The following is a 239,231-nucleotide window of genomic DNA, read 5'->3' as shown; positions in this document are numbered from 1 at the left end:
TTTTTTGATTGATATTTTATTTTTCCAATTACATGTTATGAAAATTTTTCAACATTCATCCACTTGCTTATGTTTAAGCTACACAATTTTCTTCCACCCTCCCTTCCCACCCCCCCTCCCCTTAATGGCGAACAGTCTAGTAAATACTATACATGTACATTTGTGCTTAACATGTTTACATATTAGTCATGTTGTGTATGAGGGACTAAGATTAAGGGAAAAGAAAGAAAACCATGGGCTAAGAAGGCAAAACATAGGAGAAATTTTTAAAAAGTGAACATAGTGTTCTTCAAATTCTGTGTGTTTTTGTTTTTGTTTTCCTCTGGGTGTGCATGGCGTGGTCCATAACAGGTCTCCCAGGGTGGTCCTAGCTCTCTGAACTGCTGAGAGGAGTCTCATAATTGATCAACTCACAATGTTGTTATTAATAAGTACAATGTTCTTCCTTTGCTCAGCATTAGTTTGTGTAATTCTTTCCGTGCTTTTCTACCGTCTGACCATTCATGATTTCTTATAGAACAATAATACTCTATAACATTCATATACCATAACTTGCACAACCATTCCCCAACTGATGGATGTCCCCTCAATTTCCAATTTTTTGTCAGTTCAAAAAGAGCTGCTATGAATATTTTTTGAACATGTAGGACTTTTCCCATTTCTTATGATTTCTTCTGGATATAGAACTAATTTTGGTATTGCTAGATCAAAGGGTATGATCAGTTTTATTGCTCTTCGGGCATAGTAATTGCTCAGAACCTAGTGTGAGCAGGGCCTTTATACCTCTCTGAATCAATTAAGGCCATTACTGTGACTTGGTTATTCCCTAAGGAGTTTGCAAGGAATTATCTCTGATGCAGATAGAAATTTTTAGGGGGAGAGGTCATACAGAACTGAGTCAGGAACCAATATTCCAGAAAAACCAGCAAAAAGAGAAAAAGTTGAGTCCTGATTCTTGGCAAAGAAAAACAATATCAACAAGGGTCATCTCTATCAGCATTTAGAGATTATCCAAGCTGATGCCACCTATTTAAGAATTGAAGGAATCCCTGAGAAAAGATCAACTCTTTCTCCAACCTTCCTTCCAGATCCCTGTCTGTCTATCCACAGACATTAATGTAACCTTGCCATTTTATTACTCATAAATTTAAAGTAACCTGAATTTTGTTTCAACTACCATGGGTCCAAGAATTCACTAGAGATAGATATAAATGTAAAGTTAAGCAGAGAATATAACTTCTGCCTAAATGTTAAGAATTTTCCTAACTGCAGACTCAGAGTGATTATGATATAACTCATAAATTTTCATCCAAGACAATCTCCTGAAAGCCAAAGAAGTAGGCAAACCTGTAGACCTTAGGGGCCCATTCTATTGCTACCCTGGACTTCAAGTGATTATTCTAACAGAGCTTTTACATAAGTATAAAGAGAAACAATATGTCAGAATAAAGATAAGGAGATAGGAAGAATCCATGTGGTGCTAGAAATGTATCTTAAAAGATATGAAAGATGCTCTGAGATGGAGTGGGTGGAAGAACAGCCTCTGCAAAAGAGTTGAGAGAGGAGAGTATCTTAACTGACTGGACTATAAATTGGGGATGGGGTGTATAACATTTAATGGTTCTAGAAAGATAGATTGAGGACAACTTGTGAAGTGTTCTAAAAAGTCAATTGGGAGCATTTATATTTTATACTAGAGGCAGTTTAGGAGCTACTGAAGTTTATTGGTCTGATGTTATCCTTATTTTAGCAGTGAGAAAACCAAAAATTTTGAGAACGGTCCATGATCCCTCTGCTTATGTCAGATGACAAATCTGAACCCATGTCTCCCCAATGTCAAATCTAGTACCCAATCACCTATAGTGTCCTCATGTTTCCTTTCTACAAGTATGTATTTATTATCTCCAAGGCCTTGTGCTACAAAGAATTATAGGAGATTAACTTGTACATGCTATTGTTGTTCAGTCACTCTGACTCAAAAAAACCATTTGGGGTGTTTTTGACAAAGATACTAAAGTGGGGTTTGCCATTTCTTTCTCCAATTCATTTGATAGATGAGGAATTGAGGCAAACAGGGTTAACTTGCCCAGGGTCACACAGCTAGGAAGTGTCTGAGGCCAGATTGAAGACATCTTCCTGACTTCAAGCAGCAATCCATCCACTGTATCATCTATCTGCCCTGACTTTTAAACGGTAAGCACTTTAACAGTGACTTGACAAAAAGATCCAGTTCCTGATCTCTGAATACTTAAAATCAAATTAGGGAGACTAGGCAAAAAGAAAAATGAAATGAAGGTGAAAAATTAACTTATGGAGCAGGGTGATAATTCAGAGTGACCCTGGGATTGCTTACATAAGTAGGATTTCAGGGAAGGGAGAGATGAATGGGAGAGCTCAGGCCCATAAAGTATTGTTTGTTTTTGTTTGTTCTTTATTGTCGAAAAGGACCATGACATCAGGGAGGTGATGCCATGACAAGCAAGTGAACTGGATTTGAGGGGGGGAGGGGTTGTGCTAAGTCACCAGCCTCACTTTCTCCTCCAGAGCCATCTGGGTCCAGTGGCCAGAGATGGCTCAAGACAACTGGAGATAGTCCTAGATGGGAATCAGGATTAAGTGACTTGCCCAAGGTCACACAGTTAGTAAATATCAGGTTCTGATTTCAGATTTGAACTCAGGTCCTCCTTATTCCAGGACCAGGGCTCTAGTCAGCTTCACACAAGATAAGGAGCATTCCCAGTGTCAAATCAGTCAAAAGAGACATTACCTTTTAGGGAATCCTGGAGGCAAGTAAGGAGATGTATAAATGCATGTTGTCTTCTTTGTCTTAATGTAAGCTAGGTGGCACAGTGGATAGAGCACTGGCCCTGGAGTTAGGAGTACCTGAGTTCGAATTTGACCTCAGACACTTAATAATTACCTAGCTGTGTGGCCTTGGGCAAACCACTTAACCCCATTTGCCTTGCAAAAACCTAAATAGATAGATAGATAGATAGATAGATAGATAGATAGATAGATAGATAGATAGATAAATAGATAAAATGAAGAGGTTGGTCTTGTCTTCCAGGGTCCTTTCTTTCTCTAAATCTATGGATATTGAGAGATTGGAGACTTTCCAGAGTGTGGTAACCAGGATGGTCATCTCCAAAACTGTTTCACAAGGACAGGTTGAAAGAACTGCAATTGTTTAGCCTGGACAGGAAAAGATTAGAGGGTCTAGGGTATTACCTTAAAGAGTTTGAAGGGTTGTAATGCATCAGAGAGATTAGACTTTTTTGTTCTACTTGTTCCAAGCTAGAAGGCAGAACTGGATAGAGTAAATAGTAGTTACAGAGGCAGGGATTTCCATTCAGTTTAAGGAAATTTCTTAACAATTAGAATCTCCCCCCCAAAGTACAGTTGTGAATTCTCTCATTACTTGAGGGATATTATTAACAGAGATTTCTGTTCTGCCATTAACAGATTTCTATTAGAGCAGTTGATAATGATTATAATTGCCAGAATTTGTATAATTTTTAAGGTAAGCAAAGTCCCTTAGGTTCTAATTCTCATTGGAACTTTGCAACAGCACTGGTAAGGTAGGTACCATTTCAAAGGATGAGGATGAGAGAGATGAAGGGACTTGCCCAGGGTCAAACTCAGATCTTTTCAGAGTCCAGATCAGACATTTTATCCACTGCATCACCTCACTTCTGGCTTCTGAGATCTCTTTTAGTTCTGAAATCTTGCAATTCTGTCCTCTTTTTCAACAACTCCCCAAGCTCCAATTTTGAAATCTTCCTGATTGCTCAAGTCTTTTCCATTCATTCCCATCTCTCCTCCACACCCAACAAAATGAAACAGTTATGTGAGTTTTAAGCCTTGCCTTACCGTTAAGACTTCTCTTAAACAGAAAAAACTATGGATTCTGAATGCAGAGCAAAGTATACTGTGGTTACTCTTTAAAACTTCTTTTATGTTTTTTCTTTCTTTCTCATGATTCCTCCCCCCCACTTAGTTCTAATTCTTCTTTCACAACATGACTAATATGGAAATGTGTTAAACATGATTATACATGTATAACTTGCATCAAATTGATTGCAGCCATGGGGAGGGGTGAGGGAAGGAAAGGTGGTAGAAAAATGTGGAACTCAACAGCTTGCAAAAGGATGAATGTTTAAAACTATTTTTGGAAAATAAATAAATTAATTTTTTTTTTAAAAAAGAATTCTCTTTAGAGAGGCAGCCTGGAATAGTGAATAGAGGTTTTGGAATCAAGAAGACCTGGGTTCATATCCCATCTTGAACACACACTGTAGTGTCCATGTGGAAATGGTCAAATCACTCAAACTCTCTGACATCCCAGGACTAGCCATTGAGGAGCAGTTGCTAAGCTATATTAGTGAAAGAATTTTCCTTACCAAGAGATCTCAGTGCTTGGTATTACAGTGGATAGAGATCTGAGCCTAGAGTGAGGAAGAACTGAGTTCAAATCCAGAACTGGACACTATCTAACTGTATGACTCTTTGCAAGACATTTAACTACTGTTTGTATCATTTTCTTCATCCATAAAATGGGAATAATAATAATAATAGCACCTACATCCTGGGATTGATGTTTGGATCAAATGAGACAATGTTTATCCCAGTGCCTGCACATAGTAAGCACCATATAATTTATTATTATCACCATCATCAGCATCATTATTATTGTGCCAATAAAATCACAGCTCCAGAGCAAGACATAATTCCTGATATATCCAGTTCAATTGAGTTTCAGATAAGTAGCAGGTGGGTGATTAATCTCATGCAGTTTTCTCTTTCCTGACCCCTCCCCTTCTTCCTCCAGCTTCTTCAGTCCTTTGGCCTGAGTTCTCTTTATTTTAAAAGTGTTAAATGCTCATTAGTTTCCTTGCCAGCAAGGTCTGACTGGAATGAATATCTATTAAAATACTGAGAAATGATGCATCCCCTGAGACTGAAAATCAATAGCTCCCAGTCTGGGAGTTGGATTGGGGCTGGGCTGGGTGTTTATTTGTTAACTTAATCAAGGGGAAGTGGCTTATGTTGGGCAACATCTGGGCTCCAGCAGCCTGAGAGTGAGAGGGTCCCCAGGGGTTATGGGGGAAGGGGCTGAGAGCTCACAGGAAGGCAATCTGTTGGTTCTTTTGTGGGACTGAGGGGCTCTCAGCCAGATAGAGCTACTGATTCATTCTGTTCTTTTTTCTTCTTTCTTCTTACCCCTCACCAACCTTTTATTCTTTTTATTCATTTAAATATTTTTGCCAAATATTTACTATATTTAAAGTAAGTTTTTCCACTCTATCTTGAATACATTTCTCTACTCACATCCTGGTGCAGGTCTTCCATATCCCATAACTGACTATGGCAATAACTTTCTGGTTGGTCTTCCTGCCTCAAGTATCTCCCCTACTGCATTCCATCCTCAACTCAGCTGCCATGGTGACTTCTTCAGAGTTGACCATCACACACACACACACACACACACACACACACACACACACACACACACCCTCCAAAATCCATATATTCTATTGACTCCCAATTACCTCCAGATTCTATGATAAAATCCTCTATTTTATTTTTAAAACCCTTCACAACCTGCCTGCATCCTCCCTTTCTAGTCTTACACTTTTTATAATCATGAAGAGACATTGACCTACTTGCTGTTCCTCAGACAAGATCATCCTTCACACCCCCTGCCATTTCACTGTTGTCCCCCATGCCCAAAAGGCTCTCCCTCTTCATCTTCATCTTTATCTCCTGGCTTTCTTAGACTAACTCAGCTGAAGCTCTGTCTTCTACATGCCTTTCCTGATTCCCACCATGGCTAGCGTCTCAGTTTACCTTCCACTTAACCTGTATATGTCTTATACAGACAATTTTTGACATATTGTTTCTGCATATGAGCTCCTTGGAGGCAAAAACATTTTTGCCTTCTTTTGTATCCTCAGTTCTTTTGGCAGTGCCTAACTCCTAAGTATTTAATAACTGCTTTTGTAACTCAATGACTAACTGACTATACACTGTTTTAGGTTTGGAAGAGATATAAGGAGACAAGGTCCTACCTTAGGAAGTTTGAAATGTCAGAAGAAATAAGATGTGCACATCAATAAAATAAAAAATCAGAATATAAACTTATTAGAAAACTATAGACTAGTATGGAGCAAATACCCAACAATGTGGAATGACTGAACAAATTGTAGTTCATGAATGTGATGGAATACTGTTGTTCTGTAAGACATCATGAGTGGGCAGACTTCAGAAAAGCCTGGAAAGATTTGCATAAGCTGTTGCTGAGTGAAGTGAGCAGAACCAGAACACTGTATACCTTAACAGCAACACTGTGCAATGAACAACTTTGATAGTCTTAGCTCATCTCAGTAATACAGTGATCAAAGACAATTTCAAAAGACCTGTGATGGAAAATATCATCCATATCCAGAGAAAGCTATGGAATTTTAATGAAGCTCAAGGTATACTATTTTTACTTTCTTAAATTTGTTTTTTGATTTTTCCTTGTCATGGTTTTTCCCTTATTCTGATTCTTCTTTTTACAGCAAGACTAAAATGGACATAATAAGTGTAACACAATTATATGTGTATAACTTATATAAGATTACTTGCAGAGTGGCACAGTGGATAGAGCACCAGCCCTGGAGTCAGGAGTACCTGAGTTCAAATCCAGCCTCAGACACTTAATAATTACCTAGCTATGTGGCCTAGGGCAAGCCACTTAATCCCATTGCCTTGCAAAAAAATAAATAAATAAAAATAAAAGATTACTTGCTATCCTAGAGTAGCAGAAAGGAAGGATGACAGGGCAAAATCTTTTAAAAATTGATTGCTGAAAATTATATTTATATGTAATTAGAAAAATAAAAAATTAAAATTTTAAAATAAAAACCATAAAAGCCCTAAAAAAGTCAATTCAACAATAAAAAAATCTGAGCTCAACCCTAAGCTGTGTCAGCATGAACTTAATGATTAGTTTCTTCATCTGTAAAACAATAATATAATAATTCTAATTCCTCTATTTTATTTTTAAAACCCTTCACAACCTGCCCACTTTCTACCTTTCTAGTCTTATAATTTTTTTAACCATGAAGAGACAGTGATCTGCTTATTTTTCCTCATTTCCCAAACCCTCTGCCATTTCACTGGTTTATAATGGTTCTCCCTTATTGTGTTGTGGAAGAAAACATTTTGTAAAGCTGAAGAACACTCTGTTCTCTCCCTAAACTTCCATTTCCTCTTTTCCTCTGACAAGCATTTTCATCTCTCTCACCATATTTTTTCTTTCTCCATCTCTATGCTCTTCCTTTATCTTTTGGTGCCTTGTTTATACCTCCCATCTTTTAATTCTCCTCATTTCTTTTCCTAATAGTGAGACCTCATAATTATGGTTTTTTTTAAGATTTTACAGAACACTTTCCAGATTTAAGATCTTTCTTCTTTCTATCCCTGGATGTAGCCCCTTCAGTTGGGCAGACTCAGATTACTTCCCCTGCCCCCATCCCTAGGATGAAGCTGGGTGAGGGGTGAAACCTAGTTTCCCAGGCTTTGAAGATGATAGCATTGGTTACCAGGAACAGAAGCAGATCACCTGTCCCTGAAGAGATTGGGTGAAGTGGTATAATGTTGTTCTGATGTAAGTGGGCACTTAGATCTCTAAGTATTTAACCAAGATAAATGTCTGTCCAACCCCCCTTCTCTTGATGGAGAGAATTACACCACAGTCAGAGTTGCTAGGCATGTTGCTATATTAATCTCAAGACCAATGCCTATTGCAGGTCCTAATTCCTTAAGCAATTGATAGAATTGATAGGAGAGGGAATTGGGCAGTTTTTCCTATTTGCTTATTGAGGGTATTTCAAAGATTCCCAGACAGATGTTCACCACAGCCAATTTCTTTACCATCTGGACAGCCTAAAGGGTTAACAAGACCCCATGCACACCCTCTCAGTTCCCAGAGACCATGTCAAAATCCGAGTTAAACAAAGGGGCCCTCTTTCCTGATTTCTCAGCCTCTGGAACAGGTGGCCAAGGCTGGGGGCTGCAAAGAGCAAGAACACTGAGGCTTTCTCCCAACAGCAGGCAGGCATCCCAGTGGGGGTTGGGGGCAGAGCCTGAAAGACAGGCAGCTCCCTCCTCTCACCTCTGGTTAACCAGGGTATGGATCACTGTCAGGGTCTTAGTCAGTCCCTGGAGAATAGCAGGGATAGGAAGGGGTCAGAAAGGGCCTAAGGACCAAGTCCATCCTCAGCCTCCAGGGAGGCTGGGGTGGGTAACAAAAACAGTCAGGAAGGAGATGAGCTTTCAAAACTGCCTCCCTTTCAGCCTTTTTTTCCTTTTCTTTCTCTTTGAATAGGGCCACCCCTTGGCTACTAAGTAAGCCCTTCTGTTCCATGATTCTGCAAGCATCCATGTGTTGGGGACTGGCCAAAGGCAATCCAGTCCTCAGAGCAAGCCCAAGAGTCTCTGCCTACAGCCAATAAACATGAAAGATTTTGTGAGCCTGTTTCTGCAAGTGTGTGATGATATGTAATAAGGGGGCCTGTCCCTGATTTGGAAAATACTTAGACAGTCTGTGACTGCTTACTATCTTCTTACTTCATGGTGAAGAAAAGCCCTTTAGTGGCTAGTGAGCCAGAAACAAAATCAAATACCCTGTCTGTGTGTCTCTCTCTCTGTCTCTCTGTCTCTCTGTCTCTCTCTCTCTGTCTGTCTCTCTCTCTCTCTCTCTCTCTCTCTCTCTCTCTCTCTCTCTCTCGATGTACTTCTAAAGACTGGGTCAGAAAAACTACCCCTATGAGTTAGCAACAAATAGAAACAATAGCACATACTCTGAGGACTAGACCTCCACTGGTCAAGCCCCCATTACACATTTCTACCCTTAGCATACCAAAAAAAAGGTTGGATTTCCCCCCCAAAAAAAGAATAATGATAACTCTCATTTAGGTAACCCTTCATGGTTAGTTGGTTGCTTTCTTCTCAATAATAAAGTGAAGTATATAGCGAAATTGTATTATCTCTATTTTACTGCTGAAAATACTGAGGGCAGTGAAGGCAAAACAACTTTTTCCCAATAAGAAGAGGAGACTATCCTTCTCTTCTCCATACTTAACAGCCAAGGGCAATGCTCATTTAATAATTATTATTATTACTAGGTTATGTACAATTATTACATATAATTTTATTATAGTAATTAAAACAACAGCTAGCATTTACATAGCCCTTTAAGGTTTACTAAGGCTTTATCTTCTTCTATCTTCACAACAACCCTGGGAGTTTTGCAGAACTTTACAAAAAAGAATGGGAGAAGATTATGAGCAAGATCCTCCTCAAAACACAGCAAGAAATGTCAGAGAGACAAAGACATTTACAGAGAACTTGGCATGAATCCCAATTAAACCAAGTAATCCCAAGAACATTTAAAGTTGAAACTAGAAGGAAGACCACAAACAAAAAACAGAACAAATCTGTTAGTGTTTTCTAACAAGATATGTTCTTCATCCCATTGTCCAAGAGAATGTTAGAGGACAGGGACTATTTCCTTTTGGTTTTGCAAGTCTCCCTCCTCCCCAAACCTCAGAAACACAGTAGGCAATGCATTTGTTGAACTGGGTTAAAATAATGAAAGTAGAATCACTCCTTTTGGAAGTAGAGGAAATACACCAAAGGACAGAAAGACTGGAAGGACAGCTGGATCAGAGCAAATCTGCAGAAAAATTGTGTTGGTGTGACACTAATGTGAGGGATCAGTTTTCAAAACATCTGAAAGAGGATGAGGTATTAAATGACTTAGAAAAATCATAAGAAAAAAGGTGATTTATAAGTCATCAGCTACAGGTCCAAAACCAGTTTTTTTATCAATAAAAAAACTTTATGAGAGTAATCTATACATGAATTGATGTTTTTGATGAAAAAAGGAAAAGGGAATAGGCAGATTTTCACAAATAGTATTTTCTAACAGACCACATCTCAGTCACTCAACTGACTCAAAGATCTTACTCTGCTTAGTTCATAGTAAAAAAAAAATTTGAAGCATTTGTTTAGACAGCTCAAAACACAGCATTAAAAACTATCTTCCAACCTGATGTCCCTCCCTAGAGTATGTCAAAAATCACAGAAGATTCTTCAATAGATACAACCAAAGTAATTTTGTTGAAGAGGTCTCTGATTCTAATATTGACATAATTTTAAGTCTCTGATTCTCGTATCAAGACTCTAATACTAGACATAAAAAAAATCATACATCTGCTAAAGTCATTTGTCACTCACACAGATTTCCAAATGGATATGGCCATGACTACTTGGTGTTGATATATCAAAGGTAGAATACTAGTAAATCTTTTAAATGAGCCACTTAGTGAATTAAGCATATAACCAAATAAAGACAAGTAGTATAGGCAAAGGAAAAATAGACATCTCCAAAACTGCAACACTGGGCCCAAAGTCATGATAAGCAAGTTGGGTGAATCCCCAGGTTCAGATCTCATCAAGTTCCTGAAGGTGCTCTCTCCAAAGTTACTAACCATCCCTTAGATGCCAGACCTGATGATCTTTTCTCGATTCTTAGCTTTCTGGATAGGGAGTTACAGCATAGGATGCTATTAACTTCTCTCCTAGACATTCTTCTCTCAGATTTTTTTGGCAATGCTTTCTCTTGGTTCTCTTCCTGTCTTAGGTAAAGTAGTATAGGCAGTAGTATATTGCTTGGAGTCAAGAAGATGGGAGTTCAAGCTCAACCTTGGAGATTTATTAGCTGTATAACCTTGGATAAGTCACTTAACTCTGCTTCAATTTCCTTATCTGTAACATGAGGATAATAATAATAATACCTACCTCCTAGGGTTGTTATGAGGATTAATTCATTGCTGTTCAGTCATTTTAGTCTTGTTCAACCCTTCATGACCCTGTTTTGGGGGGGGGGGGATTTTTGGCAGAGATACTGTAGTGGTTTGCCATTTGCAGGGATGGGGGTGATGTTGGCAGATACTAAAGTGGTTTTCCATTTCCTTCTCCAGTTCATTTTACAGAAAAAGGAAACTAAGAAAACAGGGTAAGATGACTTGACCAGAGTCACACAGCTAGCAAGTGACTGATGTCAGGATTTGAACTCAGGAAGATGAGTTTTTCTGATTCTAGTCCCAACACTCTATTTACCACATCACCTAGCTGTCCTAAAAAAAGATCAAACTAGATAATTGTAAAGCATTAGTACAGTATCTAGCACATAGGAAACACTATAAAAATGTTAGTTAAGATGATTTTATTACCTATCTGACTAAGCCTTCTTAATCAGCTGGCTGAATCATTATCCATTTCACATGTCCTGACTTTGGGTAGATGTGAAATCCCTGTATTAGGCATCCTCCTCCTCCAACTGTTCTCCCACTAGATGATCACATCAGGCCTATAAATTTAATTATCTCTTCTGTGTCTATGACTCTTAAGTCTATCTTCCAGCCAGTCTCTCTTGAGATGTCTACAAAACATTTCTTACAGGCCATTCAAATTCCTTGTGTTCAAAATATAACTCATTATCTTTGACTCCAAAATGACCTCTATCCTAACTTTGTGATTTCTGTTGTAGACACTACCATCTATCCAAACTTCCTTTTCTGTTGTAAGTACCATCATCTACCCAAATTTCCAATTTCTGTTGTAGGTACTACCATCTTTCCAAACTTCCTGATTTCTATTGTAGGTACCACCATCTTCCCAGTTATGAAGAGAGCTTTGAAACCTCAGTATCATCTCAGTCTTCTCCCTCTCATATCATGTCCACTTATTGTCCAAATGTTATTACTTCTACTTCTACAGTATTCTTATGTGATTCTGTTTTTCTCCATTCACCAAGCTATGACCTTAGTTAAGACCCTAGTGGGTTACCTTTAATGCTGGTGCCTTCCTTACATCAGAGATTTCCTCCTATTTACTACTCTACATGTATCTTTTTGGTATGGAATTATTTTCACATTGTCTCTCCCATTAGATCTTGGCCTTTCTTTGGATTTCTAGTTTAGTATAATGTCTAGCACATACAAATATCTCATGCCTGAACTATTTCCAAGGCTGTTGCTATAGCTTCTTAATGGATCTCCTTACCTAAAGTTTCTTCCCACAACAATCCAATCTCCACACAGCTACCATAGTGATTTTCCTAAAGTATAAGCCTGGTCAAGTCATTCTCCTATTTGATATAAACTCCAATGACTCCCTATCACCCCTAGGATTCAAAACACATTTCTCTGCTTGACATTTAAGTCAAGTCAAAGGCTATAAGTGTCAAAAACTGTGTCCTTCACAACCTGGTCCCAACCCCCTTCAATCTTATTACAGGTTCACCTTCTTCCAAATTGGTCTTTTCTTTGTTCTTAATATATGGACCTCTGTCACTTATCTGAATGTCTTTTTATTGGTTGGATCTTCTTCCTGGTCAAGCCTGTCCAAGACTCTGCCCTAGCTCTTTCCTTTCTAGATGATTTCACTATATATAATGATCTCATTAGCTCCCATGATTTCAGAGATCATCCCAATGGTGATTTCTCTCCAATCCTAATTGTTCAACTAACCTCCAGACTGCCTATAAGATAATTCAGCATGGATGTCTCATTGCCATCTTAAACTCAGTCTATTAAAAACTGAACTCATTATCTTTTCTCCAAAACCCTATCCCTTCCCTGCTTGAAACCAAGGTTTCACCCCCAATTTCTCACTCTCTCTTATTCCCCATATCAAATCTATTACCATTTCCTGTCATTTCTGCCTTCAGAACACCTCCAGTATATACCACCTTTGCTGCTCAAACATTGCCATTATCCTGGTACTAACCTTCATCACTTCACCCTGGTGTATTTAAAAAGTCCTTCCTCAAATTGCTTGGGGCAGCTAGGTAGTGCAGTGGATAGAGCATTGGTCCTGGAGTCAGGAGTACCTGAGTTCAGCTGTGTGACCTTGGGCAAGTCACTTAACCCCAGTGCCTTAAATAAAAAAAGGTTTTAATTTTTTTAATTGTTCCTCCATAAAAAAACAATATTATAAGCAAACTAGAAGATCAAGGAGTAGTTTACCTGTCAGATCTATGGAAAGGGGAGCAGTTTATGACTAAAGAGTTGGAGAACATCACTAAAAACAAACTAGATGATTTTGATTACATTAAATTAAAAAGCTTTTGCACAGACAAAACCACTGTAACCAAGATCAAAAGAAATATAGTAAACTAGGAAACAATCTTTACAACTAGTATTTCTGACAAAGGACTCATTTCTAAAAATATACCGAGAACTGAGTCAAATTTTAAAAAAAAAAAGCCATTCCCCAATTGACAAGTGGTCAAAGGATATGCAAAGGCAATTTACAGAGGAGATCAAAGTGATCCATAGTCATGTGAAAAATTGCTCTAAATCATTACTTATTAGAGAAATGCAAGTTAAAGCATCTCTGAAGTACCATCTCATACCTCTCAGACTGACCAATATGACCAGAAAGGACAATGATCATTGTTGGAAAGGTTGTGGGAAATCTGGGACACTAATACATTGTTGGTGGAGCTTTGAACTCATCCAACCTTTCTGGAGAGCAGTCTGGAACTATACCCAAAGGGCAATAAAAATGTGCATACCCTTTGATCCAGCAATACCACTACTGGGTCTATACCCTGAAGAGATGATGAAAAAGGGTAAAAACATCACTTGTACAAAAATATTCATAGCAGCCCTGTTTGTGGTGGCAAAGAACTGGAAATCAAGTAAATGTCCTTCAAATGGGGAATGGCTTAGCAAACTGTGGTATATGTATGTCATGGAACACTATTGTTCTATTAGAAACCAGGAGGGATGGGAATTCAGGGAAGCCTGAAGGGATTTGCATGAACTGATGCTGAGCAAGATGAGCAGAACCAGAAAAACATTGTACACCGTAACAGCAACATGGAGTTGATGATCAACCTTGATGGACTTGCTCATTCCATCAGTGTAATAATCAGGGACAATTTGGGGCTGTCTGTGATGGAGAATACCATAAGTATCCAGAGGAAGAACTGTGGAGTTTGAACAAAGACCAAGGACTATTACCTTTAATGGGGGGGGGGGGGATCTGATATCTTATTGTCTGATCTTACTATCTCTTTTACTTTATGTTTCTTCCTTAAAGATATGATTTCTCTCTCATCACATTCAATTTGGATCAATGTATACCATGGAAACAATGTAAAGACTGACAAATTGCCTTCTGTGGGAGTGGGGGGAGGGAAGTAAGATCAGGGGGAAAATTGTAAAACTGAAAATAAATAAAAATCTTCATAATTCAAAAAAAATAATCTCTCTACAGTGCAGATGAGACCATGTCATACCCACTTTCCATTTAGTAAGCTCCAGGGGCTTCCTATCATCTCCAGGATCAAATCTAAAATCCTATGTGATATATAAAGTCCTTTACAACTTGTTAGTCCTACCTTGTTAGTCTTCTAACACTCTACTCATGCCACAGACTCAGCAGTCCTGAAACAGGACACTTTCCTGTCCAAATACTGGACAATTTCATTGACTGAATTCCCAAGTCTGGAAAACTCTCCATCCTCCTTTCTCTCTCTGACTTCCCTGGCTTCCTTCAAAATCCTGTCCTGATCTTCCTTCATCCTTGCTTTCCTTTCCTCAGAGATTTCCTCCTATTTACTCTCTGCTTGTTTTAGACAGAGCTGTTTTCTAGTTATTTTTCATCTTAAGATTGTTAACATTTTGAGGGCAGGAACTATTTTATCTTTCTTTGTATCCTCCAGTTTAGCACATAGTAAAGAAGTATTACCTAACTCACTGACCAATAAGTTTGCTGATTGATTTAATTTGATTCATGGAGCACCTCTGGGTCCAGAGTCAGAAAGACTCGACTGAGTTTAAATCTGACCTCGGGCATTTATTAGTTATGTGATCCCGAGAGAAATCATTTAGCCCTGTTTGACTCAGTTCCTCGTCTTTAAAAAGGCTCTTTATGATCCCATTTGGGATTTTCCTGGCAAAGATACTGCAGTGATGCCATTTCCTTCTCTAGCTCATTTGACAGATGAGGAAATTAAGATAAACAGGGTTACTTGACTTGCACAGGTCATAGAGTTAATGAGGCTAGATTTTAAGAAAAATGAATCTTCCTGACTTCCTGGCATGACCCTCTATCCCTTAAACCACTAGCTGCCCTTAGAGAAGGAAGGACAAACAACCACTGTGAATAGTAGGAAAGGTCCCACTGTTGACCAGTTGAGTTCTTTCTATCCTTTCCTTTCTTCCTCCCTTCCTTTCTCCCTTCCCTTCTCCCTTCCTTCCTTCTTCCTTCTTTCCATCATTCTGGATTTCACTGATGAACAAAAAGTCCCAAATTTAGTCTCACCTTGTCAATGTTTAGACGCTGATTGGCTAGGAGTGAATATAAATAGCAACTGTTACTGTTTAGGCCAGAATCCTGAGAGTGTTCCCCCTTTTTTTTTTTTTACTAGATTAAAAAAAGGCCATTCTTTGTCTCTTTACCTCATCTCTCTCTTACCTAGTCTTAATCACTTAATGGATGTTGCTTTAGTCAAACTGAGACTTCAGAAAGACCTTAGCTCAAAAAGGCCAAGGTCTCACACTTTATCCAGGCCATCTCCAGTTATTCCGATCCATATCTAGCCACTAGAACAGATGATTTGAGTGAGGTTATTGACTTTGCACAATCCTCCCTCATTTAAATCCAATTCAATTGCAAGTCAGGACCTCACCTTCTGGTTGTTGTATGTCCTCTTTGAGAACAAAAGATAAACAACAACACTCTGTCAGGAAGATTTAAATGATGCATTTTTCTGGCCCATAAGATCATACAATAGGTTTAAAAGATCCTGTCAGTCCTTATTCAGGGTCTTTGGTCATTGAAAGATGTCATTCACTAATACATCATTGGTGGAGCTGTGTACTCATCCAACCTTTCTGGAGAGCAATTTGGAATTCCGCCCAAAGGGCAGCAAAAATGTGCATACCCTTTGATCTAGCAATATCACTACTGGGTCTACACCCTGAAAGGGCTCATGAAAAAGGGTAAAAACATCACTTGTACAAAAATATTCATGGCAGCCCTGTTTATGGTAGCAAAGAATTGGAAATCAAGTAAAGGTCCATCAATTGGGGAATGGTTGAACAAATTGTGGTATATGTACGTTATGGATTGTTCTATTAGAAACCAAGAGGGATGGGCTTTCAGAGAAGCCTGGAAGGATTTGCATGAACTGATGCTGAGAAAGATGAGCAGAACTAGAAAACATTTTACACCAGAACAGCAATATGGGGCTGATGATCAACTCATTTCATCAGTGAAACAATCAGGGACAATTTGAGGCTGTCTGTGATGGAGAATACCATCTGTATCCAAAGAAAGAATTGTGCAGTTTAAACAAAGACCAAAGACTATTACCTTTAATTAAAAAAAAGGTATTATAATTTTGCTATCACTTATTTTTTATTTATTTTATTTTTTTCCTTAAGGATATGATTCTCTCTCAACACATTCTATTTTGATTAATGTATAGCATGGAAACAATGTAAAGACTATCTGCCTTCTGTGGGGGTGGGGGGGAGGGAAGCAAGATTAGGGGGAAAATTGTAAAATTCAAAACATAATATCATTGACCCAATTTATTGTTTATTGCTGGCCTAACTAATAAGTTGATCATGCTCAATTCCCCAACTTTGCTGAAATGACTAGTGTCCCATTTTATTAACAGTTATCCCCATCACTGTTTAAAAATTATTATTTTACCTTGGTTTACCTTTGTTACATTTTTATTCATGAAATCACCATCCCCTATAACTCTTTTTAATTGGAGTGACTCTTCTATATGCAAAAAGAAAGGAGACTAATATTTATTAAGTACCTACTAAGTGTTACTTAGTGCACAGTGCTAATAGCTGTATAAATACCTCATTTGATCCTCACAAGGAAGATTACAAAAATTATCCTCTTTTTAGCTTAGGAACCTGAGGCAGAGAGAAGTGAAGTGATTTGCTCATGGTCACACAGCTCATTAAATGTCTTTGAACTCAGAGGTTGTTGGGGATGAGGTAGTGTAGGGAAGAAAATAGGAAAGGATAAGATGAGAGTTGAACTTTTGCAGAAAAGACTCAGTGTCCTATATAGTAAAAAAAAAAAATGCCTTGTGATCTTGCTGGTCACCTTTCTCTCTCTCTCTGGCTAAGAGTGCCAGGTTTGGAGTCAGGAAGATCCCTTTGCACAAATTCAAATCTAGCCTCAGACATTTACTCGCTGTGAGACCCTGATTTAGTTACTTTATCTCAGTTTCTTCATCTGTAAAATATGCTAGAGAAAGAAATGGCAAACTGCTCCAGAAACTTTGCCAAGAAAACACCAAATGGGGGTCACAAAGAGTTGTACATGACTGAAACAACTGAACCACAATTCTTCATCTTTAAAATGAAGAAATTGGATTAGATCAGTTCTTTACTTTTTTTGTTCCTTGGGTTATTTTGGAAGGCTGGTGAAGGCTTTGCATCCCTTTTCAAAATATTCCCTCCATTCATAGTTGAAGGAAATGTTAGATGTCAATTAGAAGTTAGTGAAAATAAAAATGTAATTTCTGTCCCACTCAGGTTCAGGGATTCCTCAAGATCTACCCAGAGACTCCCATGTCCCCCCACCTGAAGAACCCCCTGGATAGGATGCTCTTTGAGGATGCCCCCTTCCTGCCGAAACATTTTTGACCCTGCAGAATGGTTTTTGTCCCAATCTTTTGCCAAATTCCTGTACCTGGAAAGGGTTTCAGGGATAGTATGGTGATTTGAAATTCACTTTTTTAGATTGTATAGAGGGCTAATTAAACCTCATTAACACTAGGAACTAAAAATACCCCCTGAGGCTGCTTGGATGTTTGTGATCTGTAGATCACAAACTATTTTCCCTTCCTTGCTATTTATAGCAAAGTCTGGTTTCCTTTGTGGGTGAGCCTTGCCTCCTCCTTCCCCTGCTCTGGCTGCAGAGGAAGTGAGGTTGGGGAGTGGGAACCTAAATCTTCACCCCAATACCATCAGAGAGAAATCTATAGGATCTTAGATCACAGAATGTTTGGCACCTTTAAATGAAGGCAAAAACTAGAATCTGAGGATGCATGTACTGTTCTGAAGGGACAGTTCCTTTCATTATTTTCTAACCCTATCTTGTTGCTATTTAGCTCATTTCTTACCACATGAGACCAGGTCTTGTTTGATAATCCAGAATCTCTCAGCATATTCGCTTAGAACCCTCTGGCCTAGCTTCTAGACCTGAACTTTGCCATGGCTAGAAGTCAGGGAGCTCAGGAAGGAGAAGGGTCTGAGACAACAGAAGCTTCCCAAGTCTTGACCCTAATGGGCCTTCATGTTTCCTGGGGAATTTATTTTCTTAAACCTTAGCCATTGGTGCTTCTGTTTCCTTTCTCCTGATCCCATGCCCTGACTTACCTTCTCCTCTGCTTTAGGAGTCTGGTAAGGATGAAAGGAGTGGGAACAGTGAACTGGAGGTATTTCCCAACAAAGAAGCTGCCAGTCAGCTTGTACTGGAGTGATTCACCTTCTGCCCTGACAGAGGGAACCTCCTATGCCTCATAGGGAAAGAGCCAGGAAACTCCAGTTTGACCTAGGTCAGAGAAGCAAAGGGAAGTAACTGGAATCCATCAGAAGCTGCAGAAGGTGCTGAGCCAGATTCTTGAGAAACAGTTTTAAATAATTCCCATCTCTATTGCACTTTAAGTTTTGCAAACCTCTTTAAGTGGATATTATTACAAGTATTGTCACCTCCATTAGCAGAGGAGGAAACTGAGTCTTTGAAACAAGATCTTGCTTGATCTTCCACATGGTGTCAGGAGCTAAGATTTTAAAGGTTCTGCTGCCTACCTTATGTCACCTTCCACAAAGCCTCTCCATGTATATTTCCTGGAAAATAGCATTAGAAACAAATCTGAGAATTTAGGGAAGGGGGAACAGAAGAGACCCTAGATCAGTTCTCCCTATCTACCACTTAGTATTCATAGGATTGGTTAGATGATCTGAGTACTACTTTCCCCCTTGGGGCTCTCAAGGGAATTTATTTTGCCCTTCTCTACAGGGTTATCCTGTAATATATTATGGTTACTGGGTTTGTATCCTGTCCCTTTGCCGGACTGTGAATTCCATGAGGGCAGTTCCATCTTATGTAAACTTTATATCTTCTGCATAGGCTAACACAAGTGCTCTAGGGAGATATTCAGTATTAAAAATGATTCAGGGGTGGCTAGGTGGCATAGTGGATAAAGCACCGGACTTGTAGTCAGGAGCACCTGGGTTCAAATCCAGTCTCAGACACTTAATAATTACCTAGCTGTGTGGCCTTGGGCAAGCCACTTAACCCCGTTTGCCTTGCAAAAATCTAAAAAATAATGGTTCAGGGGAAAGAGGATAGGGCCTGGAATCAGAAAGACCCAAGTTCAAATTTGGCCTCAGACATTTATTGGCTGTATGAGCTCAGGTAGGTCATTTAATCTTTCTGTGCCTCATTTTCCTCATCTGTAAAATGGATAAAATAATAGTGCCTTCCCCAACAGCATTGTTGCAAGTATTAAATGAGTTTACTTAGATAAAGCACTATAGAAATACTAGCTGTTGCATTGTTGTTTTTTGTTTGTTGTTATATGCTAGTTCTCTTCTGAGGAAAAATCAGCCCTTTGGGTTTGGTGTTCTTTTTCAAGATTAAAATAGAGGAGTGGCAGCTCCCCTACCCCCATCCACCCCTACTTTGTGGGCTGCATAGAGAAAATCCAAGCCCCCAAGGGTGGAGAGAAGAAATGGTCTATAAATAAATGGTTCTTTTCTGGGTCTCTATGATGGGCAGCTGATTTATGTGTTCTCCTCTGGTGCCTCCTTAGTGGGGGAAGTGTAATGACACAGTTCTTGGAGTCCTTATCACATGGGGCAATAGGAGTAGAGTGAAATGGAGTTGGGGCAGAGATAATCTTGGGGAAGGGGAAGTTCATATATTATTTGAGAGTAATTCTTTTTTTTATTTTTATTTTTTTGCAAGGCAAACGGGGTTAAGTGGCTTGCCCAAGGCCACACAGCTAGGTAATTATTAAGTGTCTGAGTCCGGATTTGAACCCAGGTGCTCCTGACTCCAAGGCCGGTGCTTTATCCACTATGCCACCTAGCCACCCCAGTTCATATATTATTTGCACTTGCCCATTTAGTAAGCTGGACTGGGGATAAATTTAGTCTTGGTAGCTTCTAGTGTTTGGTTCTTTCCTTATCACCTCCTGTTTCTTCTAGATCTGGATCAGATACCATCAATTTTGTGAAGCCTTTCCAAGATATGGTTCCTCCAACTGAAAAAGATCTCTTTGTCTTCAGATCATTGTAAAACACCAAAGATAAAACTCTTTGTCCCCGTCAAAGTCTGTCTCATAGTAAGATATTTATTTGTTAGGTTTAGAAGTTGTGGGGTATTTGGGTTTTGAGTCCTGTCCTTTAATTGATGTAATTTCCCACTGTAAAAATTCTTTCTACCAATGCTGATTTGTAATTACTCAGCAATTTAAAGTTTTGCCTACGTGATGAAGTGGATAGAGCACCAATCTTAGAATCAGGAGGACTTGAGCTCAAATCCAGCCTCAGATACATACTAGCTGTGTGGTCCTGAGACAATCACTTAACTCCAATGCCTCTAAAAACAGTAATGCTAATAATAAGGTCTTTCCTGGGTATATAGAAAGATTAGGTGTTAAGCAGGATCTTGTTACTTAAATGTGTCAGAAGCAGTATTTTGAATTTTGAATTTTATCTGCTCTTCCTGTCTTAGAGACTACCTCTTTACTCACCAATACTGATATATATATATGTCAAATACCCTCTAACAGATAGTAAACTCCTATTATTCTAACTTTTAGTGATAAACTTTCCACTATTTTTTTTTTTGGTGAGGCACTTGGGATTCAATGACTTGCCTAGAGTCCTACAGCTATTAAGTGTCTGAGACCAGATTTGATCTTAGGTCCTCTTGACTCCAGGACTCCACTATGCTACCTAGCTGCCCCTTGAAGACAGGGACAAGCATCTCTGGTTTATGGTCTTAGAGAAATGCCTAGAACACTAAAAGTTAGTCTTGCCCAGAGCTACACATGAATAGTATGTAGGCAAGACTTTAACCCAGATCTTCCAGGCTTTGAGGTCAATTCTTTATCCACTACACTGTGCCTCTGTCTATTAACAAGAGTATGTGGGGGCAGCTAAGTGGCATTGTAGATAGTGCACCAATCCTAGAGTCAGGAGGACCTAAGTTCAAATTTGACCTCAGACACTTAATAATTACCTAGCTGTGTGATCTTGGGCAAGTCATTTAACCCTAGTGCCTTGCAAAAAAAAAAAAGAGTACATGAATTTTTAAAAAAATGTTTATAACTGCTATTCAGTCATTTCAGGCCTATCCAATTCTTTGTGACCCTATTTGGGATTTTCTTGGCAAAGATATTGGAGTGATTTACCATTTCCTTCTCTGGCTCATTTTAAAGAGGAGAAAATTGAGGTAAATGGTATTGAGGGACTTGCTCAGGGTCACACAGCTAAGTAAGTATCTGAGGTCTTTCTGACTCTTTCTACTTCTAGCTATATTTCAGTTCAATTTGTTTCATTTATAAACCTGTATTTTACTTTACTCATTTACAAAAAAAAAAGTCTGAGATGGGATCTATAGGTGTCACTAGATTGACAAAGAGGTCCATGATGAAACAGTGAACATTTATTAAACATCTCTTATATAGCACGCATTATGCTATATGGCACTTTGACAAAGTGGAGGGGGGGGACTAAAATGCTTTGCAAGTCCTAGAGCTAGTTAAAAAACAACTATAAAAACCAACTTTGGTTTTTTTGGTTTTGAATGATGACAAAGTTGAGAAATGCAAGGGGGGGGAGAAGACTACACTACAATCTACATGCTGCTGTCCAACAGGGCCAAGTGGTCAGAGAAGGAGTTGATGGCCAGACACTGCCTGGAATTCTCTTGGAAGTGAAGGAAGCTCAGAATCAGAGGCTGAAGGTGGGCACTAAGCACTTGGGTTCTGGCCAAAGCCACTTCCTTTTGGATGAACTGACTCAGGCTTCTCTCGGGGCTGTCTTTTTTCTTTGACTCAGGATGCTGCGGAGGCAGAAGAGGGTCAGAAGGAGAAGATGAGGCAACAGCTCTGGGGGAAGGGGAGGGGCTTCCTTGCTTTAAAATGACCTTTGGCCTTATTCCTCCCTAGCGCCTGTAACTAGGATCAGGGGAGGGAAAAGGCACAGAAGGAGGGAAGTTAATTCAATGTCTTTTCTGCTTCTATATCCTACAAGACTATCATCCTGAGAGGGAAGATTTAGCCTCATTTCCCAGCCAAAAATCTCTGACAGAATTTCATCATCTGAGGATGATGCAAGAGGCAGATCCCACAGCTGGGGGAAGAGCATCTCTCTTCTCTAGCTCATCCCCACCCGCCTCCAACCCATCCTGGGAGCACTGGCCACATCTGGAACCCACAGCTGGGTTCTTCTTTTGGTCTGTATCCAAAGCAAGGAGTCGGGTAAAGAAAGAGGCATCTGGTGAAGGATCCATCTGAATGACCCCAATGTGTTGAGAGAATCGGGGTGTGGGAGCCTGGGGAAGAGAGGAGTCCAGGCAGGGGGTCTGCAGAAAGCAGGCAGATCCTAAGGATTGCAGGCAAGGATCCCAGCCCTGGGGGCTTCCAGGAGACCCTGTACTCCATTTGTCCTTCCAAGATTCCTCTTTTCACATCCTGGCTCCTGACCTCTTCCTGGGTTCCCCCTTGTCCCTTGACAGCTTAGTTCTAGCTGTTGCCCTGGCTTTCTCTCATTTCTGACACAGCCCTCAGCTCCATTCCGAAATCTTGGTCCAGGTGCTGGGGCCTCTTGTCTTGAAAGTAAGATTATTTCATTTTCTGCATTTGTATCATCATTGCCTAATGCTGTGCCTGTCAGAGTAGCTACTTAGTAAAATGACTGTGGATTGATTTCCTCTCACCCCCTAGGCAGCTTCCTTCCCACAAGATGCTCTTGTTTGCAACAACGTTCGTGGAATCCTACTCAGAATAATGTGATGTGAGGAGTCATTTGTAAGGTCATATGGAACCATCCAGGGTTGGGTGAAGAGAGGGCAAATCTGGAATGGGAAGTGAATGAGAAGAAGAGTTAGGAAGCATTTGGAGAATTGGGATAGATACGAAGAAAGGAACTTTAAATAAATAAGAAGGAATTAACTTTAATGTTCATTGCTAGGGGGAAGGACAGAGGAAGAGGAAAAAAGACAAAGAGCAGAAAAAGAAAAAGAGAGAGAAAGAGAGGAAAGGAAAAAAGAAAGATAAAGGCTAGATAGGGGGCAGCAGCCCTGGAGTCAGGAGTACCTGAGTTTAAATCCATCCTCAAACACTTAATAATTACCTAGCTTATGTGGCCTTGGGCAAGCCACCTAACCCCACTGCCTAGCAAAAAGCTAAAAAAAAAAAAAAAAAAAAAAAGATAAAGGCTAGACAAAGAAGAATGAGAAAGAAGAAAAAAGAGGCTAGGGAGAAAGGAAAAGAGAAGAGCTGAGGAGAGGAGAGAGAGAAAAGTAGTCTTTAAATTAGATTAGAAAGAAATTGTTAGAAGAAAACTCTCCTTCCCCTGCCTCATTTTGTACTCTACTTCCTTAAGTATCCCCTCCTAGTCTCTCTCATAAAGTGGCTTCATTTCCTCCTCTGGCTTCAGTTTTCATCTTTATGTATGATTCCTCAGATCTACATATACAATCCTAATTTCTCCACTGAGTTCAAGTCCTCCCTCATTAACTATCAACTAGACATGTTCACCTGAATAGCCACTTTGCATCTCATAGTCAATGTCTCAAACTAGATTCAAAGGCAGCTAGATGGTGCACTAGCATAGAGCCCCAAGGACTGGAGACCAGAAGACCTGAGTTCAAATTCAGATTCAGACACTATAGCCATGTGACCCTGAGCAAACCATTAAGTCTCAGTCTCCTTGTCGGTAAAATAGGGATAATAACACCTACCTCCCAAGGATCAAATGAGACAATAATTGTAAACACAATTCTTGGCAATTATTAGATTTTCTAAAAATGTTAGCTATTATTATTATTTATCCTCTTTCCCCCTTAAACTTGCATTTCCTCCTACTTTGTCTGTTTCTGCTTATGGCACCTCCTTCCCAGGTACCTGGGAGTACCAGAGTGGAGTATAGAGTACTGTTCATTGAGAGTATTATAATGGCTTCCCAATTGATAAACATGCCTCTAATTTTTCTCCTCTCCAACCATTCCTTTTAAAGACTCACTGTGTCTTATTCCTTCTCAAAAACCATCTGCAGCAGAATGAGGGTGTTTGTTCCTTCTATGTTGAAGTATAAATTTTTAAGCCTGGAATTCCAAATCTGCAATAATCAGTTGCCAACCTTTCTGATATTATACTCTCTCCTTTCACAGACTGATCTATATCCTGGCCAAACTGATTGCTATTGGTCTGGTGCTGCCTCTTAGACCAACGTGTGCAGGCATAAACTGACCTTTATAGGATACCTCCACAAATTTCTCCTATATTTCCATCTATCAGAATCATTTTTTTCTTTAGGTTCTTCCTCCTCAATACAGCCTTTCCTGATTTCTCCCATCTGGAAGTAATTTCTGTCTTCTCCTATCATCTTTGTTTTTCTTTGAGTGTCAAGACAAGATTTCTTTGGGATTGGGGATTCCAGGTGAGGGGATTTCTACCAAAGCACCTGTTCTTAGAAAGTTGCCTGAGCTAGGTGGTACAGTAGATAGAGTGCTGGCCCTGGAGTCAGGAGGACCTGATTTCAAATGTCATCTCATACATTTAATATTACCTGTGTGACCTTGGGCAAGTCACCTGATCCCATTGCCTCACCAGAAAAAAGCTACCTAGGCTAAGAGGCTATGTGATTTGCCCAGTAGCAAAGTCTTTGAGAATCTGATGTAGGACTGATAACTAGGTCTTCCTGACTCTCCAGCTCTTTCACCACTCTTCCATCATAGAATTAATAGAGATGAAAGAACTGCCATCTATTATTACAACCTTTCTCATTTTTACAGATGAGAAGGGGTTAAGTAATTTGCTCAATGTTACTTTAGTAAGTAATAAGCAAGATTAGGATTCAAACTCAGCTCCTCTAACTCAGGGTAGCTAGGTGGGTGCAGTAGTTAGAACACTTCTTAGGTTCTGGCTTAGAAACTTTCATGTATTGGGCCTGAAGTCAGTTAAGAGTCACCTTCCTGAGTTCAAATTTGACCTCAGACACTTCAAATGAGCTGGAGAAGTAAACGACAAAGCTGAGCTAGTATCTCTGCCAAGAAAACCCAAATGGAGTCACCAAGAATTGGAAACCACCCAAAATCTCTAATAGTGTGGCAATTTTTCATAGCAACACTCTGATTGTCTCTTCATATTTTCAGAAGACTTTATATAAATCTCTCCTTTGCCCGTTTGACTTTCAGATAATTGTTTGTTTTTTTTCCCCACTTTTTAGAGGGCAGAGACTAAATTTTTTTGATCTTTAAATCTCCTGTGCACACACAGAGACTTGTACCTGGTAGATGAATAAATATTTATTGACAAGTAACTTACTTTCTAAATGAGGGGGTAAGTGGGGTGGGAGGAAAGGAGAGAATTTAGAATTATAAAAAAAAATGAATGAATGAATGAATATTTGTTGAATTTCCCCAAATCAGGGTTGATGCCCACTGGAATGAGTGAGAGGGGTCATGAAATTGTCTCGGGGAGGGAGATGAGTATTCATTTGTTCATTTGATTCATTTGTCTGGGGTCTGGGGAGATTTTCTGTCCTTGACTCACAAGTAAATGCTTAATAAAAAAAAATTATTTATTTTTTTTTTCTAGGCATTCATCTGTGACTCTCAGCTCTGGGACCTTAGAAAGCTCTGGGCTCTACCCATGAGTTAAGAAGCATCATGAAACTATGAAGTGCCAAAAACTGGGGGGGGGGGGGGAAGAGGCTTAACGATTAGGGGAAAAATTGTAAAACTCAAAAGAAATCTAAAAAAAAAAGAGGCTCCCCCTCGAATCACGCGGATCTTCTATTCTTCCATCTAAAACGTATTCTTCTGCCTCTGCACCTGCCCTGGCCGTGTGACCTTGGGCGAGTCCCTTGACCTGATATTTATGTCATTTGTAGAGTAAGGGATCAGGTCGCTGGACCCGCTTGGACGCTTTTCCTTGGGGATGTCTACATCTCAGATATCTGCAAAAGCGCCCACGGGAGGAGTGATGGTGAAACCCGGGATAATGCTGATTAAATTTTGGTGAGTCTGGGGGTGGCCTCCCAACCCCCCGCTGGGCTCAGTGGCCCGGGTCTAGGACCCTTTCCTGGGGAACTCTTTTGTTGTCCGGCCATGGTGATGGTGATTGAAAACTACCTGAGCGTCGGCGCTTTCCCCCCTCCCCCGGTTCTCGGGGAGATTGATTTAGGGGGATATTTGATGGGGGGGTTGCTATAGTTAGGGGAAATCGATAAATGTCTATTGTTACTCTGTGGCAGGAGTCACGTACGAAGACTAGGATAATACCTAAGGGGCGGGGGAGGGGGTCGAGCCTCAGTTTCCAGCTCTGTAAAATGGGGTTCAAGTCAGCGCCCCCCGCCCCGCCCCCGTGTGAGATGGGCGCCATCCGGAGAGAGGGTAATACCCCCGCGGGGAGGGGGAGGGGAGGGGAGGGGCAAGCTCCTTGGAAAGGCGGGGGGAGGCAGCCCAGAGGCCCTTTAAAGGAGAAGGCCCCGCCCCCTCTGTCCTCCGCGGCGCCTGAGTGGCGGGCCGGCGGGGGCGGGGCCAGGCGGGGCGCCGCGGGGGGCGGAGGCGGGGCCCGCGGCGCGGCCGGCCCCCGCCCCCTTTGTTCCCGCTGCCGCTGGAGGTGGCCGGAGCGGGGCGGTAGGTGCGCGGCGGGGGCGGGGCGGGGCGGGCGCGCATGGAGCTGGTGGGCTTGGGCCGCAGCTGTCAGGTCCTTTCCCCCGCAGAGCCGCGGGGCCCGGGCCGCATGGAGGCCGCCCCCGAGGGCCGGGAGCTGCGGGGCCCCGCTGCCCGCCCCGCTGCGGGCTCCGCGTGAGCCCCGCCGCCGCCGCCGCCCCGGGGAGCATGTCACCTACAGCCGCCGCGCGCTGCTCCCCCGCCGGCCCCGCCGCCTGCACCCCCAGACCCCGGCTCCCTGCCCCGCGCCCCTGATCCATGCCAGAGGACCCCGGAGATCTGCTGGAGCCATGGCAAGCCAGGCTGACTGCTGTGTGAAGGTGGCGGTCAGGTACGAGCCGCGGGGGGGGGGCTGTGCCGGGGGAGGGGGCGCTGGGGGGGGCGGCCCCTCTGCGCAGCTTTGTCCAGGTGGGAAGCCGGGGCCGGCCCACCCCACCCCCACCCCGCCCCGCATTCCCTGTGCCTTCTGCGGCACGGGGATCCCGGTGAGCCGAGGCTGGCTCTGTGTGGGGTCCCCGCGAGATCGGCCGCGGGGTGGCTTTGTTTGGGAGATAATGGGCACCTCTTCTCTTGGGAGCCCTTAATGAACAGAAAATCGAATAAACAAGGAAATCCGGTATTTCACACCCAACCCTGGCCCAGGCCGGGGCATCGATGTGTTTCCTCTTCACCGCCCCATGCGTTGTCTCATTAGGGATTGTTATTATTGTTTTAAGATTTTTTTTAAAATCAACAGATTCCAGACTCTTGCCAATCAAAAACTGCGGCTCTTACTGCTTCTGAACACTGATGCCCCCCCGCCCCCTCCCCGGTAGATCGCCCCACTCACCGGCTAGGCGGCTTCTCCAAACAAAGATCCCTTTTCTGACTGATGCTTGTCCCTTGGATGGGGTGGAGGGAGAGGAGGAGGCTGCTGTGGTTTCTAATTGGGATTGTCCTTTAGCGAGGATCCTGGGCTCCCCCGGAGAAGAGACCTGGGCTCAGGTCATTCATTGTTTCCGGAGCTAGGGAGAGGTCCAGACTGACTGTTTTCATCTCCCCAATTTTCGGGTTCGGGTTTTTTTTTTTCCTTCAGTATTTGGAGGGGAAAGGGCAGCTACCCCGGGATCCATGTTGTATGATAAAATATTGACAAGATAGGGGTGGGAGTAGAGAGGAAATAGCAAAGGAGGCTTGTCTTGAAGGGGAACAGTGTATCTATCTCCTTTCTTTGAGGTGAAAGCAGGAAATGCTGCAAAATTGAACCGTCTGAGGCCTTTGTATGGCCCTCGGATGGCATCATGAGGCTTGGTCCGACCTTTATTCTCCACCCTGCCTTTTTTCCCCTCTTCGAATCTGCCTGTTTATGGGATTAGGGATGTTTTCAGTGGAGGCTGGAAAGAGCAGAGGCTCGTTAGAGACACTGCCCCATTTTCTATTTCTACCCCTCTTCCCCTAAACCCGGACTAGAATGTCATCTGCAGCCTGGGATGTGTACTTGGAATAGGAGTGTCCCAGTCTCTTAGGAACCTCTCAACCAACTCCTTCCTGATGAAGGACGGGACAGGGGTCCTAGGACCCTCATGATCTACCTCCAGACAGAGCCGGGCTGTGAAGTGTGAACAGGCTCCTTGCTGTCCACTGCAGCCCACCCCCTAGCATCATGGGTACCTGACTTGGTGATGACGGCTTAACCCATTCTGAAAGGATGGCTAAGGGCAGGGAGAATGGAGACCAATTCTAAGCTTAACCACCTCTGGGCTCCATGCCTATCTGAGCATCCCACAGAGCTTTCCAGATTCAGCATAGGCTGCATTAGACAAAGAACAGCACTGCAGGTGCCCGCACACACACGCACACATGCACACACACACACACACACACACACACACACACACACACACACTCCACCGCTGTACGGTGGGGGTTGGGGTCAGGGTTGTACTGCTTGCTAGTTTGCAGCTCTATCTATATCCAAAGGAGGTCGAATTGGGGCAGCTCCACCAGGGAGAATAGGAAATATAAATACAGCATCTGGAGTGAGCTAGAGGCAGAGGGGAAAACCACCATAAAAGGAAAATGAGACCCAGGCCCCCTTCTTGGTCCCCTTCCCCTGAGGTCTTCCCACCCCCACCCCCCATTATGAGCTCAAGGGTCTGAGAAGAAGGGGATCTGTGAGGAGAGAAAATAGGGGGTGAGCTCACCCCTGATAGCCTCTCCCCTTGGGTATCACTTTGAAGGAAGAGCCTCAACAAAGCCGCCTCTTCCCCTCCCCACCTCCACTCAAGCTTTCTTTTTTCAAGGGGAAGATTGAGCTCCTTTGGGTGTTGTCTGTCCCTCATCTTCTAGAGGGAAGAAGGTCATCCCTACCTTGGAGTGTGTTGGACAGGCTGGGGAAGAGACCCCACCCAGTCCCAGCTCGAGGTGGAGCATGAAATGGGTAAGGGGGAATAGGGAGGGGCTCTATCACATGTTAGGTATTATGTACATGGGAACCAAGCACCTCTGCTCCCTTGGCAGCAGCTGGTCTGTATCCACAGCTGGATGGTGAAGTACTAATCTAGAGGAAAGGGGCATTCAACCCAAAGGAATGGTCATAGGAGGGCATGCAGGAAGATACTGAGGAACCCCTCTTCTCCCTCTCTCCCACAGTACAGCCTTCAGAATACACTGGGACCTGAATGGGCAGCCAGCCATGGAAGGCAGAAAATGCTGCCCAGAGCCAGTTTCTAATCCAAGATCTGAAAAAGGGGTGGGACTGAGGTGGGGAGGGAAGGGAGCTGGGACTGAGATCGAGGGGAGCAGATGGTTCCATGGGGGACAGAAGAGAAAGCTGACAGTCTCTTTGATGTTCTTCTCTGAGAATTGAAACTCGATAGAGAAAAATCAGAATTGCTGAATAGTCACAGCCCACCTGGGTTCATCTTGGCCATGCTCCTGCCTCTTTAAGAAGACCAGACAGATTGGGGAGAAGGGTTAGGGTTAGAGAAGGTTAAAGTCTCTCAGAGGGGAATCAGACATCCAGGCATCCCTTTTGATGTTTTCTCTTTATGCTCTGCAAGTCTTTCCTTACAGTTAAAGAAAATGCTTTCTGAGTATCACATTAGTCTTCAGGGACCATGGAGCTCAGATCTGGGAATGGAGAGGCTAGGGATTAACCAGATCTGGTTTGGCATGTGAGTTTGAGGGGTAAGTAGTGGGGAGACAAGCAGATTGAGAAGTCCAGACAGGGTGCTCCTGACCCATGATGAGCAAGATCAAAGCCGAGTATTTGTTGAATGCCAGAGTGAATGGGAGGAAGACTAGGGAGGGAGGGAGTAGGTAAAAGGAGTGAGAGAGAAGAGGCAAGAAGAGAGCTTAAAGATCCAGGGTTCCTAGACTGGGAGTAGATATGAAGTGATCTGAGCTGTCAGCAGAGCCCAGGAGGTTCCTGGCTCTTAGAAGGACTGCAAGATCTCTCTCTCTCTCTCTCTCTCTCTCTCCCCCTCCTCTCTTCCCTCCCTCCCCCATCAAAGCAGATCACCGCCCCTTCTTGGAGGACCCAGCCTTATCTGGCTGACTGACTGTAGGGAGAGGAAGGTCCTTGGGCAGAGGTCTGAGCAGAGCCCCTGAATCTATCCTCAGAGGCAGATGATGGTACAGAAGCCCTGATTCCCTTCTGGGGCCCCTGCCTGCTTGGCCTGGCATCATCCCTTTATCCTCTAATTCCTTCATAGTGTAAGGGACCCCAAGCTGCCTTGGTTTTGCTGGTCCTTTGGAGACTGATCTTTATCCCTGGAGGTAGCTGAAAGGAAGACTAAGATGACCTTACAAGGACAGGATGCTGTCAGGGCCCCCGGGATTGCCAAATGGAGATGGTTGGACAGGAGATATGCTCTTAGGAAGCTCTGTAGAAGTCTGAAATTGGGGAAGGAAGCCGAGTCACATGGTGAGTTTATTTAAGCCCCTTTCAAGCCCCAGGCCTCTCTTGTAAATACCCCCACTGAGAAGGGGCCCCTGTTCCTGCTTTCTCCTCTGAGCCTCTGTTATCTCTGTTCACAATTCCCTGAGCTCCCTGGGGAATTATGGGGGGAAAGCCTCAGAAACCATTGCTCCCCCCCCTTCATTTTACATATAAGGAAACTGAGACCCATAGAAGTTAAGTTATTTGTCAGTAAGTGTCCACCTGACTCCATGTCCAGTGAGCTAGCCACTACTGCTCTGTATGGGGGGGAGCACTGGGTTTGGAACCACTTGAGTCCAAGACCTGGTTCTGTCCCTTACAGTCTCAGTGACCTTGGGAAGCCAATGAGGTTTGAGTGAGGGATAGAGAAGATGCCTGGAGATTAGGTGATGGGTATACCCACATCCACCTCCCTCTCTTCCAAGGTTCCAGTTTTGAGGCCAGTGAATTCATTGGGCAATAGTGAAGCATTTATTTTATGTTGAGTACTTAGCACATAAGACATAAAGCCTGCTCTCAGGGAGCTGGCATTCTAGGAGGGATGGATGCAAACATCCCAATAATGGAAGACTGACACTTAGAGCTGGGGTGATTAGGAAGGGCTTCTGGAAGGAAATAAAGGAAAAGCACAATGTGGACCCCAGAAGGAATCCCCAATATTCTCCCATTAGATTTTAAGCTCCATGAGGGCAGGGGCTATTTTTGACATTCACTGTATTGTCAGGCTTTAGGGCAATGCCTGTAACTGGGTAAACCCTTTGTAAATACTTGTTGACTGGTGGCTGACTGTCAGTAAGACTGGGCTTATATTTGGAAGAGGAAGTAAACTGTAGTAACCAGTAACCACATTACCCCAGAAACCTCTGCCCTGAATTTTCCTGCTTCTGATTGGATCTGAACATTTGAAAACAGCAGCGGTTTAGGTGGAGTCAAATTGGCTGGTTGCAACTCAGCTCCTGGTCTGCTCAGCTGTGATAGGGATCAACTACCCACTGATGGGAGAAGTAATCACCTCACTAGTGGCTTCTCTACTCTGCCTTCCTCACCTGTAAAGAATCTCTTGGGGATTGGATTCTATATCAACCATCTCTTATGTTCTAAATTGGATGGTTGAGACTGACACAAGATGCAGGGGGGGCGGTGCTAGGACCATTCAGATTCTGATTTCTTTTTTGGTGGAGGAAGGGAGACAATTGGAGTTGAGTGACTTGCTGGGGTCACACAGTCATTTCTATTCTACCTAAGGCAGATTCTGCCTCTACAGAGTTGTGTGACCTTGGAGCAAAGCCTTTGACTAATCTGGACCTCATTTTGCTTATCTGCAAAATTCAGAGGTCATACCAGATGATTACCAAGGACTCTAATTCAGTAAAATGGAAACCCTTTGAAGCCAAAAACAGTTCTATTTTTGAGCTCCAGAATCCATAGCTTTCTGAGCCTTAAGTTGCTAAATAAATGTTGAGTTGAATCAAATATTCCAAAATTCTGTGTTTAAGTCCTATCTTAATGAACTATGAGTGTTCTCTTTAAAGTAATCCTGGGATAAATTCTTTTGAAAAAAATCTTCTGCCAATAATAACTCACATTTACAATTTACTATATGTATATATTTACTATAAGTAGAAAAATTTTATTATAGTTTCAATTAAAAGTAAAAAGGATGAAGTAGCAAAATCATGATGTGAGAATCCAAAGCTCTCCATTCTCATGTTGTCTCAGCTCCCAACTCAATTTCAAGCTGTATGACCTTGAGAGAGTCATTTAACTTTGTGCTTCCTGTCAAATGAGATTCATTAAGGAATAGCTATACTGGAACTGTAGTCTGCCTACCTCATAGAATAATTGGGAATATGAAATGCAATACTGGCTGTAATAAGGCTTTGAAAGGTAGACTGTGTTTATTTATATAAATGAAAGAGAATAGTGGGAATGAGTCCAGACGTTCATTTAATGGGTTTTTAAAAAAAGAATGTTTCTAATCATAGCCAGGACAAGATATTTGGACTGCCTAGGCAAGGTTTGACATTCTGTATTCCTTACCTTTAGGATCTGGCTCTCTCCCTTCTTACCCCAACACCCTTCTTCTACCCCCCCCCACCAAGATATGATTTATGCGACAAAATCAATGTTCCATACTCCTTGGAGAAGAGGATTTTAGAAAATGTGTATTTATAGTCATATCAAAAAGTTTCCTTCATTGCACATTCCCTCCCAACCTTCATCGCCTTCCTGTTACACCTAGGCTGCTGCTCATCCTGTCTGCCTTTGGTTGCAGCCCTATTTATGAGCACCAGACTAATACTTCCTAAATATATCTCTCTCTTCCTCCCTCCTCTCACCCAAATATGTGTGGGAAAACTTCACCTATCCCACCCCCTTTTATATGAAGATGCTCCTTTACTGCATTGCAGTGGTCTCTGGGGCTTTTCTCTGGCGACACACCTTACCTCCACAAGAAAATAGGGATTGGCTTGGATGGTGTATATGTAGCCTTCTCCCTAAACAAGAGTTGGGGTGGGGGGCTCAGAGGAACTCAATTTAGCCCAATTAGAGATCACTCTATGAACTAAGCTTGTTTGGCTTCTTTTTCTCCTTGACCTTAGAAAAAGGAAGTTGATCATAAGTCACCCAGTCCAAGTCCCCCCAGAAATCTCCCTCTCTCTTCAACCCCGTCTCCTGTTCTTCATGTTAGGTTCATCTTTGGCTACTGGCAAGGAGATGAGGGAGAGGAAGGGGGCTTATTGTGTGAAAACTGACAGCAGGACTGGGGTTTGAAGGGAGTCAAGGGAGGGGGCCCTCATATCCCAGCCCAGGCCAGTTAAATTGAGAAAGGTAATAATGAATGAAATGACACTCATTCCTCTCTGGCCCACAGTTCAGGGAGGGTGTGTTGGGAGTCTGGCTGGGAGGAGAGTCTGGGGGAGGGGAAGAGATATCCCCTGGGCGGGGGAGGGTGTTCAGGGAAGCAAGGATCAGAGATATAATTCAGTCCTGGGATGGAAAAGAGAAGAGGATGCCTGGGCCCCTCCCTATCCTTGGGATACCTCAGTTTCCTACCGGGATAGAGACCAGTCTATCTCATCTCTAGGGGATTCTGGCTACAGAGGCTCTGAGATCATTTAAGGCTTAGAGATCATTTTATCCAGCCTCCTCATGTTATGGAAAAGTCAATTGAGACCTCAAGATCTTAGAATCTTAGAGTTGCCCTGGGGTCATTCCCCAGTTGGCCTTCTTATCCAAGTGCACCTGAAGAATTATTCCATCTGACAAGTGGTCAGCTAGCCTTTACTTGAAGCTCTCCTGTAGCTGGGAACTCACCCTCCTTTAAGGCAATTGCTTCCTTAGCAAATGTTCCAATTGCTAAGGTTTTTCTCACCCCAAGACTCTCCCCAGGCACTAAGTAACAGAGTCACGATGCAAGCTCTGCCCCTCTGATTTCAAATTTGGTGCTTTTTCTGCTAGACCATTTTGCCTGAGTCATTTATTCTCCCCTGCAGCCACCTTGGCAGGGACTGTGGACCTCTTGAGGAACAAGGAGTCAGCATACAAATATTAGAGAGATTAACATCTCTATCTTTTGGAGTTTGGAGCTCAGATACTAGTAGTTACTGACCTTCAGCTCTAAGACCTGGGTCAGCTACCAGGAACAAGTTTAGAGACCAAGTAAAAAACTGGGGAGATCCAGGGGCCCAGCTCTGATTGGGGGGAGCAAGCTCACTGCTTTCTCTGGTCTTTCTCTAAGCATACCAAGCCCGCCTGTTGCTCTACATTCCTGAACTGTGGAGCCATCCATCCCTAAGGGACCCTGGGGCTGCTCCCAGCCAGATGCTGTCACTGCTCAGGGTCTCTCCCAGAGCCAGGCTCTGGGATGTGTCTCCAGGGAGGTCATGGGAAACCCTGGGCCAGATGCCCCAGCAGCCCCCCCCAGGGGGTGGATGGGAGATGGAGACTAGGGGCTGGCAGGATATGTCAACGGGGGTGAATTTAGAGCACAGCTGAGCCTGGGCTTCCCCCGGAGCAGGACTAATGGGTCGGCCTCATACCCATTCCTTGGCTTTCTTATTTTTCCTGTTCAACTGCTCAAGGTAGAGAAAGAATAAATCCTTGGGAACACAAAGACCAGATTGGGGTAACTTCTGTCTTCCCAATGGTCTCTAATCCTTGAAATTGGAGCTATTGGTGGAAAGGCATGGAAAGACTTTTCAAGGACCCCATTGCTGAAGTGTTCAAACCACAGGAGATGGAAGTGGTTTGGCTATACTCTATGGTCAGTCATAGGAAATTCAGCTGCACCCACTGCCATGAGTGGATTTGAGACTAAGAGAGAGCAGAGGAGGACAGGCTGAAAGGGGACCTTCCATTACCCTTCAAGATAACCTCATAGAACCTCCTATATCTCCATTCCCAGGCCAGGGCTAGACTATACCAAGCAAGGAAGCAGTGTAGTAAAGGAGAAAGTTGTAGATTTGGAATCAGAAGGGTTGGGTTCAAAAACTCTTCTGTTTCTTTGTCCTGCCTGATCCAAGAATCCCCCTCCTCTAATTCCAAAATCAGGAGTCTTGAGTTCAGAGTCTGCTTCAGACTCTAACTAGATAAATAAATAATAAATTAATAAGTAATTCTGAGTATTTCATTTCATTCATTTCCAGGCTAAGTTTCTTTATCTATAAAGTGGAGAATCATAATAGTTTGAGGATCTAATGAAGTAAGACCTGGAAAGGGCTTTGCAAACTTTAAAGTGATGTGGAATTATTACCTATTATTATTCCCCTCACCCAGATGCCCTTTGAAAATACCTTGACTAGGTATTGACTTGATCTTAAGATCTTAGTGCTTTAACAGAGAGGGGAGGTCACTGAACCCTTTCCCTTGGAGGGTGAGGAGAGGAATCTAGGGAAGATAGATGATTTAGAATGGCTATGGGACAGAATCCCACTCACATTTCATGTTATGAGATATCTCAAGATTTCCTAAGATGCTTCTTTTCCCTCCTGATCCCCAGTTAATAATTTGTCTAGGGTATGGAAAGAAGAAGGCAGAGAGCCAGGTGGGCACAAAAAGAGACACTTAATTGGTCTTCAGTTCCCTCTTTCCTTCCCCAGGCCCTCCTCTCCTGCCTCCAAGTCCCTAAGCTGGAGCCATAAAACAGGAACCTTTAACCCCATAGTACAAAGCCGCCTAGTCACTGGGTCAGAGTGGGTCTTTTCTTAGAGCAGTCACTGAGGGGTGGGTGGTGAGTTTCTGAAGGAAGTGGGGCTTAGGGATACAGACTTAGGGAAGGAAGAAAAAAGAAAGTCCTTAGGGGAGGCAGACCCCCAATGTGAAAACAAAGGACCAAAGTGTTTGTAGAGACCTTGGTCCTGGGGTGTTTACTGGGGAGTGGGAGGCATGGCAGCTCTCTTTCTTCCTCTCACCCCTTTAAAGAACCGAAGTTTCTCTGAAGTTCTAAGAGATGCTCCTCTACCCTATCTCCTTTGGGGCTGAGACAACTGAAGGCCCCTGGGGTGTCTGGGAGCCAGACCCCCCTGGGAGAGAGCAGGGCTTGCACTCTCCAGCTTTTTGTGAGAGACAGAGAGAGCACAGAGCAGCTGAGCTGGCTAGAGGCCAAGGGGAGGAGTAGGACAGGATGCTCATTAGAGGAGGGGATACAGATAGACACTAGTTAGTGTGTCTGCTTCAAGGGAATACTGGAGCAGAGGGAATTCTTAGGTCCTTTTCTCAGCTCCATGAGGGATCATGGGAGAGATTAGAACTAGAAAGTTCTTTTAAGGTCATTTGGTCCAGAGGTATGGTCCCAACACTGCCACACTCTCAACTGCAGCCTGAATCAAAATAGAAATATTTAATGAAATTAACAAAAATATAATAGAACATAGATAATGTTAATATGTGGTTATCTAAGTAGATAGGTAGTCTGCAGAAATCCTCATATATTCTGGCCCTCATTTCTATTTGATTTTGACATCACTTTCGTAGGCTTCATTTCCTCTATAAAATGGGGAGGAGTGTCTGTACTTCTTCCTGGGGCTGAGAGGCTATTGGCAAACTGGGAGGGATCTTCAACAGTCATCTAGTTTCAGTCTCTAGTCCCATACAGATTTTATAACTCATCCCAGGGCAATTAGGTTATTTGGGGTTGGGTGTATCCAATAATGACAGAATCTCCTTCCTTGAGCATCTTTCGTCCTCTCTAGCAACCCCTTCAAGGGTTAATAACTTGCACACATGAAATTTTTCCTGTTTTCTAATTTTAAATCCCTTCCCAGCACAGTTGAAGCTAGATTCTGTCACTCCAGTAAGGTAGGCAGGGTGGACAAAGCAGGAACTAAGAATCCATGGAAAAGTAAATTTAGAAGCAGGACTTATTTGGCTGATGTTCTAGGCTGCCCATTGTTTTATAGTTACAGAACTGATCATGCTCATTGTATTGACAGAGACAGAGAGAAAGTTGAGAGAGAGAACACCAGGTGAGAGACCTACCCATGAGCCAGGTGGCTACAAGGGCTGAATGTCCTTGGGTGACTTTCCTTTTGTTCCCTTGGTCTATACACTTCCACAGAAGTTTTTCTATTGGGTCTTGTTGGGAGCTGCCGGAGGCCTGCACATAAAAAATACTGAAGAATTTGGCAGTGAAGAAAATTTGCCACAAAGGCAGAGATTGCTCTTGGCAATACCTTCATAGCAAGGTGGTATTTCCACGTCAGACAACCTTGGGACTTTGGAACTCAGAGGTCAAGGGAATAAGTTTCCTTCTGGTCTGTAATGAGAAAGAACTGATCACCAGACTTCTATTCCGTCACCAGCCTTGGATGAGTGGCTTCTGTGTGCTAAGATTAGAGACTCCATCCAGTGTTCATTGTTAGTCTGCTCTCCTTAGCCACATCATCTTCATATGACTCGTTCGCTACCATCCTAGATTTTAAATCTCTAGAAAGGAAATCCGAGTGTCATGAGTATGAAATAAGCTTGAGGATAAGAGTATAAAAAGAATTGTTTTCAGTTTACCATGGTAGCCACCGCATACCTGTGGTCTCTGCTAGTTAGGGAAACTGAGGCTGGTGGCTGAGTTCAGAATGGGTGTCCTCATTAAATTTGGCACCATTATAGTGAGCCCCTGGGGGTTGAAGGCCAACAGATTACCTGAAGAGGAGTGAACTAATTAAGGTTTCAAAAACAGAACAGATTAAAGCTTCCATGTTGATCAGTATGGGGATTGGGACCATAAATAATATGAACTCTAAACCTGTGCAAGTTAGGAAGACATTCTACATCTTCCAAAAAAAGTTCCATCTAATATCCTTTCAGATTTAGTGAGAATGGTTTAGATGACTTTTTGAGACCCTTTTTTTAAAGGAAATTCTTGTATGGTAATATGTAAATATATTATATATGATTATGCGTGTATAACTTATATAAGATTGCTTGATGCCATGGGGAGGGGGAAGGGGAGGGAGGTTGGTAGAAAAAAAAACTTGCACAAGGATAAATGTAGAAAACTATTTTTGCATGTAATTGGAAAAAATAAAATAAAATTTTTATACAGATGGAAAAACTGAATCCTAAATAACCAAAATAGCTGATCTTTCTCTCTCGACCTCAGAAAGTGATCTTAGAGGAATAGCAGAATAGCACCAAATACAGATCTACAAGGATACCATCATTCATCGTAATATAGAGGAAATAGCTTTGAACTTGGAGGCAGACAAGCTGAGGACAATTTCTGGCTCTGACAATTATTAATATTGGACAGAAGTGTGATGTGTACATCACTGGACTAAATGACCTCTCTGGTCCAAAAATCCTATGATCTATGAAATGAGAATATAGCAGGACTCTTACACCAAACCTAGGAAGAGTCCTATAAACTAAGATAAAATATAGAAATCTCTCTAGCAGAAAGCACATTGATGAATGTAATCTTTTCTTGAGGGAGGAAATCCTATTATCAGCACTGGGAGCTCTTCCTGGAGTTATATTTCAGTAAAAGATTCACCACTCCAGGTAGAAGAGGAAGAGACTATACATAAGTGGATATCCCCCTAGCCTTCAGGAATCTTTTGCTATTCTACCTCTCTTGCTTTCTTAGATCCCTTTTTGGCTTAGCTTTGGAATTGCCATTGATTCATACAGGGATTCCTTTTGGGTATGAGTTGGACTAGATATTTGTTCATTGAGATCCCTTCCAATTGCCAAGTTCTTTAGATCTGTGATTTCATGCAGGGTTACCTCCTTCCCCACTCAGCTGATGCTGATACTGCCAACCAGTCTCCTTTTTCTCCTCTACCCAGATACTAGCTTCTCTGATTGCAGTCCTAGATCTCAGGAAGAGCACCAATCCCTGGAGCTAGGAGGATGAATGGGGTCTATCTCTTCCCCCCATCTTTCTGGTGACCCCCTAGACTCTTGGCATTTTAGTAATCAGTCATCAAGAACTGCAGGAGACATTTCACAATCTCCTGCCCCTCCATCCCTCTAAAATGATCTTCCTATAAATGTATATATATATATTTTTTTCAAAGTAATTTTTATCTTGTCTCTTTAGATAGAATGTGAACTCCTTGAAAACAGATACTACGGTTTTTGCCTTTTTTTGCCTTCCTAGCAATCAGCATAATGCCAGTCCCATAGTGAGTCAATCAGTGTTGACTGGCCAAATCTTACTGTACCCCAGACCCTATTCTAAGTTGTTGCTGTTGTTCAGTTGTGCCTGATTCTTTGTGACCCCATTTGAGTTTTTCCTTGGCAGAGATACTGGAGTAGTTTTTCCATTTCCTTCTCTAACTGATTTTACTAACTCATAAGGAAACTGAGGCACACAGAGTTAAGTGACTTGCCCAGGGTCAGCAGCCAGTAAGTGTTTGAGGTTGGATTTGAACTATCAACTGTACTACCTAACCATTAGGGGTACAAAGAAAGAGCAAAAACAGTTCCTGAGGGGCAGGTAGGTGTAACAATAGATAGAGCACTGGCCCTAGAGTCAGGAGGACCAGAGTTCAAATCCAGCCTCAGACACTTAATATTTACCTAGCTGTATGACCTTGGGCAAGTCACTTAACCCCAATGCCTTGCCAAAAAAAACCCAGTCCCTACTCTCAAGGAATTTATGTTCTAATAGGGGAACCTATATGTTCATTATTAGGCATAAATAAGATTATATACTGACAAGATTTAAAGTTGGTGGATCTCTGGAGCCAGGAAAAGGTAGATAGGAATTTGGAGGAAAAGATGTTGAAGAACCACTAGTGGACAGAGGATTCTGGCTAGTAGCAAGGCTGGACGGACCATCTACTGTTTTAAGGGCCACTGAGCAGAGATTTTGGGAGCCAAGGACATTTAGGGATGTCCCTGGATGAGGCCGGAGATGATTGGGAAGGAGATACTTACCTCCTTCCCCCAGGTCTAGACTGCTTGCAAGTTGCTGAGGCTCTGGGGTCCAGATGCTGCTTGGGATGCTAGAGTTGGGTGGGGGTGGGAGAGGCTGGCCACTCATTTCAGAGTGTCCTTTCATGCCTTTCCTCCTGGTCCCTTTGCTCACTGCCCTCCCTGCCTCTCTCCAAGGCACTCACTGAATGCTGAGCTCAGCTGTTTTCCCCCGAAGCTGCTGCCTTTGTCTGCAAGAGGCAGGAGGCTGGCAGCTCAGCTCTCTTAGTGGCTTGCCCATTAACCCTATGTCTGTGGAAGAGAAGGATGGGCTAGAGGGCCCTTAAAAAGAAGTCCCACATCTGACCAGCTCCCTCTTCATTGTGGACAGAGGAAGTTTCTAAGCTCGTGCCACCCTTGCCAGATCCTGCCCCTGAAAAGGCTGCAGTCCTCTCTCTCTCTCTCTCTCTCTCTCTCTGACTTCAGGCAGGGCATGCCAAGTGAAGAATAGATTGGGCTCTGTTCTGGAAGGTTCAGGGGGCTTTCTGCACTGGCCATCTCTGCAGTCTGAGGAAACCCCCACCTCACTTCTCCTCTGGAATGGGAAGAGGATGGTTGGTGCAGGTGGAGTGAGGGGGTGGGAGCCAGGGCACCCAGATCCCCTTCTGCAGGAAAGAGGGGAAGGGAAATGCTGAGGAGGCCCCTGGAGCCCTCCGAGATGCACACCAATAGGCCCCCCTCTCTTTGTGCTCCCAGCCTCCCGGGGGGGGGGGGGGGGGCGGAGAAGAGACTTGCAGGTTTTCCTTCCTTCCTCTCCTTTCAGTTCGGCCTACTATGTTGAATGTTTGTCTTCACCCAGACTGACTCACTAGCCCTGCCTTGGGGCAGGGGGTGGAGAGAGTGGTGCTTATCTCCTAGTGAGAGAACCCTTCTGTCTAAGCAGACTTCCGGAAGTAGCCTCACCCTATGGGGATCCACTAGTACAAAGGACAGTTCTGATAGCTTCTTAGGACAGAGCACTAGAAGAGTACTTTGAGATAATTTAGACCAACTCTATCTCCCCCAATTTCCTATCCCATTTTACAGGTGAAGAAACTGAGGCTCAGAAAATTTGACTTTCCCAAGATCACACAGCTGGTGGAGCCAGGGTTTGAGAATGTTTCCTGATGAGTGTTCTTACTTCAGACAGGTGCTTTAGGACTGTGAATTTGGAGTGACCCAGAGGAAGGTGTGTGGGTCTTCCCATTTGGAAATGAGAAGTGGGGACATGTCTGCTGTCTACAAATATTTAAAAGAATCTTAGAAGGAAGAAGAATTAGACTTTTTCTGCTTGGCCCCTGAGGATAGAACTGTAACTTCTGTGTAGAAATTAGATTCAATTTAATAATGTAATATGTAAAGAAAAGCTTCCCAAAAGATAGAATTTTAAAAGTATTTAAAAGTATGGATCATGAAATAGAGACTGGAGTTCTGCCCATTAGGGTCATTGTTGAGGAGATGGATGCCTGTTCAGCTGTGGTTTGGACTAGAGGGGATCTGAGGGCTCCTCCGGCTCTGAGTCTCTGTGATGCTTAGGAAGACAGTAAGGGCACCAAGAAGATGCATAGGACTGCCACATTCCAGAGGGAGATTACGCTTTTTCAGAGAAGCCTCACTCAGTCATTGAGGAATGGAGAGTTGTGGTTGGAGATCAATTAGCAACTGCTCTGGGGTTTGCGAAGTGCTGTAGTTGAAGATCTGAATTTTTTATCTCTCCCAAGAGAATCCATCAGGAGACAGGAAGTCCTTGCTCAGTGGCCAGCCACTTGGATGGCCAGCCACCTAGGGTTATTGGATTTGGAGTTAGGAAGTCTTGAGTTCAAATGTGGCTTTAGACTCTTAGGAGCTGTGTGACCCTGAACAAGTTACTTAACAGCTCTTGACCTCAGTATTTGTTGTGGGATAAAGTGAAATAATATATGTAAACGACTTTAGTTGTTGTTGTTATTGTTGCTATTGTCACTCTTTGTGACCCCATTTGGGGTTTTCTTGGCAAGGATCCCGGAGTGGTTTGCCATTTCCTTCTCCAGCTCATTTTATAGATGAGGAACTATATGCAACCAAGGTTAAGTGACTTGTCCAAGGTCACATAGATAAGTGTTGGGTTTGAATTCATAAACATGAGTCTTCATGGGTTCTTTGTACTGTATCACCCAGCTACCCTTGCAAAAGTTAAAGTGGTACATAAATGCAAATTGGGAAATGGAGGGCCAGGGCAGTTCATTGACTTATCAGTCACAATGCAAGTAAGAAAACACATCTAGAATGAGGTCTCTAAGACCAAGAGAGACCTCAGAGACCATCTAGTTCCACCCCCTCATTTTAAGATGGGGAAGAAATGTGACTTGCCTAAGCTCACTCAGGTGGTCAGAGGACCTGGAAAAAAGCCAGTACTCCATCTTCTATATCTCATTGCCTTCTCCTTTCCTCTGTAGAGCCTCAACTTAGAGTTAAGGCTTGGGGATATCAATTCAAGCAAGCATGAATGGCTCTGCTGCCTGCAAATAGCTTTCTTTCTTTTTTTCTTCTTTTTTTGGAGGCAGTTGGGGTTAAGTGATTTGCCCAGAGTCATGTAGCTAGCAATTGTTTGAGGTTAGATTTGAACTTAAGACCTCCTTATTTCAGGGCAGGTGCTCTATCCACTGTGCCACCTAGCTATTCCAAGAGCTTACCTACTAAAAGAGGAATCACATGTGACATTAAGCTAGAAGAGTTGTGAGAAGATGGGAATTGGGACACAAAGTCTAGGTAGAAGAGTGGTGATCCGGAGAGAGGAAACAAAAGCTGACCCATTACATCCCAAGGCTCCAGGATCTGAGTCCAGGTTCTCAGTGAGAAGATAAAGTATCATGGGCATGGCATCCCTTCTCCCTAAAATCACATTGGTTGATCTAAGGAACAGAGAATTAATTCTCTGTTGTTTGACTCCCCTTTAGAATACAAGGAGTCAAAGATATGTGAATTCTGTTCTTGGCTGGGGTGGAGTGAGCAGTGTGATTGTGGAAGGTAAGGGAAGAGGAAGGGTCCAGATGAGGGTACCCTGGATCCTAGAGGCAAAACTGCCAGAACAATTGCTGAACAGAGCTGGCCCTGAACACTGGACTTTCAAAGCCTTAGAGGGCTTGGACTGCTTTGTATTTTATCTTCTCTTGGACAGGTGGGTCTCTTGGGGGTGGTCAAAGCAAACTCAGCAGCTTATAACCAGAGCTGGGAAGAGTGTGTTGGTCCCCCACCCCCACCCCAGCAGGCCATCCTCTGGGACCCTGATTCGATTTCCTCCTATCATTAGAGCTACCATTTGCTCGAGGTAATTAAATGGTATTTGAATTGGATCCAGAAAATCCCATCATTGGAAGGAAGAAAGCCTGGAAGGGAAGCACATTTTTTTGAACCTCAGGGGCTACAGTCTACAGTCTCAAGGAAAGGTCAGAACCACCCCCTTCCTCTCTGGGAAAAAGGATCTTTGTGAGGTCAAAGGGCGCTGAGCATTATTTAGCTCTGTTCTCTGAGAATCATATCTCCCATCTACAGAGAGATTTAAGGTTGTTAAAGTATTAGATTTATGTTCTCTTTGGAGTCTCCAAAAAGTTCTGTGAGATAGCAGGCAAGTCATCTCCTTCTTACAAATGGAGAAACTAAGACTTAGAAAGTTGAATGACTTGCTCCAGGTCATAGAGTACATGGGAGAGTCCAGGAGTGGAACCCAAAGTTTCTCTTGTTAGACTACACTTCCAGTTAGGTGGTATAGTGAATAGAGGGCCAGCCCTGGAGTCAGGAGGACCTGAGTTCAAATCCAGCCTCAGATACAGGGCAAGTCACTTAACCCTGACTGCCTGGCATCCAGGGCCATCTCCGGTCATCCTGATTCATATCTGGTCCCTGGATCCAGATGGCTCCAAAGGAGAAAATAAGTCTGGTGGCTTAGAACAGCCCTCTGCACCAAATTCACTTGCATATCACGGCATCACATCCCTGATATCATGGTCTTCTTCAAGAATAAAAGACAAAAATCTATCTGCTATCCATCTCCATTTCACCCATAATCCAGTAAGAGTGTGACCTCTGGCAGTCTGTGAACAAGACCAGGCTGGAGTTGACTGCCCTGACTGCCAGGGAGTAGTTCTTAAGATCAGTCATCAGAGGGTTGGATCCTAAGACCCAGAGAAGTTAGGTGACTTGCCCAAAGTTACATAGGCAGTAAATTTCTAAGCTGTTATTTTAACTCATAGCATCACAGATCTAGAATATGAAGGGACAGTAGAGGCTATCTAAATGTCTTTTTCATTTTATTTTCCAATTAACAGACATTTAGTTTCCCCTACCTTCTCATCCCCACCATCCCTTTGAAAATAGGAAAAGCGAAAACAGAATGTTCATAACAAATATGCAAAGACAATTAAAAAAAATTCTTTCTACCCCATTCATTTTACAATTGAGAAAACTGAAACCCAAGGAAGTTGAAATGACTTGTTCAAGATCACACAGATTGTAATATCAGTTGCAGAAACAGAACTAGATCCTCCTACTCCAAAGTCCAAAGATGTTTTTTTATGAATCATTCCTCTGGTTCCAGATCTGGGGTTTTTTCAACATGCCCCATATGGAAAGGAGATCTGGGCAACCGTCTCCCTCAGAGTCAGGCTTGTGCTGAGAGCCTAGAGACTTGAGTTCCCATCTCTCCCCTGCCTTTGTCTCACTGTGTAACTGTAATTACCCTTGAATTAGACATTTCCTGATTGAAGGGGCAGCCTAATGTAAACTCCTTGGATGCTGGGATTACTGTGTCTTTGAAATTTGGATTGGATTAAATGGAATGGAATGATGGGTGATGAATGAAAGCTTTTGGCTTCTCTACTAATAGACATGATTTCATTCAAACTTCAAACTCAAATATTCAAATGACTTTGCAACATCATCCTTTTGCAGTGACATCCTCTTTTTCCTTACAATGCAGTGGCAGCCCTTCCATGTCTGCTCGTCCTGTTCTTCTCACCTTTATTCTCTCACAAGGTAGAGGGTGAGGCACTGAGGCATTCCATGACCTCAGGGTCTTCCTCTCTTACTCTGAATATTCTTAAGATACATGTGAGCTGTGGGGCTGTTTATCACTTATTCCTGGGTCTGCCCTTATGACTAAGCTCTTTTCTTTGTTGATCTTGAATTACTCTGAAGGCACTTTAAATTTACAGTTCTTCATTTTATTTATATGGCTGCCTGCCCATATCCACCATTCCCCCTATTTTCTTGAGCAATGATCAATTTTAATTGTTCAGATTGTAGTTTTGCTGTACAAAAATCCCGCTAGAATATTGGTTTTAAAAGATGGACTTTACTTTCAAAGAGAAGTTGACTTTGGGGGTCACTAGAGAAGCTCTAGAATTTCCCATTTCCTAAATGGAAAAGGTACCCCCTATGATACATACTGTAGTCTTCTCTTCCTGTTTGTTCTACTTAACTTGTTGAAAAAAATCATTCTATGCTTTCCATCCCGGTATGAAGGAAATTGGGGATAGCCAGATCTTGTTATTGTAACATTGGGCACCCCTTCTTCCCTAATGTGATCACCGGTAAGCTCCTTTTCCTTCTGAGCCCATCCAGTCCATCTTCACCTTCCTGCCATCCCTTCTGTATCCTACCCCAGCAAAGTCCTGGGTCAGAGAGAAGAGAACTACTTGTCTTGTCTTCCAAGGCTCTGTAGCTCCAAGTTCAGGCTCCACTGGGCTCCAGCTTTGCTCCCTCTCTCAGTCTTTTCATCTTCTCACTAAACGTTGGCTTAAGATGAGGAAGCCTGACAGGCAGCTCATTGTGAGGGACCAGAACAGACAGGAGAGTTTGCATGAGCTGATGGGTGGTAAAGCCTAATTTGCCCCCCTCTCTGATTCATTGAAGGGGGGGAGTACTTCCTCTTACCCACCCCCAGATATCCTGGCAGGCATTCAGTTACCATGGGGATCTCACCATAGTGCCAACTGCTTTGGTGCCAGTGAAAAGGGAGGGAATAGAGCCTGGGAGGAGAAAGTCCATGGCTCGCTCCCTGCTCATGCCAGATGGATGCTTTTTTTCCCCCACTCCATCCCCTTGCTTTTGGGCTCATGTTGCTAGCCCCTTGGCCTCAAGCCCAGTTTTGTATGCTGGCCTGTGATCCCTTTCAGAGTACCTTGCCCTTCCTTGGGACTCCTTGAACATTTTCTGACTCATGAGATGCTCATCTCTCTCCTTCCAGAGATGGGACCCTGGGATACCTGCTCTCTCCCCAGGGCTTGAGCCTCAGAAAGTCCCACCCACTCCAGGGACTTGGGCTAAGGGAACATTTGATATCTCTAGGAAGTGAAATGCAGTTGGAAGTGTGATAGACAGATGCTTTGCCTCTTGGTCTTTGTTGCTGCTCCTACTCTAGCACTGTGATCCACTACAGACTGGGATTTCTACTGTGCTTTCTTTGTTAGAGTGTTGGCCGAACCTGTGGGCTCCTCTCCTCCCCTTTCTTGAACCTATGATTCTAAGAACCTTAATTCTAAGACATTATGGAAGGAAAGGGAACCTAAGACATACTTCTTATTTCTGGTTTAGAAACCTGACCAGGATTAACTCTGACTCTCTTCTCTCTGTCTCTGTCTCTGTCCCACTCTGTTCTCTCTCTCTCTCTCTCTCTCTCTCTCTCTCTCTCTCTCTCTCTCTCTCTCTCACCCTCCTTGTCTCTGCTTCTATCTTTCTCTGCCACTCTCTATCTCCCTCTTTCTTTCCCTTCCTTCCTCCCCTCCTCTCTCTATCTCTGTGTGTCTCTCTCTCTGTCTCTATCTCTCTTTGCCTTCCTGCCTCCCTCTCATGGTGTATCTCTCCTCCACCCTCCCTCTTTCCCCCCCTTCTCCCTCTCTTCCTCTATGTCTCTACTCTATTTCTCTCCATTCTCTCTCCCCTTCTCTTCTTCCTCCTTCCTTCCCGCCCTCTCTTTGTGTCTGTATCTGTCTTTGTTTCTCTCTCACCCTTCACTCCTCTTTCTATCTCTGTGTCTCTCCTTCTCTCTCTCTCTCTCTCTCTCTCTCTCTCTCTCTCTCTCTCTCTCTCTCTCTCCTCTCTTTCTCTCTCTCTCTCTCTCTATCTCTTTCTCTTCCTGAGCAGGATCCGACCCCAGCTATCCAAGGAGAAGATTGAAGGCTGTCACATCTGTACCTCGGTCACTCCTGGAGAGCCCCAGGTGCTGCTGGGAAAGGACAAGGCCTTCACCTATGATTTTGTGTTTGACCTGGACACCTGGCAAGAGCAAATCTACACAGCTTGTGTGGGCAAGCTCATTGAAGGCTGCTTTGAAGGCTACAATGCTACAGTGTTGGCCTATGGACAGGTAAGGGCTCCTTCCCTCCCTGGGTCAGCTCCTAGGTAAACGAGACACACCCAAGATGATGAATCTTGGCAACAAGCTCCATTTACTATGTTAACCACAAATAAACAACTTTCTACCAGTGCCATAGGAAGGTGGAGAGGGTGGTAGAAAATTGTGTAACTCACAAATTTGCAAATGAATGAATGTTGAAAAACTACCATAGCATGTAATTGGAAAAATAAAATAAAATTTCAATTAAAAAATAGAAGAAGAAAATGCCCATAATAAGGAGAGAGAGTATCTTATTTGAAGAACTTCAAGGAAATCAGTGTCTGGATAACAGAGAACCTGGATTAGAATGGAAGGATTATAAAATGGAAGAACCCTGAAAAAATGGGAGGGACAGGTTAATGAGAGTTTTATGTCACAAAAAAGAGAATTTTACATTTGCTCCTTGAGATGATAGTCACTGGAGTTTATTGAGTGGGGGGGTGACATTGTCAGACCTTTAGAAGCAAGAGTTGTACCTTGGATTGGAGGGTTAGAGGCTAGAACAAAACATTCTTCTCAAAACTTTTATTTAAAGAGGGTTCAGAAGTACAGAAGTCTTCATTACCTACCAGCTGCATTCTTAGGAATGGACTCTACCATCATCATTCTAAGTGTCTTTTCCCAGCTCCCATTACTCATTCCCACTTTCCAACTTTCTTTCATGTGTTGTCTTCCCTTGCTAGACCGTAAGCTCCTTTGAAGGCAAGTCTGTCTTTATTTTTGTTATTTGTATCTCCAATGCTTAACATTGTCTAGCATACAGTAGGCACTTAATAAATTTATTTACCTCGTCAAAAAAAATTTAAAAAAACAAGTGCCTTTTGGAGTAATGCAGCATCTAAGAATGCCAGAGTGAAAGAAATTGCCTGGAGGGTGTGAAATCAATTGAAAAAGAAAAGTTGAGGGCCTTAAGGGAGAGGGGAACCCTAGTGAACAGAGAAGGTGTTGTGTGGTGGTTGAGTCTGGGAAGGCAGCAGAGATTCTCCCCTTAGGGCCCACTAGCTCTGGCTCCTCCTGGAAGGATGCTTTAAGAACTCACTGACCTGTCTCACCTCTCCCTCCATAGACAGGAGCTGGGAAGACATACACCATGGGCACCGGCTTCGACATGAACACCTCAGAGGAGGAGCATGGTATCATCCCAAGGGCCATCGCCCACCTCTTTGGGGGCATTGCTGAACGCAAGAGACAGGCCCAGGACCGGGGAGTCCCTGGGCCTGAGTTCAAAGTCAGCGCACAGTTTCTGGAGGTACAGCCTGGGAGATGAGAGGACACAGTGGGAGTCATAGGGCTGACTAGGGCCTGGCTCCCTTGTTTTGGGAGCATGGTGGAAGGAACATCAGGTTGGGTTGAATCCTGATACTTCTACTTACATCAGGGGGATCTTGGATAAATCATTTGGTGTCTTAGATCCTCATGTATAAAATGGGGGTGAGGGGGCAGTTGGCCTAAATGACCTCTAAGTTTTAGTTCAAATTCTGTGATCCTGTCACCCACTAGAGAACAGTTTAGAACAGTTTGACCATGGGCTCTGGGGCCTTCATAAAGAAGGGAAAGGGAAAGGGAAGAGAGGGCCCTGAGGCCTGAGCCCAGATCCTTGTCTGGGTTTCTGAATGTGGGCCTGGCCTGCTCTGGAAAGATTGTCCTGCCTAATCTTTCAGGGCTAGAGGAAGGCCAAAGCTTGAGTTGAATGGCTCAAGATATGTGTCTGGATGGCATTGTGGTATTGTTGGGAGAGGGGAGGTTAATTCTCCCAGCTAGGCCCAACGGGTTGCTCGATACAGGCTAAGTGCAGACATGTTGCCTAGAGTCATTGACCCTGAGGAGTCCTTTGTCTGGGCTCAGGATGAGCCCTGGAGGCCAGAAAGATTCTCTGAATCCAACATTCTCATCTTCAGTTCCCTCTGGGCCACATGGATAGGAGAACTAAAAGCTAGTACCTAGTCTGGGTCAGAACTGCCAGTCCTGGGGCTACTTTTAATCAGACCAGAAAGGACCCTCTCTGGAGACAAATTCTGGTGAAACTTAGACCTGGAAACTGGAGTTTATGAGTTCTAATCCTAATTCTACCATGGTACCTCTTTTTTTTCTCTATTTAGCTTCCATTGGGGTCTTTGAAAATAATATTTTGTATTTAAGAAACGGGGAAATGATGAAAATGAGAAATTTGAATCACAACCCAGATCTCCCAGGAGTCTTTTAAAAAACAGATTGTGTGACCTTGGTGGGTGAAAACAGCATCTCATCCTCTTTACAGAAAAGGGCATGTCATTTAACCTCTCTGAACTATAAAATGGGGAACAACAACAGCTGTACTGCCTATCCCATGAGGTTGTTTGAGGAAAGCACCTTCTTAAACTCATTGTCCTTAAATTTCAACTCATATTGAAATGTCAGCTTTTAATATTATGAGCAAAATCAACACCCTCTTCTTTCGTGGGGTTCCCCTCAGCGCAGGAGCTGATTGGTCAGTACCCATACCATTCATTGCCTTGGGCAGGCCCTCCCTTGAAAGGAGGGAATCCCATTTACCACAGGAAGATTACAGTCAGCTTGAAAGGTACCAAAGACCTGGGCTCCCCTTATAGTCCCTACTTTCTTATTCTGCCTCAGTTTCCCTAGATCTGGCTTCTAGTGTTCCTTAGCTTTTTAGCCACTTGTTTAATCTGCCCGGACTTCTGTTGTTCATTATCTGTTTAGACACTTGCTTGTTGTTCCTTGGTTTTTCTATATCTGACATAGGGGAATTTCCCAATTTTCTAGAATTAGGGTTCCTTTGGTGTTCTGACAGCAGGTGACTAAACTTTTCCTTTTCCTGCTTAGATATTTTATTTTCAGTCTATCTCACTCTGGCCTGAAGAAGGCAGCTTCCTCAGGACAGGAAGCAAGACACCAGTTTCCTAGTAGAGGTGTATGTAGTTCCCACAAGAATCCTCAGGACCCTCTGTAGTCCTCCCCAGTCAGGAAAAGAGGATACCCTGAAGGGGCCTGGAAGGACAGATCTAAGTTCATGGGGTGTTTTTACATAGATCTGTAAGGCCTTAAGCTAAACACTGAAACTTCACTGGTCTCATTTTCTTTTTCTGTAAAAGTCCAGGAAGAAATTGGCTAAAATCAGCCATGTCAAATTCAAATAGAAACTGGGTCCACTAAACCATAGTTAAACTCTATGGGCCACATATTGACTTAGAAAACCACATGTTAACATTATCCATGTTCTGTTATTTTTATTTCTCTTGTCAAATATTCCGTGTTACATTTTAGTCTGATTCTGACCTCCCCAGGGATGGTGCTGGAGCCTTGTCTATATGACACCTCTGGTTTCAATGATTGCCTGTGTCTCTTCCTGCCCTGAGTTTGTGGTTTGCCCTGAATGAGAGAGAAGGGCTTAGGAAGCCCCCTTCTGGCCCTTACTCTGAGTGACCCTCAAGAAGCCCTAGCCACAGGCAAGACCTCCCCTCCTTCCCTCTCCTCTAGAGACTGGGCTTGAACCCTGTAAACCCTCCCTACTGCTCTGGCTCCACTTGCATTTCAGTCTGAGAGAGGAACAGAAAGCTGAGGAAATCAGAGCAGGAAAACAACCCTGCTGCCTTTGGCCCTTCTCCCCGGGGGCTGCTGGTTAATTGCTTCCTCCTGGGTCTGCTCCTGTCTCCTAGGTATCCTTAGACAAGAGTGTGGCTGCTTTGCCCTTCGGGGACCCCAGGCTTCTTTTCAGATTCAATGGAATTGTCTTTTGTCTCTCTCTCTTTGCTTTTCCTTCTCCAGCCTTGTTGCCAGGGAAATGTTTAGAGGGAGGGGAGCCAGCAGCCCCCTGGGAAGACTGTACCAAGAAAAGAGCCACTAGGTGGGATGCTTCCCATGGAATGGAAAGGGTTAAATGAGTCCAGTCTGTCTGTTTATAGGACAGACAGACTAGGGAGGACAGAGGCATTAATGGCACATAAATCCCAGTCAGTCCTTTTCCTGTTCCTCTTCCTTTTCCTGCCATGATATTTCCGTCTCTTTGAGGAGCATCAAAGCCTCAGATGTCCAGACTATCAAGAGTTCCCAGAAGCAGGAACCCAGTGGCTGCAGCCTCAGCTTCTTCCTTCCACATTCTCCCTCTCCTCAAGGGCCCACCTGTCCACCTTTAAGCTTCCTGGCTCCCAGATCCTCACTGATCCTTAGCAGGTGGCACTTTCTCTGATGGTGATTATAAAAAAGAGAGCTTACCCTGAGGTTTGGGGAAGCTTTCAAGTTGGGTTGAACTACCCTAGAAGGCAGGACATTATAGGGTCCCTACAAAGAAGCAGGCACATATCTGGCAGGTCAGGCCATGGTGGTCCCTTCTGCACAAAGTAAACCCTAGTTTCTCCTTATTCTAATTTCCACCCCTATGCTCCAGTTGAGTCCTTGTCAAAGATAAAGATAAATATTCAGATGTGAACTTTTGTCTTGAGACTGAAAGAATGGGTAGCAGTGAATGCTAAAGTTTTAAAATAAATTTTACTGATATCTCTATCCCTCATCTAGAACTGTCCCTTAAACCAAGAACCAAAAGAAAAAACAATAGCTCAGCAAAACTAACTTTATATAGTTTCATAAAATGCTCCCACTCAGTTACCCACTACAAAGAAATGTGAAGAGATGCATCTTTTTATATTTTCTTTGGGCCCTAGTTTGGTTCTTATCATCTCCCAGCATTAGATTCAATTATTTTGTGTTGATTCTTTCCATTTAGATGATTGTACTCATTATACATATTGTTCTCCCAGTCCTATTTGCTTCACTTTGCCATCGATCTTTGGAAGTCTTCCTGTGACTACAAGTTTTACATCTCTGAACTCATTTCCACATAATCGACCCTGCTCAGTGATCTGACATCTTGACTGGCTCAGCTTGAATTGGGGACCCCACTCTATTCTGTAATTTGAAGGGAGCTTGCTCTAATGTCTCTAGATTCTCAACTTTTTGGTCCTCTTGAGACCTCTGCCCCAGGAGATCCTGAAATGAGTACTGTTTTATTTAAGAGAAAAGTTGGGGTAGGAAAGGTGATTGAGTTCTCCATTGACCCCTGAGGAGTAACTCACTATTACCTCCTCTTTCACTTTGACTCTGAATATCCAGCTCTACAATGAGGAGATCCTAGACCTGTTTGATAGCTGCCGAGATCCTGACTCCCGTCACCGAAAATCCAACATCAAGATCCATGAAGACGCCAATGGGGGCATCTATACTACGGGCGTCACCTCCCGTCTCATCAGTTCCCAAGAAGAGGTGGGGAAACTGCTAGGAGAGGCAGCTTAGTAGCACAATGGCTAGAGGGCTGGATCTGTGTCAGAAAGACCTAAATTCAGATCTAGCCTCACATACTTATTAGCTATGTGACCCTGGGCAAACCATTTAATCTGTCTGCTTCAGATTCCTAATCTGTAAAATGGGGGTAATAATACACCTACTTTCCAGAGTTGTTGGGACAAATGAGATAATTTTGTAAAGTGCCATACAAATCTTAAAACTCACATAAATGTTAGCAGTTTTTACTATTAGAAAGATACAAAGTGTCAAGTCTCCTGATTGGCATAAGAATAGATATTTAGGGGTCATTCTACAAAGCATCTCTGCTTATGGACAGTTTGCATTTCCTTAGAGTCAGAGCCCCTCAAAGTGCCCTTGATGCCCTCTGTGATGTAACCTCTCCCCTCTCTCTACAGCTAATCCAGTGTTTGAAGCAAGGTGCTCTGTCCAGGACTACAGCCAGCACCCAGATGAATGTCCAGAGCTCCCGCTCTCATGCCATCTTCACTATCCACCTGTGCCAGATGCGTGTCTGTGCCCGACCTGACCTGGTAAGCAACCTCAGGAGAGGTCGATGGAGCAGATTGAGGGGACTAGAGAGGATGGTACAGGAGCAGGCAATAGTGAAACATGTCCTTTACTCTTTGTGTGATCTTGGACAAATCATTTAGCTTTGCTGAGCTTCAGTTTTCTCCTGTGTAAATTATGAGGGATGATATGATCTCTTTAGACCCTTTATTACTCCCAAATCTATAATCTTACAGCCTTATTGACCACATATCCCACTTTGGTATTTTATCCTCTGTCCTTCTGGACTTGCTAAGTGAATGTCTCCTGGTCCAAACATCTCAGGGAACCTAGGTCCATGGTGGGTAGAGGGGGAGAGGATTGGGGTTTTCATTAATGCCCATTTCTCCCATAGGTGAATGGTGAGGTGCCTGGCCTTCCCGATGGTGCCACTCCCACCAATGAGTATGAGACGCTCACAGCCAAGTTTCATTTCGTCGATCTGGCAGGCTCCGAACGGCTGAAACGGACAGGGGCTACAGGCGAGAGGGCCAAGGAGGGCATCTCTATCAACTGTGGCCTGGTATGGAAGCAGCAGAGGCTGTTACCTTGACCAGGATCTGAATCTTTAATTCCTTCCCTCATACTGTTTTGTTCCTATATCTGTTTCTATGAAGTTCTCTTCTCAACTTTGACTTTAATAGAGTGATGAAGGCTAGGCTGTCCCCCAGTCTTGGAGCCTGGGAGAAGCTGAGGGTGGTGAAGAAAGTGGGACAGCCATGGGATATGACTCCATGGGGTAGAGGCCTTTCTGAAGTCCAAGGTCTCTTTCTTGCAGTTGGCCTTGGGTAATGTGATCAGTGCCCTGGGAGATCAGAGCAAGAAGGTGGTCCATGTACCCTACCGAGACTCCAAACTCACCCGGCTTCTCCAGGACTCTCTTGGGGGCAACAGGTAACCAGAGCAACTACTTCTGGGGAGAGGATTACTATATCTCTCACTGCCAATTCCTATTCAGTCCAACTCTTGTATTGAGCATGACTGGATAGAAAGAGCCCTGAGCCCAGTATCATCCTTCTGTCTGTGTTTCTGCCTTCTTCCAAGGAGTGGTCTGGTGGGGGGCCAGTTCCCTCTCTGACTCTTCAGTCTTCCTCCTCATCTTTTCTTTTCTCCATCCATCACATATTTATTGTATGCTCAGTATAGTTAGGCGTGCAATCTAGTTACAATGCTGCAGGAAGGTCAATACACAAAAATTAATGAGACGCAGCCTCTGCCCTCAAGGAACTTACAATATTATAGAAGACATGTATGAAAATAAAAGGAATCTGGAGTGTGAAATGAGCTTGGACAAGTCACTAGACTCAGTTTTCCCATGCATATTCCCATCATCATCATCTATATTATTACCTGTTAACAATAATAATTATAGCTGACATTGATCTAATGCTTCAGGGTTTACATTTACATTATATCATTATATTCCGTAGGAGGGTGGTGTAATCATTCTCATTTACTTGAATAGTTAACTGAGGCATTGAGAGATTCAATGACTTACCCAGGCCTCTGCAGCTAGTATTTGTCTAAAGGAGAATCAGAACTCTTTTCTTACTGACAATAAATCCAGTATTCTGTTTCCCACACTACAAAGCTCCTTCATTGTGGTATAGAAGGGAGAGAATAGATCCTCTCCCTTTTTTAATTCAGGGAGTGTGTAAGTCTGATTATTAAAGCCTAAACAGCTCCAATCCTATCTCAGTCACCTCAGTCTTGGAATTTGTGCTAAGTAACCTTAAGGTAGCACTGGGAGAGGGAAGAGCTTAGCTCAAATGTGATGTTTCCTATGGGGGTGTCTGTCTCTGCTCCCTATCTTCTCTATCCCTACCAGCCAAACAATTATGATTGCTTGTGTGAGCCCTTCGGATCGGGATTTTATGGAGACCCTGAATACCCTCAAGTATGCCAACCGGGCCCGCAACATCAAGAATAAGGTGATTGTGAACCAGGATAAGACGAGTCAACAGATCAGTGCCCTTCGGGCAGAGATTGCCCGTCTGCAGATGGAGCTGATGGAGTACAAGGCGGTGAGTGAGGGGGATATGCTTTGCCTAGGAGTAGAGTGAGCCCAGTTTCTCCAGACTGGGCCCTGAGTATTTCACTTTCCTTTTATAGCCCATGCCTGGCTGTATCATCTCTCTGTCTGTGGTTCTGCCTTCTTCTCAAGGAGTGGTCTGGTGGGGACCAGTTTCCTCTCTGACTTTTCATCTTCTTTTTCTTTTCTTTCTTCATTCATCACATATTAATTAATTAATGAGCCTACTAGATGCAATCTAGTTACAGTGTTGCTGGTAGGGTAGTGCATAAGGATTAATGAGATGGCCCCTGCCCTCATGGAGTTAAAATATCACAGGAGACATAATAGTTCTGGTTTAGAACCCCATTGTATGTGATCAGTATTGAGTATGCCCGGAGCTTATGAGTCCAGGAGCAAGAGAGATCCTTGTGCAGAAGGTTATATAGAAAAGGCAGAATTAGAGTGGGTATTAAAATTGGGTTGGATTTTGATAGATGGAGATGGATGAGAGAGACAAAGGTAGTTTGGGGTAACTAGACATTTTATGAAGGGAGAATAGAATGAACAAACTAGGAGTCCAGTTTGACCACAGTGTTGGGGGCTTAGTAGAGGATTAATGGGGTAAGGCTGAAAAAGGGGGGAAGAACCAGTTTATAAGAAGCCTTGAATACCAAGATAAGGAAGGAATTGGGACTTTTTTTTTCCCCCAGACAGGCTTTCAGGAGCCATGTTGTTATTTAGTTGCTTCAGTTGTGTCCAACTTTTTATGACCCCATTTGAGGTTTTCTTGGCAGAGATATTGGAATGTTTGCCATTTCCTTCTCCAGCTCATTTACAGATGAGGTTAAGTGACTTGCCCAGGGTCAATCAGCTAGTAAGTATCTGAGGCTGAATTTGAACTCAGGAAGATGACTCCAGACCCAGCATTCTGTCCACTGTGCCACCTACCTGCCCTAATAAGGAGCCATAGAAGGTCTTTTAAAAATTGTTTTTAAATATTTTTTTGTTGTTTTGAATTTGACAAACCTGAATATTTCTATATTCAAAGAAAAAATATGTTTGTGTATATGCATGTATATAGACATACTCATGTCATGTGTACATATGTGTGTATACATAATTATAAATATGTGTAAGTATATATGTGTATATAAACATTGTAATATGCATATTGTGAATCTGTATATGCAAATATTATGTGTATATATGTGTGTTATATATACACATACATACATACATATAAAACCTCAAATCTCACCATGTACAGCTGGGTTTTTTCCAGTTAAAACATGTGAAATGTGGCATGTTAGTTTCTAGAGCTGTCCCACTTATCTCTGTTAACCTCTAATCTTCCTTCTGTCCTTTTCTATTCTTTTTTTTTAAGTTTGCAGAAAGGGAAAACAGTATGATCATAACTAAATTTTAGGTAGGTCCATCTGACAGTGGTGGTTGAGGATGCCATTTAGGAAGAGGGAGGAATAGTTCAAGTGATAAAGGAGCTCTTCCAGCTTCCCTAAGACTGACCCTTCCTATCTGACTGCCTCTTCCTAGGGTAAACGAGTAATTGGGGAGGATGGCTCAGAGGGCTACAGTGATCTGTTCCGGGAGAATGCCATGCTTCAAAAAGAGAATGGCACTCTGCGAATGCGGGTGAAAGCCATGCAAGAAGCTATTGATGCCATCAATAACCGTGTCACCCACCTCATGAGCCAAGAGGCCAACCTGCTCCTTGCAAAGGCTGGTGAGTACAGGGTAACCAGAGGGGAAAGATACTGTGCCCACCTGTCCCTGGGCCACCTCATATTTATGATCCACATACTTCTAGATGTCCCCCTAGGGAGGGTGTAAATAAAGACTCTTTTCCTTTTGGGTGTCCACATACCTAGTGCTTCCCAGAGAGCTCAGAACATACAAGGTGCTTGTTAATTCAATGACTGGAGAGACCTTCCCATTCCTAGTTGGCATTGTCTAGCAGAAATCAATTAGATCCCCTGTTCATTTATTCTTCTGCCCCTGCAAGAACAGGTCAGTCTGGCCTAAACTGCAAAAACACCCCTGGTCAAAACTCTAATGCTCACTGCTTAAGCCCTTGGCAGACCCTGAGAACCACATGTTTCCCATAGTCTGACTCCAATGTTCAGTCTTATTTCGTATTCTTCTCCTTTTCACGTTCTCTCTTCCAGCTAAATCTTCTTTCTTTTCCCCAATCTCAACACCCCATCTTCTGCCATTGAACCTTTTCACAGGTTTTTCCCTATGCTTAGGAAATCCTCCTTCCCCACTCCCCCTTCCTCTTTCCCTAGGATTCAAGAATCAGCTTAAGAGTCAACTTTTATGCAATCCCCTTAGTCCTTAATGTTCTCTCCCTGCTTAAATTATGTGTATGTATATTTACATGTAGACATACAAATATATACATATATTTTGCACTTATATTTGTGTATAATTTTGTATATTTTATAATTATGATTTGAACAGGAAGAGAGTATGACTGTGTATATATATAATATAAATATATATATATATATATAAATATACATTTTGGGGGTGTATATTTGTATAATCTATATATAGCTATCCACCTAGATAGATAAGAGAGTAGATAGATCCATGAATATATTTATGGCTTTGTTTTTGTTGTTTTTGTGTGCTCAGCATCTAACACAATGCCTGATGTACCTTTAATAGATTGTTGGATTAGATAGGAACATAGGTTCCTGTTTACCACATGGGTTTATCCATCCAGAACAGATGTACCACATACGGCGAGCAAAAGGCTGAGAATTGAGAGACCATAGAATCTAGTCCCATTTCTCTTCCCAATCATCTGTATAACCTTGGACAAGTCACTCATCTAGTCAGCATTTGTGTCTTTATTTTGTAAAATAGAGATAATAACCTCAACCCCATCCATCTCACTGAATTGTTCTGAGAATCAAACAAGATAATGTTGGTTAAGGCTCATGGTGATGTTTGCATGACTACCTGGTTCTCACCTGCTTCTGTGTCTTGGCACAGATTCTTAGAGTCAAAAGGTCGCTCTGGACAGGAATCCCTTCTCTGCAACCCTAATCAGTGGTCATCCAGCCTCTGTTTGAAAAACTTCAGTGAAAAGAATCACCACCTCCACAGGCAGCCCAGTTCCTCTGAGATAACTCTTATTTTTAGGAGGTTTTCCCTTATCAAGTTGCTGGGCAGCCTCTACCCACTGACCCTTGTTCTGAAGCCTCCATCCTCATCCTGCCCTAGGACCAGTTAAAACAAACCCTGGCCCCTTCCCAATGACATCCTTGTATCCTTGGAGACAATGATCCCAGTCCCCTTCAGTCCTTTTCCAACCTAAACAGTTACAAAGGATCAGGTTTGGAAAGATCAGAGTCCATTGAGTCTCCTTTATAGCATATCCCCGACAACCAGTTTTTGCTTAAAGACTTCAAGTGGGAAGCAGTTCTCGCTTCCTTCAGTCAATGTGATCCTCAAATGATCTGGCCTTCAGTGGCTTCATCATTCTCATTAGACAAAGTATGCTGCCTAATATTGAAGATGGTTTCTTATATCTAGTATAATTAGGGAAGAATACTATGGTGATTTTCCTTGTTATCCACCCTGGACCTATTGGGGTTTTTTGGGTTTTGTTTGATTTTTTTTCCCCTTCTTTCTAACCCCATTGCCTAGCAGGGTCTGGCTTCTAGTAAGCTAAATGCTTATGAATTTGCTGATGACTTGATTATCACTGAAAACTTAGCTTCATCCAGAAAAGTCTATCCATTTCTTCCTCTGGACCATGCTTTCTTTCACTCCTAGTCATTGTTATATAAATAGCAATACCTTCCCCCTCTTTGGATACCATAACAATGACATCAATTTGGGCATGGAAACCTAAGGTCCTCAGGTGTATGCTAGCCTATATTTATCAGCTTTTATAAAAGAGAAGATGAGCACTTATTGTAACAAAATCAATTTTTAATGCCTCTTTAAATATAAATAAGCAGTGTATACCAAATAGAACAAAGAATAGAAAGAAAAAACAATCTAAGGTATACAAAGTCACTTCTTAACTTTTAACTATCCTATTTTGAGGTTTCTTTAGGCATTTTGCTATTTTTCCAGTGTGTTCTTTGTTAATGACAGCCCAAGTCCCAGTGGTTAAATCCTATGTTCTCATTTTTTTTTTTGTGACTTGCAAGGAACCACTATCCCTCATCCAATTCTTTGAGATTCACCTCATTGTGTTCCTTTTTTTTTTTTCAGAACAGCTGGCATATGGCAGTTTAAGGCTTCCCTCTCTTTTACTCTCTTTTAGAGCAACCCCCCCCCTTTATTTTTAGTAAAGGCATATAATGTCATCTGCCCTATTTGTATCTTGGCTGTCTTCGGCTATATCTGGATGAATTGCTGAAATCTACCCTTTTTTTTAGCTGTCACTGTATATGTTGAATAACAATGATCTACTTGTCAGTGTTAAGGTTGCTAGGATTGTTAACATTATTATGAGACATCTCTTTTTTTGTTCCCCTCCAGGAGATGGCAATGAAGCCATTGGTACTCTAATCCAGAACTACATCCGAGAGATTGAGGAGCTTCGGTAAGCACCAGGGATGGGGATGACCCGGGGGGGCTACTCTGGAACTTGGTATGGCAAGGCTAAGGAACAACATTGCTGGCTGACCTCATTTCTCCACCCTCTCTTCCATGTAAGAACGAAGCTTTTAGAAAGTGAAGCAATGAATGAGTCTCTCCGCCGCACACTCTCACGGACCTCAGTGAGATCTCCCTATTCTATTGGTGGTTCCCAAACCCAGGGAAGTTTGATGAGCAGCCCATCAGTTTCCATGGAGACAGAGGCCTCTGAGGTGATCCGCAAGGCCAAGCAGGACCTGGAACGACTAAAGAAAAAAGAGACCAGGCAGCGGAGAAAAAGGTAAAGAATAGAAGCCCCCACACATCATCTGACTGTATCATTGCTGAGAGGTGAGGAGTAGGTGAAAGACCAGCATAGATGGGGTTGATGCTCTCCTGGGAATAGGGCTTCCTTCCCTTGAGACATCCACCTTTTCTTAGACCCAAGTCTGAGGAGAGGAAGATCAGTAGTGACTGCTTAGTAAGCTCCATCTCTGAACCACTCCAGACCAAATCCCTGGTGACATCATACACAGTGGTGTCAGATCCCAGAAATCTCTTTCCCAGTGACCTGCTATCTTGGGGGAGTTATTCAGTCACTCATGGGCAAAGGTTGCTTTGGCGTGAAGGAAAACAGATTAATTAGTGTCTATTTTGGGATACATGGGTTAAAGTTCAAAAATCAATTCAGCTGGAAAATGGAGGAGATTGCTGACTTTGCCAGCACGTCCCCTACACTTCAGGGTAATGTTCCATCTTCCAATCTCAGGTAGGGATGTTTTATCCTTTCTTCACTGCGACTCCTTCTCCTCCTGGAACAGGAGCCTGGACTCATGAATACAGTACTGAACTTGAAGCTAGAAAAAACTAGTTCAGCTCTCATTTCCAGTATTCTACTTGTGTTGCAGTGGGCTAGTTATTTAATATCTCTGAGCTCCTTTTCTTCAGCTATAACAAGGAGAGTCACTGAAATGGCCAGTTCTAAATCTAGGATTCTGTAAGGCAGATTCTAATAACTTGACCCTACCTCCATCTCCATCCTGTGGGCAGCCCAGAAAAGGAGGCATTTAAAAAGAGAGCAAAGTTACAGCAAGAAAATGGAGAAGAGACGGATGAGAACGAGGCTGAGGAGGTAAGGATGACTCCCTTTCCATATGGACTTTGACTTATGAGCCTACCTGGGGCTCACCTAGGCATCAGTCTAATTAAGAAGGGGTGGAGAAAGGTCAACGATGAAAGTGCCTACAATACTCCCAACCCCATTCAAAGAATAACTCTCCCTTCCTCGAATTAGACTCATTGTGCCCTCTAATGGTATGCTGCTTCTTTGCCAGCTTGATGTATTTCCCCATTTATGCATAAAGGGCCCATTGCCTTGGAGGTGGCTATGGTTTTCTTAGGACAGGGGAGGGGGTCACAGGGTTCCAGTCTGAGTATCTACCCTTTCATGTGTGTGTGTGTGTGTACACACATACACATACACACACGTGTATACATGTAGACATAGACATGAACATACTCCAATTCCTCAGTCTCAGGGTTCCTTTCCCTTCATGGTCTGGGAATTCACTCAATCCTTTGTGGGGAAATTTCCTGACCCTCAGAAAGAACAAATAGCTGGGGTGGGTCCTGTCATGATGCTCATTGCTCAGGAGGAAGAGGAAGATCGGGATGAAAGTGGGTGTGAGGAAGAGGAAGGACGGGAAGATGAAGATGAAGATTCAGCCAGTGAGGAGAGCCTGGTGGACTCAGATTCAGATCCAGAGGAGAAAGGTGAGTTGACTCCCCCCAACCAGGACTGGAAATAGGAAGATTATATCTCCATGGAAAATAGAAGAGATTATAGATTTAGAACTGGAAGGGCCCTTGAGACACCACTGGTGAGACACAGACATGCCAAGAGGGGAAGCACAGCCTTCCAATTCCTGAAAGCAAAGGCTAAAAAGCCCTCATGCTACCTAGGAGTCTTCCTTTCTCATCAAGAAGAAAGGAGCTAGAGAGCCACAACTGACCTTGCAAGTGAGGACCATAGTCAATCAGACAGTAAGCATTTAGTAAGGAGCTACTGTTTACCTAGTTGGGAAGTTTGCATTATGATGGGTTTTGAACATTAAACAGGATTTTTCATTTGATCCTGGAGTGTAGTAGGGAGTTTATTGAATGAGGATATGACATGGTCAAACCTACATTTTAGAAAAATGACTTTGATGACTGAATAAAGGATAGAGTGAAGTGGGGAGAGACCCATAAGCAGAATCATAGATCATAGATTTAGACCTAGAAGGGAACAAGTCAACCCTCTCATTTTAAAGATGAGAGAGCTAAATCTGAGAAAAACTAAGAGACTTGCCCAAGGACACACTATTAGTAAATGTCTGACACAGGATTTGAACTCAGATCTTCCTGAACCCAAGTCTATCTGTTATTACCCCAACTGCCTCAAAGTTAGATATCAGGAGTAGGATTTGAACTACACTTCCCTGACTAGACCTAAATGAAGCTTTACAGATGACCTTATGCTATGCTGTTAGTATAAGGAAAACTAATCCTCAGGATCATTTTCAATGCAGTGGTGAGGAGGAGTATCTGTCAAGAGGAGAAGCAGGGGTGGGGATGTGGTCAGTGGAAACAATTTTGGGGGAAACTCACTGAATTAAATGTAATTATTTTGTTCAACCCAGAGCCAAAGTTCAAAGGCCATCATCCTTGGGATATGATTTCATTTTTTTAATTTCTTGGTACATTTCTTTTTGATACAAAAATAGACTTCCCATCCCACACACCCCTATGTGAATTCTCTGGCTCTTGTCCTAAAGGTAGTGAAGAAGGGGAAGTTTATCTCATAGAATCCAACTTCTCTTAACACAACCCACTCCTTCCTAACCCCAAGAAAATGTGCCTGTTCTATGTCTTTTGAACCTCTTGGGGATCCTTCAGATTCAAGGCTAAAAATGTGTGATTTCAGTAAGAGGAGTATCCAGTCAGCATTTTGTAGAATGAGTCCTCGCACAGTCCTAAGATCTCAAAGTCTGATGTCCTTGTAGAGGGATCAGCTCCCTGGTGTCCCTGGCAGATGGTCATCAGTCTCTGGACTCCTTGGTAATGGAGTATGACTAGAAGAATGGGGTTTTAACTTCAAGCCCTACAGAAAGTCATGAGCCCAGTTTCTAAGGCCCAGTCTGCCTGGTTAGACTATAGAGGAAGTTCTGCAGGACAGCCCTCATTCGGATTGACCTATTTCCATCTAGATCTTACTTATTTAGTCTTCATTGCTGACCCTAGGAAGACTCCTATATTTCTATTCATAATATTATATAAGGTTTATAAAGCTCTTTACAAATATCTCATTTCATGCTCACTGCCACCCAGGGAATTAGGTGCTATTATTCTCATTTTACAGATGAAGAAACTGAGGCAAAGTTTCTGAGACCAGTTTGAACTCAAATTTTCCCAAGTCCTGTCCAGATCTCTATCCATTGCATCAATTAATTGCTCTCTTCTCTTCTGCCTCTTTCTCCTTCCCTTCCCTCCTCATACCCCTCTACCTCCAGAGGTGAACTACCAAGCCGACCTGGCAGACTTGACCTGTGAGATTGAGATCAAGCAGAAGCTGATCGATGAACTGGAGAACAGCCAGCGCCGACTGCAGACACTGAAGCACCAGTATGAGGAAAAACTGATCCTGTTACAAAACAAGATCCGAGACACACAGCTGGAGAGGGACCGTGTGCTCCAGAACCTCAGTGCGTATACACACACACACGTGCGCGCGTGCGCACACACACACACACACCATAATTACATATGTATATGCATGCATTTAACACAGTACACTTAAACATATCACATACACACAATACATATTAAACACACAAAGCTGCAGTGCACATACATAACACACTTGAACACAAATACAAGCATACACACATGCACAAGCTCACACTTTACATTTGCACATTATACATACTTATACACAAAAACACTTATACACTTACATATATGGACACTTAAACACACCTAAAACACATATCCCTAAAATACATACAATATACACTTGCAGTCCTGGACACCATTGCCCATCTGCCCCTGGCCCCAGGCCACCAGGAGTCTCAGTCTAGTTACCAATCTAGATTATGACTCAGTCACTGTAACTGGGGAATCAGAGCCACCAGAACTGGCCTATTCGTCTGTACAGAGCCCACCCAACACTAGCCCACCCATAGCCCTACTTCCTGGTCCTGTCATGTGTAGCCAGTTAGCTAGCCAGAATCAGAGCATGCTAGGGACTGGGCAAAACCATCTCATCAGGCCAGCACATAGCCTTCAGGGTGGACACTAAGAAATGTTTATTGATTATTGATTGATTGGTCTGAAAACTTGTTCTGCCCATATCAGTGAGGATTTCTTCTCAGGCTTCCAGATCCCACGCAAGCTCTCTCGGTTCATTTTCTTTACCTTCCTCATATTATTGTTTAGTTCCTTGTCTATCTTGTTCATTTCTCATCCTGCCAGTTCCTGTTCTCTTCTCTCAGTCCTCCCTCTTCCTATTATCTCAGTTCTCCCTTTCACACTGTGGCCTTCTCCCTCCAGCACAAACACACACATGCACATGCGTGCATGCACACACACACACACACACAACCTGTTTCCCATATGTTTCCCATGCCTTTTAGCCATCCTCAAGATAAGGAGCTAATGACTGGGGAGTGGGAGCTTCTCTTCCTATTCCAAACAGAGCTCTGCTAGGGAAGGTGAGGGAATGACTAGCAATGCATGATTAGTTCATTTCATCCTCACAACAACCCTAGGAGGAAGGTGCTGTGATTATCCCTATTTTTCAGTTGAAGAAACTGAGGCAAACAGACATTAAGTAACTTGCCCAAGGTCACACAGTTAGTAAAAGTCTGAGAATGGATTTGAACTCCAAGTCTAACAAGACTCCAGCCACTGAGCCAATGAGCTGGGAGAACTAATGGGTACCTTCATACCTGTTTTAGCCAATTTGAGAAAAGCATCTACCATATGGGCCAGACTCTGTTCTAATTAAATATGTGCTGGCCTGATTCTGGCTAGCTGACTGGTTGCATGTGAGAGGACCAAGAAGTAGGGTTAAGGGTGGACTGGTATTGGATGGGCTCTGTCCAGAAGAATGGGACAGTTGAAGGGGCCAGTTTACTGATTACAATTCCTAAGGACTGAGGAGTATAGAGCTAGGTAACCAGAATGAGACTTCTTGGGGGTAGGGGCCAGGTCTTGGACAGGTGGGCAGCAGTGTCCAGGGTGAATGTGTTGCATGTATATGTGTGTGTAGGGGAAATGAAGTGATTGCCTTAACCAAACTCACACAGTGAGGCAAGAACAGCACAGATCATGTTTCTGTTTCTTCCATTGCACCACCCTGCCTTTGACCTGAGCCCCATCTCTGCCCCTGCATCCTCTTTCCTGCCCCAGGTACCATGGAGTGCTACACAGAGGAGAAGGCCAACAAGATCAAGGCAGATTATGAGAAACGTCTGCGGGAGATGAATCGGGACCTTCAGAAGTTGCAAGCCGCCCAGAAGGAGCATGCCCGGCTACTCAAGAACCAGTCTCGTTATGAGAGGGAGCTAAAGAAGCTTCAGGCTGAGGTGGCAGAGATGAAGAAGGCCAAGGTAATTAGAGGGTGCAGGGAACAAGGGGAGATGTGTCCAAAATGGAATCTAGGAATAGGAAATGAAGCATATTTTCATGCTGGTTTGCATTTCACCAAAGTATTTTCCTATTCATTTAATTATCCCCAAATTTCTTACCTTTTCCTTTGGGTTTCTACTGTGGAAAGCTGGACTGGGCTGGGTTGGTCTATCCTGGAGAGGCAACTGCTAAGGCTCTGGGGCCATTGATCCTGGGGTAACTATGGCCTTGATTGTTCCTCCTTGACTCTTGCTGCAGTGAGGAGAGGCTCCCTCTCCAAAGAAGGCATTGCCTCAGTTTCCAAGTGTTGTATTGGCTCTCACTCTTCTGATTTGGCCCACACCTTCTACATAATCTTTAATCATCATCTTCTCTATATTTTCCATCTCCTATTTGTTCTTCTTTAACTGGTGGCTCTTTTCCCTGTCAACCCCACTCAGCTACCACTTTGAAACTAGGTCTCTTTATCTCAACCAGGCTGGAAATATAGTGACTGCACATGGCTTCGAACCCTCTACTGATGGGGCCTGGGAGCTTTGATCATCACCATTTCTCACCAGAGCCAGTTTACTTCAATTTAGGCAGCCTCACCGTAACTCAGCATCCTGGTGTGGGGGCTTGGTGAGGACATCCAATTAGCTTAGCCCACTGCAGCTCAAAACTCCCAAGTCCAAGAAATTCACCAGCCTAAATGCCCTGGGTCCTTCTATCGCTTCTCTACCTTATCTTGCTGCAGGGTCTTCTCTCTCAGGGTGTGACAGCCACTCCAACAAATAATGGGGGTCTTTGAATTAGCAGCAGCTCTTTTTCTCAATGGTCCTTAGACCAGATTTTCAGAACACATTTGCATATACCTAATGGTGAATTGGGAACAGCTCTCACTTGGACACTTGGATCTCTCCTACCATGATTGATAATATAAATGACTTTGTTCAGGGTATAATCAGACTATATGAGTGTTCTGTCTAGACTGATGTGAACTGTTCACTTTGGTGACAAACCTGGAATGGATAAGGATGTAGGTTTTCCACCAAGATCTAAGACACCAGGGATGAATTCTCCTGGTTCAAACAGCTAAGTGCTTCTAGGATATAGGAAACTTTACCATTTTGTCAAAAAGAATTGATGGAATGAGCCTGAAAGAAATCAGGCAGATGTCTCCACAGTAGAGACTTCTGGCTCAGGGTTCTTTAACCTATTACTACTCTCTTCCCTTCTGACATGGTGGTGGATGACTTAAGAGATAAAGACATAGGTGCCACTGACAGAGGAACATTATCTAAATAGTAGACAAATAATTTGGTCTTCTAATAAGCACTGATCTTGTAAGAAGGCAACAGTTCGTTGCTTTCAACAGCCAACATTTATTTTTAATGTATTTTTATTTATTTCACTATTTCCCAATTACATTTTTAAAAATTTTGAGTTCCAAATTCTTTCCCTCCATCTCATCTCTTTCCCATCCTTTGAGAAAACAAGCAGTATGCTGTATGATATCAATTATACTTGGGAAAGTCATGTAAAACATATTTCCATATTAGCTATGTTGCACAAGAAAACAAACAAAATAAAACAAAAATAAAAATAAAGAGTAAAAAAGTATACTTCAATTTGCATTCAGAGTTCATCTGTTCTCTCTCGAGGGGGTAGCATTTTTCATCATGGGACCTCTAGAATTATCTTGAGTAGCTAAGTATTTCACAGTTGAGCATCCTTACAGTATTCCTGTTACTATGTGCAGTGTTTTTCTGTTTCTGTTGACTTAATATCAATGCATAAATCTTCTCAGGTTTTTCTGAAACCATCCTGTTCATCATTTCTTATACCACAATAGTATGCCATCACAATCACATGCCAACACTTGTTTAGCCATTCCCCAGTTGATGGATTTCCCCCCAATTTCCAATTCTTTGCCACCTCAAAAAAAGCTGCTATAAATACAGGATTTTTTCCCTCTTTGGGCCTATTGTAGCCCTTAATTGTCATAGTTCTTGCCTTCAAGGAGTTTACTATAATCCACCATCTACATTAATGCAAAGCTCTCAAGATTGGCACCTGAACATTCCAACCTCATTAGTGAATTTACCACCTGTCGTGGTTATGAGAGACTCCAAGGAATTGGTAAGTTTTATGAACAAGGTCACAAAATCCTATGGATTAGATAGACCTCTTTCAAGATGAAACCTCATGAGGTTTGAGTAGGTGTTGAAGACATAACCTGTGAGAAGCACCTGGAGAGATTCAGTACCTCAAGGTGGTCAGGTGAGCCAAAGAAAGAAATGGTTCCTCCGTGCCTCAAGTCCGAAGCCAGGTCATAGTTCTTGAAAGTCAAGAAAGTAATGTTGAAAGATGTACATAGTCAGAAAGGTAGAAAATCTGAACATCCCCTACCTTTCAGTGACCCTGAAACTTTGGCTTTGATCATAGCCCAGCTCTCCTTGCAAAAGAACTTGTAGGAGAAATAACCTTGATCATCCTGCCATCATCATTACCCTTGACCATTAAACCTTCTGAAAGAAGACTAAAGACAGAAATGCTCTGGCTTTTATCCTAGATGTCAGAATCAACAAACATCAAGAAAGCAGTCTGAGAACTGTGTGGCCAAGATCAACACAATTAACTGTCCTAATAGAGAGAAGGCCAGTGCTGCCTATAATGCCCCCAAATTAGGATGCTTTGGATGTTAACAAAAAATACTGTATCCTGCTCAATATAATAAAGTTTGCCTGGTTATGTATATGTGAGAGAGAGAGAATATGAACCTAAGGCTCTCCAATCCCTCCAAGGATGTTTTTGTCCCAGGAATCAGGAGGTCCTCCTGCTGATTTGAGGGATGAGCAGTTCTTCCATTTTGCCTGAACCCACACTCCCAGGTATTTTGGCTGATGACCTGTGACCCAGCCATCTTCTAGATTTAGCATCTGGGTCATCTCCAGCAGCCTTACCACCTTTTCAGGTGTGAAACATGTGCACTGTGCAAAGAATATTCCTAAGAAGGCTGAAAAACAAAGCAAAGAGCAGCCTATTTCTTCAGGACAATCTTGGCTGTTGTACAAAGTACTTTATTTTCATGTAAAACACCAGGAGCTCAAAAAGTTATTTAAAATTTTCAAGCAAAGCCAAGTGCATTCTGATATCCATCTATTCTTAGACCATAATCACTCAGTTTCAGACCCTGAGCTTGAAGTCTTGAGAAAGTACTTTAGTTTCAATCTAAATGGGAGTTTAACTACCCATCTGTACCAGCCAGATATCCCCATAAGTCTCCTTAGGAGGGATGATGCGGCGTGACTGTAGATCAGTTGTAGGGCAGTTTTCCAAATTAGTGCCCTCCTCACTCATCGTGTAGCTGTCACAACAGCTGCTCAGCATAAGGTGGTTCACCAAATTGGCCCAGTGGAGTGACCTACAACTGAGTAAGAATTGAAAGGATAGATGAGTTGGAGAACTGCTTCCTTAGCGTCAGCCTTACAGTCTCCTGGTGCCTTCACAGTCCACCATTCTCACCGCCCACAAATGAATTGAAGGGTGCATTTCCTGCTACTTTACCATTTGGTTACGGTTCCAACTGTATCCTCCTTACAATCCTGAGATTTCATGTGTTTGGACCCTAGTGATCTGGCAATTTTTAACTTTTCCAAAGTTAAGTATTTAGATAACTATGTTGATTGGTAACAATAGTTATTGACCATCACTTTTTACCATCTCACACCTTTGTGTGCCCTAGCCCTGCATTCACTTGGTCTGAGGGCCATGTCTCCTTTTAGGAAGTCCATTTGTGGGTCTCTCTCACTAATTCTCTTATCACCCTTCCATAGGTGGCCTTGATGAAGCAAATGAGGGAGGAGCAGCAGCGGAGGCGGCTGGTGGAAACTAAGAGGAATCGCGAGATAGCTCAGCTTAAGAAGGAGCAACGGCGTCAGGAGGTGAGGAGGATTCCACTTTTCTTCCCTCACCACTACCCACCCCAATTTACATGATAAATAGCCCTTCTTGAGCTCTTCCTGCTGGATTCCTAATTCTTTTAGTTGTTGAGAATTCAGAAGACACTAGTGCTTAGGTTTGACCCTGGTGAACAGAAACATTTCCTTTTGATCTGGAATGAGTAGAAAGATGAGTGAGCAAGTCTACAATATTGGGAATCTGAGAGCAGCCATGAGGAAATGCCCAAGAAAGACCCAATTAGCTATAGTTTTCTATTGATTGGAAATAACCCTAATTCATAACATTGTGAATAATGTAAGTTCATTATTCAGGGAATCAAATCCTATGCTTTGCTAATATAGGACCTCTGACCTTGGCCAAATTGCCACTTGGGGATTTTGTTTGCTCATTTTTAAAATAAAGTATTTTCAGCAGGGTGAACTCTAAGGTCCCCATTAGCCCCAGAATCCTCATCTATCCTGTAGGGTAGTATGAGCATTGGACAATATGTATGAAACTCTAAAACACTAAACAGATATAAAGAACTGTTATTGTGTTGATCGACTTTACCTGATTGGTAAAGGAGAGAGCATCCAGAGGTGGGTAACCAAGATGCCATATGTGAAATAGCTTGGAGAAGAGAAAACTCAGGGGGAGGTGAAGGTGATGGGAGAGCTGTCTTCTATATTTGAAGAATGGTCTTGTGAAGCAGGCCCAGCGGGCAGAATGAGAAGTAGAAAGATGAAAGTCACCAAGATTCAGATTTTGGTTTGATAGGAGGAAAAACTTTCTATTATCAGAACTGTTCCAAAGTGCAATAGACTGTCTTCAAACACAATTTGGCTTACTGGTTCTTGTAGAGGACCATTTCCCTAAGTCACAAGATTCTCAAGGCAATGGGGTTAAGTGACTTGCCCAAGGTCACATAGCTAGACAATTATTAAGTGTCTGAGGCCAGATTTGAACTCAGGTACTCCTGACTCCAGGGCTGGTGCTCTATCCAATGTGCCACCTAGCCACCCCTGGAATGATAACTCTTAGAGAAGATTCTTGGGCTGGTTGGAAGGAAGTAGAAAGTAAGTTTCCTGAAGGCAGATGATTTTGTCATTGAATCTCCAGAGCTGAGACATAATTGGTGCTTTATAAATATTTTTTGGATGAATGGAGGTATTTTAGAGAGAATCTGGATGATAGAACTGCAGAATGTGAAACTAGAGGGGTCTCTAGAAACCCTCTCATTTTGCAGAGGAGAAAACTTTAGTCCAAAGAACTACACATTTTTCTAAGATCACATGGCTAGTTAGTGCCTTCGAAGCCATTATGATATCATCATGGGCAAATTTATCTAGGAATCTCAGGTCCCAGGCAAGGATGGGGATTTACTGTTACCTCAAGGTGTCTTGAATACAGGTGCAAGCTGAATGGTGGATATGCCTTCCATTCTCCAAAAGGACATGGTGGGTAGGAGAGTAGAAGTTCTTGGGAAGAATTCCCATGTTAGAACAACAACTGCAGCTAGCCCTCAGTAGTTTCCTTCTCTGTAGAGAGAGAGGTCTCTCTATTCTACTCCCTACAACTCACTGAACAAAGAGTACTTGGAAATCTTAATTACATCTTCTTTCATTCCTGACCCTGTTCTCCCATACAGTTTCAGATCCGGGCTCTGGAATCACAGAAGCGCCAGCAGGAGATAGTATTACGGAGGAAAACTCAGGAGGTGAGCTTATCCCAGTGGCACTGGGCTGGAATCTCACCTAGAATTGCCCCTTTTCCTCTCCTTTTGACCTACCACTATCACCACCACTGAGGTGACTTTCCCCTATGATTGGCTGTTCTTGAAGGGGGTTATTCTTCAATTCTTCTAGAGTTTGGAAGGGAATTTTCTTGTGGAAAAGAGACTTTTGATTTGGTGAAGAATTCTTCCGTATTGTGGAGTCCATAGGAGTCCTGGGCAGGGCAGCAGGTCTCTTACCTGCAGTATCTGAACTGTTGACTCAAAGATAGCAGATATTCATTTGCATGTTGTAGTAGAAAACATTTGCACATTTATTTTTCACTGTATATCAAATAACAACTTTCCAAGTTCCTTCTAGAGCTCAGGAGCCTAAATCTAATCTGGATAAATGAACATACGCTTTCAATAGACCCTCAATAGAAGGGTATGGATTGATTTATTATTCTAGCTATCCCTATGACTCAATAAAAACCTTGGGCTTGTTGGACCACCTCTATCCCCTCTCCTGAGGCCTTTCCTAGGAGCCATCTGGACCTTCTATGGTGGGATTTCTAGATGACTGAGGAGCATGAGAAGCCCACAGGTTTCCTCTTTCCTCTCAGGTGTCAGCACTTCGTCGCCTGGCCAAGCCCATGTCAGAACGGGTGGCTGGACGGGTAGTGATGAAGCCGCCCATGATGGATTCAGGAGCAGAGGTGTCAGCCAGTGCCACCTCATCCGAGGCAGAGTCTGGAGCCCGGTCCGTCTCAAGCATTGTGCGCCAGTGGAATCGAAAGATCAACCACTTTCTGGGGGACCCAGCGACCCCAGTCAATGGCACCCGTCCTGTCAGGTCAGACTGCATGGCTCTGAACATTATAGCTTGTGGGACCAGGGAGATATTTCATTCAAGGAGTCAATAGTAGAAACCCACTGGAAACAGTATCAGCCTCTTTTACTTTTTTTTTTTTTTATAAAACATAAACTCCCTAAAGTTCAGAGATTTTGTATCCCCATTGGCTGAAACAGTATGTACTTAATAAATCTTTTTTGGTTGATTGATCCTTCCCTCTCTCACTCTTCCCCTTGCCCTCTCCCTCCCCTCCTCTAACACATATAACTCTTGGTTGATCTACTCAGAAGAAACATTTGGTTGTTTGGTGTGGGTTGAGAGAGCAGTAGGGAGTCAGCAGTTGAGATCTGTTTCTTGATGAGTCCCCCTACCCCTCTCCCCTCAGGAAGAAGTTCCAGAAGAAGGGGGCCAGCCAGAGCTTCAGCAAAGCTGCCAGATTAAAGTGGCAGTCGCTAGAACGTCGCATCATCGACATCGTCATGCAGAGGATGACCATTGTCAACCTAGAGTCTGATATGGAGAGACTCATCAAGGTAGAGGAGAAAGGGGTCCTGGGGGCTAACTTGGAGGTGAAATGCCTTGATGCCTCTCACTCTCTATGGGACATTCACAAGTGTAAAAAACCATCATATCTTAATTTTGTGTCTACTCCACACCAAGTAGAGTACTATTCACACAGTAGGACTATATAAATGTCTGTTGAATTGAATTGAATTGAATTGAATTGAATTGAAGGAGGCAACTATTTATTAGAAAAAAGAAGCATTTCTTTTTTCCTTGGCTATGCTTCCTCTTCTGTTTGATTTGTCTTCTCTCCTTTTCTCCACCTTCTATTATCTGTTAGTTATTTTTTTAGTTTTATTTAATTATTATTTAGACTTTTTCTTTGTTTCCTTTTCCACTTTCCTTACCCCCTCTTTTTTTCATTTGGATGAATTTTAATGATGCTGATAAGTCTCTAGAAGATTAAACCTGAGTCTTCTATGGAGAGGGAGAAGGGAAGGGACAGGGTTCTATCCTTGGATTATCCAAGACTATATAGAACCAGTGCAGTATAGAGGACTGAGCACTTGAACTGAAGTCAGGAAAACCTGGGTTTGATTCCTGTGACATTTATTTGCAGTTTTTAAAACAGTGCTGTTCATAGTAGGTGCTTAATAAATGTTTGTTGGATGGATGCAAATATCAGTGATGATGATGATGACTATAATCATTATAGCAAGTGACTCTGAAGATCAGGTACGATTCTAATAGAAGTGAAAATGTGTGAGGTTTTATAGGAAGGGCATTAAAGGAGAATAATATAAAAAATAAATATAAAATAAAAATTTCAAGGCAGAGATTAGTAATACAAATAAAGGTATAGAGGTGGGAAAAGTACAGAAAGTGTCCAGATAATCACTGTTCCTTGGGACACAAAACTGGAGAGGTAGGTTGGGTTCAGATCATGGAGTATCTTCAGTGATAGGCAGAGAATCAGCTATGTAGATCTGGAAAGAATATGAGAGATCATCCAGTCCTCTTCCATTCCCATTTTACAGATGAAGAAACTGAGGTGTAGGGGGAGGTTAAGCAATTTCATACAGAGGATCAAAGGAGCTTTGATTTGGACCTGGAAGAGACCAAAAAGCCACTAAGGCCCTCCCTTAATTTACAATCCATTCCTTGTACTGTAGGAAGGCCTTTCTCACTAGGAGCTATTCTGTCATATCTTTGAATATAATTTCTTGAAAGTTAAAAGCACTCCATGTAAGATAATAAATTCATTTTTCTTATTGTTCAATTGTTTCAGTCATATCTGACTCTTTGTGACCCCTTGTGGGTTTTTCTTTGCAGATACTAGATGGTTTTCCATTTCCTTCTCCAGCTCATTTTACAGATGAGGAAACTGAGGCAAGCAGGGTGAAGTGACTTGCCCAGGGTCACACAGCTAGTATCTGAGGCCAGATTTGATGAGTCTTCCTGACTCCAGGATGGCATTCTATGCACCATGGCAACACCAGATGCCTCCTATACAGGATAGCTATTAGGAGATACTAATTAAGGAACAGTTGTTCCATTTTGGGAGAGTCAATTGAAATAATCCATATAAAGTGCTTTGCAAATCTTAATACATTTTGGGTAGAAGATGAGGACCAGATATATTAATATAGAGAGCAGAAGGGCACCTTCTCCACCATTTATAGTCTTAGAGAGTGGTGTCAAAGTCAAATTAAAAACTGGGACCCCTAATCACACATAAGAATCAAAAGTAATGATCCCTGCAGGCCACATGCTGACTTAGAAAACCATACATGTGTCTTTATTTCTCTTTTTGTTAATACATTAAAAAGAAATAGGAACCACATTTTAATCTGAGTCTGATGCACTTAGGAGTATTGTGGGCCACATGCGCAGGACCTCATGTTTGATACATTTGACTTAGAGCATTGAGATCATTTGCTCAAGTCATACATCTGTGACAGGCAGGCCTTCAAGCCAGACCTCTATCCACCATACCATATAGTCCCTAAGTGATGGTGGTGTTGATGATTATAATGGTGATTATGGTGGTGGTGGTGGTGATGAAAGTAGTATTATTGATGATAATGGTGATGATGGTAATGATGAAGATGGTGATGATAGTGATTGTGGTGATGATCTTCTCTTCTGTGTTATCCACAGAAAAGGGAGGAGCTATTTCTCCTTCAGGAAACACTGAGGAGGAAGAGGGAGAGGCTTCAGGAAGAGAGCCCAGAGGAGGAGAAGGGGCTACAGGAGTTGAGTGAAGAGATCGAGGTGCTAACAGCCAATATTGACTATATCAATGACAGCATTTCTGATTGCCAGGCCACCATTGTACAGCTAGAGGAGACCAAGGTAACTATCAGTCAGTACTGGGGTGTAGAGAGGGGCAGAAAGGAAACTAAGTTCAATTCTGTCTTCCTTTCCTGCCTCTGGGACTGATGTGGGGAGATTATCTGCCTTTCATTTCCCTATCCTAGGAGGAGCTTGATTCCACAGACACATCAGTGGTCATCAGTTCTTGCTCATTGGCTGAGGCCAGACTCTTGTTGGACAATTTTCTTAAGGCCTCCATTGAAAAGGTAATCATCTTCATCTTTGTCCCAGGGAGCCTGGGACTAGCGCTGGAAGGTACAGTAAGAAAAACCTCATCTCTCAAGTGATGAGACCAGGGAGGAGGGGAGGTGGCTACCTCCAGTTCTTTATTCTGCTACTTTGGACTGAGGGATAAGACAGGAAGGCAAAACGTGAAGAATACTTGGGCTAAGAATGAGTTGGATGGGTGTACAAGAAGGGAAAGGGTTGTAAGTGTGTGAATTCATTTCAGATACAAGCAATTTGGACCCTCAAAGAAATCACTCAGTCATAGCTTTAGAACAGGAAAGGACCTCAGATCATTTAATCTAACCCCCTCATTTTATAGAGTGAGAAGTTGAACAGAAATTGGCAAAGCTGGCATTTGAACTCATGTTTTTGTGAGTCCAAATTCAACTTGTTCTGTAGCTCTAAACTGCCATTTTGAAATCATAGGTTATCTAGTGTCATCCATACCTCTTACCCTTTCCTACTTCTTTATATGGGCATCACTGGATAAAGAACAGGTATATAAAGGCATTTGTGGGGGCTTAAAATCTAATAGGGAAGTCTAGAACACTGTCAAATCTCTTGGAAGAAAGAAATAAATAGCCCCAAAGGCTAATTGAAGGCAGAACTTAGGTATCAGGAGACTGCAGCTAGGAGGGGAATGATGTGATACATAGAAGGGTCTGGGGGGTCCAATAGGCATTGACCCATTCCAAGGGGCCGAAATGGAAGGGTTCCCTCCTTTATTATTATTATTATTTGTGTGTGTGTGTGTGTGTGTGTGTGTGTGTGTGTGTGTGTGTGTGTGTGTGTGTGTAAGCAGTCTCTCTTTCTGTCTTCTCTCCCCATTGTTTGATCCCTTAATACCTAGAAAAGGAATGGAGCACACAACCATCCCTAGGGAGTTGGGTTAGGGTAGGACAGATAGGAATGGGTGACCTCTCATTGCTCCTTCCTCATCAGGGTCTACAGGTAGCCCAGAAAGAGGCCCAGATTCGGCTGCTGGAGGGGCGGCTGAGACAAACAGATATGAACAGCTCCTCTCAAAACAACCTGATCCTGGATGCCCTTCGAGAGAAGGCTGAGGCCCACCCAGAACTGCAGGCCCTGATCCACAATGTGCAGCAGGGTAAGAGGTGAAAGGAGGGTCTCCTAGCTAAGGAATACAGGCAGCTCAAAGGTTCCATCAGCACTTCTCTGAGGCTAGACGTAAAGGAACTAGGGGAGCTGCTTAGCCCAACCATCGCTTGATACTCAGCCCAGTTTCATAGAATGACTTGTCAAGATAGTCACTTTGGTCTCAGGTGGATGGGATGGGAGGAATGAAAGGGGAAACTCTCCCCAGTCATGAGAGATGATTTTCCCCACCAATCGTGAGAGATGATTGCCCTGCCACAGCCTTCCTCAGCAAAGGCAGTGACTGCAAGGGATGGGGGGCACTTTTGGTCTTCCTTCCTCCCATTACTATAACAGTGCCTCTCATCTCCCTTTTCACAGAGAATGGATATTGCAGCACAGATGAGGAGATTTCTGAGTTCTCAGAGGGGAGGTGAGTTTCCTAAGGACTGGACTGGCAGCAGAGGGCTGGGGAAGGGAACCACGTGAGAATGTAGAGCAGCAGGCCTGGGATGAGATGGGAAGTGGTCTATCCCAAGACCAGGAGGTTATACCCACTGCTTTCTTGAACGTGGTAAAGGAATGGAAGGGACCCCAGTGAGTATGCTCTTTATCTCCCCTAGCTTCTCCCAATCCTTCACTATGAAAGGCTCCACCAGCCATGATGATTTCAAGTTCAAGGTGAGTAACCAGATGGCCTCTCCTTGTTTCTTCTCAGCCCTTTCCACACTTTGCAAGGGTCTTCCCCATTCCCTCCTCCAGTAATGACACATTATGGCTTCTGTCTTCTCTTTCCCAGAATGGTTTGCCATCATAATAGCCATTCAGATCATGGGTCTATAAGAGAGCCTACACAGTAACAATAATGCCAAAAATAACAGATCTATCATTTTTACTGTTCTCTGTGACTTAGAAAATATTTAACACTTGATATTCATTTGAGCCTCACTATAACTCTTTTGGATAGATAATACAGATATAATCATTCCCATTTTACAAATGGGTAAACTGAGGCCCAGAGAGGTTGCAACCTGTTTAGTATCAGAGTACTAAGTCTTCTTGATTCCAAGTTCAGGAATCCACTCTGCCACAGCTGAGCTCTGTTCCTAAAGTCATTACCCAGTGGTGTTCCATGATAAATCACCAATCCTCAGAAACTCTAGCCTGAAGTTTTCACCCTTAACTCTGTCTAGTGGCCCAACTTCATGAGTAGGTGATCATCCCTCTTAAGTGGACCCACTCTCACCATGTTCCTCTCCAGGGGGAGCCCAAGCTGTCTGCTCAAATGAAGGCGGTGTCAGCGGAGTGCCTGGGTCCCCCCTTGGACATCTCCACCAAGAACATCACTAAGTCTCTGGCATCACTTGTGGAGATCAAAGAGGATGGTGTGGGCTTCTCCATCCGAGACCCCTACTACCGAGATAAGGTCTCACGCACCATCAGCCTGCCCACCCGTGGCAGCACCTTGTAAGGACAAGAACAGGGATGGGAGGGTGAGAGGGTGAGAGGGAAGATAATTGTTCCTGGGATTTCAGGAACACCCTTGGTTCTTGAACTGTACTTTTCTTTACCTCTTCTAGCCCTCGGCAATCCCGAGGTTCCGACACCTCACCTGTGACTCGGAGGAAATCCTATGATCGAGGGCAACCTATCAGGTAAGGGAGTAGGGTGACAGTCAACACTAAAATTCTCCATATTGTGTTTCGTCCTTCTGTGGGAAGTTATCTACTTTGTGCACCATCCCTAGCAGATTTTTAGACCTTGACCCAGTTTCTCTTGAAAGGCAATAGGTTCTCCCGTGGGAAGGTCTTTGAGCAGAGGCTGGATGACCATGGGTCCAGTTGGTTTTGTGAAATAAGTTGGATCAGACAACTCCTAGAACCCTTTCAGTTCTTGAGATTCTGTGAAATCCCTGATCCATCTTCCTATCCTTGCTAGTCATGGATTTAGAGAATGAATTATTTTTCATATTGGCTAACCTAAACTTAATTAAAAGTGTTTCTCAAAAGAAATCACTTCATGGGTATCAGCTTTAATGGCTTTTGTATTATGTGCTTTGGATTATCTTTCTTTTTAAACTATTTTGCCTCTTGTCCTTTCCAATAGTGCAAGTCTATAGGAAGTGTCCTAATATCTAATTACTTTTCTAAGGGTCCTTTAGGGCCTTGCATTGAGAACCCAGGAGTCAAAGGAGAGAAGTATAGGTTGAGTCAGTTTCTAACCAGCCAACACGGTAACCTCTCATGATGCCAACCTATAGATACCAACACTTTTAGGAGCAGTGAGATGTCCCTGAATGGTTGTTTTGGTGAGGATTGGTAGATATGTTTACTAGGGTTAGTGATATAGAACCAGCAGCTCTCTGGGCTGAAAGGAACCCTAGGGAAACAGGTCTAGAGCTATACTGTAAATTATTTATTGGTAGAACAAGGATTCAAACCCAGAATTCCCAGATTTTGACCCATCAGTCTAGGGAGTCTTTCTGTTGATGTCTTTCTTGTCTGCTATCTACTACAAGGGCCAGGTGGAAGACAAAATGGCTCGGCAGCCCAAGCTTCCAATGATTTTCCCCTTCAACTGTAAACTTAAATGCCCAGTGCCAGTCTTGAGAGGTGAACTATGTATACAAAGGAATGTTTTCCTCTCCTTGGTGTTTCATTGCACTCAAGAAAACCAAGAGAATGGACTTAAAATGTAGTCTGAGAGTTCAGGCTAGACATTGGATTCTTTTATTGGATAGTGATTTTTGGTCCAGTCCTTCAACTATCTCATTGTAGAGAACTCTAAAAGGAAACTCTTAATCGATGCAGTTTGGCTGTTCACCTGTAAGCTCTAGTCTTAGAGTTAGATTTCCCTGAGACACAGTTAAGGGACTTTACCCGTGGTCAATGGCTAGTCAGAGGCTGAACTAGATGTCCACAGCATCATCTCTCTGTCCTATTCCATTACTGCCTCTCAGACATTATTGTGACATTTTTCTAACCATAAGAAGTAAATTTTAGCCTTGGGAAGAGCAGATAATAATAATAATAATAATAATAATAATAATAATAATGATAACAACCACCCTTGGGGATTCAGTTTCTATCCCTTGCCAACCTCTTGTTACCTGCAGACCATTCTCAAGACCCTGAGCTACAGATCAGTTTGTCAGTTAGCATGGGGTGAGGGAGTCCTCTACTTTGAGGAAGAAAACACAGAAAGTAAACAGACCTCCTAATAGTCAGAGCTATTCTGGAATGGACAGCTTGACTTGGAAGGTAGTGAGTTCCCCTGTTCTGCTCCTGGCCCCATTCCAGGTCCTCGGACATGGCCTTCACACCCCCTTCGTCCCCCCCTACGCGGCCCCGCAATGACCGCAACGTCTTCTCTCGCCTCACCAGCAATCAGAGCCAGGGGTCAGCACTGGACAAGTAAGAGCTGGGGCCTCAGGGGCTCAAGGGCTGGGATCCAGGGGGAGGAGGGGATTGTGTTTGGGGAGGAGAGGAGAGGAAGCTGAGTCTGGGTTAGATCCCAGGGACAAACAAGAAATTCAATCCCCTTCTCCCCCCACCCCTTCCTTTCCTTCCCTGCCCTTCTTCCAGGTTCCCAGGGCCCCTTCTAAAGCATAAGGTCCTCATGTCCTTCCCAGTGTCATCTGTCCTCTGGAGGCCTTCCTCTTGGCCTCTGTATAGGATGGTGGGAGGGGAAGAAAAGAAAATTTGAGAGGTCCATCTCACCCTGGTTCAGGGAGTGGACCCTTTGACTACTGTTCTTCAGCCCCCTCTTATGCTTCAGCATCTGGTGACCGTGGTCCCCACTGCTCAATGGTGGGACTTTAAGTACCTAACCCTCCTATCCCTCCTTTGTCTCTAAGACAAATGCTTTGGATAGGACTCTTTAGACCTGTGTCATCTGTTTCATAGGTTGTCAGCAGAAAAGGGGTTCCTTGGGTGGGTGCAAGTGCCAGTGGTGGGCAACATCTGTTCTACCTTATTTAAATCTATGCCTTGTATACCCCAACCCATGTTATACTTGGTCTCTGACTTACAGACTTAGAAGTAAAAACTGAGGCAATTTGCTACCATGATGAGTGATATTTGCCTTGGGGCTGTTGGAGAGTTACCTCCCTGATTTGTTCTAGCTCCCTCTCCCATTCCGTACTAACTCTGATAGACCCCTTCTTAGGCTCCCTGAAGTTTTCTGGCCTCAATCAAGGCTGATCCTTCCCAACTCTTCCTCAAAGCCCTTTGTCCCTAATTCCTATCTTCCCACTAGCTAGTTTAGAGTTAGACCCTTGGTCCAGGGCAGCCCCTTTTGCTGAGGCCCAGTTTCTCTGGCAGATAGGAGCAGATGGTTCTCCCTCTTCTGAGGGATCCAGGTTTGCAGGGGGACTGATGTGGCACCTTCCTTTCTCTGTTCTCTGGAGTCAGAGGATTAATTCAAACCCAGCCCTGACCATCCTTCTGGGAAACTCCTCCAAAAACCTCTGAAAACTGAGCTTGCTCATCGTATCACTAAACTGAGCCCAGTCCCCTTGACTCCTCCACCTCTGACCACTGTTGTTCCTACAGGAATCAGAGTGGTAAGGGTGAGAAAGGTAGAACCCAGAGTCTGTGCCCCTTGATAAAAGAATAGAGCAGGAAGGTCTGTCCCTGACCTTGACCCAACTACTCTGAGAGAGAGGAGAGAGAGAGAAGGTCTCCTGGTGGGTGGAAGTAGAGGGCATGAAAACCTCTGCCAAAGACTTCACTAATACTAAGCAGGGTAAGAAAAATCTCAGCAGAGAGGGTCAGGTGCCAGTGTGTTTTTGGCCCTTATAAACCTGAGAGATTCAAGGGAGTAGGAATCCCAGAGGAACCTCTAGGACCTGAGTAGACGCTGCAAATGAAGGTTCCTGAGAACCAAGCCTTGGGTGCTGAGCACTGAGGGGTGACCAGCTTAAGAATCACTCTTGCTCTGTGCATCATAGCTGCTCTGCTACTAGCGCTCAGTTCTTGTCCAGTGTGGTTGCTCCATTGGGCTTAGGTTCCAGGAGGGTGGGGAGAGGACCTGGGGAAGAAGGTGGCTGCTTCCTTTTGGCCTATGCACAAGCATCATGGCCCTTGTAGGGTAAGACTTGGGTGCTTGGCTTGAGGGCAGGGTGCCCTCCGGCTTAGGCTGCGGGGCAGCTGGAGAGCTTGGAACTGGACAAACAGGACCCAGGAACCATCACCACCTCCTACCTCCAATCAAGGGCTGGCCCTTCCCATCTCTTCCTCAAAGTCCTCTGTCCCTAATTCCTCTCTTCCCAGTCCAGTTAGTCAGGAGAGTTCTCCTGACTCTGAACCTAATAAGGAGTCTCCCCTGGCACCCCAGCATCTAGGGCCTGGCCCTAATCTACCCTACCCTTCTCTCTTCTTCTCCTTCTGCTATCTCCCCCACCCACCCCAGTTTTCTGCCTTTCTCTGGAAGAAAATAACCCTCTGACCTTCCCAAACTCTGCTGCTGCCTCTTCTCCTTTTGTTTGTTTGTTTGTTTTTCCTCTCTCCCCATCCCCTAATCCAGCTAATTTTCTGCCCTCCCCAGGTCTGATGACAGCGACTCCTCTATCTCGGAGGTCCTGAGGTACAGCGCTCATGTTTGGTTTCCCTGTCTCTCTTCCTTCCTTTTTGTGTTTCTCTCCATCTCTGATGTCTCTCTCTTTTCTGCCTGCCCAGTCTCTCTCTTCCTCCTTACCTCCATCCCTCTGCATGCTGCCCATCCTGTGTCTCCATGGACCCTGCATCCTCTTCCTCCCTCCTCCTCCCCCCACTGAGTGATTGGTTCTCTGTAGACCCTGTTCCTGCTGCCCCCACCCGCAGAGGTGGTTCCTCCCTCTCAGGTTGGCTGAATGGCATCATTGAGCTCTGTAGCGTCTCACTGCATTTGGAATGGAAGGAATTATGGAAATGGGGGGAGGGTGGGCATGCTAATTTAGCTCCTGCTTTCTTCCCCTTAATCTTCTACCCTGGAGGGGTAGGAGGAATTCCTCCTCCCCCCCAGTGTGGTCATGGGGTGGAGGAAGAATTGATTCAAACATCCTGGCCTCTCTGCTGCAGCTTCTCCTACTCCCTCCTGCATTTGATGACTTGCTCAGCAACTCTTTGTGTCAGGGGCCCAGAGGCACCCTCGATGGATGGTACCAATAAAGTGAATTATTTAGTCATTGCCTCTGAAAGGGAAACTTTGGGCCACAGTGAAGCTGCTTCCTTGTCCAAGCCTCTGACAAAGTGGCCCTGCAAAAGCATCCTTCTCTCATTGGCCCTACAATGACTGACTTGATGGAAAAAACCTTAAGATTAAGCAAGTTCTCTGACCCCAGCACTGTGCTAGGTTCTGAGGAGGGAGGGATACAATCATGTTAGGTTTGCAAAGTGCTTTACAAATAGCACATCCCTCACCGACCTGGGAGGAGAGCACTAATAGGAAAACTGAGGCTCTGAGAGATTAAGTAACTTGGCGGTCTAGTTTCTAGGGCTGGATTTGAATTCAGGTATTCTTGATTTCAAGTCCAGAAGTCTATCCACCACACCACCTATCTGCCTTTAGAATTCAAAGACAAAAGCAAAAACTGTCCCTGTCCTCGAGGGTCTTACAGTCTCTCTGGGGAAGACATACATATATAGGTGTATTCAAAAAAGTATTTTGGGGGGAGGAAGCACCAGCAGGGAGATATCTGAGTTAGGAGATATCTGAGTCTTGAAGAGATGGGAGGGACAAAGGAAGGCATTGCAGATGGAAGGCAAAGGATCATGCAGGAGGCCCCACAGGAAGGCTAGTTTAACTGAACTGCCTGACAGAAAGAAGAACAATTTTCACTTGGAAATCCAAATTAAAATTTGGGGATCCTAAGACTTAGAGCTGGCAGGTACCCCAGATATTGCCTCCCAATCTTGTTTTACAAACAAGGGAAATGAGGATCACAGGCACCTTTCAGATGGCACAAATACTAAATAACTGCCAGGGTGTGGACCTCAGGTTCTCTGACACTAAGCTCTAGTTTGTTTGTTTTTTTAAGGTTTTTTTTTTTTTTTTTACAAGGCAAACGGGGTTAAGTGGCTTGCCCAAGGCCACACAGCTAGGTAATTATTAAGTGTCTGAGACCGGATTTGAACCCAGGTACTCCTGACTCCAGGGCCGGTGCTTTATCCACTACACCACCTAGCCGCCCTATAGTTTTCTTTCTATTGAGTTGTTGCAGTGTGTTCAAACACCAGGTGAGAACAGCTTGATTTACATCCAAGAGCTTCAGAAAGGCTTGAGTTGGGGAAGGAGGTCAGGTGAGGTCTTCTGCAGCATTTTCTGCTGTGCAGTCCACCTTACCCTTCCGTCCATGAAGGTGGAGCCTCCTACCAGGCTTTCAGTTCTCAGATCATCCATTTTTCAAATGCTCTTTAGCAGTGCTGGCCCTCCTTCTCCATCCTTGCCCAAACCCTGAGAGTAGAGTTGAGCCAAGGATGGAGAGGTGGCAACAGAATGCAGGGAGTGATGAGCAAGGAGCAGAGGAACTTTTCAGTTGACTGCATATCAAACTCTAACACAATCGGGAATAGCTGGGACTAAGAAAAAAAATTTATTGGATTGCATCATCTGTGCCTTTCCTCTTCTCCATTAGTGTGGAAAATTGAGAGGTTACAATATAGTGAATCCTTCTAGGTCATGAACAACAGCAGCCTAGAAAGAGATGACAGTCTGGGAGGACAATGGGGATTGACCTAGGAGCTGTGTTTAATGGGATTCCAGCTACATTTGCCCACATAATCAGCAATATTGCCTTTAAAGAATGATCACAAGAATTCTTCTTAGTGTGTATGCTCTCTCTCTTTCTCTTATTTTCTTTTTTTCTTCTTTCTCAAATTCTCTTGCCATTCTGTCTCTATCTCATTAATTATTTGTACTATCTGAAAGATGCCTAGAATGAGCATATCATTTGTCCTCTCAATTTTTTTTTTTGCAAGGCAAACGGGGTTAAGTGGCTTGCCCAAGGCCACACAGCTAGGTAATTATTAAGTGTCTGAGACCGGATTTGAACCCGGGTACTCTTGGCTCCAGGGCCAGTGCTTTATCCACGCGCCACCTAGCCACCCCTACCCTCTCACTCTTGATCTCTTTCTCTTGTTCTCTTTGCCTCTTGTTTTCTCTCTTTTTCTTGGTTTCTCTCATTCTTTCTGACTCTGATTCTCTCATTTTCTCTTGTTACCTCTGATTCTCTTTTTCATTTCTCATTCTCTTGTCATTTCTGACTCAATCTAACTCTGTATCTGTCTATCTATTTCTCCCTTCTCCCTCCCATTCCCCTATATATGTGTTTATGGTTGCTTCTTGTTTTCTCTTGTTACCTCTCATTCTCTTTTTCCTTGTCTCCCTCTCATTCTCTTGTTGTTTCTGACTCTCAATCTAACTGTATCTTCTATCTCTTTCTCTCTTCTCCCTCCCATTTCCCCCTGTATGTGTTTATGGTTAGTTCTTGTTCTTTTATCAAAGTTCAAACCAACATCACTATGTTAGAGATGAACTACAGTGTGTCCAACTGTGGTTGATGAGACCAATATGAACTCGGACTGCTCTACCACAGGCTGAGCACAAAAAGGCCATGTGAACACCTTGGGGTGGCTACTCTTTAAACTTACATATCTCAAACTTTCTTTGAGCTGTTTTCAATTCTGTATCTGTAGACATATATATGTGCACAAATATGCACATACATATAATTTCTCATGAGTTTTAAGTCTTCCCATGTAACTGTTTACCATAGCACTGTTATCTTTGTTCTTCCATATTTTCATATGTGTGAGAATGTACAAATTCAAAAAGTGCTTAAGTGAGTCTCATAATACATGTTTGGTTCATATTTAAGATTTCACTAATGGTATCCTGGTGTGCAACTCTGAGGGTTGCCAAAGATACTGAGATCAAGTTACCTATTGCTAAGTATGCTAACCAATTATGCAGAGCTTGAACACTGGCCCTTTGGATTCTAAGGTGATTTCTCTGATCACTATGCCATGCTGTCCTTCTGGATGGATAGACTGACAGATAGATAGATAGATAGACAGATCTGTATACTATCTTTCCTATATTCGAGACACTATTTTTGAGAAACAAATATTTATTCTTGGACTCCCCTTCACTCAACGAATATTTCTTTGGCTATAATATTTAGCCAAAAAGCTAAAACTTTGCAATGTAGAAAATGCCTAATAAAATCAATCTTTTCCTAGGGAATCTAAATAGGAAATAGCTTGAATAATTAGGAATTTTTATTCTTATGCCAGATTTCCACCCTCTTATGTCTAACCTACTTAATTCTGTGTGAACCAAGTTAAAACCTGAAATTTCTAAGTGATTGTCCTGACCTAATAGAAGGTGGATTTGTATATGTCTTCATGTACATGGGTGTGAGTTTATGTAGTAGGCTCATTATTTACCATAGCTAAGCTAGTTTATTGAGAGTTAAATAGAGGAAGGTGACCTAGGGTTTATCAGATGACCTGTCTGTACTTCTCTACATTAAGGGGACCAGAAATCAGAAGAACTGTTTTAACCAGCAAGGAGCCATTCTAGGAGAGAAGTCTAGTGCTTATGTTTGTAATTTTGTCTAACTGCTATGTAGTCTATTCTTATTTCTCTATCCTAATTTGTCTTATCTTATTGTCCCTATTTGGGAAGGCACCATCTCTCTCCTATCAGACAGGGATATTCAAGAAGTCGGAGACTCCCTGTCTCCTTCCTCTACCTTTTCCCCCTAATGTTCAGCTTGGGTTTATGCTCACAGAAATTACTGTTGGAGAAACTGGGCTTTTTAAAACAGATCTTTTCCTCTTTCTGCCTCCCAAGTCTGTCTCTCATACACACACACACACACACACACACACACACACACACACACACACACACACATTTTGTTTTGAGTTCTTTTGTGAGACTGTGTCATTGGTCTCTAGTTTTCCCTTCCTCATTCTCTTCCCCTTCTTTCTCCCCTTGAGCTGTAGCTCAGTCCTGTGATTGCATTTCTATCTAATTTCTTTTCCTCTCTCTCTCCCTGGAAAGGGGAATCATCAACCCCATTGGAGGAGCCAAGAGCGCCCGGACTGCTCCCTTGCAGTGTGTCTCAGTAGCTGAGGGACACACCAAGCCCATTCTTTGCTTGGATGCTACAGATGAGCTGCTCTTCACAGGATCAAAAGGTATGGAAAGTATAATCCCAAAAGTGGGAGAAGATAGGGACTTCTAGGAAGGAGTCTCTCAACTGTGTCAGCAAGCCCTTAGCCTTGACTAGCTGTTGAAAACTGATCTAAGATCTGAATGATAGATTAATAATCCTTCATCTGGTGTATACATTCACACTAGTATATATGTGTGTATGTATGTATGTATGTATGCATATGTACACACACACACACACACACACACACACACACACAAATACAGATATAAAATTTCTTGTACCTCCCCAGCTCAGCCTCTCTGCTTTTCCTAGCACTCCTTATACCCCTCCTGCCTCCCTCAGGTTCTTCCCTCTATAGGATCCCTTCCCTTCTCTTCACTAGTCTCTGTCTCCTGATTCCTTCAGAAACTCGGTCAATACTAATCCCATGCAGGAAGTCTTCTTTGACTTAACCACCTGGATTTCATTGCCATAGTCTTTCCTTTTCCTTGCCCCGTCACAACACTTAATGTTTATTTTGCCTAATTTCATATTCTTCTGCTGGTGCCCAGGATAAGAGCCTTCCTGTTCATGGGGTAGTGGGGGATCTTGCACCTGGGGTTTGAGTGACTGACTCAAACCCCCCCTAACATATGTCCCCCATGCCTGCCCTGGGGTCTCTTCCCCTACAGACAGAAGCTGCAAGATGTGGAACCTGGTGACAGGGCAGGAGATCGCTGCTCTGAAGGGCCATCCCAACAATGTTGTTTCCATCAAGTACTGTGCCCATCTGGGCCTGGTCTTTTCTGTCTCCACATCCTATATTAAGGTGTGGGACATCCGGGATTCTGCCAAGTGCATCCGCACCCTCACGTAGGTACCTCCCCACCCCGGTCCTCGACTTATTGAAGACTGCTGCTGAGAGTCCTAGAGTGATTGGCGGTGCTCCTCTGCTCAGAATGCACAATGCCCTTCTGAAGGTCATACATATAGAAACATTAGAAGAGCGTAGAGCAATGGGACTTGGCTTACTGGTGTCATGAGCAGAGGGTGCCCTGCTGGCACAGTTCCCCAGGTCAAGGGCTCTTAAGTGGGGGAGGGAGGATTCAAGAGCTGTGTAGCTGGTGTTATCAAGTAAGACCCATTGATGTCACTAGAAGAGATGAAATTTGTTCCATCAGCTTGCCTGTTAGAATCCTGCCTCTCTTAAACACCTTAGCCTTGGAGAATGAAGGTTTAGGGCAAACCTGCCTGCTGCATTATCCAGGAGATGAGCAGGTCTTCATCCTAAGCCCACATTCATTGTTTGCTTGTATGAAAGAAGCAGGAATAGCGATCTCCATAAACATAGTCCCTGCCCTCCTACTACTTTCACTCTGAGGTAGATCCAAAGGAACAGAGAGAGAGAGAGAGATAAAGGATGAATCAACTTTAGAAGATACCTGTGTACCCTAAGTCTGGGAATCAATATGTTTTGTGGGGAAGGGAACTCTTTGGTCAGCTCGAAGGGCCCAGGTCACCTGTTAATCAAATTGGGTAGTTTCCTAAAAAGGAGAGATAATAGGAATCGCTAATGTAAGACAATGGAGGGGGCTGGTTGGGCTGCAAGGAGGTCTAACTGTTCTCCCCATGGACTGTGCCAGGTCTTCAGGTCAGGTGATCTCCGGAGATGCCTGCGCAAGCACCACCAATAGAACGGTCACGAGCGCTCAAGGGGAACACCAGATCAACCAGATCGCTCTCAACCCCACAGGCACCACCCTCTATGCTGCCTCTGGCAACTCAGTCCGGGTCTGGGAACTCAGCAGGTCAGGAGCATTGAGGGAGGGGTTGGGATCCAAGGTTGAAGATTCTTCTGGGTGGGTGGGGAAACTCTAGGAAGCAGCTAGGGTTTTGGAGTCCTCATTCTCCTTGGTTTGGGCCAGCCACGTTCCTTTTAGTCATTCTTTTCTGCTTAGGGACCTGACCCAAAGAGGGTGGGATGTCTGAAGGTGGGTGTCTCTTGGTCTGGATTTGAGGCAGGGTCAGAGCCAGCCAGCTAGGCTACCTTATTTGTCAGGTTAATCCTCATCCCCATTCCTTATTTACATCTCAGGCCAGAGGATTGCTTTAGCCCAGTGACCCACTTGGGCACTTTTCTCCCCAAATAGATTCCAGCCTATTGGGAAACTGACTGGACACATTGGTCCCGTGATGTGTTTGACAGTCAACCAGACTTCCAACCATCATGATCTTGTGGTGACTGGCTCCAAGGATCATTATGTAAAGGTATTGGTTACTCAAGAATTCCAGGAATTCAATCATTAAGCACCTATGCATCAACCTCCCTGCTAAAATACTTTTATTTTGGGGTGGGTTTTTTGCCAAGTCATTGGGGTTAAGTGACTTGCTCAAGGTCATACAGGTAATTTAAGTGTCTGAGGTTGGATTTGAACTCAAGTCCTCCTGACTCCAGGGCCAGTACTCTATCCACTGCACCACCTAGCTGCCCCCACTGTGCACCTGGCTGCTCCCCTGCTAAATACTTTTACAAATAATATCTCATTTGACCTTGCAGGTATAATTGGTATCTCTATTTTATAGTTGAGGAAAACAAGGCACACAAGTTAAATGACTGCCCCAGAATCACAGTTACTAAGCATCTGAGACCAGATTAGAACTCATCTTATTGACTTCAGGCCCAGTGCATCACTGGCTGCCCCTCTCCAATTATTGTCTTCCAGTCATGGAGAATAGCTGGTTCAAAGGTGTGGAAAGAGGAGATGAAATATCATGTGAGAAGGACAGTGCTTTTAGACCAAACTAGCCCAGATTGTAGAGTGAGTGAGGGAAAGCAGAGTATAAGAAACCTAGAAAAGGTAGTAAGGGGAAAAATTGTGAAGAACTTTAAACAAAGGGCTTTTCCCTTGGATTCTGGAGGTCACAGGGAGCCACTGAAGCTTATTGAGGGCAGAGGTGGGGAGTAGCATGAATAGACTTATATAACAGGACAGAGATATGAACTAGGAAACTAATACCAAAGAGAGATCCTCAAATGAGGGTTGTGGTTATATCAGAAGGGGACTTACATACAAAATGTTATACAGAAAGAACAAGAATCAGCAATCTATTAGATACATGAGGTAAGAGAGGAGCTGGGGATGATGTCAGAGTTACAAACTTGGGTTACCAGAAGCATGGTCAATGCACTTGATCAGAAGCTTGAGAGGGTTTGGGAGGAAGAAAACAAGTGATTTGAGAGTAGATGATGGTATAGACTTCAAGTGGCTTATCAAGGGATCAAAATTTGAAAGGGAGGAGAGTATAGACAGAGCAGAGTAATGCCTCCAAAATAGTTTTGAATGATACAGGGACTCTATTGGGGATGATGAGGACAAAGAGTAGATTTGGGAAGAGTTGAGGTAGAGGGAGAAATGGGAAAATAAAAGATTCTGATCAGGTAAAGGAAATTCAGAATTCTTAATAACAAAAACTGAAGACTTGTGGATAATGAAAAGATCAAGATTATGTCAAATATTATGTGTTATTGAAATGAAGAGTTGGGATTGGTCATAAGGAACTGGGAAGTTAGGATTAATGTATTTTTTAAGTCCCTTAGTGTGAGGGAAGGAGATGGGATGCGATGGAAAGGAAGACTGAGATCTTTGAGAAAGGAAGGAGAGGATCCTAGGAGTTGTTAGATAACATCCACCAGAATCTAGTTTGGGTAATAAATTTGAATTGAGTGAACCTAAGAAAAGGAAACAGTGCTGTAGGAGGGCAATCAAAGGAGTCTGTATATGGCAGTAGAGAACTCCCCCCAAACAATTTGTGAGGTGGTGAGAGATTCTATGAGGAGAAATGTTACCAGTATTGGACAGGGTAACCAGAGATAGAGTTTCTTCTTTGGACAGACCCCAGAAGTCCCCTTCCCCTACCTTCAGTCAGCTGAGCACTCAGGGTTCAGTTGCTTGGAGGCTCCTGCTTGCTGGCCTAATGCCTACTTCCGTTCCCTGGATCTGGGCTGCCATGGCACTGAGTGCCCTGAGGGACTGGGCTTTGGGCTCCCTCTGGCAGAGGTCCCCCCACTGATCCTCCAAGTTGTGCCCAGTGCTCCCCGGGGTGCAGGTCAGGAAACTGCTTCTGCTGTGAGAACTGTGGCTCCCAGGAGCCCTGGGGCTCTTTCTGAGGGGCTGAAGTTTCTTCACTCTAGTAGGGCCATCACTCTAACCCCGTGGAGCAGGGGGTTATTTTCCAGGTTACCTTGGTCTAGAGAGTTGTCTCACTGGATCTTTCTGTGGGTTCTGTCTCTCGAAAATTCAGTTAGAGTCATAAATTTAATATTTTTAAAATATTATGGAGAGAACACCTAGGAGAGGCTCCTGTTGCCATCTTGGCTTCACCCCTACCCACTCCAGTTTCTTCTTCAGAAAAAAACTCCCTCAATGAGAGTTACACTTTTAATTCCAGTAGATTATAATACTAAGAACAATAATGATACTAACCTAATTCCCCTTCTACAAGTAGAAATCTATACATCAGTAACACCTTGAACACCTTGAGGTAGGTCACAGCAATACTGATTGATGAAAAAAAGCCACTTTGGACTACCTTGCCAAGCTAAGCAGTAACCATAAGTAGCACCAGATTAGAATATGAGTTCATTTGCAGAAGAGGACAATGAAAGGTGAACAATCACCCCATTCACAATGACAAGAAGCAGTTTCAGAAAAAATAAGACTTCCATGGGATGCAGATAAACCAGAGAATCCCAAGATTATTAAGATTATTTATAGATTAAATTAAGACAATCACATGTAGGTGTGAAATAAAACATCCTCCAGCATTTCAGTAGTCATCTATGGAGGTATACATGTATTTTTTCATAGGCTATTCTCACCATAGAACCCACCACATTTCGACATTAGTGCCTAATGTGCTCTATGTAAGGAAATGAAAAGTTAGGATGATATTGAGAAGTGCCATTGAACCTGACCAAATACATACAGAAGAAATTCACATTGAAAGCAATACAATTTTAAAAGCATACAGGTATTTGTTTTTAGGATATCTCAAAGAAGAAAAGAATGGAAGAGGTCATGGATGTTACTTTTACCCATCCACCCCACCAAAAAAGGTGACCAAGAATCCACCAACAATTCCAATCCCACATGCCTTGTTTTTCCTTCTTTATAAAATCATTAAGAGAGTGAGCTATGCAATACATCAAGGGTAAAAGAATGAGGGAGAGAAAAGCAGCCTTCCACAAGTTGTTTTCTGCTGTGGACCATATTTTCAGTCACTGAATAGACTGGACAGTTAGAGAGAATAAAAGATTTTTTTTTTTGGTGAGACAGGGTTAAGTGGCTTTCCCAGGATCATACAGCTAGTAACTTGTCGAGTATTTGAGGCTGGATTTGAATTCAAGTCTTTCAGGGATGGTACTCTATCTGCTGCATCACCTAACTGCTCCAAGAATCCAAGATGGTGCTGTGTCTATTATTTGCTGATTTAAAAAAATAAAATTTTGGCTCAGCAGAACAAAATAGAGTTTAGAAGTTCTCAAATAAAGTACATGTATATTTAAAATCAGGTAAAATTGTATGACAGATGTCATCATGGAAGCAATTCTGTTTTATGTCTAGCTAAGCTTCAGTACATAAGCCAGGGAGAGAGGTGCATTTGCCACCTCTGCTAGAAGATGACCTGAGCAGGGTTGAAACAGAAGGATTCCTTGTTGATAAGAGCTATTCCAAATGCAGAATTCTGTTCATAGATAACATAACACTCACTTCATCATGCCCTAGGAATACTAAAAGTTTCCACAAAATTCATAATCACTTGAAAGAGACGAGTTTAATCATTCACAGTAGAAAAACAAAGTGAATGAAAAACATATATTGCCCAGAAGATGTACATGCAGTCATCAGGTGCTACAGATGAACAATGAGCTGGGCATAGAATTCAATAGGAGCCATTGAGGCTGGGTTACATTTAGTAAATTGTATAATGCTTTCAATGTTCCCAGTGATCACAGTTACCAAAACTTCTCATAACCCAAGTATTCTTCTTATGATCCTTTATGGCTGAAAATTGTGAAATACCATGACCTCAGAAGGATCAATGCAAGCTAACCCAAAGGGCAATGGAAAAATGTGTACATGGTGGTTTAAAGTAGAACATAACATATCACCATTGATACATTCAACTAGTACTTACTATATAAGTGACTTTGGAAGTACAATAATGAAATTATTCCTGCTTGCAAGTAGCTTATTTTATTTTATTTTCCAATCATTGCAAAGATAGTTTTCAGCATTCATCTCTTTGCATGCTTTCAAGTTCCATGTTTTTCTATATCTCTCTCTTCCTTCTCCCCTCTCCATGGCAGCGAACAATCTGATATAGGTTTTATGTACATGTACATGTACAATCATGTTTAACGTATTTCCATAATAGTCATGTTGTGAAAGTGAAATTAGAATTAAGGGGCGGGGGGGGGGACCATGAGAAAGAAAGAAAAAATCATAGAAGAAGATCTAAAAAGTAAACATAGGGGCGGCTAGGTGGTGCAGTGGATAGAGCACCAGCCCTGGAGTCAGGAGTACCTGAGTTCAGGTCCGACCTCAGACACTTAATAATTACCTAGCTGTGTGGCCTTGGGCAAGCCACTTAACCCCATTGCCTTGAAAAAACTAAAAAAAAAGAAAAGTCAACATAGTATACCTTGCGTTACATTCAGACCTCAGTTTTTTCCTCTGGATGTGTATGACACTTTTTATAACAGGTCTCAGGATTGTCCTTGATCCTGCTGAGAGAGGTTGCATCCATCATAGTGATCATCTCATAATGTTGCAGATAATGTGAACAGTGTTCTCCTGGGTCTGCTCATTTCACTCAGTATGAGTTCATACAAGTTTTTCTAGGCTTTTCTAAAGTCCATCTGCTTCTGATTTCTTAGAGAGCAGTAGTATTCTATAACATTCATATACCATAACTTATTCAACCCAGTTGATGGACATCCCCTCAATTTCCAATTCTTTGCCACTACAAAAAGAGGTGCTGTAAATATTTTTGTCCATGTTAGTCTTTCCCCAACTTTTTATGATCTCTTTAGTATATAGACCTACCTAGTATGGTATTGCAGATCAGAGTAGATTAAAAGAAGGTAGATTTATCATTGTAGCAAATAACAGATAACATTCCCCCAAGTATCATCCTAATATCCCTGGAATATTAAAGGAATGAGAAAGTTTGGCAGTGTTGCAATCTGTTGATGAGATCACCAATCCTACTAAATTATTTCAAGACCAACCAGACAGTGTTGGGGGCTTCTTTACTCTTTTTGGAAATACCTGGGGCCTTCTAGCAGAAAAACACAGTACCCAAGGTGTAGTATTAGCTTCATCTGAGATTTTCCTCTTCTATACATATATTATTTTACTGCAAAAATTTCAGAAAGTCTTCTAATTGTTGCCTCCATTCCTTGCCTTGTTTGACCTTGGTTTCTCCTTAGCTCATCAGGAGGCATAGGTAAGATCATTCCCAGTAAAGTTCAATGTAAGTCAAATAAAACAATTCGATTCAATAAAATTGAAAACAATTCAAATAATAGAATTCAAAACTGTCAAATTTTGAGACAGCAAGAGCTTTCTGAAGGTACCCTATTCTCGACATGAGGCCAGCCAATCTTGCAGAGCCTGTTGTCATTCAGTTTGAGAATAGGCCTAAGCATCTGGACAGCTGTTACACTGTCTCAAGAACAAACCCAGAGGGTGACCCTTCCAGATTCCTCTTGACATTCAAAGTTCTGACAGTGAATTCCTGGCTCCTTTACTCCAATTTCTGGAACCAAGATTTCTAACCATTGAACTCCCTCCACTTAGCAAAGGTTCACCTAGATTGCAGCTAGGCTTCTGGAAGACCTGAGTTCAAAGTGTGGTCTGGGCAAGTCACATATCTCTGTCTGCCTCAGGTTCCTGATCTGTTAAATGGAAATAATAGCACTTATTTCCAAGGATCAAATAAGATAGTAAGTTCTATATAATTATTTATTATAATTATATGGACCAAGCACTATACTAATCACTTTACAGAAAGACCTGAGTTCAAATCCCATCTCTGACAGCATCTGGCAGGATGACCCCAGAGGAGATACTTTCTCAGGGTCCTAAGCCAGAGGTGTCACTCCCTAGTTAGGCCCAACCAGATTATAGTGTAGCTGGGAATTATTTAACAAAACAATAGAACATAGATGATATTAATAAGTAGTTGAGTCAGTATCTGGTCTTCCAAGTTTAATGGTCCTTTTCTATTTGAGTTTGTCATCCTTGATCTCAGAGAAGGTGCCAACCTGCCTTGGTAGAGCAAACTTCTTCACCTAAGTGTTCCCCATACTGATTACAACAACAACAAATTACAGATCCAGTCCGATTCTTTGACCATGAATGGATGCTATGGATTGTAAGCATTCATGAGGGCAGGAATGTGTCTTGAACTTTCTTCAATTAACTTTTGTTTTTAAACTCTACCATAGTAGACTGTATACAGCAGACTTTTAACAATTGTTGAGTTTATCTTAATAAAGTTGCTCATATCTTCCCATCTGGGAGACTTCTGTATTTCAGCAGTAATCCCATATACTTTTCAAAAGTAATTTGGGAAAAGGCATTTCTTTAACTTCCTTACCCTCACTTTGTTCTGTTTGGTTACAAAACCCATTTCTCCCTTCATTTTCTGAGTATTCTTTCTCCTGATTGCCTGAGAAGACAGATTGCCTGAGAAGACATGGGATCCTTGGGGAGGGGATGGGCATGACATAATCCAGTAGAAGAGTTGAACCTAGAGCCTAGAGGAAGGATCTGGCTTCCCTGGGCTCTTCAGAAGGAGGTGGCAAATCTCTCCTACCCATGACCCCATACGCTTCAAGACCTAAGACTGACCTTTCCACCACCTGATGTAGAGGTACTTGCTTCTCCTCCACAGATGTTTGAGCTGGGAGAGTGTGTGATGGGCAACATCAGCCCCACCCATAACTTTGAACCCCCCCACTATGATGGCATCGAGTGCCTAGCCATCCAAGGCGACATCCTATTCAGCGGCTCCCGAGACAATGGCATCAAGAAGTGGGACCTGGAACAGCAGGAGCTCATTCAGGTTGGGACAGGGAAAAAGGATAAACATGAAAAATATGAATAGGTCTAGGGGACCTCCTGTTTCCCCCTTCTCTATTCTCTTCCACCCACCCATATTCAGACACCCAATGTCATTTACTCTTCTCCCCCACTCTCCCTGTGGCAAACACAGCTTGAGAAGGATCTTCTAGCAAGCACACCTCGGCCAAGCTTGATAAGTGACTCCTGTCCCTCTTCCCTGGGCAGTTGCTTCTGATGTCTGATCACTGGATTGAAGCATGTTTGTCTTTTCAGGATTACTAAATTAGGGGTCCCAGCTAGGTGTTGGAGAGAAAGGACCTCTGACACCAGGATGCATAAGCATCCTATCTCCAGCCACCAGTGAGACAAGCTCCAAAGGGGTACAGGGTGCTGGTCCAAAGAGTTCTACTCCCTGGCGTTTGCCCAGTTTTCTCAGTATACCTTAGGTGATGGCAGAATGAGATGAAGAGTAGGGCAAGTTAGAGCTAGAGCTTGCCTCCCATCTCATACTTAACCTTTCCTTCCATTCCCTTGGACCCTAATCTGAAAAACTTTAGAGATTCAAATGCTAAGTCATCCTTACTGTCTTTGGTTACTTCCCATCCTTCCACAGCAAATCCCAAATGCCCACAAGGACTGGGTCTGTGCCCTGGCCTTTGTTCCTGGCCGACCCATGCTGCTGAGTGCTTGCCGAGGGGGCTTCATCAAGGTCTGGAATGTGGAAAACTTCACGCCAATTGGAGAGATCAAAGGTCACGACAGCCCCATCAATGCCATCTGTACCAACTCCAAGCACATTTTTACGGCCTCCAGGTAAGCTTGGAGGACCCACCCTCCCTGAACTCTCTGCCCTCACTTCCCATTCAGATTTCACTCTTCCCAGGATGGATAGAGTAGAGAAGGAATAGGCAGAATTCCGGGAAGGTTCAATCATAGGCCCTGAATTAACTAGGAGTTAGCATCTGACTAGCACTGACAAGTGGCCTCTCCACTCACCCAGTAAAACAGGGAGGAGGGATTCAGGAAAGGGGGCAGCCAGGACATGGGTGACAAGCTGAGCAGATGGAGAGTGGAGGGGAGAGGTCCTGTGTTCCTGCTCAGTTCTCTTTTCTCCCAGCCTCCCCTATTCAGTCAACAAGATTCTTGCTGTTATCTAGTTCAGGTTTTCCCATCTCCCCACTGCCTCGCAGCTATCATCCCCTGCCAAGAACAGTGCCCCCGCTCCAGGAAGGGTACAGCAGCTTCCCTTCCCCCAAATTCCCTTCTATCTCTCCCCCTGACCCTGGGTCCATCCATCTATTTATCTCCCTTTCCCCCTATGGAGGGGTCCTCCTCGCCACCTTATCCTTAGGGGTACTCACACTGATTTCTTCTTCTTCCTTCTTTTCCGACCATATTCCCTCTTCTCTTTGTCTCTGTCTCTCATTTCTCTCTCTCCCCCACCTGACCCCTCTTCTCCTGTCACAGTGACTGCCGGGTAAAGTTGTGGAGTTACGTCCCTGGACTCACCCCCTGCCTTCCTCGCCGCGTCCTGGCTATAAAGGGCCGTGCTACTAGTCTGCCTTGACCCTCTGTTTCCCCCTCTCTTCCCTCATTTTTCCTCTGTCCTCCTTTTTCTCCTCTCTTCTTCTCCCCTTCTTCCCTCTTCCTTTCCTTTCTTTCTCCACTTCGATCCAAGCTGCTTCTTAACGGTATGAGATTTTTACTCCCTCATCTCCTAGACCTTCCCCGTTGATCTAGAGAAAAGTACTGTCCCTCTTCCTCATCCCCCCAAAAGCCACACAGTTCTACCCCCACACTCTCCACTTCTGAGCATGAGCAATGGGGCAGTGTCCTAGAACTGGGACATCTAGGAGAGGGTCACAGAGAGAAGAGGGGGGGGAAGGGGGTGAGCTGGCACAGTTTTCAACTGGGCAAAGATGGCCAATCTGGGCTAGTGTCTCTCAGCCCAGAATCCCTTCACCCCCGCAGTTAGGGTTATCCCCCTGCTCCTAAGATGAGCTTGGGGCTCTGGGAATCCTACCCTTGCCTCCTTCAGGCCAGCTGGGCCCACTTTAAGAGCTGACCTTTGCCTCCCCCTTTCTCTCTTTCTTTCTCCCTCCCAGTGATCTGACAGTGAAATTCTGGAGCGGAAGGCGGCTACCCAGTGGCACATTATAGGAGCAAGGGCCAGAGAGGCATTCGGATCCACATTTCTTCCTGTAGCTGGACATCATCTAAAGAGGAAACAGCTTCAGACAATTTAGATCCCTCGGGTCCAGGCCAGACGATGCTGAAGATCCTGGGCAAGAGGGTTTTGGGGATTCTTTCCCTCTTCTCTCCTAGCCTTCCTCAGGGGAGAGTATTCTCAAACCAACCTCTCAGTGGAAGTGGGAGCCCTCTTGGGGGAAAGGAGAGGGGAAGGATAGTTAAGCTGTGAAGCCAAAGGGCATTTTTTATCCCCATTCTTTCCCCTAAAGCTCCTCAGCTTCTTCCAGGTTTGGCCCCATTTTCTTCCTGCTAAATTAGCCCCTTCCCACCCCAACCTCAGGAGCTCTCCAGCTGGTCTGTGAGAAGACCTTGGGGAACATTTAACTAGCTTGCCCCCTCCAGAAAGCCCCATGGTGGGAAGGGGATCCTGAGCCAGGTTGAGGGGATCCCCCAGTCCCAATCAGCCATACTTTAACTTGGAAATGAGCTTGCCCTTCTTTACTCTGTCTTCCAGAGGGGCATTCCTCTCTTACCCTTCTGGCACCCCATTCTGTTTCTGAGTCCTCAACATCCTCCCCCTAAAGGAAGGAGGGCAAAGGTAAAAAAGAGTCCCTCCTTCTAGTGGCTGTGTAAATTTGGGGATGGCAGTTGCCAGGCCCTACCCCTAAGCCTTCTCCCTGGGACCACCACCATCCCACTCCACCCCACTGTCCCTAGGGCTCAACTCTTCTTCTCCTGGGGTCAAAGTAGGCCCATCCTTCAGAGAGTTTATCTGAGGAGAGAGTCACAGACTCCGCCTGATCATTTTCATCTATTTAATTATTTATTTATTTATTTATTACTGGCACTTCCTGGATACCAACTTGAAGTTTCTTCTGATGCACTCTATTCCTTTGAGCTCTCCAGGGTCAGAGAATTCTGAGGGGGGGGGGAAGAGCAGGGAGGAAGGCAGAGGGGGAAAACATGGGGAAGGGTCCTCAAATGGGAAAAGGTGCTGGAGAGCACCCCTGAGCCTCTGCTTCTGAGCCATCCACTTCACCCTAGCCTTCATCACATTCTGGGACTGATTGGGGAATAATGCTTTTGACTTTTTTCTCTCCCCGGTCCTTGCCCTCACCTCTATCTCCACTATCACTTCTTTTCCAATCCCAACTACCACCCAATTCTGGGCTATTCCTGGCTTTCCTGTCTGAGGGGGGAGCATCCTAGCCCATGACTGACTCATACCATCAGACGCTCCAGTGCCTTCCATCCCCCTGGGGCCTGGCACCCACAGCTGGGTGACCTCGTGCCAGTGTGTCTTGCCGCCTCCCCTTGCAACCTTCTGTCCTGGTGACAGCTGCCTGCCTTCCTAGCTGGATCTGAGTTAAGGGAGGTCTTGCTCTATACCCCACTCTCCCCCTACCCCCCTTGCCACCACATGTTGTTACAAACCCCATGGCGGGGGATTCCTGCCCCACTCCCACATCACTTAAGAAGCAGCTTTTGGATCCTCTCCCTTGTTCCATGGTACTGTGTATAGTAAGATGTCTTGAGTAGTAAGGACTCAATTGTAGAGTCTCTTCTTTTGCCCCTCCCCCCCTCTCCCCCCCATAAACTGGAAAAGAAGACTCTTTTATTCCAAGGTTATGGTGGAGAGTGGGCTTAGAAGGTTCTCCATGGTTTTAACTAGACCATACCCCAGTTTGTCTCTCCAGCTCCTTTATGGTTATTCAAGAGACACATTTTCAAGCCTTAAAACTGGAAGGAAAATAAGGGAGAATCATTTACTCATTCAAAAGACCCAGTACTCTTTGGGGATTTTTGGGTTTTGTTTTTTCTTGGTCTGGGAGTGGGAGGGGAAGGGTGTTGGATTGAAAGATGCTCTGGTTTATTTTTTCTTGACCAGGGCCCACTCATTAGGTGAATTTTATATTAAATTAATGTGTGGGGTTGCCTTCCTGGTGGGACTTAGTGACCTCAAAGATCCCCAAGGACTCCCAGGGAAACATAGTGGAGTCTTTCCCCATCATTTTTCTGCTGCCACACTAGCCCTTTACTTTTCTGACCTCTTCCCACCGGCATGGGCATAGAAGGATTTGGGATCTGAAGTCAAGCATGGGGACTGATGTCTCACTTGTCCTCTTCTGAGAGCTTGTCGCCTGGTACTTCTGGAAGTGGACATGAGCATCTCTCCTCCCTCATCTCACTGCACTTGGATTGACGGGAGAATAGAGCTGTAGTTGTACAGGAATCACTTGGAGCTTCTGAACAAAAGTCATATGGAGGATATGTGATGAGGCTTTTGCATTTCTTGAGGAGTTCCTATGTCTGAGAGGGAGAAAATATGCCAGGGTAAAGCTGGCCCTCCCTTCCCCCAGGATGCCTATCTTTTTAGAGTCAGCAAACCAACTTTTCCCCTTACCAAGAAGCAGCAATGACTTTGCAGAATAACTGTTCACAGTTCTTCTCTTTGCTGGACATTGGCTGAAATTTGGGGTCATTTGGTTGCAGGAAGAAGAAAAAGTTTTGGTCTTCAGGGAACAATAGACAGTATGACTCTGTATGATGGCTTATTTACTCTTTCCCAGCCCCAATGTTTGGGGTGGGAGGAGCAAGAGTGGAAAGACACATTTTCATGTCCCACAGGCACCTCCCCTCCACTCCAAAGCAAGCACATGTCTGTTTGCCCCTCTTCTCCATCATACCATCTTTGACATGGGAGATGGGCACCATCTTGCGCTGAGAGATGGGGAAAGTTCCCCAGGATAGGGGCTGCTGTTTACAAACATTGGACAAACAAACAAGACTGCATTCCCCACTGCCCTGGACTTTGGATCCCACCAGGTCTGGAGGAGCAGCCCCCCAGTAATGGGAATTGTACTATGACTTTTTATTTGGTTCCTACTCAAAGTTTGATCCCACGGTCCCCCTGTATTGTGGTTGTTGTCTGATCCCTTTGTTGTTGATGTTGGGTTAGCTACCTCATGGCTGGGCCTGGGCTTTGCTATATGTGAGTGTGCTGGCTTTCCAGAAACTTGAAATTCTGACAGGGTCATTCCATCCCTAAGTTGTTGGGCAGCTGAACTTGAAGAAAGTCGGGTCTCTCAGCACTTTCTTGAAGAGGGGTTGGGAGGCACGGACTTTTTAAGTCTGAGCCAGAGAATGTTGGGCAACGGGCAACAACCGCACAAGTATTTACAAGTATTTTAAGTGTTACAAGCACAAAATGATTGTATTCTGAGCACAAGCCCCAGACTTGAGGAAGCTTAGACCCAGCTTTGGAGCATAGGAAGGCCAGACCACCAGACCTACCTCTAGGTTCCCTCTGGGCAGAAAAGAAGACTCCTATTGGTCAGTGTGACCTGATCTCGAGAGAATTCCCATCCTTGCCCTGGTTTCCTTCCCTTAGGCCAACCCCAATGCCATGCCATAGGGAGGAAGTCAACCTATCCTTTGGGCATTAATCAGAGATAGACACAAAGAACTGAAAGGTAGGGGCGTGGGAACATAAGTTGTGTCCTCACCATTCCCCAAAAGCTTAGAGATTGAAGGAGCTCTGAGTCCATAACAATCCCCAGATTCTGGCCTCACAGACCTCTCCTAATTGTCTCTAAATAGCTTAAACTGATTAAAGGACCCATCAAGTCTCCTGGGTAAGAGAGCTCTTAGTTAGGGCCCAGATTCTCAAGCACAGTATTATTGAATTTTACAGTATTCACTGAAGTTAGTGGCAACTGAGTTCTGAGAAGGCTTCTCTAGAATAGACCCTGGAGTTGGCTCTGGGGCAAGATGGCAAAGAAAGGAGAGTATTGGTACCTTAAGTTTTCATCAGGGGAAATGGGACCCTTGCACATAGGTGAGATTTGGAAGGTGAGATCAGGAAGGGACTTAGAGATCATCTCTTCCCATATACTACTGTATTCTCCACCATTTGCAAAAACAAAGCTGATAGTGGGCTTTTAGCAACTGAAAAACCTTTGCTAATGGGCAAGATTTGTCAATCTCAAATTTATAAAGTCAAGTCCCTCTTGCCTTTCATTGTTACACTGGAAGCCTGCCCTCTCCACCTGGATGGGCAGGTCCCATCTATGCCAGGTTCCTGGGGTATTTGGGTTGGTATTGCCCACAGTGCACATTGTGCTGCTACCCTTTGACCATGCCTCTAATGCCAGGGTGCCATACCCTCACCCAGCTGGTCTGGATCCTTTGCCAGGCTTTTCCATCTTCATTGAACTGCCAGGTCTTCTCCCATTATTATGCCCTTGGTTTTCCTTCTGGTCATGTAACATTCCCTAAGACTGACACTATTCCTCTAGTTCCCTGGCTCTAATTAAGCCTGGAAATTCAAGAGGGCAAAGAGGTTTGTGGGGATGATGCCCAGTGGTGTACCCATCACTGGCTACTTCAATATCCCATTTCTTTCCCCCACCATCATCACTCATTCCTCTCCCCAGTGCACAAATGAGAGCATGGACCCTCAACCAAGGTCCAACATTGCTTGAGTTTCTGCTATCACAAAGTCCGCTGGCCCCAATGGAGCAGGAGTGTCACTGCTTTGACCTGACCACCAGCTGTTTCCAAGAGGCAACTTCTCTGAGGCTCCAGGGACCAATCTTGCCCTTGCTCCTCTCTGTGTATAGCACAAGGTGTAGATATGTTTTGTACCTTTGCGGACAGTTGTAAATAGTGTAAGAAAGTTATTTAAACCTCACGCTGTACATTTTTGTTTTCGACCTAGGTATGTTGGTTCCCACAAGGTCTTCGTAAATAAAGCCAAAATGGCCATTGTTTGTGGATGTTGCTGCCATGGGTGGGTGATGTTTGACCTTGTGTTTGTGGTCCCAGAATGAAATGCATCATGCCCTTGCAAGATAAAGCAACTTGATGGTTATGGTGGCTGCTTTAGTCAGGAAGTCCGAGTTTGAACCTCATTTCAACACTGTGTTATCTGACCCTGGGCAAGTCACTTCATCTCTGAACCTCAGTTTCCTCATCTGTAAAATGAAAATAATATCTACATCCCAGAATGGTTGTGAGGACCCTCATCTGAATTAAGGTATCAACTTATCACCACATATTACCTTTTAGTTTAAACAGTATTTATTGAATACCCACTGAGTTTAGGTACTAGGGTTACAAATTGGAGGGGGGGAAACCACAACTCTGAAATTCTTTTCCTCAAGCTTTGTACTGTATACTCTGGCACCAAATTATTGCTTAGTCATTTCATCAAAATACTAGGATTACAAAGGGGAGGAATGGTTTCAGGATCTAGAAAGGCTCATTGAATTTATAGGTCACCCTTCTAGTGCTTCCATCTAACCTATCCCTCCCCTAATTAGTGGCATATTAGCAAGGGCTAGGAATCAAAATATAGGGTCTCCTTCCTTGAAACTAGTAGACCCCAAAAGGAGGTACTTTGTAGAATAGGTAGGAGTAACAGAAGTCTTATCATGAAAAAAAATACACATAGGCTTTTTATTCAGAGTCTCAGTCCTAGCATCTCTTCCCAGACTTCCCCAGGTTACTTGGGGGCAGTTGTTCTTGACAGGAGTGTGCCCAACATAAAATAAACCTGGGGGTGAACATGCAACTGTAAGATTGCAAGATTCTATTTAGGGGTAATGCCTAAAAGAAAGGCCTTAGGTGGGAGGGAGGGAGGTCTGAGGTATAATCAGAGGTACAGGTGAGTTATTGGGATATAGCCAGAAGGAGTCTTTAACCATATAAACACCCAATACTTATTTTGTTCTGGGATCCCCACGCTGATTTTAGGATGACTAAAAACTAAAGGTTTGAGGTCAGAATGGATTTTCTAAACTTGGAAGTTGATGAGTCTAGAGAGATGGATGAAAGAAGCCTGGATGAAAGAAAATATATACCCAAGAAAAGAAAGACAAAGGGCAAGGGGGGAAAATGTTAAGACTGGGCTTTCCTGGGAAAATATGACAATAAATTAGTATAGTTGGACTAAAAAGCTTTTTCTGAAAGGAAAAAACATGACATTCCTGCAGAAAAATACAGACATGTCAAGTGTTAATAAAATAATAGCTCCTTACAAAAAAGATGTTACTTGCTTCGTTGCTAGAAGTAGAAATGGGAATTAACATTAATATAAAAACTTTAAGGTTTACATTAATAGCACTAATCCCTACAACATTAAGGTAAGTACTATAGTTCTTTCATCTTTCAATCAAGAAAGCCAAAACTCAGAAAAGTCAAGTGAGTTTCTCCCAGTCACAAAGCTTCTTCCTATGAAATAGGTCCTGATCTTAAAGTTCAGAGTTTACAGGATCAAAGCTTTGGAATTGGAGGGGACCTTGAGAGGTCATCATTCGATAATAAATATCAAGCACCAACTCTATATTAAGCACTGGGGATATGATTTAAAGTATGCAGGTAGAATGACAACAACCCTGTGAGGTAGGTGCTATTTTTATTCCCATTTTACAGATAAGGAAACTGAGACCCAGAGAGATATTCATGGCTACAATACATAGCAATTAGATTTTGAACCTAGATCCTTTAACTGAGGCTAGAGTTCTTTACACCATTCTGAGAGCAAGGTTTGCCTTTACCACCTAGCTTAGAGCCTTCTGATCTTACTAAAGGAGGATGAATTCTGGAGCAAGTAACATGAAAGGCATTCTTGATACGGTACAGAATTCTGGGGGGTACTCAAAGATATGAGGGACATATTAACTTTTACTGACTCTAAAAAGCAGGCTACTCCTTAAGGGAGCTAGCAACATGGAGGGGGATAGGTAGAGACTTTTAAAGGGGAGTAAGGCGTGATGTGTGCTAGGAGGAGTTTGGGGAGGGTTTAACGGAGGGACTACTTCTATGCTTTCTGCATGCAAGTATATTTTAGGCTTATTCTATCAGAAAGTCAGCTAAAGTAGTCAAGCTCATTTCTGGTGGACTTTGGCAGCATCCTGTTACCTCAACACTCTTCATAGGCCTTGATCTCCCAATTTTGAGGCACCAATGCCAGATATTTTCTGTCTGGGTACACTAATATACAGGATGTGAATCAGCACAAAATATAGGATACACAAGATGGTCGTATGTTAGCACAAGGTCACACACTAGGATAACATGCTTCTGCCTAACATTTCCTCTGTATCATTCTCAAATCAATTTTTACTATATATTTTGTTATATAATCACCATTATATACAATGGTGGCTTCTACCAATTTTTTTTTGCAAGATTTTGTTTTACAGTTTTTTATCCCTCCCTCCCTTTCCTCTCTTCTTCCCCCAACAGAAGGCAATCTGAATATAGTCTTTACACACAAATAAATTTTTAAAAATATACTCAAGGTAGTTAGGAACATATTCCCAAGGACAGAATGACTTTGGTCTCTTAGGACACCATGAAAAAAATATTCTGTTCTCAAATCCATAGCAGACTTGGGGTGGAACAGGGGAAGGAAGCAGTCATCGGTCTTCTAATTTTAAATTATTATTCAAGCTAATAGCCAAGTGTGGTGGTCAGAGAGTCAGTCCCAATCAGAAAGACCTGGGTTCAAGTTTTGCCTTAGACAAATTTATAGTGAAATGGACAAAACCAAGAGAATCTTGTACACAGTGACAATTTTTTTTAGGTTTTTGCAAGGCAATGGGGGTAAGTGCCTTGCCCAAGGCCACACAGCTAGGTAATTTATTAAGTGTCTGAGGCCAGATTTGAACTCTAGATCTTATTTAAGATATGCAATTTGTGAAACCCAATTAAAAGCAGTAAACTTAAGGGCAAAGTGATTTTCTTTGGAAAAGAATTCACTTTAAGGCTTGTTAAATAGCCTATTTGCCTCTACCCCCATATCTGTTTAAAATATAATTAGATGGTACAGTGGATAGAGCATAATCCCCGGAGTCAGGAGGTCCTGAGTTCAAATCCAGCCTCAGATACTTAATTATCTATTTGTATGATCTTGGGTAAGTCACTTAACCTTGTTGCCTTAAATAAATTTTTAAAAAAATAAAATACAATTAGATTGAGTAACTTTTTTATAGGCCTTATAGAAATTTTTCAGTAGCATGTCAATTCACAAAGTGAGGGATACCTCTGCATACCTTATTATTTGGTCCTTGGGACCCCCTCCAACTGGACAACCAACACAAATAAGTGAGAAAATAAATTTTGCTTTAAAACCCTGTTTTGAGATTGAGAAAAAGCTACTGCCCTGATCTCTATCTTAGCTCCTATTTCCCTGCTCTTGGGGGTCACACCCCATACATTTCCTACTCAGTCCGCTTTGCAGGCTTTGATACTTGATATTTAAGACTGATCCTATTTAAAGGAAGAAGAAAACTTGGACAAAAGGCTCAAATCCTCATCTAATTTAAAAACTGAAGAAGATGGAGCAGTTGTACAATTAATAGAATTATGATGGATGTAAATTAAAGATACATAATAGAATAAAAAGCTGAACTGTAATCTAAATATTTGGGGGAAACCTTACTCCTGCAGATAGGAAAAAACCCTATTCTGGGTAACATTAACAACTCAGTCTTTTAGGGCAAGAGACAGTTAATTATTTGGTGTTTTTGAATGAAAAAAATGTCTTTTTATCTTTTTAGAAGAAATGGAAGTTGAAAACAAAATATAGAATGCACTGAATGTTAGAACTTGAAAGGACTTTAGAGATTATTTAATTTGATTGCCTCACTTTATAGATAAGGATACTACCACCTAGAGAGGTGAAGTGATTTGCTCCAGTTTACAAGAAAGATATTTTGATACCTTTGGTGATCAACTTGTAAAAAATAAGCTTTCCAAAGTTAAGTAACCTGTTGTTATAAGTAGAAACTTGATAATTTTAAAGGATAAATAGCCTAAGAAGACCATTTAGAAATATACTTTCCTCCTTAAGGAAACAGCAATTTTGTTAGCCTTCAGGGTTACTAAGACTATATTAAAATCACTAATACAAATGTCTGAAAATAGTAGAAGTAGAGCATAAATTAGATAAAAAGTAAAAACCAAATAGTGATAAAGCCTTAAACTTGCTGTGGTAATGGCAACTTATAGAGATGAAGTTAAGGGACTTCTGGCCAAGATGACTGAGAGAAGCCAGGCACTGTGCTAAAGTCTCCTGGTTTTCCCTCAGAAATAATATGAAATAGACCTCTTAACAGAAATTTGATCAACAAAACCCAGAAAAAAAAGCTAGGAGAAGAGCATTTACCAACAAGGTCTCTCTCTGGGGAGCCTGGGTGAGCCAGGAGCAGAGAACAGAGTGCCAACCAAGGATAGTGGGGTGAGACTCAGGACTAACCTAAGATCAGTCATGGAGGCTTTGGCTGTGAGAGCCGTGGTCTGAGGAGCAACCTAGGCAAAGGCTTTGGCTATGGAAGCAGTGGCCTGGGGAGCCCCAGCGGGGTTCCAGCACAGAGAGTTATAGAATGCAACTGGACATCTATCCACTCTGTTCAGTCAGCTGGGTGGTAGGACTATGGGCTCCATACTTCCATTTCAGTGTAGCCCTCTTCCCAAAACAAACACAGTAACAGCCCCCCACCCCACCCCCAGGCTCAGGCATGGGCAGCAAAGCTCCCTCAGCAGAATATAGAAATTAACTTTCTCACCCCAGAGTCCAGCCCACATTGATCAATAATAGTACCCAGCTGTACCCACCCCCTCCAGGCCTAGGGAGAGGGCCTCAAATCAAGATCACAGACACTCCAAAGAAAGAAACCAGCATCCCCATTGGCCGGCCCATGTGGCGTTATTAAACCCACTGAGCAAAGCCTCTAAGGATCTCAATATCAAATCTCTGTGAGCCAGCCCCTCCTCAACACAAGATCTTAGGAAACTAACTTGGAGGCAAAGACCCTAACTCATATCTAGAACTTCTGAGGAGAATGTAATTTGGTTTCCAACCCAGAAAGACTTTTTTTGGGGGGGGGGGGGAGTGCTGTAAGGCAATGGAGGTTAAGTGTCCTGCCCAAGGCCACACAGCTAGGCAATTATTAAGTGTCTGAAGTCGGATGTGAACTCAGGTATTCCCGACTCCAGGACCAGTGCTCTATCCACTGTGCCATCTAGCTGCCCTCCAGAAAGAAGAGATCAGGAAGGAGTTTTAAAAATCAATTGGCCATAGCCATATGAAAAATTGCTCTAAATCATTACTTATTAGAGAAATGCAAATTAAAGGTTCTCTGAGGTACCACCTAACACCTCTCAGACTAGCCAATATGACCATAAAGGATAACAATCATTGTTGGAAGGATTGTGGGAAATCTGGTACACTATTACATTGTTGGTGGAGCTGTGAATTCATCCAACCTATCTGGAGAGAAATTTGGAACTATACCCAAAGGGCAACAAAAATGTGTATGCCCTTTGATCTAACAATACCACTACTGGGTCTATACCCTGAAGAGATGATGAAAAAGGGTAAAAACATCACTTGTACAAAAATATTCATAGCAGCCCTGTTTGTGGTGGCAAAGAATTGGAAATCAAGTAAATATTCTTCAATTGGGGAATGGCTTAGCAAACTGTGGTATATGTATGTCATGGAACACTATTGTTCTATTAGAAACCAGGAGGGACAGGAATTCAGGGAAGCCTAGAGGGATTTGCACGAACTGATGCTGAGTGAGATGAGCAGAACCAGGAAAACACTGTACACCCTAACAGCAACATGGGAGTGATGACCAACCTTGATGGACATGCTCATTTCATCAGTGCAACAATCAGGGACAATTTGGGGCTGTCTGCAATGGAGAATAGCATCTGTATCCAGAGAAAGAACTGTGGAGTTTGAACAAAGACCAAGGACTATTAACTTTAATTTAGGGAAAAAACTGACATCTTATTGTCTGATCTTGTTATCTCTTATACTTTTTGTTTCTTCCTTAAGGATATGATTTCTCTGGGGCGGCTAGGTGGCATAGTGGATAAAGCATTGATCCTGAAGACAGGAGTACCTGGGTTCAAATCCAGTCTCAGACACTTAATAATTACCTAGCTGTGTGGCCTTGGGCAAGCCACTTAACCCCGTTTGCCTTGCAAAAACCTTAAAAAAAAAGGATATGATTTCTCTCTCATCACACTCAATTTGGATCAATGTACACCATGGAAACAATGTAAAGACTGACAAATTGATTTCTGTGGGGGGAGGGAAGTAAGATTGGGGGGAAAATTGTAAAACTCAAAATTAATAAAATCTTTAATAAAAAATATCAGTTGGGGGGAAGCTAGGTGGCACAGTGGAGAGAGCACTGGTCCTGGAGTCAGGAGGATGTGAGTTCAATTCTGGTCTCAGACACTTAATAATTGCCTATCTGTGTGACTTTAAGTCACTTAACTCCATTGCCTTAAATAAATAAAAAAAATTTAAAAAATCAATTGGGAAAATTGAGAAAAGAAACTCAAGAGAAAATTAACAACTTTTGCAAGAAAACAAATTCTTAGAAAATACAATTGGACAAATGCAAAAAGAAAATGATTCTCTCAAATCCTCAATCAGGCAAATGGAAAACTCCTTCAAAAATAGAATTGACCAATTGGAAAAGGAGCTGCAAAAGGTAAAGGAAGAAAATTTTCCACTAAAAAAAAATAAAAGAATGGAATCTGTGGAAACTAATGACTTCATAAGACAACAAAAAAAAATAAAAAAAGGAAGAAAATGTAAAATACCTCATCAGCAAAACCACTGACCTCAAGAATAGATTCAGTAGGGGGCGGCTAGGTGGCGCAGTGGATTGAACACTGGCCTTGGAGTCAGGAGTACCCAAGTTCGAATCCAGCCTCAGACATTTAATAATTACCTAACTGTGTGGCCTTGGGCAAGCCACTTAACCCCATTGCCTTGCAAAAACCAAAAAAAAAAAAGGAGAGAGAGAGAGAAAGAATAGATTCAGAAAAGACAACTTAGGAATCATTGGGCTCTCTGAAAACATCAAAGAGAAAAAAAAAGCCTGGATTCAATATTACAGGATTTACTGATAGAAAATTGCCCTGATATCATGGTATAAGAGGGAAAAATAGCTATTGAAAGAATACATTGATCCCCTCCAAAAAGGGATCCCAAAATGAAAATACCAAGGAATATTGTGGCCAAATTTGAGAACTATCAGATAAAGGAGGAGATCCTGCAAGCAGCCAGAAACAATTTGGATACCAAGGAGCCACAGTAAGGGTTACACAGGACCTGGCTACATCAACATTAAGGGATAGAAGGGCCTGGAATGTGATATTCTGAAGAGCAAGGGAGCTTGGAATGCAGCCAAGAATTCATTATCTGGCAAAAATCCTGCCTCAGACACTTAATAATTACCTAGCTGTGTGACCTTAGGTTAGTCACTTAACCCTATTACCTTGCAAAAACAAAACAAAACAAAAAGGGGGGACAGTAAAGAAACAGGAGGATGGAGGAAATTGAATGGGGTAAATTACATTACATAAAGAGGTACAAAGGACCTATTGCGATAGAGGGGAAGAAGGGAGGAGATGAGAACTGCCTAAATCTTAGCTTAAAATTAACATACACTCAGTTAAGAAACTTATCTTACCTTTCAAGTATTTAAAGGGGAAAGGGGTAGGGAGGAGGAAAAGAGGAACTAACAAAAGGAAGGGAAGGAAGAAGGAGAAAAGGGAAAGGGGAAAGAAAGGGGAGGGGGTGTTGTATATAAGGGGAAAACATGCTGAAGGTGGTGGTATTCAGAAACAAAATACTGGGAAATAATGGATAAAGTGAAAAGGGGAAAATACAAACAGATGGAAAATAACATGGAGGGTAATAAAGAATAATTATAATTTTGAATGTGAATGGGATGAATTGTCCCATAAAACATAAGTAAAAAACAGAGTAGATTAAAAACCAGAATCCTACAATATGCTTCTTATAAGAAACTCATCTGAAGCAGAGAGAGATACATATAGAGTAAAGATAAAGGTTGGAGCAAAACATATTTTGCTTCAGCTGAAGTGAAAAAAGCAGGGGTAGTAATCCTTATCTCAGACAAAGCAGCTGCAAAAATAGATCTCATTAAAAGAGATAAGGAAGGAAACTATATCCTCCCAAAAGGTACTATAGACAATGAAGCAATTTCAATGCTAAATATGTATGCACCAAGTGGTGCATACCACCAAATTCTTTTTTTTTGAGATCAGAATTGCTTTATTATTTTAGTAGCAGGTTTTCTGCTACAACTGAGAAGATACAAGGCCTTCCCTTTCCCCACAGGACCTCTGCCACCCCAGTAGAGCATCTGGTCTGAAGAACACCAATATCTAAATAAAAGATGGAGGGGGCCTCACAGTGTATTAGTAAAAATTAAGGTTTTCAAATGGATTTCCATAGGGAAACAGACTGAAAGAGACAAATGGGATGGTGGAACTTGCCTGGAGCCTGGAGTCCCTCAGCCTCTGGGACTCAAGAACCAAGTTCAGATCCCAACTCCAATTTTAGTGTCTATGAACAAATCACTTCTCAGTTTTTTCACTTATAAAGGGAAAGGGACTGAACTTCTGACTTTAGTGATTAAAGGGAACACTTCAATGAAGAAATTTCCTCTGCCAATGCAGATCTGCAACTTAATCTAGAGGAACTAAGTTCTGTGACTTGCCGAGAGTCACAACCAGTATGCACCAGAAGTGAGACAAGAACCCAGGTCTTCTCTCTATCATCTATAAGATGGGACTACTCTTTGCTCCAGCCATCTCAAAGGAAAGGGGTTAACCGGTCAAACAAGAAAGTATTAAGCATTAAGTATTAGGTACTGTGCTACACCCTGAGGCTACGAAGATAAAAACATTTTCCCTGATCCCAAGGGGAACTATGGAGACCTCAGAAGCCACCCAATCTAATTCAGCTATCATCTGAACAAGAGTCCCATCCCCAACAAGTAGATGTTCACTCTTTAAAGCCCTCCAATGAGAGGAAACCTCATAATATGAGCATTTGACCCCTAGACTCACTATTGGATTAGCAATACTCTGTCTAAAATGGGATATAAACCCCTCAAAGCTAGGTGGCCAAGCTCTAGACTGCTCTGGACTTCTCCAGCACCATTTTGAGCATTTGATAAGCCCTACATAAAAGGGGAAGCCTAGTTCCTTAAAGCAATTCCTTGGAGAGGCTTTTGGTTAAGAACTTTCCATATAGGTAGCCTAATTATTAACTTTTCTGTCAAGCAGGTACATGTACCTCTTCTACAAATGAAACAAATTAAGGCCCTGACTGACTTTCAAGGACTAAGATGGTAGACAAATCAAAAGACAGAAAAATCCTACACCTTAATGTCTAGCATTGGGTTCTGCCCAGAGCTTAATATGCTTTTTTTTTATTTTTAGATTTTTGCAAGGCAAATGGGGTTAAGTGGCTTGCCCAAGGCCACACAGCTAGGTAATTATTAAGTGTCTGAGACAGGATTTGAACCCAGGTACTCCTGAGTCCAGGGCCAGTGCTTTATCCACTACGCCACCTAGCTGCCCCCTTAATATGCTTTTGTTGGATTAAAACAGAAGCCTCTTTACTACCCTTGGGGCCTTGAGTCGGGAGACAGGCCTAGAGAGTCCTTCAATTCCCTGCTTACTCTCTGCCTCTCTTCTTGTGTCAAGTTCCCCTGTCAAGTACTGTTAATATGTTGTCTAGGATCTACTGAGCAAACCTAGCAAGCTAGAGAGTCCCTGGTGCCCCCATTCAAGGGTCAGCCTAGTAGGAAGAGAAAACTGGCATCTTCAGTGTTTGATGACTGTTGGGGTGATCATCTTGGGGAAGGAGTAATAGCAGCATTCCTCAGGGGGCACTAGGTCCATCACAGTAGTGCTGATATTCTCTTTCTTGAAACCTGCCTCCACCAGGGCTGCAATCTGGTTCTCCTCAAACATCTTTTTGATATCCATGTACTTGGTCTTCAGCAGTTCTCCCCAGGACGTGAGATTGCAATAAGTGAGGACACCCCCAGGCTTCAGCAGGCGGAAAGCATGAGCCTTGATGAAATTGAATTGATGGGTATGCCAGGTGGTCTCAGAGAGGGGATAGGTGTCATATAGAATTCCATCAAAATGTCTACCAGGCAGATTGGGCACCACCTCTTCCCACAAGACTTTCAAGGGGACAACCTTATGGGGCTGATGCTGGGCCCACTCCTGAAGCCACTAGAAGACACTATCATTGCACTCAACGATCCAGTGCTCCTGGATGTTGGCTTCCTGCACTTTGCTGGCTGAAATGGCCATTCCAAAGCTGACCTCCAGGACCCTTCCCCCTCTGGAGGAGGCAGTGGCAACCAACTAGTGCATGTTGGGGGTCTCCCAGCACTCCATTGCCAGCTTGCCCAGGATCTGCAGGTGCATGTCGGGCCCATCATAGCCAGTGGGCACATCAGGCCAGAAGGACCAGCAGTCTTCTCCAACCTGGAAGATGGTCACCAGGGCAGCCTGGCCATCCATGGTCCACTCTAGCATCCAAATTCTTAGACGAGAAGTTGAATGAGTTACCGGAAGACATAGATAGCGAAACTCTACTGGTCAGACATCTCAACTTCTCACTCTCAGATTTAGATTAAATCTAACCATAAAATAAACAAGAAGGAAGTTAAGGAGGTAAATAGATTGTTAGAAAACCTAGACATGATAGACCTTTGGAGGAAACTGAATGGGGATAGAAAGGAATATACTTTTTTTCCCTGTAGTACATGGCACTTACACAAAAATTGACCATGTATTAGGGCATAACAATCTAATAATCAAATGCAGAAAGGCAGAAATAGTAAATACATCCTTCTCATATCACAATGCAATAAAAAATCAAATACAATAATGGGCCAGGAAGAGAGAGACCAAAAACTAATTGGAAACTATATAACCTATGTTACGGACTGTTGTATGTGGGAGCACTATAAATTATCTTCACCTGGTGTCCTTGAGCACCAGAACCTTGTTTTACTAAGTGCCATGGGAGTAGGAGTGGATTAGGGACTGGAGAGGAATTTAAGCACTGGTATTTGGTTCAATAAACAGGGAGCTTGGAGACCTTGGTGTATAGGGAGAAACTTGTCTTCCTTGTCTCCAGTCCCTTCAACACTTGCCTGGGGAAAGATTGAGGGAGTCCAGAAAGGGGACTCAACATAATGGCACCCAAAGAGGGATGCAACATATGGCGCCTGATTGGGGACAAGAAGGTGAAGTAATTGAGTAAATTCTGGAATAAGGACACAGCAGATACAAGCAAGAGAACCAGTTGACACCCTAGAGCAGAAGACTTCTGGAGAAAGTAACAGGGTTGATTTGTTACTAGGGGCTGATTTTAAACAAAGAGGTGTAAAGTGAAAGTGAGAAGACAAATAAGCATTAAGAATTAAGGAACCAGCAAAAGTGAGAAAACAAGTATTTAACATTGAGGAGTTAGCAGGAAGTAGAGTCTCCAAGGCAGTGCTGCAGGGGATGGAGCTTCTTCATCAGCAGGAGTCTGCACCAGCTCCATGAACAGGATGCGGAGGATCTCCTTGCTGCCCCCTTTGGCCGCAGCTGCTGGACTGACAGTGTTATGCCTGTTAAGCACGATCCAAACCCCTAAACCTATGGGCAGTTTTAAAGACTTCTTGTAGTTACTGAAGACCCTGACACCAACTATGAATTTCACTTCAGAATCCACAGAGAGTCTCACTTTCCAGTCTACAGCCTGGAGCATCTCAGCCATTGCTCTGGCAATAGAGGACTGTGAACTGAACATTAGCTGTGCTTCCTATCTTGAGAGCAAAAACGTCACATGCTATTGGACAATTTGTAATGGTCCTGGATACTGTTCAGAAAATGCAACAACTCCAAATTGTACTGTTGTCAACAAAGCAAATAATTTCAAATGCTTTCTCTCATTATCTGCCATTCCCACCCTTTGCAGGGGGAAGGAGGAGGGAAAAGGAAAAAACTTTCTTTTTGGAACCCATGTCTCAAAAAACTTATTTTAGAAATCAAGGCACTCCCATGCCTTCTTCCTGGTTTAGAGAGAAGAGGTGGTTGGGCAATGACTATGTTTTTCAATAGATTATTGATTGGGAAGCTTTGTGGTTAAATTAGTTAAGAGAAAAGGGGAAGATTTTTTTTTCTGGGATTGGGAAATTTAGATTTTGTCTTTTGAAGGAAGCCTGTACTTATGGCTAATATTTTGGTGTGTGTGTGTGTGTGTGTGTGTGTGTGTGTGTGTGTGTGTGTGTGTTTAATCATCAATAGGATGTTTTTACATCTCTCCACTGGCCTGGAGAGGTGGGAAAAATGTTTCTATATTCTGAGATCTGGTACTGGTCAGGATATCAGTCTCAGCTTGGTAAATGTGATACAAGAGAAATATTTTGTATTTATGTTAGTGTCTAAACTCTGAAATACTTAGGTAAAGTTAAATGCTACTCCTTTTAGTTTGAATTTTGAATTTGATTGTTTTGAAAGGTTTTTTTTGTTGGCAAAAGAAAAAAAACTTTGTAATCTTTATCTGTTTATAAATTGGGGATATTGTATTTCAAGGAATTTGGGAATACTGCTTCTTACTATTATTTTTGAACTTTTGTTTACAACTTATGTGGCATTCATTATGTAATAATTTTGCTTCAAAAAAGAGACAGGGACTGTTGTGTATGGGAGCACTGTAAATTATCTTCACCTGGTATCCCTGAGCACCAGAGCCTTATTTTACTAAGTACCGTGGGAGTGGATTAGGTACTGGAGAGGTATTTAAGCACTGGTATTTGGTTCAATAAACAGAGACCTTGGTGTATAGGGAGAAACTTGTCTTCCTTGTCTCCCTCCCCTTCAACACTCATCTGGGGAAAGATTGAGGGAGTCCAGAAAGGAGACTGAACAAACCTCATTTTAAAGAATAAATGGATCAAACCACAAATTATAGAAAGAATTAATGATTTCGTCCTAGATGATGACAATAATGAGACAACATGCCAAAACTTATGGGATACAGCCAAGGCAGTTGTGAAAGGATATAGTCTATCTTTAAATGCTTACATGAATAAATTAGAGAAAGAGGAAATAAGCAAACTAAACACACAAATAAAAAAATTAGAGAACGAACAAAATAAAAATCCCCAATTAAATATCAAATTAGAAATTATAAAAATTAAAGGAGAAATTAATAAAATCAAAAGCAAGAAAACTATTGAATAAATAAAACTAAGAGTTGGTTTTACAGAAAAAACAATAAAATTGATAATTTGTCACTAATTTGATTAAAATTGTTAATTTGATTAAAGAGAAAAAACCAAATTGCTAGTATTATAAATGAAAAAGGTTAACTCACCATCAATGAGGAGGATATTACAGTAATAATTCAGAATTATTTTGCCCAACTGTATGCCAATAAATTTGATAATCCAAGTGAAATGCATGAATATTTACAAACCTTTAAGTTGCCCAGGTTAAATGAAGAAGAAATTAAATATTTAAAATAGGGTTACTATCTCAGAATAAGAAATTCAACAAGCCACTTATTGAACTCCCTAAGAAAAATTATAGGACCAGATAGATTCACAAGTGAATTCTATCAAACATTTAAGGAACAATTGGTTCCAATTCTATGTAAACTCTGTGAAAAAATATGTGAAGATGGAATTATGCCTAACTCTTTCTATGACACCAATATGGTGCTGATACCTAAACCAGGAAGAATCAAAACCAAGAAAGAAAAATTACAGACCTATCTCCCTGATGAGTATAGATGTAAAAACCTTAAATAAAATCTCAGCAAAACAATTACAGCAAGTTATCACTAGGATAATACACTATGACCAAGCAGGATTTATCCCAGGAATGCAGGGTTGGTTGAATATTAGGAAAACTGTTAATATAATTAACTATATCAATAACCTATCAGAAATCATATGATTACATCAATAGGTGCTTAAAAAGCCTTAGACAAAATACAGCACCCATTCCTACTAAAAACACTAGAGAGTATAGGAATAAATGGACTGTTCCTTAAAATAATTAGCAGTATCTATCTGAAACCATCAACAAGCATTATATTCACTGGGGATAGGCTAGAAGCATTCCCAATAAGTTCAGGGATGAAGCAAGGATGACCATTATCACCACTACTAATCAATATTGTGTTAGGAATGTTAGCTTTAGTAATAACAGAAGAAAAAGAAATTGAAGGAATTAGAAGTGGGAAAGAAGAGATAAAACTCTCACTCTTTGCAAATGACATGATGGTATACCTAGAGAATCCTAAAAAATTATCTAAGAAACTACTAGAAAAAAAAATTAACAACTAGCAAAGTCACAGGTTATATAAAATAAACCCTCATAAATCCTAGACATTTCTATATATGACAAGTAAGATACATCAGAAAGAGCTAGAAAGAGAAATCCTATTCAAAGTAACTTCAGACAATATAAAATACTTGGGAGTCTACCTGCCAAAGAAAATTCAAAAACTTTATGAAAACAATTACAAAATAATTCTCACACAAATAAAATCAGATTTAAATAACTGGGCAAGTATCAACTGCTCATGAGCTAGTGTAATAAAAATGACAATTCTACTTAAATTAAGCTACTTATTTAGTGCCCTACCAATCAAAATTCCAAAAAATACTTGAATGAGTTAGAAAAAATTATAAGTAAATTTATATGGAGAAATAAAAAGTCAAGAATTTCCAAGGATTTAACGGGAAAAAAAGTACAAAAGAAAGTGGCTTAGCCCTACCAGATCTAAAATTATATTATAAAGCATCAGTCATCAAAACTGTGTGGTATTAGGGAGGCTAGGTGGCGCAGTGGATAGAGCACTGGCCTTGGAGTCAGGAGTACCTGAGTTCAAATCTGGGCTCTGACACTTAATAATTACCTAACTGTGTGGTCTTGGGCAAGCCACTTAACCCCATTTCCTTGAAAAATCTAAAAAAAAACTGTCTGGTATTGGCTAAAAAAATAGCATGGTGGCTCAGTGGAATACACTAGATACAAAAGAGAAAGCAGGAAATGATTATAGTATTCTGCTGTTTGATAAATCCAAAGAGTCCAGTTTTAGGGATAAAAACTGTCTCTTCGATAAAAACTGTTGGGAAAAATTGGAAGTTAGTAGGGCAGAAACTTGGATTAGACCAACATCTCACACCCTATACCAAGATAAAATCAAAATAGGTACAGGATTTATTCATAAAAGACAATATTATAAGCAAACTAGAAGATCAAGTTTACCTGTCAGATCTATGGGAAGGGAAGTAGTTTATGACCAAGAAGAGATAGAGAATATCATTAAAAACAAACCAGAAAATTTTGATTACATTAAATTAAAAAGGTTTTGCACAAACAAAACCACTGTAACCAAGATCAAAAGAAATGTAGTGAATTGGGAAACAATTTTTACAACTAGTGTTTCTGACAAAGGACTCATTTCTAAAATATATAGAGAACTGAGTCAGTTATAAAAAAAAACCCAAGCCATTCCCCAATTGACAGATGGTCAAAGGATATGCAGAGGCAATATATAGTTGAGGAAATCAAAGCAATCCATTGTCATATGAAATGTTGCTCTAAATCTTTACTAATTAGAGAAATGCAAATTAAAGCATCTCTGAGGTACCACCTCATACCTCTCAGATTAGCTAATATGATCAGAAAGTACAATGATTAGTGTGTAGGAAATCTGGAACACTAATACACTATTGGTGGAGCTATGAACTCACCCAACCTTTCTGGAGAGCAATTTGGAATTACACCCAAAGGACAATAAAGATATGTATACTGGGGCAGCTAGGTGGCATAGTGGATAAAGCACTGGCCTTGGAGTCAGGAGTACTGGGTTCAAATCCGGTCTCAGACACTTAATAATTACCTAGCTGTGTGGCCTTGGGGAAGCCACTTAACCCCATTTGCCTTGCAAAAACCTTAAAAAATTTATATGTATACCCTTTGATCTAGCAAAACCACTACTGGATCTATACCCTGAAGAGTTCATGAAAAGGGGTAAAAACATCATTTGTACAAAATATTCATAGCAACTGTTTGTGGTAGCAAAGAATTGGAAATTTAGTGAATGTCCATCAGTTGGGGAATGGCTGAACAAATTGTGATATATGTACATTATGGAACACTATTTTTCTATTAAACCAAGGAGGGATGGGAATTCAGAGAAGCCTGGAAGGGTTTACATGAACTGATGCTGAGTGAGATAAGCAGAACCAGGAGAACATTGTACACCATAACAGCAACATGTGGTTGATGATCAATCTTAATGGACTTGTTCATTTCACTGTTGCATCAATCAAGGACAATTTGGGTGTATCTGTGATAGAGAATACCATCTGTATCCAGAGAAAGAATTGTAGAATTTGAACAAAGACTATTATCTCTAATTTTTTAAAAAATCGTTATCTTATTATGTTTTGCTATCTCTTATACCTTATTTTTTCCTTAAGGATATGATTTCTTTCTTGCTTTGGATCCACATTCACTTTGGACCAATGTATAGCATGGAAACAATGTAAAGACTATCAGACTGCCTTCTTTGAGAGTGGGGGAAGGGAAGTGAGATTAGGGGGAAAATTGTAAAATTCAAAAATAAATAATTTTTAAAAAAGAATAAAAGAATAAATATAGGGGAAAAAAGGTAGGAAAGAGTATCTCTAAATGAGGAAAAATGGCAGAATAAAAGAAGAAAAATGATGAGAGGAGGTAATAGGAATAACTAAATCTACTCGGTGGGTTTAACTGAGTAGTGGACTTATTTGTTCTATTTTTTTTAGTTTTTTTTTTTTTTGCAAGGCAATGGGGTTAAGTGGCTTGCCCAAGGCCACACAGCTAGGTAATTATTAAGTGTCTGAGGCCAGATTTGAACTCAGGTACTCCTGATTCCAGGGTCAGTGTTCTATCCACTACGCCACCTAGCTGCCCCTTTATTTGGTCTAATTTAGACTGGGACTATTTATTTTTCTAGTTTTGTATTTCAACAGAAAAAAAAATGTAAATAAATTAAATAATATTCAAAAAAAAAGACTGACCTTATGGAGATATTATACACAGGTAGGACCCTTAAATCCCAAGATTCAGGGTAATTTCTGGGGAAATTTAACTAGGAAGAGGAAAAAAATAATAGATTTCATAATCCAAGGTATATGAAGATGCAAGATTTTTACATTGTTGAAATGCATATGGAGATGGGGAAGACCAAGAGGATGGCATAAACATACTAAGGAGGTTTGTGACCCTCCAGGACCTCATATACTCACCTCTGACTGCTGGTAGAGGAGCCTGGGCACAGGATAGAGCTGAGACAGAAATTGGGGTGAGGGGAGTGGGTGACAATCTCTTTGCCAAGCCAGAGATTAGAGAAGTTTTTCATCTTGCTTTTGAAGTTATTTTCAAACTCAAGCAAATGACTCCAGCTGTATTCCATGGCCCAAGGCCAGGTTAACCAGCTGTTTGGAGGGTCAGAGATAGCAATACAGAGAGTGGGGTACAGACTGACAGACCAGATAATAAGGGGAGAGGGAGGAGAGTGGGGGGGGGGGAGATGAAAAAGATCAATTAGTCAAAAATAGACTTGAATAACAGAGCAGATACAAATGGAGAGCCCTGCTCAGCTGTGGCAAAATCTAGGTCAAATTCAGAGAACATTTGGCTCCCAGTAGGACCTGTTGTTTGGAGTATAGTGGCTATTTCGATCAAGTGATGGATCAACAACTCGCAGAATTCTGCACAGTCCTATGAGCAAAGTCATAGAGGTCATAATTAATAGCCTCAAATGTTAGGAATCAACCAAGCCAGCAGCACTCAGTTAGCTTCCCTGCTTGACTGTTCCAATATGTTGACCATTCTATTCTTTTAGAAATCCAGACAGTGCCATATTGTCTCTTATTGCCCAAGGCAGACATAAATACCAGATTGCCATTATCCAAGTGAACTTGGCCCAGGGTATGCCAAACTAGTCTCTCCTATGGTGGAATGTAAACTGGAGAACAAAATAAATTTTATTTGTTTGTTTGTTTGCTTGCTTATTTATTTGTTTATTTTGGTCTTTGTATCTCTAGTAGATATGATTATTTATTAAGCAATTGATGGGAAATGAAAATTTTTTGAATTCCCTTTCATATTTGTTCTAATTCTGTTCAGTTCAAGCTATTAAATCTGTATTCTACGGCCTTCGTTTTCTTTATTCATAAAATAAAAAGATTGAAATTGGTGATTGAAATAGGTGATTTCTAAGGTGTTTTCCAACTCCAACCCCTATAATTATGATCACCTGTCAGAGTGAATTGAGTGTGTTGAGTTCAGAGGAGTCAGGGAAATGGTTGGAATTCTATTTCTGACACTTATGAATCAACACACCCCTCTCTACTCAGCCAAAACCCTCAACCAAAAATTTTGCACAAACCAAACAACATTAACATCATAGTAACCCTTTTATTCTTCCCTAATTGACTACAATACTTCCCCTAGAAGCCATTCCAAACCTATCTTCTTGAACCTCCTATGCCAATCCTTCCCTACTTCCTTTCCGCAGAAGGCCTCGCTGTCTATACTGAGAAAAGAGTGGCTGTCATGGACTTCATTCTTTCCCTTATTTTGTACCTCAAAACCTTGTGACCTCATTCTCTCCCTTTACTCTCCCTTTGCTCCAGTGTCCAATAAAGAGGTTCCCCTTTCACACCAAATATAACCTCTGATATCCACTCTTCCCATCTACTCTGTCAACTTGCCCCCTATTGTGTTCCAGGTCTGACTCAAGGTCAAATCAATGGTTCAGATTTAGATTTTAATGAAGGATTACATTCACAAACCACTTAACATTTAACAAGAGAGGGGGCAGAGCCAAGATGGCGACGAGAGGAATGTCTCTTAGGTGCTCTCTCATAAAACTTATAAACTAAGGACTCTAACTAAATTTTCGAGAGACAGAACCCACAGAGGGACCCAGTGAGGCAGTTCTCCTACTGAAGAAGACCTGGAAAAGAGCAGAAAGGCTCTGCTCCCTGGGGTTGGAGGAGCATCCCGCCAGAGGCATGGCCCACCAGAGCGAAAGAACTTCAGCTTCCCAGAGGCAGCCTCAGGGCACTGGCAGCTGTGGCTCACAGCAGGCAGGGGCGGTTTCCTGAACTGCACCCCAGGGAGCACCAGCAGAACCTGGGGGAACAGCAGGGGGACCTCTGCCAGAGAGAGCACATGAAGCCCAGCCCTCAGGGCACACAGCAAGCAGCCCAGATACAGGAAACAGAAGCAGGCAGAGCCCATAAGCAGGAGCCCCCTGGGCATGAGCCCATTGAAACTAGGGAGGGGAGTGAAGAGAGAGACTGCCGAGCTCTGTCCTCTGTACCTGGAAAAGGACTCTGGAGTTCTGACCACATTCAGATCCTGATTGCAGTCTAGGCCCCCCCCCCATAAAACAGCAGGGGTCCCCCAACCTCAGCCCCATGGCAGAGGGGGGTGCTTATGGTCATTCACAGACCAGGAGGGAGGACAAAGCCTCAAACACTGAGATCCTTGTGGGAGTGTCCCAAAAGCTCAGGAAGCACCCCCAAAACAGGCTTAGGCTGGGAAAATGAACAAGCAGAGAAACAAGAGGAACACCATTGAGAAATATTTTGCCTGTGAGCCCAAGAAGGATCAAAACACTCAGTCTGAAGATGAGGAAGCACAACTCCTGCATCTAAAGACTCCAAGAAAAACAGAAATTGGGCTCAGGCTATGACAGAGCTCAAACAAAAGACTTTGAAAATCAAATGAGGGAGATAGAAGAAAAAACTGGGAAAAGAAATGAGAGATGCAGGAAAAACATGAAAATGAAGTCAGCAGCTTAGTCAAGGAAATTCAAAAAAAATGCTGAAGAAAATAGCAGGCTAAAAACCAGCCTAGGTCAAATGGATAAAACAGTTCACAAAGTTATTGAGGAGAAGAATGCTTAAAAAACAGAATTGGCCAGATGGAAAAAGAGATAAGAAAGCTCTCTGAGGAAAACAAACCCTTCAGACAAAGAATTAGAACTCAGGGAGATTGATGAGTTTATGAGAAATCAAGACTCAATACTTCAAAACTAAAAGAATGAAAAAATTATAAGAAAATGTAAAACATCTCATTGAAAAAAACTGATATGGAAAACAGATTTAGGAAAGGTAATCTAAAAATTATTGGGATACCTGAAAGTCATGATCAGGAAAAGAGCCTTGACATCATTTTCAAAGAATTACTACAGGAAAATTGCCCTGATATCCTAGAAGCAGAGGGCAAAATAGAAATGGAGAGAATCCACCCATCTCCCTGAGAAAGAGACCCCAAAAAACCAACCCCCAGGAATATTATAGCCAAGTTCCAGAACTCCCAAGTCAAAGAGAAAATATTACAAGCAGCCAGAAGGACACAATTCAAATACCGTGGAACTGCAATCAGGATCTCACAGACTTAGCAGGAACTACATTAAGAGCTCATAGGGCGAGAAAAGCGAGGGTGGAGCCAAGATGGCAACATGAAGGGATCGAGTCTTAGGAGCTCTCTGATAAAAACTCATAAACTAAGGACTCTAACTAAACTTTCGAGAGACAGAACCCACAAAGGGACCCAGTGAGGCAGTTCTCCTACTCAAGGTAACCCGGAAAAGAGCAGAAAGGCTCTGCTCCCCGGGGTCATAGGGGCGGCCCACCAGAGGGGTGGCCAGCCAGAGCGAAATAACTTCGAACTCCCAGAGGCAGCCCCAGGGCACTGGGAGCAGCGGCTCACAGCAGCGGGGGAGTCTCCCGAGCTGCACCCTGGGGAGCACCAGGCACAAAGGGAGACCTCTGCCAGAGCAAGCACGTGGAGCCCAGTCCTCAGGGCACACAGAGAGCAGCTTCCTCTTTGGGCAGCCCAGACCCAGAAACAGAAGAAGGCAGAGCCGGTAAGTAGGAGCCCCCAGGGCATGAGCACACTGAGCTGAGGGAGGGGAGTGAAGAGAGGGAGACTGCCGAGCTCTGTCCTCTGCCCCTGGAACAGGACTCTGGGGCTCTGACCACATTCAGATCCTGATCCCAGTCTAGGTTCCCCCATAGAACAACAGGGCCCCCCCACCTCGGCCTGTGGCAGAGGGGGGCACTTATGGTCATTCACAGACCAGGAGGGAGGACAGACCCTCACACAGTGAGATTCTTGTGGGAGTGTCCCAAAAGCTCAGGAAGCACCCCAAAAAACAGGCTTAGGCTGGGAAAATGAACAAGCAAAGAAACAAGAGGAAGACCATTGAGAAATATTTTGCAAATGAGCCCAAGAAGGATCAAAATACTCAGTCTGAAGATGAGGAAGCACAAGCTCCTGCATCTAAAGACTCCAAGAAAAACAGAAATTGGGCTCAGGCTATGATAGAGCTCAAAAAAGACTTTGAAAATCAAATGAGGGAGTTCAAAGAAAAACTGGGAAAAGAAAGGAGAGAGATGCAGGAAAAACATGAAAATGAAGTCAGCAGCTTAGTCAAGGAAATCCAAAAAAATGCTGAAGAAAATAGCATGCTAAAAAACAGCTTAGGTCAAATGGATAAAACAGTTCAAAAAGTTATTGAGGAAAAGAATGCTTTAAAAAGCAAAATTGGTCAGATGGAAAAAGAGATAAGAAAACTCTCTGAGGAGAACAAATCCTTCAGACAAAGAATAGAATTCAGGGAGATTGATGAATTTAACAGAAATCAGGAATCAATACTTCAAAACCAAAAACAATGAAAAATTGGAAGAAAATGTGAAATATCTCATTGAAAAAACAACTGATATGGAAAACAGACTTAGGAAAGATAATTGGAAATTATTGGAATACCTGAAAGTCATGATCAGGAAAAGAGCCTTGACATCATTTTCAAAGAATTACTACAGGAAAATTGCCCTGATATTCTAGAAGCAGAGGGCAAGATAGAAATGGAGAGAATCCACTGATCCTCCTGAGAAAGAGATCCCAGAAAACCAACCCCCAGGAATATTATAGCCAAGTTCTAGAACTCCCAAGTCAAAGAGAAAATATTACTAGCAGCCTGAAGGACATAGTTCAAATATCGTGGAGCTGCAGTCAGGATCACACAGAACTTAGCAGAAACTACATTGGAAGCTCGTAGGGCTTGGAATACAATATACCGGAAGGCAAAAGAGCTTAGAATGCAGCCAAGAATGAACTACCCAGCAAGGCTGAATGTCCTCTTCCAGGGAAAAAGATGGACTTTCAATGAACCAGGGGAATTTCAAAGGTTCCTTTTGGAATGGTCAGAGCTGAACAGAAGGTTTGATCTTCAAATACAGGACTCAGGTGAAGCATGGAGATTGGAGGAGAGGGGGGAAATATGAGGGACTTAATGAGGATGAACTGCATGTATAGAAAAATGATACTGATAATATTCATATGAACCATCTCAGTTAATAGAGCAGGTAGAGGGAGCTTTTATAGTTGAAGCACAGGAGAAAGCTGAATTCGAAGATAAAATATGGTGTAAAAATGGAGTCAATAGGAAAAAAGGGAAATGGAATGGGAGAAAGAAAAAGGAGAGGGGGGAATAGTCCAAGATATTTCACATAATAAGATTTTTTTTATTATTACAATGAGCTATTGCAATGATATGGAAGGGGGGAGGCAAGGGGGAATGAGGGAACCTTTGCTCTCATCAGAGATGGCTAGGAGAGGAAACAGCAAATATACTCAATAGGGTATAGACAACTGGAGTAAGAAGGAGGGGGGAGCAGGGGGAAGGGGTGGGGATGGGAATAAAGGAAGAGAGGATGGTCCATGGGGGGAGAGTGGTCAGATATAACACATTTTTTTTTTTTTTACTTCTTGCAAGGGGCTGGGATTGGATGGCCTGCCCAGGACCACAGGGCCAGGTGGATTCTGGGCCTAAGGGGTGGTATGGGGGCTCAGGGCTTCTTGGCCCCAGGGCCAGGGATCTGTCTGCTGCGCCACTCAGCGACCCTTCAGCAGAGTCAGAGTGAAAGGAGAGAGAAAATATAGTACATGGTAGTGGAGAAATAAGGAAGGAGGGAGTTGTGATCAGCAATTGCAACATTGGAAAAATATGGAAGTAACTTTTGTGATGGACTTATCATAAAGAATGTGATCCACTCACGACAGAGTTGATGGTGTTAGAACAAAGACTGAGGCACATTTTTTGTTATTATTATTTGGGGGGAGGGTGCAGGGCAAGTGGGGCTGTGTGGCCTGCCTGGGGCCACATAGCAGGGTGATCTTTGGGTGTCTGGGGCCAGATTCGGACCCAGGTGCTCCTGGCTCAAGGGCCAAGGCTCTGTCTGCCACCCAGCCACCCCTACTATTATTACTATTTTATTTTATTTTGGGTCTTTTTTTTTCTTTTTGGTTTTTGCAGGGCAGTGGGGATCAGGTGGCTTGCATGTGACATGGCTGGGTGATTATTGGGTTTATGAGGCTGGATATGGACTCGGGTGCTCGTGGCTCCAGGGCTGGTGCTTCGTCCATTGTGCCACCTGGCCATACCTACAATTATTACTATTATATTTTTTAATTTTAATTTTTTTCTCCCCCTTTACTTTTTCGCCCAAGCAAGTCTATCTATATTCAATGGGGGGGAGGGATAGTTTGTTTACTTGTAAACAAGTATATTTTATTAATGTAAAAAAAACCCATTTGTACAAAATGAGAATAAAAATAAAAAATAAAGAGAAATAAAAAAATAAAATACACTTGTTTACAAGTAAACAAAATATCCCTCCCCCCCATTGAATATGGATAGACTTGCTTGGGCGAAAAAGTAAAGGGGGAGAAAAAAAAATTAAAATTAAAAAATATAATAGTAATAATTGTAGGTATGGCCAGGTGGCACAATGGACGAAGCACCAGCCCTGGAGCCACGAGCACCCGAGTCCATATCCAGCCTCATAAACCCAATAATCACCCAGCCATGTCACATGCAAGCCACCCGATCAAAAACCAAAAAGAAGAAGAAAAAAAGAGACCCAAAATAAAATAAAATAGTAATAATAGTAGGGGTGGCTGGGTGGCAGACAGAGCATTGGCCCTTGAGCCAGGAGCACCTGGGTCCGAATCTGGCCCCAGACACCCAATGATCACCCTGCTATGTGGCCCCAGGCAGGCCACACAGCCCCACTTGCCCTGCACCCTCCCCCAAATAATAATAACAAAAAATGTGTTAAAGTTTTTGTTCCAACACCATCAACTCTGTCGTGAGTGGATCACATTCTTTATGATAAGTCCATCACAAAAATTACTTCCATATTTTTCCAACGTTGCCATTGCTGATCACAACTCCCTCCTTCCTTATTTCTCCACTACCATGTACTATATTTTCTCTCTCCTTTCACTCTGACTCTGCTGTAGGGTCGCTGAGTGGTGCAGCAGACAGATCCCTGGCCCTGGGGCCAAGAAGCCCTGAGCCCCCATACCACCCCTTAGGCCCAGAATCCACCTGGCCCTGTGGTCCTGGGCAGGCCATCCAATCCCAGCCCCTTGTAAGAAGTAAAAAAGAAAATGTGTTATATCTGACCACTCTCCCCCCATGGACCATCCTCTCTTCCTTTATTCCCATCCCCACCCCTTCCCCCTGCTCCCCCCTCCTTCTTACTCCAGATGTCTATACCCCATTAAGTATATTTGCTGTTTCCTTGCCTAGCCATCTCTGATGAGAGCAAAGGTTCCCTCATTCCCCCTTGCCTCCCCACTTCCATATCATTGCAATAGCTCATTGTAATAATAAAAAAAATCTTATTATGTGAAATATCTTGGACTATTCCCCCCTCTCCTTTTTCTTTCTCCCATTCCATTTCCCTTTTTTTCCTATTGACTCCATTTTTACACCATATTTTATCTTCGAATTCAGCTTTCTCCTGTGCTTCAACTATAAAAGCTCCCTCTACCTGCTCTATTAACTGAGATGGTTCATATGAATATTATCAGTATCATTTTTCTATACATGCAGTTCATCCTCATTAAGTCCCTCATATTTCCCCCCTCTCCTCCAATCTCCATGCTTCACCTGAGTCCTGATCTGAAGATCAAACCTTCTGTTCAGCTCTGGCCATTCCAAAAGGAACCTTTGAAATTCCCCTGGTTCATTGAAAGTCCATCTTTTTCCCTGGAAGAGGACATTCAGCCTTGCTGGGTAGTTCATTCTTGGCTGCATTCTAAGCTCTTTTGCCTTCCGGTATATTGTATTCCAAGCCCTACAAGCTTCCAATGTAGTTTCTGCTAAGTCCTGTGTGATCCTGACTGCAGCTCCACGATATTTGAACTGTGTCCTTCTGGCTGCTTGTAATATTTTCTCTCTGACTTGGGAGTTCTGGAACTTGGCTATAACATTCCTGGGGGTTGTTTTTTTGGGATCTCTTTTCTCGGGGGGATCGGTGGATTCTCTCCATTTCTATCTTGCCCTCTGCCTCTAGAATATCAGGGCAATTTTCCTGTAGTAATTCTTTGAAAATGATGTCAAGGCTCTTTTCCTGATCATGACTTTCAGGTATTCCAATAATTTCCAATTATCTTTCCTAAGTCTGTTTTCCATATCAGTTGTTTTTTCAATGAGATATTTCACATTTTCTTCCAATTTTTCATTGTTTTTGGTTTTGAAGTATTGATTCCTGATTTCTGTTAAATTCATCAATCTCCCTGAATTCTATTCTTTGTCTGAAGGATTTGTTCTCCTCAGAGAGTTTTCTTATCTCTTTTTCCATCTGACCAATTTTGCTTTTTAAAGCATTCTTTTCCTCAATAACTTTTTGAACTGTTTTATCCATTTGACCTAAGCTGTTTTTTAGCATGCTATTTTCTTCAGCATTTTTTTGGATTTCCTTGACTAAGCTGCTGACTTCATTTTCATGTTTTTCCTGCATCTCTCTCCTTTCTTTTCCCAGTTTTTCTTTGAACTCCCTCATTTGATTTTCAAAGTCTTTTTTGAGCTCTATCATAGCCTGAGCCCAATTTCTGTTTTTCTTGGAGTCTTTAGATGCAGGAGCTTGTGCTTCCTCATCTTCAGACTGAGTATTTTGATCCTTCTTGGGCTCATTTGCAAAATATTTCTCAATGGTCTTCCTCTTGTTTCTTTGCTTGTTCATTTTCCCAGCCTAAGCCTGTTTTTTGGGGTGCTTCCTGAGCTTTTGGGACACTCCCACAAGAATCTCACTGTGTGAGGGTCTGTCCTCCCTCCTGGTCTGTGAATGACCATAAGTGCCCCCCTCTGCCACAGGCCGAGGTGGGGGGGCCCTGTTTTTCTCTGGGGGGGCCTAGACTGCAGTCAGGATCTGAATGTGGTCAGAGCCCCAGAGTCCTGTTCCAGGGGCAGAGGACAGAGCTCAGCAGTCTCTCTTCACTCCCCTCCCTCAGCTCAATGGGCTCATGCCCTGGGGGCTCCTGCTTACCGGCTCTACCTGCTTCTGTTTCCGGGTCTAGGCTGTGGAAAGACCATGCTGCTCCCTGTGTGCCCCGAGGGCTGGGCTCACTCTGGTGGAGGTCCCCCGCTGTTCCCCCACTTTGTGCCGGTGCTCCCCGGGGTGCAGCTCAGGAGACTCCCCGCTGCTGTGAGCCACGGCTCCCAGCACCCTGGGGCTGCCTCCGGGAGGCTGAAGTTCTTTGGCTCTGGTGGGCCACCCCTCTGGTGGGCCGCCCCTCTGCCCCAGGAAGCAGAGCCTTTCTGTTCTTTTCCAGGTTACCTTGAGTAGGAGAACTGCCTCGCTGGGTCCCTTTGTGGGTTCTGTCTCTCGATAGTTAAGAGTCCTTAGTTTATGAGTTTTTATCAGAGAGCTCCTAAGACTCGATCCATTCATGTCGCCATCTTGGCTCCGCCCCCCCCAAGTATATTTTATTAATGTAAAGAAAAACATTTGTACAAAATGAGAATAAAAAATAAATTAAAAAATTAGGAATTAAAATAATTTGTGTAGCATAAGTAATAGATATTCAGGAGAAAGTTTAATGGAATTCATTGTAAGTCCATATGAATTTTTTAATGGTATTTTATTTTCTATTATTTCAATTATTTTATAAAATTACATTTTTTTGGTTTGGTATTCTGTTTATCTGCTCTTTTATATGTTTATAGATAAACCCTCATTTCTTTTATCCTATCATTTTTGATGTCATAAAGCTATTTATATGAGGTACATGGAATTTTTTTAAAGTAAATTGTCTCTAATATGATTTTATAGTTTGGTAATTTTATATTTTGTCTTCTCTTTAATGATAAATTTTCATTATTTTATGAATGATGTTTTCATTATTTTAGTTGGATTTGTATCAGGATTCTGTGATGGTCCAACTTTATTGAAACATTAAGATAATAAAAAACCTTAAACAATAAAAAACATCAAGGTTTATTTCATTGAAAAAAAAAGAATATTTTATTAATGTGTAAAAAATTACTTGTACAAAATGAGAATATATTAAAAAAAAAAAGACCCTGCCCAGAAAGAGTTGAGATGAGGGCTCATCTTACGGTGACTTTAGATTTAGATGGGAACTTGATGTAACCAGTGTTGCACAGAAACTTCATTACGTTTGAGATCACTCTCCCAAGAGATTTTGATGGCATAGGAAAAAATGTGGTTCAATGTTTACGATTCTGATTGTCAGATTGTTGAAATAAATAAATATTTCTTTTTAAATGCTAAAAAGAAATTAACAAAACATGTTTGAGGATTTGAATGTAATGATTCATTCACAGACCATTTAATATTTAACAAAAGTGTTTTTCTCAACAATAGCTTAGAAAGGATATCCAACAAGAACACAGCATTGGTCTAAGCATTTACAGCTTTCCTCTTCTCCATAGGTGGATGGGTTACTTTGGAGGTTGAACTGACATTCACAGAATTAAGGAGTCCATCAATCCTTAGGTGACCAAGAAGCTGGTAGGAGTCTTATTTCTTGGACTAATTAAGTCTTGTTGTTTAGGGAGAACCTACAATAAATAGCTAGTTTTCCTTTCATAAACCTCTAATCAATACTCCCTCTGTCCTCCAGTCTTCACTGTCTCCCCTTCCACAGACACTTTCCTACAATATATTATTGTCTCCTCTTTAAAAATCCTTCACTTGACCCTACACCATGCCATCAACCTAGGCTTCTGTCTCTCCCTTCTCTGTCACAGCCTCCACTTCCTCACCTTCCACTATTTAACACTTTTTGTTCTAGTTTCAGTGTCATTACTCAGATGAAAACACAAAATCAGTCCAAAATCATCAATGGCCTAAATTTGATGAACTTCTCAGTTCTCCTCTTTTGGCCTCTCAAAGTATTTGACTCTATTGGCCACTTGACAAGTAACCCTCATGGTACATCTCTCTCCTGTTTCTTATCCTGTCAAACTGTTGCTCAGTCACTCAACAATTATATTAACTGCTGACTTGTTTGTCTGACACTGTACTGAGTGCTCAAGATATAAAGAAAAAACAAAGTATAGTCCCTCTCTTCAATTTGTTTATATTTGAAGAGGGATGGTATTCACCTAGAGACTTTCTAAGTCTCTAGAAGTAATATTATAAATACATGATTTTAGAAGAGTAAGCACTAGTAGCTGGAGAGGGGGTGTAGATCATGAAAAGTCTATGGAAGGTGGCAGTTGAAGACTAATTGAGTCTAAGAAATGAAAGTGAGGAGGCAAAGCATGTGTGACGGAGATGAGAGACAAGACACCAAAAAAACACCAAAACAGTTAAGTGTAGATGGATCATAGGGTGTGTATAGAGAGATAGTTTGTAAGAAGATTGGAAGGAAAGGGAGGGTTGAATTGTTAAAAAGCTTTAAGTGAACCTATCAGAAATCATATGATCATATCAATAGATGCTGAAAAAGCTTTTGACAAAATACAGCAGCCATTCCTATTAAAAACACTAGAGAGTGTAGGAATAAATGGACTGTTCCTTAAAATAATTAGCAGTATCTATCTGAAACTATCAACAAGCATTATATTCAATGGGGAGAGGCTAGAGGCATTCCCAATAAGATCAGAAGTGAAACAAGGGTGCCCATTATCACCACTACTATTCAATATTGTATTAGAAATGTTAGTTTCAGCAATTAGAGAAGAAAAAGAAATTGAAGGAATTAGAATTGGGAAGGAAGAGACAAAACTCTCACTCTTTGCAGATGACATGATGGTCTACCTAGAGAATCCCAAGAAATCATCCAAAAAACTACTGAAAACAATTATCAATTTTAGCAAAGTTGTAGGTTCTAAAATAAACCCTCATAAATCCTCAACTTTTCTATATATGTCTAGCAAGATACAGCAGGAAGAGCTAGAAAGAGAAATCCCATTCAAAGTAACCTCAGGCAATATAAAATACTTGGGAGTCTATCTGCCAAGACAGACTCAGAATCTTTTTTGAAAATAATTATAAAACACTTCTCACACAAATTAAATCAGATTTAAATAACTGGACAAATATCAACTGCTCATGGATAGGTAGATCTAATATAATAAAAATGACAATTCTACCAAAACTAAACTACCTGTTTAGTGCCCTACCAATCAAAATTCCCAAAAATTACTTTAATGAGTTAGAAAAAATTGTAAGTAAATTCATATGGAGAAATAAAAGGTCAAGAATTGGCAGGAGCTTAATGAAAAAAGTACAAAAGAAGGTGGCTTAGCCCTACCTGATCTAAAATTATATTATAAAGCATCAGTCATCAAAACTGTTTGGTATTGGCTAAGAAATAGAGTGGTGGACCAGGGGAATAGACTAGGTGTAAAAGCAGGAGATGATTATAGTAATCTGCTGTTTGATAAACCCAAATAAGTCTAGCCATTGGGATAAAAACTCCCTCTTTGATAAAAACTGCTGGGATAATTGGAAGTTAGTATGGAAGAAACTTAGATTAGACCAACACCTAACACCCTTTACCAAGATAAGATCCAAATGGTTACAGGACATAGACATAAAAAACAATACTATAAGCAAATTAGAAGATCAAGGACTAGTTTACTTGTCAGATCTATGGAAAGGGCAGCAGTTTATGACTAAGGAAGAGTTGGAGAACACCACCAAAAACCAATTAGATGATTTCGATTACATTAAATTAAAAAGCTTTTGCACAGATAAAACCACTGTAACCAAGATCAAAAGAAATGTAGTAAATTGGGAAACAATCTTTACAACTAATGATTCTGACAAAGGACTCATTTCTAAAATATACAGAGAACTCAGTCATATTTTTAAAATAAAAAGCCATTCCCCAAATGACAAATGGTCAAAGGATATGCAAAGGCAATTTACAGATGAGGAGATCAAAGCAATTCATAGCCATCTGAAAAAATGCTCTAAATCATTAATTATTAGAGAAATACAAATTAAAGCTTCTCTGAGGTACCACCTCACACCTCTCAGATTGGACAATATGACCAGAAAGGATAATGATCATTGTTGGAAGGGTTGTGGGAAATCTGGGACACTATTACACTGTTGGTGGAGCTGTGAACTCATCCAACCCTTCTGGAGAGCTATTTGGAACTATGCCCAAAGGGCAACAAAAATGTACATACCCTTTGACCCAGCAATACCACTACTGGGTCTATATCCTGAAGAGATGATGAAAAAGGGTAAAAACATTACTTGTACAAAAATATTTATAGCAGCCCGGTTTGTGGTGGCAAAGAATTGGAAATCAAGTAAATGTCCTTCAATTGGGGAATGGCTTAGCAAACTGTGGTATGTGTATGTCACGGAACACTATTGTTCTATTAGAAACCAGGAGGGATGAGAAGCCAGGGAAGCCTGGAGGGATTTGCATGAACTGATGCTGAGTGAGATGAGCAGAACCAGAAAAACACTGTATACCCACCCTAACAGCAACATGGGAGTGATGTTCAACCTTGAAGGACTCGCTCATTCCATCAGTGCAACAATCAGGAGCAATTTTGGGCTGTCTGCAAAGGAGAGTGCCATCTGTATCCAGATAAGCAGCTGTGGAGTTTGAACAAAGTTCAAGGACTATTCCCTTTAATTTAGAAAAACACAGATATCTTATTGTCTGATCTTGTTACCTCTTAGACTTCTTGTCTCTTCTCTAAAGATATGATTTCTCTCTCATCACACCCAATTTGGATCAAGGTACAACATGGAAACAAAGTAAAGACTGACAGATTGCTTTCTGTGGGGGGGGGAAGTAAGATTGGGGGGAAAGTTGTAAAACTCAAATAATATCTTTAATAAAAATTAATTAAAAAAAGCTTTAAGTGACATTATGTTTGATCCTAACAAGCTTACTCGTGGGGTTGGGGAGTTGGAGGTGGTGGTAGTCATGGTGGTGACATGATCAGATCTATTATTCTAATAAATTCACTTTGGCAGCTGGGTGAAAGATGGGTTGGAATGAGGAGACCAACTGGGAGGTTATTGTTAATACTCTATATGAGAGGTGATAAGTGGTTGAGCTACTATAGTAGCAGTTATGTGATGTTATGAGAGATGTTGTGGAGATAGAAAAAAATTTTTGTTTTGGGGAGAAATATTTTGTACATATATTGAGTTTGAGATACTTACTGACATGCTGTTCTAAATGTCCTAAATAAGCTGGTTGGGTGTGGCTGGAGCTCAGGTGGGAATCTGGAGTTGGTCATGCATCTCTAGTTTCCTTTGCTGAATTATTCATATCCTACCTCTTACTGACAGGTGTCCCACAAGGTTTTGCTGGCAGTCTCCTTTTCTTTCTACCCTTCTCATCAGTGACTCCATTCACATGACTCCTAAATCTCCATATTTAGCCCTAGATTCTCTACTAAACTGTACTCCTTTATCACCAAACTACCAGCTGGATATTTTCAGCTGTATGTTCCATAGGCAATTTGAACTCGGCATATCCATGGTGGAGCTCATTATCTTTTCTCCCTAAACCCATGTCCTTCCTTTCCAGTGATGCAGATCTGAACCCAACTTTTCCCTCTTATTCCTTTTCGGTTGCCAAGTCTTGTCAACTCCACCTCCCCATATCTCAGCAAATTTTCTGCTCATATGGCGACCACCCTAGTCCAGGTCCTCAACAGTTCTTGCCTAAACATTACAAAAAAACCATGACTGGATTCCTGAGTTCCCATCTCTCTCTCCCTCTCTAATGGGTTCTCCTCACAGCTATCAAAATAATCCTCCTAAAGCAAGTCTCCTCTGCTCTAGAATCTTTTGGGACTCCCGTGACCTCTGGGTTTGTCAAAGCTCTTGATGGATGGCCTACTTCCAGCCTTCCTCACATGCTCCCTAGATTCAGCATCCTACCCCACTCCTTTCCCTTGCCTAATGCCCTGCCCTCCCTGATGGGCCTTCCTTCCTCTTTTCTGCCCCTTGGAGTCCTCAGCCTTCCCCAAGACTTGGCTCATCTACCACCTCCTGTGAGTAGGCTTTAGTGCACCTGCTGAATCTCAGTGCTTCTCTGCCCCAGATTATCCCTACCCCACCCCAGCAAAAGGTAAGCTCTTGGAGGGCAGCTGATAGTTTCCCTTTTTTCTTTGTAACCCAGACTTAGCATAGTGCTTATACATAGTAGGCACTTAATAAATGCCTGGTCATTTGAGCTGTTAGATTGTGGGGGGGAAATGGAGGAACAATTTAGGTTTAATTAGCCTCAAGTTTGAATTTACTTGAGTATCAGGTATTTCATTAACAAAATATGAAAAAAAAAGAAGGAAACTGACTCTAAGTCAACTCTAATTTTCTCTTTAATATGAAAATTTTGCAGAAATCAAATAGCATTAATATCATGGGTACAAGGCTGAGAAACCTCATTTTATTTCAATCAGCACTTCTAATAAGCTATTTTATAGAGTGCTTACTCTGTAGCAGGCACCACACCAAGTATTTCCTCATTTGATCCTCACATTAGAGGTATGTACTGTTTTTTATCCCCACTTTTACGGATAAGGAAACTGAGTCAAACTGAGGATAAGTGACTTGCCTAATGTCACATAGCTGCTATGTACTTGAGGTCAAATTTGATCTCAGATCTTCCTGGACCCAGGCATGTGCTCAGAGAAGTAAATACAAGGTCATATGAGAACAGTGAAGGAACATCATTGGCATCAGAAAGGCACAGTTGGTCAGGTGAAGGCACTCTAGGCAGGGGGCCCAGCCTGAGGAAAGACATTAGGGCAGAGAAAAGTGGAGTCCATCGGGCCTCTAATTCAGGGTTTCACCGACAACAAAAAAATTTCCCTGAGCGTCGAATCTTCTTGACCTCCAGAAGGTAGATGGTCTGTGTCGCCAAGCAGGCGATAGCTGGGTCTGGGTCATTTTTCAGGTGCGTTAGGGCTGCAACATAAAACCTGTGAGTGGCCCTTTAGATGAAGGGGCAGGATAAGGACTAAGGTGGGATCAGAGCGAAAGGCCATAGCCTGGGCTTGAGGGTCACCAGAATCTTCTGACAGCCTCTGCCACTCAGGAAAAAACTGGTTTTTGGCTGCTTGACCAAAGTCCCCAGCAAACCTCCAGGATCCTGAAATGGACATGGGACTCCAGAGATTCAGCACATCCTCCTGGTTCTCCAGTCAGAGGACTAGGAGAATTAACTAGGTATAAAGTGTTTGGAGAGCCTGAGAAACAGTCACCTGGGATTCAACCCAGTGCTCTGAAGTAAAGAATCAATTAGGGGCCACCAAAAAATTCCTTTAGGTTGTTCAGGAAATAGCACTGGAACCCAAAATACCAAGGGATAAGGAAGAAAAAAATTTGAAGGTGATTTGATCTAAACATTATTGAGTACAAGAGTACAAATTGACTCATAATTTATGTTACAAATGGAAAGGGAAAAAGAGTGCTCATGACCTCAACTTTATTCCAGAATAATGCATAGATTAGGGATTCCCACTTGAGAGAAAGTCAAGATTTTACCAATCCTCTTATCCAGAGCAATGTTGAGTTCTTCCTAATCCACCCAAGACATTTCTCAACCAATAGGAAGACCTGAGCCAGTAACATGTTTGCTCTAGGATCAGGTCAAGGGTCTGGGGAGTATGGTTACATGGATGGTTCCCTGCTTCCTTACTAGGGCTTGGGTGGTACCCCAAATGTCTCTCTCTTAGGAAATAATAAGGAATCAGAATCATCACACTTCTTTGCCCCTCTATTAGAGTGGATAATTAAGAGGTGATGCTATTATTTGAATATGGTTGTTTTTTCAAGTGCCTGGCCCACCCAACCCTTACCTACCTACCCACCCAATTTCTCAAAGACAGAAGAGCCTAATACTCCTCACCTAAAAAGACTTCCTGAAATTCTTCCTCACTTTCCAGGTCCTTGAGTTGGATAATCTGACCTATTCAAGGACACAAAATTCCTCAGTGATCAGATAGCTATTCCCTTGTCATGTTCTGGGAGCTGGAAGCCCCCTCCCCCACTTTAAAAAAGCTCCCCAGTTATATAGTGCTTTAAGGTTTACAAAGAGTTTTACATATATTATTCTCATTTGATCCTCTCAACAATATAATGTTCTAAAAAAAACCAAAAAAAAATAATGTTCTTATCTCCATTTTATAAATGAGAAAACAGGCTGAAAAAGATCAGGTGACTTGTTCATCATATCTGATACAGGATTGAAGTCCTGGTCTATGTACTGGCATATCTAGCATTGCTCTATTGTAAGTCCAAACTGCTCACATCACAGGCAACTGTGAGAACATCTGTTCTCCAAATCTAGACCTCTCCCTCAAAAAGTAAACCCTTTCCCAATGTTGTAAAGTGCATAGTCTGACTACTATATGAGGCCCACCTTGGGGTAAGAAGGGAAGAGAGGGGAAAGAGAGGGGGAGGGGGAGGAAGGGGAAAGGAGGAGAGGGGAGGGAAGGGAGGAAGGGAAAGGAGGAGGGGAGGGGAATGGGGGAGGGGAAGGGAGGTCTTACTTGTCAACCACACAGCTGCTAGTCGGATGCCGGACTGTGGGTAATGAAAGTAACTGAGGCTCTGGCTCAGAAACCAGGGAATCTTGTCCTTTTGCTCCTCCAGCTGGAAGAAGAGGCAAGTAGAAACCTAAAAGGCCTGTTGTCTTTTATTACCTGGGCAGGGTATTTATTATCAGGGCAGGGAGTTTCCCATGGAGGAGTTTCTTCTAGTAATACAAATCAGCAGCTGCCCAGTAACATGCAGTCTTGGAGAGCTGCTTGGGGCAGCAGCCTGGGAGGCAGGAAGGTCCCAGTTTCACCACAGATACCTAATAGCTAGGGGACCCTGGACAAGTTACTTAACATCTCTCAGCCTCAGTTTCCTCATCTGTAAATGGGGATAATAATAGCATTCCCTCCCAGGGTTGTTGTGAGGATCAAATATGAGATAATCTACATAAAATGGCTTAGAAATCATATGAGGTTATAAACTGCCAGCCATCCTTATTCAGCATCTACACACATCAAGGTGCTTTGTTGGAGACAGTGAGGCCCCACAGGGCCCATGTCCTGCAGAATGCCACATAAGTCACAAGATGGTGAGGAGGAGGAACTCACCCCCCTAAAGACCATAGGATCATTAATTTAGAACAGGAAAGGACCTTGGGGTCACTGAATTCAACCCCTTCACTCTATGGATGAAGAACCTGAGACCCCAAAGGGGCTACATGACTTGGCCAGGCTCAAACAACTGGCAGGTGAGGTTCTTTCAGACTCCCACTTCAGTGCCCTATACCCCAAGACACCCTACCATGAGAGAGTTGTGCCTAGTCATTTGGAGATAACCTCCCCACCCTGACATCCTTGGTAGGATGGTCTAAAGGTCTGTCAACTCACCAAAGTCATTCCAATGGTGAACATATCTTTATTAATGCACACTGACTTGAAACGTGGGCAGACCAGAATTTTGGCAGCATGGAAAAGACCATCCCTGCTGGCCTGCAAGGAAAAGAAGAGGTAAGTTGAGAGGCTTCCTAAAGAAATAGAGCAAAGGGACTATGTAATGGGGATGGGGAACAGAGAAGTAAAAAGACTGACTTTATCCTCAGCCAGAAAGAACCCAGTGAAAGGAAAAAACAATGTGGTAGGGAGAGGAGAGGAGCAAGTGGGGAAAGGAACATATGAATCTTAGGCAACTCAGTTTGTCCCTTTTCCAAAAAGTGATATGGCCCCTGACAGCAGATGAGGGATGATGCTGTTCATCCTTCATTCTCAAAAACCATGACATCCAGGAGGAGATGCAATTGGATTTGAGTGAGAGGGTACTGTGCTAAGTCACCAGGCTCATTTTCTTCTCCATCTGGGTCCAATGACCAGATATGGGGAAAGTGAGCAGGAACTGGAAACTGAGTAGCCACATGGATTTATAAAGACTGACATGGTTGAATGGACAATAATCAGTGTTGGAAGGGATGTGGAAAATTGTTGGTGGAGCTGTGAACTCATCCAACCTTTCTGGAGAGCAACTTGGAATTACGCCCAAAGGGCAACAAAAATGTGCATACCCTTTGATCTAGCAATATCACTACTGGGTATATACCCTGAAGAGATTATGAAAAAGGGTAAAAAACATCCCTTGTGGGGGCAGCTAGGTGGCACAGTGGATAGAGCACTGGCCCTGGAGTCAGGAGTACCTGAGTTCAAATCCAGCCTCAGACACTTAATAATTAGCTAGCTGTGTGGTCTTGAGCAAGCCACCTTAACCCCATTGCCTTGCAAACACACACACACACACACACACACACACACACCATCCCTTGCACAAAAATATTCATAGCAGCCCTGTTTGTGGTGGCAAAGAATTGGAAATTGAGTGAATGTCTATCAACTGGGAAATGGTGGCATATGTATGTCATAGAACACTATTGTTCTATTAGAAACCAGGAGGGATGGGAATTCAGGGAAGCCTGGAAGGATTTGCATGAACTGATGTTGAGCGAGATGAGCAGAACCAGAAGAACATTGTACACCCTAACAGCAACATGGAAGTGATGATCAACCTTGATGGACTTGCTCATTACATCAGTGCAACAACTGGGCACAATTTTGGGATATCTGCAATGGAGAATACCATCTGTATCCAGATAAAGAACCATGGAGTTTGAACAAAGACCAAAGACCATTACCTCTAATTTAAAAAAAATAATAACGTTATCTTACTATGTAATGTTGCTATATCTCTTATACTTTATTTTTCTTCCTTAAGGATATGATTTCTCTCTCATCACATTCAACTGAGATCAATCTATACCATGGAAACAATGTAAAGACTAACAGACTGCCTTCTGTGGGGTGGGGAGTGGAAGGCAAGATTGGGGGGGGAATTGTAAAATTCAAAATAAATAAAATCTTTCTTAAAAATAAAAGATTGGTTGGGGGCAGCTAGGTGGCGCAGTGGACAGAGTACTGGCTTTGGAGTCAGGAGTACCTGGGTTCAAATCTGGTCTCAGACACTTAACAATTACCTAGCTGTGTGGCCTTGGGCAAGCCACTTAACCCCATTGCCTTGAAAAATCTAAAAAACTAAAAAAAAGAAGATTGACCTGGTCACCATGAACTTGTGGTAGCACAACAAAAGTTGGTATACTATCAAAGAAAGTCATGATGAAACCCATAAATAGGCATAAAGTTGTGTGGGACCACCTCTTCTGAGCCTCACCTCTCCCTCTGCTCTAGCTAACAATTTCATGGAAATCTCCTAATCAACTAAATGACTGAACTCCCTTCTATTCCAAGTCAAGGACTGCAATTAAACCACACATTCAGTGGTATCCATCCCCTTCCCCATGTTGTGGATCCCAGAGACAACACCTGTATCATCACACAGGTAGTTACTGTAGTATCTGCCACAAATGAGCAAAAGTTAAGCACAGTTTGGTGAGTTAGGTTTGGGAGCCAGGTTTAAAGTTTCCTATTCTTTGGCCTGGGGTAGTTCCGTGCCCTCTTCTCTCCTCTATGACTTGCCTTTGAACCTAACTTCCATGTCTATCTTCTGCCCCTCCTTCCCCATTCAGCATTGGAGTAGACAGAAAAAGAGTCCTGGGGAAGCCCAGGAAAAAAAGGGTAAAGAGAAAGAAACTGAAGCCAGTGTCCAAAGGAAAGGTTTGGGATCAGTCTGGATTTCCTTTCTCTATATAATGACTTCTGGCCCTAGCTGAATATGAATTAAACAGTCACAGAACTGGATGTCATTTCAGAATTCAAGGGGTCCTATTATCCAGTCCCCTGATTTCAGGCAGGGGAACTCTTAGAGAGATTCTGAAGATCTCTTGGGAAAGAGCTACATCATCTAGAGATGGATCGTGACCATTAGCTCTAATATGTGCTCATTTCCTGAGGGGGGCAGAGGTAGGAGGGGAAAGTCCAGGAACTGAGGCTTTGGGACTCACATTGGCCACACTGGTGTTCTCATCCTGTATGTGCAACATCAGGGGAACCAGGCTGCAATGGACCTGGTACCTGAAGGGAGCCATCAGAAACCTCTTTTTCACCTTGGCCAAGAGGGCACCAAACATGTCGACTGAACGGTATCGAAGTTCCTCTGACTCCTAGAGAGAATGGGAAAGGAGGCATATGTGAGCTAACAAACTTAGAATAACCAATCTAGAGCCGGAACGGTCCTCAGAGGTCATCTAATTTAACCCCCTCCTTTAGCTGGTGAAAAAATCAAGGCCTAAGGAAGTTAGGAGCCTTGACCAAGGTCATCCATCTCAGTTCCAGACCAGGATTTGAACTCTTGATCCTCTGACTGCAGGTAGGGCTCTTTCCCTATATGAGGCTGCTTTCTTCACAGTGACACAGCTCACAACAGATGCATTGAATTCATGAACTAGGAGTTTCACCCTGGTCTTGCCTGAGCTACCTCCCCCAAGCCCAGCATGGCCTTGACCTCCACTTGCTCCAAAATACTAAGCTAAGAAAATACACCCCTCTGACTCCCTCCTCCTTGTATTGAGCTCTTCCTTCCTGTTCAGGCTGGGGGTTGTTTTTTAATCACTCTCATCCCTCCTAATGTGCCACCCCTCTCCTCTCAGTCCTTCCCTGCTAGCCCTGTAAGAACAGTAAGGGATAATATGAAAAGAATCAAGAGATCTGATTTTATCAACTTTTCTGTGTCATAGTCCACTGAGAATCTGGTAAAGCTATGGGACCCTTTTCATGTTATTAAATAATTGGAGGAAATGCTAGATTTGATTAGAAATCAGTAAAAGCAAAGATGTTATTTTTCCCTCATCTATATTCATGTACTCCCTAAAATCCATGGACCTAGGGGATAAGAAGTCTGAGTGAGAAGTTGAAATTGGCCATAACAATAGCCTCTATCTTCCAGGACTACTGTGAGATAAAAGATATTTTATAAAGTGCTTTGCAAATCTTAAAGCCCTATATGAACACTACCTGTTGTTGTTATTATGTTATTCTAGTTCATTATCAGTGTTCCAATGGCTACATAGAGTCTAAGGTCACTCTATGATTGGAAATATATCAGAACCAACTTCCTGCCCCACCATCCCTAGCTAGGACCTTCTGAAGGCCAAAAGATGGGCCCCCATCCTTGCAGGGTTAGGCCAGCTTTCCTACAAACCTTAGATGCCACTTACAACCTAAAGCCTTCCCCAGTCTAAAAGAGTGGGCCCATCACTCTGTCTAGAATGCTTCTTCTCTTCATACATCCTAGCCTCCCCCCACCTCTCCCTATTCCCACCCACCACCACAACTCCCCCTGCCCCCACCATGGAATGCCAATTCAGTGTTCCCCTGCCCTTCTCTACCATTTCTCACAAGGTCCATATCATATATCACCTGCTCCATAAAAATTCCCCTAAGTTTATCCCTCCTCAAATTCCTTTGTGCCACTGGATGCAGTTTGATGGGAGGGAAAGATCTAGGCCTGGGATTTCACTGATATGTAGAATTCCACACTAGAAACTCCCCCTACCAATGCACTTCAGCAACTCCTTTGAAATTTGGAGTTGTAGTCAGAGGCAAGAACTGAATGTAAGTTTTCTTGACCCAAGACCAATTTCTTATCTGCTTATGACATGCCTTAGTAATATATTTTATTAATAATAACATGAATAATAATAACATGAAGCCAGTATCTCTAAAACACTTTTATATATTATCTCATTTCATCTGCACATCAACCCTATAATGAAGTGCTAGGGTTGTGTCCATTTTACCAATGAGGAAACTGAGATTAAACTTCAATAAGAATAAGTAACTTGTCCAAATCTGAGGCAAGATTGGACATCAAGTCTTTCTAAGTCCATAGCCAATGCTCTCCCCAAAAGCTACCTCACACTATTTCCCTGCTCCCTGAAGTGAGCTGACCTCAGGGCAAGGGTCACTTTCAGTGCCTTTGCATTCCTAGCACCCAGAATAATGCTGTGCATATAGTAGATACTTAATAAATGCATTTACAAGTTGAACAGAGGTTTAGTTCATTTCTTTTGGATTTCTAACAAAGAAAGAGCTCCCTCTACTATCGCTCTGCACCCCCCTCCAATCTCCTAGTCACCCCAAAATCTCACATCATCAAAGAAGGGCCGCAGAATGCAAGAGATCTCAATGAGTAGAGTGACAGAATCGGTCCAGGTGAGGTTGCAGATGATACCCCTCAGAGCTAAGAAGGCTTCTTCCACAACACTGAAGTGCTTAGAGAAACAGCAGTTCAATATGCAGGGCTGGAGCATTCGGAGGAACTTGGTCTGCACAGACCCACAGAGGGTTAGAAGCTTAGAAGTCAGAGAATGGGGACCCCAGATGCAGCCCAGGCCTGACTAAGGAACCAGCTTTACCTACTTCCCAGAGCCTCATTCTGGGCCTGAGATGATCTAACAAGGTGTGTTGGGACTGTGCTTGGGGCAGGGAAGGGGGGGGGATATTTTTGAGCAGGTACCAAAGAGACTTGCTGAATTCTCCTCAAGGGGCCAGGGGTCAGAAACAGCTGGGAGTTCCCTAGCTGTGCTCCCCTTATCCTCAACTCCTGAGGATTCCTTCAACTTTCAGCAGTATTTATCTGACTGACACCAGTATTTTCCAGTCCCACTTGCCTACAAATTCTCTATGGACACTGGGTAAGTGCCTAGGGATCTAGTTGTTAGGAAACTTACTCTGGGCACTCTTTATCCATAGAGCAGGAAAAAGCAAAGCTCTGAGTCTTTACACAGTATACCCTGGGTTTGGTCACAAATGGGGAGAGATCCCAGGCCCCCAGCTCTACCAACTCTTTCCTAAGTGGCAGCATATGCTGAGAGCACTTTTGGGGCACATTGCTCACATTCTGCTACTTTGAATCCTCTCTTCATTCACCCCCCCCCCCAGCTTTACCGTCTCCTTATGGAGCCCAAAGTTCCCTGCTGCCTTTAGCACCAACTGCTGGATCACTGGATCATTTTTTTGGGCCCATCTTTTGAGGAGTTCAATAATGGTTTCATCTGTCATGATTGCTACCTCTGTCTTTTGGAGTATCTGCCAAAGACAAAGGCCAAAGGAACCTGAGAAACAAGTGAGAATTTTTGTGGCTTTCAATCTCCATCAACCACATTAACAATGCTCCAAAGGATTCCAAAGGTTGATCACATGTGGATGCAGAATCAGTCATTCATTCAGCCATTTGATTGAATGAACATCATAAGGATTTATCACATAACTACTATGTACCCAAGTCTTGTGCTAGATAATATAGTAGACTATTAAAAATAACCTTTAGTTTAGTTTTATTGAATAAATTAAAAACCTGGGATATAATTCAAGGCACTATTAATGTTATGGATGTTTGTGTCTGCCTTTTTAACATCACAATATTTCCTAATGATGTTATATGATTGACAATCTTAGAACACCACAATTTCCAAAGAATCAAAATTTCAAGTGACACAAAAGGCAGTAGTCATAATGAGGTTAAAAAGAGGCAGAGTTTTCCTCTTTGTATAGAAAATGCTTGTTTGTCTGTTCTATGTGAACATAAGTAAGTTGCAGTATATTACCTGTGATGCCTTGCAATGAGGAAGTGGTATAAGCATCCAAGAAAAGGTATCAGCAAAAGAAAAGTCTGGTCTGTTGTGAGGCCAGGCTGAGGTTTACAAGCCCAGGTATGATAATGGTACCCACTAATTATCAAGGTCCCCCAAAATGGAAAAGCTATGTGTATTGTATCTACATTTTACAATTTGGAAATGAAGACTGATTAGTATTATTATGAAAATAGTTCTGACATTACCCACCACTTTCCAGGAGTATTTGGACAGTGAGATCTGCTATTCTATTACTACCCTATCATTTTAAAGGGACCCCCCAGGACTACTGCCAGAGTGAGGTTAAAAAAAGCTTGAGCTTGTCTCTTTGTATGAAGAATACTTGTTTGTCTTTTCTTTGTGGTAGTCTTTATATTTTCTATGTGAATGAACTGATTTTTTAGGATAAAATCTCTCTGGACTTAAAAAAAAAACAACTCACCAATGATATGGCCCTATGGGCTACTTTTAAACCACTGGGCCTACTACTGGAGATGAGTCAAATAAGTAGCCATATAAGTCACCTACTTACAGGTGATTACAGGTAATATGGCCCAGCAGAGAAAACTTGGAACCCTTTCTTAGGCATTGCTGACAGTTTACACAACTATCTACATATCTTACTTTATAAATTAACTAAATGATTTCTTCACAACAGCCTTGAGAATTAGGCAAGTCCAATATTATTATTTACCTCACTTTATAGAAGAGGACATTAAGGTTCAGCAAGGGAATGTGACTTTCTCAAGGTCACACAAGGAGTGAGGCAATAATGAGAACATGACTCTTATTGATCAGTAACTAACCCAGGTCTACTGATTCAACATCCAATGCTGGTTTCATCATCCCAAGATATTTCAACCTGTGCTCATTCCCTGAAGGGGAAGAAAAAGCAATGACTCCACGGCCCTCAATGGATGCCAATGGCTGGTATCCTGGGGTTTTTCCACAGGGAGAGGTGCCAGCCTCCAGGACTGCCACATCTCAACCAGTAAGGGTTATATCACACATGGTAAACTGGAAATTTTACTGAGAATATACTGAGAATGCAGATTAGATGTCACTATTGGCATGGGCACTGGAGTGAAGAATAATTCACATGAAGAAATACTGACAAGCATTCTGAATGAGAATTTCTCATTGGACTTCAGTGTAAAATTTGTAAATATCCATCAGTCTTTCCCTTATTTATCCATCTCCAAATACTTTTATTGCTGCTATTGATCAGTACTAGTTCTGTCCAACTTTTTGTGACACCCCCCCCCCCCATCTGCGGTTTAATAGGCAAAGATACTAGAAAGGTTTCTCATTTCCTTCTCTGGCTCATTTTACAGATGAAGAACTGAGACAAACAAGGTTAAGTGACTTGTCCAGTGTCACACATTTAGTAAATATCTGAGATGGTATTTGAACTTAGATCTTCCTGACTCCAGTCCCAGCACTCTATCCATTGAACCACCTAGTAGTCCCCTCCAAATACCAGTTGTTATTTTTATTATTATTATAATATCATGTCTCTAGCTTTCTCCACTCTTTCCCATGTAAATCAAAAGAAGAAAAATATCTCATGATCAACACCTCTGCTATCAGCCTTAATGAGCACCAGCCCTGAACCTGAGTTGAAATCCAGCCTCAGACACCTGATACTAAATCACTTAATCCCATTAACCTACCCCCCCCCAAAAAAAACCAAACCAAACCAAGGGAAGGTTGGAATAGATAGGTCTGCAACCTGATTTTTGAGGGGCTCACTGATTCATTTTATCTGAGTCCCAAGATTTTGTCAGTTTTGATGGCTTCCCTAATCAAACAGAGAAGATCTTGGGGTCCCTAGTCCAAGTTATCAAACATTAACTCCCTAAGAACAACTCAATTCAAATGTCATGTTATCCTATTAGCATTTTCCTGTCTCTCCAATTAGAAGGGTGCCTTTTAGTCATCCTCAGCCCCCAACACTTCCTGCTTCAGTTTCATGTCCCCATTGTGCAGGTGCCCTAAGAGGTAGCTACTCTATCTTGACCCCACAGTGCAAGTGCTCAACAGACTGAATGAAGCAGTGCAGATCATTGAAAGGAGGGATGGATTTGGAGTCAGAGGACCTCAGCTTCCTCATTTGTAAAATGGGATCATACTAGAAGCACTGAAATTTCTTCAAACTCTTCCTCTCTGATCACTGATCCTCTCTCAGTCTAATATAATAACATTTACTCCCAGTGTTGTTATATAAACCAAATGTGGTGATATATGCAAAATGCTTTATAAACATTAAAGCACTATATAAAAATTAGCTATTGTTATTATCGTCATCCTTAGAACAAGGGAAAGTCTGGGTGCTTGGGTTGCTTCCTCACTAGTGCAGACCCATTCTAAAATTTCTCTTAAGGAAGTGTATATGTAGAGGAATTTCTGCCTTCCCCAGAAGCCCAGGCCACCCTTCCTCCTGTCTCCAGCCCCTCCAGAACAATCCCTTATTTAGTTTCACAGACCTCAGCCAAGATAGCCAAGGCAGTAATCAAACTCCCCTCTTCATTCCCTCTGAGGATGCTGAAGATGAGACTCACAATGGGACGGATGTGCCAGCAGCTCCTTATGGTCAGAGACCTGTCATGGAAAGCAGAGAACTGGATCCAGGGTCTCAGTCCCAGGGGAGGGCAGCCCAAGACATCAGACCCAGAGGGAAGGCTTACTTGGCTATCATGGAGATTCCCTTCAGGTATTCCTCTGGATTAGCCAGTAGTTCCCAGGTCCTTTGATTCTTCATGAAAGATACCTGATACTCATACCCAGCTGAACAGATCAAGGTCTTTAGGGTCTCAATGGTGCAGCTGTGAAAAGGGCAAAGGGTGGGAAGGTCACCTACCAATTGTTATTTAACAAGAATAAGCATCTTTTATAACAGTAAAGTGCATGTCAGTTTTCAAAGTACTTTCACATACAATCATTCATTCATTTAATTTCTGTCCCAAACATTTCAGGAAAATGAACAGACCAAGAGTCAGACTTGTTTCATAGATGAGGAATAAGACTCAGTAGTTTCTTCCTTGTTCCATCATTCATACTACATACTCATAAATGAGTTAACACATGTAAAGTGCTCTGGAGATCTTAAAATACTATTACAAATGCTAGCTATTATTACATCCAAATACAGTAACCCCCTGTCTCATGAAAACTTAAAATATTGAAGCTAGGAAGGGCTAGGGATTAAGTGCCTAAAGGCACTGTGCTTGGAACAGTCTATATATTGTTATGGCACTTTGTGACTTATAAAATATTGTCAGTTTTTCAAGTAATCATTTTATAGATGAGAAAACCAAGGCCCAAGGAAATTATGTAACTTGACCCAAGTCACAAAGGAAACCACTGGCAAACTTGGCTAAAATTCAGTCCTTACTCCCAGGTCAAGGTCAGCGTGGTTTTTGCATCATGCTGCTCCCTGAGACAGGCTCTATTCCTACTGCTGGTGGTACCTGCAGAGGGGTCAGAGTCCTGCTGGTCACAAGCTGCAGATAAAACTCCTGAGTGCAGCCAAAGTGGAATAAAATATAATCAGGAAATGTTTAATAAAATAAAAATATACTACAACATATATAATGGTCATTTGTAATTTTCTAAAGTTAATATGTGCCTGAAGGAATCCTTTTTCTATTTGTGCTGGACATTACTGGTGTAGTGAGGAGGGCAATGGGCTTGCAATCAGGTAGATATAAGTTCAAATGCTGCTTTAGTTACTTATCAGATATGTGACCTTGGAAAAGGGACTTAATCTCTCAGCCTCAGGTTACCCATCTATAAAATGGGGATAATCACAACACTGACCTCACAAGGTTGCTGAAAAGATCAAATGATATGTCATAGGTAAAGTGCTTTGTAAATGTTAAAGTCTTATATAAACAAGGATTATTTTTTATTATTAATTAGGGAATATAATAGGAAAGATGGGCAGCTAGGTAGCACAGTGGATACAGTGCCAGGCCTGAAGTCTGAGTTCAAATCTGGCCTCAGATACTTACTAGCTGTGTAATCATGGATAAGTCACTAACCTCACTTACCTCAGTTCCTCATCTATAAAATAAGATGGAGAAGGAAACAGCAAACTATTCCAGTGTCTTTGCCAAGAAAACCCCAAATGTGATCGAGAAGAGACACAAACAACTGAAATGACTGAATAGCAAAAAATTAGTGAAGATAATTCATATTTAGAAATAATGCTAATTATAGTATGGCCTGGATTTCTTAAGGACCATTCTTTAAACCCAGTCAAGTCCCACTGTCATTATTTAGGCCCTGATGGCTACGAGTAAATGTAAATAGCAATTGCTTCTGTTTTGGTGAGAAAACCTGAGAGTATCCCCTTCCCAGATTGATTTTTTTTGACTAGGTATAAGAGACCATTCTTTGTCTCACTTATTACATAAATCACTGAATGGATACTGCCTCAGTCAAGCTGAGACCTGAGAAAGTTCCTAGCTTAAAGGCTAGTGAACTTCATGAGGAGGTGAGAAAGTAGCCAAGAATGGCCACAGGGCATCAGGGATATTGTTTGTGAGAACAAACCCAAAATCTGAGATAGTTTTAGAAAAAAAATGTATTAGGTCTTTGGGTAAAGAGAGAGCTGGAAAGAAAAGATGGCTCCCCCTACAAAGTCTTTGTTGAAGTTACCTTTTATAGAGCTCAGACAAGGACATAAGGACATTTGCTAACTGGCCTAATGGAGGCAGAAGATAGTCTCTAAGAGAAGGGTAGTCTGAGATATATATCAGAAGATAAGTCAATCTATTTTGGGGGAACCAAAAAATAAGCAATGAATGAACTCAAAACAAAACCTGAGGAAATCCAAAACAAGTGCTGGGTGGGAACTAAGTCTTACAATCATCCACCTTCCCTAGAGCATCTCTGATGTCAACCTGATCTCTATATAAGTTTTGGGAATTAGAAAACTCAAACAATATATAGATGACAAATAATAATTCCCAGGGAAAATATCAATAGAGACCAGTAATACATAGGAGACAATGTCCAGGAAGACAGAGGCAAAATTCACAACCATATATTTCAATATTGCAGTTATCAAGATGATCTAATAAACAAAGAAAATTATAAAGTCACCAGTTTTTATTTAGTCATCTCAGTCTTGTCTGACTCTTTGTAATACCATTTGGGGTTTTCTTGGCAAAAAAATGCTGGAGTTTCCTTCTTTAAAGCTATCAGAACAAGAAGGAAAACTGAGAGTTCATAGGATATAATTCATGGCTGGGATATATTAGAGAATACATTCAGATGGAAGAGAGTTGATGATAGGTATAGTGGAGCATCTCTGAGATTCAAGAAGATATTTTTAGATGAGGGAGTCCAAAGAACCAGAAGTACTAGAGAGAACAATAAACAATTGTCTGATGAAACAAAGGATTTTGGTGAAATAAAAAGACAATGTCTAAAAAGAATTCTGTGGAGGCACAGAGGTCTCTAACCAACATAAATGATAAAAAGAACTAGCATAGGTAATGAAGTTCTTCAAGAATGGTGTAATACTGACTCTCAGAACCAAAGGGTATTCATTATAGATGCTAAGAACAACAAAGAAAGGGAAGGTATTTTTAAAAAAAACCATATTGGGCATGGGGCAGCTAGATGGTGCAGTAGATAGAGCACTGGTCTTGGAACCTGAGTTCAAATCCAGTCTCAGACACTTCTTACCTAGCTGTATGACCTTGAACTGGTCACTTAATCCCATTGCCTTGCAAAAAACCACAACATATTGGGCATAAGTAATACCAATTGAGATAATGTTGATAAATGAGTTGGCACAGTGGCTGACACATAATGGGTGCTTGATTTTCTTCCTTCCACAAGAGGAAGATCAAAGAAAAGACAGAACTCCTATAGGTGGGTAGGACAATGAGGAACTGATGAAGGAGTGAGCATACAGCTTGTCAGCTCTTTACTTTGCCTTCATTTTCTCTACCAACAAGGACAGTATTTGGACTAGCAAAGATGAAGCAAAAGTGGTTAACAGGGAAGCTAAACTCAATAGGATTGATATGGTGGAAAGGACCCTACATTTGGAGTTAGGAGAACTGGATTTGAATTCCAATTTAGAAACTCACTGCCTGACTGACCTTGGACAAGTCATTTAAGATCTCTAGGTCTATTCCTTCATCTCTGAGGGGAAAGGATTGAATTAGATGACTGCTAAGGTCCTATCCAGCTAAAAATCCTTTTATTACCTGAGATGGTAAGAGAGCCCCTAGGTGTCCCACTTAATGTAAGTCACAGATCCAGACAAATACCATCTCAGAGTCCTGAAAGAATTTGTGAAAGTGATTACTTATCCATTGTCCATGATAAAATTGTAGAGAATAGTAAAGGTACTGATTCTATGGTTGGAGAAGGACAAATATTGATTTCAAAAAAAGGGAAGAGATCTTTGTAAGTTGTGTTTTACTTCTTGGAAAAAGTCTCTAAGATTTACTAAATCTTACTAAAAGCATGCTTGGTGCGTACCAAGAAAGAAACAGAGATCATGGCAGTATGGCTTCAAAAAGAACTGGTCATGTGAGTGAAACTTAATCGACACTATCTTGAAGGTATCTGAGGAATGACATAAAGAGATGATGCTTTTATTTCAGATGGGCATTTGTCATGACAAAGTCTCACCTTCTATGCTTTGTGAACAAGATGGTGAAATGCATACTAGGTGAGAGTCAAATTAGGTCAGTTTTTAATTGACTGAATGACTAAATTCAAAGTGTGAATGACTACTGGTCAGGCTGGAGAGAAATCTCCAGGGGAGTGGGTCAGAGAATCTGTCATCAGCTCTGTTCTCTTCTTTAATGGAGACAAAGATGACAGGTTTACCAAATTTATAAATGATACAAAGAAGGGATGGACAGGACATAAGAATGATGGACTGAATCTAGCAATCAATCAATGAATTGGTATTTATTAAGTATTGGGCACTGTTGTAAAAAAAAAGTTCAATAAGGATGACATGGGATTAAGAAAATCAATTCCATATATAGGGGATGGGAGAGGCTTGTCTAGACAACATTACATGTGAAAAAGGCCTGGGGACTTCATAGAATATAAAGCTCACTATGAATCAATAATGTGATATTAGGCTAGAAGTCCAGAGTCCAGAACACGGGAGACAAGAGGCTTGCTGTACTGTCAGAATACAGCAAGGCACTATTAATGTTATGGATGTTTGTGTCTGCCTGGGTACTATACAGGAGGGATATTGAAAAACTGGAGTTCTTCCAAAAGAGAATGGGCTCCATGGTAAACAGGCTGACAAACAGGACAAATTAGAATTGGGGGAAAAAAAAAACTGGGAGTGTTTAACTTGGGGGGGAAAAAAAAGAAAATTTAAGGGACTATGATAGCTATTTTCAAGTATTTGAAGGGTTATGAAAGGGGAAAAGGGATTAAACTTATCTTTGACCAAAGAGAAGAACCAATATTTTTAGGCAGTAGGAAGAACTTGCTAAGAATTGGGGTTTTCCTGAAGTAGAACAGGCAGTCAGAACCAGTCTTTCCCTCCCATCCCTAGAGATGGCCTTTCAATAGAGGGTGGATGACCACTAGGCAAGATGACTGTTAAGGGATGGTTGCATTGGATGACTCCTAGGATTCTACAAGAGAGTACCTCACAGGGTTCATATATTCTGGTACCCCCGGCAGCTCCTGCAGGGTCTGGTTACCCCCTTCAAACACCAGGAAGGAGATCAGGGACAGGAGGGCCATGAATAGCCATGGGTAGAAGATCTCCACCTCTAACTTAGAACTGGAGTCCAAAAGCAGCTCATTGAGAGCACGGCCAGCCTAGGGAAAACAGCAATCAGCATTATCAGTTTGATTTGGCCTACTCACCTTTACTCTCTTGGGGAGTTCTGTCCCTTCAGAAGTCACTGTGAACACACTCCCTCAGTAGAGGTCACAGTTACAATGTGAATCTGGGCAAGGAAGGCATTCTCTAACTTTCATTTTCTGCCTTTCAAAGCACTTCACAATTCCTATTTCAAGGCCATGCCTCTTTCTCCCTGTGGGTTGGGCAGGTCCAAAGTTATCTGGGGTCTTGCAAAGGCTCACCTGACTGAGTCCCCCACTCCCAGCCCAGGATAATAACCATTAGAATGTGGATGTGGCCCAGCCCCCATCATTTCTTCCCTCCTAGAAGGCTCCAAGTCTTTTTGCCCCAGGATCAAAGGATTGTGGACAAAGCTCAGGATTTCTGCCCACCCCCCACTGCCCCCCAGCCAGAGGCCTGGTCTGTCAGCTTTCCCTCAGCAGTGGCTGTACCAGCACAGGGTTGATCTCCAGAGACTTTGAGGGATTCCCAGAGTCCTGAAAAGGCAAGGCCTGCAGCCTCATCAGCAAGTGGTTCAGGAGTGTATCATAGCCTTTGGCAGGGGCTGCCAGGATCTTCCACAGCTTCCGGTCTCTGTAGGTTGGAAGGCCACTGTCAGCCAGGTCAACTCAGCCGGGTCTTGTGCAAGTTGCCCAGGCTGCCCAAACTATCCAAGGAAAGATATTCTTTCTCTGTCTTTCTCTGTCTCTGTCTGTCTCTGTGTGTGTGTCTGTCTCTCTTTCTCTCTTACCCCTCCCCAGTCTCACTGCCTTTCTCTTTTTTCCTTTCCTCTTGTTCCCTTTCTCTGCCCTTTTGCCTCCCCACCCCTTCTCTTCACTTTAATACAACAGCATCTAATAAGTATATTATTCAAAGTACTAGAGCTGCTCCCAGAGTCCTGCAGCTGTTTAGGGGGACTTGAATCAAGCTCTTCCTAACTCAGGAGTCAGTTCCCTCTCCACTACCTCACACTGTTTTGGGTGATAGAGACACAAAATTTTAAAACAAACAATTCCTGCCTGCAAGAAAGCTAATTCTACTTTCATTCCTTTTCTCATCTTTTCCCTTTTCTCTGTCTTCCTTTTTCTCTCCTTTCTTCATCCCCTCCCTTCTTTCTACTTCATCCCCAGTTTTAAAGCATACCTCACTGGCTAATAAATGTCCATTTTAATAAAGATCATATCAAGTACAAAGGGCATGAATGGCAGTTTTCAAAGGAAGAAATCTAAGATATCAACAACCATATTTTTTTCAAAATGTTCAAATCATAAATAACTAGAGGAATGAAGATTGAACAACTCTGAGGTTTTACTTCATGTCTATCAGATTTAGGATAGGTGACTAAAATGTTGGAATACAGATGCTAGAGGAAAACAGGCACACTAAAATATTGTTGGTCTAGCTGTAAATTCATCCAGTCCTTTTGGAAAACAAAACTATACCCCAAAATTCACTAAAATATATGTATCCGGGGCAGCTAGGTGGCGCAGTGGCTAGAGCACTGGCCTTGGAGTCAGGAGTACCTGAGTTCAAATCTGACCTCAGACACTTAATAATTACCTAGCCGTGTGGCCTTGGGCAAGCCACTTAACCCCATTGCCTTGCAAAAACTAAAGAAAAAAAAAAGTATGTATCTTTTGACCCAGTGAAAGTACTATTCATCCTATACCCCAAAGAGATCAAAGAAAGAGAAAAAGGGCCAAAGCTACTAGAAACTAAAAAAGATGCCCATCAATTAGAAAATAGCTGAACAAACTATGATGTGTTAATTCATGGAATAGTATTGTATTATAAGGGATGAAAGAGATGCATTCTGAGAAACCTGGGAAGACTTGTATTAATTGATACTGAGTGAAGTAAGAACCACCGAGAGAATAATTTATGTAGTGGCAACAACATTGTAAAGACATAAAATTTTAAAAGTCATAAGAACTCTGACCAATACAATAAACAACTATAATTCCAGAGGACTTAGAATGATAAAGAAATGATGGACTTCAGATGGAGAGTGAAATGTACATTTTTGGACACTGTCAAAATCTTGCACTTGACTATGCATATTTGTTCAAAGATATGCTCGGTTAAAAAGGGTAAGGTGGCAGAAAGAGAAAATAAATACTTGTTAACTGAAAACTCATTAATTAGGGGCGGCTAGGTGGCATAGTGGATAGAGCACCGGCCCTGGAGTCAGGAGTACCTGGGTTCAAATCTGGTCTCAGACACTTAATAATTACCTAGCTGTGTGGCCTTGGGCAAGCCACTTAACCCCGTTTGCCTTGCAAAAAAACAAACAAAACCTCATTAATTTAATTTTTTAAATAAAAGAACAAATTAAGTGAAATCTGCCTTAGGTTATAGAGACAGGGAACAGGGAAACTCAGGAGAATGAATAGCTCAGATTCTTAAGCTTTGGAATCTAACATCTTTTGAAACTTGATTAGAAAAAGAGAAATAGCCTGAGTGGGAAGAAGATGCCACAGAGAAAATTCATCTCACTGACTGAATCATCCTAAAGAATGGAGCAAGGTTGAGATATCCCCATAACTACTACTCATCACTAACCTGAGCAGCTCTCCCAGACACCTGCAGAAAAGTGAAAGGGCCATCCTCCAGGCTGCTGGGGAGGGAGGACTGGTCCAGGAAGCATTCTTTTTTTTTAATTAATCTTTTTTTATTTATTTAAGGCAATGGGGTTAAGTGACTTGCCCAAGGTCACACAGCTAGGCAATTATTAAGTGTCTGAGGTCAAATTTGAACTCAGGTCCTCCTGACTCCAGGGCTGGTGCTCTATCCACTGCACCGCCTAGCTGCCCCGCCAGGAAGCATTCTTAAGAAGCCCTGCATTTCATAGATCATCATACCGTCCCCTACCTGCTCCCTGCCCCTGAATTCCTGGGATCCAGAATTCCACCTGGGATGGGAGAAGGCCTGGAGAAGACTAGTTAGTCAAGAAACTTGCATTAAACACCAGCTACATTGTTGAGCCCTGGGGCTACAAGAAAAAGGGAAAAGACAGACTCACCCTCTAGAAGCTCACAGTCTAATAGGGTGATGACTGCTATTGTGTGTTCTTCACTCTTGAAGAGGATTGTGGCATCAGAAAAAGTCACTTTCTGAAAGTGGTGATGATGGCAAAACAATTTACAAACAAACTCTAGAGGAGATAAATGGATATCCAAGAGAGGGACTGCACTAGTAGAAGGGGTTTCCTATAGTTGGGGGATTTTAGCTGGCATGTGAAGGAGGCAGAGAGGAGGAGGAAGAGCCTTCCAGGGATGGGGGAGGGGCAGAGAAAATGCCTTTGAGTATTGGAGAGGGGAGAAAGATTAAGAGAACTGCAAAGTTATAGGAGGAAAAGAATTAAATTATGAAGGACTTTGAACACCAAAAAGGATTTTATATTTGATCCTATCAGTGACTAGAGTTCACTGGAAGGGGAACAGGGGGTTGACACGGTCCAACCTTCCCTTTATGGAAATAACATTTTTGGCTGAATGGAGACTTGAGGCAGGTAGAACAACCAGTCAGCCCCAGCAGCAGATGTCCCAGGATGATGGCAATGCCAGAAGAGAGAAGAGGGTATGATAGAAACGGCTCTTGGCAACAGACTGGATTTGGGAATCTTATAAGATTGAGAGCTTTGGGAGGAAAGAGAATGAGCTCAATTTCTGGACCTGTTGGATTTAAGAGATCTATAGTACAATCAGATCTAGATATCTAAAGGGCAGTTTTAGAGATGGGAAATAAGAAGTAGGCAGTAGAACAGAAAGAACATAAAGAAGAGGTAAGAGGTCTAAGAGGTGAAGAGTCTAGGACTAGGGGATGGAGAAGGGCCCCTAGGTTGTTCTAGGGCTGGTGGCACTGACTTACTGGTCACGATCTTGAATGGTGATCAACATCAGCATGACCTCATCAGTGTACTTCTGGGTCAGCTCTTGAAGAGTCTTCTCAATGACTTGGATGGCGCAGAGATCTCTTATGAAGCCCAGATTGTAATGAATACTCTCAATCACATCTGATACCTGAGTGGAGGTGGGGAAAGTGTTCCTTCGGGGAGACTCCCAGCTACTCCCAGGAAAAAAACATAATTAGATTAATGCAAGTCAATAGTAATAAGCCTCAGGCATAAAGAGTAATTTTTGCATCTGAAGCAACACTATAAACAGTCTGGAACAAGCAGCCTGAAAAGGACCTTTAGGTGGGGGTGGGAAAGGAGAGATACCATCTTAAAGGGCAAGATTTCTTAACTTTTTTAGTATGTCCTGGACCTTTTTGACAGTCCTGTGAAGCCTGTGAACCCTTTCTCAGAACAATGTTGATAAATGCACAAATTAAAAAATAAAGCATTACGGGGGCTGCTAGGTGGCTCAGTGGATAAAGCACTGGCCCTGGAGTCAGGAGTACCTGGGTTCAAATCTGGTCTCAAACACTTAATAATTACCTAGCTGTGTGGCCTTGGGCAAGCCACTTAACCCCGTTTGCCTTGAAAAACCTAAATACACACACACACACACACACATAGATAGATAGATAGATAGATAGATAGATATAGATAGCTAGATATGATTACAAAGGAAATATAGATAGCAATTGGGGCAGCTAGGTGGCACAGTGGATAGAGTACCAGACCTAAAGTCAGGAAGACTCATCTTTTTGAGTTCAAATCTGGTCACAGAAACTTCCTAGCTGTATGACCCTGGGCAAATCATTTCACCCGGTTTACTTCTGTTTCCTCATTTGTAAAATGAATTGAAAAAGGAAATGGCAAACTACTCCAGACTCCTTGATAAGAAAATCCCAAATGGGTTCATGAAGAGTTGAGTCAGACCTAACTAAAAATGACTAAATAATGACAATAGTTTTATCAAACAAAATTCATAGACCCCAGGTTAAGAACCTGTTGTAGGAGTAGAGAAACCTCAGGACACCACAAGATTGTAGATATGAAAGCTGCAAGACTCACTCACCCTACATCCAATAAAGTATTTAGTAATCTCCTATTTTGTATAGTGCCCTGAGGATACAAAAAATAAAACAATTGCTACTTGAAAGAAGTTTACATTCTAATGGGTAAGACAAGCACATAAGTATAGTACTGGTAAGAAGTGAACAAATACAGATTTATGCAAAAAAAAATGGTGACAGCTTCAGGAAGAGAGAGATTCTGTGAGGTGGGTGAGGGTGGGAGACAACCAGTGCAAGGACCCTCTGCCCCTCCTCATATCCATGCAGGATAGGGATAATACTGAAGAATGTGAGTGGCTGAGACCAGGTTGTAAAAGGCATGTCATCACAAAAGCAAAAGGAAACCACTGGAGTAAAGAAATCACAAGGGCAGCAAAGTGTAGGATAGACTGGAGTGGGCAGAGACAAGTCAGAGAAAGCAAGTGAGAGCCTAATGAAATAAATCATCTAGGCAAGAGAAGTTGAATAGGCAGCCCACCAGCAACACTCCCCAGTACACCCAATCCAGATTAAAACCCAATTGAGAAATGTTTAATAAAATAAAAATAAAACAAAGAACATTATATTTTTAAACTAAGTCAGTATGTGGCCAGCAGGGATCCTTATGAACAGCCTGTGTCCCAAACAACCCAAACCCTTTCCATTTGAGTTTGCTACTCCTGACCAAGAGGTAACCAGGGCCTAAATTAAGGGAGTAGCCATGTGAGTGAAGAGAAGAAATCGAAAGCGAACAAGCAAACTAATAGAGACACATGTTGTAGGGGAGAGTAAGATCATGAGGAGAATGCTCAGATTATGAACTAGAGACACTGGGTTGGCTTCAGTGGAAACAGGAAAGTTTGCAAAAGAATTGGGGAGGGAATAAGCATTTCTATTAGCCATGGGCTAATCAGTGCTTCACAACCCCTCTGCAAGGTGCTGTTCTTCTACCCATTTTACTGTTGAGAAATCTGAGGCAGAGGTTCAGTGACTTGTCCAGGGTCACACATCATGTATCTGAGACAGGGTATAAATGCAGGTCTTCCTGACTCCAGGTCCAGGGCTCTCTGCATTATTACCTAACCACCTTTAGAGGAGGGAGTCCATGTCTCTAGGACAATCTGCAGATTGTTTATGCAGATTATCTTTATGCTGCAAATATTTATTTATGTCCTTGTTATCTCTTTTCTAGCTACACAGCAGGTTCTTGGGACTTTGCCCCTAGGTCCCTTCAAGAGTACTTTTTTCATCTTGTATAACTTTTCAGTTCCCTTTGATGTACATTAGGATGAAAGTTCCTAAGGGCAGGAAATGCCTTTTTATTTATGTTGGTATCCCTAGGTTGGTATACAATTGCAAAAAGAAACTGTTTTTTATTCTTTGCACTTTTATTTCTAGTGCCTAGCTTAGTAGAATATATAAAACTGGGTCTTAATAAATCTTTGCTGATTGGGGGGTTTGGGGGAGCCTCCAAAGTGACCTTAGTTATCAAGAATAATTAGTTATTATTTCTTCATATTTAGCATCCCATAAGTCTGCTCAATGGGGTTGCAGATGCAGTGGTAAATTTTACAGTAAATTTTGGAAGTAGACACCCACACACAGAAGCCTCAAAATATTATGTTAGAACTGGAAGGGACTATATGGATCAATTCAGTTTTATGAAGGAGAAACAGAACTTGGTTTTCCGCCCAGAGAAATGACTTGTTCATAGTCTCTGTGACCAATTCATTCACTTCTTACTGCAAAAGCAGTTGAATTGAGGCGGCATCAGGTGGATGGAGTCCAACAGACTCTCAGGGTAGGAAAAGACCTTAGAATCCCAGAGCTAGAGTAGTCAGAATAGAGATTAGAACCCAATTCTCTGTAGAAACTTAATTTCTCCCTGGAAAATTGAAAGAATGGGCATCACTCCCTTTCTCTACTAGATGCTCTTCACCCTGCTTCCATCCTCAGTGGGCCACTTAAATGTGCAGCTCTCTACCTGGTGCAAAGCTGTTGGCACCCCACCTTAATTGTATTTCTTTCCATTATACCATAGCCACTCTCTCACCCAACCCCACAAACCTACTGTGACCATTTCCACATTGGGTCAGTCTATTAGACCACCTGATGATTTCCTGATTGGGGGTGGGGGGTGGAGTGTAGACTGAGCAATAAGCCCACCTTCCAGACTTCATTTGGACACCTGATCAACATTAGCCCGAATGCAGCTTAGAACTCTTAAATTCAAATGAACCCCACCAACCTCAGCCTTCCCTATTAGCAGGGATCACAGGCATGTGCTACCACACTAGCATCAAATTTTTTAAAATCAAGTTCATTGATCCTAGCTTAAGTAGATCCTAGGCCCAAAAGTCTTCAATTTCCCTACCTTGTCGAGTTCAGGAAGAGGCTTATCTATTATCCTCTCCAACATCTCAACAGGTGCCCAAATCTTGAACTTGCATTCAGCGGTCATGGCCTTCACACACAATATAATAACAGTTGCCCTCTCCTCAGGATTCAGAAATGTCTGAAAGAACTAAAGGAAGAACAACATCATCAGGGGTTCCCTCCTTGCAGCCCCCAAATAGGAACAAAGGTCCAGATGCAAGCAACAACTACTTTATCCCTAATGCAGCTTGTTCTACTGAGGAAAAAAAGTAGATTGAGTTATCAACAAATGCTCAAATTCAAAGTATAATAAACTCTTTGACTATTACCTAGGTTAAAAGGATAGGTTATTCAAAATAGAAATAGATCAAAAGGGATTTCCACTTCAGTATGACTTCTTAAATTAGAGACCATTTGAATACAAGTATCTGATGCTTAGAATTATTACCATTTCAATAAATTAAGGAGCCACAAAAGGAAGGAGAAAGTTACTTGATTCTTTCATTTGTGCTTCTTTTCTCCATTCAGCTCCAGCCACCATTTTACAAATGACAGACAGCCTCACCTGCTGTGGCTTTCTGTCTGCCATGTCTTGCAAGTGAATTGGATTTAAGAGAGGGAGAGTTATACAAAGTCGCTGGTCTCACACTCTCCACCAGAGCCATCTGGGGCAAGTGGCCAGATATCGATCAGGACCACTGCAGATGAATTTAGATGCAATGGGAGACCTTGGTTTTTTTTTAAGTTAAAGTGTTAAAAAATTAATCTGTAAAGGGTTGCTCTAGAAGGTCCAGTAACTTCTCTTGATGGGGAACCAATTAAGTGTGGTGAGAAATGTAGGGTGTTGGTCTTCACAGGGTGTGGAGGGGAGCCCTTAGGGAATCCATTACAAGGGGGGAATGGCCCAGCCAATCACAAGACTGGAAGAGTTTTCCTAATCCCATTCCAAGGATACCAAACCCCAAAAGTCAAGAGTAACCTAGAGATCTGGACCTAATGCTACAGAGTTTGCACAATTAGGTAATTGAATATTAACCCACACACCCCCTGTGACTATTGGGGTTCTTTAGCATATCGTGCGTTGGATGATATGTGTGTGGGGGTTCATATTAGGGGCATATCATGGAATGGGCGGACCTTTTAGATTGTAACTCAAACTCTGAGAGCCTATGAACATCCAAGAGGGAAGGGAAAGAGTTTCTGAGGACAATAAATTACCTGACTCCTGAGACTAAGGTGTGCCCCACCCCTAGGAGTGAAGTACCCATATCTTGTCAGGTGTATTTTGCAAGGTTTGTGAATAAAATGTACAATTTTCTCTCACTCTAGCAGGTTTTTCTTTCATTCATTTATAAGTGTTTTAGCTACAAAGGGGAAGAACTTCTAACATCTCTTAGCTCCTCCAATTCTTTAAGTCACCATGCAACCAGTGAGTCAGAAGAAGTGATGAGGAGTCAAATCAAAGCTATCAAAAATAACTCTCCTGTTTCCTATTCCAATACATTTTTAGACATTAAATGGTCTTTAAAGGGAGAAATCAAGTTCTGTCTCTGTAACCCTGACTGAAATCTGGCACACTGCTTTGAATATGCATAGGAGTTGTTTTAAAAAATTTATTATATGACTGAGATGAAAGATATGCTATGATTAAGATAAAACAGAATGATATCTATGGATAGAGATAGAAGAGTTAATTATATCTCCAATTAAAGAATTCCCTTCTGGGTTAAAACCCCAACCCAAGAACAATTTAAGGAATGAGTCTCCCAGCTGATCTTGAGGCTTTATGGATGGGACCTGAGATCAAGATATACCCCATACAATGGATACTATGGAAACAATGTAAAGACTAACAGACTGCCTTCTGTAGGGGGAAAATTGTAAAATTCAAAATAAATTAATTAAATATTAAAAAAAAGATATGCCCCATAACCCACTCTAATCTCTCCCCCAACCTCCATCAAAGAGCATCCCATGTCCCAGCTACTTGGAGAGAGCTAGGATTACCTTAACAATATACTGCAAGCAGGTGGTCCAATCACTTTGGAAATCCTTCTGCAAATCTTTTAGGAGTTTACACCGTTGTTCCTCATTCTTTAGAGATGATTCTAGGGTTCACAAAGCTGCCATTAAGGAGCACAGCCTTCCTCAATTGGGGAGAAAGAGAAATGCTAACCTCCTCACCTCCTTCCCTTCTCCCATTTCTTTCCCAACTTCAGAGATAGCCATCAAGGTTAAACAACTTCTGTCCAAAGGGAAGACAAATTCCCACAAAACCAGGTCACTAGGAAAAATCTATAAGCAATAATATGGCACTGCTCTGCCATTTACCTCTCTAGGTCTTAATTTCTTCATCTGTAAAGTGATAGTGAAGCAGGGAGGCAATATACACATATATAAATGATATGCTTTCAAGTTTATCTGTCTGATTTAATTTTCTCCATTACTTTCTAAAGTCCAGATAATAGTAAGAAAAAATCAAGCCATTTTGTAGCTTGCTACCCAAGATATAAAGACTCATACTGAAAATTTAATAATTGTCTCCAAGTTAGTTTGAGCCAGCCCTAGCACATCACAGCTTCCAACCCTAAATCAAAGATCTTGTGGTTCTATAAATTGATCCATGTTGCCTGGGGTCAGTTTATTAGAAATTATTACTCATCCAGCACTGAGGAAGTATGGACCATGAATAAGTAAATGAATTACCCAAGTGCCTTTGGGACAGGGAAAGATAGGGGTCCAATTTCCTTAGGTTCCTTAAGGAATGAAATTTCTTGAATTGTGATTGCAAGAAGAGATAACTAGACTCCTGCCGAGGTAAAATGCTAGTGCAGCAGATTTGAAGAGGAAGATATAGGAGCAGCATGCTGGTGCATTGTGGCTTAGGGGCAGGAAGATAGAGATTCTCTAGCAAGTGCTTTTCAGTCTGAGACTGGAGTGAGATACAATGAGATTTAGATTGTAAGCTCCTTAATGGCAAGGATTGCCTTTTATATTCCCCAGTATTTTGAATAGGGCCTAGCCCATAGCAGCAGGGACTTCATAAAAGGATTGATGAATTGATTGAGAACTCTCCCCACTTGCTTCTCTGCTTATTTATAACCACTGAGCAGTGGTGTGGCTAGAACTAAGTCTGAGATTGACAAAGGGACAGTGAAGGTTTGATTATCCTTTCCCTACTCTGCCTTCAACCAACAGGTATTTTCTTAATAATTCTTCTATTTCTTTGGTAATTTCTGGCTTTTATATTTATTTCCTTGATATAAGATCACGACTAACCATCTTAAATTGTGATTAGAGCCTTACAATGGAATAAGCTAGCAAATGACTGGTTTTAGTGTAGAGAAAAAGACAAAAGACCTAACCATTTTACCTAAAATAGTTAGAATGTTTAATCCAATTTGGGACTCTGGACTATGAAAGTGAAATCTATTGTTTTTATTATTAATAACTTAGATAAACTTCCCCAAAATTGGATCCTCTGGCAATAATGAGGAGCCTGAAGTATGGTAGATGGGGTGAAAAGAATGGGGATGTATGAGATATATTGTCCTCCCCTACTAGTTTTCTGCTCCAGCATGCCCAGCCAATCAAGGATGGTGATTAGAGAGTGATCCTGCACAATGGGAAGAGAAAGATAGTCCACAAAGAGTCTCCATGCTCCCCAAATGGAGTGCTCTTGCCAGACAGCACCACTTGCTGATTACAGATGATGAAGCGGTCAGTGCTCCCTATTTGCCAAGCACTATGGTGAAGTGATAAAGTCACAAATTCAAAAGCTCTGATCTAAAAATGGGAAGACGTGGGGGGGGGCAGCTAGGTGGTACAGTGGGTAGAACACCCACCCTGGAGTCAGGAGTACCTGAGTTCAAATCCAGCCTCCAACATTATTTAATAATTACCTAGCTGTGTGGCCTTGGGCAAGCCACTTAACCCCATTGCCTTGCAAAAACTAAAAAAAAACATAAAATAAATAAAATGGGAAGACAACATGAAAGAGAATGCCAAGAAATGGTGTTTGGTCTGGGAAATTACAGAGATGAGGAATGGGACAAAAGGGAAATTGATTAGCATGCTCTGAAGAAGTCATAAGTTAAATAGGTTTGAGGACAGTTCTCAAAGAAATGAGTAGAAGCCAAAGGTAAGGGGGTTGGGGGCGCGTTCCTGTGTAAATTGGCAGGACATAATACCTCAGGGGGGGCACTCACATCAGAGGATACAATTAACGACACATCATATTAATAGCTCTCATTTCTATGACACTTCAATGGATACAAAGTACTTTCCCTTCAACATTTCCATGAGATATTACAATTATTATTCTCTTCTTTCCAGCCATCTTCCTTCCATGATCCCCAGCTCCATCCAAATTATGAGGCTCAGAAATAATGCTTAGAAAGAGTCCACTATATTTAGTTGGTCCCAGGCCCACCATGCTGCCTTCCAGTCAAGATCCTGATGTGCCTTTACCATCTCCAGGTTCCACCTGTTCCTCTTGTGAGGGATGGCCTTTGATGAAGTTTCCTTATAAAAACACTCTTATACACAATGGTGAGAAGGATCTTTCTCATGCCACACAAATATACTTTTTATCTTTGTAAGCAAGGTCTGTCTGGTTTCCATAGTATCTGTGATTCTTGGAAAATGAGGTAATTTTAAAAAGAATTGGACTGGTTCTCTTTCTGATTGGATATCTCCAAATTTGGTCAGAGGAAATGCATAATGAGTTTTGTAAAACATCTCTTTTAAAAGGGTATAGATTAGCTATGAAAAATTATGGTAATAAGGGATTGAAAACTGTAACTTTCCAATGAGAATGATTGGTTTTGAAAAATTAGTATAATAAAGATTGAATTTGCTTTGCGCTGGTTGAGTATTAGCAATAAAATTGTGAGCTTATCTTATCAGTGGGATAAGATAGAATTTAGAGTTATTATTATTATTATTATTATTATTATTATAAAAAGAGGTCTGTGAACTTCTATCTTTGACACTACTTGGCTGATGCAACAGGGGTGTGTCCTTTTTCTTCGAAGAAAAATAAAAAAACCCTTTCCTGCTCTCTGTCTCAGACTCTGAACTCTTGATTCCTGTGGTCATCACACACACTCTGAGAACAGAAAATGACTACCATCATCCTGGGAAGGTGCATCCATTCACTGCACTGATTCTGCCCATCATCTTAGGGACTAAAATACACTATCTTAGCTACCACTCCTCTTTGACTATCAGGTATTAGGATGCAAACTTATTGAGGCTAGGAATTCTCTTGCCTTTCACATTTGTACCATCAGTTCTTTTTATATAGTTGCTAGCACATAGCAAGTTCATAGATTTTTAAAAATTCATTCCTTTAGTATTTAATTTATTCATTCATTTTACAGATAAGGAAACTGTAGGTCAAAGAAGAGACTGTAATCAAGCAATAAACAGGAATCAGAGCCTAGCTGTGATTGGAGAAAGAAGAGAGAGAAAAATAGAGGGAGGGAGGGAGGGAAGGAAAGTGTTCTCTAATGTGATATTAGGAGTAGTGACATAAAGGTCAACAAACTCAAAACTTTTAAACAAGTATATTAACTACTGTTTTCCTAAAAACAAAGGGACTATGAGAGTGAGTTTAAAATAATTTGCACAGTGCCTTTCAATCACATTATTTAAGAAAGTAGATAGGATTAACTTTCTACCAGAAGGTATGGCAAAATTTATGAAATTGGTTTCTTATTGTAAGTCAGATGAAAGTTAAATTCAGAGTCTCAGAGGAGAAAGAACTAGGAGAAAGAACTGAATTAGTTCAGAAGAAAAACATTTACAAGAAAGAATTCCAAGTAGTAATAAAAGGTCAGGTCTGATCTCAACTAAGACCTCTGTACCTTCTGATTTAGCCTGTGCTTCATAATCATTGCCTGAGAAGCTCTGCTGAGAAAGTTGAATCAAAAAACTGCAGAAAAGTTCATAATTATTGAATAAGAAGCCTGACAAAAATTTGAAGAAAAAAAAATCATAGCTACTAGAGAAAAAGGCTAATAGAGAACACCTGTAAGCTTTCTGAAGCGAAAAGGTTTCCCAATTACACTATCTCTAGATCAAGGTTTCTTAACCATTTTTTGTGTCATGGACCTTTCTGGTAAAGCCGATGGATTTCTTCTCAATAATATTTATTGCTTACATTTAAAACCAAAAGAAATGATAAATTTCAGTTAAAGTTCAGTTCTTTTCAGTCATGACCAACTTTGTGGACCCCATTTAGGATTTCTTGGCAGAGATGATGTAGTGGTTTGCCATTTCCTTCTCCAGCTCCTTTTACAGATGAGGAAACTAAGGTAAACAGGGCTAAGTGATTTGCCCAAGGTCACACAGCTTTGAAGTCAGGAAGATGAATCTTCCTGACTTCAGGCCTGGCCTTCTATGCAGCGTGTCACCTAGCTGCCCTGTAGCAAAAGTAAAGATGTCTTTTTTTCCATTCAAAATTCCTATGTTATAACTCCTCTGCTCTAAATGGAGTTCTGAATTTCAGGTGAATCTGAAAATAGCACCTAAGCTTTAGACTATAAGTGAAGCTCAGAAAGAGTCAGTGGATGGGGAAGTCTAAAAGAACTATGATGCCTCTAAAACAACGAGAGAAGCTTTACTACCTCATTCTCAATAGATAGTAGTGTTGACTAAAAAGAGCTACAACCACAGTAGCTAACAGTATATGGTTTACTAGTGATCTTTAAAAAAGTCAGCTTTGACTACCAATTTGAATAAGGAGCAATAACTCGTAGGGAGTAGGTACAACAAAAAAGAGGAGACACTGGTAGCTTAAGTACAAGTCATGATTTCTCTTTTTTGCATTTTCTGGTGATTTTTCTCTGTATGTGTATTCCTTCATATGCAGATGCCCATGTGCTTCCTATATGTGGATAATAAAGTTCCTCTCCCTGCTAATGTTTCTATATTTGATGAAGATGAGTTTCCTGGCTCCAGGACCAGCACCACTTGACTACCCCACAACACATTTTTGAGAAGCGACAAAGTGAAAGGGATAAAGAGAGAATAGATTAAATAGGAGTGGGGAGGAACAGATGGAGGGAAATACAGATAGCAACAGCAACTGTGGGGGAAAAATATTGAAGCAACTTCTCTTGTGGACTTATGACATATCATAAGAATGCAATCCATCCCAAAAGACAGAACGATGTTATCTGAACACAGATGGAAGTACAATTTATTTTTTCTCTCACTTTATTTTTCATGTGGTTTATCTTTGTGGGTAGAGGGGAAATTATTTTACTTTTACAACAAGACCATTTTAGTAATGCATAAATAAATTAAATTTTAAGAAAGAGTAAGTTTAAGATCTATGGAAAGATTGGTTACATAATTTCCATTTCTATTTACTTGTTTTGAACTAAATGTGTCATCAGTTGAGGCTCAGGAGAATATATGTATGTATATGTATATATATATATATATATATATATATATATATATATATATATATATATATATATATATATACACATATAGCAGTGGGATTAAGTGGCTTGCCCAAGGCCACACAGCTAGGTAATTATTAAGTGTCTGGGGCTAGATTTGAACTCAGGCACTCCTGACTCCAGGGCAAATGCTCTATCTACTGTGCCACCTAGCTGCCCCTCAGGAGAGTAGATTTGAAGATTCTGACTTAAATGCAGAATTCCAGATTTAAAGGGGCCACTAGATATATAATATTAATAATAATAAAATACTTTAGCCTATGAATCAAGGAACCTGAGTTCTACTTCTAGCTCTGTCACTAGCTAGCCATTTGATATTGAAAACGCCACTTAAATTGATCTGCAAGATGGGGGGGGTGAGTTCAATGATTTCTCAAAAACCTTTCATTTTACTTCCATTTAACATTTATGTTTTTAATCTATAAGGCACTCTTTGGGAGATATGACTCAGGAATATTAGTTTGTATGGTGAAATCCTTAGACTTCTAGGATTACAGTTATGTATGTGACACTATACAAGTATATTCTTAAAACTTTTTAGTTCAACTGAAAATAGTAAGAAATAATGTTTTATCCAGTCTAAAGTCTTTTCCAGACTTTTCCCTTTGGGAAAGTATGTATAGGGTTAAGAATGAAAGGTCTCAGAAAATGGCTCTAGAAAAATATCACAAGTCCAGGGTGCTTTTTTCTTTCCAGTGAAAGGATGAGAGTACTGACCCATGGACTCATATAAAGGCAATCCTTTTTTCTCCATTTCCTGAAGGAATTAAGGTATTGATCAGAAATTGTCCTTTTTACTATTTCATATAACCTATGACCAGTGGAGGAAGAACATTTAAGGGTAATGGTCAAAGAAGAGTGAGTAGTTTCTTGGAGGATGCTTTTCCAGGAGATTCCCAAAAGATTAAATGACTATTGTTTCATTAGATGAAGTAGAAAGTTAAAAACTGTATTTTAAAATTTTCCTTGTTCAAAATTCCTATAAATGTTACCTTAAGTTCTTGGGGAGAGAAATATTAGAGGGTATGGAAGAAGGATAAGACTATATCATATTAAACATTTCTCCCTAAAAGAGAAGACCTTGAGGGGCAGCTAGGTATGGTAGTGGATAAAGCACCGGCCCTGGAGTCAGGAGTACCTGGGTTCAAATCTGATCTCAGACACTTACTGATTACATAGCTGTGTGGCCTTGGGCAAGCCACTTAACCCCATTGCCTATCAAAAAAAAAAAATAATAAAAAAAAGAGAGAAGACCTTGGATTTTAAATAATATTAAATCAATAAAAATTATTTCTAGCAGAATTATTCTGAAAACACAGAGCATATTAACATTTTTTTATCTTCAATACTTACGCCTCTGGTTCACAAAGAATTTGAAGAAGTAATGAAGTGCCTCTGAGGCCCGTGAGCTGACTTCATAGCTACCGTCCATACAGAAGAGACCCAAGACGACCATCAAATTCCCACCAATCTTGAAATTTTCTACATGCTTTGTAAGAGATTGGGAACCATTTACTTCTCCTTAAACCCTGGAGTTAGTCCCTCTCCACCCACAATTTTACTTCTTGTCCTCATCTCTCAGGCCTTTGGTCACCATGGACCAAGTTTTTCTCAATGACCCCAAGTTAAATTCTCTCCAACTTCTCAGTAGTGAAATTAGGGCACAGAAAAGACTGAAATGGAGGTTCTTTGAATCAGTGGCAGAACTTTGAAACACGGGACCAATGCTTCCCTCTATCCTTGATCACAGATGTGTCCAGAAAATCAGACTCCACCATAGAGGAGGGCAAAGAAAGGAGCAGCGCAAGGAATTTATAAGATTTATGAACACACACCCTCTTGCTCCTCTATCTCCTAGGAAGCCCAAATGGAGCATATGCTAAGGTTCATCCCAGTACCATATATAGAGCATGAAAGAGGACGTCACGAAACAGAACCTTGGAAACACTCACTCTTAATTCAGGAAAGCTGCTAATGAATCTCAGCTGTCGGCAAAGAGTGCTCAAAGCCCGGATTCTCTCAAAGATCTTATTCGACAAGATCCAGGGCATGATGATCTAGGTAGAAAAATAAGGATACGAGGGAGTCACCATCTGCTTAAAGACACAACAACCTTTCTAAGACAGAGGTGAGGATTATCTCTAGCTTATTAGGCACAGGGTTCAAAGGCAGGTTTAAACATTTTTTTTTAATCTATTACTTTCTAAATCACTTCCCAACATTCCACTCTCTGAGAATTACCTCAATGAGTATTTAAGTATTTGTCCAACGGCCTATGGAGAAACTCAGATTTTTCTTAAGATAGAGCTAGGGGACAGCTAGGTGGTGCAGTGGATAGAGCAGCAGTACAGGAGTCAGGAGGACCAGAGTTCTAATTTGACCTCAGACCCTCAATAATTAACCTAGCTGTGCAATTGTGGGCAAGTTATTTAACCCCATTCCCTTGCAACCCCCCCCAAAAAAAAACAACCCTATATTAATATATAGTATTACTTTTGTACTTCAGGAAATACACTATCATAAATATGTGATTATTCTTTTCAGTGATGTGTATCACAGCTCATCCCCACCTTCTCAGCTTGTGCTGTTCTTGTTCCTACGTTCATATGTCTTCTCTATGAGTAATCTGTGACTCACAGCCTATTCACAAGGGATTCTCCTTTTGGCAGACTGATTACTTGGTGCTCTGTGCTTGTGTGAGGAGCAGCACTGGTAAGATCTTAGGAAGAAAAGCAACCCATAGACTTTTTCCCTCTTCGGAATCTGAAGAGTCTGTAACTGTGTCTCCTCTCTTAAATCTAGAGATCAGAAGACCAGGATCTCTCCAACTCCACCCACTGAACACTAAGTGATCTCCACTAATAAGGAGGTTCCCATGCAAATGAACTTCAAGCTATGGGTTACATTTTAAACCACTGGACTCTTAGGTCTTTTGACATTAGGTAGGCACCAGTGTATCACTAAGACTAACCATTTGTTATCTCTCATTTTCATCACAAATGAATTTTGAGAAAAATAACTGCTCAAATTATGGCTGCAATAGATGAACACCATTAAGATCTATGAATTTTTGAAGGGATGAGTGAGGGCCAAGTGAGAGTGTTTGTAAAGGTAAGTGAATGGGGCTGCTAGGTGTTGCAGTGGATAGAGACTAGCCCATCTATTGGTCTGATCATAAACTCTCTGGATGATAGCCCAAATACAATTTCTTTAATGCATATCACGATTGAGAATATGCTATTGAGTACTTATGGTAGGTACTCCAAAATTTTCAGTCACTAGAAAAATGGTAGTGTTAAAAGAAGAGAGTTCTTGTCTCAGGGAACATCTTGGGATTATTGAAAATGCTAAAACATTTCCTAAAGCAATTTAGTTTACTTTCTTTCTCCCATTTAAATCCTGGGGTTTATTCAGTTTCTATCCTAGATACAGATACTCATGGATGAGCCCAATGAACTGCCATCTAGTTAATTGTCATAGTTTGGGCATTAGTCATTCTTTATCCATTTAAGTAATTAGAGGTCATTTGTCATGTTGGAGTTGTCAAGTTGTCTAGGACAGTTCCCTCCATATTCACAGCTCAAAATCTGTGAATATCATCCACCCTTCTCTTCTTTACTCTTTGATGAAAAGTGGCCTTTATCCTCATCAAAATCCTCATCTCCACTTTTTTAAAAATTATTTTTAAATTTAATTTTCTACCTTTTACTTAAAAAACTCTTACACCTCTCAGACCTCCACTTTTGAAAAAAAAAAGGAAGGGGAGGAACCGACTTGTAAGAAATATTCAATCAACAAAAACAAAGCATTGGATATGTCCAACAATGGATGTTTCATTCTGCTTGTGATATCCTTCAGGCCCCTATCAAGATATAGATAAAATGCTTCATCTTCAGTCCTCTAGAACCATTGTTGGTCAATACTCAACTCCTCTCCTTTATTCCATTCCCTCCCATCTCCTCTGATGGCTTGTCCCACCAAATCATTCTCTCTCCTTTATGTCTAGAATCTCCAATTTCTTCTTATCAATTGATTCACTCCCTGATGTCTAAAACTCCTGATGCCAGGTGTTCCCTTATCTTTATTTTTTTTTAGGGTTTTTCTTTTTTGGGTAAGGCAGTAGGATTAAGTGACTTGCCCAAGGTTACACAGCTAGGTAATTATTACGTGTCTGAGGTCGGATTTGAACTCAGATCCTCCTAACTCCAGGATCAGTGCTCTATCCACTGCAACACCTAGCTGCCCCATTCCCTTATCTTTAAAAACACTCACTTGGCCTTCACTCATCCCTTCAAAAATTCATAATCTTAATGGTGTTCATCTATTGCAGCCATAATTTGAGCAGTTATTTTTCTCAAAATTCTTGCTGTCTCCTAGGTTCTCAAACTCAGAGTTGATACTTCTGAAGACATTATTATCAACTTCTTAATCTATATCATCCCCTATATCCTGTCAGTTTTGAAATCCTGTCTATTCTATGTCCACAAGATCTCTTACAATCCATCTTAAGAGTGTGCTGGAACCAACTCTAGCTTTTGACTGCCAAATGTTAAAATTTCAGCAGTATATTCAGATATCAGTCTTGTAACCTAAACATTTATCTGCACACCCTGCATTGTTTTATAGACATTGCTTAAGCTCAGGAAGAGTACAACAGAAAGTTCAGGCTCTGGTTATCTCCAGACTGGATCCCTCAAAACTGTAGATGAACAATAGTGTTTTAGGGTTTGCTTAACTTTACATCCATTATCTCACCCAAGCCTTACAAAACTTTCCTATCCATCCCATTCTCTCTGCTCATACTATCACCATCACACTTTAGGTCCTTGTCATCTCTCTCCCAGATTATTCTAACAGTTTTTCTAATCAGTCTCCCCCAAATCAAGTCTCACCCTTCCTTATTTTTTGTTTTTGTTTTTACAAGGCAGTGGGGTAAAGTGACTTGACTAAGCCAAGTAATCATTGTGTCTAAGATCAAACTTGAACTCAGATCCTCCTGACTCCAGGGCTGGTGCTCTACTGCACCACCTAGCTGCCCCAGCCCTTCTTAATCATTCCTCCACGCAGCTAACAATAATATTGCTAAATTGTAGGTCTTAACCTTCTCATTTGTTTGTATTTAATAGCTCTCAATTACCTCTAGGATTAAATACAAACTCTTCTAACGGACATTAAAATCCTTTATAACCTGGCTCCAACCTGTCCTTCCAGTCTTATTATGTGTCCATATAGTCTAATCTGCCAATGTTATCTTCTTGAGTATTTCACTTGGCTTTTATCTTTCTTTATAAGAAGATGAAGTGATAATTAACTGAGGCAGTGTGTGTGTGTGTGGGTCTTTTGACCTTATTGTGATGAAAGCTTCATATCAGATAAATTTCAAATAGTGAAAATCAAAGTTAGTCTTTATCCATTTTTCAGCACAAAAGGTTTTTTTCCCTTAAAATAAATTAGGCTGGAACTATTTTAAGTAGTCTTGATTTTGACCTTTGCTCTAACTAGACAACAGTGCAACACTGATAGTAATTAAATGTTTTTTGACTGACTGATCCAGAAATTATTCCCTTGTCCAAAATCAGTTTTCCTGAATGAGGTACTATCAATTTAATTGTTTGCTGTTATTCAGTGCTCACCAGAGCCTGGGAATACTCCTCATAATGAAAGAATTCATGATAAAAATCATAAGGTTTCTGAACAGACCTCTGAAACTACTGGCTTCTCTCATTTCTTAAGCTGTATTTTCCAACATAATTTCCTCATTCTCTCCTATATGCATAATTGCAATGAAGTCACTGAGACCCACTGGCTTGATTTAAAAATTCTGTATAGAATTCCTTTGCATCCTCATACTTGACAAGAGATATTGGTCCTTAAGCTGTAATTATCTCCATGATGGACCTTTAGATGATTCTTCCTATTCCAAAGAATAAGAGGAAGCCAATTCCATCAACTCCTTCATTTGTTTCTCCAGGAAAAGCTATGCTGCTTAGATTTAGCTTCTAGTTTCATGATTAAGCTGCATATATTAAGATGCTGGTTATTTGGACAAAGATCTTGACTTTAAAATCCCAATAGCTGAATAAGTATTTATAGGCATTCTGAAACCTGCATCATCCTTGGTAACAAGGGCACCATTTTTTTACCACTCCATCATCAACTCTGGGTAAACAGATGAGGCCCCCCCAGGCCTGAGCACCATTTGAACCTTTTAACAGGTCACCATGGGCAAAGAAATTCCTCATCTGGCTTTCAACCTCTCCAAGACAAACCTTTCCCTACTTAGCTAGGCTGGTACTGAGATACCAGACAGAGTCTGTCAACAAGGGTTATATTTAAAACATTTTCAATTTGGAAAAAATCTGCTAGAGTAACTTTCAAAAACTGAGTACTACACAAGGATTATATGAACACAATTGCAAATCACTTTTCACACAAATACAGATCTAACAACTAGAGAAATATTAATTGCTCACCAGGAGACAGAGCTAATATAATAAAAATGATTCTACCTAAGTTTATTTACTTATTCAGTGTAATGCCATTGAAACCACCAAGGAATTATTTTAGAGAGCTAGAAAAAATAGTAACAAAATTCATCTAGAGGGACAAAAGGTCTATATCAAGGGAATCCATTTTTTTTTTAACATGAAGGAAAGAAACTTAGAAGTTCCAGGTTTTGAATGATATTACAAAGTGGTAATCATCGAACAATCTGGCAAGAAGTAAGAGTGGTGGATCAGTAGAATATATTACGTACATAATATACAGTAGTAAATGACCCTAGTAATCTAGTGTTTGACAAACTCCAAAGATCCAAGCTTTTGAAGTAAAACCTCAACATCTGACAAAAATTGATGGGGGAAAATTGGAAAGCAGTTTGGCAGAAACTAAGCACAGACTAACCTCTCACACTATATGCCAAGATACGGTCAAAATGGATACATGGATACATGATTTAGACAAAAAGAATATCATAAATAAATTAGTCGAGCAAAATAAAATGTTTTTGTTAGCTCTATGGATAAGGTAAAAGCTTATGACCAAACAAGAGAAAGAGATTCACATAGAAATAAAATAATTTTGATTACATGAAATTAAAAAGCTTTTTGCACAAACAAAACTAATACAGCCACAATTAGAAGGAAAATAAGACACAGGGTGGGGGGTGGAATATGAACAGGAAGTTTTCAGAAGAAATCAAAGCTATCAACAGGCACATAAAAAAATGCTCTACAGCACTACTGAGAAAAATGCAAATTAAAACAACTCTGAGCTACTACTTCACACCTAACAAACATTACAAAAAGGAAAATGACAAATGTTGGAGGGGATGCAGAAAATTGGGACATTATTGTGAACTAGTCTAAACTGTTCTGGAGAACAATTTGGAACTATGTTTAAAAAGCTATAAAACTGTGCATACCCTTTGAGCTAACAATATCACTACCAGATTTGTATCTCAAAGAGATCAAAGAAATGGGAAAAAGATCATTTAGACAAAAATATTTATAGTAGTCCTTTTGGTGGAGGCAAAGAAGTGAAAATTGAAGGCAGTCCCATTATTTGGAGAATGGGAATGAATGAGTTGTGGCATATTACTGTGATGAAATATCATTATTGAGCTATTAGAAATTATGAGCAGAAAAACCTGGGAAGATTTATGTGAACTGATACAAAGTAGAGTAGAAAGTTGAACACAACAGAAGCACTGTGATGATAATCAGCCATGAAAGACTTAGCAACTCTGATCAAGACAATGATGGGAGACAGTTTCAAAGGACTCATGAGTTCTTTCTGCAGAGAATGAATTGAACTCTGAATGCAGATTGAAACATACTGTTAAACTTTATTTTTCTTGTTTTATTGTCTTTTTATTTTGCAATACAGCTAACATGGAAATACATTTTGCATGACTTCACATATATAATTGATATCAAATTGCTTGCCTTCTCAAGGAGAGGGGGTGTGGCAGGAGGGAGGGAGTGAATCTGGAACTCAATATTTTTTTGAAATGACAGTTAAAGCACTGGTCCTGGAGTCAGGAGAACCTGAATTCAAATCTAGTCTCAGACTCTTAATAGTTACCCAGCTGTGTGACCTTGGGCAAGTCACTTAACCCCCATTGCCTTGCAAAAACAAAAAAAATTGTTAAAATATTTTATGCGTAATTAGGAAATTTTAACCATATAAATAAAAATAGATTTTTTTAAAATTAAAGTAAAACATATGACCTGAAAAATTAAAAAAAAAAACAACACTCATCAAGAACCATCTCTCCATTTCTAGGAAGCATTAAATGTAATGGTGGAAGTATTAATAACATGAGACTCAAGACATTCTCAGTCTTACCCTAAAAGCCAGACATATAGCTTCATATCATTTACAGATGGAAGGATCACCCTCATTTTATACATGGTGAAGCTGAGGTTTAGAGAGGGAAAATGCCCTAAATTCCAAAGGTAGTAAAATAATGGAGGCTGGATTTAAGCCCAGGTCCTCTGACTCCAAATGTAATGCTTTTTCCAATCTAACACACCACCTATCCTTCATCTTGTTCTATTTCTTCCCATAAAAAAACCTCCTTGGCAAGCATTACCCACCTCTGTGATTTCAACAAACACCAACATGCTGGGGTTCTCAGTTTCAGTCATTAGTCCTTGCAACATTTCATCCAAGGCACGAACAGTCTAATAGCATAGTAGACAACAAGGTTGAAGGGTGGCTGGGAGTAAACCCTGCACTCCTCTTTATTTTGAGCATAAAGTACAAGAGGAAACAAGGTGGGGCGGGGGGAGTAGGGACAGCTGAGGAAATTACCTGGCTGTATAGCCTAATGATATCCCTGTTGTTGTCATTCTCCAAATTGGGAGGCAAGGAAAATAGACTGAAGATACCTGACTGTATCAACTCCATTCTCTGTAAGGGCTGGAACTTTGGGTCCACACGGCTGGGGTAGGAGAGGACAATAGAATAAGAAGGGATAAAGAAGGAATATCTTAGATTCTTTAATGAAATAGAAACAGAGTACGTGTATTCGTTTGAGTATTTGTCTAGGGACCTGTATGAAAACCTGTTCCATTTATTAGACAAGAAGGAAATGGTGCCTAGGTGTCCAGGTCAAGATCTGGAGGCTTGGACTTTCAAGGATATTCCCAGCCTGTTTTGAAGAGTTCATACTGACTCTCAAATGGGGGGGGGGGTACTGGAGAAAATGACTCTAGAAAACAGACTGTGAAACTTTCACTGTTGAGTACTTACATCTTAGCAATCAACAAATGCTACAAATTAGGACATGATCTATTGTTTTGTTGATCATCTCAATTTGCAAAAGTGATGGGAAAATGTTATTAATATTAAGCTTTAAAGTGTGTCCTAAATATTATTTTTAATCAGAGAGCTGATTTTTAATCATCTATTGGCACAAGCCAGCCCAAGTGAGCCCCCACCTCCCCCTCCCCCTTGACCACTAGATATCCATAAAAAGCAGAGGAAGCCAAGGTTCTGAAGTTACAAAGATGGCTACCCTCCATCCCAATGAAGAAGAGGGTTCCTGTGACTGATGGAATGAGCCAGGGAGGGCAGGTACCTCATTTCCATGATGCAGAACATGGCTTGTTGTCTCATAGAACTGATCGACACGGCAGGCTCTTCAAGGATCAACATCTGAAAAGGCCCAGAAGAGACAACCAAGAAGCCCCTCCAAGAGACAGAGCAGCAAAGCCCAAGACTGATTTACCCTCTGCATTCCCATCTCTCTAGACTGTGAATGGCTCCCATTGTTCCCAAGTCTTCCAAGACTCATTTTCAGAGAAGACACATCTGGGCTTCCCCCCTACTGTCTCACCTCCACTCTCTCTGCCAATATGGCTTTACTGCAGTAGTAGTCCATATTGTTGAGCTCCCGACTTTTTACAGCACTGCACAGGATAATCACACATTTCAAGAAAGCCATCTTCGTAGCTTCATCCTAGAAGGACACACACACACACAAACACATACACAAAGAGCCTTCGTCCTGCCTGGACATTGTCCTCCCTTTCCCCTCCTTTCTCCCTCATTCAACCTATATATTCATAAGGGATCTCTCTTAGGTTAGGTCAAAGGGCATCCCAGGCTTGACCAATACAGAGCACATCTGGTCCACGTCTTCCCCTCACCCAACACAGTGCTCACCTCTTCCCTCTCCATAGTCCATCATGGAATGGGCAGCCCTTCATCCCCAAGGAGTACAAGGGAATCCTTCAGGATGGGAGATGTCTAGAGAGGGATTACAGATTTAGAGCTGGAAGGGCCCTTTTGGTGAAGTGGCTGACCCAGATCACTCAGACTGCATTCAGTCTTTATTAGGCACCTACAGTATATAGACATTGTGCTGAGGGCTAGGGGATACAAAGAAAGTCCAAATTCAGCACCGGCCCTCAGGGAGCTCAGAATCTCATGAGGATCACACCAGTGGGAAGTGGAAGACTTTGAAGTCACACTTGGGCCCTCTGACCACAATTCAACATTCTTTCCACCACATCCACTGTGGGACACTCTAGTGAGATGAGGAGGGAGAAGAAGAGCACTGGCCAATGTTCTAGTCACCAGGAATCTGTCTGGAAAAGTGTTGGTCACAGAACAGAGTGGGGTGGATAGAACAGGTAGGATACTGAGGTCAGGTAAAGTCAAAGAAGAATCCAAACCTCAAAGGAAAAGGGGGATCTGTGAATAAACCCCTCCACCCTCCCCACCCACACTGCACTCCCAGAATGCTGCACAAAGACATCTGTACCTGATTTTTAGATTTTAGAAATCTTAAAATGAAGTTAAGTGCTGCATTTTCTGATGGGAGGAACCCTGGAAAAATGAACAATGAGTGGACTTAGAAAAGCTGAAAAAGTGCAGTCACACACAGGTGCCTCTCTCAAATCCTCTGCCCAGATCTGCCTCGTGAGGATTGAATACAGTGGGCTGGAGATTGGAATTCAAAACCTCCCTCAGATTCCTCCAGTCTGGGTGGCCTTAGCTAAGTCATTTAAATTGCCTTAAGCTTCCATTTCCTTACTAGTAATAGCACCTACCTCTTGGGGTCCTTGAAAAGATCAAATGAGATAAGTAATTTAAAATGTTTTTCAGTCTTAAAGCATCACATAAATGTTGGCTATTTGTTATTACTGCTATTGTTATTATTATTATGATTCATCTAGTCCAGTGGTTCTCACATCCTATACTCCTTACCCTCTTAAAAATAATTAATGATCTCAACCCTCCCCTTCCCCAGAGTTTTTGTTTAAGTGGGCCACATCTAAGTGGGGAAAGCACCAGACCTAGTCAGGAAGACCTTTTCAGAGACTTTCTATATAACTCTGGACTTTTCACTTTAACCTATCTGCTTCATCATGAGGATAATAACACCTCCCTCCCTAGATAGCTGTGAGGATCACAAGGGTAAAGAACTTATTAAAGTGCCAGAACATAGTAAAACACTAAATAAATGCTGGGTATCAATATTAGTAGTAATGATATTATTGTCACCTTGTAGGGTCATTAGGATCAAATGAAATAATTGCAAAGCCTCGCCCATAGTAAGCACTATATAAATGCTGGCTAGCAGTAGTACTGATAGTTAATAGAAATAGCACTAATAGCAGTAGTAGAGGTAGAAGTAGTAGTAGTAGTAGTTGTAGTAACAGTAGCAATAGAGGCATTAGTAGTAGTAAAAGTAGAGGTAGAAGTAATAAGAGTAGTAGTGGTAGTAGAGATAGCAGAAGTAGTAGTATCAATTGCAGTAATAATAGTATTGGAAGTAGTAAAGGCAGCTAGGTGATGCACTGTATAGAGCATGGGCCCTGGAGTCAGGAGTACCTAGGTTCAAATCTGACCTCAGACACTTAATAATTACCTAGCCGTGCGGCCTTGGGCAAGTCATTTACGTCCATTTGCCTTGAAAAATCTAAAAAAAAAAAGTAGTAGAGGTATTAGTAGAAATAGCACTAGTAGTAGCAGTAATGGTAGAGGGAGTGGATAGTAATATTAGCAGTAGTAGAGAAGATAGGAAAGGTAATAGTAGTAGCAATCGAAGTACAAGTGGTAGAGATGGTAGTAGCAGTAGTAGGAGAGGTAGTAGTAGTAGTAGTAGTAGGGGTGGTAGTTAGTAGAGGTACCAGCTGGTAGCAGCAGTAGTGGCAGAGGTAGTACAAGTGTTAGAGATAGTAGTAGCAATAGTAGTAGAGGTAGTATTAGTGGTAGAGATAATAGTAACAGTGGTAGTAGAGCTAGCAGCAGCAGCAGATAGAAGTACTAGTAGTATTACTAGCAGTAGTAGTAATATTAAAAATGCAGGGTTGCTGTGAAAACTAAAAGAGAAAACTTAAGGCAACGCGCAACGTGTATCGGAGCACTCTAAGTAGTAGTAGTAGTAGCCGTAGGGCGGTGGTGGCAGTGGTGGTAGTGGTGGTCGGAGTGGCAGCCCAGTAGTGACGGCGGGGGGGGGGGGGGGGGGCGCGTCCCCGCAGTATCCGGGCACCCGGGCGCGCCCCCGCAGCATCCGGGCACCCGGGCGCGGGGCCCGCTCAGCCGCGGCGCTCTCCGGACGCCCCCCGCCGCGGGGTCGGGGTACACTAGAGGCGCCCCCGGCCCCGAGGGCAGACGGGAGGGACCCCAGGCCACTCAGTCCGGGAGGGAGGAGGAGCTTCTGCGTCGGCAGACCCACAAGATGGGGGCCGGGGCGGGTGCGGCCCCCAGGCCTCAGGCGCCCAGGGGAGGGGGCCCCCCGGAGGCCGCGCCCACCTCGGTGGTCTCTCCTCCCGCATGTGGTCGCCCTCCACGCCCTGCTGCACACGGCGGCGGCACCGGGGCGGAGGGACGACAGCCGCCGGCCCGGGCTTCTCTCCGCACTGGGGGCGCTCGCGGGGGCAGCGGTCGTGGGGCCGCCCAGGGGTCACCGCCCCCACGCGCGTGCGCACACACACACGCACACGCCGCCCGGACCGGGTGGGGGTGGGGCCCGCAGCCACCCTCCAAACCGCCCCCAAGCCGCTGCGGGCGGGGCCGGGCTGGGAGCCGCTCCCTCCGGCCCCACCTCCGGAAGCTCCGAGCCAGAGACAGGAAGCGAGCGACGGGAAGGCGGAACCGCCCGCGGGGAAGGCGGTCACGTGATCCGGCCGGGGCCTGAGCGGCTCCCGATTCCCCCAAACGGAAGGCGAGATACCGGACACGTGACCGGAGCGCGCCGCGCCTGAGCGGGCGAAAAGAGAGCTGAGACGAATGAGGGCGCCATTTCCGCCCGGCGCGGCCCAAGCGGGCACCCCGGAGGGGCGAGGAGGAGAACAATGGACTGGGGAAGCGGAGTGAAAGAGCTTTTGTGAGGAGAGGAATAGGGCTCGTCGAGGTTTCCTGAGGCTTAAGCACAGGGTCAGAGTTCAAAACGAACGCTGAGCCAAATTTGGAGGTTTTTTATATAAAGACTAGTCTTTAGATAGAAAATTATATTAGAGAGGCCAACATTTTTTTTATTTATGATTTTACTTATTTTATTTATTTATGTTTTGCAAGGCAGTGGGGTTAAGTGGTTTGTCCAAGGCCACACAGCTAGGTAATTATTAAGTGTCGAGGCCGGATTTGAACTCAGGTACTCCTGACTCCAGGACCGGTGCTCTATCCACTGCACCACCTAGCTGCCCCAAAACTTTTACATTTTGAGTTGCATAGTCTATTCCAATTTGTTTTAGGGAACTTTTATTCACTGAGAAAAATCACGTGGCATGACAAAAAATATCCTACCATTTAATTTTCACCTAATAAGGTCTAATTTCTTTTCTTTGAGGTTTTCTTAGCATTCTCTATGTGAAGAAGAGCAAAGTCACCTATTTTTAAAAAATATATATTTACTTTTTCAATTATATGTAATGATGTTTTCAAAATTTGTTTTTTGCAGTTTTCTCCCTCCCACCCTTTCCTTTCTCCCCTTCTCCCCTTCCCTCCCCCCCCACCAAGATAGCAAGTATTCTGATATAGGTTATACATGTACAATCTTATTAAACGTATTTCCATATTAGTCACCATGTGGAAGAAAAATTAGAACCAAATGGAAAAACCACACACACACACACACACACACACACACACACACACACAAACACACAAACACAAATCAAATTTTAAAAAGTGAAAGTACTATGCTTTGTCTGCAATCAGACTCTGGATGTGAATGGCATTTTCCATTAAACTCTTTTAGATTTGTCTTTGATCACTGTATTGCTGAGAAGAGCTGAGTTTGTCATGGTTTATCATCACATAATGTTGCTGTTAGGGTGTACAACGTTCTTCTGGTTCTGTTCACTTCACTCAGCATCAGTTCATATAAGTCCAGGTTTTCTAAAATCCACCTACTCATTTTTTATAGAACAATTCCATTACATACGTATACCACAACTTGTTCAGTCATTCCCCAATTGATGGATATTCCCTCAAGTTTCAATTCTTTGCCACAGTGAAAAGAACTGCTATAAATATTTTCTTTCATGTGGGTCTTTTCTCCTTTTTTATGATATTTTTGGGACATAGACTAATTTGTTACTAGCTGAATGGGTATGATCAGTTTTATAGCCCTTTGGGTATAGTTCCAAATTGCTTTCCAGAATGGTTGGATCATTTCACACCACCAGTAGTACATTACAGTTCTAATTTTCCCACACCCTCTCCTATATCTATCATTTCCATTTTCTGTCATCTTAGCCAGTCTGATAGGCATGAGGTGGTACATCAGAGTTGTTTTAATTTGCATTTCTTTAATTCATAGTGATTTAGAGCATTTTTTCATATGACTATAGACAGCTTTAATTTCTTCATTTGAAAACTGTCCATATCCTTTGACCATTTATCAGTTGGAGAATGAAAGTTACCTTCTTCTAAACAAAGAATCTATCAACACCCCCCCCAAGTGTGTTTTGAGGGTTTTTTTAAGGTTTTTGAAAGGCAATGGGGTTAAGTGGCTTGCCCAAGTCCACACAGCTAGGTCGGGTTTGAACTCAGGTCCTCCTGACTCCAGGGCTTGTGCTCTATCCCCTGCCCACCTAGCCGCCCCATGAGTGATTTTTTTTTTCAAAAAAGGCCTTAAATACTCTTTTCATGTAAACTTGGTTCTAAGGAGTTGCAAAATCCACCCCATCCTTTAAAAAATCCACTAAGATATTTCAGCTTTTGCAAAAGCATTCAAACCATAATTTGGAAAGCTATTACATTTCATTTATAAATTCAGTCTCTATACTGCTATAAATTTTCCTTTCTTATCTGTCTTTATCTCTGCAACCTCAGCCTGGTCAGGGTTGAGAAGACTGAGAGATGCTCTTTTTTTATTATTTGTATAAATATTTGTTTTCTAATTATATACAATAGTAGTTTTTACCTATCATTTTTTTGGTAAGGTTTTAAAATTTACACTTTTCCCCCATCCTCCCTTCTTCCCCCATCCCCCCCACAGAAGAAAATCTGATAATCTTTACATTGCTTCCATGATATGCATTGATCAAAATTGAATGTGTTGAGAGAAAAAAAATATCCCTGAGGAAAAAAAAATATTAGAGATAGCATCAGCCCTGGAGCCTCCCTGAATCAGGGTGGGGACACCCATAAGCTAGACTCTTCTTTTTTTTAAAGATTTTATTTATTTTGAGTTTTTACAATTTTTCCCCCAATCTTACTTCCCTCCCCCATCCCCCCACAGAAAGCAATTTGTCAGTCTTTACATTATTTCCATGTTGTGCCTTGATCCAAATTGAGTGTGATGAGAGAGAAATCATATCCTTAAAGAAGAAACATAAAGCATAAGAGATAACAAGATCAGACAATAAAATATCTAGGTTTTTTTCCTAAATTAAAGGGAATAGTCCTTGAACTTTGTTCAAACTCCACAGTTCATTCTCTGTATACAGATGGTATTCTCCATTGCAGACAAGACAAAATTGTCCCTGATTGTTGCACCAATGGAATGAGCGAGTCCAATCAAGGTTGATCATCAGCCCCATGTTGCTGTTAGGGTTAGACTACTTAAAAATCTAAATGGGAATGTAAGATTGAATTGAAGCATGGGGAAAGAGAGAAAGATGAGTATTGAAGGGACCAAGGGTCAAGTAGGTAGATTAGTGCATGGAGTACAAAGCAATTTATGTAACTCCCACCTGGGCCAAGCTAGATGCTGCTTGTCGTTGTCCAGTTGCCCTTCAAAATAAAACACTTGGGGTCCAAGGAAGGCAAAGATGAAGAAAGCAATGAGTCTGGAACCCTTGGTTCTGTACACTCTCTTGCACAACCACAGACTGGGAGTGCCCAGGATGACAGTCCAAGCTCTTCTCCAAGGAAGGGTAATGTTCAAGGGATAGATCTAACCTAGCCCTGCCAAGACACACCCTGCTGAAGAAGCCTAGCTCCATGCTCCTTGTAAAGAAAGCCCCAGGAAAGAGACTTCACAATTCTAAGCTTTGCAATTTGTTATTGTTGAGATGTTTCAAATGTGTCCTACATTCCATGACCCTGTTTGGGGCTTTTTATTTTTGGAAAAGATACTGGAGTGTTTTAGTATTTCCTTCTCCAACTCATTTTACAGATGAGGAAACTGAGGCAAATAGGGTGAAGTGACTTTCCCAGAGTCACACATTGAATTTAGGTCTTCCCAACTCTGAGCCTAGCTTTCTTGTCCACTTAGCCATCTAGCTGCCACTATTGGTTCTCAGTAACTGGGACTGCCTCGGAAATGAGTATGAGTGAAGCTGCCCGTTCCTTTAAGGTCTTAACAAAACAGGAGTTCTGAACCTTTTTTTGTTCCATGGACCAAGCACCTCAGCAGTCTGATGAAGCCTAAGGACCCCTTCTCAGAAGAGGGCTATTAAAAGTATTAAAACAACAACAACACATAAACCACCACACTGGGTCATAAAGGAAAACAATATTAACACATTCTGTTAATATAAAGTTACCAGAATTTGTTGTTGTTTTAAATAACCCCAGGCTTAATAACCCTGTTTAAAGCAACGTGTGAAACCAGATCTGGGCCATTTCTCTCGAAGCTAAGAGAGTTAATGTCAACTTTAAGGAGAAACACATAGTGGAGCTGAATGTGTTGATTCCTGGATCTCAAGTTCCTGGTGCTTCCGCCTTTGTTTCCTTTTCTGAGCACAGGTCAGAGACTGGAGTTCTTGAGGATAGACTTTCCCTGCCATGCACTTGGGACATCAATAGTGTCCCTGAAAAGGGACATGCCTATTCTCATAGTTTAAAAAGACTCGTTTTCTCCACCCTAGGATTTACCACATACGTAATACCAAATTTGAGGGAAGGCTAGGTGGTGCAGTGGATAGAGCACCAGCCCTGGAGTCAGGAGGACCTGAGTTCAAATTTGACCTCAGACACTTAACAATTACCTAGCTGTGTGGCCCTGGGCAAGCCACTTAACCCCATTGCCTTGCAAAAACCTAAAAAAAAAATAATGCCAAATTTGACATTTCTCAAACTCAGGCACTGGCCTCCTAGAAGTTAAAAGTATCTTCAATAATATACTTATTATAGAAGCAAGAGTCTGGCCAATGTGTCCCTGGAAGCTACGAGACTGCAACACCTTCAACTGGGAGTCGGACTAGGGACTAGAGAGCTTTACCTTGGTAACACTCCTCAGTATTGCCCCAAGTTGCTTGAACAGTTGCGGGTCCTGGGTGAAATGCTTGTGCAAAGACCCCTGAATTGTTAGGGCAGAATTAGTGGAATGTTGAAGGTGATTTTTTTTTTCTATATTTGTTCTTGGGCTTTCTGAATTTCCTGTATCTAACGCATTTTCCATGGCAGGTGAAATAAAAGTTGTCTCATGCTTGATAATCACATTGTCCATGAGTGCCTGTGCAGAAGCTGCCCTGTGTCACACATTTGGGGAACCTAGTTACAAGTCATACTCAAGCTTTATTTTGGAGAATTCTTGGTAGCAAAACTCTGGGCTAAGAGCAGCCAGCCAAAGAGAGAAAATCATCTTTGTGGGCTCATCTTCCAGGATAAGAACCAGTATGGGTAAGGGGCCCTTGAGCTCCTTAGATGATGGTAGATAGATGATGATGGTAAATTTGGTGACCCTGCATCTACTAGTAGAGTGATTTAAAAAAATTTTTAGGCTAATCATATTTAGTTTAGTTGAAATTTCTTCCTGCTTCAAACTAGGCTCCTAAAAGATAAAGATTAATTTTCTCCTTCTTCTGCATTGCTTTATCCCAGAACCCAGCACTCAGTATTTAGGAGAGATGTTCAATACATGATACCAATCAATCCCAAACAAAATGTCTTTTCCCCATCAACTGGATAGTATCCTAGCAAGCAATTGCATTGCTCTTCCTTTTGCTACTGATGAATTTAAAGTTATTGAGTCTACAAAGCAAGTAATCGATTTATGCTTATGATTCCAATTCAAATCAGTGTTTTTATATATCTATAATTATAAAAACATTTATAAAGTATATGATGTATATGTTCATAATTTATATTTACTTCATATAAGGTATATATTCATATATTTATATTTACTTATATAAAAAATATCTATCTATCTATCTATCTATCTATATATGTAAAGTATTATAGCTACCTACCCAGTTTCTGTTTGAAAGAAGCCATCTAGTGGTGGGAAATTCATCACCCAGTGAAGTAATAGTCTAATTGTCAGATAGTCTTCTTTCCTTCCTTCCTCTTCATTTTTTCCTTCCTTTCATTCTTTTGAAATGGATGAATATTTATTTGTTTTTTGAAAGATACATATTAATTTATTGGTCTTTTTTAAAAAATGAATGTAAATAATAAATATTTGTGTTTTCACACATAGTTCTCTTTATTTGTTCTATTTTTATTTGCAATTGTTCTTTTTTCTGTGTTCTTTACACTAAGGATAAACTAAAGTAATTAAAAGAAGAATAATGGAAAATGATCAATACTTTTTTTCTTTCTATCAGATCAAAATTTGCCACTCTGTCCCCTGTTGCTCCCAATCTCTCTTCTGGGGTCAAGTCAAAGAAACCTAATCCTTGATTAAGTACTTGTATCCTTTCTTAGCTTTCTGACTCCCCAGGTGGAGGCTCATGCCTTCTGTAGATGGACTCAGGATCAGACTTCAGGGCTCAGGGCCTCTGGCTGTGGAAAGACCCCTCTACCCAGAGTCAGGAAAGCTGGCCTTGCACCCTGGATTCTGGGTCTATCTGGTTGCCAGAGTACCCATTTGTAAAGGTTTGGAGAACTAGATGCAATGATTTTTAAAAGTTCTTTCTGGCATTAATGCATTGTTGGTAAAACTGTGAACTCATCCAACCTTTCTGGAAAGCAATTTGGCACCCAAAGGGTAATAAAAATATGCACACACTTTGATCCAGTAATACTACTGCTGGATCTATACCCTGAAGAGATCATGAAAAAGAATAAAAACATCACTTGTACAAAAATATTCATAGCTGCTCTGTTTGTAGTGACAATGAATTGGAAATTGAGTGAATGTCCAGCAATTGGGAAATGGCTGAACAAATTGTGGTATATGTACATTATTAGAAACCAGGAGGGATGGGAATTCAGAGAAGCCTGGATGGATTTACATGAACTGATGCTGAGCAAGATGAATAGAACCAGAAGAACGCTGTACATCCTAACAACACAGGGTTGATTATCAGTCTTAATGGATTTGTTCAATTCATCAGTGCAACAATCAGGGACAATTTTAGGGTATCTGCGATAGAGAATACCATCTGTATCCAAAGAAGAAATTGTGGAGTTTAAACAAAGACCAAAGACTATTACCCTTAATATTTTTAAAAAGGTATCTTATTATGTAATTTTTACTATTTCTTATATTTTATTTTTTCTTTAAGGATATAATTTCTCTATCTACATATTCAGTTTTGATCAATGTATAGCATGGAAACAATGTAAAGACTATCAGATTGCCTTCTGGGGGGGGCGGGGGAGGGAAGCAAGATTGGGGGGAAAATTGTAAAATTCAAAAACCAATAAAAAAAAGTTCCTTCTAGTTTTTTAGTCAATCTATGAACACCCCCAACCTTGCCCTGCATTCAGCATCTCTCCTGCCTCTATGCCTCTGCCTGGGCTGTGCCTCTTCTGGGAATGCCCACTTTCCTCATTCCTGCTTCTTAGAATCCTCATGTTCTTCAAGACTCAGAAGATGTGTTCACTTTGCTCATCCCTCTTGCTATTAGTGCCCTTCCCCTCCTCAAATGTTCTGAGCTGTTTAGGAATCCTAACCCACCCCAACATGCCTCACCTTCACCCCTAGGTTAGATGTTAGGTCCTCACCTAACACTGTCATATAGCAGATGATTAATAAATATTTGCTAGGTTAAATTAGGCAGAGCCATATTCTGTCCACCTCCCTGAAGGACAGACAATGCTATTCCCTTAGGCTCCGTTTCCTGAAAAATTCTCAACTCTAGAAAAGCACCATTTCTCTACTCCCTTCCCCAAGGCAAGGCTCATGAGTTAGGAAAGGAAGGGGGATCCTACCTAGATGACCCAATCCCTAGCCAAGGGGGAGAAAGAAGGAAGGAAGGAAGGGACTCCCCAAGCATTAACATGATCTCACCCCCACCCAGAAAAGCTACCCCCCATCTTCCCAGGGAAGATGAAGAGACCCAGCAGGGATAAGATGTCCTATCTGTTCTGATGGCATCTCTTCCCAAAGCTTCACCATTGCTGTAGGGTAAAGGATTCTTAATTTAGGGTTGATGAGACTCAGAGACACATTTCAGAGAGCTCATGAAACCAGAGGGGAAAAAATGATATCTTTATTTTCACTAACCTCTAACTGAAATGGGACATTTCCTTCCATTATAAATGTAAACAAAAATTATTCTAAGAAGGGATCCATAGTTTCCTTAGTCTGCCAAAAAGATCAGGAATCCCCGTGCTAGAGTAAATTCCTAGACTCTGCCATCAAGTCACAAACCATAAAGAATGACCCAATTAGGGCACAGGGCTAACTGTCCAGGAGCTTGGCCACTGCTGTACTTTCTCCTTCAGAAACCCACCCCAAGGAAGATGAATGACTGTCGGGTACAGGGCTGTCTTGCCCGCCTTTCAAAGCAGCTGCTTCTCACCTGTAATCAACAGCTACAGCAGGCCCCCAGAATCCACACCCCAGGTCCTGAAAGAGTTAAACCTACACTAGGTTTGGAACTCACCATTTTGATCAGAAACAAGGGAATGGCAACTGACCCAGTTTCTAGCTAGCCAGCCCAACCACCAGACTGTGCTTCCCTATCTGATCCAGACGTCCATCTAGACCATCTTGCCCTCTGTCCTGCCCTTGTGACACTTCTTGCTTTGGCCACAGGCATATGATTAACCAGATCAACGTCTCCTGGAATAGGGCAATGTCAATGACTGCCTTAATGGATGGAGACCTTCCTTCTCTAGCTTGAGCTCCTTAGGAGCAGGGGCATTCTTTTTTGCATTGCATCACCTGCATTTAACATACTGTCTGGCACATGGTAGGCATTAAATTCATGTTAGCTATTACTATTGTTATTATTATTATTATCATTACTATTATTACTCACTTCCTGTGTGGTCAAAGGCACATCCCTTGTCTCTGGACCCTTTTATGCAAATATAAAATGAAGCCTCTCAGCTGAGCTGGTCTCCTCAGCCCCGTGGCTCTCTCTTCTCAGATGCCAGTGTTGCCTATGACAGTCATGACAGTGCTCTTTCCTTAAAAATGGGTTTCACATAATTAGGGATTCATACACATGTAAGTTACTCAATTCTTCTTCAGATGGATCTTTCTTGCCTCTTAAGCAGTAAGGTGGTGTGAGTGAATAGAACCCTGGACCTGAAGAACTGAATTCAAATGTAGCCACACTTTCCTGAGCAACTCACTTCACAAACTGTCTGCCTCAGCTTCCCCAACTTCAAAATGGGGATAATAATAGCAATACCCACCTTCCAGGGTTGTTGTGAGGATAAAAGGAAATAATTGAAAAGAGCTTAGCACATCAGTGCTAGCATTATTATTGTTATTATCTCTGAGGTTGACCAGGAGCAGAAGCCCTCCTGTGGGACATTCAAATCTGCCTGGATGCTTGCTCTTTCCTGGCCCCCTGCCCCCATTCGGGTAAGGTTCCCTGGGCTGCTCAGCCATTACTTTGGAGAGGTTTTCTCTGCCCCTTCTACTTGCTTTCATTCTCAGACCACTGCTTTGGAGGGCCTTAGATCTATGGACATGCCAGGGACAGCAAGGACCTGGTGTAGACTGAAAATGGAATGTTGGGCTGCTGTTAGTGCCCTTCACAGGATGCACAAGTTCAAGACCACTTGGGACCACTAAAGCCCAGGCAGTGGTTCCCAGGCAATGCTGTGCCCCACTCAGAGGCTTCTTCATCATCAGCGTGGAAGGCTTTGCCCTTTTCTGTCTCCACCATGATTATATCTCTGAGGGAACATGTTCAAAGAGTAGTATGTCTATGGGGAGTTTGTACACCCGGGGTGGAGAAGACTTGCTTAGGGAGTGGTAGTGAGTAGGCTGTGTCTCTGTTAAAAAAAACAAACAAAATCACCAATTTGGGGGAAAGATTAAGAGTGGTCATTATCCACCCAATTCCACTTATCCTAAGACTTGCTTTCCACTAGACTACATAACCTGCACACAAACGCACACAGTTGGTAGCAGGGGATAAATAGGGAGAGACAGAGAGACAAACCTCCTTTGAAGAGGTTTGAATGAGGTGAGCCCTAATGTGGCTTTCTAGACCTGTGTCCCTGGAGTCCAACCAAAAATCTAAACTTTTCTCAATGAGATGAGACAGAAGTGAGGGGATGGGGAAAGAGAAGAGTATGGCAGGGAGACCAACTGGGAAGCAGCCAAGCTGCAACCCATGGCCTTGCCAGGTCCAATTCTGTGCTTATCAGGAAGAGGAAGAATCCCAAACCTTTCCCTACTCCACCCCCTATGCCATCCCCCTTTCTTCTCTGGGGTGGGAATCGGACCAACTGGAGAGAGGCCAGTGGTTTTCCCCCAGCCTGGGAGAAAACAGTCTTCAGAGTGTTAGACAGAGCTTGAGAATACCCACCCCCACAATCTCAGCTAAAACGATCACAAAGAGTACATTTTATTAAGGAGAATTTGACACTACATCCCATACAGTTCCGGCCCTGCAGCTGGGGACAGGACCATTTTATGAAGCCATCAGGGACTATGCAGAACCAATAAGTTAACAAAACAGAGAAAGACTTTGGGGAGGGAGGTCCATGAGACCTGCCTGGCTCAGCTATGGGGGCTATTAGAGAAGAAACATTTCAGGGTGAGGAGGAGAAAATAGAGCCTAGGGGATGATTTGGAAAAAGGAAAAAGGAGGGGGTAGTGGTTTCCCACTGTAGGGAAAAGGAGTCTAGAGACAAGAAAAGGTCAGAATTAGGTCTTGTTATCAGAACCCAATTAAGAGAAGCAGGGAAGGAACAAGAATCAGCACAGAGACAAATCATGGAATAGTAGAGTCCATCCTTCTGGTCCTTCCCTAGGCTCTCTCCATGAGACCTATAGTGCAATTAGGTGGATATCCCCTTCTTTTCTTTCTTAGATCCTAACTCCCCTCTCCAGGCTAGCAGTCAGGTCCTGAAACCTCTAAATACATTCTTAGCTGTCTGCCAAAGTCCTAATAATGTTGTGGGAACAAGGCCTGGTTGCTGCTAGCTATGACGCATTCCTCTCCTATCACTGGGATTCCTTTCCCATATTCCAGGATAGGTTCTATAGCTGTTGGGGAAGCAGCAGAGGGTATTAGTACAGGCTTGCCCCTACTCCCCATGGTGGCCAGTGCAATCAACAGATTCCCCTCTCCAACAAAGTCAACCTCCATCAGAATTCAGTGTGGGAATCCCTAGATTTGGATAACTAAACTTCGTCTCCTCAATGGAGAATCCCAAGTGGAAGATGAGAACTTACAGCCTGGTGAAGGTAACATCACCGAGCTCCATGTGGGAGGTAGAGGTAAGAAATGGGGGATCAGAGGCTGAGTCTGGAGAGCTCATTTGCCAAATACCAGCCACATTTTATTCTCTCTCTCTCTCCTTCCTTCCATATTAAATGACAATAAATTTCTCTTCTATGTAGATCTGTGAGTTAAGGAAGTCATTTCTTGAGCTGTGCATCACAGAGCACGTTACTAAGAGAGAAAAAGCAAACAGATAACCCTCCCCATAAGAATAGTGAGTCCTACAGAGAAATGAGGATTTGGAGACTCTTATAATCCCCCTCAGTGGGTATTGGAGTGGGTATTGGTCTCTAACATACAAGGACATGGGCATGGTTGACCTCTGTTTGCAGGCTCTTAAACAACCATAACATAGGGTGGCTCATTCATGACTGAGATCTCCAAACATGATAACAGTCAGACAGGATAAAGCAGAACGACATAATAGCATCTTTGAGAATAACACAGAAGTATAAAATTTCAGGCCATGCTTCCTAAATTAAAATCAGAGGAAGTCTGAGATCTTGCTCATCGACCTGCGATGAGTGTAGGGGATCTGGGGAGAGGTGCCAGGGTTGGAGGTTCAGGCTACAGACTGAGGCTTATTCCAATCAACCAGGCCTAAAGTCAAGGGCACCCCCTTAATGGATCACAGTCTTCCCAGAAGTGGCTTGGAGGCACTCAATAACCACAAAAGGGGAGCCATAGCATTACACTTGGCTAATAATCTCTCCATTCTCTGGTACGTAAACTTGCATAGGGATTCCATCAGATGTCCTCCTCAGTACACGGACCATGGGTACCTGCTGGGGTTGGAAAAAAAGGAGTTAGTGGGTAATAAAGTCAGATGGGAGCCTCATGCCATAGTCCCCTGTTTAATTCTGCTCCAAACCTCAAGCCCCACTTGAACTGGATCACATGCCCCCTCTTCCAGGTTCGTATCTGGCATCTATCTCCTTCCATTATCTCCGTGTTTTCCCAGACTGCCCTTCCTTCCCATGCTTTCCATGATCTCCCTCCTCACTTCAAACTCTTGGAACTCCTAACTCTCTTCAAGTTTCTGCTTAAGTGCCCCCTCCTATAAGAGGCTCTTCTCCAGTCCCCCACATTTTAGAAGCCCCTGCAATTACTTCATATTTTTATTATGGACATTTCTATATATGCTTTTTTTGTATGCATACTGTTGCCACCTTCAACCCCTACCCGTGTTACTCCTAAAATAAAGGTCCCTTGATTATAGGGACTGTTTTGTCTTATCTGGTATTTAATAGCAGCTTAATGACTGCTAGTTGATTTGAACTGATGACCTCTCTGAAGGGACTCTGCTTCTCTCAGGGCAGAGCTGTGAGGAGGAAGAGGGGAGCATATGGGAGGGAGAGGGAAATAGGATGTATGGGGGTGATGACTGAGGACCTGGAAGTAACTCTGGGCTTAGGTGGTGGATGAATGGTGGAATGAATGAATGAATGAAAAAATATTTACTAAATCCACACTTAATAATATGCATCAGCAGAGGGAGATCCCATCTCCCACAAATGGCCACCACACCCTGGCTGGAATCCCCCCAGGGAAGAGGATTACACTGGCTCTTTAGGTAACCCAACTGCCTTAGACAGCTCTCACTGTTAGAAAGTTTTTCTTTACATTGATCCTAAACCTGTCTCTAACATACAAGGACATGGGCATGGTCTCTGCAAATTCTACCTAGCAATCACATCCCTTCCCCGACCCGGTCTTCTTTTCTCCAAGCTAATCATCCCCACTTTCTTCATTTGATCTTAATATGGCATGAGGATTCAGTCCTTTCACCATGTTGGGGAGTCTTTGGAATTTTTCCAGTTAAAACTCTTCCTTCCCCTCCCTTCTTCTACAGGTTTTCTCTCCACCTTCCTTGGCCGAGGTGAAATGGGCTAGGTAAGGGCCAAAAACAAGTCCAAGCTCGCGTATAGGGAGAACATGTCAGCTGGGAGGGTGCAGCCTGGGCTCCAAGCCAGGAGAGCCAGTGGGGCGCCAGCTGCAGCCCAAATGGTTTATGGGTGGGGAAGTGACTTGCAGGTCCCAAACACACATCTGAGTTTATAGCTTTGGGGCCCTTCCTTACCACCAGTGAAGGGGGGGGACAAGGAAAACAAAGGATTTGTGTTTAAGGGTATTAGTATATATAATTGACTTCAAAGAGGAAATGTTCTCTATTTCAGATAGAAACTTGAGCCCCAAAGAAAATGGAGGTGCCATGTCAGGCTAGAAAATAAAGTGGGAAACAGTCCATATAAGCAGCTTTTCCCAGTCTCTAGTCCCAAAGCCTTCCTTCGTGATTTCAGTTTAGTGTCCCTTGAGTCCTTAGGGGGATGATAGGCAAAGAAGATGATTCAACTCAGGAGCTGTCTTTTGTCAAATTCTGCTCTGGATCTGACTAATGCCTTTTTCCTGGGGCCTGCTAGGTCAGGAGGTAGATAGGTTAAGTTCTCAGAGTAGCCTAAATAAAGGTAGAAGATTCAGTCAACTCTCAATTACCTGCATGTGACTCATCCACTGTATGGGTCACCTCCTAATACTGTGAAGCAAGCATGTGTGTAAGAAGTACAGTATAAGCATCTTACCAACCAATAGGACAGGATAAATGTGACTCTCATGAAAGCCAAGTCTCAAAGAAATGATGTTTAGGGATATTGTCTGCTTAGGACTACATATATCTCTGACATATATATATATATATATATATATATACATATATATATATATATATATGTGTATGCAGAGACTTAGCTAGATTTTCACACTTCCTTAAATTGGACTTATCCATATTACCTACTGTTTTCCTATTACACCCTGTAGCCTTCCTTGGGTAGGCAAGCATTAGGTTCACTTGCCCTATTCCACTCGATTGACTTTCTTTCTCCCAAAGATAGTCATACCTGTGTTCTTGCCATGACTCTCCCAAAGCTCTCTCTGCCTGGAGGGAGGCTCCTCACGCGGAAGGCCCCCTGCCGATCTAGTGAATGTGGACGAGCACTCCGTAACCGTGCCCGCTCATGCCACCACTTGAGTTCCTCTGACACAGCTGCCTTGCTCAGGCCCCGGCCTGCAGGGCTGTCCTTCAAAGAAGGTGTCCTCACAATCCGACTGTGAGAGGGGACTAATCGTTGGTAGCGCAGAGGTGTTCCATCTTCATCATATATAATGCCAGGTCCCAGGTGGCAAAGCTCCCATCCAGCGGGTGATTGTTGCCTGTCAGCCACCATTACATACTTCCCTCCTGAAAAATATCCAGAAGGGAGCAGCAGTTTAGGGTAATAAGCTGCTAGCTCACGTCCATCAGCAGACACCCAGGTTCTCCGGGAACGAAGCTGGTCAGATGGGGACATGGGCCGCAAGAAGATGTCTGGGCTGCTACTGCCTGGAGAGGTGGCATGAGAAATGCTGGAAACATCTGAGCTGCTGTCTTCAGAGCCGGAGTTGTAGACAGGGTGGGAAAGGGGGTGTTTTGCTGAAGGGAAGCAGGAGTCAGGCACAGTCACCGTATAGTGTGTGGGACGCCGGCGAGGAATAGCACTTCGACCCCGACCTTCTGGGCACACCCGGAAGGAATCCACCCTGCAAGAAGAAAGAAGCCATCAACTCAAACCCGGATTTCTGAAATAGATTGAGGAACAAAGTAAGAGCAAACTAGAAACATTAATTTTGGAGAAGAGGTGGAAAGGGCCATAGTCAAGGAAACTAACTCAAATTCCTTCTTTCACGTGGGTTCAAAACTTCAAGTATCACCTTTGACTATTTCTTCTAAAATTGTATTTCCTCTCTCCCCAATATCTTTTACATCCCTCCTTTCTTGATTCCCATTATCACTGCTCCTCATCCTTTCTTGCCTGGATTATTATAATGGGTTTTCCTAACTGAGCTCCCTGCCACTCGTTTCTTCTCTCTCCAGCCTGTTCTTCACACAGCTGACAAAATAATCTTGCGTACATAAACAGACTATGGTAATTATTTCTCTGTTCAAAAATCTTCAGGGTCTTTGCATTTTACCCAAGAGGCAAAAGAAACTCAGTCTGACATTTCAAGGACCTCCATAGTCTGTCTCCAATTAATCTTTTAGTAGTGCTTACTAAATGCCATGAGAATACAAAGACCCCCTCCTCAGGGAGCTTGTATTCATATGGTGCAGATAATTAAGAGAAAAATCTATCTTTATAGCTTCAAGTCATAATACTCCCTTAAACTTATGTTTCAGCCAAAGAGAACCATTGAGTCTTTTTTTTTTATTCTATCCTCTCACTTTTGTGTTTTCCAATAGCCTAATCTCCATTTCGGAACTACAATCCTTTTCAAGTTCCCATCTTTTGTATACTTTGTCTTCCTTAGAGGCCAGATTCAGGTACTAGCTCCTCCTCCTCCTCCTGATTCCCCCACCAGCTTAAAGGCAGCACCCCCAAAAAGTATTTAAGTGGAGGCTCAAATAAAACAATAAACATAAAGCATTGCACAAATCTCAAAAGAGTTCTATAAATGGGAGCCCAATCCCTAGGACTTGTTACCTTAGAGACTGAGATTGCCCCCGTCTTCCCTGAATCTCTGGGGTAGCAGGGGCACTCGCCCGGCCTTGAACTTGTCCAGGTATATTTCGGATTGGGACCACATGATATGTAGCTGCTTCCAGAACCCAGGGGCTGATGGAGTTTGGCCCATCCTGGGGTGTTGTGGCTGGGCTGCTGCAGAGAGAACAAAAAAGTAAAGAGAGAGAGCATTTTCCCATGGGTTTGATTTTGGGTGGGGAGGTTGCTTGTTTTTCCTTCAGGAGTACAGGTTTGAATTTGAGGTAGAGAAGTTAAGTGTGGAAAGAAACAAAAATGAGCTTGTGCTTAGAGGGTAAATATACTGCTACTTCTGGGTAAGGGTCAAGAGAGCTCAGCTGAACTTATCAGAAAGATGCTGAAGTCACCCATCCCATTCCTCCTTAACTCCAGTCCCATCTTATCATATGGCACAGTTTCCTCCAGACACCTAACCTTTATTCCCCAATGCCTCTACCTGGACTCACTATCCGGTTCTGAGGGAGATTTCTTGGGTTTCTCATAGGGATGATCCAGGCTGGTTTCCTTCCAGGGGCTGTTCTGAATTGGAGAACGCTCTGGACCCCCAACCTCAGGCCCTGCTGGCTTCAGCCCTTCAAGTCGCTGGGGTGGGAGTGACCTGGTAGGTGGTGCTGGGGACTCTGGAACAGGTTTTGGCAACTGGGCTTCTTCTACAAATGGAGAAGAAAGACAGTAAAGGGTGGTTGATGGGAGAACCAGCCTGACAGGAACCAAGTTGCTTGTCTTGTGCCTCTCCTCTCTTCTCCTCCCAAGGCCATCGCCCCAGGGGTGCTGCTCTGGTCACAGACGTCAACGAATGGCCCCAGATCCCTCAGGTCTCTAAGCCAGCCTCCCTCCTAGAAGTTCTCCAAGACAGACCACACCACACAACCCATTCCTCCACTCAGGGTGTAGCTTTGTGCCACATGAGCCAGCAGCCAAGCTTCTAGTTAGTATCTTTCCATTGGCATATGTGTCATTTCTATATTCTGGTGGCCTCAGAAGGCTCTGTATCCTCTGCCCTGAATGATGCCTAGGCCCTCCTCACTTACAAATTTCCAAGCAAAGGGAACCTCAACAGCGTTGTTAGTCTTCTCCTGCTGAGCTATATTAAGGAGCCAAATTTCAGAGGCCAGAAAAAGTTATAATTCAGCTCTAATGAGTAAAAAAGATCACAGATTTTGAACAGCAGGGTCCTCTGTGACCCTGACTGATTCACTGTGGGAAAATCTCCAAAAAGCAGCTTCCTTCTTCCCTAAGGGTGAAAACTCTTCTCAGGAGCCTGGACTTTCTCTTCCTTGCCCTCAGGGGTTTCCTAGCAGACAAGTCTGGAATGTATCTCCCTATTTCCCCACTGGGGTGATCTGGCTCCCAGGCCCAGGAACTCCTAGGCTTAAGCTGACTCAGCTGTCGACCACCACTCCTCAGCATTTGTTGTGGGAAGTTGGAACAGGAAACTTGGCACAGGCAAATAAGCCTTTCATCCACCTAGGCCTGTGCCCAGGCAAGAGAGAGGTTTTTCTACTAAGGGCCAGGCTGAGAAGCCTAACTTTATTTCAACAAACTTTTATTAATTGTGGAACAGTTAAAAATCATTTTTTTCTGGAGACAGACAATCTAGGCTCAAATCTTACCTCTGACACCTACTCTATGACTTTGAGCAAATCACTTAACCTCAATGAGTCTCAGTTTCCTCATCTGTAAAATAAGACAGGACTAGATGGCCTCTGGGTCTCTAGGACTAGAAGGTTCTCTAGGGAACCTTCTCTTCCTACTCTAAATGTTAGGACCAAATCTTATGTACGAAGCACAAAGAATACTCCCCGCCCCCATGCCCCCCCCCCCACCAAGTGCTCTCAGGGCACTTCAAGTCTAATACTGATGATCTGGGTACAAATATATACAATACAAAACAGAATGTAATAGACACAGGGAGAGATCCAGACAAAAGACTCTAGGAAATTTCAAAGGAGTTGAAATCACTGTGAGCAGAATTCCTAAACTAAGTGTTCTGCGCCTCTGCTCATCCTAACATATTTCGTACAAATTTTCCCCATACCTTGCCTAGGCTGAAAGTGTAGTAACCACTAATGGTCTGGCCCCAAAGCTGACTGGTATAGAAATTTTAGCCTTCTCTGGGCTAACCTGGGCCAATCTGTCTATCCTTAGGCAGCTTGGTGGTCCTCCATTCTTGGTCTCAGCATTCTGGTGTCAGACTTAATGAAGACCCTTAATCAACTTTAGCCCTAATGAATCTTAGAACTCCTGTGATCTCAGTCTCAACCTCTCTCAGAAGCAGAAATTAAAGGTCTGAACTACCACGTCTAGGGGCAGTTAGGAGGCACAATGGAGAGAGTATCGGATCTAGAGTCAGGAAGACTCATCTTCCTGTGTTCAAATCTGATCTCAGATACTTCCTGGACATGTCACCCTGGGCAAATCACTTCACCCTGTTTGCCTCAGTTCCTCTATAAAATGTGCTGGAGAAAGGAAATGGCAAAACTACTCTAGTATCTCTGCCAAGAAAATGGCATCACAAAGAGTTGAACACAATTGAAATGACCAAACAACAGAAACAAAAACCGCCATGACCAGAAATTTTATACATCTTTACTTGACATGTGAGATCAATGGAGGTCTTTACTAAACTTCTCAATGAAATGCTGTCTCTATGAGGAGATAGGAGCTCCTGAGCTATGAAGAACCAATCTTGTGGGGGACCCATTAACTCCATTCCCCAAACAGTCCCATTTACCTTCTTCCAATAGTACTGCATCTGACAGGGAGCTATCATCAGAAGTGCTCAGCTCTGGAGGAGAGAAAAAAAAAACAGGGCTGAAGGGGTGCAGATGAGGTCAGCAACAGCACAGGGAAGTCTGGGATTTAGAGACTGGAAGATTTCCATCCTCTACCTCCAGGCAATCCCATTTGGTACAAGATGATGACTGTATGTAAACACTCTATACCAGAAGATCAATGGGGCTTAGTGGAGAGAACCCTGAATTAGGAATCAGAAGTCTGATTTTAAATGTGGCTCTGTCCCTTTTTGCATAGGTATTCATGGGGAAATTACTTTCACTTCCTGAGTCTCAGTTTCCACATCTTTAAAATAAAAGTTCTTGGAGTGGATAATATTATTTATATTAATAATAATAATAAATAAAACTGCCATTTTTTTATTGGTTTGAGGCTTAAAAAGTAGTACTTTCCTCATGTTAACAGCTCCATGAAGGGTATGTATTAAAGATGGCTTAATGGGCTCCCCATCTGAATCCACCAAAGTCTTTGGGCTCTAGGAAATCTTTGGCATAGTCCCTGAGGTGATCCCAGTTAATTATGCAGGACTGATAGAATTATATTTCAAAAATGAAATGCTTGCACTGTAATGAGGTGCTTTCTTTACTTCAAAGAACTTTCTAGCTAATTAACTTCTTATTAATTTCCCTCTTTCCTCCTTCCTGAAGAAGCAAAATAGAAGAGCTCAGCAGAAACTACTCATTCTTCCTTCTTTCTTTTCTCTGAAGGTAAGCAAGGATGTTTTTGGGATTGGAATACCAAGATCTCATATTTGGAGGCCAAGAATGGGGCAAGAAATTGAAAAAGAAAAGGAAAATATTGAAAAGGAGAAGATTTGGAACTGGCAGAACTTAGGCATTAATCCTATCTTCTCATTTTACTGCAGATGAAGAATGTCACTTATTAATAATGATAATAACTAATATTATATAGCTCTTTAAGGTTATCTCATTTCATTCTCAAAACAACTCTATGAGGTAGATACTCTTATGATCTACATTTTATAAATGAAGAAACTTAAGGGTAAGAGAGATTAAAGAATTGCATAACTAAGTAATTATCTGGATCAAAAAAAAATTGAATATCAGTTCCTCTTGATTCTAAGTCCAACACCTTAGCACCTTCCCTTAATCAAGGCTAAGTGATTGAACCAAAATGGCACCAAGATATGAAGCCAGGTGCTCTGACTCCAAGTGTACTTTCCAGTATCATGCAATTTAATTCAACTACCATTTAATAAAGGCTAGCAATGTGCTTCACACTAAGCTAATGTTGGACATACAAAGTCTAAAAAAAACAATAGCTATTTTCCAGAAGCTTATATTTTTCTGAAGGGTGGAGTGAGGAGTTGATACAGTTTGTACACAGATAAGTAAATACAAGGCAATAATATCTGTAAAGTACTTAGCACAATGCCAAACTCTGCAGGAATTAGAAATGTTACCTCTGAAAGATTTGTAAATGATTTATTTGCCTATTACAATCAATCAGGTTAGCTGCCATTGATGTTATTGTGAATTTTAGAGGGGGAAAAGCAATGGTGTCTCTGAAACAATCAGGAGCATTGAGAAGTGGGTAGGAGGTGGCAGTCAAACTGAAGCTCAGAACTGCTTCAGAGAGGCAGAGGTGAGGTCAACCTGGGAGAGATGGAATGTCCAGTTTTGGGGGAGGAACTAAGTGGGCCCTGTCTGACTGGAATAAAGAGTTGGAGAAGAGGAATGATAGTTTATGTTCTATCCTAGAAGAGGTAAGCTCCTTCTCAAGAATCTTGAGCACAGTGACCATGATCAACACAGTACCTCAAGGGAAGGTATTTTGTCAGGTAGAGAAAGGATGGTTTGGGAGAAAGAGAGAGTGGAAGCAAAAATACTAATTAGGAGGTTTTGCAGTAATCTAGGCAGGAAGTGATGAGGACTTGAATAAGGACAGCTGCTTCTGTCCTGGCAGTGGACCCTTATATTCAGAGAAACATTAAAAAGTGACCATCTCGGCTTCCCCCCTCCCCAACTCGACAATGAGCACCCCAGGGACAGATTTCTTGACAACCTTTTGCCTCCCACAGAGAGTTAAGTCAAAGCTCCACATATCTCCACTTGGGCCATCTTCTTTCCACTCTTGAAGAAGGGACATCAGCAGGTGTGGTGGACACCCTCCTCCTATGGCCTCAGCCTCCTGCTATCACAGTCAGTGATCCATGGAGATGGAGTCTAGGAGCTCTGCAAGCTAGCTGTCAACAAAAGGACTCAAGAAGCCTGAAGTTGTCAGAGAGACTAGAAGTGGAGCTGAGGAAAGGAGGCAAAACTGAAGAGTATGATCTTCCTACCCCTTAGGCCACACTCACATCACACTCACTAACCTCCAAACCAACTTCCCTGGCTGGCCCTTGAGTGATTTCAGACCCTAAGACAGCAACTAGCTTTTCAAGGGGGAGATAAGTTCCAGGAATGACAGATAAGGCCAAAATGATAATATCTTTCCTTATAGCTTTCCTGGGTGCCTGACCTTCCTTTTTATCACCTGCTTCCTCTCAAAGAGTCACTGGAACCCCAAAATTTCAACTACCTAACTATACAACTATGGGTGTGCCACTTTCAATCTCATATCTTCAACTTCCTCATCTATAAAACAGGGAAGTTGGATAAGATGGTCTCCCAAGCCATTCCCAGTTCAAACAAGCTATGATTCTATAACTTGAGTATATTGGCTTTAGCCAAGCCCTGGGCCATACCCTTCCCTTCCAATCCAGGAACATTGACCTCCTGGCTGTTCTATAAACAAGTCACTCCATCTCCCAGCTCTGGGACATTCTTTCTGCCTGTCCCCCACTTCTGGAATCCTTTCCTCAATTCGGTCTACTGACCTTCTGGGCTTTCTTTAAGCCTCAACTAAAATGTTGCCTTCTACAGGCCTTTCCCTATCCCTCTTTATTTCATAAGAAGACACAGACAAGCATGACTTGCTTTTAATTATTTCCTATTTATCCTGTGAGCAACTAAGTAGCGCAGTGACTTGGAGTCAGGAAGACCTGACTTCAAATCTGGCCTCAGATACTTATTAGTTGTATGACCCTGGGTAAGTTACTTAACCTTGGCTGCCTCAGTTTCCTCACTTGTAAAATGACCTGGAGAAACAAAGGGCAAAACACTCCAGTATCTCTGCCAAGAAAATCCCAAATGGGGTTACAAAGAGTCAGACTTGACTGAAAAACCATTGAGCAAACAACAAAATTTGCCTAGTACATAGATTGCTTTGGATACATTTATTTTCATGTTGTCTCATGATTGTAATCTCTTTGAGAGCAAGGACTGTCTTTTCCCTCTTTTTGTATCTCAGCAATTAGCAAAATCCCTGGCACATAGTAGGTGCTTAATGAATAAAAAGGTCCAGTACTTTTATTTAATGAGCCAAAAGCCACTTTGAGTCAAGCTCTTTCCTATTCTCACTATGTTTCTCTGCCCTGGTTCCTAAAGTTTATTTTAGTAGGAATCTGGAATCTGTCCTTCAGCTCCAAATAGACATTTCCAGGGAAGGCATATGAGGAAGCAATGGGCAGAGGGGAGGTAATAACCCCTTTGGGGGAGGTGTGTAGATCGGATGTAGCCAGGGACCAGTTAGAGCCTACAATGTTTTATAAAGAGGATCCCAGTCCTTCCAGATAAAGGCGGCCTAGGATGGGTTAGGTATGAAAGAAGAAAAGACTTCTAGTCCAGGTCCAAGACCAAACCCTCAGATGAAAGAAGCAAAAACTTCTAGTTCAAGTCTAGGACCAAACTCCTGGATGAAAGAACCAAAGACTTCTAATCCCGGCCAGAACCAAACCCCTGGAATTCCAGTCCAGCTCCATCTTCATTGTACTCTACTTGGGCTCAATTTATTAATTCCTAGTCCAGAGAGCTCCCAAGCATAATTAGTATCTAAGAACTACCAAACTAAAGGGTTTTGAAGCCAGAATAGAGGAAAAAGAGGAACCTCCTATATACAGAAATCTAAAGGCTGAACTCTCTTAACTGGAGGAATAGGGTGAGATGAGAGAGAAAAAAGGCATGGCTGCACAGCTGGCTTTGAGAGAGCATCCAGTCCAATCCAAGATCTCAGAGAATTAAGGGTTAAAATCAGAATGGAAGATTTTCAGACCAGAAGAGACAAGAGTTGAGCACACATCATCTTAAGTCAGGGACTAAGGTCAGGGCTACTCACCTCCCCTGAATATGGTGGCAGGAGAAAGTGGTGTACACCCACTGCTCAACCTCCTCTCGTTGAGACTGTTTTCGAGTTCCCGAAGCTTCTTCTCCTCTTGCAGTACCGCATGCTTCCTCCGTCTTCGGATTTGCTTGGTAAGGTTTTCTTCTTTGTACAGACGACGGGCTGCCTCTGCAATCTGCAGCTGCAATGCCAGTTCCTGTTCCAGGCTGCTCAAAGGGTCCTGGACATGGGGAGAGAAGGACAGAAGACCATGGAGAAAAAAATCAAAACAGGTGAGGGTGGGTTCAGATGCCCCAAGTGGGCTTAAAAGGGATAATTCCTCTAAAGAGCAGTGATTGTGTTTCCATTCAGTTGGGAGCTCTCTGTGGGCAGAGATGGTGTCAAGGAATCATAGATTTAGAGCTATAAAAGACCCTAGAGACCCTTGGGGCTAGGCCAACTCCCTCATTTTAAGTGAAGCTCAGAAAGATCATTCAGTTAGTATGTGTCTGAAGAACGATTTGAATTCAGGTATTCCTCACTCCAAGTCTAGTGTCCTATCCACTATGCCAAAATGTATTTCATCAGACTTGGAGACCTTTATGGTTATTGATTATGTCTCCTCTATCAAAGTTCTATCTGTTTAAAAGTTAGGAACTATGTTGCATTCAAGAACATGCCCTGGGCCACAGGAAAATCTGACTTTAAGCTAGAGAAGTGAGAAGTCTTCCTTACCTTTCCCCTCTCTTAAAAAGGTAGGGAGAGAAGACCAAAGTCTACAGAGATGTAGGGCAAAGGGAGAGGGAGGAGGCTTCCAAGTCTAAAGCTCCTTGAGCAAGAAAAGCCAGCACCAAGACTCACCCATCACACACACACACACACACACACACACACACACACACACATGTGGGGATGGGCAGTCTCCATTAGTAGGTCAGAGGTGTTGTCCCAATTTCCTGCCCAGCCTGCTAAGTGGGACACTTTCTCTCTTGACTTTGTTGGGCCAGAAAGAATAAAACTGGGATGATTGCCAGTGGGAACCTGCTAAAGTTTGCTCCCAAAGTGTTAAAGGATGTCAAGGACCCAGGCCTGGACTTCCCAGGTCATGAGCTCTTCTGTTGGCAGCAGACCCAAGGAACTTTAACATTTAGTCTTAGGACTTTTACTCTCCACTATTATCTAAACCTTCACTTATCCCTGAACTACACTTCAAAGCAGCTAGGCTCCAAAATCCACCACACCTAACCCTACTTACTTCCCTTCTCCCTTCTGCTACTGACACTATTTCCTGAATCTGGTTTGGTCACCCATGTCTCTTTCTTTTTGACCCTGTTTCCACACACCCTAGACCACTCTTGTGCATACTGGAGGTTTATTTGCAAAAGAAAAGGCAACAGACAAGTCTAGAAGTACACTGGGGTAAAAAAGCAATTAGAAATATAAATTTATCCAGTCCAGACCAAGTGGCACCAAAGCTTTCAGAACTTTCCCAGTCCTAGTTAGGTCTTGATTCTCTCTAGGCCCTGGGCTTGTTGGGTTAAGCTCATTCACCTACTCTGCAATCCCCGAATTGCTTTCAGTCAATTAGGAAGTCTCCTGATATAATTATGGACTTTTAATTTTTCTACCCCTTTTACTCCATAAAACACTTAGCCAACTAGATAACATAAGGTAAATATGTTTTCTGATCAAGGAATACAAGGAAATGCAATAAACATAGTGTTTCTGTCGCCTCAAAAATCAGAATACTCAACCCAATACCTAGATCTTGGTCAAAGTTCACAAAAGACCTGTGTTTCCTTCAGGGATCAAAGCTAAGGCCCAGAAAGAAGAAGGACTCTGAGTAGGCCACAACAAGGTATTACCCTGGCCTGGGAGACTATAAGATCTTCTGCCCACTAGGGAAGGTGATACTTCATACTTTTGATTATCTTTATTTTTTTTGTATTTGCAAGGCAATAGTGACTTGCCCAAGGTCACACAGCTAGGAAATTATTAAGTGTCTCAGTCCACACTTGAATTCAGGTCTTCCTGACTTCAGGGCTGATGCTTTACCCACTGTACCACCTAGCTGCCCTGATTATCTCTTAAGGAAAGACCAGCCTCCAGTGTGATCACAGTCTTCTCCTCACCTCTCTTCCAAAGGTCTGTTCATCCAATTTGTAAGCTGCTCCAATCCTTCGACGAACCTTGGGGGCTTTTTCTCCTGGTTTGAGGGGATACTCCTGTGGCAGCGTGCCTGTCAACTCCTGAAGAAGGAGATAATATTAGACCCTCTCTGTAGTGTGACCCCTCCCATTATTCTCACCTGGGGGATCTCCTCCCCCTTTTAGTCCTCCAAACTCTCCACCCCCCATTTCTCCTTTGCCCCCCCATCTCAGGAGAGACTGAGTATCCTAAGGTTGTGTGGCTCTCACTCCTCAGGGCCCACCACCCTCAGAAAAGAGGGAGAGAGCACTCACTGCTTCTCGAAGACAGAGTTTCTTTAACTCCTCTAGACATAACTCTAGACGTTGTTCCAAGGCTCTCTGCTGCTTCCGCATTGCATGGGTCAACTCCTTCATTGGGGAAATTGGACTGTCAGGGCCTAGATGGAGAGAGCAACACATAATCCATATACCTACCTCAGCTGAAGTGAGGAAAGGAGAAGGGGAAGACCACTTTAGCCTCTCCTAGACACCCACCTGACTTTCCCCTGGAGAGACCACACACACCATTCACTCCTGTACACACACCTGACCTAAGGTAATAGGGGAGCCTTGGCCTCCTGAGTCAGAGCTACTCAAAGGGGAGAGGGGCAGGGGAAGCTGTCCAAATTCCAGCCTGACCCAAGAGGCTACAGATAAGCCTATGAAAGCCTCTATGAGAACCTCACATCTCCCTTCCTCTTTGTAGAGGAAGAATAATAGTGGAGAGATCACTAGATGTATTCAGAAAACCTGGGTTTGAATCCCAGCTTAGTGACAGTGCCTGTATGACCCCAAGCAAGTCTTTCATCTCTCTAGCCCCCAGTTCTGTGCTTAAAATGAGGGAGGGGGAATGGATGAGATGACCTCTAAGGTCCCTTCCAGTTTTAACTCTATGACTCTGAGATGTTAACACAACCTGTCCTACCAATCACGCACATATGTGGCTTCCCCATCTATTCTGTTCCTTTTTAGAGGTGATGACAAACAGAACAAAGCATAGCATGGCCAGAACAAGCCAAGAACCATAAACTCACAGAATTCCTGGGAGCCAGTGGTATCATACTCAAGATACCTAAAAGTATTGAGAGGTCATAAAGTCCATTCTCCTTGTTTCAAATCAGAACAGCCACAACCTCCTTAAGGAAGGAGAAATTCCTTTACTCCACTTTTCTTATCTCCCCAATCAGAGATTGAATCTCTTCCATTCCAACCATGAGGAATGAGGACTCAGGCAGCTGGCCTATTCCTGGGGAGGAATTTCCCCAAGTCACTCACCAGACTGCAGGATGATGCCGCTGTCTGTGTCGCTGATCTCATCCTTGCTCTCCATGGTGGACATCCGGGGAGCGGGGGAGACAAGAGTGGAGGAGGGGAACACAGCTCCCAGCCAGGGACTCTAGATGGTTTGGAGTTTCCCTGGCTTGGGAAAGAACAAAGAGGCCATGTCTGGACTCACCTGGGCCTGCCTAAGGGGCCAGGACCCTTTTTCCAAGCAGAAACTAATTAACAGCAGGATGCTGGTGGATGGGGGGGGGGGGGGGGGGAAGGAGGGGAAAAGGAAAGGGAAAGAAAGGTTTAACCCCATGAATGCCAAGATAAACTTTCTTTGCTCTGAAAGCTCTGCTCTCAAACTGATAGCAATCTCTTAGAAGATAGACAAGAGAAAATTGTCCGGCATATCAAGAAATGAGCTCATTTGACTGTGCAGAATGAGAAATATATTTTTTTGACCATGGCCAATGTAGGAATTTTTTTTACTTGACCATGCATACTGATTACAAAGTTTTTTTTTTTTTATTATTCTTTAGGGGGAAATGGGAAGGAAACATTTTGTGGGTTGAATTAAAAAAAGTAAATTTTTTTTTAAAATACCGAAACACCCACTATTTACCTTTACTGACTCTAAAATAATTTCCTTCTTTCCCTAGGATACTTCACTCTTGTCTAATGGGTTCATTTTCCATATTCTGGGACTCAGACCCTGGTGATGAATGATAGAATTCCTATAGCTAAGGGTAAAATGGTCCTTTTTACTATTCTAAAGTCTAGCAATATAAATCCTAGGATCACAAAATCTCCAAGTTAGAGGGGCCCTGAGGGGGCAACCTTTACTCAAAAGAAATTCTCACTAGAGTCTGAGAGTAATCAAGTTTGCTTGAGGATACCATGATGGGAAATCCTCTGCTTCCTGGAGTAACCCCTTCCTCTCATATCAGCAAGTCAATAAATATTTATAAAGTATCCACCATGTAGAGATAACAAAGAAAGACAAAAATAATCCCAGTCCTCAAGGAGCTCACATTTTAATGGAAGAGACAACATGCAAAAAATGATGTACATCAGCATTGAGAGGGACCAGGAAAGACCGCCTGTAGAAGATAGGATTGCAGTTGAGTCTCAAGAGAAGAAGCAGGAGGCCAAGGGGAGAAAGGAGAGTTTTCCAAGCAATCTGAGATAGTCAGTGAAAAGACATAGGAGTTTGACTGCAGAGTGCATGAAGGGAAAGTCAAGTGAAAGACGACTTCCATCTCTAATTAGCTCTCCATGAGCCCCTGTTGCCTCTTCTAATTCGCCCTCATGCACCTCATCATCCTGTTCCTCCAAGGTTGAAATTGGTACTCAGCACTACCTACACCTGACACCCTTTCCATGAGATGCTTGTTAAGATGGGAAGAGGATCTTTCAAAGACAAAGGTACCTTGCTGCTACTGCTATCCTTGCTAATTTCTATCCATGGCTTCTTTTACAAGGAAGTTGGGGAAAGGTCAATGCAACCCATTTTGGGGTAGCCCCCCCCAAAAACTTGGGCAGGACAAAAATAAAGTGGCCAATGTTGCCAAGGTTATATTGATTTGGTGCCCCCGACCCTCTGTTCCCTGTCCCTAGTTATTCAAAATTTAATGAAGAATTGAAAGAAAGACTGAAATCAAAAGTTACCTACCATGCCCAGGTAGATCTAGGAGAATACAGTCTAGATCGGGCCTCACTCTAGCTTGGATAAGCCCAACTGTACCACTACGACATCAGCATCAGGGTAGCATATAGGACAGCTAGTAAGGATGGGCTAAAGTAGCCTGAGAAAGGGAAGGAAACTACAACTCAAAACTAACATTTCCTTGGCTCATAGAGCATAGTAGAGCTCATGGAGCATAAATTTTTAATACATGCTTGTGGCCTTGACTTCAAGATTATATTAGGGCTTATAAAGCACTTTCTTCATAACCTTGAGAGGAAAGTAGAAAAAGCTTTCTAAAGTCCCTATTTTATAGACGAGAAAGGATTCTCAAGAGTGAGTATTGGACCAGGGTCAAGGGTTAGTTAAGTGTCAGAACCAGGATTTTAATCTAGGTTTCTTTTGTCTTTCAAATCCATTGTTCTTTTCACCACATCTCAAAATCATAGAAAATCTGAATAGAAAGGGAGCTTAAAGGATATTTAATTTAATGACCTTGTTTTACTGGTGAGAAAACTGAGGCAGAGATTTGCTTGCTTATAATCAGGAGAGAAGACCAAATCTCCTGAAGCCCTTACTGTTTCTAATACAAAACAAAATCATAGATTTTAGAGTTGTAAAAAGTTCCATTCTAACTTTTTCATTGTATAGATAAGGAAATTGAGGCTGAGAAGAGAAGTGACTTGCCCAAGGTCACACAAATAAGAGAGCTGGTATTTTGAATCTTCAAGAGAAATCTTTCTGTTGAGTCCATTTTAGAAACCAGGTTTTTTTTTGGGGGGGTGGTTCTGACCCCTCTTATGGATTCCAGATTTCTCAGTGTCACAAAAAACATTGTGCAAGTCTATCAGTCAACTTGAAGGGACCCAGTTGCCCACTAGCCTCCATAAAACCCTAGAGGTCTTGAATGGGGTTGCCTGAAGGGAGGGGGTGGAGCTCCTCGAAGACTGGATCCAGGGTTCAGACACCTCCTTATTGAGTCAGCATCATTGCACAAGAGTCCAAAAGTCCTTCCGAGTTTCTGTCTGGCGCTTATCCTGCCTCCTCTGGGCACTTAGGGCTGTGGGGTGGAGAAGGCCCCACCCCTTCTGCCTTTAGCAGAGTAGGTCTTAGGCAAGCTGGTAAACAAGCCATCAGGGAGAGAGGGTGTGAGAGCAAAGGGGAGAGGGAAAGAGGGAGTGGTCAGTCATTCTGAACCTCCAGAAGAGTCCTCTCTTTTAACTAAGACTAGGAACAGAAGCAATACAATGGAAACACACAACCAATTCAACCATGGAGGCCAAGATTTCCAATAACAAACCCAAATAGTCCCACTGACCCAAAGGGTAGACTACATTGCCAACATTCTAACTTTGCAAAGGGAGAATGGATAGTGGCCTTGCCAATTGAGTACATAGGATATCAGTAAAATGATTTATATAGGGCCTGTGTAAACAAAAGGCAGCCAGCATATATACCCTCAAAATCTCAGATTTCCTTGTTTGTCAGGAACTAGGGAACTGGGAAAGAACTCACTTCTCTCCAACCCTTCCAAGATATTCACCTCCATTTTTTAATCTTTTGGTCTCTGTGGAGCACAAGAATACCATGGATCAAATGTTTGGATAGATCTTGAGAGCTGGAAGAGACTTCAAAGCTCATTTAATCCAAGCCTCCAATTTTGCAGATGGGGCAACTGAGACCCAGGAAGAATAAATCACTTACTCAATGTCAGTCAACTAACCCATAAGCCTACTGTGTGCTAAGTCATCACAGATACAAAGAAAAAAATGAAATCATCCCTGCTCACAAGGAATTTATATTCACAGGGCACTATGTATGGGTCACAGAGGAAGGATTTGAACTCAGGTCCTCCGTTCAATGTCTGTTATCCCATACATAGAGAACATTGTTTGGGTATGCTCCCATCCCCACCTGCAGCTAACCAGAACTTTTTCTGTTCTTCCCTGGACACTTTCACTCCCTAAATCTTCTGGGGCCCTCCTGCTCCCCTAATTCCAAGACAGCAGTACCAGGCCAGAGTTGGGTAACAAGTCCCTCACATATCCCACCCACCTGGCTCAAGGAAAGGAAGGAGGAGATGCAGGAAAAAGGCAGAGGAGGCCCACTAATTAGTAATCATCACTAATTAATTATACACTTCCAACTCAGCACTCCTGAGGTCCTTGAAGTTATGATTCCACCTCTCCTCCCTCTCTCTTCCCCATTTCCCCTTCCTCAGAGACAAGGGAAGGTAGTAATAGAGAGGAAAGAACCAGAACCAAGGTGTCCTATTCCTGGTCCTAGTCAAATGCTTCTCAACTCTCCAGCTCCTCACCCATGTGTCCAGCTCCTCATACTCCCCATGGCCCAGTTTCTCCTGCTCTTCTAGTCTCACAATCCTTGGATATCCCAGATGGTTAAAGAAACCCTGGCCAGTAGGCATTTGTCCAAATCTGATACTGGGGCCCACAGCGCCATACCGTGAATGGCATGGTGGAACAAGCCGCCATTGGAGTAGGAGTTAGGAATCTTGGACTGGAGTCCAAACTCTTCTTGGCAACTCATTTCATCGATAGGACTCAGTTTCCTTATCTGTAAAATGAGGGAGTTGGCCTAGATTGTCTTTTTTTTTTCAGCTCTAACATCAATGAAACAACTCATTAATTATTTTTTTACTCATCAATAAAAACAACTAACAAATACTTATGAAGATTTTACTATATACACCAGACTGTTCTAAACTCTGGGAAGACAAAGAGAGGGAAAGACAATGTTTCTGACTTCAAGAAACTTTACAATCTGAAGGTGGCATTCAAGGTCTTGCTTTAGGTAGGACCTGTTGCTTTTTCTTTCACAGTCACAAGGCAAAAAGGGAAATTGGAAAGTATTATGCCCATCTTTTAATTTAAACAGCACATTGGTAAAAAGTTCACCTTTGAAAGGATTTTCCAAATTATATGAAAACATTTTCTTTAATTCTCAACTGAAGAAAAAGTACATGTTCTTTCATCTGAATATCTCAGAATGGGAGTGAGGGAAAGTAAATAGCTCAATGTTTTAACTAAAAAAACAGTGTCCTTAAATGAGTTTGGGTCATTAAACAATTAATTAATTGAAAGATTACCTCCCCCTCCATCAGACCCCCAAATTCTTTTCTGGACTGTAGTAATCAGGTAACTTGGTCTGGACAAGTCTTAGGTCAGTTTCTTTGTGACCTGGGACATCTGACAATAGGGGCTACCTTCTAGGAAAATTCCATTAGGTGATTTGATGCCCCCTCCCCCAAAATTCTTGAGTCCCTTCCCAAATCTCCCTTATCCCAAGGCTCCTGATCTTCCCATTGTTTGCTGAATACTCTCTGCTGAGAGAGAAACAGTCCATCTGGCTCTAGGATGTTGCCCGATAGAGTGATAGAGAAAAGGAAAAAGAAGGGAGGGAAAAACTCAAACTAAGCCATTCATGGGGCTTCCTTCCTGCTCTCCACTCTCCCCCAAGCATAACATCTATTTATTTCTCTCTCAAATTTCTCAAATTTCAGGTCCATTTGTCCTTAATTTGCCTTCTCACCTGGGGGAAACTGAGGCATGGGATACAACAGGGATGGAAGCTAAAGGGGCCCACCCTTCATTGGGCCCAACATTCCAGAGTCCAGTCTTATGCCCTCTACCTTAGTCACTGCTTTAAGCTCTTTTTTTATTAACTTACTTAACCTCCCATTCAGAAAATCCCTCCCTCAGTCTAGTCCCTGCCCTTACCTGCTTCTGCTGCTTTGGATTCAGGAACTAGGGAAGAAAACCAAATCCTTCCTGCTGAAACCCAAGACCAGGGAATGAAAGGGATTTGAGTGCCGATGTCGCTTCTCCCAAACTACAGGCTTGCCATTCGGTTCCTGCTCCAGCTCTCCCTCCCGCCCTCCTTGGCTGGCTAGCAGAACCAGGTTACTTGTTATGACTTGAGTCAGAGGGGAGGAGCAGGTGAGCAACTCCTTCCCTGAGCTAATCCTGCGGCAGCTCTGTTCCTAGGGCCTCTGGACTTCCGGAGAAAGGGGATGGGGGTGGGGTGGGGTGGGGGGAGAGAGACAGGACTCATCCGTAGGGGAGCCCCCAAGCTGAAAACAGAGAGGCTTTTTAACCCAGGTGGCCCACTGGGCCAAGGCTTTCCAGGCTCTGGCTATTGTTCTCATTCTAGACTATTTGACTTTTTGGAAACTGGGAGGGGGGGGGATGAAGCTCCCAAGGAGGAGTGGGTGAGGACATTCACTTCTGAATAAGTTAGCAGAAGGGCTCCCAAGAAGAGAGACTTGCTTTTTCCTTACCCAGAAGAAACTGAAGCCCAAGGAGACTACTACTACTACTACTACTAATAATAATAATAATAATAATATCTAACATGTACATAAGCAACTTTAAGGTTTGCAAAGCACTTTAAACATATTGCTTCATTTGATCCTCAAATCCTGAGTCACATTACCAAAAGCAAAGTCAAGAACCCAGGAATTTCCCAGAGGACAAAAGCTAGCAGTAATTGACCTTTGACCTTATTTGCAATGAAGATAATTTAGGCTCAATGTAAGGAAAAACTTTCTAACAATTAGAACTCTGAAAAAAGCATGTCCACCTTTCTTGAAGTCATCAAGCAAAAGTGGCACCTTTTCAGGTATGGCTTAGACTGGGCAGTACGGGAGTCTCCTCCAACTGTAATTCAGAGTCCTGGCCCTCAGGGCCATGGAACTTGGGGGGGGGGGCTAAAACAGGAAGGAACTTTTCCTCTTCTTATTATTAAAACCACTCTTTAATCCAGTAAGACTAGAGATTTATGCCTTAAAAGAGATTGCTCTCTAGCCTTCCAAGACTGCCCCATAAAATAAGAGGAGGCCAAATAACTTCAATGAGTGTCAATCTCTGGGGAAGAAAAGAGCTTCCTTTAGACCCAACCCGAAAACAAGGTTAAGTGGCTTGCCCAAGGCCACATAACTAGGTAATTATTAAGTGTCTGAGACTGGATTTGAACCCAGATACTCCTGACTCCAGGGCCGGTGCTTTATCCACTACACCACCTAGCTGCCCCTTCTGTCTTTCTCGCTTTCTCAATGTCTGTATCTCTTTGTCATTATCTCTCACCACCTATGCACAAAACGTATGGGCATCCATTCCCCAGCCAAATCTATTTGGAATCCTACTCATTTCCCAGATGAGGGAAAAGCCAGGCTCTTGAAAAATATTACCTACTAAACTCACTCCTTCCAGACTCCAAAAAACATATACCTCCCCCTTTGTACCCCACAAATCCAAAGGTTAAGGCTGGGGAAAGTACTTTTACCCTCTGTAGACACTGAGATACCCATATGGGATCATTGGATGACAGTGCTCAGAGGGACTCTCAAGATTCTGTTCTTTACCCAGAGCTTGGCAAATTAGTAGGTTATATAAATAAATGCTTATTCCCCCTCCTGTCACCTACTCAAAGATTTCCCTTGGCTCACCACTGCTTCCTGAACCCATTCCTAATCCTGATATTGGAGTTCCCTGATAATGTGGTTCCAACCTAGCTCCTCAGGTTTGGTGAATACCACTCCTCTGCACATATGGCATGATCTGGTCAAACTGGACCAGCTGTTATTCACCACACTTGCTGGCTCTCTTATCTCAGTGTCTCCATATCCATTGTCCTCACACCTGGAAAAGACTCCTCCACATCTCTGTTAATGTGTTTCCTTTTCTTGATATTCCAACACAGCTGCCTCATCTTCCATAAACCCTTTCTTAATCATCTTTCTAACCTGAAATCGATCTCCACTTCCCCAAATTTGCTCTGAGTTTGCCTTGATCTCCTTTTGTACCAATCTTACTCTCCTTTATGTCATAATCATTTTGGGATATAACTTCCCTCCATCCCCATCTTCCACCCTTGTTAGACTATAAGCTGTTTAAGGGTAGGATCTATGCTTTAGCTAAGCTATATATCATAGCATATTGTTAGAAACACATGATAAAAGTTTACTGACTAGTAATGATTGCATTTTTGTATCTCTGATACCTAAAACAGTACCTTGGAAAGATCTAGACCAAGGCTTTCATTAATGGTTGAACTCTTCTGAAATTGTCTTCAAAAGTTACCTGGTCACTGAGAGATGTGACTAGCCTGTCTCACAAAGATGTTGTGGCAAAATACTTTGTAAGCCTTAAAACCCATAGGATTGTGAGTGGTATCCATTGAATGGATACAATAACTTCATTTAACAGAAAAAAGAAACTAAGGGTCAGATTTGGAATGTTTTAGACAGTGTACCAGTGACTCCTAAGTATTTTTTTCCTGTAACTTCCCCATCATTTCAGGGTCTAAAGTTTCCCAAAACCTCCCAAGTTCCAGAGTTTCAAGTGGGAAAACTCCAAGGCTACCAAATAGCAACTGGAAGCTAGCTCCTATCCCCTCTGTAGAGAATTCAAATCTTTGGGAGCTAGGTTTTGAATGCTGTACCCCAGGCCCATCCCTAAGGCAACTCTAAGTCTGTTTCTGCTTTTTCCAAACCCCTTTCTTCCCTCGCCTCTCCTTATTGCTTTCCCAGAGTCAGCTCTCCCTCAGGTCCCCCCTCTTTCCCTTACACCTAGCAGGCTCACTCACATTCCTTACCCACACCCTCTTTCCAAACAATACCCTTCTCAAGGCCCTCCCAGCTGACCACCAGATCCTTCCCTCCACAGCTGACCTTAAGGTTGCTGCTGAGGGGCCCAGGCAGGGAAAATCCCCTCTTCCCCCTACCTCTTCTAACAGGGAGCCTGAATAGAGTACAGCAATCTTTAGGGGCATGGCTGGGAAGCAAAGCAACCTTCTTCTCAAATCAGCTTGGAAGACCCGCCAACCCACAGCTCTGGGTCAAAGGTGAAATGATGGACTAGGAGCAACACCTCTAGAAAATAACAGGATCCACCAAAAGGAAGCAAAGGTTCCCTCTGCCATACTGGATGCTAAATTCTGGTTCTCACCGGACCCCTTGAATTCTGGCGGCCCTAGGTGGATGCTCCTTGCTCTCTCTCCTCTCTCCCAAGCACTTCCTTTCCCATTGGGGGGGAGGGAATTGCAGAATATGAATTAGTTAAGGAGTATTCATCAGAGAAGCTGAGAGTGGGTAGAAGTGAGGTTGAAAGAACAGGGCATGAAAAACGGGAGGGAGTAGGCTTGAGCAATTTTAGAGGGTCCCTAGGGGACAATTTGACCCACTGGTGTCTTCCAGACACCAGATTTACTAAGCAGTCTAGATTTTCTGGACTCAACCCTCCAGCCATGTCATTATCCGGCAGTATGACTCAAAGTCTCACAGAATTCCCCTACTCAAAGGGGGGGTGGTGGCTCTTCTCTTTACTCTCTTAAAGATACCACAAAAACTGCCTCTGATCCTCTGATTCTAGTGAGGGCTCGGATTGGCTGGTCCAGTGGACTGCAGGCTTTGTCTCATGCCAAGCACCCAAAGCAGGCTCCGTATATTTCATTCATTGGTTCATTCATTCATAGGGACAGACCCAGAGGGACCAGAAACAAGGCGAGGGGAGAGAAATAGCTCGGGCCAATGAAGAATTGACGGCGATCCATTCCCTCCCACATCAAAAATCCAGGCAGGTCGCCACCGCCACCCCAAGAAAAGGCGCTGGTGAGCGAGTGTGTGCCGAGCTCACTTATCCGAAGTGTGGGGCAGGGGGGCAGCAGGGAGGCACGCTTGGAGGGCTCCTGGAGCCCGATCCCGCTCCACCTTCCGGCAAGAACCCCTTTGTTCTGCTCCCCCACTTTCCCCCTCCGCCCCCCAGCTTTAGCTTCATCCAGGATGCCTACTCCCTTGCTCCCTGTGCCCCCGATGGGGCGCCTCCAGAGCTGGGGGCTTTTGTTGGATTGTTTCCAGTTCAGAAATGAGGAGAGGGGAGTGTGAGGAAGGAGAAAAGTGGAGGCTGGGGGGAGTCGGGGAGGGGGAAAGTGAAGTAGTCTCAGTGTGTAGCGTGGGTGAGAATGCGCCTGTGGGGGAGGGGAAAGGTGGCCTGGGTTGGTAACCAGGTGTGTGCTCTGGGTGAGGAGCCCCCCACCCCCCGGGCAGCAGCCCCCTGCCCCCCTCCCGGCAGCTTCCGCCGCTAATTCCCTTTCCTTTCCCCCTCCTCCCCCCGACGGCGCCCCCATCCCCTCAGCACCCCGGCCGGGCCCCCGGCCTCACCTGGACGCCCGGGCCGCCGCCTGCCTGCCGTCCTGGCCTCCTCCGGACTCTCCCTCCAAAGTCCGGGGTCCCGCCTCCTAGACCATCTTCCCGTTCCCGGAAGGCGGCCGCCCCTACTTCTCCCTCCTCAGAAGGATTTCATTTAACTTCAGCATTTGCTGCATCCCAAATGTTAAAGATCCCGAGACATCTGTCCCCTGGGGCATACCAAGGTCCGGAGGGAAAGAGGGGAGGGCTGTGCAGGAGCCGCGGAGATCCGGGGCCACGTCGGGAGGGCCAGGACCCTGGGCTGGGGTCCAAGGATCCAGCAGACTCTAGGACCGTGTGGCCTTGGGGCTTGGGGGGCTGGAAGCCTCCCTTTGCCCCCAGTTTGGGATAGTGGAGTGACCCTCACATACCCCCGTCTCCACCGAGATTTCCAGGGGCCCCGCCTGGCCCACTGCCCTTTTCATTCCAGCAGACCCCAGGGTGCAAGAATGAAAGCCGGAGCCTGGAGACCCCACGCCCCTTCCTCCACTTTCCTTTCCCCTCGGGTCCACCCCCAGCCCCAGCCCCACCCTCGAGCATGGCAGAATCCTTGTTGACTTGTGAATCATGACTGAGAAGGCAGAGGCTGCCTTTTACCTTTCTTTGTATCTCCAGTGCCTGGGGAGGAGTGGACTGACTGACTGACTGACTTGCTCCTTTGGGAGGATGGTGGCTGGGTGTCTCCTCAGGTCTGAGATTTGCTTCCACCTCCTGGCTAGGAGAATAGACCCTTAGGTCTGCCCCATAGTGAAAGCATTGGAGTTGGAAGAAATTGGGGCTCAAATCCCAGTTCTGCTACTTACAGCCTATGTTCCCTTTGGCCAGCTCACACAACACTCTGAGCCTCAGTTCCCCTGAGGTGTAAAAAAAGTACTGGTTTGATCATCATCCGATGATGTTTGCCCTTCTTTTTGGAAGAAGACCATGACATCAGGGAGATGATGCCATGACAAGCACATGAATTAGATTTGAGTATGGGAGGGAGGGGGGGGTTCGTCCAAGTCACCAGCCTCACTTGTTCCTCATCTGGGCCAGATATGAATCGAGATGACCCTGGATTTGAAGCAATAAAGGTTAAATGACTTGCCCTAGGTCACACAAATAATAGGTATCTTGTCTGAGACTGGAGGCTACATTTGAACTCCCATCCTCCTGACTCCAAAGGCAGTGTTCTATCCACTGCACCATCTAGCCTACCTATGGTTCCGTTTCTCAGCTCCAGGTCCTTTCTACTCTACCTGGCTAGAATGTTCCCCTCCACCTCTCTCCCACCTTCTACAGGAAGTCTTCCTCCATCCTTCTTTCTTAATCACTCCCCCTGTGCTCTACTCAACTGCTTTTGATCCTGTATATAGCTTGCTCTGTATACATATATATATATATATATATATTTGTTTGCATGTTGTCTCTCATTCCTTGAGGGCAGGGGCTGTTCATTGCCTCTTTCTGGGTCTGACATAAAAGAAGGCACTTCATAAATAAATGTCTGGGTTTGGAGCTGATGGCCTCTTAGGCTCTTGTAACTCTACAAGGATGAACCTGCGACTTTGGGATATGACTAGGAAGAAAGAACAAATATCAGGCTCCAACCAGTAAAAAGATGTAGCATGTACTCATATGGAAGAGTTGATGCTTTGGAGATATTGGCTTCCCAGCAGAAAAAGTAGGCCTTGCCACCCACCATTCCTTTCCCCAGAAGGAACAAGAATAGGAAAGGAACAAAGGAGAGAAACACAGTTGTATTTGCTTTCAGAAGGAACAAAATTCTCCTTACTGGTCAGGGAGTGAGGGAAGAAAAGCACCTTGTGATGGCCCTAGGAAGGCCTCAGGATTGTGTTTTGGGGTCATGCCTAGCAACATTAGGGATAGTGCCCTCATTTCCTCTCATTACATCTCTTCCCAAACCACTCCCCTCACCTAATGGCATCCTTTATGGAAAGTTCCTTACTTCATTGATGACATGGTATTTGTTCCAAGCTGCCCAACTTTCCATTCTTTGCTCTTGCTTTAGCTGGAGAGGGAAATACCTGGTTGCTTTCTCCTGACCACATGTTTTACTACAACCTTAGCCTGGAAGGAGAAGGTGAGATTTAACCAGAGAGGGGCCAGACAGTGACCTGTCTCTGCCCTCTGGCAAGATATCTTCTGAAACCCAGAATGACTCATGGCCCCATCAGCAACATTTCCTCCCCAAACCGCATCCTGAAGAATAGGAGGGCAAGGCGGCAGGTCAGTGGTGGCATCTGGTATTGCCAGGGAGCAACCAGAATTTCCCTCAACCCTCTCTCAGTCTGTTCTCAATCATCCTAAAATGACTCTGCCCTGACAGAGGACTGAGGGTACAATCCCAAGATAACTTCTTTCAGCAGGTGAGTGACAGTGGTCTTTTTCTCATTTAACTAGGGTCCAAGCATAAGGAATCTGGGGTGGGGATTGGGAGGGGAGAGGCGTATCAAAGCAAGGAAAGGAAACTGAGTCCTGAGGAAAGGAAATGGGCAACCTCCCAGCCATAGTTAGTGTATCGCTAAAGAAAAAACCAGAGGACTCTCTTCAGACTGAGTTCATGTGAGTTCCATTGAGGTAAAGTGATGGTCCCAAAGTCATATAGGGAGTGACAAGAGCCAGATTCAAACTTAGATCTACTGAAAGGGCTGGCTTTAGAATCAGTAGCTATAGAATTGAATTCTGCCTCTTCCATCAGGGAGACTGGTCAGGTCAGTTAAACTTTTAAGCCCTCTTAGATCACATGACCTCCTAAAATATCTTTCAGTTCTAAATTGATGATCCTCTGATTCCAGAGGGGAAGACTTCTTTGTTCTACCATCCCATTGTCTCTTGAGAGGTATTTTTACCCAACAGAGCAAAAAACTCAGACCACTAAATAAAGTTTCTTGGGGATCTCAACGTCTCTCTTCGTTTCCCTCTTCTGTCATTTCCCAGTCTTTCCTAAATCTCCTTTTCTTCTGGCTTATCTCTCCCTGAGTCTCCATTCTTCTCTAGCTACTTCTCTTCCTGGCAGTATCTTCCAGATACTTCTTCATTTTATCTTGATTTATCCCACTTATAATTTTCCCCAGTTTTGTTTTATTTGTTGTTGTTTTGCAGCAAGCTTTCTTGGGCCCTAGAAAACATCCTGGTATCTGGACCTGATATCTGTCTACTTGCTTACCAATCTCTCTCTTTCTCTCTCTCTCTCTCTCTCTCTCTCTCTCTCTCTCTCTCTCTCTCTCTCTCTCTCTGTATATCTATCAATCTATTATCTATTTGTCCGTCTAATCTCTAGAACATCAGTTTGCATGGCCCCAGTTAGGCCACCAGATGGCATCATTTGCCAAGAAAATCTTATGTCACATTCTCTGCATACCCTCTTTGCCCCCATTTGCCCCCACCCTACCACCACCATGCCCAGGAAAGTCCCTTAGCAACCTATGTTCTAGTTCAAACCCTGAGGCCATACTCCAAAGGAGTTTCCCATCCCCACCAAATAGTTTGTTGGGCCCACCTCTGATATGAGTCCCCATCCCATAACTTTAAGTGATTATTGTCGGGGGGGGGGGGGTGGTGGTGGTGGAATTTTTAAGACTAATCCTTTGGATGTATTTTCACCTAAAATTCTGGACTGGGTTTGAGATAAATTTGAAAGAAAATGAGCAGTAAAGAGATGTTGGGGATTTACTTCTCTGGTACTGCCAGGCAGAATAGGCAGAACCATTTACTTTCTAAGGATAACTCTGCTCCAATTTCTCTGTGCCTCAATTTACCAAACTCTGACTTTCCCTCCCTCCCCAACTCTGCTACAAGGAAAGCAGAATGACTTTGATAAAGGAATCAGTCAAAATTGGATGCAGGTTATGTCATGGCCATGTAGCTTATGGACAGTAACCTAACTGTATCTAAGGCAACACTAGTGGGGTCTTGTGCTGAAATTTAGAAGGTGCCCACAGCTCACAGCCCTTGTTCTTATTCTTTTAGTAACTGAATCTTAGCACTCAGTTAGCAAAAATAATTAGTTAGAATGGAAAGTTTAGTTGAAACGAGGTGATCCCCCTGAGGTGAGATCCTCCATTCCCTAAGCTACCTTTCCTCCTCCTAATCACCAAATCAATTCATTGATAAGCATTTATTATGAGCTAGGTATTATGTTTGGTTACAAGGATGGGAAAGAAAAGGAGGAAAGAAAGAAAAAGGAAAGAGGAAGGAAGAGAAACAATTCCTGTCCTCAGCGAGTTTATATTCTATAGGAAAACACAAGTTATATACAAATAAATATATACAAAGCATTTATAAGAGAATTTTGGGGGGGGGGAGTTGGAAGAACCTTAGCACCTGTGTACTTTAATGGCTCTTGAGCTGAGCTTTGAAGAAAACAAAGGATTGTAAGAGAGGGAAGTAGGGAAAGAGTGTCCTCTACATATAAGGCAGCCTCTTAATGTGGCTCTCCCTTTCCCTTCCATTGAAACTATCTTTAAAAAAGTCAATTTGAGATGGAGTTTTGTGTTTCATTACTCTAGTACCAAAGTTGTTCACCACTGCCTAGGTTGGGCAGTTGATAGAGTGATGGATCTGGAGTCAGAAAGAGCTGAGTTCAGATCTGACAAGTCACTTAGCCTTTCTCCTTGGTTGGCTTATCTGTAAAATGAGTATAATCATAATCATAATAATTATACCTTCCTAATGAAAAAGATGATATTTATAAAATGCTTTGCAAACAAATACATGCTCACTGTCAGTCATTAGTTTCTCTCCTTTTGTTGAGGTTCCAGCTTCTAGGTAACTCTGATCTGTATATGCAGATCTTCAAAGGGGTTCAAGACTTTGTTAAATATTGACCTACTGAGCTGTGGGCTTCTTTGCTTCCTTCCCAAGTTGGGTATGCCTTTGTAGCGGTTACAGAGGTGTTGGCTCAGCTCTAGAAGCTGCTATATTTCTAGAAGACCAAAGACCAGGATGCTACTTTGTAAGAAGTGATTTGGTTCTTGCTGCACAGATATGTAACCTTAGGTTGGAGAGCTAAGCCACCATGGTAGCTCTGGTCCATGAGGACCTGAGAAATGAATGAATCATAGGACTAGAGGCCAAAGGGACTTCCAAGGTCCCATCCGATCTCTTTCATTTTGTAGATGAGGAAAACAGAGGGTCAAGGAAGTCAAGTGATTTGTCCAGGCTTAAACAGATAGTAAGCTGCACTGGAAGGTAAGATATGAACCCAAGTTTCCCAACAGCAGAAGCAGTTTTCTTTTGATAATATAGATGGCAAGTATCCGACCATCACTCAGACTTTAGCTTTCAAGGCAGTAAAGGATCAAGAGGTCATTTTTACCTTGGTTACTAACATAAAAGCAATTTAACACGTATAAAACCTACCCTCTCACTTTGACAGTGAATATCTATAATCTTTGGTTAGAAGTCCCCTAACTTAGAGATAAAGAGAAGGAAAAAAATATTCTTTTTAAAACTGAATTGTTCCCTCTGTCCCCAGTCCCTTTAGCCAATAAAAGGACTGGGAAATCTATGGGAAAGAAGTGACTTTTCAATCTGAGAATCAGTTTTTGATTGTGGAAGCCACAGGATGGATATTCTGTTGATGTTACTAGCTCCTGTTCATGTAATATTTTACAATTTTCTAAGTAATTTTTTCATAGAACCACCCTGTGTAATATAAGGTATGCTTACCTCTTCTCCGACCCACCTATTTACAGATGAGGGAACAGAATCAATTTGTCCAAGCTCTTGGGGAGTGGGTGCCTGTTCTTCCAGGCTCTCCCAGGGCCACCATTTCAGTACCTCAGTCCTGGGACAATGGAAGGACCATTAGCCTTTAGAGGACCTGGCTTCTGACCTTGGGGGGTTACCCTCAGGCTTAGTTTCTGTATCTGTAAAATCTGTAAAAAATTAAAAAATTACGTTGTACTAGATATTGCATGAGTTTCTTTCAGAACTGGATCTGGTATCCTATAACCTGAGAATTCTCATGCTTCTTGCATGTCTAGGAGACAGAAAAAGGAAACTATAGAATGACAAGTTTTAATTCAATGTAAGAAAAATCATCTTAACAGAATTGTTTGGAAGCAAGATGGGGCTGCCTTGGGAGGCAGTGGGTTCTCTCACCCAAAAGATTTGTTTGAAGGTGAATGGTCACTTGTTGGGGATGCTCTAAGTGATAACCTTGCTTCAGATGGGAAAACATGAAATTAGAGACTTCTGTATGCTTTCTAACTAGGTATGATCTTGAGTCAGCTTTAATGGGTTGTCCAGTGAGAACCCATTCTTACATTTTCAGGGCAAGCATTTAAATCAGGAAAATATGTAAATGCTACAAATTAAGAATTGATTTATGGTTTTGTTGACTGTCTAGATTGAAGAAAGTGATGGTGAAAATATTAATAATACAGATTACACTTAAAAGAATTTTGGAGTACATGTTCCACTCACCCTACCCCCTCACAGTCAGTTGTTAAAACATTCATCAGCACCCCATGGCTTCCAGCTCCGAAGAGTCTGTTTCTGTGAAATGTCATTGGAAAGATTCCTGAAGTCTTTTCTTATCATTGGAGTCATTTCACACCCTGGGTTTGGGAGGGAGGAGGGAGATCTGGTATTATCTTCTCTCCTATCTTCTCCCTTCCTCTTTCCCCAAGCAAAGACCAACAAAAATAGTGGGGGGGGGGAGTGCAGGGAGATGGGGGAGGCTTGTTTTCAGGCTACCAAATTCCATTTCCTGTGGTTGAGCAGTAAAAGGCACTAAGAGACTAACCCACAGCAGCCACAGCCTTAGCAACAGCTGCCCTGGCATGGCTGAAAAACAAACCAGTCTCACAGCCCTCTGGGTTTCTCTTCAAGTGACCAAACTGAGGGGAAAGGAAAAGGTTAGGGGTTAGAAGGGTAGAAAGGTTTGCCAGGAAGCTAAGATGTTTTCTAAATCATTTGAGATGTTCTAGAAACCCCCTTCTGTATTAGCTCTGAACCCTAGACTTGGACCCAGGTTCCTTCTCCCTCCAGCCCCGCCCCCCAAACAAAATTATTAATACCTAAGAAACTGCATTTTCAAACTTTCTTGCTCTTTCTTTTCTTTCTTCATTTTTTCTTTCTTCCTTTACTTTCTTTCTTTTTTCCTCCATTCCTAACTCCCTTTTCTTCTTTCCTTTTTTCTGTCCTTTTTCCTTTCTTTCTCTTCTTTCTTCCTTTTTTCTTCCTTCCCTCACTACCCTTTTCTGCTTTCTTTTCCTTCATTCCTTCCTTTCTTTCTTTTCTTTCTTCATTCCTTTCTTTTCTTTCTTTCTTTCTTTCTTCATTTTTTCTTTCTTTCTTTACTTTCTTTTTTCCTCCATTCCTAACTCCCTTTTCTTCTTTCCTTCTTTCTGTCCTTTTTCCTTTCTTTCTCTTCTTTCTTCCTTTCCCTTTCTTTCTTCTCTTTCTTCCTTTTTCTTCCTTCCCTCACTTCCTTTTTCTGCTTTCTTCTTCTTCCTTCATTCCTTCCTTTCTTTCCTTCCTTTCTTCATTCCTTTTCTTTCTTTCTTTCTTTCTTTCTTTCTTTCTTTCTTTCTTTCTTTCTTTCTTTCTTCCTTCCTTCCTTCCTTCCTTCCTTCCTTCCTTCCTTCCTCTCTTCCTTTCTCTATTTCTCTCTCACTCTTTCTCTTCTTTCTTTCTCTCTCTCTCTCTTTCTTTCCTTCTTTCTTTCTTCTCCCCTTTTCCTTCCCTTTCTGTCCCCCCCCCCATCTTCCCTTTCTCTGACTCTGACTTTGTCTCATTGCTCAGAGATGGCTAGTTTTCTCATTCTTTTCCCTGTTGTAGACATGCTTCCAAAAATAAAACAAAACTCTTCAAAATGGAATAGGAAATGAAATAAATGAGGGAACTAGTTTGAGTTCACTCCAAAGGGAAGTTTCTGAACTCAGGTCTTCCCTGAGCTCAAGCCAGCTGCTAGATAAAGTATCAAAAGATGCCAGATTTAGAATTCAGAAAATTTTCAATACAGATTGAAAAAAAAAGCATCAGGTGTTCACCTTCAGTCCTTTCAGGGGAGTTATTTTGACTAATTGATGATGTTCCTGACCATAAAAAAATAATTCATGGCCTATAATGCTTGGCACATGGTGATTACTTAATAAATAATTATGTCATTATAGTAACCTACTTTAAAACAAATCAAAATGATGTTTTCAGTATAAAAAAAAAGAAAGAAAATTCGTTAGTTTGAAGGAAACCAAAGGTTTCCCAAATAATTTCTTTCATTCTTTTTCAAAACTTGAAGTCAACCTTTTAAATCTCCCTTTAGAGTGGAAAGAGAAGCAGAGAAAGAAGCAAGGTTAAACTCCAAAAATTAATGACAGATCTGAACTGAGATGCTGAGAGTACTAATTATGCTCAATTTAATTAAGCTTACCATTATATTATGTACCCACTGCATGCAAAGAAAAGATTAAACACTAAATTTAGTTAAGAAAGAATACCTCTTCTCATGGAACTTACCATGTAAGATTGCTTTTTCTTTTTATCTAGTTTTAACTAGACCCTTAACTGCTAGTTTTTCCCCCTTCTCTCTCTTAACTTATTTTATGTGTTTTGTATATTCTTATAGCCATGCTAGTTTTGTCTCCTTTGTTAGAATATAAGCTCTTTGGGGACAGTAAATATTTTTGTTTTTTTCTGCTTGTGTTATCTCTCGCACTTAGCATACAGTAAATAGTTAATAAATCCTTGTTGACTGGGCTTGCCATTGAGGAATTCAGAGGAAGAAAAGTAATCAGAATGGCTGCTTGGGGTCTGCAGTCTGGTGGGGTAGATTCAGCCAAAAGCATCTGCCTCCACAGTCCTTGGAGTCCTGGCTTTGCTCTTTGAGGAGGTTGCCAGGGTCAATACTTTTGCTCTCCTGGGATTTCTTGTGGCCTCCCTTTCTCCAACTCTTTGGCTCTCTCTTTCTTTCTTGTCACAAGTTAGTTTCTTTAAGTTTTACTTTTGCCTATGCTGATTGAACTGATTTTAAAAGGCTATCCAAGGACTTTGCCATCATTGTTCATCCCATGGTGTTCAAACCTTTGCTTGCCAAAGAGACTTGATTGAACTTTATAAAGGAATGAACTGGCATGGCTCCATTTTTATTGTTACTTAAAAACCTCATAATCCAACTGTTTTCTGTGATTAGATCTTGGTTTTTAAAGATCAACTTCCTTTCATTCATTTACCACATATCAAATAATTCTCTAATTATTGCACATATCTAGGTTATTTAGAACATTTTAAATAATATTTTTCTAGAATGAGTAGGCCTAAACCTTTTGTACATCCAGACTCTTTTTTCCTTTTTAAGCTTTCTTCATGACAAAATCCTGACAGTGAAATTTCTGGGTTAAATTGTTTGATCAGTTTTGTGACTGATTTTTAAAAATGTTTTAAGGATGTCCCTTTTTTTATCACTGTGATTTCTCAGTGATTACTCCTCTTAAAAAACTCTTTTCTAATAATTATGTGTAATGAAGCAAATCAAAATAATATTTTGCATGTCTAAAAATGAATGCATTTCTACCACCAATAGAACGATCCCTGCATCCCCATCCCTTTAGTTAAATTTTTATCACTTTTTGCTACTTGTTTTTTTTTAGTGGGCAAGAGATGGTATCTCAAAGATGTCTTAATTTGCATTTCTAGCAACTTTTCAAGCCAACAATTTGTACTTTCTATTTATATCTTTAATCATTTATCTGATGATTATGTATTTCTCTTAGAGATGTATATCAGTTTTTAATAGTCTAGATGTCATATATTTGTCTGATATATTTTCTGAAAATTTCCCCAAACCCATTCCTTTTCTTTAAATTTTATAGCTACTTCTGTTTATTGTGAAGGATCCCTTTAAACTACAGGTTTTAAACTAAAATATTCAATTTGATTAAAAAACAACCAACCCACCCAATCCAACTTCTCCATAATTGAAATAAATATTTTTCTTTTCCTTGTAAGTTTTAGTTATTAAAATTTATACTATCAATCATTAGAACTTATTATAATGTATGGTTTGAAACATGTTTCTAACTAACCCTATTTTTCATCATGCAGCTATCTAATTTTCTAAACAATTTTTATTGATTTGGATACAATCTCAAATGTTTGGTTTTTTGTTTTTTATTATATCATGAAGCATTTTACATAGAAAAAATTCTATTTCTAAATTTCTTTCTATTTTTTCCTAGTATGAGAGATTTTTTTAAAATAATATTTGTTTTGTAGTACATTTTGAAATTTTTTGGGCACCTCTGAGGCTGCCTTGACCCATTAGCTTTTTTATAGCTGTTTGATATTCTTACTGATCTCTTTTTTTCATTTTCTTTTTTGCTTTTTTAAAAAGACTGGGCCTCCCTATCTTTCCTAGATTGAAAATGTAGGGGCTCTGATCATCAGAGGAGTTTTGACATATTACATTTCTCTGACCTGGACCAATTTATCTCTCCTTAAGGAACCTAGGGCCACCATTCCCACTAAATGTCAAACTTAATTTGGACATTAGAGGGTAAATCCCATTACAGCTCATATCCCCAGCTCGAGAGATCCTCTAACCTGTGCCTCCCTGGTAGCTAGGATTATAGATGACCACCACATCTAATCAGATCTCGTTTTCCATAAGAAAACAATTTATTGATTTTGTTTCTATGGAATAACTTTTTGGTGTCTGGAGTAATGTCGTTGAATTGATCTTTAGGGATAATTATATGGTGTATATTCAGAATTATCATTCTTGGCCCTGAATGACTCCATTGGAACTTTGAGAGTCCCCTTTGCCATTATCTAAGTCATTGAAACCAATATTGAATAGCCTAAATCTCTGAAGTACTTTGCCTAAGACTTCCATCCTAACTGACATTGAACCATTAACTTTGGCTGACACAATTAAGTGTTACTAGTAATAATAATAATAATAATAATAATAATAATAATAATAATAATAATAATAATAACAATAATAGAAAACAGCAATCCATTTTTGTAGAATGCTTGGGAGTTTGCAAATCACTTTATATGCATTATTTCATGTAAGCCTCACAATTACTCTGTGAAGGAGATTAAATAGTTATTAGTATTCACATTTCACAGAGAAGGAAACCGGGTCTTAAAAATGTAGAGTAACTTCCCCATGGCTGTATAACTATTAAGTGTTAGAGGTAGAACTGTGTATGATTATCACTGATAATTTTCTTGATTTCTTTTGTATGCATGAGCTCCATTTCTCTTTTCTAATCTTGGACATTTTGGTTTGCTCCTTTTAAAAAATGAGATTTATTAATTGTTTATCGCTCTTGGCCTTTGAATCTGGCCTTTTAAAACAGATCTTGATTTGACTAATATTTTGAGTTGTTTTCTTATTTTCAATCTTCAAACACTGGTGTGTTCTTTTTTTTAAGTTTCCTGTTATTTATTGTCTTATTTTTTCAAGTTTTAAGAGTACAAAGCTAATCTACTAAATATCTCTTTCATTTCAATATAGGCAATAAGTTCTATAAATTTACTTCTGAGAATTGTCTTGTTCCATTTCATTGATAGCATTTATATTTTCTTCTAATTTAACAGATGATCAGTTTTTTAAACTAGGAAAAAGTAAACATTCTTTGCTTTAAAAAATTGATTTCTTCCCTACATTAGTCTTAATTGCTTCAATTGTATATAGTCTTTCTTATTTATCTCATTTTGCTAAAGGGGAATTAAAATTTTCACTATTTTGATATTTTAGCTACTTCTATGAAAATGTGAACTTTTATAAAGTTTCATGCAAAACTCTTAAGTTCATCTATATTTAAAACTGATACACTCTCATTTGATATTTCACCTTCTTGATTTTTTAATGTTTTTTCACTCATAGACAACTCATTGCCATTCTCTTTTTTCTCCTAAAAAATTAATATGAAACTATTAATACAATATACTTTAGACCAGCCTTTTGGTCTGAATATATTTAAATGTTTCTGGATTAAATGTGTTTATTGTGAGTAATAGATTGCTGTTTTTTAAAAATAAACATTTTATTACTGATTTTCAAATTGACAAGTTTAGTCTACTTAAGTATTACACAAGCCAAATTTGCCTTTTTTTTCTGTTATTCTAAAATCATTCTAAACAAATTCTTCTTTTTCGCTCTTCCTCTCCCCCCCCCCCAATCAACTATGTAGGTTACCTTAACTACTTTCTTCTTCTTTTTTCAAAAATGGAAACTTCCCTTTGGGGTTAGCCTGCTCCTGTTTAAAACTACTCTTTTTCTACCCTCTTTTTTTCTTTTCTTTTTTTTAATCTGAAATATCTGTCCAAAATATCTAGTCATTTAGTCACTTGCTGATAGTACTCATTTATTTAACATGTAGTTTATCTTGATTTGAGCAGTTCAAATTATATTATTTATCTTTTTCGTACAGAAAGGCATTGCAATTAGGTGGCACAGTGGATATAGGGTACAAGACCTGGATTATTAGTTCAAATTCTTAGACACCTACTAGCTGTGTGATCCTGGGCAAGTCATTTTCCTCATCTGTAAAATGAACTGCAAAAGGAAATGGCAAACTACTCGTGTGACTTTGGTAAATAAATACCAAGTGTGGTCATGAAAAGTGGACATGATTAAAACTTTTGACTGATAGAAACATAGAAAATTTGGTTGCTGTTTGAAGAATTTCTTGAAATATATATATATGCCTTGGGCAGCTAGGTGGTGAAATAGATAGAGCACCAGCCCTGGAGTCAGGAGTACCTGAGTTCAAATTTGACCTCAGACACTTAATACCTAGCTGTGCAACCTTGGGCAAATCACTTAATCCCATTGCCTTAAATAAATGAAAATTTTTAAAAAATATGTATGCCTCTTAAAAACCTTCTGAACTCTAAATGCTTCTCACATATCTATCTGAGGAGATGACAGCCATCAAAAGACCCCCTAGCCTCCCTTCTCTCATTCTGGGCAAAGATTATATACAGGATAGATCAGATTAGGAAGGGGTGTGAAGTGTTTTCCAGGTTCGAAAGGACAGTCATCTCTAGAACAAAATGAAACCAGATAAATCATATCTTTTGTCTAGCACCTTTCCTCTCAGTTCAAACCAAGTCTTTCCCTTAATTAGTTGTTCTCTTGTTTCTTCACTAAAGCATTTTATTCATCAAAAATGTCTTCAATCAGCCCAGTCCCTTGAACAGCCATTTCCCCTTCAAAAATAGGTCAGAGCTCTTAAGCATTGGGTGAGATAGTTCAGCTTTTCTCCACCCATGATGGGCATCTGCGTACCCTCCCAAACTGCAGAAAGGCACTATCACCTTATCATAGGGTCCAACAGCATAGTTCTTCTTCTTCCCCAGCTATAGAAGATTATGACTGATCTTAGATAGCAAGAATAAGCTTTATTTCTCATGTTCTTCTTGTGCCTTGCTATATTCTACCAGTTAAGTACTTGAGGCAAACAGAACCGAAAGAACAAATTCCTTCCATATCTTTAGGAGCACAGTTCCCTACCATCTGGAAAATCAAGTAAAAATTTTTGGCCCCCCCTTTGTACCAGAGAAGGTCTGAATTATGGTATTAAAAGAAAAATATGGTGATGTTATATAATGCTGTACATATATTTTATTTATTTCTGAATTCATTTGTGTCATCTGCTGCTGTCTGCAGCTTTTGCAAAACTCCCCAAAAAATTCCCAGTTAGTTTCTTATGCTCTCTCATGACACATTGAAACCATGATGGGGGAAGTCATGATGTTGTTTCTGATGGATGGTGAAGAGAGGACAGAGGTGGGAAGATAGGGAACAGGAAAGAAGGGATTTCAGCTATTGTCTAGTGATGATGAGGGTCTAGTGACCTTTGTCACTTGTCATCTGGACTTTTGCAATAGCCCCTTAATTGTTCAGACAATTATAGGAACATAGATTTAGAGGAGAACAGGCACTTAGAAAGCATCAATTGAGTTCAACCCCCTCATTTTACAGATAAGAAAACTGAAGCAGAGAGAAGTTGTGACTTGGTCATATGGCTTCTGGTCTTTTCCCTCTCCATCTGCTCTTCCCCCAACTATCAAAGTGATATATATATATATATCCTTAAATATTTGGGCTCCTGCTCAATAAACTCCAGTTTAACTCCTCCTTATTTGATCTAAAATCAAATATAAACTTCTATGCTTCTAATCTAAAACCATTCTCAATCTGGCATCAGTCTATCTTCCTTTCCTTATAATTTTTACTCCCTCTAAGCACTTTAGAATCCAGCCAAAAAGGTTAATTTGCTATCCCTCATGTACAACTCTCTATTTCCTACATCCCTATCCATATCCAGGCTGTCCTCTGTGTCTGATAGAAATTCCATCCTCTTATCTGACCTCTACTTTTTATAATTGCTAGACTCCTTCAAAGTTTATTTCAATTGTTACCTCTTTCCCATTACTAGTCATAATTATCCAATCACCTTGCATTTATTTTTCTGTCTTTTATAAATGTACACCCCCCCCCCAATGCAATATAAGCTCTTTAGAAGCAGGAATTGTTTCATTTATATCTTTATAAGAGTCAGTAAGCATTTATTAATCACCTTCTATGTATCAAACCTTATGCTAGGAGCTGGAGATACAAGACAAAAATGAAACTCTTCTTTTCCCCATAAAGCTTACATATCCCCAGTGCATGGTACTCAGAAGGTGAATAATAAATGCTTGTTGATTACTTGGCGGCCTTGAATAAACCACTAAAGTTTCCTCATTTGCAAAATCCCTTACACATCTTCTTACAAGGATGGCATGAGGATGAAATAAGAGATATATGGAAAAGATTTGACAAAGGAAGTCTTGGGCAGCTAGGTGACCCAGTGGACTCAGGAGGATCTGAGTTCAAATTTTGCCTCAGATATGTGTGAATCTGGGCAAGTAATTTAACCTCAACAGCCTACCAAAAAACCCACAGACGACAGTCTTACAGCACTTTAAATGCAAAGGAGTATAAGGAGTATGAGGGTATAAGCTACCAGGACACTTCAGGGAATCCTCAGGGGTACAACTCTCAAGTCCATCTATGTTCTGGGCTAGTACTAAAGGAACAAATTCTCAGAGGGCAGGAATCAAGGGCAACAGAATTGTGTTATGGAACAGTTACTGGGCTAAGTGCTAGGAAACCAGCTCACCATTCCTATCCTTTTCTACCAGTTTATATTATCTGGGGTAAGTCACTTCTCTTTTGAGTCCTCAACCATAAAATAGAGGACTACTCTGAGTCGATGGTGCCATTATTGTCCCTATTTTACAGGCAGATAACAATTCAGCCAGTGTTGTATGTGTATGTGATATTTCACTCTCTTCACCCTTCAGGAAGCTTGCCCATGCCACTTTAGTCACAGGTTTCCCCCAATATTCTCTTCCCTTCTCAGAGGGGAAGACCAAGCTACAGAGGAGGGTGGGGTACCTCACCTGAGGGAGCCCAGACAGATAGTGGGAAGTGGTTGCCAGACCCTCAGCATCTTCACGCTTCTATCCCTCATCTCATGCCTGTATGAAGGGCAGCCCCAAGGGTCTGTCTGCCCTCAGGGTGACACAAGTGTATGAGTCATCTCACACCAGCCTTTTACCCAGTTTTGGGCTCCCAGGGACCTGCCATGTTGCTGAACTCTTCAATTCACTCAGCATTACCCAGGCATCTGGGTTCCCACACTGTGCCCCAGGGCACAGGCTTTCAAGGTTAGAAACAACATCCCAGAGATGAGTCAGAGAGGGATCAATCAGACTATTGCACAGGAAGGCTCTGCCCCCACAGGTATCCATTTGGCCTGGCTTGCCAGTCAGTCATTTCACACACTCCTAGCACCTGGGATATATCCATCTTCTTTAATGTTCCCTAGATTGTGGCCAATGACTTATCTAGGATCACATAATTATTGCTTGAGGCTGCATTTGAACTTAGGTTTTCCTGACTCCAGGGCAATTGCTCTACCAACTTCACTTACTGGTTGGGTGACCTTGGGCAAGTCACTTCATCTTGACTGCCTCACACCCAGGGCCATCTCTGGTTTTTGGACCCAGATGGCTCTGGAGGAGACTTTACACAGCATCCCCTCCAATCCAATTCACTTGCTTGACATGGCATCATTGCACTGTTGTCATGGTCTTCTTCAAGAACAAAGGACCATAGTGTGGATGAGGTTCATCTCAAAGAGGGCTCATTGGATAGCTCTGTGTTGATCCATTTGGCTCCCTTTTGACTTAGTTTCCTCTTGAGAGTACTTTCTGCTCCTTCCGTATCTGCACTGATCAGTAGCAAAAACACTGACTGGGAGCTCAGAGTTTTGGTTTTGGTTTTGGGCTTGAGCCCCAACAGATGCCACGGAAAGTGTGCCAGAGAATCACAGGACCTGGGTTTTAATCCTGTATCTGCTGCCTATTTCCCTATGACCTTGGAAAAATGGCTTCACCTCTCTAGGACTCAATTTTCTCATCTGTAAAATGGGGGAATTGGACTAGATTCATTCTAAAAGTCCCTTCTATTTAACTTTAAGTCCTTGATCTTCTGATTTTCCTGTATTTGACCATTATCATAACTCTAGAAAACAGTGTAAGAGATGTACATAATGTGACATAATGAAAAGAAAGAGAAGAAATAACTGAGTTTTAGGAAAGCCCCAACTAACCATTCTCAGATCTTGAATAATAAATAGCACTTGGTTTCTGCCTCTTTTACATGCTTGTCATATGTTGTTCTGCATCATCTTTCTAATCTCATTTCATAATCAAACACTTCACTCACTTGGTGTTCTAGCCTGCTAGACCTTTCTCACAGAGGACATTTCCATCTCTGGACCTTTACCCTAGCTGTACCCCATCCCTGGAATGCCAGTCCTCCTCATTTCCACCTCTAGTTCCCTTCAAAGAACAGTTCTGATGAGACCTCTTATATATTATTTCTGATATCCCTGTTATTTAGTGCTCCTTCTTTCCTTTCCACCATCTTGAAATCACTCTGTATGCTTTGTTTTTGGTAGCTATGTGACAATTAGGGTAGAGGGAGGGCCTTAAGAGTCAGGAAAACATTGGTTCAAATCTCCCACACTTCTAAGCTGTGTGAATCCCTGTAGCTCATTCAGCCTCAGTTTCCTTTTCTGTAAAATGAGGTTAACAATAATCCATACCTGAAAAGGTAATTAGGAAGATCAGATGAGATAACATTGTAAAGTGCTTTGCAAACTTTTAAGTGTTATATTCTATATACATAGTTCAAAGTAAATACTATATAATATAGTATTATATTGTATAATTCATAACAAACATGTATAATGTAAAATATATAACATATATAACATCATATATAGCTATAGATTATATAGTTAGCTATTATATGTATTAATACTATGTATTAATGTATTATGTAAAATATTATGTATTATGTATTAATATGTATTAATATTAGAAACAATATTACTTGTGCATAATTTGTATCCACCAGTAAGTTCCTTAAGAGAAGAGGTTACTTATTTTAATGTTTGAATTTCTAGTATCTCACATAGTGCCTAATACACAGGAGGTGTTTTAAAAATGTTAAGTTAAATTGAATTACATTGGGAATGAATACAACATGCTTAGGGAGGATACCCTCTTGGAAGTGGCACCAAATGTAAAAAAAAGATAAGAAAAGAATTCATATTAGATGAAAATTAAACAGCTTTTTAAAAGTCATGCAACATCATCATTTCCACAGTATTTTGGTTTTACAAGCTTCTTTATATAACATTATCTCATTAGATCTTTACAACAACCTTATTCAATAGATACGAATGTCATTGGTATTCCCTTTTGACAGATGAGGAAAAGGATGTAACTACTGTCAATATGACTAGTGAGTGTTAGAGCCAGTATTTGAATTCAGATCTTCCTGATTTTAAATCCATCTACTCTACCTTATTATGTATCTAAAAGAAAGACAGACATGAACAACTGGCTTCAACCAGACTTCGATTCAGGAGTATATCTGAAAAGATGTGGACATCAAAATCAACTTGATAATTGACACTCTTCTTCCATCTCTTCATTCTCCCTTCTCCACCCCCCATCTCTTTCAGATTTTTCAGCCAGTTTCTTGGTCAGATCAAGGAGAGAAGGTTTTTGAGTTCAAAGAAAATACAATTCCTAAGTTTCTCTTTTGGTTCCAGTTAGGTCAAAGCTTCTGTAAAGGACAAATAACACTCAAACATCAAATTCTCCAAAACCATAAAGGAGATGGAATAGATTGGGAGGCAGAATGATGTAGTGGAGAAGGCAGTGGATTTGGAGTTGGGAAGGAAAATCTTGACTCAGATACTACCCATGTGACTGGCAAATCACTTAATCTCTCTGTGCCTCAGTTTCCAAAGCTGTAAAATGAGTGGTTTGAACCTGATTTCCTTCAAGTCCTTTCTAGTTCTAAATCCAGAAAGGAGTCTATGGTTCAGAAAACTCCTAAAATAGGAGTCCTGAAACTGAGATACACAAGCTTTTTTTTTTTTGGCAAGGCAATGTGGTTAAGTGACTTGCCCAAGGTCACACAGCTAAGTAATTATTGTCTGAGGTCAGATTTGAACTTAGGGCCTCCTGACTTGGTGCTCTATCCACTGCCCCACCATAAGCTTTTAAAAAAAATTCATTTATTTACAAATTTATTTTTCTTAATTATATATAAAAAGCAATTTTCACCATTTGTGTTTTTAATTTTGAGTTATAAAATCTCTCCCTCCCTCTCTCTTTCCCTCCTTCCTAAGCAAGCAGTTTAATATAGGTTATATATGCCTAGTCATGTAAAACCCATTTCCACACTTAGCCACATTACAAAAAAAAAAACGCAAGACAAAAAAGCAAAAAAAAAGTTTGCCTTCAATTGCACTCAAACTTAATCAGTTCTCTTTCTGGAGGTGGACAGCCCTTCATCTTACTTAAGTCCTTTGGAACTGTCCTGGATCATTGCATTGCTGAGAGTAGCTAAACCATTCACAGTTGATCATCATTTTAATATTGCTGTTACTGTGTACAATGTTCTACTGGTTCCAGTCACTTCTAGTTGCATCAGTTCATGTAAATTTTTCAAAGTTTTTATGAAAGCATCTGATTCAACATTTCTTATGGCACAATATTATTTCATCATAATTATTTACCACAACTTGTTTGGTCATTCCCCAATTGATGGGCATTCATTCATTCAATTTCCAATTCCTAGTTCCAAAAAAACTTTGTTAGAAATATTTTTGTTCATATAAGTTCTTTTTCCTTTTTCTTTGATCTCTCTTTGGGATTCAGACCTAGTAACAATATTGCTATGTCAAAGAACAGGTATAGTGTTTTATAGCCCTTTGAGCATAGTTCCAAATTTCTCTCTAGAATGATTCAATCAGTTCATAACTCCATTAACAGTACATTAGCATCCCAATCATGATGGTTTAAAAACTTTAATAACTGTATTTCAATATAATTGGTTTTCTTTGCAATCCTATATATTTTATGCATTTAAAAACATTATTCTGAAAAGGGGTTCACAGTTTTCACCAGACTGGCAAAGGAGTCTAGGACACAAAAAGGACTAAGAATTCCTGTTCTAAATAATAAAACCACTGAAGATATTGTACCCAATTAATACAGAAAATGCCAAAACTTATTTGAATCAAGTAATATATGTCATCTTTGTGGTCATCATTCCATCTTCGGATGCTCCTAAGCCATCATCTCATTACTTTTCTGTCTTGGAAACCTATTTTTGACAACCAGTTGGCGTTCCTCTTGTTTTGGTCAGGGTGTTTCCCCTGGTCCCCTGCAATGAAACTTAAGACTCATGAGGTCAACCTCAGTTCCTGGATGGTTTGATTTCTGGTCAACACATCATGAGCCCAGTCCCCAGAGATTCGGGTGAGTGAGAGTTTCAAGCAGACAAAAAGACCAGGAGACAAGGTTTTGTAAAAAGCTATTTATTGTCGAAGACGGGACAATTCTTTGCTGACCAGAGAACTTCATGAATTATTTTTTTTGTTGTTCCCTATCTAAGGAAAGGAGAATATGAGAGCTCAGGAACTCAGGTGATCAGTTCAGAATTTTCCTTCCCTGCAGGACCCTCCCCCACCACTACAAGTCAAGTCTGAATATTTTATAGGACATTGGGTACTAAGGGAAGGAGAAAAGGCAAGAATGGGTAAATAAACCAGTATTGGATCAAATATGATTTGATTGCAATTTTTTAATTTTTGACTAGTCATTTTTCCTGTCCCAAATGCCTCCTTCCCCACCCCTCCAAGCCTCTTGCCGTTGCAGCTTCAGTGTCTGTTACTTCCCCTCATCTTAGGGGCTCTGTAAAACAAGTTTCTGGTGAAAATCTTTCACCATCTTGGGGGTTGTTGCTTAGACATCAAATTCAAGGGCTTGGGTTTTTTTTAAGAAGCTAGCTAAGGCTTTTAAAGAAACCAGCCAGGACCTAGGGTAGCCCACAGAGGAGAAGGTGGTAGTGGTTCTGCAGAGCTTTGAAAACAAAAAGGTGATGGGTGACTAATGTCTTGGTTTGATCAATGACAGTTATGTCTGACACCTCAGAGCACCTTGAAATACCTCAAACATACAAAGATTGCCTTGAAAGGGAGGGTCTTATGAGTGAGGAACTAGGAAGAAAGGGGGAATAGAGGGTAGGGCAGTTCAGAGATTATAGTTTCCAGCCAACAATATCAATTATGTAAGACTGGGGATGGGAGGTGCAGGTGAACTGGAATCACACTGATTTCCAAGACTGGAAGCAAAATCAGAAATGGGAATCCAGCTTTGAAATTCTGGTCAAATAAGATAACATAAGTGAAACACTTTTTGCAAACCTTAAGACACAATATAAATGTAAGCTATTATTATTAGTAGTTATATTCTGACATGGTCTCGCATTTTAGTAAAGAGAGAAATCAGAAACACAAGTCTAGAGAATGAAATTCATTTGCTATGGTTACAGTAAAGTTAGGGAATTTATGATTGTAAGATTCTCTGCATCAGTTTTTTCCCAGTGCCAGTGATCAACCTCCTTTTCAGCAGAAGAAACAGTGAAGAAAATGGTTCAAGGATACAAATAGGGACTGAGAGGAATGTGTGGCCCAGATGCCCTGGTTGGCAAAAGGTGTCCAGTTTATTATCCTTACCCCTGAAGAAGCACTGGTTCTCAACTGCAGGAATCCAGGTAGAGAAGCTGGTGCTGTTGGCTTTGAGGAAAGACACCTAGAGTACAGGAATAGCCATGCCACCCATCTGTTACCTGCTCATTCCTATTCCTCAGGGCTCTTGTTCCATTTCTCTCATGGGTTCAGGGGTAAGGAAAGTCTCGGGGTCATTCTGGTGTTTCGGCCCCGTCCCAAGGCCCAGCCCTGGAATATAGAACTGTCACCCCCTGAGAGAGAGGAGGCTGAGCTCACTCTGCTTGCCAGGGAAGGATGGATCATTTTGCATGACCCCCGAGCCCGAGCCCGGAAGGAGCGATCCAGAAGTAGGTAGATGATGGGGTTGGCTCCACTGTTGACGAAGGCGAGGCAGGTAGAGAGGGTAAGGCCCCAGCGCAGTACCAGAACCAATGGGCATTCTAAAGGCAGAGCCCTCAGGTGGGCAATGTGTAAAAAGGTCTTCAGGATGCTAAAGGGTATCCAGGAACAAGTGAAGGTGCCCACGATGGCAAAGATGATCCTGAGGGAGTTCTTTCTGCCCCGGCCCAGGTGGGGAGGATTCCAGAGTCGTCGAAAGATAAGGGAATAGCAAAAAAGGATGATAACCAGAGGGAGGATGAATGTGAGAAAGAGGAGCAGGAGACTGAGCCACTGGAAGATGTCAGTAGGGTCATCCCCGCACAGGCTGCCTGGACCCTCTGGCTTGGGCAGTAGTTTCCGGTAGACAAGGGAGGGCACACCAGCCAGAATGGAGATGATCCAGATAACTCCACATGTTGTCAACATGCAGCCCTGGTTCCGAAGAGGCCTAGCGTCCAGGACTTTCACCACGGCTAAGTATCTATCCACACTCATGCCAGCCAAAAGCAGCGTACTGGCACATCGGGTCACTGAAATAATAAAACTGCTGATCTTGCAAAGGCCCTCCCCAAAGGTCCAACAGCCACCCAGGCCTGCAGCTGTGGCCCAGAATGGTAGGGTGACCACAAACACCAGATCAGCCACAGCCAGGTGGAGCACAAAGGTATCCACGAGTCGTCGGGGGCCTTGCTGCCCAGACAGCAACCAAACCACAAAGGAATTGCCCACCAGCCCAGCCCCAAAGGCAGCCAGGTAGAGGAAGGGTATAAAGACATGGCCATAGGGAAGGTCAGGAATGGGACAGAATTTTGGCTCCCCATAGTCTCCAGACCATTCATAATTTTCATCCCGCTCTCCAGGACTGGGGCTCCAGGATTCTGTTGTCATGGTGACCGGCTTGTCTAGACGGACTCTCAACCCTAGAGGACTCAGAGGAAATCCCTGTACAAGTAATCCCTGTAGATTTTCTAAGCTGACATCTGGGGCAGCTAGTTAAAATGTTTGCTTCACTACTCATTCCCCTGACACCTCCCTTCCTGCTACCCCAGTAAAGGTGGTTGGAGGAAAAGAGAGGGTGGAGATAGAAGTAGGTGGAGAAAGACTCTTGTAGAAGAGAAAGATGAAGAAGAGCTAGTTTAATCCTACTATCTAATTAATGAGAAAAAAGAGGGGACCTGGTCTTGGGATTCATGAGGGCCACAAGAAGAGGGAGACCTAAAGATGGAACAGTAATGACTCTTAAGGTTATTTCACACCTAAACTTAAAGGAGATTGGAAGACTTTCATCATGTATTTTCTCCACATCTGCAAAAGAAGACCATAGTCAGTCAATAAATAACAAACATTTACTATGTTACCAGAATCTGTGTTAGGTA

General features: G+C 42.2%; 4 protein-coding genes, 1 long non-coding RNA gene and 1 pseudogene across 29 annotated transcripts in view; 2 read left to right on the top strand and 4 right to left on the bottom strand.

The window, feature by feature from the left end:
• The first annotated feature begins 26,986 nt into the window (after positions 1-26,986).
• On the top strand, positions 26,987-98,903 carry KIF21B (kinesin family member 21B). 5 transcript variants are annotated; one of them, XM_074222320.1, is made up of 36 exons: positions 26,987-27,349; positions 47,459-47,681; positions 48,778-48,960; positions 52,818-52,967; positions 53,405-53,539; positions 53,911-54,078; positions 54,334-54,449; positions 55,384-55,579; positions 57,121-57,310; positions 60,091-60,154; positions 60,269-60,490; positions 61,240-61,321; positions 61,842-61,962; positions 63,741-63,932; positions 65,641-65,840; positions 69,678-69,785; positions 71,432-71,500; positions 72,121-72,350; positions 72,736-72,883; positions 75,015-75,209; positions 75,335-75,436; positions 76,401-76,566; positions 76,935-76,986; positions 77,177-77,234; positions 77,815-78,020; positions 78,134-78,208; positions 79,853-79,966; positions 82,101-82,139; positions 86,604-86,740; positions 87,393-87,573; positions 88,344-88,508; positions 88,851-88,968; positions 95,665-95,835; positions 96,448-96,647; positions 97,302-97,525; positions 97,940-98,903. In XM_074222320.1, the coding sequence occupies exons 1-35, from the start codon at positions 27,309-27,311 to the stop codon at positions 97,399-97,401; spliced, it is 4,917 nt and encodes a 1,638-aa protein (XP_074078421.1). In that variant the 5' UTR covers positions 26,987-27,308; the 3' UTR covers positions 97,402-97,525; positions 97,940-98,903. The 5 variants fall into 5 exon arrangements, with proteins under 5 accessions (XP_074078421.1, XP_074078422.1, XP_074078425.1 ...); XM_074222321.1 differs by lacking the exon at positions 82,101-82,139; XM_074222322.1 differs by lacking the exon at positions 97,302-97,525 and having other exon boundaries at positions 26,988-27,349.
• A 66-nt stretch (positions 98,904-98,969) lies between these two features.
• Positions 98,970-133,731, top strand: LOC141512952 (uncharacterized). The gene is made up of 3 exons (XR_012475646.1): positions 98,970-103,062; positions 130,723-130,801; positions 133,640-133,731. It is a non-coding gene; the product is annotated as an uncharacterized LOC141512952 (long non-coding RNA).
• Positions 112,306-113,417, bottom strand: LOC141511113 (guanidinoacetate N-methyltransferase pseudogene; annotated as a pseudogene).
• On the bottom strand, positions 130,323-180,430 carry LOC141512949 (maestro heat-like repeat-containing protein family member 7). 19 transcript variants are annotated; one of them, XM_074222333.1, is made up of 23 exons: positions 180,255-180,429; positions 179,368-179,418; positions 178,258-178,322; positions 177,328-177,450; positions 177,070-177,146; positions 176,301-176,430; positions 176,084-176,170; positions 169,436-169,540; positions 168,837-168,972; positions 162,013-162,113; positions 160,004-160,153; positions 156,556-156,707; positions 153,138-153,279; positions 152,485-152,660; positions 147,524-147,661; positions 147,323-147,437; positions 144,151-144,291; positions 143,352-143,528; positions 141,207-141,365; positions 138,655-138,756; positions 137,779-137,881; positions 133,737-133,858; positions 130,323-130,557 (listed from the first exon to the last, which is right to left on the bottom strand). In XM_074222333.1, the coding sequence occupies exons 2-23, from the start codon at positions 179,402-179,404 to the stop codon at positions 130,498-130,500; spliced, it is 2,598 nt and encodes an 865-aa protein (XP_074078434.1). In that variant the 5' UTR covers positions 179,405-179,418; positions 180,255-180,429; the 3' UTR covers positions 130,323-130,497. The 19 variants fall into 19 exon arrangements, with proteins under 19 accessions (XP_074078434.1, XP_074078439.1, XP_074078441.1 ...); XM_074222338.1 differs by having other exon boundaries at positions 133,737-133,821; positions 180,255-180,428; XM_074222334.1 differs by lacking the exons at positions 130,323-130,557; positions 133,737-133,858 and adding exons at positions 135,586-136,192; positions 137,136-137,195 and having other exon boundaries at positions 180,255-180,428.
• A 7,063-nt stretch (positions 180,431-187,493) lies between these two features.
• INAVA (innate immunity activator) lies at positions 187,494-216,411 on the bottom strand. Of its 3 annotated transcripts, none has more exons than XM_074222317.1 (10): positions 216,329-216,411; positions 206,475-206,619; positions 205,473-205,597; positions 205,143-205,259; positions 203,026-203,251; positions 198,788-198,841; positions 196,490-196,703; positions 195,997-196,170; positions 194,377-195,055; positions 187,494-192,267 (listed from the first exon to the last, which is right to left on the bottom strand). In XM_074222317.1, exons 2-10 carry the CDS (start codon positions 206,536-206,538, stop codon positions 192,172-192,174), a joined length of 1,749 nt encoding a protein of 582 aa, XP_074078418.1. In that variant the 5' UTR covers positions 206,539-206,619; positions 216,329-216,411; the 3' UTR covers positions 187,494-192,171. The 3 variants fall into 3 exon arrangements, with proteins under 3 accessions (XP_074078418.1, XP_074078417.1, XP_074078416.1); XM_074222316.1 differs by lacking the exon at positions 216,329-216,411 and adding an exon at positions 211,890-212,076 and having other exon boundaries at positions 206,475-210,726; XM_074222315.1 differs by lacking the exon at positions 216,329-216,411 and adding an exon at positions 211,890-212,076.
• Positions 216,412-236,087: 19,676 nt separating this feature from the next.
• GPR25 (G protein-coupled receptor 25) overlaps positions 236,088-239,231 on the bottom strand; it is a 3,196-nt gene continuing 52 nt past the window's right edge. The window contains exon 1 of the mRNA XM_074220402.1: positions 236,088-239,231. This exon is cut by the window's right edge and continues 52 nt beyond it. Within this exon, the coding sequence (XP_074076503.1) occupies positions 237,634-238,743 (1,110 nt within the window). The 5' untranslated portion in view covers positions 238,744-239,231 and the 3' untranslated portion in view covers positions 236,088-237,633.

The sequence above is a fragment of the Macrotis lagotis genome, chromosome 2, assembly GCF_037893015.1.
Source record: "Macrotis lagotis isolate mMagLag1 chromosome 2, bilby.v1.9.chrom.fasta, whole genome shotgun sequence".
Lineage (NCBI taxonomy): Eukaryota > Metazoa > Chordata > Mammalia > Peramelemorphia > Peramelidae > Macrotis > Macrotis lagotis.
The sequence above is the reverse complement of the archived record's forward strand: the minus strand, read 5'-3'. Positions and strand labels throughout refer to the sequence as shown.

Coding starts and splice junctions, on each gene's coding strand:
- KIF21B (XM_074222320.1), top strand. CDS start 27,309: ATGGCAAGCCAGGCTGACTGCTGTGTGAAGGTGGCGGTCAG. Junction 71,501..72,120: donor TACGGAGGAAAACTCAGGAG/GTGAGCTTATCC, acceptor CTTTCCTCTCAG/GTGTCAGCACTTCGTCGCCT. Junction 88,969..95,664: donor CCAAGGATCATTATGTAAAG/GTATTGGTTACT, acceptor TCTCCTCCACAG/ATGTTTGAGCTGGGAGAGTG.
- LOC141512949 (XM_074222325.1), bottom strand. CDS start 179,404: ATGGACGTAAATGACTTGCCCAAGGCCGCACGGCTAG. Junction 152,661..153,137: donor TGGAGATCAACCCTGTGCTG/GTACAGCCACTG, acceptor TGTTTTCCCTAG/GCTGGCCGTGCTCTCAATGA. Junction 141,366..143,351: donor TGCGGCCCTTCTTTGATGAT/GTGAGATTTTGG, acceptor CATTCTCTCTAG/GAGTCAGAGGAACTTCGATA.
- INAVA (XM_074222317.1), bottom strand. CDS start 206,538: ATGTCCACCATGGAGAGCAAGGATGAGATCAGCGACACAGACAGCGGC. Junction 205,598..206,474: donor CGGCATCATCCTGCAGTCTG/GTGAGTGACTTG, acceptor CTCTCCATCTAG/GCCCTGACAGTCCAATTTCC. Junction 198,842..203,025: donor TGCCACCATATTCAGGGGAG/GTGAGTAGCCCT, acceptor TCTCTCCTCCAG/AGCTGAGCACTTCTGATGAT.